The sequence below is a fragment of the Phalacrocorax carbo genome, chromosome 12 (genome assembly GCF_963921805.1).
Source record: "Phalacrocorax carbo chromosome 12, bPhaCar2.1, whole genome shotgun sequence".
In the NCBI taxonomy this organism is placed as follows: Eukaryota; Metazoa; Chordata; class Aves; order Suliformes; family Phalacrocoracidae; genus Phalacrocorax; species Phalacrocorax carbo.
In genome coordinates, this window is record NC_087524.1 from 4,980,630 (window position 1) to 5,268,987 (window position 288,358).

At 39.0% G+C, this 288,358-nt stretch overlaps 7 protein-coding genes and 1 long non-coding RNA gene across 10 annotated transcripts; 4 read left to right on the forward strand and 4 right to left on the reverse strand.

The window, feature by feature from the left end:
• Positions 1-771: 771 nt before the first annotated feature.
• Positions 772-35,502, reverse strand: LGI1 (leucine rich glioma inactivated 1). Of its 3 annotated transcripts, none has more exons than XM_064463811.1 (9): positions 35,062-35,502; positions 16,575-17,024; positions 16,135-16,206; positions 12,142-12,213; positions 11,967-12,038; positions 7,687-7,758; positions 6,266-6,435; positions 5,678-5,842; positions 772-5,593 (listed from the first exon to the last, which is right to left on the reverse strand). In XM_064463811.1, exons 2-9 carry the CDS (start codon positions 16,763-16,765, stop codon positions 4,776-4,778), a joined length of 1,632 nt encoding a protein of 543 aa, XP_064319881.1. In that variant the 5' UTR covers positions 16,766-17,024; positions 35,062-35,502; the 3' UTR covers positions 772-4,775. The 3 variants fall into 3 exon arrangements, with proteins under 3 accessions (XP_064319881.1, XP_064319882.1, XP_064319883.1); XM_064463812.1 differs by having other exon boundaries at positions 35,395-35,477; XM_064463813.1 differs by lacking the exon at positions 16,135-16,206.
• A 122-nt stretch (positions 35,503-35,624) lies between these two features.
• On the forward strand, positions 35,625-62,031 carry LOC104041061 (protein FRA10AC1). Its single transcript, XM_064463814.1, has 14 exons — positions 35,625-35,803; positions 40,092-40,168; positions 42,139-42,231; positions 42,316-42,361; positions 44,289-44,365; positions 45,041-45,124; positions 45,621-45,705; positions 51,384-51,429; positions 55,890-56,003; positions 57,011-57,053; positions 58,558-58,682; positions 59,285-59,323; positions 60,689-60,773; positions 61,247-62,031. Exons 1-14 carry the CDS (start codon positions 35,771-35,773, stop codon positions 61,287-61,289), a joined length of 990 nt encoding a protein of 329 aa, XP_064319884.1. The 5' UTR covers positions 35,625-35,770; the 3' UTR covers positions 61,290-62,031.
• An 853-nt stretch (positions 62,032-62,884) lies between these two features.
• On the reverse strand, positions 62,885-95,024 carry PDE6C (phosphodiesterase 6C). The gene is made up of 22 exons (XM_064463816.1): positions 94,545-95,024; positions 83,840-83,992; positions 83,637-83,726; positions 83,270-83,410; positions 82,625-82,699; positions 82,472-82,536; positions 82,294-82,360; positions 81,511-81,558; positions 81,157-81,306; positions 80,328-80,471; positions 80,176-80,244; positions 76,960-77,106; positions 76,489-76,596; positions 76,274-76,383; positions 74,143-74,230; positions 72,566-72,666; positions 70,223-70,330; positions 69,881-69,944; positions 68,728-68,802; positions 68,501-68,584; positions 67,293-67,449; positions 62,885-64,455 (listed from the first exon to the last, which is right to left on the reverse strand). Exons 1-22 carry the CDS (start codon positions 95,022-95,024, stop codon positions 64,388-64,390), a joined length of 2,592 nt encoding a protein of 863 aa, XP_064319886.1. The 3' UTR covers positions 62,885-64,387.
• Positions 95,025-96,952: 1,928 nt separating this feature from the next.
• On the forward strand, positions 96,953-102,959 carry LOC135315478 (uncharacterized). The gene is made up of 3 exons (XR_010374968.1): positions 96,953-97,240; positions 97,693-99,077; positions 101,953-102,959. It is a non-coding gene; the product is annotated as an uncharacterized LOC135315478 (long non-coding RNA).
• Positions 102,960-104,101: 1,142 nt separating this feature from the next.
• On the forward strand, positions 104,102-111,678 carry RBP4 (retinol binding protein 4). Its single transcript, XM_009512563.2, has 6 exons — positions 104,102-104,210; positions 104,377-104,512; positions 105,184-105,320; positions 105,481-105,587; positions 107,216-107,428; positions 111,476-111,678. Exons 2-6 carry the CDS (start codon positions 104,384-104,386, stop codon positions 111,487-111,489), a joined length of 600 nt encoding a protein of 199 aa, XP_009510858.1. The 5' UTR covers positions 104,102-104,210; positions 104,377-104,383; the 3' UTR covers positions 111,490-111,678.
• Positions 111,548-118,347, reverse strand: FFAR4 (free fatty acid receptor 4). The gene is made up of 3 exons (XM_064463817.1): positions 117,601-118,347; positions 116,835-116,963; positions 111,548-113,100 (listed from the first exon to the last, which is right to left on the reverse strand). Exons 1-3 carry the CDS (start codon positions 118,138-118,140, stop codon positions 112,693-112,695), a joined length of 1,077 nt encoding a protein of 358 aa, XP_064319887.1. The 5' UTR covers positions 118,141-118,347; the 3' UTR covers positions 111,548-112,692.
• Positions 118,348-127,974: 9,627 nt separating this feature from the next.
• Positions 127,975-146,677, reverse strand: CEP55 (centrosomal protein 55). Its single transcript, XM_064463818.1, has 8 exons — positions 146,122-146,677; positions 144,090-144,374; positions 139,603-139,668; positions 138,659-138,800; positions 134,479-134,795; positions 132,530-132,601; positions 131,574-131,699; positions 127,975-129,736 (listed from the first exon to the last, which is right to left on the reverse strand). Exons 1-8 carry the CDS (start codon positions 146,302-146,304, stop codon positions 129,530-129,532), a joined length of 1,398 nt encoding a protein of 465 aa, XP_064319888.1. The 5' UTR covers positions 146,305-146,677; the 3' UTR covers positions 127,975-129,529.
• An 859-nt stretch (positions 146,678-147,536) lies between these two features.
• On the forward strand, positions 147,537-221,333 carry MYOF (myoferlin). Its single transcript, XM_064463819.1, has 55 exons — positions 147,537-148,499; positions 154,451-154,506; positions 155,392-155,483; positions 166,361-166,469; positions 167,774-167,858; positions 170,032-170,192; positions 170,674-170,802; positions 172,278-172,340; positions 172,453-172,503; positions 174,082-174,112; positions 175,651-175,766; positions 176,987-177,113; positions 178,384-178,487; positions 179,422-179,490; positions 179,608-179,651; positions 180,091-180,173; positions 182,489-182,527; positions 185,011-185,135; positions 185,613-185,729; positions 186,091-186,268; positions 186,820-186,944; positions 187,465-187,571; positions 189,781-189,973; positions 191,005-191,160; positions 192,187-192,318; positions 193,670-193,833; positions 195,671-195,785; positions 195,905-196,010; positions 198,025-198,167; positions 198,465-198,638; positions 199,741-199,852; positions 201,248-201,325; positions 203,183-203,364; positions 203,457-203,615; positions 203,765-203,863; positions 204,168-204,329; positions 204,859-205,024; positions 205,636-205,712; positions 207,172-207,228; positions 209,423-209,434; positions 210,737-210,835; positions 211,481-211,606; positions 212,408-212,563; positions 212,673-212,764; positions 213,886-214,056; positions 214,595-214,743; positions 214,967-215,106; positions 216,085-216,173; positions 216,259-216,354; positions 217,004-217,145; positions 217,464-217,563; positions 218,487-218,680; positions 219,636-219,745; positions 220,090-220,237; positions 220,681-221,333. Exons 1-55 carry the CDS (start codon positions 148,412-148,414, stop codon positions 220,714-220,716), a joined length of 6,234 nt encoding a protein of 2,077 aa, XP_064319889.1. The 5' UTR covers positions 147,537-148,411; the 3' UTR covers positions 220,717-221,333.
• The last annotated feature ends 67,025 nt before the right edge of the window (positions 221,334-288,358 follow it).

Here is a 288,358-nt window from a genome sequence, read left to right on the forward strand (position 1 = left end):
TGTGTAGCACACTGGAGGGCTTTGTAGCTGTAGTTCATTTCAGGAAAATTCCTGAATAGGAATAGGGTTAGGTTGGCCTCTGAGCACTTTGCTTAAGTGGACTATAAACAGAGACATGGCTGTAACACCAGCCATTAGAATTCAGAGTCATCAGTAATGAAGAGAAGTCACCATTAGCAGTAAGTCAGGGAGTGTACTGCAGCTCGGTCTTGAGGAGTCAAACTCCCCAAGACCTCAACACTTACCAGTTAGTTCCCGACCACAGAAACAGGTTCAGCTATTCTAATCGTTACTGCCACGCCCAGGTCTCCAGATCCGCAAGTGTGCCAGGAGAAGGCTTGCAGGCATACGGGAGCTGCGAGCGTTTGCAGTACGTATTAACAAATCGAAGAGAAAGCCTGCTAGGCGGTGCGGGAGGAATTACCAGCTGAGTGCATTGAGTGTTTGGGTTTGGATTTTCCATCGGCTGAACCTGGCTTAACTTCTGTCCCGCTGTGGCGGGGCCCTGGCCTTTTTGGTGGCCGATGGCCTGCTTACCACTCCACTTGTGTCACCGCTGTTGAGATTGGTGTCACGGGGGTGACAAAAGGACAAAATTGCCACAAATAGAAATCACGGGTGTAGCGCACTAGGTTTGTAAGCCTCTTGCTGTATTTTGCAAGAACTGGGTGATCGTGTGGTTTTCAGGGGTCCCTGCTGAGGAGGAACACATTATTTGTTTCATGGTAAGGAAAACATTTCCTTGAAAGGGAAGAATTCTGGACTCTTGAGACTTGCTGTGGGCTTATATTCTATCCCTAGTTGTAACATTTTGGGCATGCTGACTTCTCTGCTTTCTCTCGGTGTTATTATCAGTAGTGTTCATCAACAGTCTGAGGACTGTTTGTTACTTTGGTGGTTTAAATATTCTTTATTTTCCATTGAATACTAACACAATATATTGTAATGCTCATATACATAAATACAGCTGTTAGTCATTTAGCTTCCCGCTAGAACATATCAAAGCATATCACACATATTATTAACTATGCTAATAATTATTTCCCATCCTCAAGTGTACTTTGAATGGCTGTTATCACCCCTTCAAATAAAGTTAAAAAAATTAAAATAAGAAAATTAAGAGAAGTTATCATTAAAATTGAAATGCAACTCTAAACCAATAATACAATTTGTCCCTATTTCTGTTTGTTTTGTTACCTTACAGAACAAGATCTTTCCTTACTGAATTTTCTCCTTAGAAGGAAGAGTAAATTTTGGAATATTTTTTCAATGGAAAATAAGTAGAAACAAAAAACCTGCAAGTCCTAGACAATACAACATACAAAGAAAAAGAAGCTATACATGGTGTAATATCAAGTATTCTGAACGTATTTTATATATCCCTTCCAGAGTAGAGAAGTGTATATTCTTTCATATTTGTGCTCCATTAAAAATATAGTGAAGTATTTGTAGGAATACAATACAATTCCATTGACAGTTTTCTATGTCTTAGACATTAACATGACTAAGCAGCATCAAGGATCAGCAGTATCCATTAATAACCTTCAATACTGTCTTCTAGAATACTTTTAGTACTTTACCTACTCTGTCCGTCACAAACAAAATGATCAGGGAGTTTAGAAAATCCATTATAACCGCAAAAGACAACCAATCAGCCGCAAGTAACATTGACTTTGCTGAAAGAAATGGATTTTTTTAAACAACGTTTTAAAAAAGTATCAATGTATATATGATAACAGGTTCTATTTTAGTTTTTGTCTGGGACTTCCACTGATACCAGAAGGAATACTGAGCAGAGAACCAGGAGGGAATATGGCCTTATGCTGAGAGGAGCTGTTAAAATGCCCAGTCTCTGAAATTAGGAAGAAACAGCATAGGGAACCACCTAATGAGCCTTTATGCTCTTCTACGTTAAGGATTATGAGTTCTGTTCTAAAAACACCCCAGTTCCTTATGTAGTGCAATGAAATGCTATACTTGCACAATAAGAAACTGGCTGTAGTCCCTGTGAATCTCCACCTGACATAAACTGACTAGAGAAATGGATTTTCAAAAGAGAACAGATATAGGCTCAGCATTTTATAGTGAGTAGTTGACCTCCAAAAGTGACATAGGTATTAAGAACTTCGCAAATTAGTGCTTGACTACAGGTAAAATTCCCTGAGGGAACAACCAAACTGATAACAAGGTTGCGTAATTCAGCAGATTAATCCCTTACCACCCTCCACTGTACCATGGCTAGTTTTACAGGTATTGTGAATGTAAAATTCTAGTGACTCACACCCTTGCAGGCTTTTAAACTCTTCCTTTAAGGCCAGGAATAACAGTGAAATCCCATAAATCCGTCATATTATTTCAGAATAAGTTAACTCAGGAAAGAATCATAGCACAACTATAGCATAGGGCAAGTAGCTGGCTGGCTCTGAAATATAATTCCATGAAACATAACCTTCTCAAGGTACAGTTGAGAGGCAATACATTGGGGTATAGTGTTTGTAAATAAATGTTGGTAGCAGATTAGCAAGGTTATCCAACTCCACTTAAACTCAGCCAGATGTCCGTAATGAGAATACATAGACATTACCCATATAATTTGGTAGGGAGTGCATGTAGGTGAGTATAATGGGAGAAATCAGATTAAAATCAGTGCACATAATTCAACAGAACCTTAAGTAAAAGACCAAAACAAAAGACAGGATGAGGTAGAAAACACCTCAGGATTTACTGGTAGATTGGAGATTGGTTCATGACTTTCTGTTTCGTTCCTTTGCCATGCAAGGTGGTTTGAAGAAGAGATGGACAAACTGAGTTGGCAAGCACAGATGTGCAGCCAGCACTGAGAAATAAGAGATTATCTGGGTTCATCTGGGGTTTGAAATCATGCTCATAGAAAAGCTAAAAATGTATAAAGGAAGCCTGTCAAACAAGTGATGATTTATCAAGATGATTTTCGGAAATGTATTTATTAAGAAAAAATTTGGAGGTCTCAGCTGTGAAACATAGTTTAAAGTCTTTCTAGTCACATTGTAAATACTTACGGAATAGAGTTATTGAGGCAAATACTGACCAGAGCATAGGCAGCTATGGATGAAAAGGCATCAGAAAAATTAATTTATTAGAGTAGTATTGTTCACATGGGATATTTTTTTTATTTTCAAAAAACATTTAATATTTAAAAACCCTGTTTATTACAGAAGCATACTGTTTAGGACTGGCTTCTTAAAATATACATTATATGTCTTTCTTCTTAATGTTTATTTTTCTGCTGCAGGTGCTCTCAGCAACACCATAATGCTCTGCTGTTTTTGGGGTCTCTGTGAGTACAGGAAGCAGCCAGCTTGCATTAGTTAGCCTGTGTGATTAGCTGACAGGGATGCTGTGATAAGTCATGTTTGCCAATCAGCGCCTGTGAATGTTAGAAATGTTGGAAATTTGTATAAACATGCACAGTATTCATGTGTGTATTTTAAAGATGGCACTGGAGCAGAAGGCTCAGTAAGTTCAGGTGAAGTGCAAAGGTGTCTAAAATCAACTTGGGCTCTCTTCCTGAGCTGAATGGTCTCCAGCAGCAGTACAGGTTTCTCACAAGTGATGCAGTAGATGTATGTAAACAAAAGACTATTTTAACTTTGAGATTTTCATGCCAAAGTCAGACTTGGTGTAATTTAACAGATACAGGTAGCTTTCCTGGAGTTGCATATGCTGCGCCAACTGAATCTGTCCTGCCACATTCAAAGTTCCCTGAATTTCAGAAGTATCTGTTACTAAACTGCATTGCAGGATAGTGGAATAAAACGACTTCACATCCACTAGCTTCATTCACACTAATGAATAAATTCATTGAGGATTAAATAATTGCAGTTACAGTAGAAAGACTTGACAGGGACACACAGAATTCATGCAAGTGATGTGCGACAGTTCAGATACAGAAATGATCCTAGCTGAAAAATAAGCTGTGCTTCTGCCTTTCAGCACAGGAGCAGCCCCAGTGTCATACCAGGGGTTTGTTTTGTGCTGCTTCAGCATGAGGTGGAGAAAGACAGACCTTTACATTGCTTTGTATTCTGTTGATTTCTTTGTAAACTTTCAGAAAATCAGGTGCTTCCAGCTGTACGCAGTGCAAAGACCCATCCTATAACTGGTTCTGTACAACTGAATGCTTTTTTCTGGGTGGAGTCCTTTTTAAATCAGCGAAGCCTCAAATAAATGCAAGGTTATGTCCAGGTGCTAATTTATAGGATTGGGGTTCAATGCTGTATTTTTATGAAGAACTTCTTGGTTTATGTAAAACCCACCTGATCTTTGATATCGAGCATCTTCCATGCAGTACGAGACCGCACTGGACAATATGCCTTCTCGGGTTTATTTTATATGTGTATAATATATACACAAATAAAATGTATCACCTGCAAATAATATTTGGAATGTGAAAGACACAAAATGTAAACATTTTATTTGGCAGTTGTTTCAAACAGGTGAATAAATAAATGGAAAAGTACATCTTAATATTCTTTATAGCAACAGATGCAGTTGCACACATATTTACATATTGTGGATGCAAAGAACAGTTAATTTAATTTCTTTTTGTTAAAAAATGCAACTTCCAACACCACTAGACTTGACAATTAAAGATGAAGATACTAGTAATACTTTGTTCTAGCAATCTCAACTTTTAAAGGCATTCATCTGGAAGTAAGATAAGAGAGTCATCATGCATTTAGTTCATTTTGTCCACTTATGGTAGAAAGTCTGATGTAACCTCAGAATTATGAGTGTCATGCGCTTAAGTCAACTATGACATGTTTATAAATCAATGTAGTTCCCTTAAAACTTGAAGCAAAGAGAAAATCTCGTTTATCGATGGAGACATGTATGAAAGATCTTGGTGCCTGTACGTTTAATTCTTGAAACTTCACAAATTTTGCCTTTTCAGCATCCCAATAATAGACTTGAGTGAAAGAATAATCACTTCCAAGAATGGCATATTGATAATTACTTATCTGAAGCGGTTGGAATACCATTGACCCTCGGGATGGCATCCTTTGTAAATCCAGAAATGCTGAACCACCCCATTTCATTACTTTAGAGTCCCCAATAAATCTTGTTAAGCAAATGTATACATCCTCTTTCACTTTGAAATGTTTCACTGCATATGCATCTTCCATATCCTGGATATCAAAACGCTTAACAAATTCATTTGTTCCTTTGTTCCATTGATATATTACAGGTCTTTGGGAACTACTTGACAGAATTAAATGTGGTTTGCCGGATATTTCAAGATACTCGACATCAGTATCTCTGTACCAGGCGTGCAGAGACTGATGGGAATAAAATCCATTCCCATTCCATTTGTAAACCGTGGTGAAACCAGCTTTTGAACTGTCTGCAACAACAAAATACCAGTCTTCAGCAATCCTGAAAGTTTCAATGTCATTGGGTTTTCGGATTTTAAGGATCTCAATATCTTGAATTTTTATAAACTTATTAGCAAAAATATCTCTTTTATATATGTGGGAGCCTCCAAAGAGCTGTGCGACAATGACATACAGCTGACTCTCAATAACTATAGGTTTACACACAACAGTTGAAGTACCTATAAAAACAAAAGTGAAAGACAGGGTTAGCATTGCTTTTTGGATCAGCTGTTGTAACGTTATTTGTCGAGCAGTGTTCATACCTGTAATGTTGTCATAATTCCTGAACATCACTTCTACGTGGTCCCATTCAAGAAAGATGCATTTTCCAGTAAAAGGCTGAGCAATAACCACGTGTTCATCATTCATGTATGAGAAAGTATCTACTGACAGAGATTGGTATGGCAGGGACTGATAAACTTCAAATTCTGTAAAAGTGCACACAACGCATGATAATTACAGAGGTACTTCCCATACTGCGCTGAAAAAACATCTGCTTAACAGATACCAATTTATTACAAATTACAGTATTTCAATACTAGTCCAATTTTCCCATTGATGAAGGAGCCCTGCAACTTGTTTTTCAATCTTTCTCAATTGAAAGAGGTGCTGTTTTAAGCCCCAGTTCTCCACACCCTTAAATAGCGCGTTAAAGTCTGAGTAGAAGCTGCAATGTAAGACCCCACTCCCAAGTGATTCGCATGTCAGACTTACACCTGCACAGAATTCATATTAATTTTAGTGGAAGTTCCATCCAGTGTGCAGACTTCCTGCAAAAATGGACCTGAGAATAAAAAAATATATAGCTTTGACTTTAATTTAACAAGATTAAATAATTTGAAGCACATTACCTGTAATAATGCAATCGAATTCTTTTGGAGAGAGGCTATTGATTTTGCGCTTCTTATATTCTGGTGGGCTTTCACAGTAAATGTCTTCAACTGTTGCATTGGTGCTGCCCAGCCATTCCACTAACCATTTCAGTTTGCAGTCGCAATTAAATGCATTGCCTCTAAGATCTCTAAAACAAATAAATCATTCATTGAAAAGAAGTAGTCAGCTGATGGATTCCTCCTTGCAGAACAACACAAACTCGGCTCTTGTTAAATATGTGCCCTCTTGCTTATTCCCAATTGATGCCTTCCTGGATTAATTTGTCCTGACCCATAGTTAAATCTACATACCAGAAACCACACAGATTTAATTCTATTAAGGAAATCAAGGAGAACTTTACTCAATAGTCACTAGGAAATTTTTGTCGCTATCCCCAAGTTTACAGGTGCACAAAAGCCTAGCAAATTGTTGTTCCCATATTTCAGGAGGCTGTTTCTTTTGGATTAGCCTTTCTCGATAACAGCATTCTAGATAACAAAACCGGAATTAATGTAACCCTGTGGTCAGCCAGTCAGTATTTGCTGTCTCCTTTGGATATACTCATTTAGGGATTTAGGAGACACAAACAAAGGAGTTCTGTTCAAGTCTTTTACAGCTGTCTTCGGTCAGATTTCAGATCGTATGTACAGGAACAGGCAAGCGCCAGGACCAGGCTGTGAAACCACCTGGCCATGGTCAGTCATGCCAAGTAATGCTACCAGCTACACTGACCATCTCCACAACTTACTGCTGCAGCTCTACACAGTGAATTCAGCCTGCCTTGTTAATACGGGGAGCGGGGAAAGGATGTTCTGCACTCATTATCCCAAATCAGGTGAACCTGAATTTGGTGTGTAATAAACAGCATATTTCAGTGAAGCAGCCATAGGATTGATCTGTTCATCTATATTTCATATGTTTACTGGTATTTAAGTTATATATTTAAACAAGTTCATATTTTGGTTTGGTTGCAATTAGATTTAGTATGGGATACGGTACTTACAACTACGTGCTTTTGTGATAAAAGATAGCCTTCCCAGAAATTATCTGCACATAGAAATGTTACTCATTAAATATCTTCCATGTTCCCCTCATGCCATGCTCTCTCATGCATCCCTAAGGATACTTCCTTCTTATTCACGAAGTCTTAATGAACATGCAGCTCTCTTACCTAACTACTAACACTATTATTTATCTTCATAACTGGTGGAATTTTAAAAACTAAAGCAAATTATCAACCACAGTAGACAAGAACCAAGCCTACCCATACTGGGTAGTCTCTACCCAGTAATAAGTGCCCATTACTGGCTATCAGTTTGAATGGTTACTCAGAATGTCCCCTAAAATAATCTCTTTATATTTTTAGTATAATTAATAGATTAATTAATTGCTTTCTTACACATTTGTTAAAGAATCCAAGCCTTTGAATATGTCTTTTGGAAGCGATTGGAGATTATTATTTGCGAGGCTCCTGTAAAAGAAGACACTTCAGTATCAGTGCTAGTTCATGAAATTACACATTTTTGCAAGGTGTGATGCTGTGTGGGTTTGTTTTCTTAAGGTAAAGAACCCAGGTACTCTCCAGCACTTAATTCTAAAAGAATGCTTTTAAGAATAGCTCATTTACTTTGTGACTCTTTCTCCCATAAAATGCCATACCTGCTTCTGCTTTCCGACTCCTCAGCAGCCTCGCAGCATTTACAATACTTCGCTTAGCAGGGTAAAAAGTGCAATCACCTCTGGTGTTTTGCCAATGCCATTATTTTAAAATGGTTAGTCATGATTTGATCTACTGATGTTTTCCGTATGAGATTCCAATACGTGGTGTTCATATTACAGCAATTTCCCCGCTTTCTGGAAATCTCTTCTGGAAGCAAAATCTTAACACTAGGTTTCATTCCATTGGATTTAGGCTTAGCTCATAGTTTTTGGAAATATGCAGTAATAGACAAGAAATTGCTGATCAGCGTCAATATCCTTCCTGGAATGTGTGTGCGCGTGCGTGCGTATGTATGTGCGAGACCAGCAAAAAACGGCCATTAATTCCCAATTTCTAATGTTGGGAAAACTCATTTAAATTCAGTGAGTATTCTAGCTAGTAAAAGTGACAGGGAAATGCAGGCAGGCTTTGAACAAGAAATATATTACATTTCAGTCAGACACCGCTGTGTGAGTCCACCAAAGGTCTGGGTGCTCCAAGATGTCACCAAGGGCATGACAGGAAAAGAATAATGTAGGTTATAGGTTACACCTCTTTTGATTAACAAAATTATTTACTACTTATGAGAAGAAATGAAAATGGAAAGAAATCATTCTAGTTTAAAGTCCTGGTTAGAATCTGTAGCTAGTAAGACCTAGAACCTCTTCTGTTTTCACTTGTAAACATAAGAGCTATATTTTAACTACTATTTCCCTACCCAATCAAAGCCACTTAGGCATAGAGTTAAATTCAAGAACAGGCCCAGATGCACTGTGTCTACTGCCTTGTCTAAAATTAAGTGTTTGCCTTATCAGGAATAGTAAATACAGGATGATGCCATTAGTCCATTCTGACTTCACCACTCTCAAAGTACATCTGATTGTAACACTGTTTGGTGTAGGTATCATGCGCTTCACTTGGGCTTAATTTTACACTCGAGCAATTTTTTAAAAGTCAGGTGACTCGTGGAGAAAGCTAAGTCGACTTGCAAGTTGAGGCAGGTTTAATGCCCTATATATTCTTTATGAGCTGGCTATAGCAAACTGAAAGGGATGATGTGCTTGGAAGTACCAGTGGTTCACCCCTGCCGCAAGAATATGACTGACAGGAAAATTTACACAATACTTATGCATTTGCCAATTTTTGGGTGAAAATTATGCGTTTTGTATTCCACTGTTAAAAGCATATATTAGAAAACACTGGCTTGCCTGGATGGTGCTGTACATGGTATTTGGTTTATAATAAGAGAGTAAAGGTTGAATCAAGCATGCAGTTAAGCTTATGGCCACAGTTCTGAAAGAAAGACAGTCAAAATGATATCTTGTGAGTATAAATTATTTTAGAATCCTAACTGTAAGATTTTGACATCAAATTAGTAAATTTGTTAAAAAAAAATAAGCTATTTTTCTTTAATTTTCCTTTTCTTAAAACTGCTCCAAGCACAGCATGAATTGTGTTGCATAACGATAAATACTAGATGGCTCTATTTTACAATAAGGACATACTGTAATTATCACAGTTAATTGCATTATAAAAATACAAATGTTTGGATAGCTTACTGCATTGCAAAAGTTATGTTGTGAAAAGGAAGCGAGCAAAATAAATAGAACAAAGTTCATCTCTAACTTCGTGGCAGTCATTTGTATGCTTATTTACTATGATGCTTTTAAATGTATTTTATGTACACAAGTAGTCTCCTGTTTCTTAAATGCAAAATGCCTCAGGTTGGCAAATGCTTATTCTTAACGTGTATGTGCAGTTTTCCCCAGAGGGTGGGGAGTGGTTCTGCAAGCAGATTAAACTAGTCACATTGTGGGGTTAATGGACCTGCCTTTGCAGTTATTTTCTGCAAATTTCTCATTGTCTTCGTGAGTAGCGCTCCACGCGCGATAGCAGCATGGCGCACAAATCTGCGTCCCAAGAATGTGCGTGCAACCACATGCAAACCGCAGTGGCTCCTCAAATGTGCTTCTCTCTTTTGTATATGTTTTCTCTTAGGAAACTGCTGAAGCATCCCTAGAAACCAACGTAACAGGCAAGACAAGATGTTACTCTTGGACTGCATGCTCTGTAGAGAAGAAACTGTGCCTTCCTCTGTGTTAGAAAAGCAATTTGCTCACTGGCAGCAACAGCTACTAAATAAGTAATTGAATATGATAAATAATGTACTGGACCCATTTGTGAATATAAAGCTATTCATGTGCATAAATATTTTGAAGATAGGGTCCCAGTTACCAGCCTTATCCAATTATCTGCCTTTTTTAACAATGCTGTAATCATGCCTATACCTCTAATATGGATTTTTATGGGGTGTGTGGAGCCTGTTTATATACCGGTTTCCCTCTCCTCTCTCCTTTTCCTCAGACCTAGAGCCATTCTATAAGTAACTGTATATACACAAGCAGTCACAGTAGGCTCAGTTTCAGCCAGCTGAGAGTCTTATCTACTCTGACCAAAAAGGGATAAGTAAAGTGGTTTATGGTACATTTACTATATGGGGAAAGATGTGGTGAACTGCAATTCAACTACTATATTTATGCATTAACTATTTCAAATGGAACCTTTGCTTTCTCTCCTGTGCCAAAATGTAGGAAAGAAAAAGTTGTATGACCCTGTTTCAAAACCCTCTTGGAAATTATTGTGTTAAGGCCAAAAGGTCAGAATCCACTCCCTGCCTATGACACACACCCCGAGATATATGCTTCAGAATACAAATGCTCAGAGCTGGGTATAAACCCATGTCAGGCACACCCCAGACGTTTTAGCTTCCTTCTTTTACATTATTCTTGTATTTTTAGCGTTTTCTTACAGTACATGTTGTATCTTCAATAAATTTATTACTTGCTAAAACAAAATTTTTGTTAAAAGATAAACTTGATGTAAGATAAAGAGACAAAAGCCTGTCTAAACACTATCTTGCTAGGTCAGAGCATGAGGATGCTACTCCTGTGTTTGCAGTGAAATGTTACAGGTATTTGTTGCCAGTGTGCATTGCGCCTGCTGTGCACAGCGTGAGAGAAGCCTCCGTGGGCGTGAGCATGGGAAGCGTTGCTCCCAACAGCCACATTAGCATCCAGAGTGCCTTTGACTAATTTCCCCTCTCAGCTCAGGGTGAGGGGGCTGCAGCATGTCAGAGGGCAAGGGTCTGACCGCATTTGCAGGACAGCTGAAGGGCTGAGCAGCAGCAAAAGGCATGTTAAGCAGACCCTGGTGTTGGTACGTGACAGACCCTGACCATGGGGCGATCTGGCTTGTGCGCAGCAGAGGGCAGGGTGCAATGCAGGGCTTTGAAGCCAATCCTGTCGAACTGTAACAGCTGATATGCTGGTGACGGTTAAGTGGAAGAAGTGGATCAGTAAGTCATAATAAGAGCGTCTTGTTGCAACTCTTCTATTTAAAATTGTTCGGAGTGGGAATTTTCAAATTTGATTTGGTCAAATTCTGCTGGGTACAGGCACTGGCTGAAGTGGACATGGGTACAGACAGCGATGGCTGGTCCCAGCTACAGGGGTAATTTTCTCCTGGCTCCACACCAGACGGGGGTAGCCAGGAAGAAGTGTGCGTCCACCCCTCAGCCTCTCACCACGGTGGCACCTCAGCGCTGACCACAGCTCCCACCTTCCTCCTCTCCAAGTCCCACACTGGGACTCACCTTGTCAGTGCCAAGCTTTCCAACCCATCCTGCTTTCTCCCTGCTCCTACACGCTCAGCTGGAAATCCCCAGTGCGCTGAGCAGAGAAAGTTGGGGAGCTACTGCCAGACGTGTACCGCGTGGAAACTGTTAGGGTCTTGGCCTTCTACATGTACCACAGTTTGGAAGTCTTTGGTGGAAACACAAAGATTAGCATTCTAGTTATGTTACTTTTAATACCACTTAAACAAACGTGAACAGTTATATATCAAAATGTGAAATTAGACAACACAGTGGTCCAGTTACTATATTAAATATAGCAAGCAATATATTCAACCACTTTACTTACAGGTGAATTAAAGATTTCAGTCCTCTGAAAGTATTTCTTGAAATTGACTTAATGCTGTTGTTCTCTATGAACCTGTAACGGGTCGTAAAGTCATTCTGGTCAAAGCAATGCCTGGAACTTGGAAGCCCACCCACTCTATTCAATAATGCCAGGAAATACACTTTTGTCCACTCACAAATATTCTAGATGAGGAAGGCCCATGAAAGCATCATCACTTATAACATCAAAAGTGTTCGATGTAAACAACCTGTGTAAAGAGATGCAAAACAAAAGACTATTAGGTTATTAGTGTCTTCAGAAAGCGGTTCAGCACGCCATGGTAGGCCAAATTTCCACTGCCTGGTTTCGTGGTTTTGTCTGTGCAAGCACTACAGGATCATAAGGCTGATATAATGCACCGTAGTCTGGTGCAAAGGGAAGGATCCAACAACTCCTTGCTTTGCAAACTGGGGCCATCTGATAAAATTCCATTGACTTCTGTGGGTTTGTCATGCCAGTGAAACAGCGGGGTTGTACAAGCACTACGGGAGACACACTTGGACGGCAACAAAAAGTTCAAGTACTACAGAGGTCTAAATTGACTTGAAGAAAACTTACTTTTGATGACAATATAGGGAGAGTATCCATCTGGTTTGCCAGACACCATGTTGAATTTGCACCACTGACAGCCAGGAAAATCCCTTAACTTATGATTTAAACTTGTGAGCGTATTTGACCTGAGGGTACTGAGAATTTATTGAGAAAAAAAATGAAAAATCTCTTAATTTAGTCAGTGCTCAAATTGGAACTATTTTTAAGACCACATTATACCTGCTGGAGATAGCCCTTAGTGTGTGCATGTATTTTTCATCCATCTAGCAGGAAAAATACCAGCAACACATTTAATTTTATGTAATTTTGTAAACATTAAAAGTGGACTAGCATTGATTTTTCCATCTTTATTTATGCTTATCAGCCATGCTTACATCTTTCTGTTGTAGTTCAGCTCTGGACTGCCACACCCTTAATATAGTGAGGCATTGTCAAGTACGATGAACTTTACCCCAGTAGAATACTAGATGCACAGCTATATTTTATTCAGTTGGACCTGATGGATAAATAGATTTACACTATGACATTCAGGAATTCAAGATTTCCAAGTATGAATGAATACACTTAATGAGTTAATATCTTATTTTGAAGTTTGCATTAAGAATAAATTGCTGTTGAATTATTTTCTCATTTGGCTGTTGAAGACTGTGCTTCTTCCGCTTTAAATATGTTCCTATATATGTACAAAAAATATAAGGAGGACATTCTTGCCTTTTGTTGGAAACAACAAATACTTCTCTTAGAGGAAATTAAGTATTTTAATAAAATTTGTGAAACAGAAGACCAGTTTAGTAAATCTGCTGCCTCCAAGTAATTTTACTTTTCTGAGGCGATTTCACTGGCTAATTTTTCCTTTTCTGCACTCTACCCTCCTTGTAATTTAAAGAACAGGGTGACATCTCTTTAAATAGTATAGTTATTTTAGAGATTGCGAGGCTTATAGCATAGGTCTTGCGCTTGGTGAGCTCATTTGTCTCCCATCTCATACCTTACCCCAGTGGCCATATCGTGCGTACTTGAGGCAAAAAGTGGCTTTTCTCCCACTCCTTGACCTTGAACACCAGATTTGCTTGATCTGTGACCCACCAGCTAGCTATTTCTGGGACAGAGGCTGAAGATACTGCACTGTGGCTATATGGCTTAGCAGGAACTGTATGCTGCTAGCAGGTATGGATCCTGGTGCCATGATTACCTCCCTTCTTTCTATGGGCTTTCATGTCATCAGTTTATAAGGGTACCCTCAGCACGTTGCTGATACATAGAGTTACAAGTGCTGGAGATGAGAGCAGGAGATTTTCTCAACGTTTAGGGAACACTCCTGCTGACACTTCACTGTAGCTGTGTGGGTCCTTCGTATTTTTGTTGTCACATGAAGAGCACAGAGTGTGCCATCCATACTATTAAAGAAAAAAAGCTTTCCTGGCCTTGGACTTAGGAGTAGTGTTTAGCACAATGAGACCATGACTTTTCCAGAGACCATTGCCTCCGCTACAGTCAAAATAGTAGCAAATAATAATAGTGGCAGATAGCTTCCACTCTTAGAAATGTGTGACTGGCATACTGGAGATACCAAGTTACATTTGGACTCTAAAAATGTAATGCTGAAGACTATTATGTAAAAATATGCATAGGTTGCTAAATCTTGCTATTGGCTAAATTAAGCCTACCAATACAGCTATAATCATGCAAAGCTAAAACTTACTTCAATTTTTAATTAACCTGAGTTTTCCATATTCTTATTTTCCTTGCTGTCTTCTGCCAAAGGCGAAACTTTTTCTTTCCCACTTACAAACTGGAGTATTGGCCCCACAGATACAATCCTGCTTCTGTGGTCTCTGTTTAAGGAGTCATTTGCCTTAGATCAGCATCCTGACTTTCCAAAGATGGCAAGCAGCTCAGCTACCATGTTAGAAATACAGCTGGAAAAGTGTTCAGCAGTATTTTTAGAAATGCTAGGTAGCAGAAGTAATCTGTGGATTGTTTGCACCATTTTAACAGATCTCTTGTCAAAGCCCCTAAGGGAACAAAACCTGCTTTTCTGGGGTCAGAGCTTTTGTTGCAGCATTGATTAGCAGCAGCTTAAACCATGCCTTTCAGTGAAGTATACAGCAGCTCATGCAAATTATTGCCATTGCTGAAACACCAAAAGCCATGGCCAGAGACACAGACCCCACTGTGCCGGGCACTGTAATAACTCAAAATAAAAAGACTGTGTCTGTCCTACTCCACCCTACCCAGTTCTGCCTCCCCTGGCAGTGAGATCGCTAAGCGTAGGTGGCATATCGTAGCCAAGAGAGATGATGTCCTACTCACTCTCTTCAGATACAAGCTGCACCAATGCTGCTATTTCTTTTTTTCCTTCCTTTGAAAGGCCCATTGCAGCAATTATGTGAAATGTGTCCCTTTTGTGATCTGTGACCACCTGGGAAAAGCTTCTCTTGAATAAAGCACCATGGAAAAGCATTTAGGTTTCCATAGTAACTGCATTTACCTATTTACCCTGTATCCAAAATTGTACAGTACGTCTGCACCTCCTTATCAGCTCCACTTGAGGTAGCAGAGTACAGCTAGGGTCAGGGCTTCAGCTACCCGGGCACCAGCAGTTTAATTTAACAGCCGTAGGGCTCCAACACATCAACATTACACCTCTGGCCACATCTAGAGTGCACGGGAAGTCACTCTGGGACAGACGAACAATTTTGATTTTGATCACATCGGGGAGTCTGTCTTGCTGGATTTCTGAGACAAATCTGGGTGTGTGTCAGGCTGGCAGCACATCCACTATAAACAGTTCAGGTTACACCCCCTCTACCTCCGTATAGCTTGCAATTATATAATCATATGCCCACATTTCTAGGAAAGCCTGTGAGCCTATAAAAGCCCTATCTAGAAATGCATCTATTATTTAAACATCCCAAAATATTCTCTTTCTGCATATACTTCATAGCAGTATTTGATTTTGAAATAACGGCTTAATTTTTTTTAATTGGAAGGAAACCTTCATTACTTTTTTGGTTTTTTTTGAAAGAATATGAAGGAACAAATAGGGTCAAATCCAGGCGCTATGAAGGCAAAACTCCCACTAAAGTGACTAAACTTCCACAGAAGTCAATGGCAAATTGACATGAAAAGGGACTTCAGGACCTGTCCCACTGCAGTGAAGGGCCTGATCTGAGGGGTTCTGAGCTCACAGTCGATGGGAGTTGCAAATGGGCAGCTTTATATTGGATTCAGGCCCCAGGACTGCAGAAAAGAAACAAGAATAGTTGTTGCAATGCTCAAATCCCTACTGTAATGTTAATTAAAGTATGATAAAGATAGCATACGTTCTGTCACTGAAAGCTTCAGCATGTAATCATTCAAAGTAGCACTGACAACAGATAGCCTCGCAAAATACTAAGTAGATACACTTTAAAAAAAATTAAACATGCACTATCTTTCAAATTGCTAAAAAGTCTTGTATTTTGTCATCTAATGAATCCTCTCTTGCTGTTTCTTATAAAATTAATACTGAGACCCTTTCTATAATATTTATGGATACATATACATTTCATAATATCATATAAATATTTCTCACAGAAGCTGCAGAGATGGTGTGAGCAAAAAACTCCCTTCTGGGATTTTAGTAAAAGCAGATCTCACAAAGGATCTGGAAAGAAGAAAAAAACAACCTTATATTAATGTAGTCTTATATATCCGTGGTTATAACACTGATCTGGTCATCACAGAAAAATTTATTTATATAAGTAAAAAAAAAAAAAAGAATGCTACAGATTTCATGTAGTATAGAAGTATAAAATGGGATGTGTGCACATACACAGACAAACAGACAGACAGATGAAAGAGATGTAAAAATCAGGATTCAAGGATGCAGCACAATTTTAACACATTAGCTGATGATTCTGAATGCTGGAGGTACTCCCTGCAGCAAGCATCCTTCCGTATGCACTGAAAACACCACACATCCTAGTTCATTTTAAATCATAAATTAAATAACCAAATGCTTACAGCCCTTACAGTGAGATAACATCAGGCGGAACGCTGCGAGGAATAGATCTGGCATTTTCACATAAAGCATTATCTTTGGTACAAGTACACCAGGCAGGACATTTTGGCTTCACTGGTTTCTTCCCTTCAGTCAGCAAAAGCACAGATAAAAGGCATAAGAAATAAGCAATTCTTCTAAAGGGTCTGCTGGCATTTCCCATTCTTTTGATCCGCTCTCGTTCCAGCCAGTTGAAAGAATATCCCAAAACATGAACAGGGGTTCTTTATTCAGCCATTGGATGTCTTTCTATAAGTCCAGGTCAATATTTGTCTCTGCTTTCCCAACCCTTTTCTTTCTCTTTCACTCTGTTTTTGTAGACAGAAACCTGCAGCTGATCTGTATGTTTCCACTCACTCAGGCAACGTACTGCTCAGAGAAGAGACCTGCGAGGTGCTGTAAGATGGGGAAAATCCAACCGGCTGAAGGGAGAGAAAAAAAAAAAAAAAAAAAAAAGACTTGCATCACCACAAAAACACTGAGCACAACACAGCATTAGATTGCAAAGTGATGTAACTGAGAAATACACTGCTTTCTGTTTTCACAGGGAGGCCCTTTCCCTGTTACCAAAAATAGTACAGCATTATGTTTTGCTGGTGGGTGGGTGAGTGGGTGTGGGGTGGAGTGTATGTGTGTGGGGGGAGAAATCAGTCATCTCTTACTGGATCCCTACAACCTCGTGAACCTTGGAGAATTATGCTTCACATACTGCAAGCAGCAGAAGTAACGGCAGTATCCACAGGAAAATGAAATCAAGTGAAACCATCAAAAGCATTGCTGCAAAAGCTGTTAGATTAATTTTTATCCTTAGCCCTTATTGCACATATTTGTACCACTGAAAAACAAGCTGCCACACATGGAAAATATTACAATGTATGAGAGAATGCCTACAACTGTCATTCCTAAACAAAATATTTAGCTTTTTTTTTTTTTTTAAGAAAAAGACTCATTCTTCTTTGAAACATGTTTTCTGAGCTGGTTGTTTAAAGTGGACCAAGCACCGTTCAAAATGGTCAACATTAATTAAAAGTTAATTTATTTGCTAGGAGACTGGTTTGACCATTTTAATGGAAAAAAGAAAATTGTTATTTAAACACCAGCTATGTTAAAACTGTAGTTAAGAATGGACCTTCTTTGAAAAGTGACAGAGCAGGGACAGATCTTGATGAATCTTTACAGTACCGCCTGGATGCTGCAATGGAAATCAGTGCTAGGTGCAGTATGAATATTCTGTAAAAAACAATCCTCAGCCTGAAGACTTTACAGTAAACTACATTAAATATTTTATAGGGAACTTAAGCAGCACCTAAGTGTTATTATATAAAGAATGGTAAGACAAAACTAATGAATGCCAAATAGCTGGAGAGCCATATGGGATGATTTTATTTTTTCCAATATGGGATTGCTATTAGAGGAGTTTTGCAAATTTTAATAGGCCTTGACACTTCCCCGTCAGACTGGCAGCACTCTTTGCGTTACACAGATCACAAAGTCTACTAGGGTCGACCCGATGGTACAGAAGTTTAATGCAATCACACTCACTGTTGGCTCCTTCACGTAGGCACTGTCTCCTCACCAGGAGACACCTGTAAAACAGAAGATTTCTCTTCGCTGCTGGGTAGTCCCACTTTGATTCCACATGGCCACCTGGCCTGGCCCATTGCTCCTGCTCTACAGGCCATGAAAGCTCAAGACCGACACTGGGCCACGTCTGCCTTCCTCAGGAATGATGCCAACAAGGCCCAGCGCATACCAGATATGGGTGCCCAGTGGGAATCTCAGATGCTGTGCATGGAAGATGGCAAAGGGGGAAAACAGCCTGCAAAACTGCAAGAAACTCAGCGTACGGACACTAGGGAGGCCCCCAGCACTGCTGAGTCCTTGCCTGGGCGGCGGCGGAGGTCTGTCCCCGTGGGCTGAGAGGAGACCTGCAGAGGTGGGGCTGCATCCTCTGAGGGACTAGGGGTGACCAGAAACATCCGGAAGGCTCTCAGAGGCAGAGGGCTGCCGCTGAAGGCCCTGCTGGGAGCGGGCTCTGGTGCATCGGCAGGCTCCCCGCCTGGCACCCAGGCCTGCGGAAAAGGGCAGCTCGTGCTTTCTCAGCTCCTTCACTCTCTGCGGTGTGTTTTTTTCAAAGCTCTTTATTAATTTAAGTGCGGGCCCATGTTTTTGCTCATCAGGAAATCTTCCCTGTCAGCATTCTCTCCTGAAGCAGGATTGACTTCAACTAGGAGTGACACAGAGCTGCGTTATGTCTGAGCCCTTCCACCTTCTGTAAGAAAATGGTACAGAATTACAGTAACCAAAGCACTGAAATCATTATAAAGCAAATGTCGGTGCCTTCCCCTGGGTATAAAGGTTACTTCTTGCTCTGGAAATGATCTAATTGTACAGTTGAGAAGGGAGCTGGGTTTGTGGGACTTGTATAAGTAGGGTACACTATCTTCTCCCCTCTGTGATGTCCAAAAGCACAGACTTTGGTGAGGTGAGAACAGAAAATTCTCTAACTTTTTGCTGAAAGAGGCCTGTTGTTGTTTGTTTGTTTGTGTGTTTATTCCTGGCAAAGCTACCCATCGCCATGGCAATATTTTGCCATTGATGGTGTAACCCCATGTTTCATTTCCTTCGGCTCATTCACTGAAATCCACCATCAATTACTTAGGCATTTCTTTTTAGTTAATACTCCAGCCACATTGTGAACCTCCTGAAAACTTTGCAGTGTAGCGGTTTTTCAGTAACAAAAGCACATTCTGCAGCAGGGCAGTAACCCGACTCCAGTTTTGTCCGTGCAGAGAACTGCCTGGAAGTTAGTTTTCTGCTCCAAACTACATGCCAAAACAACCGCTTTTTCCAAAATTGCAAATATTATGAATATTTATAACAGCTCTGTCAAAAAAGAGGCGTAAATCACATTTTCCAGGGCCCTTTTGTGCCGAGCTCAGTATCTCATTTCTTGCTATGTAGTAGTTTAAAAACAAATTGGTTTGTGGATTTTTCAGTGGCATAGCTGCTCTCCGGCCATTGCAACATTTGGCTCACCCTTTACCTAAGCCACCACTGTTTGTCTTCTGGCTAACAGAGCAGGCAGTTGCCTGCTGTGCCCACATCCGAGCGCCAGTCTCTAGGTCCTTGCTAGCTTGTTCTTGCTGGTGCTTCGGGTACTGATCAGGCACAATGTGATTCAAAATTTATTTATTTTTCTTTCGGCAAGGTTTCAGCAGGAGGGCCTGCGTTACTCGGTCTGCTTCCTGTCATTTGACAAGGTTTTAGCTGAAAAATCTTCACCTTGCTGTGCAATGGAGGTGCTCGCTGACGGACATGCTCCAGTATGGGCAGGGATGTACTGTGCTTCTGGCTGCCACTCAATTTCGGTACTGAGCAGGCCAGCAGGTCCCGACAGTCCCATGCGAGGCCACCCGCACACCGGCCTGGCCTCCTGGTACCCTGGCAGCCTGGTACCCCACTGCCCTGCTGCCCGCTGCTGTGCGCTGCCCAGCCCCTTGCCTGCTCCCTCGCCAGGCCGCTTCCATTTAGCCATAGCAGGCTTGAGGAGAAGCCCCCAAGGAGAAGAAGGTGTGGAGGGCAGGCGGCGTGCACCCTGGCTTGCCTTTCACCTTCCCCATGCTCCTCTGGGGCCCGCTACAATCTCTGCCCTCTCGGTAACAATGGAGAATCATCCACTGCTGCACCAAGCAGAGCAGATTTTAGTATTTCCTGTGCTTTATTAATAGGTTGTGATATTTCACCTCCTTAATTTTGACCAGAGCTAAATAAGCCTTAGTGACTGATTATTTCCCACATATTCACTGTATACGGTAAGAATCAAATAGGTTATTTCTTCCAGTGTATCCAAATTGTTCGGTAACAACTATTTTTATAATAATCAACCATCTAATAACAAGCTTGGTGCAAGTATATGATGGTCAAAATTAAAGATACTTTTGCTAGTTGTCATTGGAGGTATTCACCACCTAGTTCTTTGGTCAGACTTAGCACAACTTTTGTAACTCGCTTTCTAGAGCAAACATATGCATTTATTATTATTACTATTACTAACAATACATTTTTAGCAAGTATTCTCAAATATCTGGTTACAATGTGAATACTTCTATGAGTAAACCTCCTTGCTAAAATATTTGAGGAAAGCAAACACAGTCAGAAGAGCCAAAAATTATTTTTAAAAATATTTATTACTTTGAGGGATTAACTCTGCTCCACTGACTATATTTGCGTATTTGCATTAGCCCAATATGTTTTCATTACCAACATATGACAAAACTTTAATAAGCTTCCTGTGGTTTCATACTGACTACATTTCCCTTTGCAGATACATATACTGTTACGGTTATCCTGTATCTCATCCTGCTTTTAGAAAACTGTGTTGTGCAGGATGAGCTGCCTGTGCATATGTGGCCTAATCCAAAACCCATGAATGGGGATGGTGAGACTTCAGCAAACTTGACTGTGCGTGGTGTTAAGCCCATACGATTACCTCACACAGATGTGCAATAATCAGAATCACATCCCAATATTCACTAGTCTCCTAAAGAACAAAACATTGTCATTGCTATGTTACTACTGTGTTTGGAGCAGAAGGATTTTCAGATCAAAGGCTCCTACAAACATCTCACGAGCCTGAGTTTTCGCTCTCCCAGTGGCACCCTTTTAACCAATTCTGCAGCACGTGGCAAATTTAAAGCAGCTGAGACCGAGGCTGTACTTTCAATAAACACAGAGTCTTGTGAATTCTAGGCAGTTCTGAAAAGACTATGCTTCCTGGTGGATCTGGCACCAAGAGCCATTGCCAGGAAGAGGCCTTCTGCAGGTTAGGTGTAATAAAACTCAAGATGCCCTTACAATAGCTCATAACACAGAGTAGCTTGGGCATGATCACAGGGCTGCCCAGAACTTTCTGTTTAGAAAGTTCTTCTGACTTTGCCCTGTCCTGTCTATACAGGTCTGTATTACGGACATGCTTCTTTACTGCACCACAAGTTTCATTAAAGCAGAACAACCAGGCCAGTCCCTGTGTCAAAGAGCTGAGGAAATGGCTACTTAATTGCTGCCAACTTTAGAGGAAAGAAAAATTCAGAGGGTGGTCTCCTTTCCCTTGCATAAAGTAGCCAGTTCACAGTTCACCATGGAGTGAGAAGTGATCACCTCTGAAGAGTCAGGTCTTAGCTCTCATGGCCAAAACTGCATGGTGATGCAGAACACCTGTTCCACTGAGCGTATCCTGGTGAGTGTGCAGGTGCCTCTAGGACTGCTCGCTGGCTTAGGTACACCAGAATTTGACCAATGACAAAAAGTATGTCAGGAGAGATGTCTGTTACCTGACATACCTTATTCTTTAAGAAAATCAGGTGCGCAATGTATTTCATCCAAAGAGAAGCTAGGCAAAATTTATCTATGTTTAGGCTTTATTTTGTAATAATCAAGAACTTCCGACATCTTTATGATTCTTGATGCTGTATTTTAAATTGCAGGTTTTTCAATAGTATAGAATATTAGAAATTACCTTAGAAGCCACTTTAAAGCTATAGGATTTCTACCCCTTGTGATTTTTGAATGGCGCTCTCAGGCTGGGAGGGACCTAGGGAGGACACCTCATCCAAGCTCCTGGGTAACCAAGAAGGATAAAGGCTAAGAAGCTACGTATGGAGTATCCAAAATGTACTCTTTTGATATCACATGGCTTTTAAACCAGTATCACAAAATTCTAAGGACCTAGTCCATCACCTTTGAACAGCTGATGTTGACAATACTGCTAATGTTAAGTGTGTTTACACGTTCAGCAGGATGACGGTGCATTCCGGTCTGACCATCTTCCAAGGCAGGCTGGTAAGTGCCACAGCTTGGTAGCTTTACCTTATTTAAGTAAAGAAAGAGAACAGAAAAAACTATCAAACAGAAAAATCCATTAACTGTCCTTCAGGTCAAACATGGACATAACCTCAGCTATTGGACTGGCCCTTCACTATGAGAAAGATCTGATAAATCCTATCGATCTTGTTATGTATTGACCCTCAGTTTCCTCTGGGTTGTCTATTGCTGCTCCTCCAAACGAGGTTGGTTGCCTGTATAAATCCCAGAGCTGGGATTCCTCAGCTTTTACCTAGCTCCTGCGTTCTGTTTTCCAGCAGAGTGGGACCAGTTGCTTTATCAGGCTTTTTAAGGGCCCATAAGCTTTGTTACAAAGCAGTATGCTTTGCAGCACATAATGCAGTAGCACAAAGTGAACTGCTCTCCTGAATACTACACACTTTTCTCCAGACCTAAACAAATAGTCCCTGCTTTGTTTCTATTGTCTGTGTTTTGCCTTGAAAATGCTGACAGCGCATATTTAGAGACGGGGGGGGGTAGGGGGGGAAATGAAAAGAGCAAGCATACAAGCTCAAGAGCGAAGGAGAGCCCAATTCAAAGATGTGTGAAGCTGTGCTACTTCATGGTTGGAAGCAGGAACTGAGACCACACCTAACATAGAGGGAAGTATTAGGAAAGGAAACAATAAAGAAGAACCCCAGGTTTTCACTTCCTGCAGAAATCTACGCTTTCTCAACCTTTGAAGAAAACTTTCAAGAAAATTTCCCAATAGTTAATTTATGCTTGGGGAAGATCAACATCTCATGTGTGCAAGGTTGGAAATGGGGACACTTTTCAGCCAGACAACACGCCAGTCCAGTTCAATGGAACTGACATCAGACTCATCACCTAGCGTGCATCCTACCGTAAGATTAAAGTACCCTCTATAGGAACCTTTCAGGGAGGAAAAGTCATCTTCAAATATGCAAGCTACTTTCTTTGCCTTTTTTTTTCCTTACATAGCCTGATCAGACATCAAAAGCATGATACTACTGAGAAAATCAGTGGTTCATTTATAATTGGAAATGGTCTCATGACTTCTGAAGAAACTGGCATGGTGATATTGAGAACGTAGCTCTGTGCAACGCTGTCCTTAATGGGATGGTTTCCCTCTTCCATTTCTCTTCCACGGACTCTTGGTTCTGCCCTCTTCCACAGCTTGCTACCAGTGCCTCTGTCTCTAATGCTATTCTCCAAACTGGATTAAATAAATGATCTGGTAAAGAACAAAAACCAGATAAAACCCTAAAGAAGCCCAAATCCTTCCAAAACAAAACAGGAACTGCTAAAGCCAGAACAAGCAGCTGACAACACAGGCGGGCAGGGAGTAGTGGCTCTGCTGTAAGACAAAATGTATAGAGAGCCACATGTTTGGGCTCTCAAACAAATGCTCACAAACATTTAAATCAGAACTGGTGACAAACTACCTAAGTCTGGACCAAATAAGAGGTATCCTTCATGCCTACAGTAAAAATACAGAGGTGGAAAACCCAGTCCAGTAAGAACCCTGTATCCAAAACAAAATGTCCCAGATTTTCTAGCATGAGCAAGTGCTTTCTACAGACCCAAAACAACATACCACTGTCACTGTAGCTAAATGCCATTTAATTGGCAGCTAGAAAAGTCTGTAATACATTTCTTCATGGAAAAATGTTTGAGCTCTTCCAGTTTGCCAAGATGCTAATTAAAAACAGACGGCATGTTATAAAATCCTTTCCTTGACCTGTGCTATCTTACATTGCCCTTCTGTACTTTTTTCATGGCATTGGCTCCCTGCAGAATTATTCTAATCTTTATAAACTTGCATTTAATTTTTCTTGTCATTTTGCAGACAGAAAAAAGTAACTAAATGTTATTTATTGAAATGTACATAGGTAATTTATTTGTTACATGGCTGAGATAACAGGCTTTTGAGGAAAGAATCTTTACTTGTTAACAACAGAAGGTTTCTACGTCCTGAATAATTCACAATGAAAGAAATCTTAGTGCCACTGAAGTCACTGAAATAGTTCAAGCAAAAGCCGTGCTGGAGTGCCACTGACATAATGAATTGCACAATGATAAGGATATGCCTCATCAAACACATATTATTGTTTCATCATTGCTAATCAAAATGCTTTACAAAGCTGGGATTTGGATCAGCACTGAAACATTTTAAGGGGTTGTTGGTGATAGCTCCACAAGTGTATTTTACTGACATTTTTATTCTTCTTAAGAATTCAAGAAATTTGGAAAAATACCTTATTTTGGCAAGGGTAATCCCTTTTACCTCAAGCAAATGCTAGATCTGCCTGAGAGCTGACCCGATGGTGGGCACACTGCCACTGCACAAAGCCCAGCACATTCTCTGGCAGATAAGATACCACACCAAGCGGAACTCCCTCATCCCTTTTCCTTATGAACCACATCCCGCTGCAGAGGAGACTCTGGAGGGCTGAAGAAGTCCATCACATCTGTTTGGTCATATGCCAACATGCTATTTACTCAGTACAGCTTTAAGAAAGACTTGCTCTTTTGGCTGTTGGCTCTCTGCAGTGGGAGAGCAAAATCAGCACAACATCGTTCTTTAAGAACTGGCTGTAGTTTTAAAGGTAATTTTTGTACCAACAGAGAGATACATGTTATAGTTATGACTGCTCAGAAACTAAAGGATTTTCCCTACTTTGAGTATGGCAACATTCACATTTTGAGCTTACAGTGCTTCCTATAGATCACTTTTCTAAGACAACAATCCAAATTCCATACAGTTGACTTTCTTTTAGACACCAATTACTTTTAGGCATCTGCAAGTTTCCGCTGTTGCTGCCCTTGTGATTTAGGCAAAAAGTCATTAAAACTGGAGGGCCTAATTCCCAGCCTCAATATAATACATCAGTAAGAAGTAATAAGCTCCTTCATGAAGCAATATAGCTCCCCAGCTAAATAAATGGCACACACTACTGATTAAACAAAGGCACATGCGGCTTTTTTTCCTCAGCATTTTTTTGCAGCAAATGGAAGAATATATGAGAAAAAGAGAAGGACAAGAAACCAGGAGCAGGAACCCAGAGGGCAGTAGAGAGATCACAGAAACCGAGACCTTAAACCTCAGGCATTGGAAAGGAGAACTTGAGAAACATCCTTCTTGGAGTAGGTATTGGCTGAAAAGAGCTACAAATAGTCTCCTGCTGTTCAATTTGCTCTTCACTCAGGGAAATGAATGCTATACGTTCTTTGCAAATAAAGACAGACTCAAAAATGCCTGATTCCATTAACAATTTATTTTCCTAAACAGAACAATCTGAAATAATGACTTTTACAATAACTGCTCAGGCCAGAAGTAGTAATAATGCTCTACGCTATGTTTCTGACACCTCTACCTCCCCTCAGGGAGACAGATCTCCCTTCACATACACATTATATGTGTATATTAAGAGAGAGATATTAAGATATCTCTCTCTCAAGATCTATATATAGCTTCTATTCACAGGCAAGCACCACAACCACTTATTCATTCTTTTCATGCTTTACCTGCTGTTTTCAAGGCTGCCCTGATGCTAAAAATAGCTTTGCATATTAGAGGAGGGTTGCTATAGATTCAGAATGGGGGATGTTACGAAGACGGCTAAATCCCTCTTTGCCGAGGACATGGAGGATCTGCGTGGATGTGGCTGACAGGCGGCTGTATTATTATCTGTGTGACCTGGGCTGTGGTGCCCTTTCATAAAGACTCTCAGGGTCCAAGATCAGGGTATTTGTGTTGTTCTAAGACTGCACTGAACTGCAAATCAATACAAATCATGGATGTCACCCTAAGTTTAAGGCTTTGGTTTTCATACTGTAGTGTTAGATCCCAGTATAACAGTACTTTCACATATTAACAACACATCAGCTTCTTTTTAACTGGGAACACAATTTAATATTCTGATATATGGGCATATCTTTCTGCAGGCGTCGATGTCTCCAAGTAAGGAAATAACAAAATGCTTTGCTAGTTGTTCTTACTACAGAGCTGAAAGGATGACAATTCATCATCTATTTCATTACCTTCAAGGCAGCAATGAAACCACATTAAAAAATTGTACTATATACCATTGTTTTGAACTTCTGGAAATGTGTCCTCTGACAATGCTGACAAAGCTAATGTTAATTTTGGAAGTTATCTCCCTGTCTACAATTTAATGGATAGTGCAAATGAAAAACTGCTTATACATAACTTTCCAACTCATATACTGCATAAAATAGTGAGGTGTGCTATAGCTAAGTGTCATTTGGTTGTTAAGGTTATGAAAACTACATTTTCAAAATTTGTCAAAAAGTTTTTGAATTATAGGAAATATTTTATTTCGTCAAGCTTGAACATGTAGAAGTTTTGAGGACTGTCTCTAGAACATAGTTATCTCTATACTCTGCAATTAAAAGCATCTTAAAATACTTCCCTGCTTTTAGAAGTCACTTTTCTACATTAGGAGAATATCACTGGTTGCATCATTTCAGGACAATGAAGATGGAGATAAGAAAGTGTCTCAATAAGACTTACTTTTCTTTCATAATGTAGTAAAATCTTTCCAAGTGGTAACAAATGATCTTGAATTTGAAGGCAAGATATCGGAGGCAAAGGGCAAGTTGCAAGAAAGAATGGATGGCAAAATATTGGTCATTAAAGTAACCCCTACACAGAAACATGGGAGTTTTATTCCACAGTATACATTAGCTCCCAAAAATGTAACAAACCAGGTTTGTTTCTGTATGCAGAATACCTTAAACTTACTCAGCTACTTTAACTTTCTCCAAAATTAGGTGATTTTAGAAAATTACAATCACAAGTTGAGGCTTGACAGAAAATTGTTTGTCTGAGAAAGATTATGCCTCAGGAGTCCCGTATTAGGAACTGAATTTAATGTTTCATCTCCAAATACCAATTTCCCTAGTTCTTAAAACTTGTGGATGGATTATCACCACATCTAAAATAAATTAGGTTGTCAGAAGAATATTTTCCTTTTGTTAACAAACTCAGGTAACGGAAACCTGCCGAACACTGACTGTTAAGGCCGAGGTTCAAATAAAAGTTAGTTGTACAGTGAAAGAGTGGCACAAATTGACTAAAATAAGATTATTAAAATATATTACAACAGATCCTAATGTAACTTTACATAATACAATCCATCTTTTAAGAACTGTATATCTGAGGACAGTGTAATGCAAACTTGGGAGAAAATTCCACGGTATGCTGAAGGAAACGTTTTTTCACTCAAAACTCACTTCACTTCTGGACCCTTACCTTTCATGTGGTTATATTTTATTTCCATTCAAGAAAAGCAGCCATCTAGATATGTAACTGTTAACGTTTTAATGTATCGATTCCAAATTGAATGTGGTTTCAGCAAGTAGCAGGATCTCCCCACGGTATAAGCTGAAGTATTTCTTTTTACTTGTTTTACTTTCCCCAGCAGTTTATTTTGCCTGCTATTTTTACTTCTAGAGTTGTGGATATTGCATGGCTTAGTGTTGCTGGCTATAAGTAACATAACTCATATGTAACAAACTTGATATTTGAAACTAAGTTAGACTAATTGTTCCCCATTTAGGATAGTTATTCTTTGTGTTCCACTTAGGTGCCATGGAATGAATAGTATCCTGGCAATACTTCCAATAGAAAGGTAGATAGGATTTCAGTACTTTATGTCTGAATGATATTGGTAATTAAATAACACAAAATTGTATTTAATTTGAAATACAACCCCTATTATTTCTAAAATCTGGCAATCAGTAGTATACTTTTACTAATGAAAGGTCAGTTCTAGCAGAATGGCTAATGGTATTATTAATTAAATGAGGTCTCACAGTAGTACTCTATAAGCATGTTCATAAAAAAAAGTTAAATAGGAGTTTTTACTGATTCCTCCTACTTCACTGCTCAAAGCAGCCTCTTTATATCCCTCTATCCTTCAGCCTCCACTGAATGATCAGCTACTGATCACCTCAACCCCATACTATACCCCAGATACTATCAGCCCCTATGTGCAGTTACTGTACAGTTACTTTACCACATAAGTAAACCCACTGAAAGCATAAGGTAGGATGAGGGTTGATTCTGTCATCATTATGCCCTATTATGCTCTTATCCCTTATTTTTTTAAATCTATCTGTGAGATTCCAAACACTTGACTCTACTACTATATATCGCAAATAATTTCTGCTACGAAATATTTTCTTAGCTTTATGACAATCAATGGAAAATGCTGTGAAGAACACATCTGACCAGGTGCATAGTACAGTTTGCAGGACTGACCTTCTTGATTCCTGGATTAAGATTTCACCTTTTAGTTAAGCAAAATGTCTCTAAAAGCTCAAGTGTTTTCTGGAACGTGCATGCCAGAATAAGGCCTTATTTTCCTATTACATTATATCTTAGGCACCTTTCTTTTCCAGGTTTTCTAAGCCAGGTACATGAGCAGTGCTTAACTGCTTCTATGACTCAAGGTAGTGACTTGTCACTCGCCTTTATACAGAAGACTTTAGATTCCATACCTTCTACTGTAAATCATTTGTACCATGCCTCAATTCTCATTGTAAGTTAATCATTATGAATATATATATATGGTAGGCATTATGCACAGAAATGTGTATCTGGAAACAAGGGAATGCATATCTTTTCCACTATGATTTAAAAGTGTAATGGACTGTAATTTTGCTCACATATTCTTTTTATTTTCACAAAAAAAAACCCAGCAGGAAACAACCTAATTTAAAGAAAACAACTACATTGTTTGTTGGTTGGTTGGTTGGGGTTATTTCCACTTTACTATATTTTCCTTGTCTCTTGCTTATTACTTTCTTTCATTTTTCCCTCATATAATAATTCTAAAACTGGAAAAAACAGATTTCCCTTTTTCTTGGATTTATGTATTTGAATGCCATCAGTCGCTTTTCACCATAACAGATCTAGACGTAGAAGTAGGATTAAGCATTCTTTGCTCTCTTAGGAAAATGTTCATACTTTGGGGAATTTAAGTGTAAAGCACTTCTAAAACCTCCTCAAATCAAAACTGGAACTCACTGGAGGAGTGAGTTTCTGTATTCCATTTATTTCAACACAGGTTGATAAAACTAAGTAGCATTTTGTACATATTGATAATTACTTTTTAATTAAATTCTTGATAGGCTGAAGTCACTATACTTGTTTATGCATGCCTACATGCATGTGTAATCTTTTAGTAAGCTTTATTCTCAACAGAGCTGCCAGACTGTAAGCTCTGGAGACCAAAATTACCTGCCACACAAAAACCATGGCACTAGCAGTGACAGTTAAAGGACAATAGACAGGAGTCTACATAATATCTCTCTAGGGGATTTATTAGGTAAAATTCTTTACCGTTCATCAAAAAAAAAAACAAAACAGAAACCAACTGTAGAGACAATATGGGAGGTTGCTTCCATGAATTATTTTATGATGCAAGCTTGCTTTATTTTTTCCATAACTAAATCAGTCTTCATAGGTCATACTGGCTTTATTTACACTATACATATTAACAAGGGCTTGCAGCTTACTTTATTTTAATGATATTTTTTGAAGTTCACACAAACTTTAGGATCAACGTTGTTGCTATGAGTGTTCCCTTAACTGCAACAGAATGAATGAATGAAACAATCTGGTTTTCAAGATATTATAAGATTCTCCCATAACTCTGAATTAATGGTCAAGAAAACTAAAATAGATGTTAGAAATTAAACAGTTACATCTTCATTTACCTGTGATTCATTAGCATGTTGAGTGTAACTGACGTTACCATCAAATAAAGTGTTGAGCATGACTTAAACTAGCTCAGTCCATGATAATGAAGCAATTTCCTCATATTTTTGTTCTTGGAGATTTTCCCATCAACTGAAAGTTTCAACTCAACTTCTAATAAAAGCCTTTGATATTTTTTTCTCCTATCAGCAGAACAAGCTTAACCTGGAATTTGAGATGTGTACCATTGTCTTCTTGAGCTTTGGATTAATGTTTATAAAATTAATTCCCAAACTTTGGTCTCAAAGTGCTCTGCAGACAGCCAAGAGAACCACTGCCTTCAGATAAAAGCCTGACACTGCATTAGGCAGTAAGTAGCTGTGGAGGTTTGGTGTGATTTGTTTACCTTAGAAGTAAAGGAGCCTGGAATAAGAAAGGTCCACAGATCAAATTCTACTTTACATGGCCTTCTAATATTCCATCATCTGTTGGCTCTGCCTTTAGTTATACAGAATCAAGGCCAGATTTTCAAAAGAACCGAGTTTTCCAAATTGTTTATCACATTGGAAGCCTTAGTGTTCTAGAAATTCTGTCCTGACACAGTGTATTTGACATTGATCTCTAATGGTGTTAAACAGGAATAGTAAGAGGAAAATTTCCACCGATAATTGGAGTTTAGGAAATTCTATACTCTTATAATAGGATTAGATATCATATTATTATCTCTATTTTATCTTATTAACAAATACAATGCAATACAATGGTTTCAGTTACTTACACAAAGATCTGAGATTTTGGAACAGGGGAGAAAACTGAAGAACAATCAGATGCTATTTTTTCAAAGGCACTTTTCTAACAATGATTGCGCACTGAAATGGTAATTGCAACTCCAAAATAGCATAAAACAGCACAGCTGCTCTCAAAATAATGGACGTAATACAGGCTTGTCTATGATATTTTTTGTAACTGACTCTATACTGGAAAAAATCTGAATCCAGAAGTGCTTTTATTTAATATGTGACTTTATCAGCCAAACAAATAAAACTGCATTTGCCTTTTAGCACAACAACATTGACATCTAGTGGCTAGTTAAACTCCACGTTTGATATCCTCTGTATGACAAAAAACATGGAACATACCATTTACTGAATTTGACAAAATAAATGTGCATTTCAACAGCCAGCTCGCGTTACATAACCTCTACATTATTACAGAATTACAGTGTTCCTTAATGACTAGTCTGGAGCGACCAGTCCCAGCGATGGGAACTGCCGACCGTGAGCCGTTGCCCCTCAGCACAGCTCCACTGGTATTCCCTGACTGTCAGGAAGTTTTAGGTTTGGGAGTCAGCTGCCTGACTTAAGTACATACCTTGCTCGGGGCTTGTCGGGAGGCATAGTGCATCCCCCTAAAGTTGTACACAGGTACATCTAAAAGAAGAACTACGCTTACTGAATGTGATGTTACTGGGATATGTGAACATCCATTTTTAGTTCTACTTGCTTTTCTACAAATTACTAGGGGACTTCAAATAGAATGAGATGAAAATCAGGAACACAACAGATGCCATGAGACTGTTCGTACTATGAAGACACAAAAATAAATGATTTGGCAACTTACTTCATAGACATGTAGAAGATAGGAAGGTGCCAATATCAAATAACATTAGAAAGTCTAATTTCATAATTTTTCAACAAAATAACTGGCTTAATGGAGAAAGAGGAAAGATTACACAGGGTAAATCTCAATTTTACTAGTGTTCTTGATGGTTCCACATTACTTTCTCATATCAAACTCAAATATAGTCATACATGACCTCTGCAAACAGCTCTTGCAGTGGATATGGTTGCCAGTGACCACCTTGCCCTCGCTCTCCAAACCAGTGGTAATCTCCTGCAGGAAAGTTGGGGTATTTCTTCTTAGCTATACACTGATAAGGACTAAACAGCTATGCTTAATGTTTCTTCGAAATATAGAGAGAAATCTGAGTCTGAAGAGCAATAAAACATATGAGTGTTCTCAAAAATGAAGTACTTTCATGTCTTTAGCTTCAAAAAGGGAAGACTGGGCATATATGCCTTCCAGTATTTAGAGATTTTTTTTATTCAAATGATGATCAGTTCTTGCTTTCTGTACCAACTAGTGTAGGGCATTAAGAAATTATCTCAAGTAGATATTTGGAAAAAACCTTATATACCTAAGAGGTTAGTAGATTAAGCTATTTATGCTGTGAAATCTCCTGTACTGGAAGTTTTTAGGTACAGCTCAATAATTATGTCAGGTACGATTCTTTGAATTCTCATCTCCATGATTAAAATAGTTCTTTTGGTACATACACATTGATAGAAATACCTCCCCCCCAGCCCTCCTCCCCCAGAAAAATACGGGGGAAATAAATAAATAAGTTACTTAAGTAAACATAATGCTACCCCCAAACGATAAGAAGGTCAGAGGTCTGTCCTGAAGACACATCCCAGATGTTAAAATGCACCTTTTACTCTCTGGTAAAAGTGGTGTGAGTCAATATGTATTCATAAATCTCTTGATGTCAGCAGGTTTTACCACCCATTTAATGAATCTGGAAGACTGAGAAGTGGCAAATTCAATCAAATAACTTTTGTCTAGCTTTTTTGCATACTGAGGCTATCTCAGTGGTCTACACAATATGATCTAAGATTACATAGGTGACTGGAAGGAAGACAGTGTGAATGCAAGTACAGAGAAGCTGATGAACTCTTGGGATTATTTCAGAATCACAGGCGTTACCTTGTATTACTAAAATATCCCTGGGAAGAATTTTTTTTGGGAAGAAGTTTCCATGTAACGGAATTGTAACACTCAGTCATCAGAAAACTGAGTGATTAAAGTCAAGTAAGCAATATGTTGATGATTTGAAAACTTGGGAGAGAAAACATTTACTTCTTGAAGGTTTTAAAATCATGTCAGACTTAGGCTTTTTGGATACACTAGGTCTCACACTTAGCCCATTTCTAGATTTAGGGCAGAAGTAAAGTAAGAACTACGGTGACACTGTCCCCTTTGTGGGCCATGAAGTTCTGTAATTTAAGAGTATAATTTCACGTTACTGCTAAACTGATCTAATAGAGAGCTGCTGCTGAAAGGGCCACGCTTGTTTCTCACCTCCCCCTTCTGTCCTGTCCCATCCCTCCAGCTATAACCTTTTTTCGCACCAGCACTGTTACTCATCAGACACCACAGGAGGGTAGTCAGAGGAGCTAGACTGGCAGAAAATTAAATACTGCAGTTCAGCAGAAGTGGTCAGACGAGCACTAGTGCCAGTTCAGAAGAGGAATGCTCTGTTCAGCAGTAGCTAACCCACAGATTGATTTACTTCTAATGGAAAACTGTGCTCCTAAGGTCTGGTTATTAAAATCTAACTTAAAACCATAGCGCCTCCACCCTGCAAGGAGTTTTGCCCACCTCTTCTTCTTGACGTATCTTTCAGTCCTGTGGGACTCAGATGAAAGAAGCATCCGTTTTGTTCTCCAAGCATTTTGATGCTAGATTTAAACTATGAAGATACTCCCATGGGATCAAGCTATAATCCATATACCAAGGGCTAAGGACAGGTGCAGTTTCAACTTCCAGTTTATTTAGGAGGCCACTTCTGATCCACTTCCCCAGCTGTAGCTTACTGTAGCCCACATATAAAAAAAAGCAGTCAGGTGATGTCTGAAAGCAATACAGTCAGACAGCAGAAAAGCATAACAAAGTAAGATGAAATTAGCTAGCTGCTATTCTCAGAAAAGCCATTTATAAAGTAACTTCAGCATCTACAACAGTTGCTATAGTTGGACTCACTGCAGAATCTTCCTGTCCCGAAAACTTTATTTTTTCTATAAGCAGGCTTTTGTGGCCACAGCACAATACCAAGAAATTCAAGAATGGTAAATCTTCCCTCTACCTTTCCCACTTTTCTTCAAAGTGCATAATCAATGATATCTTGGCCCAGTTTCTAGAATCGTGTCAGGATTCATTCACACTAACACAGTCTGCCATAAAAGAGAAACAACAAAAAGATGCCTGCTGTTACAGCTTTGTGGGTATACATTATTTATTTTGAGATATTTAAATTATTAATCAGGATAATTCCATTTTTGCAACAGTCTCTGCCCTTTAGAGGAAATGGGCCACATTCTGTAGGACTTCAGCAGAACACCGCATACACTCAGATAAGCATATTGCCACTCAGCTCCTTTCCACAGGACACTTTAGCATCAACATTACATCTGTTCAGAGCGATAACGTAGTGACACAAACACAAGGCCAGGAGAAAAAATACTTTTGCTTTTAAAACTGAGATTCAGTAGCCAAGGTAAGGAGGCACTCTGTCAACTATGGCACGTGATTGCCTTACTGCATAATAGCAACTAGGCTACATCTTATATTTTACAGTTTAATACATTACAATGACAGTAGGAGTGCTTCCGTTTTGAAAATTTCCCTGTATTAAGTTTATCTGTGTTTTTAAGATTCCAGGAATCAATAACATGGCTGGAAACTCTGATACAGTCCCGAAGAAAATATCTGTGACGGATTAAAGCATTTCAGACCTCGGCAGTCAAAATGCTGGTTCAGGTATTGTGCGCCCTAATGTTTGATGGGAAACAACATCAGCTTCTTGACAGCCACTTGCTGTATTTGATGACTTAATGCTGAAGCTACCTCATAAGAAAACAATTTTAGTTTATAAAGCCCCTTTCTCAGATGCAACCCACAGGCTCCCAAACTCTTATCACCCAGCTGCCGTTGGTCCTCACAGGGAAACTGGGTCATATATTGCCTTTCCTTTTTTTAACTGCGAGATGAGATTGAAAAAACAAGAGAAACCGCTAAAACATGTGGAAAGCAATGTTACATATTACCTTGCCGAGGCTGCCCGGGCGTTAATGCGGCTGTGAAGGAGCTCTGTGCCGCGGGGAGGGCAGCGCACACACCTACTGCACCGAGCCCGGCCCCGGGGACGCCTGGCGGCTCCTGCCCGCCGCGGAGCGCTCGCCCGGGGCCCTCCCTCCCCGGGGGGTCTCCTCCAGAGCGACCCCCGCCGCCCCGGGGACCCTTATCCGCCGCCCCCGGGCCGCTACGACCCCCCGGCTCAGCTCCTCCGAAGAGGGAATCCCCGCCCCGGCAGCCCCGGGGGATGCGGGGGAGGGGAGCTCGTTGAGGCCTCCCTGGGGAGCACTGCGGCCGCGTCCTACCTTCCCAGAGGCGGAGACCGCCGCAGCCGGGGCCGCGCACCGGGTGCCCGGGCAGGGAGACTCCCCTCGCCCCTAAACATGATGAGCGGCTTTCCCCTCCCCTCCCCGGCCCCGCCGCCGCGGCTCGCCCTCCCCCGCCCGCCGGCTCCCCGCACCCCGCTGTGCCCTGCCGGCCGCCGACGGCGGAGGGCGGCGATCCCCGGCGCGGCCCTGCTCCGCCTCTACCCCCGGTTTCCGGGAGGGGCCCGCGGGAGCAACCTGCGGAGCGAAGCAGCGCCGCGGCCGGCGAGTGGGGCCGGGCAGTAGAGGCAGCCCGCCGCCCTCGTCCCCACACCGGCTGCCGCCGCCGGGCGGGCGGGCCGGTAGCGCCGCCGCCATGGTGCCCAGCCAGCTACGCCTCTCCGCGGCCGTGAGTGGGGCCCGGGAGGGAAGGAGGGAGGGACAGAGGGAGGGGGCCCAGCAGGGGCGGGCGGCGGACAGGCCTCGGCGGAGTCCGCGGCCTCTATCGCGGCGGGGGTGGGGCTGGCGGAGGGGCCAAGCCGCGGAGAGGGCCCGGCCGCCCGCCCTGGGGGCCCAAGGGCCCTGCCCCGTGGGCTCTGCCCCGCCGTCCGTGGCCCCCAGCCTTCCGGGGGCCGCCGCGGTGGTGGCGGGCCGGCAGGCCGCGCGGCAGGACTGGGTGGCTTTTGGGAACGGCTTCGGAGGCCGTGTCGGGCCCACGCGGGCCGGTTTTCGGTGTGATTTTTCCCCGTGGAGCTCGACAAAGCTCTAATTCTCGCTGTCGTGGTCTGCTGTTACCTACCTTCTACTCACGCTTCTCTTTTTGTAGGTTTAGATCTTTAATAAAAGGGCAGTATTTTGTGGGTGCCTTTTCTTTTTGTTAGGGGTGTTCACTGTATGGAAATATTCCTCGTAATTGGTTTTACAAGGAAGGGTAGCTTAGGAGCTAATTGTTCTTGCTCTCGCCTGCTTTCCCCCAGCTGGGGGTTGCAAAGCCTCAAAGACAGCACCAAGGTGGGAAGAGCGTGTGTCCGGCCAAGATGGCTCCTCAGGCCGGGTTGTGGACGCCGCGCTCCCCTCAGAGCCTCCCGAGCACTTCGTACCAAAACGAGCGCTCGGGCCTGTTGTGGGCCGCAGCCGGGCTGTGAGCAGAGACCAGCACAGGCCCGAGTGCTGGGCAGATAAGGGGAAGGGCGGGAGCGATGCCTGTGAGGGGGGCAGCAAGACTGGGGCCACGAGTCGGGATTTTGTGTGCAGGATTGTTTTGCCCTTTTTTTTTTTTTTAAACTTTTTCTGTTCAGCTGCATGTTGTGATCAGGAGTCAACATGAACTATGACGTTTCACTAATGTGCATTAACCCAAGCAGAGAGGGTTGACGGTGGTGCCTCTTCTAGGTACAAATACCTTCTGTAAATGCAGTGCTGGGAGTCCACGGTGTCCTGTGTTGACCTCAACAGCTGACATCTCTGCCTGCCATCAGCTGCACACAGTGGTCGCACATTTACTGAGCTTAAGTTGCCATTTTTTAGGAGCCCTAAGATAGCGGGCTTGGTTCTGTTTCCAGTTGCTTTGCTGTTAATTAATCCAAGATGCTGGGATTACTTAAATGTCAGTGATTTAAATTGTTCCCAAAGCATATTGGTACTTGTTTTAGTTTTGTGGTTTTGGTTTGTGGTGTTGTTTGGGGAAAAAAAAGTTCAAAGTTGGTGCAACGGACAAAACACACGAGTTATGCAGCTTTCGAGTTCATGTTTTGATAAAATGTTTACTAATTTACTAAAAGCATTCTGAGTTTCTGACAAATTCCATCAAAGTGAAGATTATGTTAAGGGGTTTATCAAATCCTGAAAGTAGTTATTTTAAATTCTCTTACAATTTTGCATGTCCAGGTCTACATATGCCTCTTTTAAAATCTACTAGCTTGGCTACAAAGCTTTAGTATCTGTCCCTCTGTTGCTACGGTTCAATATTAAATATATTTTCCTTATCTGGGGTTATTGTTTGGCTTTTTTGGTGGAGAAGGTGAGAAATCAGTCTTGAAATTTCATAACGTTAAGCAGGTGTCTGTTCATGCTGTCCTTCCAAAATGGAAAGACTCATTTAAGGATGAGATTCTTTGATGGAGTTCATTTTTATGTTTTACCTAAAAGTCAGGCTATCTTGGTACCATCCTAAGGCATCAGGTCAGTAACTGTTCAGTCCTGGTCTCGAAGAGTGCCAGATGGCGCTGCTGAAGCTGCTGGTGTCAAACCCAACTTCGGTGCAGTACCTGTCTGTCCTCCTGTTGCCTTTGAAGGAGGAGTGACCTGGAAGTGTCAGGACATCCGTCATGGGTTGTATTCTTTGTCACTCTGAATTTATGTTTGAGTGATTGTAGTGATTCAGAGGAATGGCTGAAGCTGTGAAGATTTTTCTGTGCATGCCCTTACATTCACAGTCACAGCTTTCCAAAAGACAGTCATCAACTTTGAGAGCCCTACAGTATGACTGTTGTAACAGCTTTTCTTGCATCTTTTTTTTCTCATTTGAGTCATTCCCAGAATCAGTTGGGAGCTCATTACCGAGTATGTCTGCTTCTTTCCTGGGGCCCATCATCCAAGGGCTACCGCTTTGGGAAAATCTCCTTTTATTCGAGCTTTTCTCTTCTTGCCTGTTTTTATACTTCATCTGTCTCATGTTGACTTCCATGCTCTTTGTGTTGGCTTGGACTTTCTCCCCTTTCTAGCATGAAGGAAGCTCTCAGTGTTCATCTGGAAAGCGTTACTTTTGCCATTTAAAACATTACTGGATTTCCATGATATTTTTGAAATTTAGAGGCCAAGTCTAAATATATTTCCTGCACACTCATAATGTGTTCTGCCTTCTTGAAAAGGCTGCATAAGCTTCATTAATAAGAGCAACAACAGGCTTGCTATTAGAACCACCTCAGCTAGGAGATGTGCAGCTGAACTGTGGGTTATTGTGGGACTGTGCTTGGAGGATTTTGCACCATTGCTGCTCTTTTGCCAATGCACAAGGCCTGCTTACACCAGACACTGCAGGCATCTGCTGCACTTTTTTTTTGGTAACTGATAATTTTTGTGTCTTCTGGGAAATAGAAAATGTAAAGCAAATCAGAAAGTTCTGATTTGCTTTTGTTCAAATATATATGAATATGAGAGCTATGTCTTCTTCAGAAGGGTTCAAGAGTGGAAGGAACATTACGGTATTAAGGCAAGGAAAAAAGTACAGTTTATTATTAATAAAAATAATTTTTAAAAAATCTTTAAAATAAATCCTTCACCATCAGTGTGAGAATACAGTGTTTTACATACTCTGCCTGATACAGACCAGTTGTTGATGCCAGTAGAGGATACAGTTGACTCTCCAGCATGGCATTTCTGGGAGACATTTGCATCCAGAGAAGGCACCTCATCATAATCATCCTGAAGAGACATGTCTTTTTTGCAGATTTTGTTTTTCTCAGGTTTTTGTCTGAGGAGGAATATGATTGTAGACAATATAGAAATCAGCAATGCTGTATCAAATACGCTGGTTTTCTAACCCAGTTTCTTTTCTCATCCACAGTCTGAATTACTGAGATACTTAGGAAGTATGTGTTGAACCTTTCTCCATGCAGATGTGTAATAACCATCCCTCTTGTTTTTAGCTCAGTAAATGCTTTTTTTGGTGTTGATGCTGGTTTTCCCAGCTCTGGGAGTTCTCTTCCTGTGCTACCCCTCCAGCTGGCTGGTATAGCTGGTTGGGGGGCTCTGGATGACCGGTCAGGAAACCTATGTGGATTAAAATAATCTTTTGCGGATAGGAACCTTGGTAACATGGGTGAATTGTTTGATCTGGTTCATGTGTACTGTCATAACTGTAACTGAGCAACTGGAAGGAAGGTACCAGAATAGGAGTGAGGGAGAGCAGATGGGATCTACTTAAGCCATTACTTCTGTTGAAAAAATTGGACATGTAACTGTGACTTGAAAAATGGAGGTGATAGGTCTGGGCATCAATCAGTGCTTGATTGTTTGATGGCATTAAGAAAAAGGATATTTTTGGTTTTCTTACATGCATTAATTTGACATTGTAGTCCCAAAGCGTGTGGGGAAAAAAGATTTCATGGCAGGAATGTTGTGCTGATTAGATGGTGCATTTTTGCAGGCATATTACTATTTTGTATTTCAGTTATCATTTCAATCAGCTTTCGAGCTACCAGTGTAAGATCCAATGATCTAGAATGTTGTACCACAGCCCAAGAAACTTTTGTTCTCATCTGTTTTGTTTTTTAATAATGTGGGCACATCAGTTGCTGTCTTCCAGCCCTTAGAAAGAGTAGCTCCTGGGGAAAGTACTCACCTTTTTCTTATATTAGGGAGACTGCTTGAAAGTAAAGACCAAAGATGTTTATCATACTTTTGGTTATCTGCATCTATGACAAGATTAAATATGGGTACATACACATATAAATTATTTTTAAATGATCTTTTGACAGGCTGATGATGTCTGTCTTTCTCCTGTGTTATTTGGAACATACTCTGCATTGCCTGTTGAATTTGGTTTGGTTTAGATGTATATGAGAATTTGCACTTGCTCGCTTGCTCCCCCGTCTTTCTGTCTTTTATTTATGCATAATGGACAGTACTGATTTCTAGTTATGCCATGTCCGTATTACATTAGCAGGTATATTGACTATGTTGTCTATTATTTTCAGGCACGTGGCCATGGAGGCTATGATTCTGATTTTAGCGATGAGGAGAATGGAGAGAAGACTGTGCAAAAGACTAAAAGGTAATGTAGTACAGAGTTAATGCTTGCATTACATATTTTGTGCAAATGGCCTATTACTGTGTATAGAAGATTATGCTGTGGTATGTGAAGTCTGGTGTTGAAATGGTTTTTGAAAAATGAGTCCCTTTGATTCCTGCATCTCCTCATGTCAAGCTTGCCAAAGCGCGTCGTCTCCCAGGGGCAGCTGATTAAGATCTGTTCTGCCATGTCCATCTGGTGACTATATGCCCTCAGTTCTCCGAGCAGTGTGTTTCATTTTTCCGAGCATTAGTATGGACTGCTGGGGTTTGGCTGTGCTCTTCACTTGATCCATCAGGACATGTGGAACTGCCAAGAGAGCAAGGCAAAAAAGGCCAAGTGGCAGCAGGCTTTGTAGATATAAAACACCTGCTTGGAGGAAGTGAAGAACTGATGCTGCTTGTTTATTATTTAATTTGTGAAGAGGCCTGGGAATTGGTGAATTGTGTTGTACTCAATTCTTGAAACGTAGCTACGCATCTCTTATTTGGCATCACTTTGCCAGTTGTTTCAGTGGTTCGCACAATTAGTGACCTTGAATTTTGTAGCCTGAATTCACTGTATTATTAAGATTTTTATTTATTTATGTGTTTATTTTGCTTTGGTACCATAGTCCTTTGATGCTTTCTGCACCGTACTGAACATTTTGCCTACATATATTTTTCTTACCTTTTCCTGTCTCTCCCTTGCTCTTTTATTGGACTTTATTTAAGAAGGCTTTCTGGAAACTTTCCTAGGACTCTTGCATATTTTCCTTTGTAGTAAAATTGAAAGAATGGGTCAGTAGTGTCTGCATTCTGGGAAAAAATTTCATGTATTAATCATTGCAATAATAGCAGGCATTGTGCTGTTCCATTTATTTTATAAGTATAGCTGTTCTCCATTAAAACAGTGACTGGTTTTGTTCAGTTCTCGTTTTCTTTAAAAGGCCATTACACATTATACCATTCTACTTCCTAGGTGGAATATTAACTAACCATCAGGAGCCTTTCAAAAATACCATCATTACCCTTGTTCTGGCACACCACTGCTAATTCCCAGTAGGGCTCTTCTGTGGCTTCACGGTATATGTATATGTCCTTTTCTGGCTCTATGATGATATTTATTTTCACTTTAAGGAAAATAATAGTCTTAAGTTTTCTCCATATTGCTGTTTTATGGAGCCTCCTTAGGGGAATTTTGTGCCTACAGATCCTTTTGAACAAATGATACCCGTAGTTTCTAGAGTCCTATATTCCATAGCTTGCAATATAAATTCCGTGGCTTGCTTTCTACAGGTTTATGACTTCTTTCTGCCAGCTGATAGTTATGGAAAAATCTTTTCTTCACCTCTATTGAGGAATGAAACTAACTCAATATACCTTTTACTAGCTAAAGTGCATCACTGTAATTCTTTTATTACTTCATGAATTCTGAAAGTATTTTTAGCTGCCCACTAACAAGTATGGTTCACAACACAGTACTTAAGTTTTAAATTAGCAATTCTTGTGATTACACTAAGAGCAGCAGAGCTGTTTAATGAGGTGTTGAGACATTAGCATGAAAGGATGGGTTAGTGTCACTAGCAGTCACTCTTATTCAGTGAACATACTGTCCTTCCAGTTCCTACTTGCCTGTGTAGCTGAGATTTATAGAGGGCTTTAAATGTAGAGTGAAACTGAGGAAACTTCAGTGTTTTTTTCATCGTGGTTCTATAGTGCTAATATTGATAAAAGTATTAAAAATTGCTGTTTTAAGCAATTTTAAAATGCTAACGGTAAGCAAATGCTCTTCCTATTTTGTTTTGCAAATGAAGTAACGTCTAAGCTGATGTTGGTTCTGGTTTTATTCATGTAGAAACCAGCAATATAACTTTTGTTACTCAAGTTAGTGCAAGGTTTGGCATATGGAAATTTTATTGCTTATGTAAAGTTCTTGACTAACTTTTCTTCCTTCTTCCCCCCTACCTGTAGTATAAAAGAAGATGGCCTTCTGACAAAGCCATTCCAAAAACCAAAACAAGGCTGTGTGGTTCACAGACAATTCGCAGCTGAAGAATGGGATAGGTATCTTTTATCTATTGCTTTTGTGAGGCATTTTTTCCCTTAATGTAAAGATAGCTTTCACTCAGATGTATTTGTTATTAACAGGGAAGAAGCAAGAAAAAGAAGATTTCACTTGATAGCGATGACTGCTGTATCCTTCTATTTAATTTTTCTTCAAGTTTGAAGACGGGGCACAGATTATCCATTATGGTGAAATATGGGGATTTATCAGTTATCACAGCAGTTGGCAGTGCAGCACCAGATACTGAGTTGTTCTTCAAATTAGCTCCTTTTTTTGCTGAGGTATCTCTGAGAATGCCTCTACTGAGTAAAGGCATTTCCACGTTCTTTCTATATGCTTATTTTTCCAGTTTGAGACAAAACAATTATACGGTGGATTTTATTTAGACTGGCACAAAGGCTTGTTGCTGATTTATACAGAACATAATTCTATATAAGACTGCTATTATCTGTGGACAAATACATTTAAGGATGTATTAGTTAATTCAAAAGTATTCAAACAGCCTTAGCTTCAGTAATATCTTCTACAGATGCTTTAATGTAAGCCTGTTTAATATCATGTGTGGTTTTATTTTAGTTTTTTTTTTTTAATCTCTTAATAATATTTCATGCATAATTTCTATTTTTATAACTACTACCTTATTTACTTTATAACCTTTCTCCTTTCATTTAATTTTGACCTGAGGCAGTCATTACATGTTTTGACTGAGTGTATCTGACATACCATCAGTTCCTTGTTTGTTTAAATAGCAGTTCTTCAGCAGTAACAGTTAATAAATATGAAAGTAAAGACTAATTAAATATGGAATGACTTACTTAAATCCAGACACTCCAGTAAACAGGAAGTAACTTCTAACCTGCTTAGAATTTGGCCAGGCGCTACATAAACCATCGTGCGTTTGTTGTCCTGTCCCCCCCCCCGCAAAGGGGACACATATTAATCAGTCCCACTGACTTTGTAGACTGTCATTAGCCAGAGAAAAGCCAGTATATTCTGAAATGACTGCAAAACTCATTCTGTAGAGACTTCTGTGAGTTTCTGCCGATGTTTTTGAGTGGTTCCTGTTTAAAACCTTTACTGTTACGCAGTTTTAACGCCTAGTAACTCAAATGGCAGCACAAAATAGTATAGTGTGTTAAATGTATTTAATTGTGGCAGTTAAATCTTCTGGGCTTGCTTCTCTGTTCCTTCTATTTGTGGTGGAAAGGAAAAAAAAGACACATATTGAGGTTAAATTAACTTTTTGGAGGCCTTTGGAAAATAAAATGTTCTCTCAATAAAATTCTAATGCATGTTAAAATAGTAGGTTGATACAGGTTATTCACACTGATGCAGTAGTTGCCAGGATATGTACCAGGAGATAACGTATTTCCTGATTTGCTGCTTCAGAAGCACCATACATGTTACTGGGAAGTATTTTTAAGTAGCCATATATAATGTTTTTATTTGTGAAGATGCTTATTTTCTGAATAAGTAATTACATATTTTTGCTCAAATTATGGTACAAAATATGTTTTGAATCATGTCTCTGGGGCTGAAGTGTTCTAAGAAAAGCATTACATATTTTCCTGTGATTTTAATCTCCAAACTAAAGCAGATAACTTTTCTTAGTATGTTGATGGTAAAATGTAATACATTGTTCCAATTTAGTAGCCAGGCCATTTTTATAATACAGAAATACAAACCTGTTTTAAACCAGAACTGCAGTACCCGGAACCAGTTGTCTGAATTACAGCTGAAAAAATGAACAGTTCTGTGTATATGTGTACAGAGCATCTTTGATAAAGGAAGACAATTATAGAAAGGTCTGGCAGCTGAATGAGGTTTTAGAGATGAAAAAATTGCCTTGAATTCTTGTATTTGGAAAGTAACTTTTATGAGAGGTAATTAAGTAAAAATTGCTACTTAATTCCTTTCTTTCTGGAAATCACTGAACTGTTTTTGAGGAAAAAAATAATTTCTGTTAAGTATGTAAAAAGTTTTTATTATTTTTTTAGTTTTAAAGTATGGTAAAATGAAGTTAAGTTCTGAAACAATCCTTAATTTCTTTATTCAGTATGAAAGACACAAAAAATTTGTGAATGACTACATTTTATACTATGGTGGCAAAATAGAGGATTTCCGACGTTCTGGGTAAGAACCATTAGCACTCTTTCCCCTCGTGCCCTGTTATGTAAAGTTATTAAATATATATTATAGCTTTGCAGGGAGGGGTGTGTGTGACTATGTATCAAATTACTAATTATTTTCGTCACAAATAGTAACTGCAGTCATTGTAAATATCCAAAACTCAGAATCACCTTGTTTCATTTTGCACCATTATTTTTATATAAGAACTTACCATGAGCTGAATTATTCTTGTTCTGTTATGTAAAAGGAAAGATGACAGGTGAGCATTAATTGAGGGTACATTGAGAAATATCTGGCAGTACCTTCAAAATAACAATCTGAAACCCTTTTGAAATGTGCAGAATTGCTATCCATTGTCCAGAATAATGATAGCCTTCTTTAGGGCTGTCTGTAACTGCCTTCTAACATGACTGTCTTCAATAAAAAGTACAAAAAGTATTTTCAGACAGGATCAAGTCATCCACGGTTTCAGTGGCCATTTTCCACTGTGGATTTTTCGTTTGGGAAAAGGTATGCTAGGGAATAAATTTTTTAGTAGTTTTATTCCATAGCAATATATTCCTTTATGCAGTGAGGCAGAGATCACAACTGTGAAATACTGATGTCTACCAAATTATTATTTTACTGACTTTTCACTTTAATGTTACATGTACTAAAAAAAAGTGTGTCCTTTTATAGAGCAAATGACAAGACGGATCTTGATGTTATTAGAGAAAACCATAGATTCCTGTGGAACGAAGATGATGAAGCAGACATGAATTGGTACTTGAAACTATTATAGAACATGTTATTTTTAGATCACTTGTACTAAATTTATGGTGTCCCTTACTAATTAAGAATTACTGTGCATACTTCGTGATCATTCTTTTATCTTTAATATATTTAAAAATGAAAGACCTTTAGGAGGTCTTTCATATTGTAATATTGCTCAGTGGCAAAATGAATTGATGACTGAAAGAACTAAGGAATATTTGTGCATTCTCTGAGATCCAAATGACTGTTCTGAAAAGTCTGAAGGAAGCCTAGTTTGAAAAAATACAGTTTAATTTGTGCTGTACGTATAATTTATATGTATTTTTCCAGTTTTCTCGAAATTACTCCTTAGCTCAATGAGTGTATTTCTGTTGCATTTCTAGCTCTGCAGCTTGTGTTCTTTGGAGGAAACAACAACATGTCTTTGTCTTGCTAATGTCATTACAATGTAAAATGAACTGTATCATGTTCTATGTTTAATAAAAAATAATACGTTTTGTTATAGGGAGAAGAGGCTTGCAAAGAAGTATTATGATAAATTGTTCAAAGAATACTGTATAGCAGATCTCAGTAGATACAAAGAGAATAAGGTACATTTCATTTTTGTAAATCATCTTGATTTTAAAGTATGTCCTTTTCCAAAAATTGCCTTGTGATTTTGGATATGTTGTGAAAGCAGAATGTTAGTACCCCTTCCCTAGAAAAAGAGTTGTGAGAACTTATGAAGTTATTTAATAAACAGCAGCAGTTTGAATCCAAGCATTGTCACTGCCCCAGAAACGTGCTTCTGTGGGAATAAGAGCATTTCTGTCAGATGGTGTTTTAACAAAGAGGTACGTTGTGTGTAAGAAAGGCAGAAAATGCAGAGAGGTTAAGGAAAGAAGGCTGGAGAGGTTTGCCTGGAGAGAAACACCAGATGAAGCCTAAAAAAACCCTGGGAATGTTACTGTTTAAAAAAAAAAAAAGGTCTAAAAAGAGAGAGTTTTGTACTTCAACGCTGGCAGAAACAATTTCTTAAATGTCTGTTCTAAAGCAGCGTCTTTTGCTGCTTGTTCCTTTCTGTTTATGGAAACAGGATTTGTATGTTCCTTGTAAATAAGTAGAGTTTCTTAAGAGAAACAGCCCAGTTCCAGCACCAGTTGTCATTTCCAAGGTTTTGACTGACTAACCTCTTAATGAAAAAGAATATGTGAATTTTCTATTGTGATTTTGCAAAGAGCGTTGCCGAGCTCAGATGCTTCTTCGTGTTGTTAGCCCCTAGTAACAACCCAGCCCTGCAAACAGTGGCTATATAAAGTTCTTTGAGACTATTTATAGTATTGAAAATTACATTCATGGGTAAACATTGGCAAGGACTGGGCTTAAACTCTAATATTAGGCAGAAAAGATGACAACCTTCTAAAGAAAATTGGAACAGAAAAATGCAAAAATTAAATTAAAATTGTCAAAAAGTACAATGCTGAAGATGTCTTCCCTCCTTTTATTTTGAGTAAATTTAAGTTTACTTTCTTGATGCTGTTTCACGTCCCTCGGTCTCTGTCCCACTCCTCCCAACTGATTTTTCCCTCGAGCATGCTTACAGATTTTGTTTCTTTCGTTACTGTGCCAAGTTTCCATATGTTTGCTGTCTTTTGTGGGAAACTGTTCTGGTTTTTGTGTGTGTTGTGCGAACAGTGTTTTCCTGTCAGACTTCAAATGTGGCTGTCCTAACTTTGAGGTCACTGAATTCCTATTTATGCTCATAAATCATTACCTGTATTTTTGGAATTGCCATGTCAGCGTAACTCAGCTGTATCATATAATTTGTTCTCTTATGTTAGGCTATGTTTTCTGTTCTCAAATATGTTCTGACCGTGTGAGAGTCCTTTCTTAGAAATTCTTAGAAAAACAGAAAAAAATCAGATTTTTCTCAATTATTGATTTATCCATGCCCATGTTTGCTACAGAAGGATGTCAAAGCAGGTTTTTTTTTTCTTGCAAGTCAGAAATAGGCCTCTGATCCTATTCACACCGATGGAATGCAGTCTGTGCTTTCAGATTTTTCCTGTCTTGATTCTTTTTCTGCCTTTCCAGAAACTGGAAATTGGATATCTTTAGCCCCTTGTGCCTTCCATTTTGCAGTGCTGGTGCTGTGAGGGGTGCAGTGTGGGTAACAAGCTTCTCAGCTGGCCAGCCTTTCATATGATAGTTGTTGATGCTTTACATGATGATGCTTCATCTTGATATAAGAAAGAAGTTTTGGTCTCATCTACGCTCCCTTTCCCACAAAAGGTTGGACCAGATGATCTTTTGAGGTCCCTTCCAGCCTGGGCTGTTCTGTGATTCTGTGATTCTATATCCTGCTAGGTGGTATCAAAGTGAAGTTGGAGATCAGTGTTCTGTGACGTTTTTAATATATATATATTTTACATAGAAGGAGACTTGCGCATACATACACATCTGTCTTCACAACTGTAGTTTTTTGCTACTAGCCAAAATCTTCTAGCCAGCTAATTCTGCTGAAGACCTCTGCGTAAAGATCGTAGCTCAGATCTCATTTAGAACTTTTCTTCTAAGAACACTGTTTTCCTAAGTACTAGATAATGATAAGGACCAGTTTCATGGGAGGGGCTCTCCTGAAGTCTGAAAAATAAGCAGAGCACCTTGTCAAAGACTGAAGCTCAAAAGAAAACGTTAAGAAGTCCCAAGACACATGAACCCCCGAGGCCACAGCCGCATTCCAGTTGGTGGTTCAGGCTGTTTCACTCACATATGTGCATGCATACACACGTACGCACACAGAGAGATGGCTGGGACACCCCTGGTCTCATAGCAGACCCCACTGTGCTCTCATCCTCAGAGATACACAGGTACTGTCATACCCAGAGCTGGCCAGTGGAGACCCAGTCGCCCTCCTTGCTCCCAGGCAACTTCACCTATCTGATGGCTAGTCTGGCTTGGGCTTCGCTGGTGCTCACACGCTCACTTGCACACCTGCACTCACCTCAGTTGCTGGCACCGTAGGCAAATAGGGCCCTGTGACCCACAATCCCACTTTTCTTTGTGTAGTTAGGACATATAATCTTTCCCTTCTCTTTTAATGAGAAATGCCAAGGTGACCCTCGGGTGTGAGGCTACTTAGAGACACTGGAAGAGTGTTCTCGGACAGCTCTTGCTTTTGATAGGTCTGTTACTCCTTACATTTTCCCTAGATCAGAATTTTATTAGGTCAAGGTTGTCTGTGAACTTTCAGTGCATCTTGTCTGCAAGCTTTGAGGATGATAAATGACCATCTGTATTGTCAGATAATTGAGTTCTATTATCAGTTTTGTAATGCAGTAAGTTTTACTTCAATATGCATTGGACTAGAAATGTTCTGTTCTCTTTGTTGTCTTATTTTCCTAGAAAGGTTCTTATTTGCTGTCTCTGTGCTTCGTTTTGTAACATAACAGATTGGAAATGTCTCCTGTGTGCTAAGAAATGAAATCTGCCTGACACCTGGTCATTAAACAGAACACATTTTATTCTTTTGGTTTTATTTCCAGATAGTTTTCAGATTTCTAGGCCAGCTTGTCTTCCACTTGGTAATGTCAATATGTTTGCTTTTGTCATTGTTTTTCAGCATGGAGGCTTTCCTGTGGAAATAAATACATTTAAAATACCTGTGGTATTTTTCTGCAGTGTTGTCTAAATTAATACATTTCTCTTTTTCTGAAAGAGGTGACTGTGGACATGCTAGTTGTTGCTGCAGCCGCTGCATATTACACAAGCAGTCCATATTTAATTTGGAAATTCTATTGTTTGTGAAAGACTGTTTAATATCCATATTTTTAAAGCCATAATTTCCTATTAAGTTAGCCATTTGACACTCTTGTAAAGCATCTGTTTTGGAGCAGTTGTACTTGGTCTACGTAGTAGAAATAGCTCATTTAGGATCTTGTTGAACTAATGTAACAAAGAAGAGGCAGAATGAATGCTGTCTGCTGGCAGTGCTTTTGCATTCCTTAATATTGCAGGCTGGCTATTCAAGAACCTACTCTAATTTTTAATTTTCCTCTATAGTTTAATCTGTTACTGATATTTCAGCTTAATTAGAGGAATTCAATTATATTTACTTCTTATTTTATTGTTTCTTCTTAGCCTTGGTCATTCTCTGTCATTTTTCACTAGTTGGTGGAAGAATGATTGGCAAAAATGAATGTGCATGAGGATAACTTTTATCCTAGATGTACTACAGGTGGTTCTGGCTCCCTCCTTTCATTTATTTTGCTTATTTTTCTTGATATCATTACAGAAATGCTCTGTAAGGATATAATCTGTCAAGTTTAGACTGTGAGGGAAAACTTGTACAAAAGTCTACTTCAGTAGCAAAAGTAAGCATGGATAACTTGGAGATCGGTGAAGTAGCCGATGGACTATGAAAAAGCAAACATGCAGATAAGGTCGAATTGTTTTTTTTTAATCTTTATCGCCAGCAGCACACACATGGAAAATTAGTGCCAAAATACTGTTGATGTTTAATCGTAAACTTGCACTATTTTTCAGTTGCATCACAAGCTTTTCAGAATTAGAATAACCTGTAAAACGTAAAACAGCAAATGTCCTTTAAAAGAGGAAAAAACCATCACTCTTTGGATCAAGTGGTTTCTATTATGAATTCTACATTTACAGATGTATTTTACATTGTGTTTTCACTGAACTGTTGAGCACATTTCTTGGTTTTTACAGTTGATTAATTTTGAATTGACTGAAGCATGAGCGGTATAAAGGTACTTTAGACCACACTGCAGGTGTGTAGACTAGGCCAAGCACAACCTGATCCAGCCATAGCAAACTCATACACAGTTTGACAGCACTGTCTTCTGTGATTTTTTTACCAGTGAAACCAGTAGATGTGAAAACATTGTTTATCTTACAATACCAATTTGAAAATTAGTGGACTGATTTAAAGAGGCAAATATTTTGTTGGTATACAAATTTTTAGTTTCCTAAGACATCTTTTTTGTAATATACCGACTTGGGGAAGATCAGTGCTGACAAAACATTTGGCTATTGATGTCTTTCTGCTCAGTTTTTTCACCTTTGCTGTTATGGTGCAAAGCATTTATATGACAGCATGGCATGTTCTTAAAAGCCAAAACTTTTGGTTCCCTGTTTTTTCTGATGTTCTTTGAACCACATATCACTTCGTGCATGAGAACTCCATGCTTTTGCCCTTCAGATAAAGAATTATTATGGTTTATTAAAAAAATCAACATTAAAGACCACACACAGCAAAGATACGTGTACTTTTGTAGCATTTAAAATTAGATTAAAAACATTAAAAATCAGTCCAGTATATTACAGAATTTATGCCACTGCATCTACAAAATGCACATTTGTGTGGCTTCAGTCTGTAAGTGCACCAAGAGAAAGTTCATATTGCAAAGGATGCTTTGGAACACAGGTGCCAAAGATGGGCTTTACAGCCATTTTTGTACCTCTTTGATTTTGTAACCCTTCGTCCCCCTCTTCCCTTCCCATCTTGTAACGTGAAAATCAGAGCCTGCTTTGCTTACACAGCAGCAATTTCATATTGTTGTCATCCTGTGTTCATGAATTTGAGATTAAAATACAAGACAGCGCTTTTGGAGAAGTTGTATGCCTCTGAGTTTTATCGCCTGTTTGTACTTGTTAGGGAAAATAAAATTGTTTTCCCCAGGCTGTTGTCATGCCCTTCCATCTTCAATCTTTTCACTAGGCTACTTGCCATTTTGAGAGGATGAAAGAGATTCTACTGGAAAACAAAAATAATAGATGGGTTATCTATATGTGAAGTTTCTAGGCAATGTAAAGAGAAATACAACTGAGTTGGATTCTGTGTTGGGTTATTTGTTTTTTTTGTCTTCAGGGTGTAAGAGGGGATCCATTGATACGTGCTAAATATGACTTTCCAGTATTCTAGTGGCCTTCTCAGATTTCAGTGTAGACAAAATTGCAATGAAGTATCTAGTAAAGTCAGTCTATTCTAATTTCCTATTTGTTCTTCTGCCTGCTATGAAGCCATTTAGAAAGTTGCTGTTCGGTACTGAACAGCATGTACTGGAGTTTGAATTGCATGTGTAAAGTGGAATCCTTCTGGCGAGCAGAGGCAGAGAGACATTTTTAATTATTAGAGAAAAAAAATAAATTTTACTAACCAGAATTGAATGGATGAACTATGTGCAGGACATCAATCAACTGAAATTAGTCTTTACATCACTGAATACGTTGACTATTCACAACTTAATTTTGGTTCTTATCTTAACAGTTTGGATTTAGGTGGCGACATGAGAAAGAAGTAATTTCAGGGAAAGGTATGCTGTCTTACATTTTATACTACATTTTTCTTCAATGCTTTTCTTGCTTTTTTGCATCATTTTGTTAGTATTTGACAATACTGGTAATTTTATCAGATAATAATGGACAATAAATTGACCTAACTTTTAACTTTGCTGGTTTATCCCACAAAGCTCTAGAGTGCATGCTGATCTGCATATATTAAGATTAGGAGAACATACGGTCTATTTTCACAAGGTTGGATTTGTAATGAACGACAACATAATGCATTTGATAATGTAGAATTTCATGGATATGTTTTTTAGCTGCTTTTCTCCAGTAGTTCTGTGTTACCTCATTAGTCCTTGATATCTTTAATTGAAGTCTCTCGATACTTTTCCTCAGGAAATAACTTTCTTAACAGTTTCTCCAGTGCTGCTTTGCAAAATGTTAACTTTTTAATTAAAGTTCCATGTGTGATGTCTGTTTCAGGCTAAATTGATTTTGGAAGTTTCAGTGGGAATCAGTGGGAATGGTTGTCATGTCTCCCAACCTTATTTCTAAATCAGTAGCTTATTCTGGCTACTTCTGCGTGTGAGTTCTTACCGATGTGTTTTAGGGACTTTGCACAGTGGTGCCCGTGCCATGGCCTAGGCTCAGAGACTTTTTCAAGTAGCCGAACAAGCAAGAGAATGATGTGAATTTATTGCTGTTCCTGTGGTAGGTCTTCACACACATGTATGGTTTTCAGAAGTCATGCATGCGCATGCAAGGGAATTGTCTGGATTGATACTGTTGATCAGAACAGTTCTGTAAACAGTTATATTTATGATAATATATTACAAGAAGTTAGAAATACATTTGTTTTTTTAAAAAATTATATCATATTTCACAGGAGGAAGTGTGAACATAAATGGTGGATTTTTTTAAAGCAATAAAGATTAAAGCTCCTAAATGTAGTTGTAGTCATATGTTGCATTCAGCACTATAGACTGTATTAGCAGATAGTTACACTTGAAATATGTTTTATTTTCTGCTTTAAAAAAAAATTAAATGAGAAATGAGTAATTTATGAACAATTATGTCTTCATGAGGACAAAGAATTTGAAGCTGCATTGCACTTTTAATATCTGGTACCCCGTATTTAAAAATGTGGGAGAAAGTGCAGAATTACATGTTTCAAGCTTTTTAATGAAATCCTTATGGAAAGCGAACAACTGGAACATAAGAATTGAGAAATAGTGTCTTTCACCACTAAGGGGCGCAAGAATTCTACCTTATCTCGTGTAGTAGGCGCATTTTCCAAGTGCGGTTTCAAATTACCATTTTGAAAAAATGCATGAATCTTTAATGCCTTTCTTTTGCTATTTCTAAGTATGAATCAGTAATACAAATTGCTTTGATTAAATGTAATAAAGCATTCATGCCTACCTGTCAGATAATTCACGTTAAAAAGGGAAAGCATGTGTTTATTTTAGCTGGGACAGTAATAGTGGTGATGAGGACCGCTGCTGGTGGACTGTACTCTGGTTTGGGGTATGTTAAGACAGCAACATAGGAATGGGTTACTCACATTTGGTTGCTTTTGTGTCTGACGTCTGTAAGGTCATGGGGAAGAAGAAGGCTTAGGATGAATGAAAGAAGAGGTTATCACTTGTATTACTAATTGTAAATGCCAGTGATTTCTTTGCCTTCTTTCCCTCTCCAATCTTTTGCCATAGGTGTTTTGAAAGGAGGTCATAGTGGAGGTTGCTGTTGTATCAACTTAAATTTAAAATGTAACCTTAATGGCAGTTAATAGCATAAGAACGTTGCCAGTTTCTATAAATGGTTCCACAAAATTGGCATGTTCTTGAATAAAATCTTAAGGTAGAAACCCAACTTTAAGTTTTATAAATCTGTGGAATAGTAGGCACATGGTTAGTTGGTCTGCAAATAAATCCTTAAAATGAAAAGCTTTTAAGCTATTTAAAAAATCTATTTGACATGCCTTCCCAAGTACTTTTTCTTTATTTTCAAAGCAAGAATAGTAAGGTACAGCAGAAAATTTTAAAATAAAAGGTATTTTAGGCAAAAGGTGACAATGGTAAAAGTTTTCTGTAGGAAAATAGGTAACAAGTTCATTGGGTAGAGGTGAAATAGGACTTTTTCAGCAATATGCAGAAAGAGCAAAGCTGAACATGTGGGTGTATTTGCTGTTTTCTGCATATTTGTAGATAAAGTAGTAAAATACTCAAACCGGACATTATTTGACAAGATAGGGTTTAATACCTGCAAATTGGTCTACTCCTCTCCATTTTTTCACTATTTCATTGAACTAATGTTTCACTTTTAGAATAGTAGTGTCTTAGCTTATTTTATACATGTATAAATACACATATCATATGCTTTACCTTATTTAAAAAGAGGTTCTTCCAAACCCTTTTATATTTATTTTTTCTCCTTGGAAAATAGGTACCATATATCCATATACTAATCTGGCACATCTGAGTTCTGATCAAAATGCACTAAAATCAGTCTTTTCCTAAGTATATTTAATTTTCAGTATTTCTTTTAGCTGGTAGTACTTACATTTTCCACCTATTCTGCTCTTCTGCAAGAAGCAGAAGGTGCTACTAGTTTTTGAAGGCACGCATTTAACAGCCAGATTGTAGGAGTTACAATTCTGAACATGAAGGGAATAACTTCCCTGCAGCTCATAGCAAGGTGACAGAACTTCAGGTGGAAATGGAATTTTGGACATACATTTTTCTTGCTGATTAAATTAGGTAGCTGTCTGCTTGGCACGCTGGTTACTGTGTCTTCCTTTCTTGGAATTCTTAACTGTGTGAAAAGTCATGTTTCAAGTACTGAATAGTCTGGTCTGTAGTTCCCTTTGATTTGGGTTCTCTGTGTACATGATTGGGATTATGATGATCTCTTACTTTGCAAAAATGTTTTTTAATGCTTTTATGACATTCAGATGTACTAAAGTGATAAATACTGATGAAAAAGCCTTCAGAAGGAGTGGAATTCTGTACTCAAGTGAAGGTTTGAATACGTGTTGTAGGGATTGCAGTGTGAAAGGAGGGTAAGAGAAGCCTGGCTGTTCACACATGTGTATGGCATGGAGCAGGGATCTACTAAAAAAAAAAACCCACTATGATTTCAAATATTCAGATGATCATAAATGCAAGTAAATTTGTAAGGGCACAGAATTATGGTGGTTTACACAGTCAGGTTCTGGTTTACCCGAGAATTCACTGCTTGCCTTAGCAATCTGAAGATACCGTTTCAACTATATTCTTGTGAACATAGCCAGTTTCACATGCAAAATGGATTTTACATACTATAAAGACCAGCTAATCATAAAGAAAGCTGACGTATCTCTCTTTTCTATCTGGCAGTTTTTCTGGGTTTGTTTGAGGATTTTTTTCAGAAGATGGGAAGTAGATAGAGTCTGGTTAAGGTCCAAAAAGTTTTATGTAGTATAAATTTTTCCTTGTAGATTTTTACTTCTTTATAACAGATATAAATTATTCCTGATGATAGCCATACCTTACATAGGGTGAAACATATTTAATGGATATTAATTTGAAACTTTTTTAAATGGGAGTCCTGGGTGTTTTTTTTTTTTTGCTTCAAGTGTCAGCATTGCAAGTGGTTTTACATTGAAACCTGAAGTATTGGAGGACACTGCCAATCCATTACTTAGCAGCTTAAGCAGAATGTTCTGAGGTTAATCGTTCACCAACGGTCCTGCTTGTGAGCCTATTAATACACATCGTTACCACCAGCTCTGCATACAAATCGGTCGTCTGCAAAGGGAATATATGTATCTTTATTACTGCAATATTGGGAACCCAGTGGTTTAAACAACACTGATTCTGTTTTAAAACAGATTGTTTTAAAATTAGTGTTGTATTCAACATAATAAACTCAAGGAAGCTTTTAAAGCTGCCATATAGTTTCTCATAGAATTGGATTTCCTTTTCTTAAAAGTGTTTATGGAAAGTCATTAGAATACAAATTATATGTCCAGTATATCAGATAAACTAGTAAGGTAATAAGGACATGGACATCTTAATTTTGTACATAAATGATACTTTGAAGAGTTTGATGTCATTAAAGGTCAATGTCTGAATCACACCTCCTGATCCATCAGCCTCTGATAAGTAATTGTTTAAGATACAGAATGTATCCTAGTGACGTTAATTTCTTCAGAGTTCATTATTAGGCTCATTATTTCTTAACATGTGCCTTTGTGTATACATAGTAAAACACAGTTCGAGTTATGTTCTTTCTTTGCAAATATGCAATATTAGACAAGTATGATTGATTGCTTTGTCATTTTCTGTTACTTCTCCCTTAATCTAGATGTGACTTTTAGATTTGGGCTTTTTTATTTGAAAGAAATGGAAAACAAAAATCAAAACCTGAGCAAAATTGGACCTAACAGCCCCAAATTTATGCTTGTTAATCATTGAACCATGGTTTGCTGTTTTTGACCTCTTTAAAGGTCAGTTTTCCTGTGGAAATAAGCACTGTGAGGAGAAAGAAGGCCTGAAGAGCTGGGAGGTGAATTTTGGTTACGTTGAACATGGTGAAAAGAGGAATGCACTTGTGAAATTGAGTAAGTCAGCCCTTCACGGATACGGACACTTAAAAGCAGACAAATGTCTTGTGCTTTAAAAGCTATTGAGACCCAATGATAATTATATTAGTTCATGCAAAATGGAAAATGCTGAATAGGAGATAATTTTGTTAAATTAATTGCAGGTAGTATGATGGTCTTGATATAGAGAGAACAGCTGTTATCATGTATGACAAGGTTGTTACAGGTTGAGCACTTCGTGCTGTATAATTGGTGGTGTCATTAAATTAGAATCACTGATTATAAGCTGTTTTGTATACAAGCATGTCTCGTTTTAACAGACAATATTGCATTGCAAGGAGGGTTTCATCGTTGCCGTTGCTTAATCAGTTTTGTGACTTAGGAGTCCTTGGGGCTTTGGACCAGGCAACTTCTTGCACACCTTCAGCTCTACCAATTTAAAATACCTGTGTTTTCTTCCAAAAATTCTAACTTTAATTAAATCACTTCCTTTCCCAGTCTTGTCTCTTGAGTGGGATTTTCTTGTTCAGTATGATGTACATTTTGATACGTTCATCAGATAATTAAATTTACCACAGTTTACACAGTTACTTTGTATAAAACAAGCTAATGGTGTGTTTTTCGTTTGTGCACAAAGCACTCCATGTGGCAGCACTTGTTCTCTGGCAAAGCTCTAAGAGTCTTACAGTTCTTCACTATAATTGTAGAACAATTTGATCTGTCCACAAAGATCCATAAAATGGGATATCTGTACATGATAAGCACTGATATGTTTTTATGAACATTTGCCAGTGCTAAACCTGTGATCTTTCTCCAGGTTTAGTAAAATCTGGGTTTATACTGAAGACCTTTATCATGGTGTTTTTCTCAACCCTGGCTGCAATTACACTGTAACTTTTGTTTTGAAGAGAAAGCTACTGAAATTAAAGATAGTGTTCTGTTTACTTTTGTGTATGTATTAATAAGTTCTGTTAATAATACTTAGCAAATACATGGGTGTAATGTTCTCATCCTCTCTTTTTCAGGACTATGTCCAGAGTGTTCCTACAAACTAAACTTTCATCACCGGTAATGAAATATTTTGAAAATACGGGTGCTGAATTATTGATAGATGACAGTTATGATGAACAACAAAGAGGGGCAAAACTTCAGCTAGATGATAGGAACTTCATTTATGCAGAAATAGATTCTGTTCTGGAGTCGCTGGCTTGGCACTGTTGAGAGTTAGATATATTTGTGCTAATGAAAATACAAAACCCCTAAAACTGGAAGAATCTCATCCCCCACCCCCATGAAAGCTTCTTTTACTTAATCTCAGACCAGTGTTTATGTTTTTTTTTCTGAAAGTTTATGCAAAACAATGTCATTTTTGTTTTCCCTCTTGCTGTGTTTAAGAGCTGGAATGCTTTTCCTTTTCTTAAAAATAGTGGGTTTATGTGTGAGTCAAGCAACCATGCTTTAAAATTTTGAATTTGAGTATTTGTTCTTTGAGAATCACTTGTTAATAGGAGAGAAGAATACTGATTTTTTTTTTAACCTATAAAATGTGTGCATCAAGCTTTGATTTAGTTTTTATTATTATCTATAATCTTACTGAATTCCACAACCATTGACGCTCAGTTTTTGTGATTTTCTGACTCTTGATGTGTCATTAGCTTAGTTGCACCACTCAGTAATTCAGCCATACATTTATCTGAAAAGCATATGAAAGGAAAACCTTTGAGTGAGGAATGATGATTTCTTTTTTTAAAGTAACACGAATCAAAAGTGTGCCTAGATGGATATATCCAAGATAGTTAATTAATCCATTTAAAAAGTTAATTCATATTCAATTTCATTAAAGCACTGTGTAGGCACATATTAAGAAGGAAAATTAACTAACTGGGATTAGTTTGGTTTATCTTGCTTCTTTTTGGAGCTAAAATTGTAAAACCACTTGAATTCAGAATAACCGTGGTCGAACATTTTCTCTTTGTCAACTGCAGAGTAATACTTACTTTGAAACAATTTTAGTGACTTCTTTGTGTAAAGAAGCAGGAGGAAGTTAGCCTATGATCATACAATAAGCCTGTATAAGTAATGCTGAAAATAAAATACAGGGGTTGTTGGTGTGCAGCAGGTTCTTAGGCTTGAGATTCTTCTCCCTCAGGTTTTGTTGCTATCAAATATGAAAATACATTTGAAAACCTGTATTAACTGTGGTTTTCTCATTACGTATGTACAAAATTGTCGGCTAAAAGGAAAAATAAGATCTCAATGTAAATAAGAATTTGGCATGTAATTTTTATATATATTTTTATATATGTATCTTTAATCCTTGATTGCCAATTCACTCTTTTTGTTGCCTGCATCAGTGTCATTTTAGCAGCTTTAGCATTCACTGACCTTTGTCTTTAGCTGTAGAGCTCCTATAGCACTTCTCATTTTAATGAGTTTATTTTTTTCAGTTTAACTAGTGATTTGTTTCAGAAAAAATGACAATTGCTTGACTGAATTAAATGCTTAAGTCTTACTGTTGCTTGAAGAGCACATATAATATGTATGAGAAGGTGTATGTTCATTTTTTTTAAAGGAGGAAAGAAGCCAAAGCACACAAGAAAAGAGGCACAGCTGTACCGAACTCTAAAGAGCCAAAAATTAAGAAGACAAAGTTATCTTGTTCAGCAAAAAAGAAGTCCAAAAAAAAGACCCATAAAGGTAAATATAAATTTTAGACCTTCATTTTTTAAAACATTCAACTATGTTAGTTGACTCTTAGTTTTGCTATAGCTACATATGTATAGATATAGATATATAATTATGTATAAATATAGATATGTAACTTTCTTGACTATGTAACATAGGTCACCAAAAAAGATAAATTTCTTAGGTGAAATGTCCTAGGTGAACAAAAAAGATAAATTTGGAAAAAAAGATAAATTTCTTATATTTTACAGAAAGGGAGAGCCTTTTGAAAAGTATGCGTTGCAAGAAAAATTTGTTCAAGACTCGGGCATTGCATAGCAGAAGGGGTTATGAAGTATTTAATTCCTGGAGGTGTTTGGGTTGTTAGATAACCTTTTTACACCACAGATCTTGGGATAATGTATTTGAGCTCAAACCGATGACCTTTGAACTCAAGAGAAAAAAAAAATCTTTTTACTTCAGTGTTTGCTTGCTTTCTTTGAACATATGGCAGGTGCATGCATGTGCACATTCAAGTGTAATGTGTTGTGATATAAATCTCCTTCTTAAACAATTTAAGATAACTGATAAAACCAAGACAAGCTTACAATTTTTTAAATGGTGTTTCTTTCCAGATCAGGTTTCTTCAGAAGATTCAGACAATTCTGATAAAGGTAAAGTACTTTAACATCTTCTGCATTTTATGTCTTTGTAATAAGTTGTGTTATTTCATGGTAATTGTCATTGGTCTTAGTTTGAGTCACTGGCAATTTTAATGCTTTATAAGCTGATAACAATGCTGTGTGAAAACAGGCAGAGATATGAAGGGTCAAAATAATTACTTACGAGTTCTTGGAGAAACACTGTAAGAAATTTTAGGGAGGAAATCTTCTACATTTAATGTAAGGAATAAAAATGTGGGCAGATAACAGAATGGAAATAATCAGACAAATGAGAGGTCGGGTTGTTCCAGGACAGAGTAGAGGGTGCAAAAATAGGTACATTGTTAATAATTGCATGGGTCCAGGTATGCAAATGTGCTGTGTAATGTGTGCTGTGTAAAGAAAGTACTTTTCTGATACAGTAACTGCTGCATTTCCTGTCAGGGAATGATACTTATATGTTCTTTACTAAAAAAAATGAATAGATTTTAAATAGATCCTAGGCTTAACTGAAGTATTTTTCAGCTACCGCCTGTAGTACCTCAGAGACCTGCTTGTCACGGATAGATGCACTCAGAGTCTCAGTGACCCTTCCTTTAGGCACTGGTATCTCAGTAATTCCAGTGCCCAGTTTCTTCTTTGATGAAACAAGCCCCATCTCCTAGTCATGCCAATTCTTGCTGCAGACTGTCTGGAAGGGATTGAATGTTCCTACCGGTGGCTCTGCTGTGCTGTACGTTTTTAGGAATGTCCTCAGCACCTATGTTTTCCAGCTAGATAGGGGAAGACCTGAAGCAGTTTACTTATGACGCAGACCATGTCCTAAGTCTGTTGTCAGGAAAGCTCGACTGGAAGATTGGGATTTCTTAGGTCAGGGCATATTTCTGTTAACGAGATTTTTTGTTGTTGTTGTTTTCACTCCTTGTGTGTACTTACATGAAACAGTTATGCAGTAATCTGTGTCGTCTGACAATTTCACTGATAAGCTACAATTGATAAAAGTTGTCATTCAGGTAGAAGGAAAGCAATTGATTCATTTACTGTCATGAGCTGAAACTGTATTGGAATTCCGGGTTTGTGACCATAAGCCCTTAATTTTAGGAACAAAGTGTTATGCTGCTGTTATGTCAGGATCAGTGTTTTGACATGATTGTTGTTAAGTTTGGCCAAAATATTAGTTCATGATATCTAAGAGTCTTTCTGTTGCTGTGTTGAATAATATTGGAAAATGTTTTTGGTTTTACTTTATGCAAAGCAAAGTGTTGTTTTTATTCTCCTGGTTACAATTAAACGTTGCTCCTAGCATTAAACCATCTAAATAAAAAAAGACAAATCCTTGTAAAATTTACTTCATGAGTACTTTAAATTTTTTAACAGATTCAGATAATAGCGATGCACAAGATGGTCCTTCAGATGCTGACTTTTGGAAAGGCCCTCTACAAGAAGCAGATGAAAAGTCACGGTTAGTTTGATCTAGCGAACTTGCAGCTAGTAAAATGTTCTGTGTCCATTCACAACTGAAAAGGCAGAGATTTTTTCCTCAGTGTTTTAATTAATATTCTGCCATTTAAAATTAAGTTCGATCTTCTTCCGTGTAGTGAACCTAAGTATGTTTTCTTTTTTTAAAAGAGGAGACATACACAGCACTATAGGGGAAACCTTTGTCAAGCCACTGCTGTGCCACTGCTGTCTTACCCCTGCCAAACTGTTAAAAATCTTAGAATCCTACCAGTCAACTCTCTGCTGTTGCACAGAAGGGGAATGTGAAGGGTGTTGGAATGTACTGAATAATTCAAAATGGTCTACACCACTTACAAATTGTCATCAGAAGTGTGCTGAATCTTTTTCATACAAAGATTATCTGCTAGGTACAGATCCAAAGCAGATCTTTCTTTGACTCTTTGTTTATTTGTTTGTTTGTTTGTTTTGTTACAGGGAGGAGGAGTTCGATGAGTATTTTCAAGACTTGTTTCTCTGAAAGTCGAAATTGATGTAGGCTGATTTTCTTCATTAATTGTGAAGATGAAAGTGTGGAAATCCAAACATCATTAGGGACCAGAGACCTCCTTCTGCCAGCATGCCTTTTCTACAGTCACTCATATGGACCATCTCAGCAGATTATCTTTGTAGAAGGCGTCAGGTCTAAAAACTTTCTTTTTATTGTGGTAGGCTGTATACTCGTGAAATACGAGAATTAATATTTTCAGTTCAGTGCAAAAGATATATGGCACCCAAACGTAAAAGCAGGAAGGATGTAAACAAACAAGAATAAGAGTTTATTGACATTACATTAAGGAAGTTGGCTGCTTTTTATTTTACCCCAAATTTCAGTTATTGTCAGATTTTTGTAAAGGGCCATTTTGGAAGATTCTGTTATTAGTTTAAAGCCATACACTTTAATATATTCATATTTCTAACTTATTAAACAAGAGTTAATAGCCTTAAATTTATTGGTCATGTAGACTTTAATATTCAGGTATTAGTCTCTGTAAGTATTTTCAAATGTTGTTGGAGAAGTTCAGTTTTTACCAAATATGTATTTTGCTTGAATTAAGAAAACCATATCCAAAATGTCTCCCCTACTCCTTAGAAAAGTTTAGTTCACTGTGACTTTGTTTTAATAGTTATAATATGATGTAACTGATAATTCCACTTACAAAAATCTGGTTAGTTGGTGAAATTTTTGATGTAAAAAATAAAGCGTGTGGCTTTTTACTGGAGGCATACATGTGACTTTTATGTTACCTATGGTTTCTGATCTCCTTAACATTGATTGAATGCTAATCCTTCTTTGAAGTGTGATCCTTAAATATGGAAGTAAAGAACAAATACTGCTTGAGAAACTCACTGGATCCATCTTCCTCTTCAAATTACAGCACAACTTCAAAATTCTTCATGTTATGTTTCCAACGAAATAATCTGCGCACGAATAGTTACAGTGGCTATTTTCTGTGTCGGATGAAAACTACTTTGGATATAAAGGGCAGACTTCTTTTACATTAAAAGTTCATGTTACTCTGAGGAAAGTTAATGTTGTATAAAATATATTTTTGATAAGTACTTCCCACTGTAGATATATAAAGTATTTATAGTAAGTATTTGATATGGAAAATGTAACAGCAGAGATAGTTGCAGTGTATTGATGAACATTTTACATACACTCATGAGTAAGTTGAGAACGCTATTTACAAGTATTACTTAACATAATTACATTTTAAACAGTTTTTACTTACATAATAGATGACAGTACAGGGACATATTTAGGGTGTCCTTGAGTAAGAAATAAACGTAGCCTTGCGTGAAGGCTTCTTTAGGTAAGAAGGTGGATTTAAAGGTTAATTCTCTGTCATCTTGCAAGCTTGGTTGAGAGTCAAATCCAGTCTGCAGCAATCTGCTTACATGTATGTAACTTGCCCAAAGGTGCTTTTGTCAAATGTGTTGCTATATTTGTTGCTTCAGGTATGGTATATTTTGTGTTCTGGACAACTAACTCCTCTTTGGGTCTTCAAAGTACAGTTATGAAATGGTACAGTATACATATTAAATACATCATTTAATGCAGTTTGAATAAAATTACATTATTAAACTTGAAATAGCTTTCTTTAGTATCTGCATATAATACAGAAGATCATACATGATACTCAGTTTTATTTCATAACTAAGTTTGCATAAAATATTTGGCTCATGTATGAGTAAGGGTGTAATAAGTGGAATTTTTTTTGTGGATTCCTTTAATTTTGGGTGATAGTTGTACACAGTATCTGTAGAGCATTCTTAAAAAGGTGTATAATAGGGCAAATCATTCTCCTTCTCTGTGGATGCTGAGGATCCTTCAGAGAAAAAAAAAAAAGCATGGGTCTGCTCTCTCTAAAGGGGGAGGAAAAGTGGCAGGATTGGGCCTGCACATCAGACTTGTTTGCTGCAGGAATTGCATTTGACATCCGTCTGCTCTTAGGTTTGGAACTGGTTCTGGTGAATACTCAGATCCGTGCATAATATACTAGGCCGTTTTCCTTCCTTCCTCTGCAGGAGGAGCCGGCTTCGTGAGACCTGAGTAGGAGTTACAGTGTGGACTCTGTCATTCTTCAAAATCAGAAGGTTTTGGTAGGGAGGTCGTTGTTTATGAAGAGCTGATTTGTGTGCTGTCTGTTTTCTTGGTTGTAGAAAGGGAAGTAACGTGAATTCTGATGTGCTCTACTTCTGCCTCTCCCTCCCAAGATTAAATTGGTGCCAGTTCATTGGTTTTCGAATACTTTCGTTTACTGCATTTTAAAAAAGGTGCACTGGGAGTATGTGAGCCTTTTAAAATGCCTTCGAATGTAGATCCTGCTGTAGATATACTGGTATAGGTGTCTTAGTAAATCTTACTTGTGTGCAAAGTATGATGTTTACAGACAGCTTTTTTAGACTTCTACAATAAAAGGTGGTCAGTTCGGGAACTTTTAGGTGGACAAGAGAGTGGTTTCTCTGAGCTATGGCTACAATTTACAGATTTACGCTCAGTAGTTTTGAAGAAATACTGTGTACCATGTCCCTGCTTTTAATAGATGTGAGCCAAGGAATTGTGCTGAGCATTCCTAAAGTGGAGATGTTTACTCTAGAACTTTATATAGTATTGAGAATGAAGGAAAAGGACAGTTCCAGATTAAGGAAATACACATAATATAAAAATCTAAATATACAAGTTAGGAAAATAGCAAATTTTTGTTTGAATTGTACATGTCAGATTTCATTCAGTAATTTTGTAGAAGGTCTGTCAAAATTATTTATATTATTTTCTGGACAGTGTGCCGAAGCTACATATTTTAATAAAAATACTGTATATAAATTGAGTGACTTGAAAAAATACCTAGCGCACACAGTTAACTCATTTTGCACCATTATTTTTTTCTTTTCCAGTTTTTAATTGTAACTGTTTACTCCATTAAAAATTATTTTCAACAAATGGCAAGTGTTTAAGAGCATTGTTAAGAGATCAATCTATACTACTCTATGCAAAGCAGAAATCCACTGGAGCTCATTGAAGTTCTTTCTAGATGTCTTTTCTGTAGCAGAAACAGTGTCTGAGACAAACAACTACAAAATTATACATGTTTTGGATTTTCCGTCCTCTGCACTTCCGCCACCTCCAGCTGCATTTTCAGCTAAAAAAACAGAGAAGGAAAGTAAAGTGAGTATTTTCTGTTCATTTTAGCTGCTCTAATTTCTTGTTAAAAAAACGTTGCTTTTGTGACATGAATATTATGTGTGTTGACCTTCTGAAAATTGAATGTGCTTTCACTACTTGTCTGGAAAATGGAATAAGAAACAATACACATGCTAAAGCATGTATATATACGAGTGTGTATATAGTGTAGCAGTTGATGCCAACATTTCTTAAAGGACCAAACACACACTGAACCACTCTTACTGGAAAGTTTCAGTAGTTAAATATATATAACTCTGTCCCACACATACAAAACTGAGGTATGCAAGCCATGCAAAAGAAAGAAACTCTTGGATCAATATAATCTGTGAATATTTTTGAAGCAGATGATACAAAAACTTTAATTTGACCTAATTGTATAAGCCTTTATCCAACCCTGCAAGAATCCCTTTGTAATTACCAATTAAGAGAGAGAGACACACTTTTTATCTTTGTTATCTATAGCTACTGATTCTGTTACTGTCTCTCTCAAATGATTCCACAGATGTTCATTGGTCATAGTTAAGATTCTTTCAATGTAATAAATTGCGTTTCCAGGTTCATTTAAGGTAAGATACCAATATTAGAATTAAAACTTACATTTGAAAGCTGTGGATCACCATGTTACTAGGTCATTTTCGACCCTTTCCACCTGCATTGAAACATGTCACATAATCAGTGTCCTACCCTCTGTAATTTGTGGATATAATCAACACTATGTTACTAACTATGTATTTTATTTTCTTAGTTTTATACTGTACTCTGGTTTTAGTTTCTGTTCTGAACTTTCCACTGTAGTGGTTCGGCAAATATGTTTATTTTGTTTTCTGTCTACTGAATGGGTGAGAATAGCCAGGTCAGTGTGATCTAGAGAAACCACCGTGGTTCAGCATGTATCAAATTATTGTTTGTATGAACTGACTTAACAAACCCATATATTTACATGGCCTTGATTTGACAGTGTCAGATCTGTTCTTCACAAATGTGCATGGCCTCATTCCAGTGCCCATTCTAGAAGATGCAAAATAATTCACTTACATTCTGCGATACGAAATATGCAAAGGTCAGATCCTTAGCTCCTGCAAATCAGTCTGTCCATGCTTGCCTGTGTAAGGTTCCTTGTGGGAAAATACTTCTGCCCTTAAGTGAGTGACTAAGTGATTCCAAAATACCAGTGATGTAAGATGGTCCTAACTTCAAGTGGGAGTAGAAATACCTGAGTCTTCCTGAATTTATAATGTAATTTTTATTTAACAACCTTATGCTTAAAGGCATAGGATCAGACTTTAGTAACTATAATCTTTGCCAAGAAAGCAAACGTAAAAGGAGGTTTCTGTGTAGGCCCAGGTTTTGTTTTGTTTTGTTTTGTTTTGCTGGTATTTCTGTGAAGTTCGGATGCTTACTTTCCAGTGTAAGGAAAGAGTACTTTGCTCATACTCGCAACCAGCTGGTTCTCAGCAATAAATTAATATTAAATAAATAAGAATATATGATTAATTGCAAAAAAAGTGTTTAAAAATAAATTTGGGACACAATGGGGTGGGCATAATTTCTGTGAAAGTGGGTGTAAACGGTATCACAGTGTGAGCAGGCCAAAATATTTGTAATTTTATTACAGTAATAATATTTGACTCATTTTGTTAAACTTCCCTTTCAGAAATCTGCTTTGCTTAAATCATGTAACTTACAGTACTTTTTTAATCACTTTGCAACAACTTCTTTTTTATTTTAGCATAGTATAATTTATTTTAGGAGCCAGTAATGCTCTAGTTCCACTTCACACTCTGACAGTAACTTAATGGGTGGCCTCGAGTAGCCTCTCTTTCACGTGAAATGTGAAGAACACTCACCTGTTTCCCACAGACACTGATTAACAAATAAATGTTTCAGTACTGTTTTACGTTTTAAAGATGTGAAACACACACTTAAACTAAACTTTTTCTTCTTCAAACTAGCTGACAGTAAATCATTCTGTAGTCGTCACATGCATTTATGTCTTATCTCTGAACCCTTTCAGTCATCTCAGCTGATTGGCAGAGCTGTTGACCTGCTGTTCCACATGCAATTGGGAATACAAATAACTGACTCATTTCACTCTTACACTTGAGTGATAGGTTCTCAGTTTCTATAAAATCAGATTCTCTTCTAGGTTATCATATGCAGAACCATACTTTCAATTTTAGGACTTGGGCTCTCTTAGGAAGATTAGTGTTACATTTATAGTATGAGTGAGTGTATTTCAGCCAAGAAACTGATGGTAGGGAGTTAGAGCCAAAAGCTTTATCTTAAACTTGGAAGAGAAGTGGGGATTTGCACTGCTTTTTTTTATGTTCCAGATGCAGACTATCCATTCCCATCTCTTTTCCTTACTCATTTCATCTTCAGCTTAATCAAAGCACCTGAATACATTTGGGGCTGATTCCATGCCAAATTTTGATACTTTTCTAGTATTTCAGGTGATTACAACATTCACAGATAAATGGTGTTTAATTATGTTCAATTTTAAGTCTTAAGACAAAATCTTACATTCCCTTCACTTTTGTGATGGTCATATTCTCTATAATTCTGCAGTTTAGAAAATGAGGTCATTGTACTGGATTTGTGTAATCTTTAAAGGTTACGCCTCTTCCAAGTAAAGATAAAGCTAATTTGGCTAATTCAGAACTCGCATACCATTAGTATAATTCTTAATAGAATATTGCACAACTGCACTGCATGTGTGAATTTGAGAGAGAGAGAGAATATGTTGACTACCTTACAAATATATATAAATGAAAACCTTAAAAGTTACTTAACCTTTTTTGGCAGCTGCTTCTTCTTCTTCCTTTTTCTTTTGTTCCTCAATAACTTTCATCTTCTCTTCATATTCATCAGCTCGTGTTTTCCATTCAACCCTGTTGTTTTGAAGACCATCAAACATAGGTGTAATTTCCTTGTGAAACCTTGAGAATTCCTGTACAAACAATTTAAATTGGTAAGTTAGAAATTTGTAAACACCGATGATTTGTAAGGTCTGAATTTGTGGAAATACTGCTGCTTTGCAGAGAAGACATTAGCTTTTCTTTCTCTAATTCAGTATGCATGCTAGATTTATTAATTTGATTTGATATCGCATTTTTATCAAGCACTTGTTCCATCTCAGGTAGTGGGTTTTCTGTGGAAGAGAAAAAATTTTAAAAGAAATACTGTGAGTACCTGCTGGTGCACATTTGAAAGCATGTTCTGGGCCATGCAGTGGTTGGTAGCATTTTACTGGAAATACCGTGTTGGGATAATAATACTCTATTGTGCACATAGTCAATTAGAAAAGATCTGGATTGTATACTGCACATTTTAGTATATTTCCTATCCTACATTTGATAGTCTGATTCATATAATACAATTATAACTATGATACAGGGTATTTTATCATATGATTGTCAATATCAGGGTATAATAAAGACGACTAGTATCCTATAGTATATTCCAAGCAGATGAGGATGTATCTGGAGATGTTAAATTATTACATGTCACTTTTTTGCCTGACATTTTGGAATACTATTAAAAGCTAGACAGGGATTAGTAATGTTGGCGTTTCAGTGCCTTACAGAAGATAGAGAATATTTATATTTCCAGAATATTGCAAGTTTCCTGTTTCCTTTGCTGTGCCACTAACTGCTTTCTCTAACCATCCACATGTTGCATACTTTTATTAAATGGGACTGTGAAGAATCAGATTGGGCCTTCTAACTCAGTCTTTCAAGTTAGCAAAAAAAACTCAGTGCCCTCAAGTTTCACTGAGGTGTGAAGCAAATTCATAAAAAGTGAACATCTCTTAAATTTGCTTTGTGGGAGCAATTCATCTATGTAATGGAAGACCAAAAAATTGTGGCAGTTGTGGTAGTTGTTTACCCTGGGACCAAGAGTCCTGCTGCTGTCCAGAATTTTTTAACTGCAACAGTTTGTCGCTCATTGTGCCATCAGAACTGCTGCAGTGGGAGAACTAAAAAAAATATTATTCTTACCTTGTACACAAATGTGCACACAAAATCTATGAAACCAACTTGGAGCTTAGGTAGTTCATCTCCTTTGTTTCTGTCCATCATAGGCTAGAACAGAATAGCAGTAATTTAGATTATGTAGATATCATGGTTTTGGTATAATGATCTAGTAAGCTTCATGGACCACTATCTATTCCATGTTTTAATAACAGTTAATAGTGCTTAACACAGTTAAATTATGTAGTACTTACAATTGGTTGTTGCTGTAGCACAGTTCTTTCCAGGTCACCTTGCTCCCAGAATTCATTTGCAACCATGAGGGCAACCTGAATAATCAAAATTCAGTGGAAGTGTCAGCAGAAAGCAGTAAATTTAAATAAATACATAAAAGCACAAGGCTTTCCAGAAAATGCAAAAATGTTGATTAACCAAGAACTGGCATACTACTGCTTAAGCCAATGTATTCTCAGTTTACTACTTTATTATTACTACCTTCCCTTCCATAAAGAGAAGACTTATTTCCTGCTAGCTGTGTTGTCTATGAATAGTTTAAAAAGTTCTCCAGAAATATAGTAGTGTCAATAGAATCAATATTTTGTCTCACATAAATTATTGGTCGATCACAATAGAATGCCACTCTTTAATCCCTGTAGAGATAGTCAAGTGGTTCTTTCAAAAATTACAGACACTCTCCAGTGTACTTAAGGCTTTTTCCAGCAAATGATCTCTACCAATATTCTGGTGTGTGGCGAGTAAATGATAGATTATTGTCAACAGGAACAAGACAGTATTAGCAATGTAACAGAATCTTCTAGTACCTGGAGTCTGTATTGCTTAGAAAGCTCCACAAGTGTCTTGGAGTTGTATTTTGATCATGCATTGTTAAAACCTGTTCCTGTAAGGCTAAGTGATGAGCTTCAGCATGATGGCCAATAAATACTGAAGTACTTGGACTACTTATGTACAAAGCAGTGTCATAATATATTACAGAATTTATTTTTCGCGTGTTTAAGCTACTTTGAAATGGCACCAACGTCTACAGGACAGACACAGTTAAATCATACTGTTGTTAAATCTGTACCTTAAAAATGCCTGAAAAATAGCAAAAGTTGGATAGCACAAATATAATTGAGTGATCTTTAAGGGTAGCTAGTATTGGGGATGCCAGTTTTAGCTGAAGGACAGAGAAGCGTGGAACAACTGTAGAGTGGTTGGAGGGAGGCATCATGGAACTCCTACAGTGACAGAAAAATGGAGGCGGTTTTCTGGAAACACTGTTGGGTGCAAATACCTAAATATCTATCAGATAATAATAAGTTGGTTGTTTGTTTTTTTTTAATAATGGACCAAATGGGCAGTAAAACAGGTAGCAAATGCAGTATTGTCTGTTCAAAAAGTACCTACCTTACTTTGCACTTCCCAAGGTTTGGTTATAGCGGACAGGTCACATCCAGTCATCATCATAGCCCTTTGAAAACACAAAACAGGTGTATAGTTAGGATGATGATTGAAAGACAAAAAAAAGTCTAGATTTTTAAAGAAATTTAGATACCTAACATGCAGATGGATGCACATTTTGCACATTTTGAGAAGATCGTAGACGTCTATTTCTAATTTAAAATCATGGTTATGCTCCTCATTGGACAATAACACCAAATCTTAATTTACATGTTTAGGTGCCCAAATTCTTTTAAAATCTGGTCCTAGATAACCTATTGAATGAAGAGTAAAATATTAACCACCTACATGATTACTTCTTTTTTGGTTGGGTCAATTGATATATATTTAATTGCCTCCTCTTCGGTTTCCATTTTTTCAATTGCATCCACAATCTTTTGAAACATAGTCCTTTTCCTGTTAAAACATTCCAATAAACCATATTTTAGTCAACAAAGGTTCCTGTGTTAAAAATGAAATACAAAACCAAATTTCTGATATTTATGCTTTTCCAAAGTAGTATCCTAGTCATAGTAGTATCAAAGTGACACCTTCTTCCCGTTGGATTCAAACTTTTCAGGTAACCTAACGCATTTAGATTTTACTATATACCACAAATAGCTTTCGATACTGTCTCTCACAGTATCGTCCTGGACACAATGTCCAGCACACGGCTGGATAAACACATAATGCATTGGGTGAGCAGTTGGCTGATGGGGCGGGCTCAAAGGGTGATAGTCAATGGGGTTACATCAGGCTGGTGGCCAGTCACTAGTGGGGCTCTGCAGGGATCTGTCCTGGGGCTGGTACTCTTTAATCTCTTTGTTAATGACTTGGATGCAGGACTGGAAGGAATACTAATTAAGTTTGCTGATGACACAAAACTGGGAGGAGCTGTTGACACTCGAGGGCAGAGAGGCCCTGCAGAGGGATCTGGACAGCCTGGAGATCCGGGCAATCACCGACCGTATGAAGTTTAACAAAGGCAAGTGCTGGATTTTGCACCTGGGGCACGGCAGCCCTGGAGGTACATACGGAGTGGGGAGCGAGAGGCTGGAGAGCAGCTCTGCAGAGGGACCTGGGTGTTCTGGTTGATGGCAAGTTGAACATGAGCCACCAGTGAGCCCTGGCAGCCAAGAGGGCCCAACTGTGCCCTGGGGGGCATCGAACCCTGCATCGCAGCCAGGCGAGGGAGGGGATTGTCCTGCTCTGCTCTGCCCTGGTGCAGCCTCACCTTGAGCGCTGTGGGCAGTGCTGGGCTCCACAGGACATTAAGGATATAAAGCTACTAGGGAGTGGCCAGAGGAGGGCCACGAAGTTGGTGAAGGTTTTAGAGAATGAGGAGCAGCTGAAGTCACTTGGTTTGGCCAGGCTCGAGAAGAGGAGACTGAGGGGAGATCTCATCATGGTCTGCAGCCTCCTCCCAAGGGGAGGAGGAGAGGCAGGTGAGGATCTCTTCTCTCTGGTGACCAACGCCAGGACCCGAGGGAATGGCAGGGAGATGTGCCAGGGGAGGGTTAGGTTGGGTATTAGGAAAAGGCTTTTCACCCAGAGGGTGGTGGAGCCCTGGAACAGGCTCCCCAGGGAGGCGTCACGGCACCAGCCTGACAATATTCAGGAAGCACTTGGACAACACCCTCAGAGACATGATGTGAATTTTGGGGTTGTCCTGTGCAGGGACAGGAGTTGGACTTTATGATCCTTGTGGGTTCCTTCCAACTCAGGACATTCTATGATTCTATCTCAGAATTCTTGACAAAGAAACAAATAACCAATATCCTAACTCTTCATATTAAACTGGGGTGACATTCTTACTTCTTTAGGATTGCATGCTTGTTATTTCCTGTAACGTAATGATTGGGAAAAGTGAAGCAAATACTACTAAATATTCTTCCAGTTCCTCCCCTCAAAAATCCAAAGAAGCACTAAGACCTGACTGAGAAGAACTTTGAAAAACATAAACGTGTCTTGCTATTGCTTAATAAGTCTTTTAATTTGCATTTAGAATGAATTAAATAATGGAATTACTGTTCACTAACATTTAATAACTGCTGTTGGACAACTTACTGAATTGTCTCCTGTCTCCTGGCTTTAAACTGTCCCAGTCATAAGACACATGGACCAAAACAAAAGGGTCCGTATATCTTTAAGGAAAATACCCATTATAGAAACACATTAAGTCAGTAACTTTGGAACAAGATGGATGATTTGATACTTGGAGTCTTTGGCATATTTCGCACTGGGAGCAGTTGATGTATGCAGTTTTGTTTTTAAACCATAATCTTGATTTCCATGTCGTAAGCATACTCCAGTTTAGTATGAGTAACTGTAGTATGGTACGCTAAATAGCACACATGCACACAACCTTACAATTAGGCTAGAGAATCCACACTTCTGAAATACAGTTTGCTGTAACTACAAGCCTATTTGAATTACCTGCTAAATGTATACTATTATATACATTTATGTGTTCTCTAATTTGAAAGCTTGTAATGAATCTAAGAATGTCTCGGGTTTTTACAAGAATTCAATATAATAACAATTTTAAATAATAGTTCTGTACTCTGCATATAAGCAACTAAAAACTACAGTTACAAATTGTATAGGATTGACATTTTTTCAGTTGGAAGTTATGCAGAATTTAGTACTTACTTGAAATACAAAGCCAAGTCAGTTGCTATTATTGCAACTTCAAATAAGTGTAGAACAGTTTCAAACTGGCGCTTATTTAGGTTCTGGAAGATGTTTAAACTCTGCAAGATGGAAAGTTTATTCATTCAATTCCTTTTATCACACTGTGTTTGGTTTGTATTATACAGGTTGTCTCAGAATAGTATAACAAAATTGGCCAACTACAGTCCCTAAATTAAAATAATGCTACAATTGAAAAATTATTCAATTGGTAAAGATGGCCCTTATTCACAGCTAATAAATGGCTAAATAACTGTGTGAACAGTAGGTGGATCTAAGATACTGTGCCCAGAGGCTGCACAAATAAATAAATCCATAGTGACTCAAACAGTTGCAAGTGCTGCCATTGCCATGTATAAATTAAAACCAAAGAAAACCACCTGTATTCCACATAATTAGTAAAGAAATGGCAGTTCTTCATAATTTTTTTACAGTTCACAGTCCATAAACCTAATTTTCCTAGACTCTTTAAAGCTTCACAGTAGATACCTTTTCCTCCTGTTAACCTGCATCAGCACAATTGCCTGCAGTGCTGTTACAGACCTGCTGTAGTAAGTACAATGGTCTTTTCCTCAGGCAAAGGGAATGAAAACATCAAACTCTGCATTTTTCTAAGTGTCCTGGTTTTCCTTCCTTCTTTAAATGAGGGAACTGTACCTGTGAGAGCACAGGGCACAGCGATGCCGCTGTTGAGAGCCTCTGGAGATCCTGACAACTGCTCCACCAAAAAGCAGGGGTTAGTCCCTGGCATCTCACAGGCCTTGCCTGTTAAATCTCTAATTTCCTTGCAAAATATTTCTTAAAGAGTTGTAAATAGTCTCTTCCCTTGTATCCAGGACAGAGCTGGGCCCTGCTGAGGGAAGGATGGCCGATCCCCGCCAGAAGAGCGGGGCTCTGTGGGGCAGAGGGCCTTGGTGGGCTGCGCTGCCGCCCTTTTGTTGAGTCTGAGGAGACTGTGGTGTGCAGCCGCACCTCCGTGGCTGCTGGGGAAGGGAGGCCGAGGGTGTCTGCCTAATTCAGGGAAGATAAGTAATGGGAGCTGCAGCAGAGCCTCACGATATCACCTTCTGTGTTTTAGCAAGGAAAGGTGGGGGTGGTGTCTGGCCTGGGGGTAAGGGGACCCTCCATAAACAGCTCCATCCCTTTGCTCCTCAGCTGACAGCCAGCAGCTGAACTCGGATCTCCTGGACCAGGGGCAGCAGTTTAATTACATTGTTTTCTGTTAAGGTATTGTATTTTCCCCTTTGTTTTTAACATCAGCTGTTTTGTGAAAGTAGGAAAAACCTGAATAGTGTGAGTGAGGCCCAGAAGAAAAGCATTTCTATCTTTAGTGACTGTGAGTCTATTTCAGGTGGAATTACTAGTGTTCTCTAAAAGTGGACAATGTATAAGAAATTTGGCTTAAACTTCTGAATTTTAGCATAATTTCTTAATCTGGACCTAGAGGAATGATTGAGACACAGTGAAATTTGGAACACCGTAACTTAATTGGATCTTTTGTGTTGATCACTGTGAGCAGAAGGTTCATGCAGACGTACCTCATCTTGCAGTAGGGTTTTACTGTACTCTAGGTGATGCCTTTCTAAAATGGAAGAGCCGTGAAGTTTTGCCAGGGGAGCAGCTGACCTGTTGAAAAAGAAACAATTCTTTATAATATCTTGGAGGCAAAATTTTTGATTCAGGATTCAGATTTTTAGGATTAAAATGCTTCTGATCTGTGTGTTCAATGGTTTAATCTATATATCTTAACCATTGGTTAAGCAGAGCAAAAAATGCTTGCCTTCACTGTTGTGATGGAATAATGATGGGAATTGGAGGACACTGGGTGTTCAGTGCCCACTAAAGTCAAAGGTGTGGTTCGATGCCTCAAAACTCAAAATCTGTGTTGTTTTGTCTTGCACATTCAATTTTGCTGTTTGTTTAATCTATGTACTTTCTGTGTACCTTAAAAATAGCCTTCATGCATCTTTTAGTATTCATGTGTGGCATGGCTTTTGAACTCTTGCCTGTCTGTAATGACTGTGGGCCATTTCCCCTGTGATTCTAACTTACTCTAAGTTAGTTAAATCTAAAATAACAGTATAATGGGGTTTCATTCCTCTGATGCCCTTGGGCTCCTCCCCTCCCCACAAATCACCCTTTTATGGACTGCACAAGTCCTGTCATCTGTGTTCAGTCTTATTACAGAGCTCAAATCATTCCTCTGACATTGGACTAAGTTTCAAGCAGAGGAAATTCTGCATCAGACTATGGTAGTGGGATGAAGGGAGAAGTGTCCTGTCTACATAGGCTCCAGGTAGTTCTGCATGTTTGGAAGTGTATTCTCCTCCTTTCTTCCCTTGGCTAATAACTCTGTTCCTCAGATAACCCAGGGTGGAATTGCTGCATACTACCTGTATTTTCAGACTTGTGATTAGGACTGTCGTAGTAAAGCCTGATAACTTTTATAAATAGCTTTATTGCGTATAACCTCACGTAGAGGGCTTTCAGCTAGGGAAGACCACAGTAGGAAGATTTAAAACCTCACTTAAACTTATTTGGATGAGAGGCAATCTGCTGAATGAGAATCAGCATCTGTCATTCTCTCTCTCCTACGTCACCTGGAGAATCCCTGAGAATAATCAGAAAATCCCCTCACATCACTGCTCGAGAATGCAGGCTGAAGCGCCTCTCCTGAGAGGACTGTATCCAGGATCAGAGGAGGAGGATGAATCATTCTGGAGGTACAGTTGGTGGGAAACTGCACTCAGAAAATTATGGTTATAATGTTCTGGTACATGTGACATTCTGAGAAACCGGTGTTCTCTAGCTGGCACATAGAAACAAGCCCTAACAGATCACATAAAAGAATAAATGGTAGATTTTTCACTCTTCAGAAGAGTGGGTCTCACCATGATAGGTAATGTTGTAATAAAAAGGTAAGTTTAAAGCAAAATTGATTAATATTGTTTTATAGCAAGCATCTACTAATTAACACTGTTGCATAACAACCAAGGGAAAAAATCACAAAGAAATCCTTTAGAATATGTTGTCAGAACAAAAGGAGCATGAAGTGCAAAGCTTAACCTCATGATGTATAACTTACTGGCTTGTGGACCCAGTGGCAGACCACAAGCTCAGAATCCTGTATAACACGAGGAGATTACACCTCAGGAAATTACCTACGTCAATCAGTAAACTGAGGGGGTGGGGGAGAACAACTGAGCTAGTCGAATCAGGCAGTAGAAAACAGAAAAAGAATGCATCTTAAATACTGTCTCCCTCTCAAGTGGCCCTCGTCTATGCCACATTCTGAATCCCCCTCCAGAAAAGTGCTTATGCCCTGTCTTGAAAAAAAGTAATCCAGTTAGGCACTTTAATTTCTCATTTCTTTGTGGCCTCATGTGCATGAGGCTCTGCTACCATCCATGCATTGCAAGAGCTTAATCTCTCTTAAAAATGAATTGCAACTCCAGGAGATCATTCTAAGATTCTGCTTTTGCATTTTGTCTTTGTGTTCCAGCTGTCATGACAAATGCTCAGAGGCAGAAATCTGTAGGGTAAATGTTCATTCATGCCAGATTAATATGGAATATATACCTTATACTTTTGCAAGTTTTGATATGTTGGTTTTTTTTCATTTGCCACTAAAAATACTACATATCTGTGTATTTGAGCATTTGTACTTACTTCATTTGATACAAGTTATTGGTCCCTCTGTGATCAATGTCATGGCAGAAAGCAGCAGCAACCATGGCAAAGGCTTCTAGATCAGTATAGTATTTCTTTATTTTGCCTGTCTGTAAGAGAAAAGACAATTCTGAGTGCATACCTTCCTGAATTTTGTAGTTGTATTTGAAAAGAAAACTAAATAATGACTGTAAGGTTAATATTAGCAATTTTACCATCAGCAGAGTAAACATTGTCTGTCCCACATTGAATCCATGTCGCCAGTTATGGTAAGTGATATCTCGATAACCCTTCCTGACTGTGTACATCCATCTTGTAAGGACCTATTATGAGCAAAAGAGATTAAGACTGTGCTGTTAATTGAAATGAAATGATGGAATTCCTATAAAGTTACTGTAATAATGTGCAAGTTCTATGAAAATAATTGCTTTTTGTTGAATTAAACATGGAAACAGCAAATTGTTCTTATGTAAATGCACGTTGATTTAATTCTTTCCATAGCTCACACAATTTCAGGATTGTTTTTAAGTCTTTACGACAAATACGCAAATATTTAATTAATAATGGAATATTGTTATCCATACCATTAATATTTTAGTATTGCCTACTTCTATATTGAAGTACCTACAGTCAGCCTTTTTTATTCTATCTTAAAGCAAATATAAACAAGACAAAATAAATCATACCTCAGCTGGGACTTTGAACTTTTCAACAACATTTATCTCAAAGAACAGTCGTATTCCACAAGTTATCAGGCCATGCTCTGTAACAGGAAAGTCACTGAAGCGGAATTCATACAGTTCTAAATCTTTTGGATCAGGTAATTCTTCTTTCTGTTGGGAAAAGTCAAAAACACAAGGGTTTTTTCCAGGTAGAATAAAATTGGAAAAACTTCTTTTTCATGTCTGACTTCAGTAGAGACATTGCCTAAGAACAGTACGCCTAGTATGTCTTCAAAGACCTCAGGTTTCAGTTCAAACTAAGGTGTATTAAGTTATGAAACAGTCATGATACTGCTGGCTTTCTTCTCAAAGAGGATGGGTAAAAGTATTGGCCAGACGGTGTTTCTTCCTACTCTGAATTCCAGCGCAATTTGTTGTGACCGTCTCAATATTTCCTTAGTTCTGAAATTTCAGGCCTTGCAATTTCTCCTTCCTGGTATAAAGTCCTATGATTTTTCCACTTTTAGCCTGGTCTCAAGGATGCAGTTCATTTTTTTTCACAACCAAAATTATTTTTTTAAAGTGTTGCTCTTTCTTTTTGGATCTTAAGAATAGTGAAGAATATAGTGACCAAAACCAACCTGTCTAGAACAAAACATTTGTTTCTTTTACAGTAGAATAAAGTGTAACAACAACTTATTTTTTTTAATTATTATTAATGGAAGGCTTACCTACCCATAGCCTTGTCTTCTCTTGGAGAGGCTATAGGCAAGCAAAGATTCCTGTACATTTTTTAACCCCTGGAGTGCTGGTGGTCTGTTTCTGCTCCACAGCCAACTCTCAAAATTAGTCTGTCTTACCCTGTCTCCTGTGACTGTCTCTCTTTGTCTGTGATAGCCTATATACACTTAATAGTCAAACCCATAAGGTTGATTTGGCATGTGGAAAGTGGACTGGAGAATCCTACAAGATCAGATGTAAAAATTCACAGATCTTATTTGTGTCCTCGTTTGTCTGCTTGCAGTAGATTCTTGACTGCTTGGTTCTTGAATGATCTCAGTATATGCATAAAGTAAAAATCATTACAATGTTTAAATGTAAAAAGCATATAGAATTCATGGTTATTATGACTTACTTCAAATTCCTTACAGTCATTTACTTTCTAGTGCTGTAGTTGGTGGTGATTCTGTCCTAGTCATTGCCTTTCTGTAATTTACAGCATTCTGAACAATCCCAACCACTGATGAAAATGAGGGATTGTTCCAGAAGTAGTGGACTGTATAAGTACATAATCTTTTCCCCATGTACTAAATTCATTAGAAGCTGTCTGGATACCATTCCAGGATTTTTCTCTCTCTGAAGGGCAGATAGAGAGCTTAGGCCAGCTCTTCCCTGTACTGAAGAACCTCTATAAAATATATAATAAATTCTAAAATGTGGAGAATACAAAAGTTAAGAAGCCTGTATTAAACTTGCATTGCCTATTTTGTATACATTTTATAGATTCATATTGAATAGCCTAACTGGTAATAGCGATATTAGTGAACTGTTTTATAACACTTTTCATCTGCATACCCCAGAGCCTAGGGAGAGCGGTATTATATTTTAAAGGATGTGCCCCAATCCAAACAAGAATTAATTCAGGGAAGTCTAATGCAACATGAAAACTAGATTATATGATCACAATTACTCCCTTGCTCGACAGTAGCCTATAAATGTTCTCCGTTTTACAGATAAGGAAAAAAGGTGACTGAATGTACGCATATATTTCAACAAATAAGGCTGAACATGCATGCAAAGGTATTTTCTTCTCCCTGGGATTTTCCTTTACATCTACTCTGATCTGAGGTCAAGGACAAAGACACCTGGAGCAGTGGTGTTCTAAGACCCATTACTTTGTGAATCATCAGATCTAGAAACACCTGCTTTATCTCATTAGCTATCTGGGATTCCAGGTCTTATTATAGGATAAAGCATTTGCATGTAGCCTTGGCAGTGCAGAAGATATTAGACCTTTGAATTTGTGACCCCACAATGTTGGGAGAGCTCACGTTAATTGCTTTTTGGAGATTTAAAAATTCATACCAGTATTATGTGTTTACATTTGGAGTCTGTACCATAATAATCACTCGTTGCTCTACCAGTAGAGAGATTTTATAATGTTTATCTATTAATTTTTGCAATTCTTCATGCAACTAAATTAAATTTAGTTTAAAAGGTATGTGAAGCTACACATGGTCTGTTGATGTTTTTTGGTTTCACCACTTGCAAGCTGTGTGACTACCTGTTTTCTGGGACCCAGTCAAACCTTAACACCGTTGCATTCTGGCATGTACAGGTACATAACTAAAAACAGTTTAATGAGATTTTTTCCCTATGGCTATGTCTACGTTAGCAAATGTGGTAAAATAGGAGGAAATGTGTGAAGTGGTTGGTACTGGAAATCAATAGATTTGTGTGTATTTGGCCTTTTTTCTTCAGCCTAGCTCTATTTTGATCCATTAACAGTGGGAGTTCATTCAGTGTTTTCCTGGAGCACATCTGAGTTTTGTTTCAGATGAAGTAAGCATGTGCTCCAGGACTGTGCCACAAGAAAAAACAAAGTGCACTAAGTGAGCACAAACAGGCACTCCCTGTCTGGATTGAAATACTAAGGCAGCTGGAGGACTGCACATTCCGGAAAAGAAAGTGCATTTTTGGTTTAGTAGTAGATTTTTAACTGATTAGGTCGAATCTGTTTCACCACTGTGAAGTCACTGATCACTGCCTTCGGACTCCTCTCCCTAAGGAAATGCAGGAAAAATAATCTGAAAGTAGGTTAGTTCCACTGGACATTCCTGCGTGTGTTCTCTTGCTCAGAATGAAAATGGCTTTACATCAATGTCCCCTCTTTTATTTTCAAAATTAAATAAATTCAGTTATAGGTGTAGCACTGTCCCCATGGATATTTAAAGAAGTTAAACACTTTAAATGTTAATTCACATAAATGTTTCTATATAACTCTGACTATCCAAGTCTGTTGATATATATTTGGGACAGAATGTTTCCCTGTAGGTAACAGTGGGGTCTGCATGTAGAAGAACCGAAGAGGTTGAAGATTGATTATGAAATCAACTCCATCTAGCTTGTGGAACTGATAGCTAAAATCAATTGATTAATCAGGTTTTCGCTATACACAACTTTTTCTATGAGGACACATTACTATCTGATGTAAACAGAATTTTCACTTTAATGACTTACCAAAATCCTGATAAGATCCTTTTCATCACAGTCTTCTGTACTATTTACATTTAATTTCTCCTTGTATTTCTAAAAATGAAAATGAGAAAGAAAATCAGTTTTTGTGTAGCAAATTTCCTCCTTTAATTTTGTGACTGTGGGCAGAAACTTACCAGTATAGACTGAACTTCAGAAGGGGTGGCCTTTGTCTGGTACATGAGCATTTCCTGAGCAATGTCTTTCCTGTTTTCAAGCTTGTTCATTTTGTCATAAGTGTCAGTGTTTAACACAGACCACCCCAGGAACTGTGTGAGAGTCTGGAACAAAGCCAAGGAAAGCGGAGATGACACCATGACAACAAAATTAAATGGACAATTTGAATTTACGTTTCTTAAACTCCAGTTTGCGGTAGTGCCCTTTGAAAAGCAAGGTATAACTCTGCTTGTTAGAGGTCTTTACCTTCCATCAACAGGTTCGCTTAGTACCTCACAGCTTTTAATGATGTTGTCTCAACCTAGTAATTAGGGGCCCATATTCTGGTTTTGTACACAGGACTTCGAGGTTTATGAAGCTTAAGTTAGCTGAAGGGACTTGGATACACTGTGTAGCATCTTATCTTGCCCAAGTGCATGTGACCACGAATGCTCTGGGAACTGTCATGATCACAGGCACAACATCCATTGCAAGCAGCACACCATACCTGCTTACTCACTGCTAATTAGGAGATGCTGACCATCACTAAAAAGTCAAATGATTAAAAATAAACTTATATCTGACTTTTGTTCATTATTGCAATGTAAATAATGTCTCATAAATCTTCAGGTTTATAAAGGGAAATAAAATTTCTGATTCTTAAGAAACTATAGTGAAGAAGATAGACCTTTGGTTGGATGTTAATATAGCCTATTTGAAAAATTTTAGACATTTAAAAATTACTTTTTACAATAATATTTTTATTAACATTGTATGGCTCCTTAAAGCCTCTAATCCTATTAAGCTTACTTCAATGATCTGTTCATCATACTCGTCAAAAGGTTTTCCATCTTTCCTATTGTAAAATGTTGCAACTCCCACAATTTCTTCTTTTTTGTTGACAATAGGCAATGACAGGACATTTTTGATGACCCATCCGGTCTCATCCACTGGTCCTTTCTGTAGGAAAGCCAAAGAACAGGAAATGTTTTGTATTTCTTTGAAAGTAGTAATACAGCTATTGATATAGGCAATGTAACACTAAGGCCAGTGCATCACAAGCAAAGTAGAAATTATTTATGTAATCAACTGTGTAATTCGTTGGTGGGAAGCATTAGCATGTTTTTCTACAACATCTATAATTATTAACATTACTGGAATTACCTGAAATGTGAAATATTCATCTGCGGGTGCATTCATCATGTTACAAATCTGCAGTATAAAGAAAAGGAGACATTGTTTAAAGAGAATATAACGTGCACCAAGACTTGGCCTGATATTTTAAAAAGGCATATTTATTTACTAAGCTAACAACAGTGAGCACCCTGGCTAACTACAGAAATTAAAACTGTTCCTATTAAATTAGATGTGGTTATTCTAACAGACGTCATTCTGGAGTGCTTGTAGCAAGCTCCCTCATGCATGATGTCTCACAGTGCATAAGCATAATGGTCAAGAAAATCACTGCCAGTTTAAATGGCATGGGAGTTTATAGAAAGCAATAAGTGAGTACTGAGGGCTCCATCCTTACTCCTATTAAAAATGCCACAGGATTACTAATAGCAACTTTGAATCACATATATTGTCTATGAAAGAAGAGATAAGAAACAAAGAAAATTTTAAAACTGTATATCATGATTTTCTTGCTTTGACATTTTGTTGTGAGACTTAATTAGCACAGCTGGAAAGTGACATCAGACACACACGTTATTCCTCCAATGTCACCACAGTCAGAGGGCAATTCTGATATTTTGTCCATTTGTGCTGAGGGCTTGGCTCCATCCAGACTACTGATTCACATGATTTCAATGGGAACCAAGGATGCTGGAAGCAGCACAGTATTTGTGTAGAGGGTTTTGGTTGTGGGGAGGTTTGGGGTGTTTTTTTTTCAATCAGAAGAACTGCATGAAATAAAACTTCTAGGTTTTACTTTTGCTATGAACTTACAAATCCATTTTCAGCAACATATGTTGGCAATCCACTGGCAAGACACCAGTGATCCGCTGGAGGTGACCTTTAGAGACAGAATGAAATTAGATGATTTCTACAATGCAGACATGTTATTATTCCATCCCAGCAATATATCTAATTACTACACATTTGCAGGCTTTCAATGAATACTCACGGAATGACTTTGATTTCTTCTTTTCCATGTAAAATATAGTCAATGATCTTATAAAAGTTGACTTCCTAAACAACAAGAGGAAAACATGTAGGTGACCTGTACAACCTCAATGTCAAAATTAGGATTCATAAAAAGAAAAATTAATATCCTCACTCGTCCATCAGGTGTCTTGGGGCCTTTGTAAGGCTCTGCCTCCCCAAGCCGGATGGGCCACTCATCATAGAACTCCTGAGAAAATGATACAGAGGGTTTAGCAAAAGGGAAAAAATAATCAGTTCTGTGTTCATAGATAGCATGAAATCTGCGGATAGCAATTCTACTTTTCTTTCTCCATAGCTGTACAGTGGTGACATTTCAGACAATATTAAGGAAACATTTTAAAATATATTCCAGGCAATAAATGTTTGCCAGTAAATTGCAGGCTAATCTGAAGCTTATCTCTGGACGGTTGTACAAATTGTTGTTTTAGAAAGCAGGTATTTACAAAGTGATAATCAGGCCTGCACTTCTCTCTTCTAGCCTTTCTCACATAGAATTATTAATATGAAAAGTTATTTCAGAATTATCTTTTATGTTTATTATGGTCGTATCCTTTGCCATGCTTATATTCTGCATGCAATTTTTGTAACATGGTGCAATTTTATATAAATTATCCCAAAGGCTTAGAAAGCATGGTAACTTTGTATCTTGGAGAGACATGCATGAGAAAGATGCAGAACTACTGAATTAGAAGGATGGGGTTTGTGACTCAAAGGTAGGAGCAGCACATTTCTAGCAAGTAGTCAAAATGATAGTTACCTTCTCTTTAGTCATGTCCAGCAGACCAACAGAGTATCTTTCACAATTCAAATACATACGAATAGTATACAGTGCTTTGTGAAACTGCCGTTCTATATCTGTTAGCTCTTCAAATATTTTGTTGGCAGACCACAAAAGCATCTATTTACAACAAAAGAGAGAGATGGTAAACGTTCACAACAGTAAAAGAACATAGACATATGAATCCTAGACATTCCAGAATAAAATTATAAGGTGCATTACTATTATCAAATTTTAAAAATTCAGTACATGCTGTCTTCAATAAGCTTGCAAGAATATAAAATAATGGTAATAATAATGGTTTCACACAAACCCAAAGTATTATCATTAACAAATTCTTCTATACCTGACTTCTTCGGGATTCAATATTGTAGAGATATGATGTATGATGACTTCTTAGGGCCAAAGCTATAAAATTGAGGTATTTTTTAAAGACCTAAAAATGCAAAGAGCAAAAATAAGACAAAAGTATCAAATCATGAGGTAGATTCACTCAAACTACTTGTTGAACTAACAACTGTGCTGTTGTGTGACGTCTGAGGTTATTACCTCTTCATCCTCTTTTGAGAACTCGGTGGCATTTAATTTGTTGAGTGCCATCACAACAGCAAGCACCTCTTTACCCTGCATAATGGGGGTTGCCAACATGCTGATTGTTGTATAACCAGTTTTTTTGTCCAGAAAGTCAGAAAAATGGTTGTTCTGAAAGAAAAGAAAAAAAAACAAATGAAATGCATACAATTAGTTACCATGCCGAGAGCAAATGATAATTTCATTTGATAATTTATGTTTGCAATGCTACGAGTGTGGTTTCACAGTGCAATAAGTTTATGCTCGCGAAAAACCATTATTGTTATTTAACCTAATCTTGCAGTTATATGTAAAAGATTAACTTAGGCATTGGTTATTAATATAGATTGGTTATGAATATAGATTTTGAAAACAAGTTCTGTGCAGGTTTTTATCAGAGTGTTGAGGCATTTGAGGAATTAAAAATATGGGAAAATCTAGAATAAAGGAGAGAGCAATATGACTTTGTGGCTACCTGAGGGTCTAATACATATGGCTGGCATGTAAGAGAATTAACACATATGGCTATGTAATATATATTATTATTTAATTATTTCTGCAGATAAAATTAATTATCCTGTCCTATTACACCATGTTTAAAACTACCATCTCTCCTGAACGTATATGGCTAAAGATGCTTCTGGCAGAGAGGCGTCCCCAGCAGGTATGCATCTGAGCCATTTCTTACTCATTCCTGTCTGACAGACTTCTATTCCTGCTGCTCCCAGCCCAACATGCTCTTCTGGTCAATGGGAGGGTGTAGGACCAGGGCAATCAGGACACAGAGATGCTTTTGTTAGGTGTGTTATCCTGTGGTGTAGGGGAATAGACAGGGATCGGCGACCGGAAGATCACGGGATGTGACGGAAAGATAGACTCCTCCCCATAGGAGTGGCAGGAACAGGAAGCGCAAGAGCTATATAAGCGTGTGACGCAGTTAAATAGACGGACATTTTGTATCCATCATATTGATGTCTGTGCATCACTGTCCCCAGGGTGGGTAGAGCCCTGTGTCCCGGAGATATGCGGCCCAAGATAAGTTCTCCCATAGAAGCGTACAGCAACACTGTGGGAAGAGACCACGCAACTAACGAATGAGCCACATCTAACTACCCCACCAATTTCATCCTTGAAACCGAGTGCTGAGGAGGGTCTAGTAAAAGCTATTTTCTTCATTCTTTTATATAAAAAATAATGGGAAGCTAGTTCATGTTTCATGGAAAGCTGTTTCATTCCCTTATATCAAAGAAATTCTTGGTGTTTTCTTTGAAATGCTTCAGTGTACTCTTTAATTTAAAAAAGGAATTTTAAATTTGTCAGGGAAATCTGTTTGTCAAGGGTAGTTGTGTTTTGTGATGTTCTCACAATAATACTTCTACATGAGCTGAGGGAGATTGAAATCTGTTAATAAGTACGTGCTGAGAAGTGACATGGTTCTACTATACAGCTAAAATAGCCAGACTCTGTCTTCACTGAGCCTTTTCCATCCCCTCACATCTACCACTTCTAAGAAGTCAGTGCTCAGACTAACTCCAAGAGATGCGCACTCAAGTCCTGGTCTACAGTCAATGGCAGATTCTTCCTGAATGTCCTTTAACAGTTCCAGGATTCCCAGACCTTACCAATCCCCTGCTGTTAGCAAGTATTTTTGAACCCACTTAAAAAGTGACTGACTTGTTAGTGCATGTCCACCTACAGAGCTGATACATATTACTGCTATGAATTACTGCATTAGCTTAGGCAGCCAAGATCTGTGTGGTGGATCTCAAGGTCTCTTCCTTGCTGATGGGCTGGAGAATGTTGCATTATGCTGCATAACAGAAGTTCTGTTTTCGCAAATTATACACAAAGCTACCTAAACAAACAAGCAAGCAAGTGAATAAACAAACAAACATTTTCTAGGTTGTAAAATCAAGCATGAAAAGGCTAGGAAATGCCAGAGCTAAAATTGTTTGCCTACTATTTGGATCTTTCCTCTTAATTTCTTTTTTTCCTTCTACCCTCTTTAGCAGTTGTTTCTGGTATATGTTGAATTTATAACATATACAACCCTGAGAAGGTAGACTGGATTTTATTATGTGTTCAAAATGGATTTTTCTTCAGTTCTTCATAGTCTTTAGACATCCCATCTTTTACATTAGCATTTTAGATTTCCTTCTAGGACTGCATTTCCATGAAAGGAACTAAATGTGTGGAAGTAACTCTGAAATGTCTTTTCTATATATACTGACGGCGCGCTCTTACAGAGAATTGATTCTCTTAAGGACAGCCTGTGTCATCCCCATAAATCCCTCTGAGAAGAATAAAAGTAACCAATACATTTTCTCTGTAGTTCAATGTATCAGGCTGTATTTGGGTCCCTGGAAAGTGTAGCTGGTTCCGAATGTATCATCCAGGTGAAGAGGGGTTGTTTTCTCTATTTCTGGCCAACTTTCCCTGAGTTATTGTTCTCTGTTTCTGGAGAAAGGTATAGGGGTATTTCACTTAACAGACATCCAGGGAAAATGTCAGTCAATCTGTCTCTGATTCCCGAGGGTCCCTTCCAACATGTGATTCGGCGTGCAAGGAAATATTTTATTTTCTCTGAAATGTATTACCTACTGATGCAACCATTCTGGTTTTGGGTGTATTTTTGGGCTTCAGTAACAACTTCTGAATCTCTGACTGTTTTAGCCATTCAAAAGAAAGTAAATCAGAGAATTTGACCCTGTTTTGTAGTCCCTCTGCCTCACCAAGAGCATCTAGCATAATGGTGAGGCCCCACTTCCTGGTTTTAGAGATATGTATGCTGCTATGAGGGAATAAATAAAAATTTCAGACAATCCTGGATTTCTGAACTCTTAAAAGGGACCTGTATACACCAAATGAGCTGAATCAGCAGGACACAGCTGCTGAGCCTTAGTTTGTTTAATAACTCCAGGCTGAAGGTACAAGCAGTTGTGTTCAGAAGTGTTCAGAAGAAGCACTTATGTCATAAAATTTTTGCAGAGGAGAGGAAATTTTTAAAGAATACAAGTTCGTCTAAATATACAAAAAGTTCAGTAAGCACAAGCCATCCTGAGTTGTGCCTAGATAGAGCAATGCAGAAAGATATAAATAACACATTGGCAGCATCCCCACAGCATATACAAAGAGTCCTATTGCACATGATTTGCATATACAAGCAAAAATTTTTGCTTAGATTTAGGCTTTTCATCATTGAATATTTTGCACATAATTGCTAGGAGTTTTGAAGCCTTTATTTCCAATCAAGGTTTTAAAATATTTTCTCTTGAGAACATAAGCTCCCTTTGTTTTCAAAGAAAATCAATTTTCACAATGTATGGAAAATCATTTTCATAGACAAACAAGCCAGAAATGTGCTCTGCAGTACCAGAGCCAGAAGAGCAGCTTTGTGCTCCCATGAATATATGAATGTGGACACTTAGTTTATTTGAGCCTGGTCTTATGAATCCAACCATCTTCTAGAGCAATGTTGTGAACTTTCATCTCTCAGTTAAATCATAAAATATGCTTTTAAAAAAACTTAGGGAAAGGAGGTCTGTTGACAACTCCCTAACTGTAGTACATTTGCAAGCATTTTCTACTAGCTCCATTTAAAGCTAAGACACCTAGCCGTAGCACCAGCATACAGGAGTGGAAAATCAGGATGCCTCTTTGTGTTCATCTTTCTATTATAGATGTTAGAAGGTAGTGGGAAAGGGGTTTGGCAAGCTACTATGGATCTAGCCTACACTTGAAATTAGTAGCTAATTAATTTCTAAAAATATTTTTTATTTTCCTCATGTGGCAGTTACAAATAAACTTGCTTACTGAGACTATACCACATCTGATTCTGAATTGTAGCTACAGAACTGCAAGTTCATGTCTGCTATAAGGTAAAATAAATATAAATGAGGAAAACTTACTCCCCTAGGAACCACAGGCATTTTGAGAAGACAGTTAATTTTAGAAAACTATATAAGCAGATAATACTTTATGATTATGAGATTTGGTTAAAAAAAAAAAAAATCAGTGTTACTTTGTTGTTTCTAAAAAGTTCTTATTGATAGACTGCCCAGACATCTTGTGTCTCTCTTTTCATGGCTCTCCCTGCAGATCTCTTTTCCCTTCTTGGGAGCAACATGTTCTTCTGTGTTTCCTTTTACCAGTTTTAAAGGCCTTATTTCTTTCATGATGAGTTCTCCTTCATTGGCTGGTTTTAGATAACCCACAATTCTTTAAGCAAACTATGAAAAAAAGTCCTGCAACAATTGCTAACCTTTCACAGGCTTTATTCTACACCAGGCTTAAAGGACAATGAAGGCCATCATTCTAATGTTCATTGAACCACCCTACTGTATTTAATAAAGGAAGTACAACTCCCAATTCATAATGTTATTTTAGGATTTGCTACACTGTGCTCCAGAACACTGAGCTAAGCCTTGAGCATTTCTGATTGGATTAACTACAAAATGCAACCTGAGGCAAGTGAGTTTGACACTCTTGGAAACTCCAGTTCAATGTCTGCAGTGTAAATTATTTATCGAGTGCAATTTTGATCAGAAAATGCAAAAACTATTCTAAGTAATGAGATAGTGTAGCCCTTAATTTGGTTTCCGTTGCACATACGAAGTATGTATGTAGTATGTATGAAGTATGTAATTTATACAAATGCAGGAAAAACAGAGAAATGGAGAAGTGTGAAAAGCAGCTCAAAATGAAAATATAAGGGAACAAGGATCCCTCGTGCCTGCTCAGCTAGTCAGGGTGAAGATTCATTGCTCTGGCTGATTTGAGGTAATAGGGACAGCAGCTCAACGTTGTTAGTACTGAGGCTTCTCGCATCCCCAGTATACTTGCTTATTCTCAATTACTTTTAATTTGGCACACCATCAACATCTTCATTACACATGTGGTTTGAAATGTTAGGAAATAAGACCTTCCTGTAAACTTTTGCTTCCTTGACTGGGGGTCTTGCTGGGAAGCAGCATGATGTTTTGTTCATGTCCCAGGGATGACATTTACACCTTGGCTTTCATAACACCATGACAATTACTCCCATTCAAAAAACTCTTATTGTTCCTTCCTTCTTGTGTCAACTCCAAGTAACATGTCAGGATCTGCTGTGCAGCCTACCTCTCCATTTTGAGTTTGGCAAAGTGCATCAAATATCACAGCTGAGGAGAAGTGATCAGGCTTAATCCTGCAGGTGAGGCGGTAGTGCCCAGAAAGCAGATGCCTATTTTCTTCCACCTCTTTCCTCTTATTAAGCACAGATGAAGAATGGCTTTCTGGGACCCTTTGCAGTTATGATGACTTTGCCTATGTTGGGTTGGAGGTTCTGGGTCAGATAGATGAGCTCAGACTGGTTAAAATACATCATCCTTTAGATGTGTGATGAGCAGGAGTGGGTCTGGAGTGCTACTGGAACAAGAACACAGGAACCTCTGACATCAGGAACTGGTGTCCCAGGCTCACCATTATCACACGTATATTTCCACCATCTTTACATGTTTCTGTTTTTCTTTCTGGTAACTTTGCAGTATTTCCTCCTCTTCTTGATACTTTGTTCTCCCACTAATTGTCTTGCATTGGCTCAGATTTCTCAAACAAAATTTTTACCACTGTGTGTCTGGTATTGGTGTGCTATATTGTTTCATCTCTTATTTCTGCTTATCCAAATTTCAACTCACAAATGTTCTTGTTTCATAATGATATAATTGAGTATGAGTGGAAAATAAAAAGTACCTACCATCAACTACAAAAATGCCATCAGTCCAATTCAAAACCAAAACCTATTAGCTAAATGAGTTGGCCATTCATTAGGCCACACTCAAAAAATCACATATTGTCAGGGATATAAAACAACTACATTTTGACATGTAACTTAATGGCATTGTAGAACAAATTGACTTTGGTATCTTCAAGATCACTAGGGTTTGAAACTGAATCAAGTAGAAATTATTATATATTAAACAGCATTTAATGTCACTGAAATGTCTCTGTTATATGCCATATTTAGTGGCTATTTTGGAACTTTTAGAAACTTAATCTGTATTATACTGTTTTAAGTCGTTGGGATATTTTTTTCACATAAAATGGGAAAAGTAGGCTAAAAGGGAGCATTTCTATTTAATTATTAATGTTGACTTTTTCTACAATTTTAGGAACTTTCATCTTTTAACACAAGTTAATTCAAGGAAAGACTTAAAGGTCTGGGTTTTTCTTCTGGAAGGCATGATTAATAGAAATTTGTTCCTGTGTTAAAATATTTTCTTGTAATTTGACTGAATATTTATCTTTGTAACAGATTGGAGTATGTTTCTTTTTTTCCAGTTAATGTTTATTATATTGAGTGTGAGTTTATGACTATCTGTTTTTTATTATCAAGATGATAAGATAAAATGTAGGAGCAGACATTAACATTTACAATGCAAGTTCTTCCCAGGTGAAAGGCTGCCCCTCTGTTTTTTTCCCCAGTCTTATTTTATCTTGGGATTGTTTCTTTCAATTCTCATTACTTTCCAGACATTCAAGAAGGCAGTACTTCTATAGTATTGTGTATCTTTGCTCTCATTTCTTCTCATCTTAACAACTCAGAGTTTGTTTCTCAATAACTGCCCTCTAAAAGTATTTTAACAATCTTCCTCTAGCCTTGGAAGGTTTTCTAAACATGCCCTGCCTTGTCAATACATTGGATATTTGGGTTTCTTCTCCAAGATCACATTGTTAGGGGACTAGCAGAACATGGGTTGAGTATTGAGACATCTTATTAGCAAGTGACTGTCCTGCTATCAGCTCCACCACAAAATGACTCCATTCTTTCCATCTTCAGGGCAACGAATTGTGCTTTCCCACTGCTTTATACTTTTGACATGGATGCACCTGATTCCAACAATGTCGTCTTGCCCTAGGAGGGAGTCTAAGACCAACGCCTGGTCCCAGGGCCACTGCTCTGTGTTACCAGAGCAACTGCTTACACACAGTTCAGTGTTCAGGTCTCCTCACTGCCACATGGCAGTTTGAACGACAGAGCTGCAAAACTATGCTTCCCTTCACTCTTTTCTCTCCCCTCTTCAAATAATCTTTATTTTACAGTTTGGTGTAGGTTCAAGAGGACAGATGGAGTGTCTCTTCTTCCTCATTCCAGGCTCAGACCGCCCGGAGTCTGGGGAACAGCACATTCCCACAAATCTGAAACTCCTGTCACTTCAGACAAGCCTGTAATTAGTCTCTCCCACCCTTGCATTAAGGAGAAGTAGAGCTCCCAGCAAAAAGACTCATGCAAACTGAAGCTGTCTCAGTTTACAAAGGGATGACACAAGTGCTTGCATCTTGAAGATGTATTTAAGTTGTTTTGTATTGTAGGTTTCCAGTGGTTAAATTAGTTGCCACAACGACCACTGCTCTGGTTGCTTAATCTGAGTTAGAAGCACCAGAATCTCCCCACATTCTTGTTTCTTCGCTTCACTGGGGGTTGTGGATTCCAGTGCAGGACCTTTAAAAATGAGGGTTTGTTATTTCAGCATCAGAATAGTTGTCTCTTTATGGATCTAATTCAAAAGCCTTCACTTTTTTTGAAGCATTTTTTCACCATTTATGTAATTTTATACTTTACTATAACCAGGAATATTATTTCTTGAGTTTCCAATCCTTAGTTAAATCTTTGTCTTCAAATATCTCTGAATTAAAAGGAATAATGCAATAATTAAAATGCATGATGGGTTAGAGCAAATATATATAGTCTTTTTTATTGATTATTAGTGGCTGAGAATGTGAGATTCTGATTACCCAGAAGTTCTTAGCTTTATTTGGAAATAAAGCCTTAGCAAAAGGTGTAGAGTAATTGTGCTCTTCTTCATCATGTTGTCTGTATTATCAGTTCATATTTAAAGAATACTAATGGACATATCAATTTTTATGCAGTCTATTATTTTACTTTGGAATATTTGAGTCGCATCCTCTGCCAGACCCTGGGAATAATGTGAGGCAAATTATGAGGGTAGTGGTCCTGCCTGGCCTGCTATTTCTCACTAGTGTTAAACCCTGGATTAAACGCTCTTAGTTCTCACAGTCAACAGGTCCATAATCTTGGGTGGGGGGGAGGCTGTTCTGGCTACTAAGTTAATTATGGAAGGTCTGTGTCTTTTCTTCTGCTTTTCTTTTCTGAAGCATTAGTCAGGATGAGGAGTTTCCTCACGTTTATTGGTACCTTTCCAGGCTGAAGGAGATAATCCCTAAAGAACTGGCTACCAGGCACTAGAAGTGGAGTCTTGTGTTTTTTCACTGATTTATTGCTGTTGTGATCTTTCCTTACATTCACTTTTTGTTATAAAGGGGTGGTGACTGAAGCATGAAAATGTCTCACTGTGAGTTTGTCAAAGTTGTCATGTACTTAAGACTTAAAAAACACTACGCTGTTTGGATATGGATTGTGTCAACTATTGAAAGTGGTTAGACATGACATCTTTAAAGTACTATAGCCATCTAGAATTATTCATTGTGCATTTTGTATTCTGACAAGACAATAGGGGCCAAATTCCTCTCTGGCTTAATGCTGCTTGTCATTTTTTGCTCAGGATTTGGGTAGCAGGCAATCTAGTTTGACTGAAGTGCATACAAAGTGATCTGAAAAATAATCGTTCTTTCAAAAACATGACAAAGGCTTCAGTGGCTGCCTATTTCTGCTGCCATGGACTAATTATATTCCTTAAATGTTACTGACTAAAGCTGCAGTTCTGAGTTCCTTACAGAGGTAAAGATTCTGGTGACATTAGTGGGGGCTTTGCCTGTGTGAGGAGTGTGGATTTGGACACTTGACTTTTTTTACAAACAGAACAGAAATGGTGGCAATTTTGAGACCTTCAAGGTTGTTTTTAAATAACAAATTTTGGTCCCAGAGAAGTCTTTGGGAGTTTTGCAATTAACTTATAAAACGTCAATGTTTTGATGACATTTCGTTACCAAATGTGGATTAATGGCACCATGGTTTAACTGCATTTTTAAGTGTGGGCCTAATGGCACCGACCTCAGTAATCCTAAGTGAGTAAATAGATGTCTAAGTAAAGATTACCTTAGAATGATTGAATAGTAACTGGACAGATATTCAGCTGACATGAATTAATTTATGGGTGCAAAATGTATACCTAGCAGGATTAGATGGACAGAAAGGTTCTCTTATTTAAGCATATTCAAATTACGTTTGTCACAAAATTTTGAACAACTCCTATTGCAAACACAGAAATATTCGGGCAGCCGTGCTCTGGGCACCTCTCACATAATGGTATTAAGGGGCAGTGCAGTGTCTGATAGAAGGCACATCTTTCTTGATCCTCCTGATCTTTTCTCATGTAATCATCCTTATGAATTTAGAAGGATTATCCTCCAATCTCCCCATGTGGTGGTAAGAGGCAGTAAGTCAGATGCTTCTTGTCAGAACAGCAGCCATTGAAGAAAGCATCTTAGTGGTCAGTTAAAAATCAACTGATTTGTTTTCTCAAATCAGTCATTCTTCTGTTTGCTCCCGTGATTCCTACTTACATCTGAGGTATTTTATGATATATTGGAATATTCTTTTCACAAATACATCTATATTTTCATTTGTTTCTGAGCTTTAAAAGTAGTCCTTGATTTCTTTATGCCTGCCAACTTTTAACATGATAAAATACATTACTTTTTGTTTGCCTCCTGGAAAATAAGTGCAGTGTATAAAGATTTTTATTATTTACATTCAGGTTAGGACACTGAGGTGGTTTCCATCTCTAAAATGGCCTGGAATTTTAAATTGACTGCATAGGAAATACTGAGAAGCCAGGCTCCCATCTCATATAATTATCTTAGCACCATTTGATTATGCTGAGCTTTTCCACATAAGACTAAAAAGATATGAAGATGTCACCATTTGATAACATAAAGCTTGCTATTTTTAAAGAAACCCACAACAATCAAAGCCCATTCATGTTTCTCCATGTATTTCAGAGCAGTTTCTAAAGCAGTTCTCATTCATGCATGTTTAATTTCTGTGAGGTCACTCATCATTTTAATTAACATTTGTAATAACCCTTATCAGCACCATAACTAAAGAACGTGATTCTGTGCAAATTCAACAGCAACTTTGAAAATGTCAGAGCAGCTCTGACTCATTAATCTTCTTCTATAGATAGCTCCTAACAAAAGCCCTGGACTGGGCACACTCAAAATTTGGAACCATTTTAATTTCAAAGGCAGACTTGAAGCTGAACATGTATGTTGACATCATCCTCATCTGGTTTCATTCACCTACTTATAAGGAAGCATCCTCATTACAAAAGCTGCAAATTAATTGTATTCAGGGGTGCGTGTATGGCAGCACAGAAAGATAAGGGAGAACACTTGCAAGCCCTTACTGGAAAACAGAATAGGAGCCTGCCTTGTTCAACAGAAGCGAAAGTACTTACTGGTCTGTATTAATCTAATATTCTCCTCCCTTATTCTAGTAAATTACATTAAAACTGTTGTGCAAGGATGCTGGAAATACCTCACTAGGCTACATGATGTTGTTCTTCTGGATTTTAAGCAAACTGTGCCACTGCTTTTCTCTTGCTTTTGGTCTGGATTTCTGTCTCTGGGATGTGTTTGAAGAATGCCTCTGTACAACAAGCTCTGTGCAGGAAGCCGAGCAAGCAAATGCACAGAAACCCATTCCCCAAGAACAGTAACTTACCTTTTTCACATCAGGTATATTAAAAAACTTCTTAGTATGAGCAACCCATCCTGCTATCCCGACGTCCAGAGGAAAAACAGTCTCATTGTCTGGATTCACCAAATTCTCCTCAAAGCTGGAAGTTGGAGTGACATTGAGAAGCCTGGTGGCTACCTCTGGAATACCATTTCGGGAACGGCAAATAAACATACTACACCGATCAGCTGTCAGCAGCTGCGCCAGCCTCTGCAGGGCCTTGTGCACTATCTTTTCCATAACTCCTCCTTCATCCTGAATTTCTGTTATCAACTCAAAAAGTATGTTACACTCCTCCAGACGGGACATGTCTTTGAAGCTGACTCCTTCCTTCACTTCTCCAGGGCTGACTTTAAAGATACTTCCCAGCACTTCTGCCCTCATTTTTCGGTCGAAATACTCCTTGGCAAACTGGGGGTTGTTCTCCAAGTATTTTTCAACGGCATCTTTATTTACCTCACCCATTTTTGCTGGATTGTTCTTAGGATTTCTTTTAGAACTGCATCACCATCAAAGCAGGAGAGGTAGCAAGAAGTCCTAACTTGATACTAGTAAGAAAATGGTACTTTGTACATTCTGTATAGCTCACAGTCATAGTACATTCACCTTCCTCCGTGGCCTCCAAGCCTTCTGAAACTCTTGAGATGTGACAGAAGACACTGGCTTAGTATCGTCTTAGTGTGAGATCTTGGAGAGTGCTAATTAAAGAGATGTCAGGACACTAAACCCATGAGCATTCTTAGCTCATAAATCCTAAGGGAATCTTAGCATTTTCAACTAACCAATTAATTCTTAGACCTCATAAAATTGTCTGATGTGTAGGTATGTATACCTGTATGTTATTGCCTTCATTCACAGTATATATAGTACTATACACACAAAAGTTTCCATTGAAACTTAATATGAAGAATCCCACTTAGATACTTAGCCCACATTATACACGTGCACAGATGTACTCACGTGTATTTGTGAGAGGTACTCAAGGGGAGAAAACCAGAATGTTGCACAGAAATTTTTTAAACTGCAAAATTTAGTTTTCCTTGAAACAGTCAGGATATGATTGAAACTGGATTACTAAAAGTAAATAATTATGATGCTATATATGCATAAAATGGGTGAAATCCTAAAGACCTTACAAAGGTTCTGAGCTTGCCCAAGTGACTTACCCAGGTGAAGATGGAGTAAAAGATCTAGAATTTGACTCAGCACAGCCAGATATGACTTACATAAAACTTTTTTTCAAAAATAGTCTAAAGGAAAGAGTAAAATCAGAAAATGGCTTGAATTCAAACTGAGTTCAGGAGACAGTAAAATTTTTACTTTATAAGCATAAATAACCTTACAGGGACCTGCAAGTAATATAGGTTCTTCTATGCCTTCTTCAGAAAAAAGTGGGAGATCTGTGCTCTCTGAAATAGCAGAAAAATGGTAATAACTGTCAGAGGGTGAGCAAAGAGGGAATCTTGAGTCTGGTTGTAGCTTTATAACATGTTTGAAGTTTCCTACCATTGGAAGATCAGCATTACTCACATGCATGGAGAAGGACTGACGAAAACTCTGTTTAATTTTAGGAGCAAACACCCCAGGGCTATGTAAGTGAGAAGGCTGAGTTGAAGTTGAGTGCTAACTATGACAGCAAATGATCTGTGTTCATTGAAACAGATCTGAAATTCACCACAGTAGTAGGGCTGCAATACGATTCATCTTACTTCTATTTGTGGCATCCACATTGATCAGAGAGCAGAAAGATATTCTTGGTATAAGGAAAATAGACCATATAACCTTTGGCAATTCTTAATTTGAAAAGAGTAACTGTCAAAGTACAACTTTGTCTGTCTGCCAGAGGCCACAGTCTGTCAACATCCATTTCCGTCAACAGGTCCAGAAGAATCAATGTGGTCAACTGCACCGGTCCTCTCATGCACAAAGAACAGGTCAGTGATTGGTCTGTGATGGCAGCTAACTCAGTACATTGGTTTTCCCTCTGACTGTGATATGAAAGACACTAATTTTTGCCAGACTGCGGTTGCCATAAAGATTTTAAAATGCATATGAAAATCAGTGTAGTATGGACAGATTCTGTGGTTCCCTTTCTCTGGCTGGGTTACTTACCCTGAGCAGCCTGGAGGGGCTGCATACGACCCTCGCTGGTGGGTGTATGAGGTTGCAGCATCTTCTTTACAGGTGCAAACTGGTGATACTTTGTGGCAGGACTGTGCAACTGCCACACAGAAGGATGTTCTCACCATTGTATGCATGTGCAGTTCATTAGAAAACAGCAGAAGAAATGCACATGTATCTTAGTCTTCAAAAAATTTTTTTTTATAATTTGATCAATATGTATAAAAGCAATAGAGACTTGAAAACAATTTTTCTATGTATTTACACATAGAGTTAAATTGTTTCTCTTCATCTGTCATCCTTCTGATTTGTAGCTCAATATTTTTCATGCCGCTCTTTAAAAAAGAGGATGTTGAAGAGCTCCAAAGAAGTTGTGCGAAGGAATGGTAACATTTTTTTGCATTACTTGTTCAGTCATATTTTCTTACTGACTTTGGAGCATTCTACATAGTAATTTCTTTGAAGCAGAAAGGGTCTACAGAGGGTCTGTCTCACGCCCAACTACAACATTCTAGAAAATTATCTTCTGTATAGGATTTACACGTTCATCTTTGTCACACGTAAGTAACCAGCTTTACAAGCATCAGTTGTTCTTTATAACGTGATTACATTAATTCTAAGAAATGGAGCAACCTGTCACTCTCTGGAGGGAGAGTAAGTAAAGAGGCCACCTGACAGAGTTACAGTCGTTTCTTTGGGGGCAGGGCGTTTGGTGGGTTAATATTTTGTAAGCTAACAATTTCATTATTGTACGCACCCATTTTTTTTCAATATGGAAGACCACCTAAAATGCTTAGCATGGTTCCACCAAATCTCCCTCATGCCCAGCTGTTTTTGCACATGATAATTTGCACTATTTGTACTTTGAGATAACAAATAAAGACCATATTTTAATTAGGCACTACTGTAAGGTGATAAATCTTTTGTTGTAACAAAATGTTTCAGATATAGCTGGGTTGTCCTATAAGCGTTCTTAAATCATCAAACAATTATTTTCTTTTCCTTAATTTAGATTCATTCTTACAATTCTACTCTTGCTCTGTGAAGTGTTTGTGAAATGACATGGAAAGAAGTATCAGAAGCCAATAGAAGTTCTTGATGAAGTTTATGTTTGGAAGACAGTTAAGTTGGCTTTTTTTCAATAACTGCTATATTAGTCATGTTTTCTTTCATTGTGAATTCTATGCACCTATTGATTAACCATGAATAATTAAGGCAAACCAAGAAGTTTGATAGAAACTAAGGTGTAGTTTGGTACATAAATATACCTTACAATTATGGAAGTCCTCATTTTAGAGTTAGCAAAATACAGTGTATTTGTATTGATGCTTTTTTGTTTTTCTCATATTAGTATTTTAACAAATTCCATAAATTAGGCCATTTAAATATTTTGAAGCACTAGCACTGTAATGAATTTTAAAGTTTCTGTGCTAGAATAAGACATCTATTTTTTGTTCTATCTCCTTTACGGTCCATATTTTCCACACTATTGAACATTTTATCTTTAGTAATGCTAATTCACATTTGTATTTAAGTTTATTATAAGAACCTAGACCAAAAATTATTTCACATGTCTGACAATTTCAAACATGATTTTGTTATCATCTTTCCTAGCAATTTTTTAAGAGGATCACCTGTTAAGAAAACACATTTTAATGTAGGATCCATTATGTGTGTGGAGGTTTAACTTTGGAAACTAACCTCATACAGTCATTTCCACTGCAATTCTAAAGGCAAAAATGACATGCATTTGGCTTTGATTCTTTTCTATGCTGAGGTGGTTTGATTTAAAAACATGATGAGCTGGGTGCTATATTTTTCAAATTGTTTTCACTTCAGAGAATGTCAGAAATGTGTGCTTTGTGATTTTAATACATATCATATAATTTGCCTTTGACGTTCACAGTTACTACAGAAATCAAACTATTTATGGAGTAGTTCTTAGTAGTAGACCATTCCTGAGCCCTTGTGATACATGGAAACTCCTAAGAAGGATAATTGACAGATGTGGTTATTTAAATAGACTCAAGCAGCACGTAAATGTCAAAGGTATTTATAAGGTTTCTCAGTTCAGCTCGGTGTTTGTATCTGAGCACCTATGTCCATCTTCATAGCAGTTAATGTGGTTCATTCAGTTAAGATTTTTCTGAAGAAACACAAATCAAATGTGTTTATTTCAGTTGCATGTCTTTTCATGTGGATAATTTTGTAGCCACTCTCTGGACATTGGAGATTCATATGTATAATCCAAGAAATTAATATTCAGAAATACTACTGATTTTTTCTAAATGATTAGGTTGTGAGAATGGATTCTATATGTATTTATAACAAACAGGTACTGTGTGCCCCTAACACAACCAGTTTTTGGCGCTGAAATGTTTTGGTGTCACTGACCTGGTATGTTTTGGAGATCTTTATAAACAACCTCAGCTTTTATGTTTCTTCTAAAATAACTTTCTGTCCTTTTTCTTACAAAAGTAATCTCAAAAATGCAAAACCTGAAGAGAGTAAGTTAGCTGCTTTTTCCATATGGCTGCAAATTTTCATGGTCCCTTAAATCTATGAATGATTAGCTCTGTGGGTTCATGAAATAAGTAGTCAGCAGAGATTTTAGTTTCTAGGGGAGAGTTCCTGAAGTAAATGGCCAGTCTAGCACCTAGGGGTTAGCCTGGGTTAGCAGATGCACTGTAGCTTTGACCACGAGCATGGGTTTCTTGTTAGCTTGGCATGAATTTTGGCACATGGACAGAGCAAAGGACAGCAGCCTTTTAATCTCATCCACTCTCACATTTACTCCCCAGTGATCTTAGTTTACCTGACCATTTTTTATTATCGAGAATATTACTCAGCACCACTGAGAAGGGTCTGACTCTGTCTTCTTCATACCCTCCCACCAGATATTTTTATACACTTGATAAGATCCCCCCAAGCCCTCTTTTCAGGCTGAACGGTCCCAGCTCTCTCAGCCTCTCCTTTTGTCAAACTCTCTTATTGCTCTTTGCTGGACTCGCTCCAGTATGTCCATGTCTTTCATCATTCATAGTTTAAAGCTCTCCTTACCAGGTTGGCCAGCCTGTTGGCAAACCTCACATCTTCATTTCAAGTTGTTTCCATTTTGGTAAAACACCTAAAAAAATATTTCAGTTCAGAGTTACTATCCTCACAAAGGTTTGCTAAAGAGAATGAAGGTACCATTTTAAACTAAGTTTGTTTAAATCCCATTTATAAAGAGTAAATGTAAATTTACTTGTTAAGCAGAATGTCACGTCATTAAACTACAAAAACAGGTAGCACGCAGGCTGGCATGGTGCAAAGGCCAATCTTTTCAATTCCCTTCTGTCCTTGACCTCTGTACTCAGAGTGCCACCAAGGGGAACTGTTGTGATGGCGACAGTGTACATAGTTGTCCCTTACAAAGTACACGGAGCTCCTTGGCTCAGCTCATGCCATTTGCTGTCGCTTGTTAATATTAGTCTGGTTCCACAGGGCAGTGGCTACGCTTGGATCCACTGCTCTATGCACACAGCTATCATTCATTCCCCTCCAAAATCTGCCGCTAAGAGTTTAATGGATGCCCCTGTTTGTGAATGGCACTCTGTTTATTTATAAAATAAACATAAGAAGACAGCAAAAAGTCTTTCAATCTATATGCAGTCTGGCTGGAAATGGACGCTCCATTTCCTATTGCCAGTTCTTTCAGCTAGCTTTCTCCTAAGAGCTAGGCTTATTCTTGTGACCACAAATAAAATTCTAGTTCTTTTAATATTTAAAGCTTTGATGTTGCGGACTTAAAAATGTTTGAAATAGTAATTTGACTTTTGTTTCTTCCTGTTTATTTTAAAGTCATAAATGAAACTAAAATAACTAAAATAACAATGAAAGCTTTTTTGTGCCATTTCCTTTGAAAATCTGACCTTTTCTGTGTATTTTCTGTTGCTATTCCTAATGGAAAATATTGCAGATTTTTACAGGCTATTAATGTAAAAAGTGTTTCCATCACTGCCAGAAGTTAGCCCCTTTTTTATGACCTCTTGAAAATTCAAAGGTAGAAGGCTTTTTTCCTCTTCAATTAAATATGGTTTCAAGAAATACATACTGACTTTTAAAAAGCTTTCTATAATATTAAAGACATGATGCCAGCTTCAAACATTGGAATGGGAAGTCATATACGAAATTTATCAAGCTTGGTGTTGAACCTAGCACAAGTTTTGTAAATGTATGCTTTACATGGATGGTTATTTGCATGATTATGTGCTATCAATATTTTAATAATTCTTTTAAATTTAATTGTCTGAGCTTTCCCGGAACCCAGCAATCATTTGATGCCACTGACTTGATCTGTGCACATTGCTCTCATAGTCAGTTGAAATCCTGGCCCAAATTCTGTTCCTTTCTGTTTGCATGAGAAGTACAAATCTGCAAGGAGTATATCAAGGTTCCAAAGACCTCGGTGAGGATCAGTCACTGGCATAATTTCTCAACCAAAACCATAGACAAAGTCAATCCAAATGATGATTAACTGAGGCAAAGTTTACACTGTTTATGAGTTTACCTAGTTGTGCTGGCATAGCTACATCTGTTAGGACTGAGAAAAAATTCACCCTCGAATTGCCAAAACAATGCTAGTCTGCTAGCAACCTTCCATCCCTCCTCCAATACACTCCCCATCTAGATGTAACTGACGCACCAGAGGAGGCTTTTTGCCTAAAAAGCGTGTCTTATTGAACCAAAGAAGTGCTTTAGCTGTATCTGTGAAAGGACTTAATGTAAACTTTGTCTCAGGTAGGCAGAGTTGGAAGTATAGCTAAACCAGAAGAGGCACAGAGCCAAACTTTTACTATGTAACCTTCAAGTTGTACTGACTTGACCAGGTCCTCTTCTGCAGTTGTTGAAATCTGACTGGGAAATACTGGTGTGACTTCACTGTAGATGTGCTCCTACAAATACACAATGATAACAGTTCAAAGGAAGAGTTTTCCCAGTCATTGCCCAGAGTTTGTAAGATCTCAGGCTTGAGGCACTGAATGAATTAGAAGTTATAATTACTAAGTCTCTGCCAGGCACCTCCACCAGATATAAGTTGCCAAACATTACAGAGATCAGTGGAGGCACACAAATAAATAAACGTTGTGCCATGGCTAATACAAAATTACACATTTCTGATTTATTTTTGTTGATGACCTGAGATTAATTTAAGGTACTGTAGTGGTTCTTGCACATATTTTGAACTGTCTTATTAAAAATTATTAACAGAATTGAATTTTTATTTCAGTGAAACCTGGATTGGAGACCAATCTGTAAAACTGCAGAGGACAACATGCAGTGAGTATAATGGGACTGCTGACCTAGAGTTTCAGAGGTGGTCAAATCTCACCAGGTTTTGATTCATTTGGATGAGTGACGGCAGACTCCTTTGAAAACCTCTGCCATAGAATTTTCATGGATAATCATGTTATTGACAAAATTTTATAGGAATACTTTTGATCCTGAAAGAACCTCTCTGGGAATATAAAGCTGTATACAGATTTTTGAAGAGTACAAACTTAGGAGAAATAATAATATTTCACAAATCGGCAGTGAATAAAAAAATATTTTTTTCTTTTGTGTTAAAGAAAGTAATAGATTTAAAGGTTATAAATTAAGCTATAATTCCTCTTCTTACTATCAGCCATGTGAGACACTGATCAAAGAAAATGCATGTTGATTTTGGTCTTCTAAGTATGATGAATTCACACATCAAGACTAGTGAGCGTTTTGTAAAACTTTTGTAAAAATGCATATATATAACTGGCAACACCATTGCCAGGGGCTGGAACAAGGTTCTAAAAGCCGCCAGAGGATATGGATTGCTGTTTCTCTTCAGTCTCTGTGGGAATTAGCAAACTTGAAAATGTCAGTTTAAAAATGGGAATGTTGGCTTATTGAAAGACTACTATTGAAAGTTCCAGGACAATTAATATGCATCGACCTTTCTGGTTACCTGTGTTAAATATGTTCTTTACTCCAAGTAGATGCTTAATATTAAATGTAATGGAATTTTTAGTGTCTGATGTTATCCAGGGAATCAAAGCCTTCAGAACAGACTTCGAACAGCCCTGAGCATTTGATGTTTGAGAAAGTGAACAAAAATATACTCTTTATGCAAAAAGGCTCTAATACAAAGCAGAAAAGAAAGAAAAACAGAAAAATAAAACAGACTGTGCCACTGTTTGCATTACCTATGAAAAAGATTGTAAAGGGCAGCAACAGTAAAGAGTGTAATATTTTTATGAGTATATGAAAGGAATAGAAGGCTGAAGTAAATTTCTGGGAAAGGCCATGCTGAATAAATGGTTTTAATTCTGTACCTCATACATACTATTGAAGTATTTTTTTATACTACATCAGTAGCTCCATATTTAAATTATATTTTTGCTTAATTCTGAAAATAATGAACACTGACCTTTCAACTCACCTTTCTTTCAAAATTGGGAGGTGAAAAAATTAGGTGAACTAGTTCTCTTGGTAACAATCATTCCTATCCTGCTTTGGTTACATGTCTAGAAAATAATTAACAGGTTTTCTCTAATGCTTCCTAAAAATGTTGAAACTATAGAACAAATATTGACTGAGAGGCAGCAAAACTTGCCTGGAAAGGAGAAAACAATAACGGTTTTTATAACTGAAAACAGTTTGCCAAAACCAGAATAGAAATTCTGGATGCTCTGATTTAAAATTGATGTCAAAAGGCCAAGACATGGTGCATAAATGTACTGGGGTATTTGCAGGCCATGCGTGTCCTGCCACCTTTGCAGTACCACCCAAAAGAGCTCTTTTGCCTTCCTGAAGATTTGCAGGGCCCCAGTTCCTGTCCCTGGGAGCCGATCACGAGATGGTTTAGTACCTGAGCCAGCCGTTGGGAAGCAAGAAGGAACCAGTCATGAGGACCTGAAGAGGTTCTGGCATGACCAGGCTTTCAGAAACATTAGCAGAAACTTGCAAGTATGATGTTTGCCACTGTTTATCAGAAGAAGAGAGGAAAGGAATTTGTGGAGTAGGTGGAGGAAACAAGTCTGCACCTTGTAACTGGGTTGAGCACGTTGGGTAAGAAGGACTTTGGACTGCAGTGTGTAAAATCACAGAGGAGGTGGAGGCAGCTTACTCTCCCCTGTGCAAAGGTGGGGTGCCTCTCTTTTCCTTTGTTCTCCCCACACATGTGCACGCCCCTTCCCCCAGGTGTTAGTTCTGCCTTTGGGTTAGGAAAACCAAAGAGCAGCATTTGCTCCTAGGCATTTGCTCCTAGCCCCTGCTTGGCTGCAGGCCAGGGTCAAAGACCACCTGAGCCCATGGGTGTTATGCAAGAGGCTGTTGTGAAGGGGCCTCAGCCTGCAGAATGCATCAACCTGCCTCCCTACTCCCCCTCCAATGCTGGCTTTGTACCTCAGGGAGTTGCGAAAGCCCCGGGACTACATAAAGCATTCCCTGTCTGGGTGCTCTGCCACTGCCATCAACTCTTGGGCTCCCAAGAGGCTACAGGGACAGGCACTGTCTGTAAGGGACCCTGCTGTGGTGGGCTGGGGACAACAGGGGGCCTTGCCTCTGCATGCATCGGGAAAGCTGCACGATGCTCTGGGGACCTGCCGGGCCAGCCTTCCTCTCTTCCTGGCTTTTGTGACAGCCTGTTTCATATGCTGTTCTTTGTTTGCTGTTGATGCAGGGACGGGATGGCCCACATGGAGAGAGCTCTGCCCTGGCTACTGCTGCTGGCACTGGCTTTGCTGGGCAGCAGCACTGCGGTGCGCGACTGCCGAGTGAGCAGCTTCAAAGTGAAGGAGAACTTCGACAAGACCAGGGTAAATCTTTCTTTCCTGGATCTGTGATGTCTTGCCTACCTCCTCTTCCCAGGCTACAAAATCTGGCATTCAGTAGCACCACTGTGTTCCCATTTTCACTCAAAGTCACTGACTGCAATACTGAAAAGCAGCAGAAGTGTGTGATGTTGCCCACACCTCCACAGATGCTGGATCCCAATGCATCTGACAAAGGATTACTGCAGAAACTAAGGTTTAGCAGTCTGGTCTCAAAATGTAATTTGTACTTTAGTACAAACTTTTGTTTGTACACTAAACAGAAGTGTAGTGGCTTGGTTGTTTCTATGGAAAATTAATACTCTGGTGTTTTCAGACATCATTGCAAGGAAAAAAAAACATTTTTGCATAGTTCTGTCAAGATCTAGCAGTTGTTACCCTCTTCCCACCAAATTTTGTATTCTAAATACTGGAGAACTGCAGATACAAGTAAGATACTGAAAAATGTCACTTCTTTCACAAACCCTGGCTGCATTAGGACATTGGTGTGTTTATGCTGTTGGAAGAGCAGATTTGTTTCTTAGGTACAGCTTTGAGGCATGGTGTCAAAGACCTGCATGTCCTCCCCTCCGTCACCTCCCCTAGTCTGTGATGTCTGTTTGTAATGTTTTCCATACTTCTAGGGTCTAACTGCAGCCTTTCTTATTTCCTTGCAGTACAGCGGCACCTGGTATGCCATGGCAAAAAAAGATCCTGAGGGGTTGTTTCTACAGGACAATGTGGTAGCCCACTTCACTGTAGATGAGAATGGACAAATGAGTGCCACTGCGAAGGGCAGAGTCAGACTCTTCAAGTAAGCTGTTTGCAATCTTCCTCTTCCTCCAGTTTCACTAAGCTTCTGCTTCACTTACTCATGCTCTAACCCTACCTGCTACCCCTGTGCTAGTCACACAGTCACACCAAATCTGTGCTGTTAGGTTTGAATGTGATGTTTTCTTTCTCTCTGGCTACAGTAACTGGGATGTCTGTGCTGACATGATTGGCTCTTTCACTGACACACAGGATCCTGCCAAGTTCAAGATGAAGTACTGGGGTGTTGCCTCTTTTCTGCAGAAAGGAAGTGAGTACTTAGCTATAGAAGATGCAGAACTACTTGCAAGCTTAGTTATGTTGCGTGTCCATGCTGAGGAAGGAAAAAGTAGTGTTGGATTTCTTAAACACACTTAAAACACGTAATAACTATCATACAGGAAAGTCTTAATGTGAACAAGGTAATCATTATTTTTTATATGGAACAGCTGGCTGGCTTTCTTTAACAGGTGAAGACCAGGCCTTTGTATCTCTTTGTATTTCTTTTGTTTGTTACCCAACAATATAGTCGAAGGTCACTGTTTGGAAAGAAATGAAAGGCAGATGAAGTATTTTAAGTCCTGTTTTAGTATAGAACTCAGTTACCAGATGTTTCTGTTCTCTCTGAAAAGCCTAATGTCAGACTTGATCAAGCAGGGAAGAGGATTTTGCAATTGTTATTTTCCTTGATCTCATGTTGCAAATGTAGGGATTTATCTGTTTTAAGAAACAAATATGATTCAGTATATATATATTCATATTTTCCTGTCATCTGTCACACCCTATGCAAAATTAGTTTATTGAGCCAAACAGAGATTCAGACACTTGTAGCTCAAGATATTTCCACGGATTGTTTCCAAGAGAAGCAAGTGGAATTTGGAAGTGAATGGAGCTCCATTCTCTCCAAAAACACACTTCCAATGAATGCTTTGGATGCCAATCGCTCTTGAATTGTTGCCGAATCGCCTCACAGCATGCTGCTGAATCATGTTTTCATGGATACTTCAGATTGCTGGCCGACCCCAGACCCTAGCTTCCTAAAAACTGTGGTCCCCACTCATAGGAGAGATGGGGAAGAGAACATACAGTGTTGCCTTCACCAGTGCAGACGTAGTGCAAGGGAGGATCTTTTGCTCCAGAGATCACACTCTTTACTGCAAACGCCTAGGTCACTTCTGTTAGTGCAGGGCATCTGTATGACCAGGTATTTATCAGATTTCCTTGCTAAATAGTTAAGAATTATCTGAAATTGTAATTGAGAAGAGGTTTTATGATAGAGGTTGTAGCAAATAAAAGTCTAACACACGTGGCAACTGCATGATAATCTTGTTCCTTAAAAATACAGTATAAGTAACATCCCTAGTAGGAAAACCGTTATGGTTTTGAGTAATCTGGAGCATGACTAGCATGACCAAGAGCATATTTAGCTTCTCTATTTTTTAAACTCTTTTCTGTCTGTCTGTTTCCCTTTTTTTGGTTAAAATAAGAAAACTTTCTTTGTACTTCATGGTAGCTACTGTAATACATGGTAATTTTTTGTTTGTTGCCATGTTTTATAATGATATACAGGCATGGATTTACAAGGCCTTTTTTAGCATTTCTTTCACGCTGCTCTTGTTCTGTGCCCATGCTGGAGGAGAAGCAGTGGTGCCAACCATTCCCTCTTCTCTCCATCACTGTCCCTGATAAATATGCTTATTTTCTTTTTTAAAAAAAAACCTCCCCCAAAACATGGAATTAAATACTGGAGACAGGAATAAACTGAGCTAATCTGTTGTCATTTATACCACCCTTCATCGTCTTATTTTCTTTACAGAGTTATTGCAGTGATCTCTCTAGATTTACTAGATTTTACTTGTGTCTCTAACACCTTTGCTCCTTTGCTATGGTTTCTTCCAGATGATGATCACTGGGTAGTGGACACAGATTATGATACGTATGCTCTTCATTACTCCTGCCGCCAACTAAATGAAGATGGCACTTGTGCTGATAGCTATTCCTTTGTGTTCTCCCGGGACCCTAAGGGATTGCCTCCAGAGGCACAGAAAATTGTCAGACAAAGGCAGATAGACCTCTGCTTGGACAGAAAATACAGAGTTATTGTTCATAATGGTAAGAACATTTTTTTCTGAAGAATTTTATTTCAGGGTTTAATGACTAAAGCACCAGGAGTTTCTTGATCATTATACAGGAAATGCACAAAGTCTTTTACTTAGTGGCTGTAATATTGTCTTTTGAAAACTGGAGCTTGTAGTAAGTTATTTCCAACTTTTACTTTCCTTATCTGAAGGAGAGCTAAGGTGTATAGCTTTTTATGCGGCCTATCACATCAGCTGAAACAATAATTAGAGGAAGCTGTAAAACAATTAAATCAATGTACTATGAGTAAACACAGTAAGGATAAACTTCATAGTTGCTGTAAAAAGAAATTTTGTCTCTCTAATCAGAACTCTTTACCTTTTTGAACAAAATTCATTTGGGGCAATGGGCTCAAGTTGGAACACAGGAAGTCCCACCTCAATATGAGAAAAAACCCCTTCCCTGTGCGGGTGCCGGAGCAGTGGCACAGGCTGCCCAGGGAGGCTGTGGAGTCCCTTCCCTGGAGACATTCAAAAACCACCTGCACACATTCCTGTGGCCTCTGCTCTGGGTGTGCCTGCTCAAGCAGGGGGGTTGGATGAGATGATCTCCAGAGGTCCCTTCCAACCCCCACCATTCTGTGATTCTGTGAAAATAGTTGTTGAAGGGAATAGAATGTATTTTCAAAAACTACTTTGAAAAATTCTTCACAAAAGGCTTTTAAGAAAAATCAGAAGTCTTGGAAAGGATGCCTTATAGCAGACCCTTCCTCACAGGTCCTCATGCCAACCTTTTCACAAAGGGTTGTGGAAGAGGGACGTATCGCTCACACTGGAAGTATGATCTTACCTTGAGTCATATAGTCAGACTGAGCTTGCAACACCGGGAAGGGTACAGATTAGCTCACTTGTGCTTAAGTATATTAGAAAAGGCCAAATTGTAATTTATTCTACTTTAATCAATGATCTGGAAGAAAAGGTAATATACTTACTGGTAAAGGTTACATCCAGAGTGGGGAATAGTAAAGAATGAAGAGAGATCAGAATATTTAGAACCAATAAAATAGTAGCTACTCTTCCCTACCCCCCTTTGCACTCTGGAAGACACGAAGGCCTGACTGGTGAATCAGCTGAATGTGAACTCCCAGTGTAACGCTTTGGCCAAAACAGTTAATGTGATTCTTGGATGCATAAACCAAGAATGCAGAAGATTGACAGACTCATATGAGACTCCTGTGCTTGGCAGAGGTCTGCTCGTTATGTCACATTTTATGGTAATCATAACTGGAAAGGGTACTGAGGCTGAATTAGAACTTTCAAAGAAGAGCAGAGAAAATGACTGGGTTTGTAAAATGTGTCCTCTAGTGAGTGCCTCAAAGACCTTGATCTGGTCTCATCGGAAAGAGGTTAAAGGCTGACCTGAGCAAAGTCTGTGCTTGCCCACACAAGCAATGGGAATTGGATAATAAAGGGCTTGCAAACATAGGAATAGTAAATTAAAATGGATGGAACTTTAAACTGGACACATTCAAAGCAGAAATAAATGGCCGTTTGTTTAACTCTAAAGGTCATTAACCTTTGGAACAGTTTACCAAGAGCTGTTGTATGTTCTTCATCACTGAAATCTGTAAATCAAGATTAAGGGCTTTTCTAAATGACATGTTAGAATAAACTGGGATTGACTGAAGGAACTTTTGAGTATTACCAAGAAAGTCAGAACAGATGAGCACAGTCAGCTCTTGTGGCTCTATCACCTGTTCATCTGATCTATAAACAGAGTAATATATTGCTATGTTGTAAAGTAGGTATGCTGATAACAGGGTGCCTGAAAGATCTGCTACGGTGGGTCGTGTTTAGAATACTGATTAGTGACCTGGAAAAAGTGCCTGACAACAATGAAAAGGAAAATTTTGTCTTGAATGAGAATTTGGAGACGGCATAAGAGACAGTTGAGGTTTAAGGCAGTCAAGACTAAGAGACAGCATAAATGCAAATGAAACTGGCTTTTGTGAATGATGTGTGCAATTGCATAAAGGGTAGGAAGAAAAGAAACAATGTCATTATATAAATTGATGATACTTTCTTGTTTTGAATGCTGCATTAACTGCTCTTCAGATGAAGTACAGCAAGAATAAAAACTTCTGAAGAGGACAAAACAAAATTATGAAATGATTAGGGATGTTTTTGTATTAAATCACAGCTGTTTTGCTGTGACTTTGAGAGGTGTGTGTTATGGTGGTTCCTTGCATTTCTGTCAAACCCAGAGAAAGTACTATCCCACTGTGAAATCAGGATATTGGGCTAGTCCAAGTACTGGTCTCATTCAGCATGGTGGAATCTGTGTTTCTGTTATTTCTACACTATATGAGGCTTGCAAGGCCATAAACGTATTGTCAATCTTTGCAAGAAAGTATAAACCAAAAAGAAAAATGTAATATATTCATTTATTAATAATTTGTGATATAACTTTTTCAAATATCTCAGAACTTCTATATAATAGAATGCTTGTATTTTTTCACAGAATATAGAACTAAGAATGTAATTTAAAAATTAAGGCTCAGAATGTCTTTTTAAAGTTCAGCCTTAAATATTGACTTCCCAACCTTAATTTAAAAGTTGGTCATGCTGCCTCTAGTTTGTTATAGAAATATCAAATCTACCAAGTTGCACCAAGCGCTGAGTTCTTTGTCTGCTGTCCCAATTCATATTCAGATGTTAGGTGTTGAGTGCAGTGTCTGATAAGACTATGTGAGTTCCATACTCTTGGTAAATGAAAAATAGTAGCCTGGGTCCTTAATACTGTTTGCTTTTTCCTACGGATTATGTCAGACTTTATCTTTATGAGCCCAGCACTGAAGTATAAATAAACTTAAAGCCAGCAGTTTGCATTCTCCCCTTACTGTGATATATCTGTAAATACCAGTGTTAGTTGATTCTGAATTCTCCAGTATTGTTAAGCCAAAGCTCCTGCAGAGCAAGTACATTTGGCAATGAGAGAATGATTGTAAGCTAAACTGAAAAAACATTTATTGAAAGCTTTATATCGGAAACTCTTACAAAATTCACTGAATTCCTTATGTGTGGGATTGGAAACCTTGCTACTTTAGTTTTATTTCTGCTGTTAAGAGCTACAGGATTAGTAGCCAAAAAAAAAAAGTCAACTTGCTGTCCTGCATTCAGTTGTTATTGTGCTAACATTCTGACTAACGTTAATAGATGCTGCATGAATATGCTCTAATTGTGCATACTCCCTGTGTCTTAAAGCTAATTTTTTTCCCAAAGACTTTTCATTATTGTTTTAAATCAATACCGTACTCAAATTAAGTTTCCAAAAAAACCCTAATAGATGTACAAAACTTACCTTGATGGTAAAAAAAATCTAAAGTACTCTTTTTATGCTGGCTCTTTAAGGCAAAAGATAAGCCTAGGAAATGACGAGCTTTTCGTTTGCAACTTATATTGCATTTCTGATTGTAGCTCCTTTCTGAACATGGATCAGGCTGTGATACACTTAGTCTCTCAGAGCAATAGCTCAAGTTGCTTTAAGTTATGCAATGTGAGTGTGGATATCATGGTGGGACTACTTGTAAATACAATATGTCGTCAGGTTAGTAGAGCTGAAAGCTGAATCTGCTGTTAGTATTTACTAGAAGCAAAAATTGTGAATTAAGAGCGGTATATTCCTTCAGCTGATTTACTATTGCCATCAGAAGTTTTGGAGGTCAGGAGGTTCTTATTTTGTTGAAGGACATCCTTAAATTAATAATTTTTAAAAGGCAAATAATTTGAAGTTTGTTAAAGTAAATAAACAACTCTTTTATCACTGATCTATCCAGTACCTTGTTAGCCAAAGTATTAAAATGCTCAGGACATTGAATTCCTGTTTTGTTCCGAGCTGCAAATTCTTCGGAATTATAAACTGCAGAGCAAGGTACTGCCATTATCATTACAAGTAACAGGCTGCTGGACTCAAGAGCATTTTAAAGATATTAGAAACATATGCATTTTAAATTTGGTGAAAGGTTTCTTAATTTTGTCTAGTGTGGTTGAAAAAGGAAATTTTCGTTTTTGTGTGTTTCAGGATTTTGCTCTTAAGGAGGTCCAAAAGTATGGAAAGAAACCATGTAACAGCACCGTGGATGTAAAGTTAATACGTTGATCGGGTGTTCTCTTGAAAACCTTTTGAACGGCTTCATTTAGATTTTGAGTGTATTTATCTGAGCTGTGTAGCTCACCTTGTTAATAAACCAATGAAACATTTTAATAAACTTGGATTACAGGGGATGCAAATTGTTTGTATGCACATCTGTACGTATGTAGACATTGGTTTTATTAGTAAACCATTATCTTCATGCACTATTTTGAATTGGTGGCAGATGGTGATCGTTAAGAATTTAATCCTTCTTTTTTTAGTGGTTGCAATTTCCAACTAAAGGAGTTTTAATTAAAAAAAAAAAAACAAACATGTATTTGCTTTCTAAAACTTTTAATTTATTTTCAAATACAATGTCATCTTTTTTCTGTGAAATGCTGGAAATTGTTCCCTATACCATTTTAGAAAGGAGGAAGGAATTTCAGTGACCCTATATATCACTGATTAACTTGATCATATGACTACCAAAGACATAAAAAATACGCATCTTTTAAAAATATTTTATACATGACAAGTAAACAATTATTTATTTATTCTTTATTTATAAATTAACAGGCATTATGTCCCTACTTGTAATTTGAGATGGAACCAAATTGGTCATTCACTTGGTGATAACACATATTTACCATCTTGTTTCCTACAAGAAATTGGTTAGTCTGCCCAAACCTGTGTTCAGACAGTCAGTGATCCAAGTGTATAATCAAGTGCCTTTTTTTAGTGGGATTGAAAAAAAGAGCAGATACCTTTTGAGGATGCACGTTTTCACTAGAAAGTTGATTTCTCTTACGCAGTGGCAAACAGGGTGAAAATGGATCAGGTGCCCTCTTGAGAGTTAATGACATTTACGCCAACAGAAAATGTACCCTCGCGGAAATGAATTTGTCTGGTAAGTGCTTATTTCAGCTGTTCCACATTCACCAAGTTCACTGCCACATTCGTATTTCTTTCAGTGTAAGTGGAGAATTCAATCCATTGGATTAAAATGTCCAAATCTTACTGAAGCAAAGTAGTGCTCAAAGTCATGAGAATTTTACCTGCAGGAATTAAAAATTTTTTCCTTCTCGGGCATATAATACTATAACATTCAACCTGGGATAGGAGAGACATTAACATCCAAAGCGTGGCACAGCTCAGACTTTAAATAATTATCTGGTAATGAAAGACAAATTTGGTTGTTCATGGTTACTTCTTCTTGCAGTGGTTTCTGTACCAGCCCCACGCCTTACAGGGTTCCCTGTACAACAGAGAAGAATTTCCTGACATTTACGTCTGAAATAGGCAACATTATACAAAATTGGATTGACAGCAGAGTTGGCAAAAGTGAATAACACTATCCAGAAGAAAACTGATGGCAAAATATTTAAATCATGTTTGTAGTTCTGGACTAAAATTAAAAGAATAATTATTATAATCGGGCTCCACATGACAAAGAAAGAGATCATCAACAAAAAGAGGGCTCGGAATAGTTTGTAGTCTTGCTGGGAAACACGAATCTGATGATTTTCTGAGTAGGCTAAGCCAGCATTTAAGCTCCTTCTTGATGCTTTTGTAATCTGCAGTAAAAGAGAAGAAAGTAACTTTCACTGAAACCTAGAACTATTAACACATTTTTACAAGTGCAGAAGTAAATCTTGGCACATGATGCTTCCGTTTTGAAAAGTGACTACAAAAAAAGGCATTGCAGAACTCCATTTTTACTTTTTGTCAATGGTTCCGTTTCAAACATTCTCACTTCACTAGCATTTTGTTTTCCTCTCAGCTGTGAACTCACCTCAGTATTAGCCACGCTGGTTGTTCCCCTCATGGCTCTCTACCAGCCATAAAGACTTTTCAGCATAAAACAGAGCCTTAATTACTCACTAAATCACCTTCACTGCAAATTTTGACCTCGTTTGTTCTATCTAAATAAACCCGTTGATTTTTTCCACAAATGCAAACTGGAACATAATTAACAATCCTATTCATGTGCAGGAAGGAACACAATCCAATTCTCTTACGACCACGCTGATATTATAAGGTAGGTATTAGAAAGAACATGAATTTATTACAGTAACAAAATCATGCTACATTTTAAATTTCAATCGGATTTTACGTAAAGTTTTGTGTAAAATTTTAGTTTTTCAGTCAGTGATCAGAATTGCTTTCTACGAACTAACCTGAGCTCTTACGGATCCTTTTGTCACTACAAAAATCTGTGTCTTGTAAAAGTACTGTCTGATGTAATAAATCAGGCTATGGGTAGTTTGGGAACCTAGTATTCATGGCTGTGAATCATCTGTCATTAAGTAGAATATTGAACCCCAATGGCTTGCAGAGGACTCTAAATTTCATGTTCTACATCCCTGTCTTCACTGAAGCTGGCATAGCACAGTAAGTCTGTTACATTTACATAGCTGAAGCAAATGAAATAAAATTGAAATATTTAGGCTACATAATTGAGATGCTATTTCACCCTGTGCTTGGATAAAGAAAGAGTGTTTTCAAAAGCCTGAATCAATTTGGTGTCTCAGTAGGAAAGTCAAGAGGCATGTGACATTTCCCTTTAGCAACAACTAAAGGAAAGATACCGCTAATACTAGTAATACTTAATAGGTCCTGGTTCAGGTGAGGATGAAAACGGCTATATATATATACTGAGTAATTTGTCATACTTTCTGCAGTTTTCTGAATTTGTCACAGAGATGGATGGCCTAGAATAAATATTCGTTAAGAACCTAGACATCTAACAAAGATTTCAACAGAATGTACGTGTATAAATCAAAACCCATGACCCAAAAATGGGCTTCTCAGCAGCTGCTGAGCCTGAGAAGGGGACAGTGTCACTAGCTGCTTCCCTGATTTAAGAGGTAGAGAATTCTGACGTTTCGAACATGTAGAACTATTCCAGCCTAATGATCTGCTGTACCCATGTGGAATCCAGAAACTGGGCCAGCTCCTCCAAACAACCCGATCCAAGAGCTGTTCTCAGAGAGCAACTAACCTGTCCTAGGAAGAATGAAGGTTTCATAAAATACAAAGGACTAATATCCACTTCTAATAAAAGAGTGAGAAAACCAAGCTCTGTACCCTCCTCAGCCTCCACTGTTCAGAACGGCTACATGAGACACCTTTGTATCCGTCCCATGTAAGCACCCTCCACCTCTCCTGCTGGAGCTGCACAGCCTATAACTAAGAACGCAAGACTTAGGACTGCAGTCAGTAAGACACAACTGCATCTTAAGGAAGCGCTCAGCTGAAATGGGGTGGCAGTGATCTGTTTTGGATCCCTTTTTGTTCTGCCTAGTATGAGGAATCTAAATCCCTGTAGTGGGCATCTGGACCGCACTTGAGAACCAGGGACTTGGAAGTTGTGTATACACAAGCATGTAAGTGCCAAAACATGAACGTCTTTACTAGTTCCAGCCTCTTATCTAAGCCTTGCCTGAGACAGGAAACAATGCAAAAACAAATAACTTAATTAAAAATCATGGCTTCTAATCTGTCATTTTTGCCAGGGTCTTGGAAGTGTTAGTAAAAATAATACTCAATTTTGGATTAAATTGTAAAGTATATATTTATGGATTATATTTAACAAATTCAAGGCCTTGCATCTGTAGTGAATCATCATCATCACAGATGCTGTGTTATTTGAATACATGAATGCTTTGAAATGCTTCCAGTAACACTGAGCTTTGTACGCTGTGTGCACTGGCGTGATGGCACGTTCTCACCACGTGAGAGTGAACCTGCTCTTGGGAATGACTCAGGGATTAAGACATTCCCCAGCCGAGTTCTGGCTGCTTCCTGGAGAGCTGTGTGTGAGAGAAGATTCAATTACAATAGGCAGGATCCTGCTATGGGCCTCGTTCCTTTTTCAGTCCAGGAGAAATGGTAACACATCTTAGCATCTGTATTACCAAGCTGGAAAAGAAACGTGAGCATGGCAGCATGGGGCTGTTTTGTAATCCCGTATTCCAAACACTTTTGGGGCTTCTAGCTCCCTGTGTGCCATTGTGTTTTCCAAATTTACCTGTTGTAAGCTGGAGTCTGCAAGTGCAAGAGGAACACCGTTCCTGTCCTGCTCTCTGACCAAGGACTGTGGCATTCCTTGGCCTGCAGTTTCTGCAGCTCTTTCAGAGGGCTCAGACTCCCCACACAGTTGCTCTATGTTCTTTGCCTACAGCAAATAGGAGGTCGCAAAAGGCAAGTGCTTTACTTCACTAGAAGTTGTTTACCTAATGCATTTACCTCAAGGTTGTAACAAGCTTATAGAGTGTACAGAAACTAAGAGCTGATAATTTGGACTACAAGTTTAAGCCTGATCAACAGGCAAGTACATGTAGAGGCCAGATTCTAGGTCCTAGGTTTGTGGAAACGTCTATGCGCAGCTCTGGTGCATGTACCCGCAGCCCCTTGGTGCTCAGCGTTTCACCCATTAACTCCCTGCTCAATAATCTGTGTATTTTGAATTTCCTTTCCAAAACCTGCAATCTTCCTTATAGAGAAGTGTAACTACCTGATACAGGAATCAGAATCTTTTGGGGGCAGTTGCTAAAAACCAGGCATTGCAGCGCCTAGTTTGAAGACTTCTAGCTCTTCCTCACTGTTTTTGGAAGAGGAAGGGGTACGAAATCAGATGTTTTAAAAGGAATTTAGGTAACTGATATCATGTTTTCTAGAATATAGATTAAAACTCAGTACTGCCTCGTGTCTTGGCCTATATTTCAGCAGTTAAACAACATACACTAGATATGAAAATAGAAGCAGTGTGTTTAGCAGTATTTGTTTCCAAAGGTTGAAATTGTGGAGGAGTGTAATCTAATGAGATCTGTGTACTAAAAATGCATGCAGAAAATCAGTAGATCTAAACGGGGATGGATTTTTTCTAGTCCTACCTCTCTCTGCTTTCCTACAAATCCCTTGTGACTCTGGAGTTTAGACTCGAGGAAAGCAAAATCCAGTTTTTAGTTATTTCAAATGCTCGACTCTTTTAGCATTTAGGAGATTGTCAGTCTTTAAACATGAACAGTACATAAATGGAGAAGTGTATTACATACTGTATATAAATGAAGTCAAACTTTGTGCGGGGCTTCTGGTAACATGCTGTCCAAGCACGTTCTTAGTTGAAATGTATAGGCTGTTATGAACAGGTGAAGAACCTCATTTTATATCACATACTTACCATTTACCAAGCAAATGATGTCTGCTCCCTTCAGGTCTATTTGCATTCAGTGACAACATGTTGATGCCTAGTGAGTTACCATTTACTTCCCTTTCTTCTACAACAAACTTTAAAGGAAAAACATACCTGTAGGATTTTGGAATAACTGATGACAATGACTAATCCTGGTATTAGAAAGAAAGCAATGGCAAAGGTCACATCCCAAACTATTTCTCCTGCAGTGCTGGGCCAAACCAAGGTGCAAATCTGCATCTCCTGTTTACAGAGAATAAAGAAGGAATTTAACATTGCGCAGTTGTTTTTACTACAGAGCTGTCCGTATGTCCCTCTATGCCTGTGGAGAAAATGACCGCAGACTAAATCACGTCTGTGAACGCGTCCTACTCAAACACAGCGGTCAATTACTGCGTTACTTCATGTTTTTAAAAGCCCATGCAATTACAAATAGATGTCTTGTCCACAAGCTAAAATTCTGCCATAGTTTTCATACCAAATGCTAATGGCACCTTTGAAATTGAAACTTCCAGACCTCAAACACCACACATCTGAGTGTCACGTTGGGTGTACTTTTGTACGCGTTTCAAAACACTGGCAGCGAAACCTGTGCGTGGCCGCCTCGGGGGGCGGCTCCCCCGGCCCCTCGGTAAGGGGAAAGCGCGCTGGAAAGGAGCACCCCGAGCCGCGCTTGGGGCACGCAGCAGAAGCCCCGCGACGCGCATTTCCCGCCGTGCGGGAGGGGCCGCCGGGGCCTGCCGCCCCTCCGGGCACCCGCTCGGCCCCGCCCGCGGCCCCGGGGCACCCTCCCGCCGGCGGCACTGGCGGCCGAGCCCCCCGCGCCCCCCCGACCCTGCAGGCCCGGCCCGGCCGCCCCCGCCCTCGCCCTCGCCCTCACCTGGCCGGCGGCGCCGGGCAGCCGCACCACGGTGAAGAAGCAGCAGAGCGGGAGCGTGGCGAGGGCGGCGAAGCCCCAGATGAGGAGGAGGGCGGCGGGCAGCGCCTTGCGGCGGCGGAAGGCGGCGTGGCGCAGCCGGGCGATGCTGACGACGCGCTCCAGGCTGACGGCCGAGAGGGAGAGGATGACGACGGTGCCGCTGAGGCTCATCACGTAGAAGAGCATGTGGCAGACGACGTCGCCCAGCACCCAGCTCTCGGTCCAGCGCACGACGGCGATGAAGGGGATGGCGGTGATGAAGAGCAGGTCGGCACAGAAGAGGTTGAGGACAAGGCAGTTGGCCGCACACGGCCGGTGCCGCCGCCGCCGCTGCACCAGCAGACAGATGCCCCAGATGTTTCCCACCAAGGCCAGCAGGAAGATGGAGGCCAGAGCAGATGACTCGCCGATGCGCAGGGCCGTCACGTTGCAGCCCCTGAAGTCCGAGAAGAAGGGGAAGTAGGTCCTGTTCCCCCCTGGCACGTCCCTGGACCCCGGCATGAGGGTGGCCGGTGGGCATGAGAGATCCGCCACAGGCGGTGGCACCAGCCCTAGGGGAAGGGCTGCGCTCCCAACCACCACGGCGGCACTCGGGGTGCCCTCCTGGCACGGAGCGGGGGGCTGGCTGCCATCCCCCTCCCTCCTCTTCCTCCTGCCTGTGCTGCCGCGGGCTGAGCAGTGCCAGCCAGGTGGTTTATGGCCCTTGCGCTGGAGTGGAACAAGGAAGTGGGAAGGTAAACACGGCGCCGCTCACACAAAGGCGAGGCCGCCGTGTGTGGGGCGGCAGCGAGGGGCCGGGGGCGAGCGGGGCTGCCTGATGCCTCCCAGGGCAGGGCGTGGGTCAGCAGGCTGGCACCTCCATGGCGAGGGTCCCAGGCCTGGCCACCTCCTCCGAGCCGGCCCCGGTCTGCCCTGCTCTACAGGCAGGGCCGGTGGCGTGGGGAGGCCGCCCAGGCGGCTCCCTTCGGCTGGGGATGTGTGCGTGGCTTAAAACAGAGGGATGGCTGTCAGGCTGCTCCGAGAGCTCTGCTCGGGAGCCCAGGATAACCAGTGCTGCTCTAAGGTAAAAAAAGAGGAATTTACCCATTGCCTCGTGTCTTGACAGTGGCGTTTGGAAGCAGCAGGCCTGTGCATTGCTTGTGCTAACCGTGGTCTGGTGTGGAGGGCAAGTGTCACTGGCTTGATTTTTGGGATCCATTTGCTAAGTTGATCCAGAATCTTACCCTCCTGTGTTATGAGTTCGTGCTGAAGAAGCCTGGTAAATTAAGGCATACCTAGAAAATACCATCTTTTCTCTGGACTTCAATTCTTGAAGGCAGTTGTTCAAATTGTAAATGAAACCAGGCCTTTCCACTTACACTCTTCATTCCAGATGATTTAGAAATGGACTGGGAGTGAAGCGCATAAATCGTCACAGATGAACAGATAATGCCTCATAAAAGAAGATAAAATGTTTTCATAAAGTATGTAAACAGTTGTATAACTTTAGAGGTCTCTGGATGAATTTGTTTGACTCGGTGGCAGTGTAGGTGCTTAAGGGTGCAGTTTACAGGCTTGGCCGTATGGAGCTACACCTTTTGATTAGGTGAGAGTTATTCCAAACCGGTGTCCCAATGGGACCGGGTGACCAGGCGGTGCTTCCGTGGTACGCTGGGCGTGACCCTGCCCTCAACCGCTTACGCAATGGCATTAGTGGGGATTCCAGATTAGTGGGGATTCCAGAAACTCGGTCCTTCTAAGGGCCAATCTCCTAATGAGGAATGACAAGAGTGAGATCTTTCCTGGACAGCTTCCCATGTCTTTGCCACTGCAGAATTTACATTGATTTTAATTAGCATGTTTTCTCTTGATCTATAGGTGTTTCTAGCTATCTACGCCGTCTCATCAAACAGGGAGTTTGCAGGGCAGCTTAAACAGGTGGATAAGATGCTGTTTCTAATTCCTGCTGACTTCTTTAGCTGTATGAAATGTGGGCAGATTTGCTGTTAAGTGGGTGGCTACTAGTAACTCTGAACTCAAATGAAGACAATAGGAAAACTTGCAAAGATTTTTTTTTTGGCAACCAGCAACACAAGTGACTGACAAGTATCTCGAAACATATATTTTATTCTACATCATTTTCTGGGAGAAAGAAACACTGCACCATATTGCAAAAGTTTCAGCAAATTTAATAGAACAACTGAGGAGGATTATTGATATTTATTATCAAAGCTTGATATATATAGCCACAATTTATGCTGGCTTTGTAATGGACTGGTTCTGTAAAATGCTTAGTGAATCTTAAAATATAGCAAATACCTTCCATTTGCCACAACCTCACAGATCTGGCACTTTACACAAGCTGACAAACCAGCCTTGAATTTCAGGGCAGCTGGCAGTAGCAGTGACGTGGTCATGCTCTGGATAGAGGCTGGGATTTGGGAAAGAGCCATCACTAGAAGTCTGTTGGACTTGTGTGAAAACTTGGAAAGCATTAACAGGGTGGGTGGGGAGCAGCTGGAAATGGTAGCGCAGGTAAATGCAAATTGTGTTGTAAACAAAATCTTTAGCCCCTTTGGCATTAGTGGAAAATTAAATCAGAAACTGGTCCTGTCAATTCAGGGTAAAGTAAACACATTTGAAACAGAATGGGGGAAGAAGAATAGGGAGAGAAACATCCAAAGCAGCATTAGTGAAGAAATGAAGATATTTTCAGTGAGTGAGGAAAGGAATGCAGAAGGTCTGAAAATGAGATGATGTGTGGAAGTGTCTGGATAGACCCTTGGTCTTCTTTAGAAAGGATCACCTTTAGCCTTGGCCCTTAGGTGTGAATGAGAACCTTACTTGGTATAAGCCTGTTGTTACCTCAGGAGAACCAAAGCAAAATGCTGCTTTTAGCGTGCTGCTGGTGACGGTGCTTCGTACTGCCCTGTGTACAAATCCTGTGCCTGGGGACACCAGAGGTATGAAGAGACATGCACCCTTCCGTGGGGTTTAACCCAATGAATGGGAGCTCCTTGCAGGAGCAAAACCAGTCTGATTACTCATGGGTCTAATGGCTCCATTATCTAAAAAAATAGTTTTCTTTTCCCTCCCATGAAGTACAAAAGCTGTATTTGCTGTTGGGTAGCTACAATCATAGCAACCATCACAACGTGAAATCTGTGGAAGGGAGGAATCATAACCTCGATAGAGCTACTCTGGCGCTACTGTAATAGGTGGATGCTGTGTGTGGTATACGCTCCACATGTGCTTACAACAAGGAAGCGATTAACAGAATGCTAGGAAACCTGTTACGATTGCTTAACCTATATCATTTCTTCAACCTATGTGCACTGTTCTTCTCAGAAGCGGTGAAACATGGAATCAACTCAGATTGCATTGTTCTAGGTTAAATGAAATTGCGGGGACCTCTGTGGAGCTGGTTAGCTAGCCTAGCCGGGAAAAATCTTGTTTCTTTTTTTGTGGGTTTTTTTTCATCCTGAATGAAAGCCTGAGTTTTTGCCTTCTCTATGGCAGACAAGGGCTGTATGACCTGATACCATAAGTCAAGCTCTGTTTTTCAGATTGTTCCCTTGACAACCATGAACTGCCATGGCAGATGGGTATAGTTCAGCTTATTTATTTCTTGGACGTAAAAAATATTCCCAGAGAGGGAGGACTAAGTGGTTCTGGTAGATGGGGATAATTGTTCCATTTGGACATGACGTAGTAAAGGTTTTTGCCTTATTTATACATCCTCTTGCATGTAGATTGCTGTTCAAGTCTTTGGGTCTATTTCCATGGACCTGTATCACAATGAGTAAATAGTACTGACTTCTGTAACAGGTGTATTGCATATTTAATGTTTGCTAAGTGATTTAAATTCATTGCATTAGAAATGTTGACTCTTTGTTGTCACAAAAGAGGTTCCAAGCTTGTAGGTGACTCAGGCTGTGTCTATATAATAAGGGTTTTAGCATAAGTTGCAACCAAGGTTAGCTTCTTATTTTCATTTTTACTTTTACACAGCATACTGCAGCAGTTCTTCTTTTAGACAGTATTAGTTCTGTGCTTAGAAGATGTTATGCCATTGTAAGGTTTGTTTCAAATACAAATCTGTTTTGATTTATTTTGCTTTTTAGGAAGTTTTCTGATTGCTCACCCATCGTATACCTTCATATCAACGCGCTGAACCATTTACACCAATGTCCAAGGGACAATTTTAATCTTGTATTGCAAATATAAATGCATCTGTCTCTCTTCATATAGTAGCAGGCTCACCCGCTCCAGTGTCTACTGAAAATACCAGATGCTTCTATGGATCAGTGTGTTCATGTCAAGAACTAGTCCCCGTTTCTTCTGGGGGGTCAGCAACTCACTATTTCTTCTGGGGAGTCCCATGTATCCATCAGCAGCCAGCATGCTTCCTTGCATACGTGCCAGTGGCGCTGCAGTTCCACGCTGCAGCAGCAGCATTACTGACCAGGGCCTCAGTCAAAAGCAGAGCTGCTGATAATACTCTCAGTCGACGTGCTTTCTAATAAAAGCTAGATCAGGTTTTTTCCCATCGAGACCACCAGAAGTTTTGCCAACAGCAATGTTGAACAATTTCCTCATGACTTGTAGTAAGGGAGGGATTTCTCTCTGAAGCAAGTGCAAAGGTAAGTACATCATCCATGTAACAGAATTCCCCTGGCAGGGCATGATCTCTATTATGCTGCCTGCAAACCAGTCATCACCAGGGTGACTTAGCTCCAGCTAGTCTGTTCTACCTAAATGAGGTTGTTTTTTAACAGTTTTAGATACTCTATTACAGTTAAACATCTAGCCCATGGATTTAGGGAGTTTATCAGTAAATATAGGGTGTTAGACCAGTTCATTTGTGCGTTGCAGGAACTGGTAGAGCACTCTCACCAAGGAACAGAGACCCTGAGTGAGAGAATGTGGAGAATTATAGTCTGATATAGTCTGATATAGTCTTGATATTTAAGTGCCACTGGACCTCTGTTAACTTCAGATGTGTATAAAGTTACTTACATTCCTGCTGATGAGCTCTGATGCAGAGCCATCAAAGCAAATACTATGGTGTGCCTCTGACAGATTTACAAACAAAACTTGTCACCACCCTCTCTTGCTCATGAGATGTACTCAGACATTCCCTGAACATGTTGGTCAGCTGGGTTGCATGCAGTGCAGAGATCACAGATGTCATCGTTTTCCCTCATATTCAAGAACCCAGCGATTAGAGAATGCTCTTATTCATGAGGTTTAAGGAGGATTCCCTTGCTTTCTTTCCCTTATGTCTCATCGTAGAAGCATAACTTGTTGAGAGCAACAGGGCTTCTTGGTCAGAATCGGGATAAAAGTTTTACCTTTAAAAGTCAAGTATTTCTGAAATTAGGTTTAGAGAGCGCCTGTCTGCTGCAAAGAAAATCTGCCTATATTGGAAGGCAAGGCTTGTGCTTAGTAAGCGTTAGCCTGGGGCTGGAGAAACGGAAAAATCATTCTTGCAACAGCAATGACAGAAAGTACAGATAATGCTTTAAATTCTGCTGTAAACCCTTCTGACTTCCCAAGCCTAATGCTAAATCATGTTATTTTCCGCACTGTTCATGTTTTTCATTATCAGTGGCTGATTGGGGTCTGGTTGCGTTATAATTTGATATGAGATGATTAAAGAGATGTGACTTAGAGCTTCTCATAGACCGTGTCCAGAAAGTATAGATGTCTAAATTCGGCTGGATCATTTTTCTGTCTAGTTGAATGAGATAATACTGACCAGACCACACTTGTTACATCGATAAAACTTGTGCTTTTGGTGGTGCGGTGTGCTCATTCACCAGTTTTGAGATGAACAGGGAAATTAAACCTGGGTGCACTTCTGTCAAGAAGCCAGCTGGGAGTCACTATGATAAGGTCCTAGGCTTGTTTCTTACAGGATTTTCTGAGGTACTGTTTCGTGCTCCTTTTGAAACTATGAATTCAGTATGAAATACTTAAACTTTTGGTTGTTCAGAGAGACAGCAAAATGAGCCTGTGTCCTTGGCTGCTGGTGGGGAGCTCTGTCCAGGTCTGAAGGGGGATTGGGTGTGAAGGGAGGTCACACTTCATGGATGTGTGTCCTGTTTGAAGCCATTTATTTTTGCAAGAAGACACTCGTTTGTCGTAGGCAGCTAATGCTAAAAGAGAATTTACATCTGTGACTCCTCCACAGCACCTCCTTTCTGTGCATCTAGCCTTTCTGGAGGGGTCATGTTTCTCACTGGCTGGCTTGGGTAGCTCCGACTCAGTATGCTGGCTTCCTGAGTCCTGTTCCTGGGCTCCCTACGGAGGGGAGCCCGAACTCCCCAAATTCCAAAGAGCCGGACACCATGGTGCTGTTTGTTAAAGCAATGTGGGAACGAGGCACTTCCCAACACCAGGGAATTAAGTGACATCAAGTTGCATTTGTGTCATTTATCTTGGTTTCCAGCGAGGTGGAGATGCATGAGTACAAATATTAATTCTAAATTACTTTGTCTGCTCAGACTAGAAGTTTATACAGACATAGGAATGCCAATAATTTTCCAGTTGAGAAACAAGGTGAAGTTAAACTGTTGTATTGGCTTCTGGTGCGGTAGCTACTAATTATGCACAGAGTCAGTGCAGAACAACCATTGTGTTACCTGTTTTTGGTTTGGGGTTTGTTGTTGGTTTTTGTTTGTGCGGGTTTTTTTATTTATTTAAATCTTATGGTGTGTTGTTTGCAGGTCTATATGTGTCATTACAAACAAGGCTTCAAGGGACTGTGAGAAATCATCTGGCTGCTGTCCCTGACCAAAGGCAGACTCACCTGTCAGGAATGTTTTAGATATAAGCGTCCCTGTAAATCTCCAATGGTGGAGATTTTGCAGCCTCTGTAAGCGATGTGTTTCACTGCTCATCTATTCCAACCACCAAAGATTTTCCTTATGTCAAAATTTCTCCCATTGCAATTCTGAGCTTGTTACTCTCTCACTGAGCACAGGAAGACTTTATTTCTTTTCTCTGCATGAAATTTTGTCGTTTTCCATCATGGGCTGTTCTAGACTGCATAACCCTGACCCTTTCATGAATTTCATCAGAAAACTGGAAGACTTCTACTACATTCCGTTAGTCTAAATTGTTCTTGAAGTACTGTAGGGGAATAGACAGGGATCGGCGACCGGAAGATTACGGGATGTGACGGAAAGATAGACTCCTCCCCATAGGAGTGGCAGGAACAGGAACCGCAAGAGCTATATAAGCGTGTGACGCAGCCAAATAGACGGACATTTTGTATCCATCATATTGATGTCTGTGCATCACTGTCCCCAGGGCGGGTAGAGCCCTGTGTCCCGGAGGTATGCGGCCCAAGATAAGTTCTCCCGCAGAAGCGTACAGCTACAAAGTACAATACTCAAATTTGGATACAGTATTCCAGCTAAAATTCTCACCTGTATTGAGTAGAAACGGAAGTTCACATGTAAAACATGTAAGAGTCTGCTTATTCATCATGTTGTAAAATTGTTGCAAAATCATGCAGGTGGGATATTGAGTCACTGAGTCATATTGAGTCACATTTCTGTTTACTACAATCCCAAGAAACTTTCTGGATGAGCTGATACACCATCATATTATTTATTTGGGGGTTTGGTAGTTGATTATTCCTACGTGTAATACTTCATCCTATTTATTTCAGATCATTGGTGTCGATAAATTGAAAATTCCTGCTGTCCTCTAAAGAGCTCTCGGTTCCTACCTTGTAGTGTCTCAGATTTTATATGTACTGTACTAGCATCTGCATCACCTATTAAAATATAAATCGTTTGGAATCAGATAGGCTACCATGGAATTGTCTAATACATTATTCTTAATCATTTCATGTTCTAAAATGGGCTTAAGGGGAAAATCCAAGAGAAATCTGGAAGGAGAGGTACTAACACACGGGAACCAAATGTGGCTCTTGAAGCTTGAGATTATGAGGAGGTTCTACATAGGCATCCCCTATCCTCAGGCTATACTGTAGGCATCCACTTCAGGCTGCTTGTCAGAGATGCTCAGAAAAAAAAGATGGATTTTTTCACTGCACTTATGTTCCTAGGAACATATTTCCAGGAATTGAAGTTAGGTTGATTTAGTCTGAAATTCTTTGGCTTCTCCTCTTTCTTTTTAGACACCACACTTTTTATTTCCTTGCCCACCTTTTAAAATCCCACCTACGCAGCTGAATTCTCCAACACAATTGCTCGCTGTGCAGGTGACTTCAGAGAGGTCCTGCACTGCCCTTCCCTGGGAGCTACGCAACTGCCTCGCTCCAAATGGCTGCCTTGAAAAGAACCCGAACAGACCCCTATACCGACAATATGCCAGATTTTTAACACCTGGAGACTTTCAGAAGGACCATCCCTTACTGCAGGGAGTACCACTTGGCTGCCTAATTCTGTCATGTTTTTCCAAATTAGAGAAAGGAAAAGATTTAGAAAGTAGTATTCTGAGTTGCATAGTCCCACCGTGCGTAATGTAGCTTGTATTACTATACATTCTGTATCTTTCTTGTATGATAGAGATAATTGCTTATCATTTGTAAGGTAAAACCATAGCCACAACTGTTACAGTAATCTGAACAGCTCGATCAGATTACAAGATACGGAAACTAATAGACAGGTTGATTGCCAGATTAAAATGGAAGTGCCTAGAGCTCCTATACGGCTACGTTTTCATTGCTTGTAAATTCCCACCTATCTCTGCTTTGTTATGGCTGTGTCACGGGAGTGATATTCCCACTAGTTCTCTTGAAGATACTGCACCATTTACGTTAGTGTTCTTTGCCAGGCAAACAGTGGCCTCCTGTCGTCTCTAAATATTTGTGCTGTTCAGCCTGATTCTTTTACTATGCCTCCCTGCCACTTTTTATCTGTATGGTTAAACATAAATGCTTTATTGTGTAGTTTGCCTAAATGACTGTAGTGTGGTTATCAGCACATGGCGGATAACGCTATGAAAGATGGTTATAAAAACGAAGAGTAAGAGAGAAAGCTGCACAAGCAAGTAATCGATGAGAAGTTGATCCATTTGACCTAAGAAAAATAACAGCCATCTTCCAATTGTTCCTGTTTCACAAGAAGCTCTCCTTATGTAAAAAAAAGTTAGTTGTTATGCACAGTTTAGCTGCCTTTCCTACCACACCACATTGCATCAAAACCACTTAATTCACGTGCTGTTTACAAAGAACAGTATCTGAAAGCCAGGATTTATAAATACGCTAGTATTGGTGAATCCCTGTGTTAATCCAGAAGCTTCCCCAGACCAACATCTTCAAATGAGACAGACTTCACAGAACTTCTGCTGGGTTGAAATTCAATTACTTGTAATAGACATAACTCAGAAAAAGACTACTGAAATTGTAACTACAAAGTGCTTGAAATAACAGCTTTTGTAATTACATCCTGCCTTACAAAGAAGTAAACTTACAGCTAAACCTTAGCATTAAGATGAGCTCATTAGCACAAACCTCTTTCCTACATATAACTAGAGAAAGGAGCAGTTCATTTACTTTTAGATAAAAAATAATTTTCAGTCTTAGACCCCTTCTTAGCTTCTGAAGAGTGGAAAAAAAAAAAGCAGTGGTCTGCACACTTCACGGAGTTGGTGTTTTATAGTTGGCTTTAGTCATATGCAAATGATGACAATACTGCTTGTGGTTCTGCCTTCAAAATAGGTCTTTCAATGTACCAGAATGTCATTTCAGTATTTTTCAACGTACACCACACTGATGTCATGTATAAATTTATCAGTAACATTTTTTTGTGCTTAGGTCTGGTATTTAGGAAGCAGGACTAAATGCATTGTTAATGTTCTGAAGAGGTGCTGGAAAGAACAAAACCTTTTCAAGGTTATCACATTATCAACTTTATGAGCCTCCCTCTAGAGTACCAGCTTCTAATGAGAAAGTGCTTTATGCTAATTTAAGAAAGCCTCAGAACTACTGAAGAGAAGGCTGCTGACCCGTAGCAGGCAAATTTATTTAATCTATAATACATAAAAGATCTGAATTTCCTTTTGCAGAAACTGTGTTGAGTATGCAACCGGGAGTAGAATACTAGTTGTTAAAAGACAACTATCTTAAACTTCCCAAAGTAGTTTACTTAAGAGATTAAAATTATTAGGCTGCAATGAGAAGCACGGTAACTATCCTGAATTTAAAAGATATTTAGAAAGACAGACATGAAATTAAGACAATTTACCTCACAGCAAAACCATGATATTCTGAAGTAGAATTGCCATTTTACTTGTTAATTCATAATACCTTTGGCCAGAAAACCTGTTCCTACAATTGAGCAAATTGTCAAAAACAAAGATTAGCTTGAGACAGGGTCAGTGAAATTGAAAAGCCGATAGACAGTGGCTAATACAATAGATTTGGCAAAGATATTTCAGATATGAAGATAACAGCTTCTATAATTTTCTTTGTCTTGTAAACACTGCATTTAACTGATAACATCACTTGATATTATAATAGTTATTGAAAACAACTTGGGGAACACCCTCATATTTAAGAATAATGCTTAACCACCAAATTAGGGTGAACATTATGGGCCAGATGCATGCAGTTTTACAGCAAAGTGCAATGGAAAAAGCTGGTACTAGCAATCAGAACCAGTATACAACAGAAGATAGACCATGGGTATTTTACTGTCCTCAGCTACCCATAAACTTGTAAAAGCAGCAAATTTATCTTAACTAGTGTATCTTTGTAGAATTTCTTCACTTTAATAATTTCTGGGGAAGGAACTGCTTGTTGGACTTAACTACAGGTACAAGGAGCAAAATACTAGCAACAGATCCAGGTTTAGAGCAGGGGCTAGAGGAAAATAATGCTGTGATTGCAAATCCGTAAGGGAATTTTTTGCCAGTTTCTAATTTATGGCAATTTATTCCTAACTTGTTTTCTGTATTAATACCAAAATACAGTGATGCTTCATATCTGCTAGAGCACTTTACTAAAAACTGCACTTTTAAACTGGGACATCTGTTAAATATAACAGATTGAATAACTGACATTTCCCAACTTTAACCTCTAAAATACAGAAGTGCAAACAAGTTTACTTCAGCATAATTCTATATCTAAACTTCAAAAATTGTCTCTGACAGAGTCTGAAATGTGAACTTTTCAGTACCAAGGAAGTTTGTATTTGCTAGGAAGTTTGTTTTCCTAATGACATTTTTTTGAGAAGAGCTTAAACCTTGGCCAGCATTTTCGTATGAGCTCCAAGTCATCCCTGACTGTGGCTCAGGAAAACAAGCTACTTATGCTTGATGTTTTCAACATGAATCTTAAGCAGCAAAGAGCCTCCTAACATAACCCTCCTGAGTTTTAATGTATCAAGATGGTGATACATTACACATGTATGTGATAAATATATAATATGCATATATATGCACTATACATGCTATACATATATATATTTATATACACATGGTGAGTATGTATAGTGCACCTACTAGAGCCAAAAGTCTTTTGCAGCTAATACTGTCAGTTAAGGTACAAGTACAATCATCAGGATTCACCAAGAACTGGATATGCCAAATACTAAAATAAAGTCTGACAACAGGTGTGCTTTAACTGTTCCCATTTTTAATAGTGCAAAAAAAAAAAAAAAAGTCAGTAGTTTACTATTTCAAGATATTCCTAATTCTAAAAAATATTTCCATTCGCAAACAAAAATGCAGTAGCTTTTTTTTTTTGCAAAAATGTCAGGTAAAATATTTGAGGCTAAATAAATTACTATAATGTTTTTGTGGAACTGAATTATAAAACTAGTAGTCCTTTATACAACCATAAGAAAAAAAAGCTTTAAAAAGGTCTTTTGTCTTTGTAGAAGAGCATACTGGCAGTGTATAAAGCAAATGTACTAAGTTCATTTGGAGCTCAAGCTGTACAAAAGTCAATGTGTGCTAGTAATTCTCTATGCTGGCTCGTTGGATACTGCATTTTACATCTGGGACACTCGAGAAAGCTTTCGTCAAGAAGGCTGGAATGTTTCAGGGAAGGACTTCTGTTATACGTGGTCAGCTTCTCTTCAAATGCAGCTTGCAAATCTTCTTGTGGCTCCATACGTCCAGATTCCTGGAGTTTCTGGAAAAGGAGAAGCTTTAGTGTAAGACTGGGGCATGCATGCACGGATCAAATACTGAGGGAAAAATACTAAGGTTTGATGGCACACAAGCCTTGTGTGTGCTACAGCACCAAGGGTAGAATTTTAAAGATGGCTAAATGCAGTCATGCTACTCGTGTTAATAACAGAGGGCGTGTTGTACAATTCTAACACCACATCTAAATTAGATTGCAGGTAGCTTTTCTGCAGACTATTTAAGACAAGTTTCCCACAATGTCTGACTGGGAATCCTTCCCCAATGACTGTCTTAGCCACTCACACGCTAGCTTTCCTTAATAAAATGATGCCTCTGTCCCCTCTATGTAGGATGCTGCCTAGTTACCTTCCCAAAAACTCTGCCGTAATTTTCTTCTCTTCCTGATCCCATGCGTGAAGTTTCTGTGCATGAAGGCTGTCCCTAACTGCAAAGGACACCTGGTTGTCTATTTGACAACTACTCCGGCTTCTTGGCACAGAAACTCAAAGCTGTAACTTCCCTGCTCTGCCTGAACTTCTGCTCTACTCCAGCAGGCAGAAGGTTCTCCAGTGGCCTCCCCTGCAAGCAGCAGCAACTGCAGTCCTAGCAAGCAAGGGTGCCCAGGGGTACCACGTGAGTGAAGAACATCAGTATCTCAGAATTCATTCCATTCCCTTCCTCATTTGAGAAGATACTTCCAAGCTGCATATAACTAAGAGGGAAAGCAGTCTGGCAGTCATAGAAGAATTCCTCTCATCTGCAGCTTGTTAGGAGCTTTTCTGTTTATCTTCTCTGTAAAAAGCACAGCAGCCGCAGACCTGATCTAATGAAGGACACAGGTACCTGATTTCAATTTTGAACCTCATTTAAGTCAGTCCAGAAATGCAGTTTTGACAATCTTATTCACCTATCACCTGTCCTTATACCATATTGGTGCTTCTGGAGCTCTACAACAATCAAAATGCATTTCTGCTCAAGGACAGAGCAAAACAGATCAGTGGCTTGCTTAATATTTAGTCCTTCCCTACAAATTTCTCCATTAAGTCTGGGGCTCAAATCTAGGTGGCTTTTTCTGGGGCCTATATAATAAGCAGCAGACAGACCATGGCCCTCACAATGTGTAGGGGAATAGACAGGGATCGGCGACCGGAAGATTACGGGATGTGACGGAAAGATAGACTCCTCCCCATAGGAGTGGCAGGAACAGGAACCGCAAGAGCTATATAAGCGTGTGACGCAGCTAAATAGACGGACATTTTGTATCCATCATATTGATGTCTGTGCATCACTGTCCCCAGGGTGGGTAGAGCCCTGTGTCCCGGAGATATGCGGCCCAAGATAAGTTCTCCCGTAGAAGCGTACAGCTACAACAATGCAACAAATGTCCTTTCTCATTGTAGTAGGAGCTCGTCCTTTTGGAAATTAAAAGACCCAGGTTTTAATGACCCACCCATCCTGTATCAGCTGGAGGTGGGGAGGAATTCAACTTTGGTATTTAAGGATTGCGTCCTGTTCTTTAGCAGCAAGTCTGAGCAGAAGCATACTGCAGCTTTGTCTTTGTGCCACAGCCAAAAGTAGGTAACTGTATTTTGTATCAAAATGTGTATGTTCCCTGTTCAGGAACCTGACTATTCTGGATCTCCTTCTGCAATACTAGTTGTCCATGCACGCTCTAGAGAAAAATGACACCTAGCTAGTTGACATGGGGTTCTGCACCTTGGGGCCACATACCTAAAGGATGTGGGGGCCTACAGTGAATATCTGATGACATAAATAAGATCCCAAAGTACATGAATGCAAAATCCCTGACTAAATTCACCTGCAAGTTACCGAGTACATACCAGAGGTTCCAGGCGGGTTATTTGCTCCCTGGCCTTGCGCAGTTCCTTAAGGACTTCATTTAACTGACCCTGTAAGTTCTGGCGATGAAGCTTTTCATTCTCAAAGTCGGTGGTGCATATCTGGATCTGGCAACCCCCCCAGAGTGAGAATTAAAGAATTTAAGTCAATTATTAAGAATTGGGGAATGTTTCCCCTTTATATATTTAAAGTAAGTTTTACTCAGCTATTTTAAATCCTAAAATAGGATTAAAAAAAAAAAAATCACTTGTTGTTTTCACTACAGTGAAATTCATACATGCCAAATTGTTCAAATCCTCTCCCTTAGCAGAGGTAGAGTTTGAAGTTATTTTGGAGGGTGTTTCGAACTGTCTTGCAATCTTAAACTGAACATTTTCTAGAAAAGCATATAGTGCAAGTTCTCATTAAAAACACCAGTTTCCACTCCAGGATCTTTCTTGTAGCAAGACAGTTTGGACAGAAACTATGGGTAACACTGTACAGCCAAGCTTCGCAAATAAATGTAACTTTTTTATCTAATAACATCCATTAGATCTGTTAGAATGAACTTGGAAAAAATGAAGAAGATGGAAGAGATGGCAATGCAGTTGTTTGTATAGAACTTTATCAAGAGTATATTACAAAAATTCAGTGAGCTGATTGGTTTTAGGATGTTTCCAGTCCCTAACCTGAGGCTGTACAGTTGAACAAATGATTGCGGAGAAAATAGCATCAGGTTTGATCACACCCTCTTATCTGTAAAAGGTTACAGATTTTCCTCAGATTTGATGGACATGTCAAAACTTTTAGAAGCATCAGGAGATTATTCACAGTTGAATATTTATGTCTGATATGACTTTATTTAATATACTACTCATTCTTAAATTTGAAGTTATTATAGAAAGCCTTTGTGCATAATACAGAGGAAGTATCAGCATCTTAGCATATAACTCGGTACCTGTTGTTCCAACAAAGCTATTTTAGTGCGTTCTTCCTGCTGTTCAAGCAATGATTTACGAAGAAGTTGCACCTACAAGGCAGAAAAACTTTTGTAATAAAGAACTTTGTATATGCAACAGTTAATAAGCTTAACAAATAATGAATCAAAAAGGGATGGAAGCAAATTTTTGTATTTCAGTGCCAACAGAAAAACCTATGTCTGTTGTGAAGCAGCCAAATCCAACTCAAATATCTCTACTTCTCCGAGGAAAACCCCACGGAATCATCATCATTACATTGAGCAGGTGGAATACAGGATGATGTTATACTTAAAAAAAAAAAAAATCAAACAACTTTCCTAGGTGATTGCTAGGATACAGAAAAAAAACATACACACAAACCCTATGTTTGCACTGACATGCCATGACATTAAAAACACAAAGCAATGCAACTTTTATTTTTAAATAGAACAAATTTAAGACTCAAAGTACTCCACTATAATGGATTAAGTAAACACACAAAAAAGTAAAAATATCCTCCATTACCAGTATCTACCAACTTCTACAGTAAATGCTGTTCTTCAGCTAAAAAAAATTAAAAATCAGCACCTTCTAATCATTGATTAGAAGAGAGAACCAGCCTGTCTATAGAGCACTAAACTGTTGTTCTGGTTTTAGCCTACTTTGGTGCCTAGTAAATTTTAATCTCATATTTCAAATTTCAGTTCTACGTTGCTTTTTTATTGACCACAAACATCTCCAAGTAGCAGGTCTATCTTCTCTGGATGCCCTGAGGACAGTCCTTCAAGGAGGACCACATGTCTGCTGAAGAGAACCTGGAAAGTCGCAATTTCGTGTCCAGAGGAAGAAACACCAGATTTTTATTTGTTTTTGTTAGCATCACCATGCTGATAAGAATACATGGAGAGTTACAGTGGTGTCTTGGAATAGAGGAAGTGGCAAAGTCCTCATGAGTCTTCCAAATAAAAGGAGGTAAGCACTGAATACTTTTAAATACAGAGAGCACGTACACATCTACCCCACCTCTGATCAGCCAGAGTTGTTCAACTCATTGGGCTCAAAAAAACAGAAGGAAGAATTAAGAACTTCACATAAGAACAGAATTATTTCACTGAAGTCATCACAGTACTCTGGGAGATGGGCAAGCCCTGCAAACAGTAGAATCTGATGCAAAAGCAACAGATCTGGCAGCAGCGTAAACCACACCTACTGAAGAAGTGCCTGTCAGGCAGGCTGTTAGGCTTTACTGGGAATTACAGAACTCTTTTCAGTGGTTCTACATAGTCATCTTCAAGACAGTGACAACTTAAGGTCCATCCCTTCCGTTACTTATCTGGCCATTGCTTTGTAGCATTCAGGTGTGCCTGCAGAGTTCTTATCCATGGCATCAGAGAGAACCAAATGCAGGAACTCATCTCAATGGAAAACAAACCAACCAACCCCAGCTGCATGGCCACAATGGTTGGCTGGGGCACTATCCAGGGACACAGCTGCTTATCCCCTAAGTATTAAACTACAAGTCCACAGCTGTGTTGGTAGCAGCCAGGTGACAGCAAATATCAGTTATATTCCATAGTTAGGGCCACATGATAAAAATAGCCTGTATGGACTTGAATTTTTGCCTTTCCTGTTCTCGTTTACTATTAACCTTGAGGATTAGATCAGAATTAGAACTAGATCAATCAAATGCTCTCTCACTTCTCCCTTATGTCCCACAGAGCAGGGAAAATAGTGAACAAATAAGTTCCTTGTTCAAACAAGGAAATTTCACAGAAGTTTGGATTTGGATTCAAACCAATATATTCAAGAAAGAATTCAGTTTTAACCACAAGGATAGATATACATAAAGAACAGTTACCAGAGCGAGCAATGGTCCATTCTGATTAAGTATGATTGTTCAGCTCGATTCTTTGCTAATGATCTTAAACCTCCAAATGCATCCACTTACCTGACATAAAAGACTTTCAGACTTTTTCATTCCTTCTTTAAGCTGTCCTTTAAGAGTTTCATTTACTTGTATTAGTCTCTGCACTTCTTCCTCTTTCATTTTATTTTCATTTTCTAGAGTCTTCATTTCAGCAACCCATTGGGACTGCAATAAGGCATTTAAACTCGTTATTTCGTGTTGTGTTTCTTCATACTTCTTTTTGAATTCGTTAAGTTCAGATCTCAGCTGAGTTACAGTGTGTCTTTCAGTCTCAAGTTCACTCTTAGTAGTTAGTAACAGCTGGTCATAATATTTTTGCTTTTCTTCTTCTAGATGACCTTAATGAGTCAGAAATAATTGAGACAGTAATGGGGTTGGGGAGGAAATTACTTAAATATCAGAACACCAAATCCTCGTCAGCATTTTAAGGCATATCGATAGAAAATGACATTCTAGGCTATTCCACAGCTCATATTGGCACCAAACTTTAGTTAAAACAGCTTTCAATACTTAGAATCGTAGGATCATTAAGGTTGGAAAAGACCTCTAAGATCATCATGTGCAACCATCAACCCAACACCAGCATGCCTCCTAAACCATGCCCTGAAGAGCCATGTCTACATGTTTGAACACCGCTAGGGATGGTGAGTCCACCACTTCTCTAGGCAGCCTGTTCCAATGCCTGACCACACTTTCAGTGAAGAAATTGTTCCTAATACCCAATCTAAACCTCCCCTGATGCAGCTTGAAGCCATTTCCTCCCATCCTATCCCTTGGGAGAAGGGACCAACCCCCACCTCACTACAGCCTCCTTTCAGGTAGTTGCAGAGAGCGATAAGGTCTCCCCTCAGCCTCCTCCAGGCTAAACCCCCCCAGCTCCCTCAGCTGCTCCTCATCAGACCTGCTCTCCAGACCCTTCCCCAGCTCCGCTGCCCTTCTCTGGACACGCTCCAGCACCTCAATGTCTTTCTTGTCCCGAGGGGCCCAAACCTGAGCCCAGCATTCGAGGTGGGGCCTCACCAGTGCCAAGCATGGGGGCACGATCACTGCCCTGCTCCTGCTGGCCACACTATTGCTGACATAAGCCCGGGGGGCTGGTGACCTCCTTGGCCACCCGGGCACTGCTGGCTCATGCCCAGCCAGCTGTCAGCCAGCACCCCCAGGGCCTTCTCCGCCGGGCACTTTCCAGCCCCTCTGCCCCAGGCCTGGGGCGCTGCCTGGGGTTGGTGTGACCCAAGGGCAGGACCTGGCACTTGGCCTTGTTAAACCTCACGTAACTGACCTCAGCCCATTGATCCAGCTTGTCCAGGTCCCTCTGCAGAGCCTTCCAGCCCTTGAGCAGATCAACACTCCTGCCCAGTTTGGTGTCATCTGCGAACTGACTGAGGGTGCACTTGATCCCCTCATCTAGATCAGTGATAAAGATATTAAACAAGACTGGCCCTAACTGGATTTAGCTCCGTTCACCACAACGCTCTGGGCTCGGCCATCCAGCCAGTTTTTTACCCAGCAAAGAGGACACCTGTTTAAGCCATGAGCCACCAGATTCTCTAGGAAGATGCTGTGGGGAATGGTGTCAAAGGCTTTGCTAAAGCCCAGGTACGCAACATCCACAGCCTTTCCCTCATCCACTAGGCAGGTCACCTGGTCACAGAAGGAGATCAGGTTGGTCAGGCAGGACCTGCCTTTCATGAAGCCGTGCTGGCTGGGCCTGATCCTCTGGTTGTCCTGCACATGACTGGTGAGCACACTCAGGATGAACCTCTCCATAATCTTCCTTCGTACCGAGGTCAGGCTGACTGGCCTGTAGTTCCCTGGATCCTCCTCCTGGCCCTTCTTGTAGTTGGGTGTCACACTGGCAAGCCTCCAGTCGTCTGGGACCTCCCTGTTAACCAGGACTGCCGATAAATGATGGAGGGTGGCTTGGCGAGCTCCTCTGCCAGCTCCCTCAGTACCCTTGGGTGGATCCTATCCAGCCCTATAGACTTGGGAGTGTCCAGGTGACTCAGCAGGTCATAAAACTGCTTCCTCCTGGATTATGGGGGGTTTGTTCTCCTTCTCTGACCCTGCCTTCCAGCTCGGGGGACTGAATACCCTGGGAATAACTGGTCTGACTATGAAAGACTGAGGCAAAGAAGGCATTTAGTACCTCAGCCTTCTCCTTATCCTAGTGGCAATGTTCCCCTCCACATCCAATAGAAGATGGAGATTCTTCTTGGCTCTCTTTTTTTTGTTAATGTATTTGTAAAAACATTTTTGTTATCCTTTACAGCAGTGGCCAGACTGAGTTCTAGCTGGGCTTTTGCCTTTCTACTTCTAATGCAGTAAAGCCTCCTTCCAAGCAGTTACTGGAAAACCACAGCTTGGCTTGCACTAGCATTCTGTGCTACAGCCACTTCCTTCACTAACCCTTACAGCAATATTATATCCTTTGCCCTGAGTACACAAGCTCCATGACCCACGCAGAGTTCTTACATTGCCTCATGCCTTATACTGACACAGGGGAATCAAGGCCCAAAGAGACTAGGTTCTCACTTCCAGATTTAGGCTCCTTAGGCAAGGTGCTGGCATTACTCCCTCTCCAGAGGGACCCTGGGGATCTGATGGGCTCCATTTCACCTTTGACCAAAGCCAGACTATCCATTGTCTTTTGCAGACTGTCTTCAAGTTGTATGCAATCATTTACTTCTAAATTGCAAATAAAAGGGACTAGGATAGGTTTTTTTGATTAAAAATGCCTGCTTCTTGGCTAGTTACTGTTACATAAACCAGAGTCTGAAAAATTTCTGCTTGTCAACCCAAGAAAAGTTTAGTAAGCAGGAAAAAAAAAAAAAGAAGGGCTGTCTGCAGAAATTTAGTAGTAATACAAAATACACCTAAAAGCAGAGCAAGGAATGCAGTTTCACAGGCTTTGCTGATCTTTAGCACTGTAAATTTCTTGACTTTGTTACTTCTCTTATTGAAGGCTTCCCCTCATTCTTCAAATTGTAATTTACTAGGGAAAGTTTCTTGTTTGACTGTTCTCCCTTTCCTCAACTATGAGCTAATACTTACCTTCTCATTATCAATACTCCTTTATACAGTGGTGAGATCTTCAGAGAGATACGTTTTTTCCTTGGAAAAAACTTGTCATACCTACTTTCAACTTGTACAGCGAGGTTCTTAGAAACTCGGATCTCTGCTACTGTGTAGCTGCTTGAAGAGGGAAACTTCTGTACCCTTACTCCTAGTCCCCTGGCTGCTTGAACAACAAAGCTTTGACTGCAGTAACTCTGAGTTACATTTCCTGGTGAGCTACTTCAGTTTGCCTCCCTCTAGAACACTGTTCATAGATTTCTGAACAGCCCCAAGAATATGATATTTTACTGTTTTCCATAAAGATTTAAGCAGTAATACAGAAACCAAGCCACTACACATTAATTACTAAGCGGTAAGTATCTGTGGGCATACTCTTACTCCAGATGATGCTAGTTCTATTTAGTGAATTTACCCTGCAGGTCAGTTGCAGCATATATGAAATTGGTAATTTGAAAATAAGAAAAGCAAGCCAACTCCTTCTGGTTCTTCTGTTCAACATGATTTTAACTTAATTCCACATGCTGGTCAAGCACAGCTCAGGTGAACCTGAATGCATGGTACTGAGAGGGTGCTCATTACTGAAGAACTACACAGCGCAGAAGCAAGCCGGAGATGGCCAGGTCCATATTGCGAAACACTGGTTTGGAGAGGTGCCAAAACCTAGCACAGGTTTTCATGCCCTGGAAGACCTGTTCATGTGAGTAAAGAACGTGGCACTCTTGAGTCATTCTTATAATATTTATTTTGAAAAACAATTTAAAATCCTGATCCACACCTAGCAAATAAATCCTTCCATTATGTAGGTTGAACGTGTACTTTGAAGGATGGGAGACATATATATTTGCCTCAACACTTTCCACAAACAGGGAGGTTGCTAATAGAGTGTCAAGGATGTTAAAAACCGTCTTTTAAGTAGATAAGAACACGAAATACTGTCAATCAAGTAATGTAGCTAGATAACAGGAAGGAAAGACATTTTACTTAGCCGAGTTTTACCATTAAGAAACCAAAATGTTGAGAGGAAACTATTTTGTTTAATTGTGCTATAATTTGTTTTCAGAAAACACATTCTATAGATAATTATGGTTTGGGTCACTTGTGGGGAAAAAAATTAAGTTGATACCTTCTGAACTGCATCCTTTAGATTCTTGTTGGCTCACTATTTTTGACTTCTGTTCAAGTTCAAAAATCCTTCCAAGTAGCCCCCTGACATATGCTTCACGTTGCTGGTCATATAGTAGCCACTGTTGGTTCTTCTCAAGAGCCTTCATGAAAAGGAGCAGATGAACAACAAAGAGCCTCTGGTAATTTATCAGATTTTAAAAGTCTTAGTCATCTTAAAAATGTTAAAAGTTATACAGTTTAAAGATAAGACAGTTAAATCTGCTGCAAACTGTAGTAATTGTCTCTGTACAGTAAATAAAGCCCATCTTCATTTAGAAAGATAAGTCATGGTGTTGAGCATAAGTTAAAATTGCAGCAACATTAAACACTGATTGGCTTATTTCTTGGAACGGGAAAATGACTTAAAACCAAAGGCTTTTATGAGTCATGCCCAGATTATGAAGAATTAACCTTTCAATCCAAATATGACATAAAATACAAAATAACAGATCTTGGAAATGGAGTAAACTAAAACTGTATCATTGCAACTTAAAGTCTCTAAGAACAAGGACATGGATTTAATATCTCATTGGATCATAGAATTATTCAGGCTGGAGGGGACCTCAGGAGGTTTCTAATCCAACTTCATGCTATCCCAGACAGCGTCAGCTCTGAGCTCAGACCACAGTACTTGGGGCTCCTGTTTTGACAGCAGCCACTTTGTTCTCATGTTCCAAGCAAGGCTTTTCAAAGATGACGGAAGTATCGCGGGGTTTTTTTTGCAAGTCTTTTTTTAATTTAAATTATCTAAGATTATTTTGTGACAAGACAATATTATATTTTAGAGGGAAACATACCCTCTGAGGTCCTATACTACCCAAAGCCATATGGTGATAATTTACATTCTTATTCATCTTGATACACTTGATGATTTATACTTGCAATGTTCTACATGAAACTTACATCTTTCAGTTGGTTTTCAACTTCATAAAGGCAAGTTTGTGATCCAGTGCTGTTTGTTACAGCTTCCTGCAGACAAAGAATAACCTGTTAGTGTTCTTCAAAATAGATGGCAAAACAATAAAGCTAGTCCTGTATAACTATTAATCTCACATAAATAGCATAAGAATATTTTAAAAAAAACAGATGCGTACACGTGCCTTTTGTGTCTAAAGATATTTACAGCCTTCTTTTTTAAAAAAGGATCTAAGTTATGTAGAAAACCTTTTCACAGATTTAAAATAAAATCTGGAAGATACAGGACAAAGATTTACATTTAATGTACTCTCTAACTCATAGTAAAACATTTCTTAAGAATATCATGTGTCTTCTGCTGGCATGCTGTCTTGGAAGACCTGAAGGGTGCAGGAGATCTTCTGAAAAATTAAGACATTTAAGTACACAAAAAAGGTGTTTGTTCTATTTTCATATCCTCACGTTTGACAGTAAGTCAGACCTATAGGAGTTCTTGGGGAAGCTAGAGGCCTTGACAAATTCAGTGGGATAACAGGAGGATTATAAATATTTGGGAAACGATGCAAGCCTGTCTGGAACCATAAGGACACACCGACCGGCTTTCTGAGACCTGATCCACAGTAGAATGCTTAAAGTATGAGTCAGAGGGTTCTTTAGACCCGTCTAAAACTAAGCAGCAGTTAAACAGTTACACTTCTTTCATAATCTGACATGTTTGTTCACTGCATGATAGAAAGCTTTTTGAAATTGTGTAGATCTAGGTCAGAGGGAACTTTAAGAAAATGAAAACGTAGATTACTACCCAAATCCAAGCTACGTTTTTCCGAAGTTTTCCTGTGTTTTTTTGAATATTATTTAGAACAAACTTTATGGCTGAAAAAATATAGATCTTTGAATGCAATTATTAAACTTTAAATCCTATTTTTTGTTAGGAAGTGCTAGAGACCGTACAATTGCTCAGATCCCTATTTCTAAACATTAGAACTCCGTCTCAGTGAAAACTTCCTAAACACTGTCATACAACTGCAGTTTCCATTTCAGAGTATACCTGCTGCTCATATGCCACCTAGCAGTTTCAAGCAGCATTGCTAGACTTGTTTTCAAGTTTTCCAAGTCATCCAGCCAAAACATCAGTCAAATTTTGTTGTCCTCTGCTGATAATTCAATTAAAAATGTAAAAGGAAATTCTGATTTTAAACTAAAAGATACTTTGGTAGCTCATTAACAAAAATATAATGGAAATCTGTTGAATTAACATATATTTTAAATTCTCTAAAAAAGTTCAGTCTCTTGAAGTTGAAAATAAACACACTGCATTTAAAGTGGTATTTCCCAAAATACTGCATTATTAGAAGTGATACATGTATGTATTATCATTGAAAATTAGTAGAAAAGTAGTATTTTGCTATGTATTTGGCTAAAGCTGAATTCCTAGAGTGCCTCAACTTCCCTGTAGCGCATGGGGAACCAGCACCATCTGCAGGTCAAAAGCTGGAACAGACTTACAGGCACTTTGAGGCAACTTCCCTGTGTCCTGTTGAGATACTAAAGCGATTTCCATGGAACATCAGAACAGGCAGGGGTGGGAAAACAACTCTAGAAAACTAAACGCACTTGTAAAAGCTGCCGAGTACCTGGCACCATACCTCTTAACTGTTTTAAATAAGAGAAGCATTATACCTGTCCTATCTTCTGTCACATTGAAGCATTTAACGTGATGCCATGTAAAGCACAGGCAACTAGTTTTAACAACTGAGGAGCAAACGAGGATTCATAAAAGCAGGGAGGAGAAAGATATTCTCATAGACTAACAGAACAGTTTGGGTTGGAAGGGACCTTTAGCGGCCATCCAGCCCAACCCGCCCTGCAGTGAGCAGGGACATCTTCAACTAGACCAGGTTGCTCAGAGCCCCGAACAGCCTGACCTGGAAAGTCTCCAGGGATGGGGCATCTACCCTCTCTCTGGGCAACCTGTGCCAGGGTTTCACCACCCACATCATAAAAAAATCTTTTCCTTATATCTAGTCTAAATCTACCCTCTTTTAGTTTAAAGCCATCACCCCTTATCCTATTGCAACAGGCCCTGCTAAAAAAATTGTCCCTGTCTTTCTTATAAGCCCCCTTTAAGTATGGAAAGGCCACAATAGGGTATCCTTGGAGCCTTCTCTTCTCCAGGCTGAACAACCCCCACTCTCTCAGCCTTTCTTCATAGGAGATGTTCCACCCCTCTGATCGTTTTTGTGGCCTCCTTTGGACCTGCTCCAACACAGTACTCCAGATGGGGTCTCACCCGAGTGGAGCAGAGGGGCAGGATTGCCTCCCTCAGCCTGCTGGCCGCGTTTCTTTTGATGCAGCCCAGGATACTGTTGGCCTTCTGGGCTGCAAGTGCATGTTGTTGGCTCACATCCAGCTTTTCACCCACCAGTACCCCCAAGTCCTTCTCTGCAGGGCTGGTTTCAATCCCTTCATCCCCCAGCCTGTATTGATACCAGGGGTTGCTCCAACCCAGGTGCAGGACCTTGCACTTGGCCTTGTTGAACCTTGTGAGGTTCACATGGGCCCACTTCTCAAGCTTGTCCAGGTCCCTCTCGATGGCATCCCATCCCTCAGGTATGTCAGCTACACCACTCAGCTTGGTGTCATCTGCAAACTTGTCGAGGGTAGACACGATCTTGCTGTCTTAAGACATTGATTAAGACATTAAACAGCACTGGTCCCAGTAAGACCCCTGAGGGACACCACTTGTCACCAGTCTCTATCTGGACATCGAGTTCTTGACCACCACCCTCTGGAGGCAACCACTCAACCAATTCCTCATCCACCAAACAGTCCACCCATCAAATCTGTACTGCCCTGATTTAGAGACAAGGGTGCTGGGGGGGACCATGTGGAAGGCTTTACAAAAGTCCAGACAGATGGCATCTGTAGCTTTTCCCTTGTCCGTTTATATCAACTCCACCATAGAAGGCTACTAGGTTGGTCAGGCAGGACTTGCCCTTGGTGAAGCCATGCTGGCTGTCTCAAATTACCTCCATGTCCTCCATGTGCTTTAGCACAGCTTCTAGGAGGATCTGTTCCATGATCTTCCCAGGCACAGAGGTGAGGCTGACAGGTCGGTAGTTCCCCAGCTCCTCCTTTCTACCCTTTTTAAAGATGGGCACAATGTTTCCCTTCTTCCACTCCCCAGGGACTTCACCTGACTGCCAAGACTTTTCAAATATCAGGGAGAATGACTTGGCAACTACATCACCCAATTTTTGCAGGACTCTGGGATGCGTCTCATCAGGTCCCACAGACTTGGGTACATTCAAGTGGTCACAAACCTGATCTTCTCTTACAGTGGGAGGGACTTTGCTCCCCCAGTACCCATCTTGCAGTCCATCCACTTCAGAAGTGTGGGAAGAGAGGTTACTAGAGAAGACTGAGGAAAAAAAGTTGAGTACCTCAGCCTTCTCCTTCTCCATTGTTACCAGCTTGCCAGTGTTGTTCACTGGGGGGTGTATGCTTTCTGACCTTCCTTTTCCGGCTGACATACCTGTAGAAGCCCTTATAATTCTTTGCATCCCTTTCCAAGTTCAGCTCCAGCTGACCCCATCCCTACACATCCAGGCAGCATCCCTATACTCTTCTCAGGATACCTGTCCCGGCTTCCACTGCCTGTGTATTTCCTTCTTGCCCTTTACTTTGACCATCAGGTCTCAACTCAACCATACTGGTCTCTTGCTCTCCTTTCCAGATTTCTTGTATCTGGGGATTGAGAGCTCTTGCACTTTATGGAAAGTGTCCTTAAAGATCTGCCAGCTCTGTTCTGCTCCCTTGTCCCTGAGAGAAGTTTCCCAGTGGCTCCTAATGACTAACTCCTTGGACAGCTAGAATTTTGCTTTCCTAAAATTCAGCACCCTGACTTTACTCTTCGCCTGACCCATATCCCTCAGGACTGTGAACTCCCCCAGCGAGTCCATGATCACTGCAGCCCATGCCACCTCCAATCTTGACATCACAAATTAGCTTATGACTGAGGCTGATGTAGGTGAGGAGCTTTGTTTGTCTTTAATAAAGCCCCATTAGTGTCTCTTACTGCTGTCTTCTCAGCCTGTTTAATCACTGAGCATACAAATTTGAGAAAGACATAATATCTGCTTAAGCAACAGCGGATCATTACATGCAGTACCACTAGTCATACCACCTGTGTGTGAGCTTGAAAATGGGACCTTGTAGCACAGTGTTAGAGAATCCTCTCCCCAGCTGCATTGCCTGAAGTTGTGCTCCCTGACTGTTCTTCATTTAGCGGTCAGTCCAGGTATCATCTCTCTTCATACAAGAATATTTCAGCATGCAATGTGACTCGTGAGAAGAATAAAAATCCATTCTATTTTATAACAGATATCGGTGCTCGGTGGGCGCAAATTCCAAGTCTAACCTTGTAAACAGGTTAGACTTGGAATTTGCAATTACAACGTTTCTTCAGTGCTTACCTGGGATGCCTGAGAAGTACCAGTTCTGTTTTCAAGCTCAGAGCATTTTTCAGTAACAGCAGATAAATTACATTTTAACCGGTTCATTTCTTCCGATAGAGAACGAAGTAACTGTTCTCTCCTTTCTGCTTCCTTTGTTTTTTCCTCTAGTTGACTTTGTAACAAGGAGACTTCACTATTCTTCTTTTTGGATCTAAGCTTGTCTTTCAGGTTTTGGATTTCTTTGTCCTTCTCTCCAAGAAGATGGTTGTGTTTTTCTTTTTCTTTTTCAAGGGAAAGTATTCTCTAAATGAAACAGAATTAAAAAGTGACACAAAGGAAGCAACTCTCGTTGTTTAGGCCCAGTCTGAAACTAAGCCCCACAGAGCCGCTCGCTTGCTTCCCTCACCCCAGTGGGATGGGGGAGAGAATCAGAAGGGCAAAATTAAGAAGACTCATGGGTTGAAATAAGAGCAGTTTAAAAATTAAAATAAAACAGTAATAGTAATAATAACAACAACAAAGTAATAATAACAACAACAATAATATAATGGAAAGGAAAATAACAAAAGAGATGAAACGGGGGGGGGGCGGGGGGCAGCAGGGAGAGTGGCATGCAGGGGAAATAAACAACCCAACAAATAACAAGTGCCACTGGTCCCTCTGGTGCCCGAGCCACGATCCCTCCCTTCCCCTCTTCTCCCAGCCACCTCCCCCAGATGTCATATGCTATGGAATATCCCTTTAGCCAGTTTGGATCAGCTGCCTTGGCTGTGCCCCCTCCCTTCCCAGGCTTCTTGTGCCCCTTGGCAGAGCTTGGGAGGCTGGAAAAGTCCTTGACTAGTGTAACTACTACCTAGTGATACTTAGCAGCTACTTAACAACAACTAAAATATCAGTGTCCCATCAACACTGTTCTCATACCAAGTCCAAAACACACTATACCAGCTAAGGTGAAGAAAATTAACCCTATGCCAGCCAAAACCAGGACAGCAGCAAATGCATCAGTACGTTTACAACAGTTTGAGAAGACACTCACTTTGAAAGGTTCCCTCTTAGCCTTTAATTGAGAATATCATTCTACTCAAAACAGACAGCCCTGCAGCGCCCACCACAAATATTTCAAGTGACAGTAAAATCAGTTTGAACTATATGAAACAAGGAAAGAATACAGAGAACCAAGTTTCACAGAGTAGGTAGGTGCTCACTTTTGGATATGAAAACAGACCACTACAGTAGATGAACCTTAGAACACAAGCAGTACAAGAACTATTGAATACTTCCAGTAAAGTATTGGTTAGCGTATTTAATTTCCTAGTGTTGGTTAGCGTATTTGATAGCTTTTGAGAAGCAGCAGAACCCTCCTGCAAACTAAACGACAATAAGGGAAGCTGCAAAAGGGTTATAATAAATAATTCAGAAGAATCCTGTTTTCCAAATTATCTGGCCTTTTAGTTTCCAAATGTGCTTTAGTAGGTATTTTCAACAGACACTCTCTTTTCAGCAGGCCTCCAGCACACGTAGTTATTACATAGCATTAGTACCCTGGAGCTCTATGTAAACTTCTGTTATGACAGCATTTCATTTTCCACGAGAAAGCTTGATGTTGAAATCCTACATGTTGGTATCAAGTCGTTAAAAGAGGACAGAGAAACTGAAGGAAACAGTTTTAGAGTGCCTCACTTAGGGAGTGGTTGAAGACCACACAGTGCTCACTAGAATAAAAATACTGACACCGAATAGTACCTAGAGTATCTAAACATGCCTGAGACTTTCCACCTGCAAACTAGGAACCCATTACTCTGTAAGCAAGATGCCGCCTTCCTCTTAGAAGTTGGTTTACTTTGATGTCACTGCTGTTTTAGAACAGAATAGAATCACTAAGGTTGGCAAAGACCTCTAGGATCATCAAGTCCAACCGCCAACCCGACGCTGCCGTGTTTCCTAAACCACGTCCTGTAAGCAAGCGGCACCGTGCTTACAGCGTCGGACACGCTCGGACTGGCGCAACGGGGCGCCGCCAGCGCCGGCTCAAGCCCAAACCCCAGCTCACCTCTAGGAGCCCGCTCCTCTCCGCATCGGCCATTTCGCTCTTCCCTTTCGCCACCTCCTCCGCTGGTTTCCCCAGGGCTGCGCTCTCCTGCTTGTGCTTCTCGAGGCCGTTCTCGGCTCTGGGGCCGCCCGACTTTAAGCCCCACTTGCCAGTAATTATCTCTCTGGCTGTCTTGGAGTTCATCTTCGAGCACCTGTAAGAAACACACGCAGCGTTACGGCACGGCAGCGCCTTCACCGGGCAGGGCGTGACCTCCGACGGAGCTGTGCCCGAGCCGGGGCAGCGCGGGGCTTCCCACTCCTGAAGGGGAAGGGGACGGGACCCGACCGGACCGCACCAGCCCGCGGCGGCGGCAGCCCCGGCCGGCCCCAGCCCAGGCCCGCTTCCTGCAGTTTGAATGCCGCAGCTCCAGCATCGTCACTTCCGCCTGGGCCGCCTCAACAGTCAAAGCAAGGACTACGGCGTCTCCGATGGGTCATGAAAGCGTGGGGAGGGGTTAAAGAACGCTTCTGCGAAGATGCTGACCAGAGGGGACTGGGCTGGGCGGGCACGAGGTGCCCACCGTTGCCTGAATTCTCCGCAGAACTCCTGAAAGGAGGCTCCCCATTGGCTGGCGTGGGCGGCCGCGTGGCCTGTCTGGCCAATGCTATAGGGCCTTTCTCCCCCCCCTCTCCCCTTCATCTTTTCCCGCCCCCGCGCAGATGCCGGCGGCCGTGAGGGGGGAGCTGCTTCCCCCCTCCGTGGGGCGGCCGGACCCTTCCCTCCCGAGCCGGCCGGGGCCGGGTTTGTTTCCCCTTCGCCACGCCGTAATTAATTTCCCCCTCAGGGGATGTCCGTTCCGTTGCTGAAGCGCGGCTGCCGAAGCGGGCGCGGTGGCGGGTGAGCCCCCTCCATGCCGCTGCCCGGAGGGCGGCTCTCCCCGCCCTGCGTGAGGCGTTCCTTCACCCGCGCCCGGGGCGGGAAGGGCCGCGGCCGCCAGCTGCGGGGTGCCGGGCCTGTGGCGCTGGCCGCGCACTAGCTGGGCGACCTGTGTAGAACTGGGACGGGTGGCGGTGGAATAACCCGCCGTGGTGTTTCAGCCAAGTCTGCTGGGCCTCTCGGTGCTGCGTCTTACGTGTCTTTATCCTCGTTCCCTCCTGAAGCTGTTGACTTGAGGTTACTTTCCCCAGAACTCATCTTCCTCAGCTACCCAAAATCTAATCATTTTAGAAGGGAATCAAGAGCCATCTTAGCTTCAGAAGTAATAACCGAGGATAGTTCTTGTGTGATTGTATAAAAACTAGGCTGAACTTTGTCCATGTGTGAGTCATTTTGTTCCGTCTTGCTGGCTTCCCCGCTCATCTCTACTTAAAAACATTTAGTGGTGGTGCTGGGCACCACTTGGGTTTTTATGTCTGGTCTGCAGCTGAGGAAAAGCTGCTGTAAAGCTGAACCCTTAGAGCAAAGGGTTCTTTTTACCTACCATGTAAGTTTTACATAAGTTTACATAAGTTACATAGAGTCTACTGCAGGTATTTAGGTTTAAAATACATACAGGCCTCCAAACAACACAGAAGGTCTTCTCACATTTTTGCATGTATTTTCTTAATTATTATTTACTTTTGCTTACGCTTATATGCTTTAATCATTTCTCAAGAGATCTATTAAATTCAGCATGTTAAATGCGGAACCTCTAATACTTAGTGTAAAACGCACTTGTTCCAGAGCACAGCTGAAGGGGGAGCACTTAAACTATTTTTGAAGACTGTAGGTATTTTTGTCATTAAACGGTGAGACGGAGGCAAACTAAAAACGTTTACAAACAATTAAGTTCGAAAAATTAAAAGTAAAAAAAAAAAAAGCTGTCATGAAGTTTAATCCGTTGGTATACCAAAAGGCAGATGTGACGTGTCTTGAGTACTGGAGTTGTGCTTAATGTTCATGTTGCTTACGCTTATTCTTGCCTTGGTTACTTATGAGAGACTTAACACGCAGCTTTAGAATAAAACAACAACAAAAAAAATGTGCACTCGTTTTTCCTCTGTGCCCTTTCTGCTACTGGATTTCACTCGCGAGGCTTTCTTTGGGCAGCAACACAGAACTTGGTGTCAATTTGCAGGTACTTTTTTTTCTCATAGCCCTCAGTGGCTAGTCCGTCACAGATCCACCCATAGACTTTCTTCACTGTGAAGCAGCTATTCCCTGCCTCCTCTTCCTGCTAGCATTTCAGTCCAGAAGTTAAGGAGTTTGAAGCCTGAGACTTCCTTGAATTTCTTTTGTAACAATCGACGCTTAGTCAAGACTGGAAACAATGCTTCGGGTGATTGTGGAATCTGCTACCAATATCCCTAAAACCAAATTCGGGAAACCAGATCCTATTGTTTCTGTTATTTTTAAAGGTAAGGAAAATTGTCATAAATATACTCAGGGAGGCGGTTTTCTGAAGGATAGTGCGCTAGGTAAGTATTTGAACATCTGTGAAAACATGTTTTCCTGAAGTTAGATCTTTTGTAACTTTAGGGAAGACTTTTTAATTAGAGGGACAGGATTACCTGAATGAGGTTTGAACTGGGTGGAGTGCCTTGGTCTTTTCTGGCCAGTAGTGCTTCTGGTTTCAGCATCCACGTTTTACAAGCTTTTGCAAAGGCTTAGCCCTTTGCTTTAAAAACCCAAATCTAACTGCTTAGATAAATCCACTTTTAATTCTGGAATTGAAGATTACCTTGTTTTCCATCTGAAAAAAAAATATTCCTCTGTCTTGATTACTTTGCACAGCCAATGGTCAGTTACACCAATTGTTATTGTGACTGGTTTATTGTTGTTAGTACCAGCATGTTGAAAAACAGTAGTACCATTAATGGAGGGGTTTGGTTTGGTGTTCATAAACTGAATTGCTCTTTAAGATTTTGCCTGTTGAGATTACTTAATTTAAAATAAAGATTTAGGAAGGAAACAACATTTTACGCTTTCATTGCTTGTCAGATACATGCGGGAGAAGCAGAAAGTGATAAAATTAGAATTTATATGTAAAACTAATTATATTTTACAGTATATTTCACCTGTTGCCATCATTTCCTTGCTCGGAAGCCAAACTGTGACAAACGGTCATCTTAATTCCCGGTGACCTGGTTTCCTATCTGTGCACTGAAATGGAAATGGTATTTCCTGAAGTGTGAAGAATCGTTGCAGGGGTTTGTCACCTTTAGAAACCAAATCTGAAATGATGACCTTTTGCTGGAGGCTGGAAAAGGACAAGGCAGTGCACATCCAGTATCCTAACTTCCAAAATGAGAAGTTTTAAGATACTTCATCTCAGCATCAGAAAGATGTGATATCGCTCCATTTCCTTTCTTTTCCTACTCTTTGTCAAGTCTGTTTTTTTACCCCCCTGTGTGTTAGGGACTGTCTCAGTAGCTTTTGGAACTTCCTAATTCTGAAAACACGATTTTATTTGCTCTGCAAAAAGTGATGTTACCGATGTACTGCAGTTTCTCTGGTTTGTTCCATTTGGTTTTGCTGCTTCTTAAGGATTCATATTTGCTTTCCAGTTCCTTGTCTTTCTCTTTGTTTTCCTGTCACACCTTTGCCTTTCAGCATTACCTCTGTTCCTGCAGTTTCATGCTCCAGAGCTGGTGTCTGCTTTCGCTTCTTTATGCCTTAAGGGTCTGTTCAATTCCTCCTTGTAATCTTTTGTTCCTACTGTGTGCTCTAATACAATTCAGTTTACCTAGTAAATACAAGCTCCAGATTTATTTTTTTCTTCTGAATTGCTGGATTTGTTTCTCAGTCCTTCAGTTATCCAAACACAGGAATTGGGCCACGGATGTGAAAGGAATGAGTTTATGTTTATCCTTTAAGTGTTGTAACTGGGATTTTTGATGATCACAAACATGCTTAACCATTGTCTTAAATACAACTTCATGATTGTGACAGTTTTTTAGAAGGATATTTAATTTCTCATTATACTTCCCACTTCTTTTTATGTGGTTTTTCTACATAGCAGCAGTTTGATTTTTTGCTTTCTTTCCAGAGCAGCCCAGAGCAGGCCAGAAAATAACAGGCTTTTGCCAGCTATTGAGCAGCTCTGATGTAATTTGTAAGTGGAGTAGCTGGTTGGCAGGAGCAGGGACATAGGGATCATATCTAAAGTATGTTGAACTTCTGGCTGTTTATGTTTATAAATGCTTTTTTATATACAGTCTGTGCCCCCTCACACTGTTAGTTTGAGGAGGTGGGAAACCGGTCTTGTTTTGGGGAAGGCATATGTCAAAGGACAGCAGACTTTGAGTAGTCCATACCCACAGTAGCTCCTGGGGGGCATAGAAAACACAAGGGAGATTTTACTTTTCAGACTGGGAAAAACGCAGGCATTTCAGGACTTTGGCCATAGCCCTGCAGCACATTTTCATGTTCTTTCTTACTCTGGAGTATTCCTGGAGAAGTCTTAGAGAACAGCACTCATTTGACAGAAAATTGCTGTGAAAGTTGACGTTTCAGGAAACAGTGTTTTGTTGGTTAGCTTCTTCAAACTTTAACTTACAGCCTTTGCTGATGTCAGGTGCAGTAATTTTAAGACTTCAATGGAAACACACAGTATGTCTCAGGATTAGACCTTCACTGCTCTGCTGTGAAGAAGGCGGCCGTGATCCTACAACTGTTAGTATGTGGGTGCAAAACTCTGCAAAACTTTATGTGTTAACACGCATATGTTAGTATAGTTTCATAGAATCATAGAACTATTAAGGTTGGAAAAGACCTATAAGAACAGACTTCATCAAATTTGTACAACTAAGCTAGTTGTAGATGATACAGTCAGTACAATTAAGACAGTGACGTATATTAGGTAGATATTATGAGGAAATAGGCAGCGGTTTCTGTTGTGATATTTACAGTAGAGGGGTTTTGTGCAAGCATTTGACTTTTCTTGTTAACACATTTATGTTCAGTCCAGGGGGATGGAACTTTTCTTGTATTTACTTCAAGGAGAACTCACTGTTCAAAGAGAGCTACACCCTGAGAGTAAACAAGTATTGCTGTCTGGAACTGGGTGCTGCTAATGCAGAATTCAGAGTTCATCGTCACTCTGTGTGAGACAAATTATTAGGCAAATTAATATGAAAAACTGTTCCCCTTGCTGAAGTGGCACTAAGCGGTAATTATTAAACCCGTTCAGTGCTTTTGGTTTGTCAAATTCTTGTCTTTGGGCATAAAAATTGACACAATTGCTTATATGTGCAGTCAATACCAGGACATTTAGTTCTTTGATCATGCCTTTTGACTGCCTCATTCAGCTTTATGCATTAAAAACTGATGATGAAATGGCATTCAGTTTGACTGGGCCAACTTGAATAAAAATTCTTTTTCCATTTGTGCTTAATCTAAGAGCTTTCAGCAGGCCTGCAGTGGGTCATAGCTATGTTAGTTGATATTTCAGTGTGTGAAAGAAGAGAGCATTAGAGTGTAATTATTCACTAAATGTGTATTTTCTGTTTTGCAGAGAATTAAATTACCCTAACTTTAATTTTCTGGGTTTTGGAGGTCTGCCTGTTTGATCCTGCAGCTGCTGCCACCGTGCAATCTTAATTCTTCATTCACAAAAGCTTTATGGAAAACAGAGTGAAATGAAATGTGATTCTCTCCTGAATCTTAGACTTAAGACTGTTTTAAAAGAGAATGTTTGCTTCTGCTATTCCCCACCTGCTGAAATTGATAAAAATGCTAGTTCTAATGGAAGAAAAAAATTAAGATGTGAGCATCTGTTGTTTTGCTGTACTGCAGTTCTCTTTCCAATTTATTATTATTTAAACAGCTCATCTTAAACGATTTTTTTGAACACTCTGTCATCTCATTGACTATCTAAGTTCTTATTATATTAATTTCCAATTGAGAATATTAAACAACCTGTGGTAGTATAATGCCTCTATCAAGATAAAGCAAATAATGATTTCTTCTGCAGTACATTATTGTAGTTAGTTTATAAAGAAACAAGTATATGGAGTGTCCTGCAGGTATCTGTTATAATTTCGTACTCTTATTTCTTGGTAGGGCCAAACTAAAAATGGTGACTGGCCGTATCTCTCAGTTTATCCTGATGTGGTTTACAGTCTTGGCTACTGTAGCTGGATTCATCACCAGTAGAGGAAGGAAGTCTGAGGACCTGAAACTGTGTGAGCTCCTGGAATAACTGGGCAGTCCACCTTACCCTGCTTGGCAAAGATTTTTTTTTTGGTGTGAAGAAGAAAGCTCTTTGCCAGCTGTTTAAAAAACACACACACACCCCCACCCAGTGCATTAAAGGAATGATTAAAAGTGTAATAAAAAGAAAGACAGTGATGTGAAGAAAATACATGCAAGTATTGCAAGCTTGAGGACTGCGAGTGCTATACTCAGACTAAAATTACAACAAAACCCAATGCAAGCTGTGTTTCCCAGTGTTTTTCACCAACTTTCACACAAATGCATAACACAAAAAGTTTTTTTTTCTTAGTTTAATCTAGAATATGCATATTGTTAGTGGAATAATGAATCTTACTCTTGTTTTTTTGAAAATGGATAGTCCAGAGTGGAAAATTTTCTCCTTCTCAAGAATTTTCTTGACTGTTGCTCAAGCCAGGGCTTTCCTTACCTGACAGAGTTACATTTGAGCTTAGGCAGGGATCATAGGACTTTTATCCATTCTGTCAGTATCATATCCAGTTCTGTCAGGGTCAGGCCTGTGATTGACTCTCTCCTTTGCAACTGTCCCTTTTTTCACCAGCACTGAGATCTTTTCCCTGACTCCCAGCTTCTATTTGTAGGAGGACTTGGAGTACCAGCGCCAAACCGCAAATGCTCTGGGAGATTCCATTTTGAACGTGCTTTGCCTCCTATTAGATAACATGAAGTTGAGTTTCTCTTACTAGCATGTTAAGTAGTTCTTTGTTCTGCAAAATGCAAGTCCACAGCATGGTATGTTATGAATGCTCTTTCCTTTGTGGTGTGGTGTGAGTCAATATCCTGTATAAATTGTAGACAATTCCTGTTACATAAATATGAGTCAGTTCTTGCAATCTGCAGTATGGGCTGACGTTTTTTCTTTCGGTACTTCCCACTCTTGTCCAATAAAAAAAGGCACTGCACTCTACTGCTTGAATAGTGGGTATATGAACCTGCCCATGTGGCATCTTTACCCTTGCTTCCCAGGCCTTTGCAGTGCTTTCCTGGCAAAGTATAGCCATAACTTGTGAATAATAAAAATGCTATTACCTTTACTGTAGTCCTTAAATACAAGGAGCGTGTCTGAAACTTGGTCTGCTTGTGGTAGCTGAGTATTTTATGGATCAGCAGTTTACTGACTGCACTTAAATATACTTATTTGTTATCACCAATACATGCAATTTCTGTTTAGAGAGCTGCCAGTGTTCTTTGGTACTATTGTGTGTCCTGTCAAGACTTGTTCTCCATTGGACCTGTATACATACCATGCAACTAAAAAGTAAAAACAAAGCCATGGCATGTTACTTGCTTTGAACTTCTTGTAGGAACAGAATTCTGTTTCCCTTTCTAATAGGTGAGGGGGGCCTGCAAAGGGCCTCTGCTACACTTGAGTAGTGGTATTCCTCTCAGGAGAAGAAATTTTAATTTAAATGTCACACTATATATAATTTACACCACACCCCACACTCTCATGATTTGTAGGTCGAACAAATGCAAATTTGAATACGAAGTATGGAAATTTTGTCATTTTTAGGCTACAGTAAATGTCAGTGAAGTGATCTGCATAACCTCTGGAAACCATTTTTTCAGGAAGGACTGCATTTCCTGTTAAATGCATGTGTACTTCTGCTAATACTCGTTCATTTAAAGTAGAAAGTGCTGGCACTGGAAGCATACCTTCCTAAGATTGTTTTTCTCCAAGTGATTTTATCTCAGAGTTAAACACTTATAAGTATTTTATAACTCAGATATGGTGAATGTGTAACACATTTTCTTTACTCCTGAACTTTATCACTTTGAGGTCACTGTTTAGTTTGATGTCTCCAAGTCTTTCAGTCTGTCTTCTTTCATCATCGCTGAAGTTGCAGTCAAGGGTCATAAAAGGTAGAGAAACCTAAACATTAATTTTGCTTTGTGGGAATACATCTAGCTATGCTTAAACAAAACAAAACAAAAACGGAATAAAAGGCCTCAACTACTAAAATTGCACAGGGCATTTTTTGATTGTAAAATGTACAGCTACTGGAAAAGGCAAAAAGAATTGGAACATTTCGTTTAAAGCTCAAACTTTCTTTTGAAAAGTGAAAGGAAAAATTATTATATTTGTGTAGTGCTTTAGTGAAAATGGATCATCACACTTTGTTTGTATTTGCAGATGAAAAAAAGAAAACAAAGAAAATTGACAGTGAACTTAATCCTGTTTGGAATGAGGTAATTTTTTTAATCAATTCTTGTTTTAAGACAAAATTGTCTTTAAGACAATTTAATTTAAGACTTGTAAAATTGGTAAGTCAGTTTCTACAGTTGTGAATATTGGTTAGAAACAGGACCTAGTGAGATGTGTTCTTTCAAGGTGTTAGTAAATGCAGGTGAATGGATTCATCTTGCACCATGTATTACAATTCATTAAGGAATGTTTTTATCTAAAAGTAGATGGATATTGGTGAGTTTGTGGCCTGGCTTTGTTCCCTCTTACTTTGGACCAAACGATATTCAGCCATTGCTTAGATGGACCCTTTACTATATACTAGGAAAAACTCTACAAAATTAGAATGAATCATGTATTGAAGTTCCTCATGGTTTATTTATAGGACCGTTCCTGTTTTGCATCTTCAGTAATGGTTTTCTTGGCGAAAATGTTTTCTTAGTAGTGTTTTTTCACAACCAGAAATGAAGGTTAAAGATTACTCTTTCATTTTGTAATTAGGAATGCAAAGACAGGGAACCTACAAATATTTGTCTAAATTCAACAGCAACTGACTTCAGCCAGTGTTGTAGGGGAATAGTATCAGAACTTACAAATCATAAGAAAATACTTATGTTAGTGTGAGGTAGTGGAACTGCAAAAGAGGTTATGGCTCAGTATTAAGCAATTTAGTTATTTTTCTGTTATTATTACTAGTAACTAGCAAATCAAGAACGTGCTATGAGCATGTTCCCAGATTTTTAACTTTGTTTTTGCAAATGGGCTGGTCTGTCTCTCACTAAATGCAACATTTATTTCTGAATAATTTTGTTGTATATGCTACTCTGCTGTTTATTAATTTACACATAACTTGCAATTATAATTTGGTTTTGCTCAATTTTTTTGTTCAGATTCTGGAATTTGACTTGAAAGGAATTGCTCTGGATAATTCATCTTCCCTGACAATTATTGTGAAGGATTTTGAAACAATTGGACAAAACAAGTATGTTCTTCCCCCCACCCCACCCCCCCACCCCTCCAATATTAAACACAACTTTCAGTACAGAAGACCAGGGGCAAAATGGAACTGATAGTTGCTGGGAAGAAATGATGGATGCAATTAGATGGTTTCTGATGCAATACCTACTTGTAGCCTATAAGCCATTGGGCTTTCTGTCCCTTACCAGTTGGATCATTACTCTCAAGCAAAGTGTCAGCTTGCTTTTTATACTTCATTTCTTCATTTTAGACATGCTGAAGCTAAATTCAAGGAATTTTTTAGGCATTTAAGGCAGAATTTGGGTAAAATTTAGATCTCCTCACCTATTACTGTCATTTGAACACCACACATTTATTACTTGTAATAAAGGTCCTTGTGTTATTAAATTTATGCCACTACAGATACCTGGGGCAGGTTGTCGTCTTGCAGAATGGTGCAGGACAGTACACAAGACTACTATACATAATAAGTGTCCAGAAAGTAGTTCTGAATATCTCTTGGCATTCTCAGAGCACAGCTAACACAAACCACCAAAAATTACAACATGCAATTAAGGCTCTTAACCATCTTTAAAAATCTCCCCAAGAGGCTATATTTTAAGTCATTTATTTCAGTCTTGCCTAGGAACAGCGGAAGCCTAAGTTCAATTTCCTATCTTGTCTGGAGGGATTGAAGTCCTTGTCTTGTCTTCTGGGAGACTGACTTAGTCATCAGGATAAACATGTTGGATAAAATACAAAAAATGTCTTGGGAATGGAATCTGAGTTTCTGGTTTTTGAGTGTCCTAGCTAGTGGGGTCTATGAAATGTCATGTTCCTACTGTACTCCTGGCCCAATGAATCATGAGTTCTCTGCACAGTCATTAAAAAGCTTGAACTTGAAAACAGAAATAAATTCCCCAAGATCAGCTTGCAGGACTCTTTTCTGATATCAGATGTGAGAGTAATTTCTCTCAGACTGAGAGCGGAAATCATTCTGTCTCCAGTTGTTGGCTGTTAACGGCCTCAGGCTCATTGCATACATGGAATATTGGCCATGTTGTTTCTATCACCTCTTCTGGATGTATTTTATAAATATTGTTTAAAAATGAATTGAGGATTTTTTTCTTTGGTTGGTGGTTTTGGTTTTTGTTTTGATGGTTTTTTTTAAAAAAAAATATGTAGTTTGCTATTAAGAGAGCCTTCTGTGAAAAATAAATTTAATAACCCTTGCAGAGGAAGAAAATGGATATCCAGCTTCCCATTCCTTAGAGGAGGACTCTAGATTGTTATAAAAATGGTGTGGGAGGCCACTGAGAATTGCCTTTTCTGGCATTCATTTCTTGGAAGGGAAAGGCAGGCACTCCTGCTATCAGTAAAGGATTTAGAGTTTAGATCTTCAGCAGATAGAAATACCCATTTTCATGATGCCTGTAACATGCAGGAACTTAAAGCTCTTTCCCTCCTGCAGCATTTCTGGTTTGGTTAGTGCTGTTAGTGCATGTTGATAGGCTCGAATCCTACTCTAAAAGTCTAAACTCCACCAGTGCAGTATGTACAGGACCTACATACCTAAAATTGGGTTCTGGATTTTGCAGCTGTCTAAAAATCAAGTATGACGGGATCTAAGGCTGCAGGTCTTTTTGTGTGTAGTCGTCTTTTTTTCATTTGTGAGAGGCTAAAGGAAAGTTTCATTCGTGCAGTTGTTTGTTGAGTCTTCATTGCTCAGACAAAAACTTCTTCATGTGGTAATAAGACGTTTAGTTTTAGTTTTGACAAAACCAGGTTTTATGATTAATTTTAGAGAACTGAAGATAAACATGTAGCTAAATCTATGCGTGCCTGGAAGGATATCACACAAAACACAAATAGATTTCCTTCAACTAGAAGACGAAAAATGTATCTAGTTTGTCTACACATGAATTACAGCAGGAGAGGTGCACAAAGCGTATGATTTTCTGGAATTTATTTTTTTTTTAGTTTAATTTTGCTGTGGAAGACACTGAGAAAGGAGCCACCTTGAACTGAGGCATCCATCTTTTATATGAAAGGAGATGACACTATAAAAACTTTTAGAGTATGGAAATGGTGTCAGGTGTCCATATTGGTATTAAAACATTTTTTTATCGATTTATACTCTTACAGAGTAGGAACATGTAATAAACAAACATGTAAGTAATTAAGGTGTCTTGTTTGGCTAAATTTAAGAGTAATTTAATATCTTTCAAACTTTTTAAAGTAAGAAGAGATTTGTTTAATTAATGTGAATTGAATTAATAGGACCTTTTGACTGTAGCCATTGAAAAAAAATGTGGCCGTGAAAAACTAAAGTGGTATATATGGGATCACTAGAACTCAATTAATTCACATTCATTAAAAAGCATAATATATAAACTTTAGTAAAGCTGGAGGTTTCTTCTTCATTTTGACCTGGACTTTGAGGTTCCTGCTGTGTTTGTGATGAAACAAATACATAAGACAGACTCTACAAGTTTTATGTGGTTCTGAACACATGATGATAGAGATTTGAAAAAACCCCATGTGTCAGGAGTTGTTGGGATTTAAGCTTTAATTTAATACCAGAACTGGAGATGAACAGGACACCTTAAAGCAATGCATACAGATCATCTCAGTGAAGACGACAGACATTGCCAGCTGAAATTCTTAGCAACCTCTTGTGTTCTGCATGCCATTTGTTTTATGACTTGTCACACAGAAATAAACCTGGTCCCCAAAATCAATTGCAGGAAAAGGGTACGGTCTTGGATGGCAGCATGCTAATCAGAAACCTTTTCTTTTAGATAATATGCAGCAGGGATAGAGTGTATTATTTTGTGTTGAAACATGCTTGTACTCAAAGCTCTGGCAAACTCTAGGAGTTCTTTCCTAACAAGCACAACAAGATAAAGCTTCATCAATGTGTTTAATCTTTAGCTATCTCATAGTGGTTAAGACCTGCCTGTCTCTGCTTAAATCATAGGATTTTTGTCTAAAAAGGTAAAGATACATATTTGGATAAGCATCACTGATAGGGAATTTGCTTAAATCCATGCAGAAAAAAAGAACAGCTTATCAAAAATGAGATGCCAGTTCCCTACTTTTTTGTATAAAGTCCTAGATTTTAAACAAGGAGCTATTTCTCTGCTGCACTCTCACGCTCTTTTTTGTCAATGCCAAGTAGTGTCGGCTGTTGCTGTTTTGAAAGGGAGTATGATATTACACCATCATCTTTCCTTTTTTTATTTTTTTTTGGTGGCAAATTTGGGTATTTTATGGCACTGAGTTAGGCATAAATTCATATTTATTGATAGTAGTCCACTTCCATTGTTAGCTTTTCTTTACTGCTTTCTGCCTACTCCTAACATGTGAATTCAGTTTTTTGCAATACTCCAACAGCTCCATTGTAAAATCACTGTGGGTCAAGCCAATGCCCTCAGATCTTTCATTCCTGAGATTCCGGTAGGTCAGTAAAGCAGGGATATATTGCATGCCTCTGACTTTAGTGAAATCCCAGAAACCCCCCAACTTGATAGAGGAAAGCTTGCCAGTAATCAGAATCTTTTAATGGATTTTATAACGTATCAGAAAATAAAGGAAGGTGCTTATCTGAAGCCCGTAAAATGTTTCAGTCTGTACATGGGTTCAAACTTAAGCAGGCATGTGTTGGGTTTTTTCCAAGTCGTATTTGTAAGTATCGTCTGGACTCATATTTTTAGTGCTTAACCCCCAGCATGCGCAAATGCCTATTTGTTTTGCTTGGGCTGGTGCACTGAAAGTTGCCTGCCACTTATTTTGTGTTCAGTTTAAAAAGTAAACCAGTAAAATTCTTTGGAAAGTGACTTCCATGTATGGAGCTGTGCAAAAATAGATGTAGTCCATACCAAAGACAGAGCAACACCTTCAAAGTAATGCTCTTTGAAAATAAATCCTCAATAACCACCACGTATTTGCGGTGTGTCATGTTCGGAAGGGCTATTGGCAGGGAAACGGGGTAAGGAGTTGAGAAGTGGGAAATACATGAGCAGGCGTCCTGCCTGTAACAAGATAATAGGAACCGTCACCTTGGATTTCTTTCTACACAAAGCACTGTAACAGCAGATAAGATTTGGTATCAATGAGCATCCACATTTAGACAAAGGAGCGCATGAAAGAGGGAATGTGGAATAAGTTTCCCACATATTACTTGCATGTATGCATAACCTGTATTTCTGCAGTTACTGCTTCTATTTACTAATACTGAGTTTGAGAGAGATTTAGGACTACCATATCATAGTTTTGCCATTCTTTCACAGTATCGTCTTTTAATACTTCAGAAAGATTCTGTAGCTAGGCACATGCCCACAGCGGTGCAGCATTCCAAAAAGATGCTGGGTGGAAGAGTGTGCAAATGACACTCCCTTGCTTTGTCTGCATGCTAGTTCAGGATTGGAAGGATGGAGTACGATGCCTACCTAAGGTCCTTACTACTGAGAGCTATTGTAATGACAATTTTAAAAAAAAATGGGAGTGGGGGAGTGACAGATGGACAAAGTTGTATTAATTTTTACATGTAAATTTTATGTGGTTAACTGAACTGCAGTCTTTCAGAGATAAAGGCCCATTATTTCAGAAACCCAGTGTTTGCCATGTGCTTTTGACATTATTCATGAGCAGACCCATCGTCCTGGGAGGTGTATCTGGTGTTTAAGCTAAGTGGGATTTGAGTCTAAATCAATAATCTTTCCTTTAGAGGTTCATGTTTTAATATATTCTACTTTAAAGTCCAGATTGAATTGGGATTTTTTTTTTAAGTGTAAAGGGTATGTTGAGGGGACTGTATTATCCAAGAAAGAGCACTGAGAAGAAACTACACCATGTCTTTGGCTTTATTTTCTCTCTTTGGGGGGAAAATAAGCAGTTGGGATTGCTATTGTTATTTTCAAGGTAGAGGCAACTTCTGCTCATTCTGTCACCGTTCTTTGCAGCAATGTAGATGAGAAGCAGAACAATGTGTTTCCCAACCCAGCTCCCTCTCTGTAGCTGCTCGCTCGCAAAGCTCCTGGCCTGTGCACACTCCGCTGTTCCCTGCACTGTTACTCCAGCCTAGTTCTGGGCACCTGATCCGTTGCTGCTCCTCAGAGGTGACTACAGAACCCATACTCTCCTCTAGAACAACACAGCAGAGGATTGCAATAAAACCCATGATTTGTTACAGGTCCTAGAAACTTACATAGCTGTTCATCCAGCCCATTCTTACACTGACTCTGGAGGAGGAGCACAGTGGATGTTATTCTGGTTTTACACTGTGCCAAAACACTTAACTCATTGCTTTGGAATGTTTCCGTAAATCAAGCCTGGAAGAACATTTGAATATTTTTCTGTTTCTTTTTTCCTGGAGATAGAATTTACTGCTTCATTTACAGGATCACTGAACTTTTGCAGAGAGATTAAATGTGTGCTCTTCATGGTAAAAAGACACAGTCGTTGGAAATTATAAATAAAGCAAACCACACTGGCATGTGTGCAAACAGACCATCACAGCAATAAACTAGAGAGGACTCATGTGATCCGTGCTTAGCTAGATTTTCCAGCATAAAGATGTTTGAAAAGAGAACACATCTGTTTTCTGTTATGTCTAATACTGTTAGTAGAAAGATTTCAAACTCTCAGAACCCAAATCCTCCTGCAGTTAAGAAACGAACAAAAACACCCCAGTAACTTCAGTTGTCCCTGTGAAGTTAAGAAAAAAAAAGTTAACGGCAAGTTAGACTAGTGTCTGAATGAAGTAATTTTCATTCTAATTGAAAGAAAATAGGGATTATGTGTTTCCTCATGTTTTTTGCGTAGTTCGTAACCTTGCAACACAGAGGAAAAACAGATAGGGTACACCCTTTCCTCAAGCAGAAGAATGCAGCCACAAATGAACAGTGCAGCAAATTATTTAATCACGTTTAAGTATTTTCCATAGTTAAATAAATTCTAGATTGTTTGAATCCTCCCACAGCTGTACCCTTTTGTGTGGCTTCTTTTCGACATCAGCATGGCTGTGCGTGGTTGCAGGTCTGCCTTGCATACACTGGATGCAAGGTCCAGCCTGATTAAGATTCCGTTTTGGGGGTTTCTGCCTTGTACAAAATAGTATCCATGCCTTGTTTCTTTTTTAAAGTTTGTTCTTGCAAAGCCTATTATCAATTAACTAAAGAAGATAAAAATAGTTGGTTTGCTCTTAAAAAACATTTTAGAACACAGCACGAATAACAGAAGGTGGGTGTTGGTCTTGTAGCATAGAACCTATAATGGAACATATACACTGAGAAAGAAAGGTTGAGCGAGCAATTATAACTGCAGGGGTCAAGCTTGCTGATGAGAATAATCAGTGTAAACCTCTGCCAAAATAAACCCTTAAAAATAAGTCAAAAGAACGTAAATGCATGGCTCCCAGGGGATTAAAATCACTGGGCTTCCAGTAGTGTTAGTGTGTGAGCAGCTGGAGGACTAAAGAATTTATTATAAGTTGCTACCTTCAAACAGAGGAGGAGCAATAAAATGGTTGGTACTGTGAGTGAGCGTTCCTGATCCAGGCATGGGTGTGAAGTTTCACTTCTCTTGGTTATTTGGGCAGCTAACAGGAAGTGCTAACCACAGCACTAACGGATTAATTAGCTTTGGCACAAATGCAACACTGTTTAATACTTGGTCATCAGTAGTTCTTTTATTTCATGCTGAAAAACTGTTTCCCTTTGATTACTGGGGGAAGGTATCATAGGCTTAGTATTGATAAGGTGTATTTGAAGTGATTTAAAATCTGCTTCTAAATGTGGACTTTGCGGTTATCTTTGGTGTCTTATTCAGTGCTAGACCGGAGTGTTTAAACTGCATCGTGGCAGGGCAGGCTTTTTGCTTTACTTCTGCAAAGCTGGGAGGGTTTAAGAGACCTGGCTGACTGGGCACTATACATGTCTAGTCTTAGGGATGGCCAAAAAGGTACTGTAGCAAAGTTAAGAAATACTCGTTTGCTGTCTACTGCAATAACAGCTGATGAGCAGAAGTTCAGAGTATGTATTGAGCTATTCCAAAAGCAGAAATTATCCCCCTTGATGGTGTCAAGAGACCAGTGTGATCTGGAATTAAATGGGCAAATGTTGTCTGCCTAGGCCATGCTGAAATAGCTCCAGCAAAGAGCAGTGTCCTTTAGGGGTGAAGAGGTGACAGAGAGTCTTTTCAGCTGTGCTGGAAGGAAAGGACTCCTTGTCCCCTTGAAAGTCATGACTTCAGAGGGAGATCACATGCAGTCCTGCTTGGAGGTAGAAAGTCTTCAGAGTTCAGAGGAACACAGCAACTTCACAGTAGTCATGCAGAGAACTGGGGGTCTAGTTACATGCTAGAGGTGAGTACAGTAGCAGAGCTTGCAGCAAAGCACTAAATAGCAATAAACTGTTAATGGACATGGTGTCACAACAGCTGCTGCTGTCTGAGTTAGCTGACTTGGTCTTACCCGACTTAGCCCAAAGATTAGAGACGTGAGAGAAGCACCTCAGGAAAAAGGCTTTCTCCAAGATCTGTGCAAGTGACAAAGATGAGACCCAGCAATGACCTTGAGGCATTCCTTGTTACTTTTGAAAATACTACTTCAGCCATTGACTAGCTGCGTGATCAAAACCAGACTGGACATGATCCTGGCTGACTCTACTTGAGCAGAGGGGTTGGACTAGATGATCTTGAGTGGTCCCTTCCAATTTCATCAGTTCTGTGGTTCTGCTAAGGGGGTGTGTGTGAATCATCCCAAATCCAGTGAACAGGACCATTTGGGAAGGCAAAGGCTAACTGCCTAAAGCTTAGAATTTGGCTAAAGCTTAGAAGTAGGCTAAGAAGTGTTTAGGCCAAATATTAGATTTCTCACGCTTGCTAGAGTGGAAAAAGACTGCACGCTATTGTTGCCCAATCTGTTAAAGGAGGGGGAAACAAAGAGGCAACTAATAGCAAGCAAGTAGTCTGTGTAACTGACTGCCTCTTCAATCTTCTGAAGGTGATCAGAATTTTAAAAAATATTACCATTTATTCAAATGTGTGCACAGTTATTCTCACAGGACAGATGAGGATGTAGAAATGGAAATTTACACTGGAAAATTTCAAAAGCACTACTGTTGAGCAGCTGATCTTGAGTTAATGTCACCAGATGGCAGGGTGTGGTTGTTGAAACAGTCATCCAGATTATTTGAGACTGGGTGACTTCTGAAGTTCTTTTTGGAGTTAATGTAAGTCACTCCAGCTCATATCAAATTGAAATGGCAAGTCTACAAAATTTTTCTAAAAATGTACACGGGAAAACATTTTCTTTGCCCTTCTCTAGAATCAGATTTGACCTAGCTGGTTTTGGGTAGTCTTGTCGGGTTTTTCCCTTCTATGATACCTCAGACTATGTATGTTTCTCTCTGTTATTCTCAAATGGGTAGGCATAGCCACAGTTGAAGAATTTGGGGAAAATAAGAATATTTGGAATTGAAAGGTTTTATTGATTAATTTTGCACTGAAGGAAGAAGAGAGAAGGGAAGTTGGTTTCTTTGAGTATCCAGCTGTGTAAATGAAATTCAAGCATTTGTTCCTTCCAAATGTAGGAATAGTTTCCCATTTCCTTATATTTTACTTGCTTTCAAAGCTATTAACATATTAGACCCCAGTATTTTTCTGTCTTAATTGCTTTGGGATTTGCAATCATTATGGGATGAACTTTTTCTGCTTTTCTTTTACTGTTGAATAGCACCAGTGTCTGTCTGCATGACACCTGCTCTTTGCATTTGGTCAAATATAAAGGGAGATGTTTGTTCTCTCTGATGTGTAATGTCAGACTTACTTGACTTCTGTAAAACACTGATTTTTGGAGTTGAAGCCATAGGGATAAAAATAAAGCCTCATTCTGTTTGAGAGAGACTATCTGCTGTTGTTTCCTGAGCTAGGTAGGCATTACCATTCAGTGTTGAGATTTGCTACATCAAATCATAAGCAATGTCAAATAATACTGCAGTTGGAGGGATAAAGATGACCACTGCATGTACATCTGATGTTCCAAATCGAGGTTTGTCGTGTGGGTTGAATGCAATTTTGATTGCATAACAGGAGAAATTGCTTCTTAAGCTCCCTAAAGTTGAGAAATGCATGGAGTCAGTGTTTCAGCTAACGTCCAGGTCTGTGCAACAATTTATAAACAGTGAAAATGTACCTAGGGTTAATCTAGTGCTCGCTGAAATAACTAGGTGTATTTCCATAGTTATTTAAAAGACTACAGTACTGAATCCAGGTGTCTGTTCAGTAAAGGGAGGAGAGGCAGGTGTTAGAAATAGAGTATCAGTTATGGTCATCTTAAAGGTTAGAACAGCTTCATGCATTTCCTCTGGAGCATGGCCTGATCTTAAACTGCTTTTCACATCGAGCCCACCCCCTGTGTGTGACAGATACGTGAGGCATAGCTGGAACATTACCGTGCTCTGGCAGTTTGGTGGGGCAGAAGTGAAAAGTTTGAGTAGTGAGTCAAAACTATGAAAAATACAGCTGGGATTGGAGGATTGAGACGAACTGGGAGAGCGGAGTTGGCTGAGGAGGTGACAGTACCAAAGTAATTCTAACAGGTCATTCGAACAGAACATGTGGTTATTTTTTGTGCACAGCTAACCAGAAGTTGTAATGCGTAATACCTGGAATATATATTTGCAGGAAATTGATGTTTTATATTTACCTATCCTAATGTACTTTGCAAAAAGTATATTATGTTCTCGTGACAGCACCTGAGAGTAGCTATAATAATGCTCTTGCTCCATGTCAAAAAATGTCCTTGCATCCTTAGCTTCTCCATGAAAAAGCACTGTAATCTATTCAAAGGGACCTCAGTGAAGTTCTCCGTGTACAGATCTTTTTTCCACTTTGGCAGCAAAGATGGTATTTTGTTTGTAAAATATGTTATTTGTAATATTTACAGGGTGAAATTATCTTGGGTTTTTTTCATTGGCAAAAATCTCAGTTACACCAATAATCCACTTCAGTGTAGGAGTAAACTGTTATTATATACCATGGGAATGAAACACAGTGCTAGATATCCTAAGACCAATGCCACACTGTTAGAAACTCTGCCTAAAAGAAGTTTCTCAGGTTAAAAGTGCATGCAGTTTTCACTTTTTTGAAGAGAATGGGGGTGACAGATGCAGTCCCAAAGCAGGCAGAAGTGGCTCGGGAGAGTCTACACATAATGTCAGAGCCGCTGGGCAGCTCCCTTTGGTAGGCCTTTCTAGAGCCAAATTGAAACATTCTGAGAATTTAGAGGCAAGGAGGTGAACGTGTTCCAAAACGTGAATATGGGCAGGAAGATCAATTCTGTGAAGCCTCTAGTAGGCTGTTGATTGCATTTGTTCTGTTCCATTGTTTTCATTACAGAGATGTGTGTATGTCTCTTTGTGTCTCTGTGTAGTACAACAGCTGTCACATCTAGCTTTTATACATTACTTCTCATCTGAGAGTTTGCAAGTGGTATAGGGAAAGAAAATATATAGGAAATATAAGGAAAAAATCGCATCCTTTAGTTTACCAATGAGAATTCGGTGGCTGAAACAAGTGGCATGGCTGTTGAAAGTTATATAGGAGATTATTTTCAAAAATACACATAAAATTTATTTAAATTTAGGTTTTTTAATCTCCTTTAGGTTAAAGCTGTGTCTTCCATAAAGAACACCAGCACATTTAGGGGCAGTGACACAGAAAATACAAATTCGCAGTACACAGTCATGAGATAACATTTCTAATGATCTTTTATTGTATCCTGGGTTTTCAAGTCATGTCTAGAGTTATTTGGTCGACTAACAGGCATAGCAAAAGACAAAAGGGAGCTTCTGTTTGATGTATACTTGCATCCTAATAATGATTTTTACTTCGTTTCAGATTAATTGGCAGTGCATCCGTAGCACTTAAGGATCTTGTAGGTAACCAAAGCAGATCTTTTCCCTTCAAACTCGTACCTCTGCTGAATGAAAGGGGACAGGAAACTGGAGTGAGTGGCTTACATTTCCTTATTTTACTGTATTCTTGATCAAAATGCTCCAGCAACAGGGCATATAGTGAAACAAAAATATTTTCAAGTTGTTTTTACTTTGTAAATTAAATGCTTGGAATTCTTTAACAAAGCTCCAGGCAGAGGAAATTTATAACAAGATATAATTATGTCTATACCATCTGAGTTTGCATAATATCCTTTAAGTTAGATAGATTGTTTTCTGTGTATGTATTATGTATTTGTATATATGTGTTATAAATATTATGGGCCACAGTATGCATGGAAATCAGCCTGATGTTGAAAAGAGCATTTTCATATGTACCAGGTGGAGTTCCCATATGTGCTTTTTTGCTGTATTCTTTCTAATAGCCACCTGCCCTATCACTGATTCTAGAAAGCACATAATCATGTACGTGTTCGCTGCCAGCTCAGTTGAGAAAGTTATACAAGAACTTGCTTACCTTAATCTAGCACATGTTCAAATTTAAGAGCATTATTAACTGGGTATTAACTTAGTTATTAATTAAGTAGTTTCTAGAACTGGGACCTTACTGTGTTTGTGCAGTCTAGCCGTTAAGGTACTTTATATTACATTCTAACACAGTTAATAATAAGAGGTTTTAAGGGTAATTTTAGTATCTCATCAGCTGTAGTTTAATATCATGAGTAGTTGGTCAGAGGGTTGGGCTTTTTTTGCTGACTCCTCTTGTTACTGTGGCAACTAGGAATAATAATGTTTTTTTCAATAATCCAAAACTGCAGTCAAGCACAAAAAAGACAATTCTGTAATTAGAATGGAAAATGATCTAGTGTTTTTGTTCCAGGATGGAGTTATGAACAAGCAATTAGAAGAGCCAAACAGGAAATTTTACTTATGGTTCAGACTTGTTATGTTGTTGATCAGATAGCGTTATTTCTCACTGCCTTTGTTTTTCTATCTGCAGACTTTGGATGTCACATAGTCTGCCATGAATACTGTGAAAAATACTATCTGTAGATCATCTTATATACCTGTATTGTGACTGATTTTTCTAAATAGAAACACAGTGATTCTGTTAGGTATTTTAAAGCCTGTTCCATTAGCTGCAAATCGCGTAATCTTTATTGTTTGTATGTATGTGTAGCTTAAGAACAGTACATTAGTACATTTATTAAGGTACTAATAGCTGAAATTTTATTACAAACTCTGCTGTGACTACGAATAGTTAACTGTTCATGTACAGCATTAGAACAACTAAGTGCTTTAAATCAATTGTTGTGAATATTGTGTGCCACATAAAACCCTGCGTATTTCTCTATAGGCAACAATTGATTTGGTAGTAGGATATGAGCCACCAGCTGGACCTTCAAATCCAAATGATCCAGGAGGGACCAATACACAAGAAGGTATTTCAATCTTTTCTACGGACATTATTGTTAAAATATCATGGAGATATTTAAGGTAAGGCAAGAAAGTGATTCAACAGGATTGTTCATTGGAAAAAAATGTAACCAGAAGCAAGCAAGTCAAGACGGCCAGATAGTGATTTTAAAGAAGGTAAGGATGATTCAGGACTATGGCTAGGAAGAAAATTGTCATTTCCTGACATAAAATGTTTTTTAACATAATTTTCTCCAGTGGAATCAGGTTACAAAAGAAAAATGTTGCTTAAAAGTTTTTCAAAATGGCTTTTGTTTAGGACAGAAGACTTTCTGAATTCTCAAAGAGACACCAGTTACCTGCTGTAATGCTAGGCCTAACCAAAAAAGCAGGGAAGCCACATTTTTTGAAAAATAAATTCTATTTCTTTAAATGTGAGTGAGCTGTGTTAAAAAGATTTTCTTAAATCCTTAAACTTTTTTTCCCCTGTAGAAAAGTAAGTTTTGAAAGACACTGTCGTATTTTATATTACACTTGATACTTGACTAGCCCATGAAATGCTGTGATCGGTAGGGAATATTCATTGGTCTCTATATGCCATATTAACCAGGCTTTTGCTGAGAGTGTTTTTGAGATCCACTGGTTTTCCGGACTCTTAAAAAAACTCTGAAACACCAAGAGGTTTTTGCAATTGACAGAAAAATAATTACCCTAATATCCAGGCTGTGTTTGTGCAACTATGGTTGAGGAGAAGTTAATTAATTTGACCATTATCTACTGATAGATAATAACATAAGAAGAAAAAAATGAGATGAGGAGTCTTCTGGGGGGAAGTTTTGATTCCACTGACCTCATTGAGATGTGTTCTTGGGGAGTGGAAGGATAGGAAATGCAAACACAAAAGCTGTGTGTTAAATTACTAGACTTCAAAATAATTGTACGGAAATGTGGACTTGAAGACTAAAAACGCAAATTGACTTATATGAGGTTATTTTGAGAGGTTTTTAAAAATGCGCTTGAACTATAAGGTAATACAAGTGAAAAAAAAAATTGCAGCTTTTTAGCTTGTATCCAGCAACTACATTAAAATTATTTCAGTGCAAATTGTCCAGCACACCTTAGTTAATTGTGGTAAATCTCTGTTTCCCATGAAATAAAATCACCTCCCCAGCTGAGATTGCTACAGGTCAGTTTCAGAAATTAGAAGTTAAGTGCTAAGTCAGGGTGTGTAATCAATCAGTTGCATGGATCCACCCAGGCAGATGGATTTTGAGAGGTGTTAGGGAGGTGGAGTCTTCAGGTTATAAAATACATGGTATGTCGATCTTTGTGGTTTCATACATTTCTTACAAAGACCACTGAGGACTTTGTTATGCAAAGTGATCATCGACCTCCGTTGGCAAAGTAATTCGCAAAGTTAACAAGCATTCTGGTAATGCTGACCACCAGAGACACAGCTTGTTCTTCCTGTAGATTTTACCATAGTCACTGTCCTTCAGTTAAGAAAAGAAGCTGGAAACACAAGGGAGCGACATGCCTTCGTGGTCTAGATATTTACGGATCCTGTTTTGCAATACTGGAATCTGACTGTATGATCCAGCATTGCAGCGGCATGTGGTTGTAGAACAGTCTTCCATGGAGGGATTGTGATTTCAGAACTGTCAAAGAGGCTCACTAAGAAACTTCAACTTATTCTACAGTTAAACGCTGTGGAGAAGGATTCAGAGTTTTATTTTGGATGGCAGACCTTAAATGTCTTCATGTTTTCAAGATCCTGAAGTAAAAACCAATGCTACGCTATAGCCTAGTTTTGCTGCTGGGGAACAGCTTCAGCTGGAATAAAATTAATCACCTCTGGTGTATTGTGAACTAGTCTGGTGATGATTATAGCTGAACTGTACTTTGCTAAGACTTCAGTCCGTTGGTTCAAAAAAGTGTATGGGAATTGTATTAGATATTCTGCACCCTGAGGGGGACAGATCGACAGTTAGTTTGGGTAGGATATGAATTTGTTCTTAAGCGGGCTAAAATTACTTAGCTTTCGAAAGGAGTTGGAAGCATGCGGTTAGCAAAAAAATTGTTGAAATGAGATAGTAAAATTTTAGTGGAAATCTTGGGTATCAGCCTCTTATTCCTGTAACTTTAACATCAAGCTGTACTATTTGTTTGTTAATTGCACTGGTTTTTTTACTATATGAGATGGAGAAGATGATGGAGGTTATGAGGATGGCGTGGACGGTCCAGTTGGTGGTATCACGCCAACGGTTCCAAGTGGCACGAAGGAAGCCCAGCTAGCTAAACGCATCACCAAAGGAAAAAAAACACGGAGAATCCTTTCTAACAAACCACAAGATTTCCAGGTAATAGATTTATTAAACGTTGCAAGTTCCCTTTTTCTGCCTGGCATGGCATTGCTCCTTTCACATAGCCTGAGCATAATTTAATATAAGATCATTTGAAGGTCTGTATTTCAAAAGTATTCTTCAAATTTGCCTGTTAGAGATGTCCAATTTTGTACAGTTCTAGCTGAAGTCTAGATGAACCTTATTTATTGTGTAGTTGTATCAATTTCAAACTACAATAGCATCTTTAAAAATAAATAGTAAAATCAAGTAAAAAAACTTTATTGAAATAATTACCCCCAACTTGTCTTGTAAAATTCAAATTAAATTATGCTTGCTGTCAAAATTAAGCTTGAAAAGTCTGTCCAGTCCATATTTGCCAGCTGGGTCAGGTGTTGGCTAACTTTTTTGGTGGTGTAGTAAGAAATTGTTGTCACCAGGACGATAGATAATATATGGAATGAATTAATACAAATATTTGAATTTATTTTTTTTCCAGATTCGTGTTAGAGTCATTGAAGGTCGTCAGTTGCCTGGAAATAACATAAAACCGGTAGTCAAGGTTCATGTTTGCGGTCAGACACACCGAACAAGAATCAAAAGAGGAAACAACCCATATTTTGATGAAGTGAGTGGAGTAAGACACTGTAGCTGAAATGCTGATGATATCAAATGGATAAAAATAGTTACTGCAGCTTTCATTATGATCAATGAATAAGAATTTGCTAATATTTAAGGGTAATTGTGGCTAATACGCATTTTACTGTTCCCAGTCCCTTTCTTTGTGTATTCACATCACTAAACACATCTCTGCCGCTGGCAGTCTTAGCAGATAAAGCTATCAAGAAGGAAGTCAAACTTCAGCTGGGACATACGGAACATGTTCTTTGATACAGTTGGCCATAATAATGGCTTTGAATAGTTGTGTGCAGGTTATAAAATCACAGAAAAAATAATTAGGAATCATTGTAGACCTCTATGGTGTGTGCAGATGAGCTTTCAGTGCAATGTTTTGAGTCAGTAAGACAGGCACACGGAATCTGGAAATGTCATTCCTAGCTACCCATGATCTGTAAAAGCACAACTAGATTTCTTTGTCCAGACGGGGATCTGTACATCAAACACACTGAAATACAGGAGAGAATATAAAGCTGTATAAGGGACACAAGGATGATCCTATGTCTGGAAGACCAATGTTGCAAAGTTTAAGCTTAATAGAGAGGATGCTGAGGGGTAGCTCTCATTATCTAGACGTGTGTGGAAAATTCAGATTTTGGAACTGGGTGGCGAGCATGTTTAACACATGCAGGCAAAACCAAGGGAATGATAAAACTTTGAGACTTGAACTAAGCTGTAGGTAGCAGTCAAGATTTATGAGCAAGTGATAAAAAATAGGGAGGGGAGAAAGCCAGTTGCACCTTGTATTGAATGAGTTCCTAGGCAGTCTCAGTATCCAGACTAGCCTAAAAATGGAATAGGAGGGACCATGTTTACATCCTCTTCCCTTTTGTTGGATAAAGTGCTCACTGGAGTATAGCTGGGCCCAAAGACTAATCTTAGTGCGGCATATACTAGTAATAAAACAGGCTAATAAATAGAGTATTTATTTTCATACTGTCAAACTATCAGATTTATTCCTCTGGCCTTGAATTCCAAAGATGAAAATAATTTCAATCACTATCACCACTAGCCCTAACAAGACCTTTTTGACAGCTACAACAGAGATGGCTAGACCAGGATTGGAGGTCCGGGAAGGTGAACAACCTCCATAATTCCTGAAGTTGTTCCCCTGAGGAAAATGTGAAGTGCAGAGCAAGGAGCAAGGACAGTGCTGAAAGTTTGCTGCACAGCTATGCCTACAGCATTCATTCACATGGACATTGTGACTGTCTTTTGTCTATTTTGTACTAAGTTTATTTACTAAATTTAGTTTTTTACTCTGCACTAAATTATCATATAATGTGTCCAGCAAGGAGGCAGGGTAAAAGTACTGTAGCAGGCATGCTTCACAAGCCTCTTAAAATAATGTTTTTGCATTTTCTGTTCAGAGAATATGTGTTTGTCATTTTGAGACAGGTTTTGTGTTTGTTTTTACCTTAACAGATATTTTTCTACAATGTCCACATGACTCCTTTAGAGTTGCTTGATGAAACAGTTAGCATTCGGGTAAGAAAAAATGGTGCATGTTCAAAAGGCTGCTGGATGCATATAGCATTGTCTGGCCATTTCACTACGACATTTAGGAACATTCCTGTTTCGTGCTCGTCTGTCTTTTTAGGTGTATGATTCTTATTCTCTACGAGCAGACTGTCTAATGGGAGAATTTAAGGTGTGTATGAAACAACTTCCATATCTTGACTAAATTAAATGAGAGAATTTTTTAAGTACTTGTTTTAATTGTTTAAATTTATACTACTTTAGCGCGGGGCCATACAATTACCTAACGATGTCATGCTTCTCATGCTAGAGATCATTTGCTCAAAGCACTAGTAAACAGTTTTCTTATTTGAATAGAAGATTATTGCTAAAGAAAAGTGTATGTATTATATACCAAGTTGTCTAACTTACATCCAAGAGAAAAAAAATATTTAGCAGAAGGTAAATTTTTTTCCCCAAAAGGTATCAGGGTGAGTATTTTTGTATGAGGTAGGGTTTGAAGAGATAATTTTATTAGGTCACCAGTAGGCAGAATAGTGGTATGTGTGGCAGCATAAATATACACATTCTCAAGTGATGTGGAAAGGTGTTCCTTTGGTCAGAAGTTTAAGTAAAACAGATGGTGGAAAAGTCTCTTAGTTATAATTTCTGTGGTTCTGATGATATTTGCGAGGTTGTCTTTGTTTGTATTTGTTATGGTCAATATTGGGAGGTAGACATCTGCCTGTTGAAGGTATTCCTAAAGTAATACAAAGAATTCACATGACAATTGTAATGGCTACTGGGATCTCCTATTATAACATTTCCAATATCAACGTTGGCTGTATTTTCTGATTGCTGATTTTGTACTGCATACATTAAGGATGTCTCTGGACCAGCTCTTCACAAAAATTTGCAAGTGTGGAAGAGGCTCTCTTCTAAATAAAGCAGTTTCTGCCACAAAGCTGGTTGCTTTTGCTTCTCACTACCTATTATCTATGTAATTTCTGGTGATTCAGACAGCGGTATATTGTTCTGTGGAGGACTGATCATTCACTAAGCTTGTGACAGCATGTCATTTAGCTACTTTCTGTTCCTGCAGGCACACATTCTAGGAGAAAACCCCAAGGGTAATTCTCTCTAAAAAATCACCCTTTCAGACTTTGCCTGCAACGAATGTTAGCCCCAGTTGCCGTAAGCAAACGTGCTTACCTTTCTGAACATGTTTGAAACAATGAATACAGTCGTGGTATATGTGCAATCTTGTCCAGATTGTCCAGTGGGGGAAAAATTGCTCATAATCTTCATAAAACAAAAAGGAAATTATTCATTTTAAAAAACCCCAAGCTTCATTTCTGGAACGGAAGGATGACATGTTGAGCAGGAAATAAACAAGAGAGTTCTGAAAAGCCTGTCTGAACATAAAATAATGGGGGAACATAGGTAATTCAGGAAGCAGTAAGCCAGCCCCATCTTCTGTCTCCAATAAGTGAAAAAGCTGGGGATCTGAGGAGAGAAGAAAGTAACTATAGCTGTTAGTTCTATTACATCTTTTCTTGAGTTTTCTTCTTGGCTGCTGTACCCATTCAAAATGCCTAATTTTTCCATGTAAGGCATTTTCTCTTTCTCCTCCCACAAATATGCTATGTAAACTTTCTTTTGTGACAAGAGAATAATGTAGTAGTACTCATGAAAAACTTGACAGAAGTTGCCCTGGCATTTTTCTGCTTTGGTGTTTCTTCAGAGGTAATGCCTTTGATCTTTCTTTCAGATTGACATTGGCTATGTTTATGATGAGCCTGGTAAGTAACAGTTACTTCAGAGCTTCTTTCCTAGCTTGAAACTTGAAGTTGAAACATTTAATTAAATTTCTAAAGTAAAAGAGGAAAGTTAATATAAAGTTATTTGAGATTGCTGCTTTAAGTATTAAGTTACAATATATAACTCCTTTCAGTGGTTTCAAGGTGAAGTACAAGCACCTAAAATTTGGATATTAGTTTTGGTATCAAAGACCTAAAATGTGTAAAATAATGCAAAAATATTTATAAAAATGTCCCTGAATTAGTATGCCACAACATTTTAACACCACTAGATTTCTTGTTTTGAATGACACAAGCTAAGGAAGTGTGGGTTGGATGAGAGGACAGTGAGGTGGACAGAGAACTGGCTCAACAACAGAACTCAGAGGGTCGTGATCAACGGGGCAGAGTCTGGATGGAGGCCTGTCACTCGTGGTGTTCCCCAGGGGTCTGTGCTGGGTCCAGTCCTGTTCAACATATTCTTCAGTGACCTGGATGATGGGACAGAGTGTAACCTCAGCAAGTTCGCTGATGACACCAAGCTGGGAGGAGCGGCTGATACGCCAGCAGGCTGTGCTGCCATCCAGCGAGGCCTGGTCAGGCTGGAGGGCTGGGCCCAGGGGAACCCAATGAAATTCAACAAGAGCCAGTGCAAGGTCCTGCCCCTGGGGAGGAACAACCCCATGCACTGGTACAGGCTGGGGGCTGAGCTACTGGGAAGTGTCTCTGCTGAGAAGGACCTGGGAGTGCTGGTGGACAACAAGGTGACCCTGAGCAAGCAATGTGCCCTTGTGGCCAAGAAGGCCAACGGTGTCCTGGGCTGCATTAAAAGGAGTGTGGCCAGCAGGTCGAGAGAGGTTATCCTCCCCCTCTACTCTGCCCTGGTGAGACCACATTTGGAGTGCTGCATCCAGTTTTGGGCCTCCCATTTTAAGAAGGACGTGGAACTGCTTGAGCAAGTTCAGCGGAGAGCTACCAAGATGCTCAGGGTGCTGGAGCATCTCCCTTATGAGGAAAGGCTGAGAGACTTGGGTTTTTTCAGCCTGGAGAAGAGAAGGCTGAGGAGGGATTTCATCAATACCTATAAATATCTAAAGGGTGGGTGTCAGGACAATGGGACTAGACTCTTTTCAGTGGTGCCCAATGACAGGCCAAGGGACAACGGGCACAAGCTGGAACACAGGAAGTTCCACCTGAACATGAGGACAAACCCCTTCCCCGTGCGGGTGCCAGAGCAGGGGCACAGGCTGCCCAGAGAGGCTGTGGAGTCCCTTCCCTGGAGACATTCACCCCCCACCTGGACGCGGCCCTGTGCCCCTGCTCTGGGTGTGCCTGCTCAAGCAGGGGGGTTGGACAAGATGATTTCCAGAGGTCCCTGCCAACCTCCACCATTCTGTGATTGAGACCTGTGTACAACAGAATAAATTTTTTAAATAATTAGGTTTAGGATAAAGCATGCTTTTGGAACAGTTGACTTTGATTTTATGATTTCTGCCATTTTGTAACGGATATTGCTTGGCATGGGGGTTGTTTTATTTTAGGCCATGCAGTCATGAGAAAATGGCTTTTGCTGAGTGATCCTGAAGATACAAATTCAGGAGCTAAAGGCTATATGAAAGTCAGCATGTTCGTCCTGGGAACTGGAGATGAGCCACCAGTAAGTTTTGTTTAAATGTTTTTCTTCCCCTCTCCACCCCACGGATTCATGTCCCCTGACATTTTTTGAATACTGTATAATTCACTCTGTGAGCAGCATTTAAAAGTAAGACAAGATTTATGAGTAGTTTCAAGGGCATCCAGTACTAAGTGGATAACTCAAAGCTTATTTTGTTATTCTGTCCAATTAAGCAACCTCTGGACCAGCTCTGGGTGTGTTGATCTACCATTTGTAGGTACTTCTTCACATCCTGGAAGAAGTAGAGATGTGTTAGCCTGGTATTGCATACAAGCTAATATGTATTTCTCCTTAGCATAGCTAATGAGGCTGAGTAGCATATTCATAACAGTTCCAGGACTAAGTCAGGAATGTGTCCACTACTATGTAATGTAGACAAGTCCATAGAGAAATCTGAGTACCAAAATCTCCAAATATTTACCAGATAAAAGTCAGACCCATCAATAATTACAGGTTAGGCACAGGTAATTTGATACATATGAAAGCCGTAGGTGGTTTTAAGAATCCAGTCCTTAACTGTCTGCTGTTCTGTCAGGGTAAAAACAGGTCCTCTTTTCTGTGTGACATTTTTCTTACTTGACCATTGTCTGTAGTTTAAGTTCTGGTGTTCTTCCTGCCTGAGATTTTTGCATACTGCTGTTCTTTAGTTATATATAACAGAGTTGCCAAAACCGTGGAAGATCTCCTTGTTCCATATTAACTCTTCCTTTCTGCTATCCTCGTGGTTCTTGCAATAACAAGGGTATGTCTAGTTATTCATGGTGAAATCTTTTATTTCCTATTTATTTTTAAAGGAGGAAGCAGTAAGTTCTGGTAAATTATGTCAGAGTAGTATGCATTTTCTAACTGCAGTAAGATGCCTTACCATGATATTAATCTTGAGATGAGTATGAAAATTGCATGAAGTTGGCATCGTCCAGGTGCCAAAATCATCGTCATCTGATGATGATTTTAGAAGTGTGATTATAATGGGCTCCTGCAATTGAGTACTTTAGAGATAAAAATATAAGTAAAATAGTTTAGGTAGAATTAATTTTTGTGGCTTGATAATTTGATAAAATCTCATTCTTTCTAATGAAACTGACAACAGTCTTCTATCTGAAGAGTGTTGTGGGCACCAGTTTAACTAATCACCTTAATTCTGTACATTATTCTGTCTGTCTTATATACCGTATGCTACGTACCACTCTATCTCCCAACAGGTTGAAAAAAGGGAAAGAGATAATGAAAGCGATGATGTGGAGAGCAATCTGTTATTACCTGCTGGAATTGCACTTCGATGGGTCACTTTCGTTCTCAAAATCTACAGAGCTGAGGACATTCCACAAAGTACTTAGTTTCTTACTACTTGTCCCTCAGTGTATTTGATTACCATTAGAAATATTTGTGTTAGCTGTTCAGCAACATTCCTCGAACATAAAACATCTTGAGTGTTTTACATTGTTACTTGAGCCAATAATTCTGTGATGGCTTAAGTAGCCCATTTCAAGTCCTTTGGTAATGCTCAGTAAGTCTACTTAGTTCTTACAATGGATAATTTAATGTGTTACCCATTAGATTAGTAATGTTCATCTGTTGCCGAGTGGGCCACACAGCTTCTGGTAGTGGGAAGGGGTCATCTTCATTAGCCCTTCTCCAGTTGCAGAAGTTCTATTCGAGTAACTAACATTCAAGTACAGTTGATCTGCAGATAAACTGGATGTTCTGTGCATGTCTTGCTTAAGTATATAGTGCATTTGTCAACTTCCTGTTGGATCCCAATCCCTGCCCACTTTCAGGAGGTTACCAGACAGCTGGTTCCTGCAGCCTTCTTTTCCTAGGCATTTAGATCCTAGTAAATGAGTAGTACTGCTGATGGCCCCTCGCATCTTCCTCTTCGCAGCAATCCATTAAGTCATCTTCACAGGTGCTGATAGCTGCAGGTATTTTGCAGTGGCGGAAAGGCCACAGGACTGCTGCAGTCAGTCAGCCACCGCTGTGATGGCCGAGGCAGTCTGTATTGACGGCAACCTGCTCCTGAGAGGCCACAGGACATAAGTAACTAGGAACTGGCTGTATTCCAGAAAGCTGCATGCAGGCTGTGGCTATAAGATGAGCATCAGAAGCTTAAATAAACACCACTGGAGAGCAGGGGAGCTTGTAAGCAGTTTGTCTTAATTTGTTTATTGAGATTTTACTTGTGTTAATCCTATATTGCTGAGACAAAGGCTATTTCCCTCATTATATGCCATATGTGTTTTCTGATAGAGTGTAGGTGGCTTTTAATCCCTTCTTAGCATAATTTCTCATTTAGATCTGTGACAACAACTGACAATGTCTACAGGTACATACATAATGGTTTTCAAATACAACTGTGCCTCTAAATTCAGAAGCACATCCTTATGATGTTTCAAAAATTACTGTTCTTGAAATTGCTCAAAGCCGAAATTCTCCATTTTTACCAGCAACACTGCTTGGAATTTTGTTTATCAGATTAGACCTTACTTTACCTGCAAGATGGTTGATTTTGGTGAGATTGCTATGGGCAATTTATTATTTAGGCTGAATAAATAATAATAACAAAGCATAATACTTAATTTCTTCTTTGACACCTCTCCAGTGGATGATGCTTTTGCACAGACTGTCAAGGAAATATTTGGAGGAGAAGCAGACAAGAAAAACCTGGTAGATCCATTTGTGGAAGTTTCTTTTGCTGGGAAAAAGGTAATTTAGTAAATATCTAAATGTTTGCATTCTAATCTTAGTCCTGAGAACAGATTTCATATGCGAATATGAATTTTTAAGTTTACTAAAATTATGGAAATAAAAAAGCATTAGCCCTAAAGTTCACTTTGTAAAATGAGGACAAGCTACAGAGTCCCACAGAATGAGTGTAAAGCTGATGACTAATAAAAGGAATGTATGACTAAATGCTAGGAGCTCATGCACGCCAGATTGCTCGCCTACAGGTTGTACATGATTGCTTTCTGTAACTGCTGGTACAGATCTTTCTGGACAGGTTAACAACATTGGTACATTTTATTACTAGTGTGTTCCATAGAATGCCAAATTTGAGCTGAAGCACAACTACACAGCCTATGTTCATTGCTGGCCAATCTTCTTTTTATTAAGAAGGAAAATGTTGGTCTTTCATTATGTTATTTAGTTGGGTTGCCACGCCCAGTAACGTAGAGGGTCTTCAGTAGACATGACTAGCAAATAATACAGGCTCTCCCATAGAATATATACTTAATCTACTCTAAAATCTGCGTAAAGGAAGCTGGGATCAAGTCATTCCTTTGTCTTGTTTCTCTGCTGTGATAAAAGGGATCAGTACTAGTGTGAAAGCACATTAAATTGTAGCTAGTGAAAATAAGCTTTTTTCCTGTAGGGTAGCTCCAGTCTCAGGCTTAGATACTGTTTCAGAATTTTCTTTTCCCTCCAATAGTCGTTAGTGGTGCACATGCAGATGGGTTTAGCAGTATCTACCAATTGAAAACTAATAGCTCATTGCAGCATAAACCACTCAGGATTCATCATTAACTACTACCCCTCATCTTACCAAACAGAATATGATTTATCCTAAATCATAGCTAGTATATGCTTTTTTGTCTGTTTTATCTTTGATGTGCTGTATAGCTGATTTCCTTTTTTGCAGGTTTGCACAAATATAATTGAGAAAAATGCTAATCCAGAGTGGAATCAAATTATTTCTCTTCAAATCAAGGTCAGGGTTCATTTCTTGTTTCTGTACAAAACAGCCATCCTTTTGGAATACAGGGCATTAACGTTACAGAGGTGAAATAAGTAACGGATAATTGTATTTTAATTGCTTTTTATTCAGTTTCCCTCGATGTGTGAGAAAATAAAACTTGCAGTTGTTGACTGGTGAGTTATGACTTTTAATCGAAGTACTAGACAAAGTAAATTATATTAAGTGAAGAAAAGTCTGGTTTTATAGATGTCAGGTATTTTTACAGTCTATAAGAATATTTAAGCAAGTGTTAAAGTATCTTCCTTCATGGTTTCTTTACAAGAGATCTGATTAATGTAACATGGGAGTATTGTTAATTTCATGCAGTAAGTACTGAGCACTATCACTGTTTAGGTGATATTGTAAAAGTCAGGTGACTTCTCATGCAGCCTACTTTTGTAACTAACCATTACCATCTCTGTTAGCAAGGTGATTTAAGATGTGATGTATATTCCAGGTGATATAAAACGTATTTGCACTGTCTTGGGATTCATTTAGTCACTGGTATCTTGCTTTTGTGTAGGATGACCAGCATTACATTTAAATAAAATTTTTATTTTTTTCTTTTTGTAGGGATCGTCTTACAAAAAATGATGTAGTAGGAACAACATATTTAAGTCTCTCAAAAATTGCTTCTTCTGGAGGAGAAGTTGAAGGTAATTGATTGAGCAGTATGTAACTTGTTATCTTGTGTTATGAGGAATAGCAAAGATCAGTGTTCTAGGAAAGTATATTTTCCTATAGTTCCTCAATTCTGTGTGAGATTGTCTCTTTCTGGAGTTTTCAAAACAATGCTCCTAGAGAACATACTGTAGGGCTTTTCAAAGTGAAGTATTAAAATTTTAATGTTTAAACCACATAATCATGGAAATAGTAGTAACTAATTCAAAATTCAGCGTTCTAAGATATAGATTTATACAGATATATAGACATAAAGTTGATGAATTAATGAAATTTGTGAATACTTTCCCAAATTCAGAAAACTATGTGATTTCACAATCCATCCTAAGATGTGCAAATTTACTAAGACACTTAATAGGACATTAAAAACAATCTGGTGTCACTGTTTCAGAGTCACTACTTCATCAGGCACTAGTAGACAAGACTTCTTCTGCCACCTTCCAAGCGTGTCTGTTCTTTCTCTGATAAGAGAACCGAAAAGGTGGGGAATGTTCCTGAGCCTACAGGAACTGTCTAGAACGACCCGCTCATTTCCTGTAAACCACTGGGCTACTTTCAGATGCTGGGGTAACTTGGATCAGCCTCTGCTCTGATCAGTAGCTTACTGGAAATGGGAGCTGCATCTCGTTGCACGAGTGCCCCAAATTACTACTTAGTAACCCTTATTTCAGTAGCTTCAACGAATGAAGACTGTAATTGCAATGCTACGATCGCAGACAATTAACTTATGTGCTTCGATCAGTGTAGGTGACTGGATATGTAATTTCATAAAAACTAAAAAACAAAGCTGATTAACTGCAATAAACCAAATGTAGATAGGCAGGATATGAAGTTCCTGACATGTTGTCCCCATTGGACAATACCTTTCCAATAAAAGTCGTCTTTACAATATTATAAGAAACATTATTTGTCTGAAGATTTTAGGAAAAAAAAAAAAATCCTGTTACATTTATGTTCTAATATGATATTGTAATTATTGGTTATTTCTTTGTGATCTGTGATTATAATCTCGTCTTCTTTTTATAGCCAGATCTTTCATACAATTGAGCCAGCTCCATGACAAGGATTCTGTGTTAATTTGCCATTGTTTTCTTTTATTTTGCCAATTTGCATTGGTTTATTGCCTTTTTTTTTTTTTTTGCAAGTTTTGTTGCCATAAATTTGCCATTTGTTTTATCTTTTTAATGAACATAGTATGGCATATTAGTTTGCCATACAGAATTGTAAAGTTCACGGCTAAACAGGCTTAATGTTTATCTGACTATCTACACTAGGTTGAAGGACATTGGCTCAAAACCGTTTCCAGCATTGCTGCAATAACAATCAAAAATACTATTTTCTCTATTATGTTTATGAAATCTATATGATATGTACTTGTCTGACACAGACCAGTTTGTCCTCAAGTTGGTAGCTATGTCAGAAACTTAAAAACAAAATTAGTGGCTCCCATCCTGTAGTGACTTGAGTCAAATATTTATCTTACCGGATGGAACTGTATTTTCAGTCACATAACTCCAAGCTTGCAACCCAGTCCTCTTAGAAGTACTGCTGTTGAAGTAAGACTTTGTGCAAACATTCTTTCCATATATCCCACACACACCAGAGGCAAAAGAAGGGGTTACAGAAACAGGCAATGGGAAATCAAAGACAGAAGGGCTGAGCTGGGGAAAATTCAGCTCTGGAGAGATCACTTGTACTACCCACACAAGTGTGTAACTTGAACTGCTGCTGGCTCACAGCTGCTTTATACTTCAAACCCAGGCACTTAGTAACTGAGAAAATCTTATCTGGATTCTCTCTCTACTGAGGGACTGACACTGGAATAGCCATTTCCATGTAAAATCACAGATTATCTTCCCTTGAGGTCAACACCATGCCTGAAGCCTCTTCTGGCTTCTAAATGACTGGGAAACTGAGCTATACTACGGTCTTCAGTAAATGAAGATATTCTAATGGGCCCTGAAATGTAGTGGTTTTCTTAAATATTCTTAAGGTTTTTAAATAGTTTTAAAATTAAAATTTTATTTTGTGGGGAGAAGAACTATACGAAGCTGAAACAGAAGCATCAAAACAATATCTTTTGTCAGCTACATGGTGTTTGCTCTTTAGAATTTGTACAGGAAGAGTAATACCTTCATACTTCAATCAGGAGGCAAAATTCTAGCTCACATAAACTTTCTTTTTCCTCAGGTCTTCAACTTTATTTTAATAGCAGATTGCTTTGTGATGTATTTGTTTTTTAAATGCTTTTGTCACTCGTCGTGTAACTTCTTCTCTTTTCATAATATAGAATTTTCATCTTCGGGAACAGGGGCTTCATCATATGAAGGTTTATATCTTTGTCTGTTACTGATTCTGCTTTCCATTGCCCAAACTGAGAAGTGTTGCCTAAGAAAACCCGTCATATTAAAAAATATTTTTTAATAATTACTTGTCTAAAAGACTTCACCATTATGATTAAAGACTATCAAAGATAACTAACTGTCTAAAACAGTTTTGGCACTGGAACTGGTTTGAAAATATTTCTGTTTGGCTGGTGCTTCAAGCTATGTTTTAGAGTTGAGCATGCAATTGCTTCAGTCATAAAGTTCTTAGTCTAACACCGGCTTGCAATTTTTAACTTAGCTCTGAGATCACAACTGTATTTGCAGCTTCAGAGCCCTGCAGAAGTAACTGCCTAAAATAATTAGCGGCTGTTTTGGTTATGCTTAGCTAGCAATATAAATAAAGTCTGAAAAATAAAATCTGATTCTGTTAAAACTTGGAGAGGTGGCTCTTTACATAACTGTCTGGGTTGACATCCAGTTTTGAAAGACTTTGTGGTAAATATTTATATAGTGAGAAATAAATTCAGTTGGAGTGCAGTTGAAAGGTAGCAAACATTCAGCTACGCAAATACTTAATTTACTATCTTTCTTTCTTAATAAAATAATACTAAGTTGAAGGCTGAAATAACTTTTTGGAACCTTTTTCTGTAATACGTGATCATCAGCCTTCTAAACGTAAAAACAATTGAATTTTAAATGTAAACAAATTATTCCAGGTTTGGGAGGTTTTGTTTTGTTTTGTTTTTAAATTTATATTCTGTTTAATTTATTAGCATCAGTAAGTAGTGAATGTATTAGTTCAACAGAGATCTGTATCTTAGACCTAGTCACATTGAGATCTGATGTGAGCAGTTCAGCGTTAGAATTTTTTAACAATTGGATGGTATTCCAACAAGAGTCTGAATTCTTTTTCATTAAAATTTTGATCTGTTTCTGATTCAGACATACAGATGTGAAAGTATCCAAATGCAAAATAGAGAACTGCAAATCTTTATTTTATATTTTGCAGATTTTATGTGACTTTGTATTGACAGGGAATTAACCAAGACATCCCATTCATTTATGTCACTCAGCAGTCACAGCGGCAGTCATACAAGGCATAGCCCTTTATTTTCACTTTCTTATCTCAGCCATTCTTTGCTGTGATAAATGCATCCTTCTTTGGGCTGCAGATCACTTAGAACCTGATTCTCATCTTTTTTTTATACCAGGATCATTTGTTCAAAGATAAAAGCTAGGATACAAGAAGGAAAAGAATATAAAATCTTTCCTGTTTGCTCAAAACTGTGCCATGTTTTTCTGCATGTGTGTTGCTTACCTTGTTCTAATTCTCTTTGCAATACTCATCAAATTTATCAATCAGTAGCCTTGGCATGTGTTTGATTGTTACTGAAAGAACAATTATCTCCCTGAAGTATAGGTTGTAATTGGCTCTAAAAAGAGCTTTTCAGAATGTCATTCGTCCAATAAATTTGGAAGGCATGAATGCGTACTCAAAGGAGAACAGTAGCAATGCAACTAAGGCCTCCCTATATATACTTTTTTCTGCTAAAAAACAGAACATTGTTCAAAAATACAAAGTTGTGACAGCAAGTGTTAGCAATGGAAATACCTTTTCGTGTTCTTAGATATCTTAAAGATTTGAAAATAAACAATAGCTCTGGTGTGCAGTTTCCTAGCTTAGCTATTAAAACGGACAAAAATATCTAAATCCTTAATAATTTTTTTTCTTAGCTAAGTCATTGGGAAATTTTATTTTGTTAGTCATGGAATAAGAATAGTACATAAATTAGGGTTTACGGTCATCAGAATTAACTGAGAAGTAACTGAGTTTGTAGACTTTCAGTCTTGTATGAATTTTAGCTTACTGAGAAGGGAGTTTGTGAGAAACGATGCACTTAGAGCAGTTATTATTAGAGTTTGCAGTAGTCTCTGTTTTACCCTGAAATATAACCACAGAAAAATTTTACTAAAAATTAGAACAGTAGGATTAACTGTGCTAAACAGTAGGGTTTTTTTCTCCGACGGTGTGCATCTTTTTTGTAGAAAGTCTTTTGTTAGAACAATGGCCCATGCATTTAAATGATGCATTTAAATGATTGAAAATGTTTTATCAGTTTCATTTATTTCTAGAAAATATGTTTTCTGCTAACATAAGAGTGTATTGCTCTTTCATGTAAATGAAAGCCTTGTATTTGGAGTGGGGCAGAAGTTCTATTTATTCTGTGGGGTTTTTACTGCATGAAGTAGTATCTAGTAAGTATTGTACAGTGAAGGAGAGGGTTAGGAATAAGTACAGTCACTGGTACAATTACTTTAAATTAATACATTATACGCAGAGAATAAAGTGTTCTGACTTTACTAATAACTAATACCTAACTAATACCTAACATTTGTTCTACGGGGTTTGATAGTAATGTTAATTGTTAATGTTAATTACCTGAATGATAATTAACAGAGATATAATGGTAATGTTTTCTGTTAGTAAATACTGGAGAAACTGAAGTTGGCTTTTTACCAACATTTGGACCTTGTTACCTAAACTTTTATGGAAGTCCAAGAGAATACACTGGATTCCCAGACCCATACGATGAATTGAACTTTGGAAAGGTCAGTTTCTTTATGCATTGTTTTTAATAAAAAATTAACCCCAACTGTTTTTAATCAATTAATTAATTAATTTTAAGGTTGGTTTTTTTGTTTGTTTGTTTTATGTTACACTCCCTTTGGTGTTTCTTTGTGAATAGTACTTTTTATTTACGATTAATAAGGAAGTATGATAGTATTTTCCATTCTTGTCCATTTTCATTTTAAAGGTGTTTTTGAAGGAGCAGAGCAGCAGTTTTTGATGATTTTCACTATCTGCATCTGTGCATGTATTTGTATTTCTTATTTCCTTGTTTTCATAAGTATATATCTTTCACTTCTAGCATTAATTACAGCCAACTGCTTTATTTCATTTGTTCAAATATGTACATCCATGCCTTTGCAGAAGTTTTGAGAACACCAGTGAAGCCAGAATTATGTGTAGCTAGCTGCTGTAGGAGAAGTATATAAAATTGGATTCAATGTGTGATTATGTTACAGGGAGAAGGAGTTGCTTATAGAGGGAGAATTCTGCTTGAACTGTCTACAATACTTGAAAGCAAACCTGTTAATAAAAAGTTAGAGATGATCCCTAATGATGACTTACTGGTTGTTGAGGTAAATCCTTGTTTTATTGTCGGTGTTGGTAATGGAGATGTGCCTTGGCTGGTTATTTTTGGAGAATGATCTAACTTACTGTAATTGAAACAGTAGAGTTGAACCTCAGAATGAAGAGGGGTGGTTATTGATCGTGTGGCTACAAAAATATCATATCCTCATAGCATGAAACGTTGATTTGAAACATTTTTATAATCTCAAATACACTGATCTATTATACACACATATCTTTTTGGTTACCTCTCAGAAACTAGTAGAATATTAAAATTATTATTTCCATTAAGAAATTGCTATTGTTTTCTATAATTGTGGATCCTGTTTTACAAATATTGAAATACAACTAAAAAGGTTCTTCTTGCAGAAATACCAGCGCAGGCGGAAGTTCTGCTTGGCTGCTGTGTTTCATTCTGCTACCATGCTGCAAGACACTGGTGAGCCTATCCAGTTTGAAGTTAGCATTGGCAACTATGGCAACAAGTTTGATACCACCTGTAAGCCTTTGGCATCAACAACTCAGTACAGTCGTGCTGTTTTTGATGGTAAGGGTGCTGCTGGTATGGGGATGAAATAATGTAAAATCCTCTTTTTGAGGTGCTATTTTATAGCTTTGGAACGATGGCCCTAACTGCACTAAAAACTTAGAAGAAAACAACACAGCTAGGTTACAGGAAAATATATCTTGGCTATAACTTCTGTTATTAATTGCAAACAGTAGGAGTTCCTTTTTTTCTGTGTATTAAATGAAGTAATCAGATTTACTCTGTAAAATAATTATTTGAATATTTTATTTCAGGATACGCTTGTATAGTGTGCTATCTACATTGGCAAGCTATGGGGAAGAATAGTGAACATGTTAACAGATAATTTATTGAAAAAAATCATTAGATTTTGAAACAGTTTGAAGTAAAAGTTTACTACCCACAGACACTACAGTGGCTGAAAAATATAAATCCTTTGATAAGCTTGGACTAGCTTGTATGTTCTTAACGAACTGTAGTGCATAAATGAAATAAATATAGCAACTCGTGCAGCATGCAGTTTGTATTCTTTCCATGAATTCTAACTCTAACGTACAAATGTTTCACACCAGGTAATTATTATTACTACTTGCCATGGGCAAACACAAAGCCAGTTGTAACACTGACTTCCTTTTGGGAGGACATAAGTCATAGATTGGACCCTGTGAATGTAATCCTAAACATGGCTGAGAGATTGGTAAGACACTTCAGATCTTTCTTTTGCTGAAACGCTTTTCACTTTTACTTTTTTTCATTTCAAAAAATCAAATATATTTGTAATTAAAAAGTGCCATTTTGAGCAAATTGTGGAACAGGTTTATGACACCTTCCCCTCCTTTTTTGCTATTCAAAATTAAACATAGCTCAGTTTAACAAATGGCACTGCTGATCATAGGTTTGTATTCTGGCAAGGCCCAACACACTCCTGCTTGAATCTGCAGGGAATTCCCACAGGAAGGAAGAGTCCTTGGTGTTGGTTAAGGGCATGTTAATTCTGTAGAACTGTTACTTATTTGCTTTGGAAATTAGATGCAGTATAATGTATTGTTAAATACAGTGAGAAAGAACGTAGGAATAGTCCTGTTAAATATGAAGCAAGTTTGAACATCTGAGTCTTTTTTTGATTTGGGCTTTATACATACAAATAAATAAAATTAAAGACCATAAACCACAATGGAAGTTTATAAGCGCAAATCCTTTTCTTTTAAATTCCTCAGCAATCCAACTTAGCCACCTTAAAATCAGGAATGCAGACTAAAATTTCTGAAAACCGATTAGCTGAGATGTGGTTGAAGCTAATTGATGATCTTACAGAAGATATAAGGTAAAAGTACCTTTTTTATCTCTTACGTTATCATTCTAGGCCTGCTTAGAATCTTCGTTATTGCCTTTACTAAGTCAGAAAACAAATTCTAAAGACTGTAAAACTGATTACCCTCATGAACTGACCTGAGAACTAGAATTCCAAAAGCCTCTGAAAGCAGTAAAACACCATGGATATTGCCAATGAAGTAATCCGTCTAGTTTTGTAATTCTCCTTTATCTTAGTCACTGACTAATAAAACAGCATCTCTTGAAAAAATCTAAGGTAGGACTGTTCTGAAAATGTGAAATCGTGGATCTCTGCTGCCTTTCGACCACCTTGCCTTCTTTAGAATTCCTCATGTACCTTTTGTTTACCCATGTTTCAATGTTATTTCTGACACTGAAGAGGGAAGAAATTCTGTGATTTATTGGTAAGCCTAAAATAAAAAATTTAAAAGTTATTTAGAGCTTAAGGGCCGTAAAGATGATATTTTTTAAAAAGCCTTTAGTCAGCATGTCTGTATGTATGGGAGTGTTCAGAGAAGGCAACAGGAGTCAGCACTTAGGGTTCTGAAGGAGAATAAATACTAAATAAAGAGGAAGGAACTGTATGAGAAAGAGACATTAATAGGAGACATTAAGGCGGGGAAGAGACGCTTGAAAAACATTGAACAAGTGGGTGATGAAACAGCACAGGAAAAGGGAATATGAGAGAACTGTTACTATCCATTAGAGGAAATAACAGAGAACATGAAGTGAGAGAACACATTCATCAAGCTGTAGTGCCAATATAAAAGTGAACAGAGGAAAAAGCAAACAGTGGAAATCAGTATATACTAGCAAAATATTATATGATAGAAAGCTTATCTCAAAATATAAACCAGTAACTTCATAGAATACCTTCTGTGATCTGGAAGAAAGCAGAAAGAAAGGACTGATACACTTTAGGAAAGCAAAATGTGAAGGGCAAACTATTGTCACATGGAGCCATCTAGTGAGTGTAGGAACTTCAGGTTTTGTCAGTTATGTCAACCCATCCTCCTGACACACATCTGCACTGTTATTAATTCAGTCCATTACTGTATAAAATACCTTATCACGCAGTGATTATGGAGCAAAAGCACCTAGGCATATCAACCAAATAGGCTTCCTGTTGTTCACAGGATACAACGCTCTTTATGGTTTTTGTCAGAAAACTCATGAAACCTGTGTCCAAGGCATAATTCCCTGTGTTGAATTCATGGAACAATTTTCCTTGCCACACTAAAGGTTAGATGAGTTAGGAGTTTGAGAGAGTTTTCAGTGTACTGTTTAACCCTAAAACGAGGTGACTTTCTGGAAGTTCTGATCTGCTCTGGAAGTACTGATTCCTGTGTCAGTACGTGCACCCAGGGTAGGCAGCACTTGCATTCAGATTAGTAGAACTATAGTGGAAGGCACAATAGTCAGTCTCAAGGTTTTGCAGAATCAAAGCCCTTAGAAGTGCATGGCTTGTCATTAAAAACAGGTCAGAGAAGAGTCAGTCTTTTCAAAGTTGGCAGTATCTTTAGAAATTATTTTTTTTAAGTATCATATTAAAGACCTCTTAATGAACTCTGTTAAAGGGATATAATCATTGCTCTTTGAAAAGCTGCCTTTTCCTCAGACCTCCACCAACTCATTTTTCCTGGCCTCTGCTGTGATGCTGTAGGATTTCTTTGTTCCGTTGAACAGCTACTCTGCCCTCTGGTGACTCAGAAGTTCTGTGTCATGGATTTTAGAGTTCTTCGATGTTTTCATGCCAGAGGGTTAGATGACTCTAGGCATAGACATAAGCCATATTTCTGTGTTGAGTTTCTGAGAATTTACAGGAAAGGAACCTAATCTTGGTCTGAAGACACTGATTTCATCTTTGAGATGTACATTCTGAGACAATAATTTTCTAATTTGAATATATAGGGAAATGGATTTGGTTTGGTTTGGTTAGCAGCAATTACATTAAAGCATACACCTTGGGCTACTCTACGTTGGTGCTCGTTATGCAAGCACAGCATTTCCCTTGCTTACTGTAAACGCTCTGTCAGGTGGAAATCTCTGCAGAAGTAGGTGCTATAGCACTATTCCAGTGGTTTTCAGTCACAGGAAATAATAGCACTCTATCTGCTGCCACTGTATGCATGTCTGCATGTAGTGTGTGGCTAAATAAAATTCACTTAGATTATTAACCATAATAAATATTCTATTTTCAGTAAACCATTTCCCCTCATAGAAGGCAAATCTAATATCACAGTCCTTGACACTCAGATAGAAAAACTGCGCCTCAAGTCTCTCAAACAGATTGGAGAAGCAGCAGCAAGGATGAGAAACGAAGCTACTGATGTGAAAGCCACTCTGACAGAAATTGAGGACTGGTTGGATAAATTACTGCAACTGAGTGAAGAGGTTAGTAGTGCACAATGCCAGTGATTCAGTTAGTTCAGAAATAGCTGAACCGGTGTAATGGTCACTGCCGATCAAGCAATATCCACTCTCCTTAGAATAGTAATTTTAAATGCTGTGAAAGTAAACGTGTTCCCCTCTGTAATTAGGATTTACTTAAATACAACATTCTAGTGTGTTAGCGGTCTTCACTGAGAATCCGTGTTGTGAAATGACCATTCTGTGATCTGTAGAATAGACTCTGTTCTGTTCACAGTGACAGTATTTTGTCCGTTCCTTTCTTCCAGAATTGCGGGTCACGTTGCTGGTTCAGGGACTGCAGGATATATGCTGTATTTCCGCAGCTTGTTAGCCACAGTAATCAACTGCTAACAGAGATGAAACTGTTTGTTTCTGTGTTTTTTAAGTTTTCAGCAACATCTTGACTTTTCATCTCGGTTATCCTGTAATCAGTTCTCACAACATTGTAGAAATGTTTTATATTTTCTTTGTCGCTTCTGCTTTGAAAAGTTACTGATTTAAAAAAAAAAAAAGCCATTAATTTGGCAGACTTGCAGGTAGCATACAAAGGTGTGCACAAAGCTGCAAAAAGATGGTAGGCTGTTTCTGTCTTCCACTAAAAGTCTTATGATGATCTACCCTTAATGTGGAAGCATTACAAGCACTTAAATATGTAGCAGGTCAATCCAAAGCATTAGCATTTGGGATCAGTCACTATAGTCGCCACAAAGGAATTGAGACACAAAACGTCTCTGGAAAACTGCAGAAGATATAGAAACCTTTTTTTACAAAACTTATTTGCTTTCCAACAATCTCAATGGTATTTTTAATGATTGTTTCAGAACTGTGGATTGCGTTACTTGCAAAGTAAAACAATTTCCTCTGTTTATCATAAATTCATGTTAGTTATTGATTCTAAGTGGTGAATCCTTTGATATAAATGCTACTTTGTTTCTGTTGTCTAAGCATTAGACTAGTTTAACATTCTATTAATCGCTGTTCTTAACTTTCTTTTCCCCACAAATAATCCACAGCCACAAAACAGTATGCCTGATGTAATCATATGGATGATCCGAGGGGAGAAAAGACTGGCTTACGCTCGTGTTCCTGCACACCAAGTGCTGTATTCCACAACGAGCCCCGAATCATCTGGTAAATATTGTGGAAAGACCCAAACAATCTTCTTAAAGGTACTTTTTTTCCCCCCTCTTAAACAATATTTAACTTTAACTCCATAAACAGTGGTGCCTTCTGACATGAGCATGAAATGTGCAAACAAACGACGAACAACGAGCTGTCACAAGTGACAGATTAAAAGCCAACTGCGTGTAGCTTCTTCAAAATATCACAGAAATTGTAATGTGAAGTTCATCATTAAGCCAGTTAGAACCAGCATCAGCCCCTAACTCTGAGACTTTTCTGAAAGAGCTCAAAATTGTCATAGGACTTTTAAAAGTGTTACTCGGGTTTTGGGGTTGGCAGTGAACGGAGACTTGCAGAGGGAAGAGTGTAAGTCAGGGAAGGTCCAAAAACCTGTCCAAAGTTTTGGATGGTTTTCTGCAAGTGACATAGAGCGTGTCTACACCTAGATGTTCCCTAGCATGTGTTTCTGCATTGAGTCTTACTCTTGAATAGGAATGCCTTTCTCCATTTAAGTTTATATTGTCTTTAATTGGAATAAACTTAACCAGAAAAAAGGCAATCTGACTGCAGAGCAATAGCATTTACAGAATTTGTCCATGTGCCAGTAGTTCTGTTGATCAATGCTTCAATGCAGACAGGCCTGTATCTTCATGTTTTTATCCAAGCCCCCTTAGCATGCATGTTATGATGCATTGCTTCTACATTTAGTGAACTGTTCTATCCTCTGCATTTCCAGAGTCTCTGATAAGAAACATTAACATCAACATTGAAGTTTTAAGTGATTGTCATAATTAAAATTGTCATTGCTGGCTGAAACTTGGGAGAGAATATACAGGAACAGGGGTGATAGTACTGTTACTGTGTTTGGTTTTTACATGCCCTGGGCAGGTACCATTTAAGGAATGTTTCCTTCCTGAACTATTTATTACTGGCTTTTGAGGAAATGCAGTATAGGAAGAGATAAAGAAATCATGCATTATTACTCATATCTGTATGTTATTGTATCTATTTCACTGGAAGATACAATACCTGCATAACATAACAAAGAATACCTTTTTTTGTTCGTGTGCCAGTACCCACAGGACAAGACAAAAGATGTCAAAATGCCTGCAGAGTTGCGAATTAACATTTGGCTTGGGCTCAGTGCAGTTGAAAAGAAGTTTAATAGCTTTGCAGAGGGAACGTTCAGTGTTTTCGCAGAAATGGTACGTCCATCATTGCTTTCCTACTTTAAACTTGGACATGAGTGTTAGGAATTCAATGAAATTGGAGGTCTTTTGAATTTTTTTTGCACGCCGTGCAGAAAGGGAGAGTAGTATTTATTATACTGAAACAAGTAGACCCCATTCAAGGCAACTAATGATCAAGTCCATTGTGCCTACTGGACTAACTTCAGCAGACCAGATTCTGAACCGGTTAATCAGGTAAAAATCTGGTTAACTCCAGTGATTTTGAAGATATTTATTTTAGATTTATATCAGTGTAATTAAGATTGGGATCTAGACCATTATGTTTTGGCATGTGAATAACCCTTTTATTTTAATTGCTTCTTCACTTCTACAAATCATACTTGGATACAAGTGGTTTTGCTTAATAATAGTTCTTTTGTAGCAGTATAAAATTCACTGTTACAGGAAAAACTGGTTAAAACCAGTAGATTTTGCTGACAAAAGACTAAACATTTCAATGGTAAGAGTTAACAAATTTAGAATAAAAATGCTTGACATACTCCCACAGCATATAATAGCAATTTTGAGTTATAATGGTAAGCAGCAGGTGTCTTTTATATGCCCCACCACCTAATGGTGCATATAGTCCAATATCAGTATAATGGCTAATGAAACGAGACATTTTTACAGAGGATTGTGTCATTATTGCACCTATGCTTAAATATTTAGTAGTGCTGTAGTAAGTCACTTAAAATAGTCAATGGATGTTCAAAGCCATTAATTAAGTTTAGGCTGTTGAATATCTCATTTTTTGTTCTTAATACAGCAATCCAACAATTTTACAGGAATAAGAGCAGAAAACTCAAGACCATCATAAACTACAAATGATTTCATTAGCATAAAGGGAAATATATAAACCAGGCTGACATCAGAATCATGCCCCTGGTAGCTTCCACGATAAGACTATAATCACTTTTACACGTTACGAAAGAAGAGATTATAAACAGGAGATCTGAGATGAAAAAGAATGAGAGGATCATGTGTTTAAGGAACAGGAGAAACTTATTTGAATAATGTAATTGAATTCTATTTAACAAAGCTTTAATTTGGAGGAAGTTTGACTGTAGTTGCAGAGAGGTATTAAATTGAGATGATAGTTTAGTTTAGCAGTAGAATCATTGTTTACCAGGCAGCACAGAAGAAAAAGAAAGAAAGAAACTAATCATGACATCGCAGAGAGATGTGGGAAAGGAGTACTTAATCTCAGAAAAAGGAAACTTGTAGTAGAATGTTTCAGTTGTAACAGTTACATAAATCTCTTTTTTTCTTTCCTCTAAAAGCTTTTTATTATTCCTAAAGTACTGATTTTTTCTTTCTTCTCAAACAGTATGAAAATCAGGCTCTTCTTTTTGGAAAGTGGGGTACCTCAGGCCTTGTTGGTCGCCACAAGTTTTCCGATGTCACAGGAAAAATCAAACTGAAAAGAGAGTACTTTCTACCCCCAAAGGGCTGGGAGTGGGAAGGAGAATGGATGGTTGATCCTCAAAGAAGGTCAGATTTTTTTAATTTTATGCAGGCAACAGTAAAGGAGTTCAATCATCTCTGAGCGCAGAGTAAAAGCTCCTCTCTGTTTTATTGGCTGAGAAAGAGATTTTAAGCTGAACTTTTTAGGACAGCAAAAGTCAGACAGTAGTCAAAGCTAGTTAGTAACACTAAAAGTAACATTACTTTTTTAAAAAAGGAAAATAAAACACACAACAGAAAGAACGCATCCATTTCCAATGAACCAGCTTATGGTTTAGAAGTCTCCATATGGTGATGGGTGTATTGCATATCTTACCTGTGTCTCAGTGCCTCGTCTTTAGAAAAGGGGTTATGATAGTTTTCCTTTCCTAGAAAGCTACTGTGAAGCTCACCTGTGTCTGTGTGAGGTTCTCGGATCCTGTTGTGATGGTTTCAGACAAGACACTTAGGTAGCTAGATCTTCCATGGATAGAAACTTAACGCTGACGTCCAGTATAAATCCACAGTTGATGATGTATCAACACCATTACAGCATTTACATGGTCGTTCGCATACAGCGGGTGTTTTTTTGTATTTATTTCACTAAATGCTGAGAAGTTGCATTGCCCTCATTAAACAGCTGTCACGGGTTATTTCTCAAACTAACTCAAGGCAGGGCTTGTTTTCAGAGCCTAAGGTTGTGGTGCCATATGACAGTTCCTGCCCTGGCGGACTGAATACATGAGGTGCCAATCCTCCCCCAGCTCTAGCGCATTCAGGCAATATTCAGTCTTGCTCTGTCAGAGGTTTTCAACTCCTGAGTTGTGCCAGTTCAGCTATTTGGCTTGCCACACTTTAAACCAGACTGGGTAAATTATTTGTGTCATAAACAAAAGCCAGCATGAGAAAGAGATTATTTTCTTTTTTCTTTAAAAAAAAAAAGTTCAGTCCATTTAAAATTATTGTGTTACAATGGTAAAAAAAAAAATACAGAAATACAGGACTGTTGCTGTAGAAAAGCTGAGCAGGAAAAATATGTGCTATTACTTGATCCATTTAAAAATCATATCAGTTTATATGTATGAATAGATGGATTTATTTTCATATTCAATTAATAATTTTTATTTCAATTCATAATCTGGCATGAAGAAAAGCAGTAACAGATGTGGAGATATTTTCTCTGATAATGGGAAAAACCCCTACTGTTAAAATGCATAAGCACGTTTATGCCCTGCATCTGCTTTTATTAGAAAATAACCTGCATGGCTTCATTTGACCAGAAGATGGCATTTTAGAACATACTTTAGTGCTTTCTCAGAGTTAATCACAAGTGCAAACCAAGGTTATTTTGTCTGATTTAATGTTCTCTTATTTCTTTTACTTGCAAGTTAGAAAAATATTAGCCAACCAATTACTTGCCTTGTCAACAGCAAAACAGGGAACAAAATTAAGTACAACGCCAAATTTTAGTGCGTAGCTAGATATATGAAAATTAAAGGGTCATATAACTGTCATGTGCAGTCTGGGTTTTCCTACACTTAAATGTACAATGTTTTTTCTTTTTTCCAAGAGGGAGTGTTGAAAGCAGATCCTGAGTAATCCAGCAGATAAAACACTCCTGCCAGTCACTCATTCTTATGAGTAATGTTCCTCCTATTGCTTGCTAGTACTGGGGTTGCTTCAGTTTTAGCAAGATGATCTAAGAAAATAAGTAGCCAGCATATAGATGAGAGCTACGCTGCACACTATTAATAAATAGAGCCTCACAAAGATGGGCAATCCAGAATTCCAGCATGTGTGCACATTCTGTACATTTTTTCTCTATATTCTCTGTAGAAAACTAAAATACATTTGGTTTAGTATTGCATTTGCTGTGGACTTGCAGTTTGTTGACTGAAGCTGATGCGGGTCATACTGAGTTTACTGATGAAGTATATGAAAATGAGAGTCGCTATCCTGGAGGGGAATGGAAAGCAGCTGAAGAGAGTTACACAGATGTGGTGAGACTCATATTTTTCACTGGATAAGTAAAGGTTTAAGAGAAGGAGTTCTAAGATTTGCTACACCGTGTATTTCATCTATTAATGCACAGAACTATTATGTTTTCCCTACATAAAAGAATGGAGAAAAAGCTCCACCACCATGTGAGTTCACGTGTCCTCTTGGATGGATGTGGGAAGATGATGCTTGGAAATCCGATTTAAATCGAGCAGTGGATGAGCATGGTAGGTTTTACTGTTTATCTGCTGATTATTAGGGCAATCTGTCATAGCCTATACTGAAGGAGGACACGTGTCAAGCCTGTAGCAGTGTCCTGGGCATGATAGTGGTTGCCCTGTGGAATAATGTCAAGGAAATATTTGGATAACAGTTGCTTAAGGAATCAGATGAAATGATATTGAGAAAGTGTCCACTCTCTGCATATGTTTCTATTTCCATTTTAATCACTGTTCCATCAAACTCATTGCTCTCATTGAGCCTTTCTTGGACCAAAAGGGACCAGTATTTTGAACACTATGTGTAATAAATGCATTTAAAAGTGCCTACTAGAAAAAGAATTGTACATTGGTCTTAACTGCAGCAGCAGATGACAGTTTTGAGCCAAAAGCTTTGACAAATTTAAAAAAAAAAAAAAGAAGGCTAATGCAAACAACAATCTACTAACATGAGAGGTTCCAGTTCCAGATGGGAAACCTGTATGTATGAACAGCGTGCTTGGAAATAGAGCCCATCCTTGTTTGAAATAAGTTTCCGAGGCATTTTTCCCAAGTCCAGGGTTAATGCAGTCCGATGGTTAGGATCAGACCTGGAAGGTGTGGATTAGTAGCAGTAATCGGGTTGTTTTTAGAGAAGTCAGGAGCTTAAATTGAGACATGAAGCCTCTGTAATTGCAGCAAGAATATGTGGCAAAGCCAGGTTTGGATCTGTCTGGTAGTTTAACTGGGAGCTTGTAGCCAGGGGATGAGTCACCACGCAGTGCTGAGGGGTCAGTCAGGAGATCTGGGACCAAAGGAAGTCAAGAACCTGTTTGTGTTGGTCACACACCACCTAAGCGTATGCAGGATTCCTATATTGTTGAGAGCAGAATAACTGCACTGAATTTGTGTGGGAAGGGAGCCATGCAAGACTGATCAGGATGAAATCTTAACAGTATGCAACTTATTATTAGCCAATTCGGAAATAAAAAAGACTTCAAAGTCTTTCTGTGAAGAACCTGATGCTGCTAGGCAGAGATTTTCAAGTTAGGTGTACTCCTAATCCGATTAGGTTAGAAAATCCTATGTGCATAGAGCCACCATTTTTCCTGGAGTTGCTTTGAGTTTTATATGCTTGTTACTTACACTAAATTAAACCTGTTACCAGCTTAGAAAGTTGTGATACAAACAGCCTCATAAGACCATACTTTGGATGCTACAGCAATAGGAAAAAGCGATCAATCTCTTATAGCAAAGTACTTACAGGACATTGATTTGATGGTTCAAAAACAAAAAGCAAAAGGGAAGATCGAAGAAGATTCTGGGAAGCCCAGAATTTTGCAAAACTATAATGAATTTTAATTTGCTCTAAATCAGCTGAAAACTCTCAAACAGTTATTGCAAAAATAGCTATTTGAGTAGAAAAAAAAATTATTTATCTTAGAGTACTGATACCTGTCTTAACTGGAACCTCTGGTAGGAGTCTGCAGTACCTTTTTATTAAGAGATCAGTCTAAATAAAAGTCTGAATCCTAGATACCAGACAACTCAATTATAATATGTGGAGCCAAAATACAGTAACAGGTTTACCAATTCTTAAAGTTTTATGATCAGAGTTCAAATAGTTGGTGTTCTTTTAAAAGCCAAGCTGCTGGAGTTATAAGAGTACACAGGACATTCCACTCATTTAAATTAAGGAGGATTTTTCCCTGTGGTAAAATATGGAAACATATTATCAATACACCTAATATTTGAAAAAATTTTGAAAGAATGAATTGAATTGAATTGAAAGAATGCAAAGAAAAGAACTTGAAATGTGTTGATATGTTTTAATGTTGAGATTTTTATTGTCCTATCTATTATATCATCATAAAATGTCATCAGTTGCCCCCTAGCTATGGGGCATTTAGGGTTTGCAGTATCAAATAGTCTTGTGTGACTAAAGCTTCATCCTCTGTAGGTACAATAAGTATTTCCCATGCTTTTCTTCTTTGTATCTTGCTTGTGTTTCTGGAAATATACCAACTAATCAATTCTGTTTTAGGATGGGAATATGGAATTACTATCCCCCCAGACACCAAACCAAAGTCATGGGTTGCTGCAGAGAAAATGTACCATACACATCGACGACAGAGACTGGTGCGGAAGCGAAGGAGGGATCCAGCTCAAGCGGTAACAGCAGGAAGGGTAAGCCGAAGAGAGATGCAGTCAGAGACTTGCACAGTTTAACAGTTTGAGTTTCTTTTTTTAAAAAAAATCCACATGAGATTACTCATTTCCTGAATAAAGAAAAAACTTAATGCCAAACAAAAAATATCTAGGACAACCTTTTATGTTTTCATTATATTCTTCCTCTTTGTTGTTTCATAAATTGATTTTTCCAGCTTTGGTTTATGAGGGAATTATTATGCCTGCCAGAGCAAGCGCCCATTTTTTTCATTACATTTATACAACACTGTGGATAGCAAGGATTACTTATTCCAGGGAATGCCATCGTATGAAGACCAAGAAGGATGGGAATACGCTTCCTTGATTGGCTGGAAATTTCACTGGAAACAACGCAGTTCTGATACTTTCCGTCGAAGACGATGGAGACGAAAAATGGCTCCATCAGAGACACATGGTGCAGCAGCTATCTTTAAACTCGAAGGTGCTTTGGTAAGGGACAGAGTATTTAAAAAGTCTTTAAAAGTTCAATCTGTTAATTTACAGTAAATAAACAATTAAGTATATCAGCTATTTTAGTCCCTGAGTTGTTAGATTGGTGTATAACTGAGGAACTAATACAGTTTATATTGTTTAAATTTTTTAAAGTCCAAAAGGGGCCATTAAAGTCAGAGCAGAGCCTCTTGCGTAACATGCTTATTACTTTATTTTTCAAATTATTTTTATAATTACATTATGTGAGATTTAGAGCAAAAGGCCAAAGTATTTGATGAGGCTTCTGTAAGTGAAGTGAAAAGATAGTTCAAGCTTTTCATGCACATAATTTAGATGTATTAATATCAGCACAAGAAACAACAGGCAGTGAAATAGCTGCCCCTGATAAATATTTGCATGTATAATTAACCCAATGCAAGAAAGTATAGCAAAGTATTGGAGAAGCCAGAACGTCATACGTCACAAATAGATCATCAGAATGTAAGTATTCCTCAAGATAAGCTCTATTTACCAAAATACGAATTGGAGCAAATATGTGAGAAGGCTACTTTGTTCTTCTAAAATAACGATTCTGAGTCTGATTGTGTAGCATTAACAAAAGTTCGCACTTTTTTCTTGGTTTGTTTCTTTGTTGCACTGAATGTCAACTCATGATTCATTGATAACATTCCCTTTCTTCACTTGACTTGATTCCACAGAGTTTAAAAATTCCTATTTCAGTTTCTCTTCTGACGATACTTCCTGGGCTATTGGTAGGATAAAGCCTCAGAGCAGTTCTCTGCAACAGCGCAGTGCAGAAGACCTGCAACCTCTCCTTCAGTAAGAGCTGACAGGTAGCCAGTGCATCTCCAGAAATAAGGCATTCTGGAAAGTAAGATGAAATGATTGAATCTGATTTTTGTGCAGCTTCAATGGCAACAAGAAATGACCGTCAGACATGAGTAAACATCTTTTAAAGTACATTTACTCAGGAAAGTAAATTTCTCCTTGTGCTGGAGGAGAGACTGAAACCTGTATATTCCCACATCCAGTACACTTCTATCAGGTTCCTTCTATGTCTGTAAATACACAGTAACTTTTCTTCTATATATAACTTCAGGGAGCAGACACTAGTGTCGATGACGGAGAAGGGAAGAGTTCAGACAAAACCAAGGAGTCAGCTACAAGGGTGTTTGGTGCCAATACACCACTTGTTTCCTGCTACTTTGACAGTAGGTTCTTTAACAATTCCTTTCTTATAAACCATGTCTGTTTCTCCCTAGTCTCAAACAGAATTGTAATTCTTTGTGTTTTACATCTGGGTTTATATATCTTCTGTTATAATTACTATTGATCCTTGATTGGGCCCTATTTAGGCTACTAAAAGAAAAATTGCAGTTAGGCATTTTGATATTTCAGTCCACTGTCATGCAGACATTTTTAAAACCTGTATGGGACAGGAATTCTAAAGCTAACTATTGCAGCACCTGAATTTTAGGCTGTCTTAAATGATGCAGTTTTAGCATTAGGGTCCTTCCATAACAATGCAGGGAGCTAAGCCAGCAGAGACGTACGTACAGTTAATTTTTTGCTGTTTTAGCTCACTTAACCAGCTCAGTGCAGGTTCAGACAAAAGCCTGACCCAGAGGAAGCAGTATGACCATGTAGTTGAGTTGGAAAAGTGAACAAAACTGTAACTTTGCCAACCTGGAGTGGCTTTAAATGCCTTGGAATCACTGTAATAGGATTCACAAAAGCATGGACGCTGAGATGGGAGCCACCAGTGATAGTTAATAAGAATAGAGGCCAATCCCATCCACTCCTAAGACTCAAAATCCCTTCTGAGGATCTCTGACTGGAAGACTTGTCTTATTTGGACTCTACAGAACTTGACCTCCCTGCTGGGAATGGGTGCCTAAATCTTAAATCTTGTCTTTTAGAAGCTGAGGAAAATTATTGCTGTTTCTTTAAATAATGACCACAATAGGAGGAAAATGGCACCTTTTCCTGCTAGAGTTCAGAGGTTTCAGCTCACTGAGGCTGTGAGTGGCGCAGATTCTTCCAAGGGCTGAAAGGGTTAGAGCTGACATCTTTTAAAGAAAAGCTGTGGTAGCTTAGCCACGGGCTGTCCTGGGTTTGGGCCGCTCTCATATCTTCCTTCTAAGCTATTCCGCCTTGCCTGCAGTGATTTTTGTTTTAATCTTTTAGCCAAAGGGACAGAGTTGCAATGTTAAAACTCCCAGGTCCCTGCAAGTGCTGCAGTGGATACATAAATAAAGCACAGGAATACCCAGTTCTTGGTTCTCTTCGGAGGAGCTAGATTATCACATTGTTTCAAACGGGAATTTTTGAATAGAAGGATTTTTGGATGATCGTATGGTGAAAAAGCCCAAATAGCCTTAGTGGTTTTTTTTAATTTCTGCTTTAAGTTGTGTTGGAACAAACATTTTCAGGTCCTAGCTCATTGGTATTAATACACTTGTCACTAGAAAAGAAAAGCAGAAATGTTACTACAGTGCTTGTGCTTGAGTTAAAATGCGTAAGGCATTTTTATAAACTCAAAATATCTTTGTTACAGAAAAGAAGCCTGTATAATGCAGTTGAGCTCTTTTTATTATTTGATACAGGAGTATATACTTACCACCTTCGCTGTTACGTCTACCAGGCAAGAAATCTCATGGCTTTAGACAAAGACAGTTTTTCAGGTATGGAAAAATCCTGCTAATGGTGCAGAAAACCCACTTCTGCAATGAACTAGCAATAGCTTTAGAATATCTTAAATCCTTAAGGTCTGTGTGTAGGTCCCAGCTACTGAAACTACACCTTAAAGGAAGTCTCAGCTTCATTAAGTATGGTCCAGATTTGATTAGTACTGCCACAGAAGCTGCCAAAAAGAAGTGCTCTGAATATGCAGTAGCTGCTGCCGCCAACAAATTCTCAGTGAGGGAATGGGAACTCAGATAAGGTCTGAATTTCCCATGACCAATCCCTTCCCTATGCCTTAACTTCTCCTTCTAACCAAAGCCTTCATGCAGTTCCTAAGCTGTCCTGCAGGAAGCTTGCACAAAAGCAAGGGTGAAGAAAGCTGGACGGCTGTTATGTCACCAACTGCCTCTCAGTGTTTATATATTTTATTGTATGTTGTATGTTTATATATACAATATATCTGTTTATGTATATTGTGTATTCATGTATTTTATATTAATTCATTACTGAGATGAACTTGTAGAAAACGACACTGTGCCTGGCTTTTGTTTGTTTACACAAGTGTACCTGTTGCCCTTTTATTTCCAGCTCGTAAGTAATCCAACAGTGTTGTATCCATTTGGCGACTTTGTAGTCAGGCTAATTCAATACTCAGGTATCAAGTATTTAATTTTTCCTAATTAGAATTAAAATTCCACTGGGAAGTCAGGGAGCAAATTGAAATTAGATTCTGTAAGAATATGACTTTACACTTCCTTTAAATAAGTTCAGCCAAAGATAAAGATGAAATGGGCAGCTTAGAATTTTCTTTCCCCATCAACCTCCATCTGCATCCTTCTTTTTCTCCCTGTTTTAATTAATAATAGAGTAAGTGTAATGCATTTGTTAATTTGTTACAGAAGATACAGAGCTATAGATACTTTAGTGCTGTTTTCTGAAATAAAGGGGGGTTTGTGCAGCTGCCTATGTGTATTTGGTCTTACTTCAATATGCAGCACTTAAAAGCAATACAAAGAAGCAATAATAAATGCCTCTAATTTGCATATGTAGCATTCAAGGTAGGTACTCAGATGCAGTCACATGTAAACTAGCACATCTACATTTTATTCTCCTCTAAACCTAGCCTGAAGTGTTAGCCAAATCTTGTAAAACTCCAGTCAGGTACCTAGCCAGAAGCTGTTGAAACTGACCTAAAGATAACCTTAAAAATAGCCTCTGGTCCTTAGTAGTTGCAATTTGTACACGAAATGTTAATGCCCATCGTCAGATGCCTTCTATAGAGCTCTTGATGATTTAAAGGCCTGCCAAACACTGGGCCTAGACCACTTTAATCATTCAGCTGTTTCACAAGAAGAGGTTGCTATAAATAAGTGTGTTTGAACCCAAAGCTTGATCTGAGCAATATAGCCTGGGAGAAATTGTTTTTTGGCAACTAGTCAGAGAATGAGACTTATTTCTTTGTATTATTTATGAGGCTATATAGTTGTGTATCAATAGAGACAAAAAAAGCTTCTACAGACAGTATTTAAAAGGAGATTAGTATAACCAGTGCTTCATTTTAGTTTTCAGTTTGTTCTTCTGATTTGCAAGATGTTTTATCGTTTTCATTTATTACTCTGTTAACCAAGACTTGTATAAAGGAAGCTATTTAGTAATCAAATGGAATTTACTCTATTAAATGTAAAGTATGTGTATGTGTGGACTTTTGTTTTATATAGTATGGCTTATAGGACTGGTAGTGGCAGAAGAAAAATAACATACTGTATTTGATAGACATTGTGCTTGTGTGCCGTATGGCTTGATGGGGTTTTGTTTGTCTCTAACTCTCTGCTTTTAATCTTTGTATGATATTTCAGATCCGTACGCTCATGTTTCTTTCCTCCATCAAAGCAAAACAACTGAGGTCATTCATTCAACACTAAATCCTACATGGGACCAAACTCTCATATTCAATGAAATTGAGATCTATGGGGACCCACAGGCAGTAGCCCAAAACCCGCCTAATGTTGTTATTGAACTTTTTGACAGTGACCAAGTGGTAGGTGAATGCTTTTTACCCTGACTGCTTTTTTATTTATTTATATTAATTAAGAACAACATTAATGGCTATGATTGTTATTTCAATTGCAGGGTAAAGATGAATTCCTTGGAAGAAGTGTTTGTTCCCCAATGGTCAAGTTAATCCCAGAAGAGGACATCACACCAAAACTGCTCTGGTATCCTGTGACAAATAATGGCAAAGCTAGTGGAGACATTCTTTTTGCTGCTGAACTTATTTTGAGGGACAAGGTATGTATCATATATTTTTCGTGTGTATATATAATATTACGTATATACTTTCACAGTGAGTCATAATGTGAAGAATTGTCTTAATACTTGCAAGGTATTTCATTTAAGGAAGTTGAGAGAAACTAATGCTCATGTTTGTGTCTTAATAGGGTGGTGCCAACCTTCCAATTCTTCCATCACAGAGAGCACCAAAGCTTTTCATGGTACCTCAAGGAATCAGACCAGTAGTTCAACTCACTGCTGTTGAGGTATGGTTTATTCCTAAACTAACTGTATTCAAGTACAGTAATCTCATATTCTAGATAGTAAGTTTGTGTATTTGCTTCAAGAAAAAGAATACTTCATAGTGAGAACTGTGGGGGATCTTTTTCTTTAAGTGTTTTTTAGTTTCATTTTTTCCATTAGCTTTCCTAGAACAACCACCTTGAAATATTTCATCAGTCATATTTTATTATTGAAAAGACTTCATTTCTTCTTTCCTACTTTTTGAGTATCATATTAAGCATATTGATATCTGTTCCACTTTTGCCTATGTTGGCTTTTATTTTACAGATTCTGGCTTGGGGGTTGCGGAACATGAAAAACTACCAACTGGCACCTGTTATGTCTCCGAGTCTCATTGTGGAATGTGGGGGTGAAATGGTGGAATCTGTGGTGATCAAAAACCTCAAGAAGACACCAAATTTTCCATCTTCTGTTCTCTTCATGAAAGTTGTACGTTGCAAAAAAAATATATACCAGCTATCTATAGCAAAATCAGTTATCCCGTATTTTTAAAAGTCAAGGATTTGTTACGCAAGAATGAACAGAAAAACTTGCATATCCTTTTTTGACTTAACATAGGCAATTTACTGAGCCTTGAAAATTCTAATAAAGATCCTGTAAACATGTGTGTATAGTCATTGATAAATTATACAGTTTTATATGCACAATCCAGTGCAGTATGTCTGTATCTATATCTATATTTATTTGAAAAGGTATCAGTTTACCTGTAGATGTGTGGCTGCTTTCCTACTGCTAGGATGGGAGCTGTGCAAGTCAAATTTGAGGCAATTAAAATTATTCTCACTGACTTTTATTGATTCATAATATAAGGTTAGAAATTTTCATTCACCATACAACCACAGAACATAGTAGTCCAATATTAAATAAATGAAGTAACAGCTCTAATTTAGGGGGGAAATTTTATTCTTCATTTTCCTTCTGTTTGCATTATAAACAAACTCTAACCTTTCATTTTTAGCTTTTGCCAAAAGAGGAGTTATACAGCCCGTCTCTTGTTATTAAAGTAATAGACCACAGATCATTTGGACGGAAGCCCATTGTTGGACAGTGTACTATTGATTTACTGGAGAACTTTCGCTGTGACCCCTACGCTGCTAAAGAAGACATTGCACCACAACTAAAAGGTAGAGAGCTGGAAAATGAAAAGTTCTCCTTTCTTAGGAGGTGCTAGAACAACCTATCCTCAGTGTTTACTTGGCATACTGTACTGATGAATAGACATCTCGTGTTGTGTACTTATCTGGAGATAATGTGACCTGAAAGGAAAAAAATAGTCTAACTCAGAGTATTAATTAGTGCAATATTCTGTGGAGCATAAGAGGACAGAGTGCAAAGGCAAGTCCACTCTCAGACTCCGTGTACTGGTTCCCTGAAGTTCCTCTTGGAATTTAACTACCTGCAGAGTACCCCTGCACTAAGTACAAAAGTGATGATCCAGTATTCCAGCAGGAATGCTCTGAATACAATGCTGACATTTTCCTCTATATTTTTTCCAAGTTTTACTCTTTTTTTCAATTCTATATATTTGAGAAGTGTTTGCGTATCCTGCACAAAAAATATGTTGTGTGTTTTTAGCAAAAAATGGCAACCAATGGCTTTCTTTAGAGGATCAAACGCACAGCCAATGAATTATTTTTACATCTTCTGTAACTGTCTGGATTTCGAATCTGATGAAAATATTTAGTAAGATATTTTTCCTACACCATATTGCCTTAATAAAATCTTTGGCTTACAGTTAGTCTACTGTCTGCTGCACCTCGCCAGGATACGGTAATTGAAATGGAAGACACACAGCCACTGCTAGCAGCTCAGGTAATCTTTGAAATTTGATGCTTCACTTTCTTCTTCAGAACTGTGATTTCTGAGAAACGATCTACACAGCAAAATTGTCAGAAGCATAGGCAACCTCCCGGAAAGCCAGATGGAACAAAGTTACTTTGTTGACAGGAAAGCAAAGGAAATACGTTAATAATTTAACTCTGTTTTCATAGAGTAAACATCAAACTGTAGTTTTTTGGGCGTGGTAAAGTTCACCCAATAGCTTAAAATTTAATTCACTTGTTCAGTAGCTACTGAGAGCGTATGATAGAACATTACCCGGTTATCCACTGGTGATGGTTAGAGCAGCCTGATCTTACACAGGTTGAGTGGTTCTGAATAAAGGAGCTAGAAGTAGGTGTATGCTTTGGTGGGTACAGAATCAAAGCCATGGTAACACAGACCTTCAGCCGTTCATTTTATCACAGTCATGGCCTTGCCTTTCTTACCATGAAATCATCCGAAACCGATACCACTGAAACAATTTTTTCTGCACTAACACCTCTTTTCTTTCCTTTTCTGTTGTGCCTTGTGAATCTCTCTACTGCTCTGGTTCTTTCAGGACCACCACAATACAATTTTACTTTCCAGGTAAAAATAATTCAGCTTGCAGAATTTTACTCTTGAGTTGAAACATGAGTGAAGACAAATTCCAGGCAGTACATTTTCAGGGAAGAATTTTCAAATATTTTAAGACTGTAAAATGTTCCCCTTACCTAGAACGTGTTTTCATAAATTTCTGCTGGCCTGTTATTTTAAAGGAAGCACAAAAGTTATGCCTTTTAATATAGTAATTTTGCATGCTCGTAATCCCCAACTTGAATTTTCAAAAATGCAGGATTTTTTATTCTGTTACAGAGGTCCCAAAGTAAATACTACTGAATTTGAACATTCAGTTCTCCCTGCTCTTTGTTACTGATTGCATTGTTCTTACTTCATTTCATCTTCTGTCTTAATGTCACAATATTCAGACTAATTTAAGTATCTCATAGACCGCATTCTTCTATCATACATGTAAATCGTCCTTAATATTTAATTTAGAACAGTCTCTAGCTTTTATCTGAATTAGGTGTTCTGTTCTAATATAAATGTTTTATAGCTGGTACAGAGAATTTTTATTTCCTTTAAAAACTCTGAGAAAAGAGATTGAAAAAATAAAGAAAACTTAGCACTTTGAACTCACTGGCAAAAACTGATTAAATTTGCGTAGTTGATTTCAACTATGAGAGGGAAAATTTTAAATGCTACGTAAGGTGAAACCCACTTTCTTTTAGAATTTGACATCACCCAAGCCAAATATATTGTAACACTAGATACACTGATAGCATCCCTGTGAGAGGGGAAAGAATATTCAAAACAATTCCGATTGAAATAAGTACAACTGCGGAAAGTGTAAGTGATATGCAGACACCCTGAGGATGCAAAATTTCATCAATTACATTCCAATTTCCAGTGTTTAAGCAGTATGTCAACAGCACTCAGCAAAATGGCTTCTCCAACAACAGTGCATGTATGTATGTACAGAGCTAATGCATGGACGAGACCAGAACGGGGTCGGATGGGGGAAGAGTGTTGATGTGATGTGGTCATGAGGCTGTACTTCTCTGGGCAATTATTTCATAGAGAGATTTTGGAGGAGATGACGGTCATAAGTCTAGTATGATTAGTTCAAATATTAAGGTATCTTTCTTATGAAAGCCGTACTATGTGTGTACAATATGTATGAAATACTAAAAACTTTTTTGTGTGTCAGCTTGTTTGGAATCTATGTACTAAAAGCACCAAAACCAACACGAATTATTTGACCACACTATTAATATTTAAACTTTGTTTAAATGTCTCCTTTCTGGAGAATAAAATAAATCTACAGTAAACAAAATTCTAACTCTAACTTTTCTAGGGACCCACTGTATCTCTTTGTATTTTTTTCCATAATTTCAAGATGTTCAAAAAGCCAATCATTCACCGTTAGTGTCTTGAAAACGTCATGTATATCAGTCTTCAGTGAAGTCATTGGGTGCATTAAAAATAGGACAGTAACTATTACATGATCTTTGCCATGTGAATATTTCACTCCAAAATCTCAAATTTATCATATGGCATTTTATTCTGTGAGCACATCCTGCTTACCAGTTTTAGTAACAATAATATCAAATATTGAAGACTCACTATTTGCTTTCGGAATTTTTAAAGAAGATCTTACGGTTTTGATTTTTTTTTCTTAACCTCTTCTTCCCAAAGCTACCAAGTGCATTATTTGAGGAGACATTTGAAGGTATATCAAGGGGGAAAAAAACCAAACCAACCCCACAAGCCCTAATTTATACTCTTCCAACATTATGCTGTGACAAAAGATTCAGAGTTCTACACAATATATTTTGTGAAGGGGCTTTAAACTAGGAGTTTAAATTATTATTGCATAATTATGCGAGCTACCCTTCATGTTGTCATCATTACTAACCAGTGTTTAAACAAAGTCATATTTAAATATGGCAAAGTACTCAGAATTACATCATTAATTCTGCCTCTAAGTTTTGCAAATCATTAATGATATGATTTCTGAGAATAAATCACTCCAATTGCCTTTAGAAAATCTGTCAGTCCCATGCAAATCTGAAAGAATTATGCTGTATTTCTGATTTGAAGTTAGGCAAGACTACTAAAATACAACAGAGCTGAACATTACTGACAGAATAGAAATGGGAGTAAGTAAATATGATATACCACAGTGATGTCCTGACCTATTGATGCATTTGGCTTGTATTCATAAAATGTTTTTGACTATTTCTTCTGCTTTGCACAAAAATTTGTGGATTATGTCTTTAAATTAAAACACAAGGTATGCTATATTAACACTAGCGCAAATCACACTTGCATGATTAGCAAATGGGATGCATGATGCTTGCTCTTAATGCACTGTCAGGTCGTAATTACGGTATCTGTGGTTTAACAGGTGAAGCATTTTGGACTGTGCAGATTGCTATTACACTACACAGATGAATCTATAGACACCTATACTGGTTGTTGCTGTACTTTATAATTCTTCACATTTTTTTTTCAGACTCCTGAAAATCCACAGCCTGTAAATAATTGAAAAACAGTAGTAGAAGGAAAAGGGGAAAGGCTGTTGAGCATTAGCAAATTGTTCTATAAAGAAGTGAATATTCACATAGGGAAAGATATGACTTGAATTTTATGTATGTGAAATTTATTTGGAAAAGAATCTCTGGAATAGACTCAGTTTTGTAAGTGCTCTTAAAAACATTTTTCATCTGAAATAAATCAGATCCAGTGCTCTCTGCAACCACAGATGAATGCAGGGAATGCTGCTACTGTGGAAATCAATAAATAGAATCCAGAGTGTAACACTGCAATGATACAATAAGAAATCAGTTTCTCTCCGTTTCGCTTTTGTTATGTGAAGAACGAAGCACAGGATGATAATGTCTTACAGTCCTGAAAGCTTTTAACATTTTTATATATGTTCCAGTTTAATATCTAGGGAATACTGACAGCAGGAAAAAAAAAAGCCATGGCATCTGAATATTCTTCAAAAGTATTTATAAATTATTGATATTAGTAACTTTATATATATATAAACCTAGACTTTTAAAGCTTATTTAACTGTATAAAATTCTACAAATCATATCCTTACCACTGTTTTTATTTTACTCTTTTTTTTATGAATTGATGCTCTTGAGCAGCTTACAGAAAAGGTAATGTACACTACTTTTAAAAATCTACAAATTGCTTTCTTGTAAATGAGATCCCCAACAGCAAATCAGTTTATCAATACTGCCTCCTAAATCAGCATTTTAAGTGTGTGGGTGAGAACAGTAATATCTGGAAATGTTTGACATAAAATCTACAATCAACTTGTAAAAGGGTAAATTTAGGAAAAATATGCAAGACTGAAGTAATAACCCCTAGATATTAAAAAAAAGCCCTCACATTTAATGACCTCTATAATACTTTAAGACTCTCTTTAAATCCAATCTTAATTTTTTCAAATTTACACAGTGAATGAATACCATCCATTCTGTTCGTTCACAGTGAATGAATACCATCCATTACCAACGAAGTATGTTTTCAAGGGTAAATAATTAAATTATGCAGTCCCTATGGATAAATACAGAAAATAACACTCTGTTGAACAAAGTGATTATCAGACTTAAATAAATAAAAATATAAAAGCCCCCACAGAAATACTGTCTTAGTGGAATGTATAGATTGCTAACATCTAGGGTTTCATGAGGGTCACTGAAGTATTATTTTTAAGAGGGCGGGACTCCTTGCTCCTTCTTTTCAACTGCATTTGGTAAACATTAAGGTCGATCTCCAGCTGCAAGGTTCTGTCGTGATACAGACAACCTCCACTGGTTTGAATGGAATGGTGTATGGTTAGAGCAGTTACAGGTCTGTCCCAGTCTTGTTATATGGCAACAGTTTCAAAATAAATGGGAAAGCTGACAGCAAACTAGCACATTCATCCCTCAGGAAAAAGTTCTCGGCATGTTCGCGGCAGTTTTTACAGTCATGCAGTTCCTGTAACGACTACCAGGTATGGTGGTGTTTTTCCTTAACAGCTGAAACAATGACTGTGCTGGTTAAGTGTACACTCCCTGCCTCTGACTTAAGTAACCTAGCACTTAGGTGGCTGTGCTGTGCTGCACTGCCAGAAGATGGGGGGGAGAAATATACACACCTTCAGAAATCAGTTCTTTGAGATAGGTATCTAGATACCAGTAATTAATTGCTTGCTTGGAGATGGCTGGCTGTTGGCTATCAGTGTAACTGGATTATAGACTAGATACCTAAACCTAAGAGAAATTCCATTTTTTAGACTTAATATTTACATTCTAATTCTCTTTCAGATGAACCTTTAATGTTACTTAACTGATAAGTTTTACAGTATACTATCTTTTAGTATGTTTAATTGTTGATTGTTTCTGCTGTACAGAATGATATAAAAGAGGCTTTATCTCCCAATAAGACTTTTTTGTTTGCTTTTCTTTAAGGAGGAAGAAATTGTTGATTGGTGGAGCAAATTTTATGCTTCGGTAGGAGAACATGAAAAATGTGGACAATATATTAAAAAAGGATACGACACTTTAAAGGTATTGCTCAGAATAAATAAGCATATCTCAATGTTTATAGGCCTGATCAGAGCTGTGCCCTTTGTTTTTTCTAAATGCTCCTCAAAATTTAACTGTACCTGATTTCCTGTAAAGGTCTATTACTAGCTCATGTGGTGAAACGAAGGTTTTAAGAAGATACCTTTGCTTCTTTTCTACTTAACTGGACTCACTAAGAGATGTATTAAGAGTTTAATCTCACCTTCAGTCAAATGGAGTTTTACTCTTGACTTCTTTGGGTGCCAAGCAGATCCTAAACAAACATACACATTGAGAAAGTATGAACACAGAGGATTGGTACTTTTACTGTCTGTTGGATAAAAGGTGAAGCCAGACCATTTTCATTTCTCATCTAATACATCTAATGATGAAAGTAAAGATAAGCTTGTGAAATGCTATTTACTCTGTTTTTAACAGGGCCTAAATGAAGCTTGTTAGCATGTTCTCCAAACATTGCATTTGTTTGCACTTCAATGTGAAAATAAAAGTAGTTCCAAATGCTTTGGTTCCTTAAGATATTCCATCAAACATACAATACGCTTTGCAATGTCACAATGGTGGAACTGATATCTATGATAATTTATAAACTGCACTTTTTTAATTTTCGTTTTTCTTTTTTTTTTTAAGGTGTATGACTGTGAATTGGAAAAAGTACCTGAATTTAATAGCTTAACAGACTTCTGTGATACATTTAAGCTATACAGAGGCAAATCTGAGGATGGCGATGATCCGTCAGTGGTTGGGGAATTCAAGGTAAATTTCAAATAACGGGCAACAACCAAATGCTAGATTGCAGTCTTTCGTATGTACGTGGTTATCATTTAAGTAAGTCTCCATGCAAGCATTTCGGCTTAAATATGGATGCGTGCATTAATAGGGGCAACAGATGCTCATAACTACTTATGTACAGGCCCTTCTTTTTCAAGGAAGGTACAGCTACACATTGCTCACACTAAGTGTGATACATGTTAATTTAAAAGAAATATCATTCCTGCTAATGTGATCTTCCCTGGTCCGTGTGGGACAGATCCTCCCCAGATAACCTCCTGAATAGGGCTGAAGTTTCACTTGCAGATGATCTGAGTGAAGTACATTTTTAGAATTAATTTGGAAAAGGTATTTTGTACTATTTCTGTAAGCATGTCTATGAGCTTTAACATTATTAAAATGTTATCATTGTATGTTTAAAAAAAAACCAACTACACGCACAGAAAAAACAAACTCAAACATTAAATTATGCTTTTTGAGAGGGAAACAAATATGAAGGACGTGTTACGTATTCTCAGCTGGAGCAAATTGAGTAATTGTGTTGAACTCAAAAGAGCTGTATTGATTTAAATGGGCTAAGGATATAACCTTGCCTTTTTGGTAAGTCTTATCCAAAAACCACTGAAGTAAACCAAAAGACTTCTAAGTGACTGTGGATCAGGTTATAATTGTGCTATGCCTATATAAAACAGAGTGTGCCTGTGTAAGATAAATAAGAAAAAACAAACCTAGCAGCGTGACTTTTCTACATTTATCCTGAGTGAATCTTTATATTATTTTTTTTAGGGATCCTTTAAAATCTATGCATTACCTGATGACCCCACTATTCCAGCTCCTCCTCGCCAGTTCCGTGAGCTACCAGACAGCGGGCCTCAGGAGTGTATTGTGCGAATTTATATTGTTCGAGCTTTGCAGCTTCAACCCCAGGATAATAATGGGCTGGTGAGATTTTTTCCTTTCAGAAAGTCTGTGAGCTAACTCTGCTATAGTATATTTTAAACAAAGATAGTCTTAATAACTATTTCTTAATATTTTTTCTTATTTTAAATAGTGTGATCCTTATATAAAAATATCCCTAAGTAAAAAAGTAATTGAAGACAGAGATAATTATGTGCCTAATACTCTCAACCCAATTTTTGGCAGGTAACAAACTTTTTTATATTTTCAATTTGTACTTTAGAATGTTTTTCTATTTTTTAAGAGAAACCACTATTTGAAATATCCAATGCTCTATTCATAGTTATATACTGACAGTTATTTGTGAGTAAAGTTCCATAAGGCATTTCCCTTTGAATTAATTGAACACCACAAGTGTTTGGCTAGTCTATAGATTTTTCTGTCACATGGGTAAATAGCACAAAGTCAAGCAATGTATGTATCTTAAAACCACCCTGTGTTATGCATACAAGAATAATAAAATATGCTTATAGAATATGGAAAAAGTTTTAACTCTGAAAACTACTTGGATGTCACAATGAGTAATCTGCTTAACATGTATTCCCAGTACACTGGTCTTTCCTTCAAAGGCTAATGATATCTTTGAAATATATTAATAGAAAAATACTTATTAGGAAAGGAGAGGTTATATCATCTTTCTAATTACTAAAAAAATTCTGGGTCTGGTTTGGTGTCCAGAGTTAGAGGGGGACTTTGATAAATTGGAAACGTAGGAGAGAAGGACTAGAAGGATTATAAAGAGTTTGGAAAGCATACTTCGCAATGACATGCTACAGGATTTCAGTTGTTCAGATTATGCAAGAAACAGACAGTAAAGAGACTTGATTACAGCCACAAAGCACCTTCAAAATTCCGAGTTTTTCCAGAATGATCCTGGAAGTCCAAGTTTAAAAGTTAGACTAGAAATAAAACAAACAAAAAAGAAAATGCAGAGAATAGTTAACCATGGAATACTTTACCTCAAGGGTAATGGATTCAGCAGCAGTAGAAACCACGAGGCTGCATGTCTTGAAAGTAAATTCGTAGAGTTAGTTTGAGAAAACTTTACAGTCTGTTTTGTGTAGGACAGCCAGATGATGGAATAGTCCCTTCTAGTCATAGAAGCTAAACATTTATTTGTTTCATTGTATTTTTATTATGTATATTTCAAGGCTCCAACTGTGTTTGTATTGTGGTAGAAAAAAGAAAATTTCTAATCAGAGGAACTGTGGACTGACCAACCATCCTTTTTACAGAGTGGCTGGCAGAGCCACATTAGTTTCTTTCTCAAAAGAGCAATAGCATTAACTGGACATTTTTATGATTAGAATGTATGAACTCAGCTGCTTCTTGCCTCAAGAAAAGGATCTGAAAATTTCAGTCTATGACTATGACACATTGACTCGTGATGAAAAAGTGGGTGAAACCATCATTGATCTTGAGAACAGATTCCTTTCTCGTTATGGATCTCACTGTGGCATCCCACAGCAATATTGCATGTAAGTAATTTTCTCTGCTGGAAATTTTTATCTGTAAGATCTGATACCCAGTTGCTGTAAAAAATCTGAGCTTCCTTCATCTTAATTATATGGTTAAAAAACAATGCTATGCCTTCTCCCAGGTGTTTGTTGTGCTCACTCTGTCATCTGAATTCCAAGTTAAGCTGCAAAGTCTTCAGAAGAGCCTTGACTGAAACCCAAGATGTCAAACATTTTAATATTCTCTTTATATGGTAACGTGTGTTATTTCTGTCCAGAGAACACACACTTAACAGAATTTTCTGACGGACTCATGGAAATAAATATGAAAACATCTGTTAGTGTAAATTCTTTTGATACATAAAGAAAAAAGCACCCTGCCTTGGAAGTTCATTGAGCTGGTACAAAATTGTGTCACTGTATCAAACTCAAGTGGCCTCAATCTAGGCAGTTACAGCGCGCCCTTTCTGAATTAGTTTAATAAATACATTTTACGTAATGTGTAAATGCCCTGAACGGTGAATAATTTTAGGATGTGTTTCTGTTGCTTTCCTAAAAGTTCAGGTGTGAATACCTGGCGTGATCAACTAAAACCAACCCAGATATTGCAAAATGTAGCCAGGTTTAAAGGCTATGCTCCTCCTGTCCTCTCTGAGAATGGTAGAAAGATTAACTACGGGGGACGAGACTATACTTTGGAGGAAGCTGGTGAGCTTGTTCACTTATTTTATTCTTCTGTCTTAAATTTTTATTGATACAAATATAAAAACTTTCAGTTATTTATTGAAAGTTAGAAAAAAAGCTTTGTTATTTTTTTAATGTGGAACCGTTTTCTGCTCAATTTTAAATACCTGGTTTAAATTTTTTTAAAGTTCAAATGCAAATTCTGGTTTAAGAGCCCATGTTCTTTTTTCCGTTTCTTTTATTTCAGAAGCTAACAAAGTTTTGCATCAGCATCTCGGTCCAGGTGAAGAGCGGCTAGCCCTTCATATTCTCAGAACCCAGGGTTTGGTACCTGAACATGTGGAGACAAGGACCTTGTATAGCACCTTCCAGCCCAACATCTCCCAGGTACTATGAACCCGTTTACTTCTGGTTTCTTGAATGCAGAAACTGAGCATTCCTGCATTTATATAATGTTGTCAATAGAGTGGTATCACTCGGGGAAGAGGGCTACAAATCATTATTACTTGGCTGAGAAACTAAAGCAAGTTAGTCTAGAAGCATAACAAAATGCAGTTATGTTTCACCATTAAGACCCCCCAAATGACATCTGAAACACTGACAGAGTGGAAATTGGGAAAGATTTACTTATTGCTTTGTTACTGAAATAAAAAGGAATATGAGTTTAAGACCTCACCAACAATAAAGGAGACAGCCTGGCTCAAGAGCTTCCTAGCTACATTCAACAAACGAGACCAAACTTGTCATTTCTCTGCAAGGTCCAGAGGTGCTATTTTAAGCCCGAAGTCTTAATAGGACCTCTCTTAGAGAGGAACAAAGGCTAACTTTTTTTTTCTAGCACTTACTAATTCACCAGTGGTTTTTTAAGAAAGTTTCTGCAGCAACCAGAAAACTTAACTGCAAAAATAAAGGGGCTTGCATTTCAAATAGGGTATAAAATCTGCAGTGGTTCCTTACTTCAGTCTAGTTAAGGGGACTGATCATCTGCACTGGGTAGGCCACCAGCTGCAAACTATCAGCCACATGTATGACACTGTACTTAATACCACCTCATGAGAGAACAGAACTTGGACCTACAGAATTAGAACTATTTAGGCACCTAACTTGCACTGAAGTCCCTAAGAATTAACATCCCTACCATCTTCTGAATTCTTGGCATTGTTCATTTGAGGAAGCTTATAAAATGTGAGGGGTTGGGCTTGCTCCTATCTGAAGTCTGTAGGAGTTCTGACATTGGTAACATCAGTGAGCTCTGCTCAGTGGCTAAAATTAGTACTAAGCATGTCAATAAGCAGTTCCGTGGAATTACCATGACATATGTATATGCAACAAACAGTCCTTCATCCATCTTCTCCACTGCTACAGGGGAAGCTTCAGATGTGGGTTGATGTTTTCCCTAAAAGCTTAGGACCTCCTGGCCCGCCCTTCAACATCGCTCCCCGAAAAGCCAAGAAGTGAGTATCCATCTATACCACACACCATGTAGCAGCCCTGACAACGAGAATTCAATTCTCTTTCCCCAAACATCTTCCCTCTTAGGTATATCTTGCGGGTGATTGTCTGGAACACCAAAGATGTCCTTCTGGATGAAAAGAGCATCACAGGGGAAGAAATGAGTGACATATACGTGAAGGGGTAGGAGCACTCTGTCATGTAAAACTTACAAATGGATGACATTCAGAATGTCCTGGGAATGCCTAGGCCATGGGTTCCAAAGGTGATCGGATTCAGCCATGTCAATGCACACTACAGCCTCTGAAACAGTGCTAACCTGAGAGAAGTACTGAAGTATTATGAGATAAAGCATGACCGGTTAGTGCAGTGCACTAACTAGTGCAGTGCACTGCACTAGTGCAGTGAAAGATCCCAGAAGTTAATCTCTTGAGATGGGAAGCAACTGAAAAGTTAGCAAGTTAGCTTTGGTGCTGCATAACCTGGATTCTTACTTTTTGCATTTCCTAGTCTTAACGTAAAAAATTCAATAGAAATTAGAGAAATGTACTACTAGGCTATTGATCTAATTTCTCCTAAAAAAGAAATAAAAAGCCCCCACCAACGACTCACCACTGATACAGTACTGGTCTTAGCAGATCAGAAATTCAGTTCAGATATTCCCCTTTACAATGCCAAATTGGAACCAAACTGAGAAAGGGTGTGAAAGGCTCTCTGGCCCTCTGTGAACAACTCTTACGGCTTGTTTGCAACGACATCGTGACATGGTTACAGTACAAACAAGCACCAGCGTAGTCCTGCTGCAAACACAGACACATCTCTGTATTTTCAGGTGGATGCCTGGTAATGAAGAAAATAAGCAGAAAACTGATGTTCACTACCGATCACTGGATGGTGAAGGGAACTTTAACTGGAGATTTGTTTTTCCTTTTGACTATCTCCCAGCAGAGCAACTCTGTGTAGTTTCCAAAAAGGTAAGTATTTCTAAAGATTTCAATGCTTAGAATACAGATTGTAATGAGTCTGATAATTTTGTACCTACATATTGAAAGAGGCAGTTTGGCTCAGTTCTGCATACTTTTCTCAAACTGCTACTGTGAACAGATTCAATTTTGCCTTTGAGGCAGGAACAACAGACTGGCAACAACAGCAGTCTCCTCTATAGCAAGGGCAAGATTAGATCCTTAATACTTCCACCAGCCACAGAATCCAGAAGCATTAACAGACCACAGCTTTGACTTCTCAGAATTAATTTATAAAAGGTGCTTGGGTTTTGTTTTTTAAAATTTCAGGAATATTTTTGGAGCCTTGACAAGACAGAATTCAGAATCCCACCCAAACTGATCATTCAAATATGGGATAATGACAAGTTCTCCTTGGATGACTATCTGGGTAAGACTTCTAAGAAAAGGATTATCATTGTGTCAATAAGAGATAAAAGTGAAAAATTTTACATTATCACATAAGGGTTGTGTTTACAAAATGAGCCACTGAGCATGCAAATACACTCCTGCTTTCCCACACGGTACAGGGTTACTTCTGCTCATGAATGAATGAATGAGTGAATATTCACTCAGTAAAGGCCTACTTGCAGTAAACAAAGATACTTTTCATTCAGGTGAGCCCTATCACAAAGTGCATCAAATTATAATGTGCATGAAAACTTACTTTGCTTCTTTTTTTAAGTAAAATGACTTAAAACAAGAGTACTTAAATTCTAAGTAAGAGTATTGACATCAGGCTGTAATTTAGGTTAAGCAATCTGCTTCACACCACTGTTAATTCTACTTCACACCTTTATTAATCCCTACTTCTTGTAGCAATATTCTCTGCAGAAGATTCTCTGCCCTGTATTAAGACAGCTCCAAACTCTTTAGCTTCCATGCAAACCAAATAGGCTTCAAAATCTGAAAACAAATAATTGATTTATAACCATCATTAACATTAACTAAATCATTTAACTATCAGAAATTACATTAGTATTACAGTGCTGTATTTGGTATCTTCTGTTTAGGTGTGGGGGGAAAAACCTCTATTAAAAATCAAGTGATCTTGCATTAATAAGGGGCAAGAGAGCTTGCTAAGTCCAATTTATCAACACGAGCGCTTTCAACACCAGCAAGTTGGGCTTAAACACAGCCTGATGGGTCCTAGTTCCCTGCCTCACAACATCCTTAGGCAAAAAAGACTCTAACGTATATGTTGATTGTGTTTCCTGTATAACATGTTTAGAGATAGGAGAGGTTGATTTTGAACCACTGTGCTGTACGGTTAGCTGTGTTATGCAGTGTTTATTTTCTTTATCTGTCTCCTAGGCTTTGTGGAACTTGATTTACATAAAACAATCATTCCAGCAAAAGTCCCAGAGAAGTGCAATATAGACATGATTCCAGAATACAAGGCAGGCACTTCTCAGAAGGCTCCCAGAACTGCCTCTCTCTTTGAACAGAAATCCATGAAAGGATGGTGGCCATGTTATGTGGAAAAGGATGGCTCCCGTATTTTAGCGGTATGGTTATTGCTTCTTTAAAAAGTACTTAAAATGTGCTCAGCTTGCTTTTCCTTATAGTCTTTAAAGACTATAAAGAGTCCCCCGCTTAGCTGTTAGCTTTCAGTGGCTGGATGGAAGGGGAGTAAATAGAATATTTCATGCACAAGTTCAGGAATTTCGCTCCATCAACAATTCTTTTGTTTTAAAGTATGAGTTTAATACTGAAATTTATTTTTTTGTTTTAATTCTGTTCAACCTCGGACTGCTCACCAAAGCAGCCAGTAGAGTTACTGTGTGAATGAATGTATCATGTTATTGCTTAGGACAAACACAAGACATGCTAAATGCATTAAAGACTAAAGAAAAAAGTGTAAATCCAAAGCATTTTTGTACACAACAAATATAATTTATATACTGAGAACCCAGACTAGCTTCCTGATTATGAGGACAATCAGAAGACCTAAAGCATTTTAACCTGTTCTATGAAGAACAGAAATGAATATTTATCACTTGCTAGAATATTAAGCTTTTCAAGTGTGTCTGATTCCTTCTAATGTTTTTTACTTTAAACTTTATTACTGGAATTTAATAAATGAGGAAAAATATTTGGAAAAGATGCAGTCCTTGGGTTGCTCTTGAAAGAAGAGAAGAATTGTTTTTATTTTGCTCTTGAAAGAAGAACTGGTTTTGTTTTACTAAATCGGAAAAAAAACAATGTAGAGCTTCAAACAGAACTACAGATGAATTAGCATAACCGTTTTATGTCCTATGATTTTTTTTTTCTATTTGTCATTCTCTGATACTGTGTTGGGACACTCTCATAGTGCAGAAGTAAGTGTATTTTGAGAAGGAAATGGAAAACACACAGATGCGCACAATAAGCTGATCCCAAACTGCGGTGTATATGTACCAAACAAGTACTACTAGTGCTATTTCAATAAGATGCTTGTCTCGTGCCCCATATTTTCTGAAGGGTAAAGTTGAAATGACATTGGAAGTTGTCAATGAAAAAGAAGCTGAGGAAAGGCCAGCTGGTAAAGGAAGAGATGAACCCAACATGAACCCCAAACTAGATCTACCGAAGTAAGATATTTTTCCCTCACTAGCTTGAGAAATAGATCTCATCTAGCTTCTGTGTTGCTCTTCTACAAAATCTGCATGCAGTAAAGGATCTATGAGACATCAGTTATCCTTTGCAAAACTTCATTTATAAAAGCCAGTCTTGTTCCCTTCTGCAAGCATTAGGATAAAATGCAAGGTGGTTTCCGAATTAATGGCACACGTTTATTGAAACTGCTGTCTTACATTACAAAACTATCTGTGTTTTCTTCACCCTCCAAACCACAGTGTTTTAATGTGTTAGACTTGCACATTTAAGTATTTCCTGTTTTTATAGTATAAGTAATTATTTTTTTTTCTAAATGCAGCCGACCAGATACTTCCTTCCTTTGGTTTACAAATCCCTGCAAGACAATGAAATTTATTGTGTGGCGCAGGTTTAAATGGCTCTTTATAGGCCTTATCATCTTGCTGATTTTACTCTTGTTTGTAGCAGTACTCCTCTATTCATTGCCGGTAAGAATTTTTAAATGTTATTTTTCTTCACCTGTCATCAACAGAGGATTCACTCCTTACTCAGACAAGAGATTCCATCACCTCAATTTCAGCAAGGAGACAGGGATTATATCCTTATAGCTATAAAAAATTTCAACTGATTTTTATTGAGAAACAATTAAAACTTACATTAAAACTAATATTAACTAAAGATAGAGCAAATGAGTGCTTTAGAAGTGTTAATAGCCTACACAATTCAAAATACTTAATAGGTGGTCTAGAGTCTGGATTTCAGTCTACTTTAATCTGAAGTACCTTACTTATTTTTCCTGTCTGTTAAGTGAAATTACCATGCCCTGAGTACATTCTGATCCGTTTTAATATCTTGTCTTTTACAAAACTAAACTGAAGTATTTTGTGTACGTCTTCTTACCTCTATTGTTTCTTCCTTCCTCCCACAACAGAACTATTTGTCAATGAAGATCGTGAAACCAATTTAAAGAAGAGTTTTTTACCTCATCTTTTTAAATAGTAATGAGGTTTTGCCTCAGGCTGTGGACCAAATTCAGCAAGGCTCTCCATCCTTTTTATCTGCTAGTATTTGGAACTGTAAAATAGATAAGTAAGAATTTAACCAAGGTTAGCCAAGGTTCAAGGGGTCATGACAGGTGTTTTTAAAAAGCAAAGGATAAACTCCTTCATGTTTCATGTACATTTTTACTTCAGTAGTTTCTATGCATGGTAAAGGTCTGACTTCCTTGCTTTTAAACTAGATTTTTCATAAAACTCTCTCAGGAGGCTGCCTGCCTCAGGAGGCTATCTCTGTTTTTTAATGAACACTTCCTTTTAAGATTTCCTTTCTACTGGGCACACTTTGAAACTTTGCATTTTAACTTAATGAAAAACAAGCACTACTTATAATTATGTATACCAAAGAAACCTCACAATGCAATCAAAGAAGGGTCAGGCATTTCTGGGAAAGTTTCATCATGCTGCTTAAAATTCTTCGTTACTGCACTGTAGACTTGACAACAACTGCATGCACATAGAAATAAATAAATAATAAATACTGTTTACTTAGTATAACTTACAAATGTTTAAATAAACTTATCTACAAGTAAAATGCAAGTTTCCAGTTTTCTTTATCTATTGCAAAACTACAATGCATTAAGTATTCTGTAGTGTCTATCAGAGGATGTAATGCCACAAATCTAGACTTGAAGGTATTTTACTGTTATATTTACAGTGAAAAATAAGGAAATACTTCTGCACAAAGTTCTAATTAATTTCTTCATTAATAGGAAATTAATAAATCTGTTGAATAGTGTCACTACACTTGTATGTAGAGATGATCTTGAATCAAAACATAAGAGGATACACAACCCAGTTTCAACCCTTGTTTGAAATCTGATCTGCACACGGGAAGTATTTCATTTAGAATCATAGAATCATTAAGGTTGGAAAAGACCCTTAAGATCATCAAGTCCATTAGTCATTTAGCCTCAGTCTCCTCTCCCTAGGCACAGTAAAATATAATCTGCATTAAAAAATCAGGTTATAGTCTGGGATTCCACCTCACTTTTATGGAGGGCCAAAGTAGAATCATCTCTCTGAACATTCATTGGTGCTTGAAGTGTAGGAAACCTGCAGCAGAACCTGAAATCAGCATTTTGTATTGATTGTCACACTCTTGACTAGTTAAAGACTTCAGCTGTCATTAAAAAGATGACAAATATAACTGCAAGAATGAATTAGTCTTGAAAAATTTCTGTCGTATTTAGTGGCGCACTTAACGCTTTCTTGTAACACGGCACTGTAAAATAGACATGCGCTTGTCAGGCAAAATAAGTAAATTACACTGGCTTAATTCTGTTGAACAAGCTGGAGTAAAGGTATTACATGAAATTATTTCCAGAATGTGAAGGCCTATTGGCAGTGGAGCAAGCAGGAGTCATCCTGTCAGAAAGATAACACCACCCTTATTTTTTGGGGCGTTAAGAAACTCTCAAACATCTTGACCTATGAACAAAAGCTCAGAGCTGGAACTAATCACCATCCAGATGGGCTGTCCCTTCACTAGTGATGCGGTAGCACTCCAGAAATAACTGGCACTTTGCTTGGGATGATGGGTGATCATCCACTATTAGAATCTGTCTCGATCAATGCCATAAACCTGACAGACAGTAAAAAATCACAGCAGCCTTATTTTCATTGTAAGACAAAGTATGCTGCTTGTAAGGGTTGTCATTAGAAAACATTTAACTTGAAAGAGCATTCCGTAGAAAACAACTATGAAATGGAGTAGAGCGCTGAGCAAGTCTGTTCACCTAGCATTTGAAGAGTGGCAGATACTGCCCTTCTGGGTTGAGTTCACCCTCTTCCAGATGCCTTTTTGTCCAAGCATGCATAGACCCGATAGTTTCACTACAATTAGGCAGTGCCATTAAAAGCATAAACAAAAGGTCTGAGAAGCCATTCTGTTTCCCAGCCGGCTCCGGTAACAAACAAAAGAAAACACATGTTCACAAGAAAGAAAATGTGATCATTCGTATTTACATACAATGCTAGCCAAGCCTGTAATCCCTAGTATAGCTGCTGTGCATGACTCCAACATACGATAGTTTTTTGTCTAGTTCAAACAGTTAGCAAAGATTTAGCCCAGTGCAGGGAACAACTTCATGCCGCTCTTGTTCTGCGCTAACTACTGGGATGGTCACTTTGCCCGGGCCAGCTCTGTACCACTCTGGTTGCCAGCAACTGAGGCAAACAGCCTTTGAGGCCACAGAAAAAAGGGCAGAATGAAGACGTGCCTGATATCTCTCTAACAGGAAATTACTTAACCCAGGAATCCCTCCTCCTATGAGTTTGCCTAAACTGATAAGCTGACAAACGTTTTGGCCTGTGAGCTGATGGGGCTAGTTCAGCTGCACTCCCGTCACTAAGTCCCCAGTACAGAGCCTCTGTGCTTCACAGAAAAGATTATCTGGGTCTAAAACGACCTCTCTGTTCTGGAAAAGGAAAATGTTTGATGAGGCTACCTTCTCTGCACCTGAGTGTCATTCAAACACAAGACGGCAGCCAGCTGAAACAGCCACGGAAAGGCTAAAGCTAAACAGAAAGTGCTTTCAACAAAAAAAATGGCTAAATAAGAGCAGTATGTCAGAGCCCTTCTGTCGCTGACACGGAGGTTCAAACAGCAGCTGAACTCTTTGATGCATTCAGGTATCCAAGCAACAGATGACTTCCTATCGGTTGCTTGCTGTAGTCACCCCAAACCCTGACTACCGGAATGGGCTGTGAGGAGGCTAACCGCTGCTGTCACGTACTTTGCAACTAGGCAGATGTACCAGAACGAATCATCACGTAGCTCAAGAAGAAAAATGTGCACCTAAACCAGCTCGGTGTAAAATAAAGAGGCAGTAAACTCACCAACAGCTACAAAATGTTCTTGCATTTCTTTGAACAACCACAAGATGACATCCCAAGTCTCATGTGTTCACAAAGGCCTTCCAGTACTTCTGTTTTATTCCTATCCTAAAGCTCTCATACGGCGATGAACAACAAGGTATATTTACTAGTTAAGGGGAAATACAGGCCCATCAAAGTCCATTGCTTCTAAGTGTATTTGGAAAGCACAGCTGTAAGTGCCTTTGGGACCTGGCTATTATATACAAAGAGAAAGTGATTCCCAAGTGTGGACCCCACTGACTTTAATGCTGTTGTGTAAGTAAGATTTCCACTCCATGCCACTAGATGCCTAAGTATTCCGCAACTTGAAAGCAGTACCCAGCAGTGGCATGGCAGCATTCAGTGCTGACTCTTGTGTCAATGCTAGCTCAGCTAGTGAATAGCACTCAGCTTTTTACACAGCACTTTCCATTGCTCAGAGGTGCGTGTCGTGTATGCAGGCAGGCTGTCATGCCCGCAGACAGGGACCTGCATCAGACAATCCCCTACAGAAGGAAAACTAGAAAGTTCTTTAAAAATTCATATGCAGAGAAGAAATGGAAATACACATTATGCCTGTCAAGTCTAACCATGCTCTGACCACAGAGCTACCCTTTGAAAAAGTTTGTCTCCTTTGTAACCTTTGCTGTGGCTAAGAGATTAAATACACCGGCAAATGCAAGATGAGGAACACAGTAGGTAAAAAACATACTTCCCTGAAGCTACCAAAACCCTCTGAATGCATTAGGGCTGCTTAGGAAAGACTCCACAGCAGTTCTGCTCCATTCCCAGAACTACGAGGTGTCAGGACGAGCAGCAGAAAGCACCGGGGCACTCAGAGCACAGCAGGAGGCCCACAGACCCCCTGAATGGAGCAGTGGGACCTGTGGAGCAAAGGGATCCACGAGTGCCAGCACAGAGGAGTGAGCGGCTCACTGAATTCCTTTAGGGGAGCTACCTAGAGATGGTCAGTGGGAGACAATGAGCCTGCAGAGGGTCTTGCACCAGCCTAAGTGCGTGCCTTACACCTCACAGCTCAGGGCTGCAGCAGGGAGCCAGCATCCACATGGGCTCTGCAGACCAAACCGCCTCCCCTCCGCTCCCTTTTGCAGCAGTGCTGGGAAGTGTTCCCGCCAGCACTGCTCAGTAACGGCACGCTCAGCCAGGCAGCAGATTTTGGTTCAAACCTTTCAGGCAGAGAAGTGAACTGAACCTCCGCTTCCAGCCTCCTGTGTAATTCCTGTCACTGTTAAGCAATTATGATAAAACAACAGAAGACACGATCACCACCATCTTCTAAGAGAAAGTGTGGGCAATCAGCACTGCAGCGGTTGTACTCTCCGACTGTCTACTGCCTCCAGCCCAGGCCTTTGGAGATACTGAAACTTTCGGTCACGACGAAGGTTAGCTGCCAAGCTGCTCAGCTGCAAGCAGGCACACATACTTCCAGAAGGGAAGCGATGCAGAACTAGGAGTGACTGGAGAGTTTATATAAACTGTAAATGCCTCTTGCAGTTAGGCAGTAATGGAACAGTTACAGATTTGCAACTAAGCACCTGCACCCCCGTCAGTACCACTGTACACAGCAATGGCCTCTGTTGGGTCTGCCATTGAGAGCAGCTCAATATCAAACAGCGATTAGGAAAACTAGTAAAGTTAGAAGCATCATCAAACAGGGAGCAATGAATAAAACGGAATATGTCACAGTGTTGTATCAATCATAATCATCTTATGCTCAAACTTCATCTTTGATTTTGCCACAGGTCTCAAAAAAAGGCACATTATAAATGAATAAAGATTCAAATGTGGGCAATGAAAGTCATCGAGAGCAAGCAGGAAAGATAAGGCTTCCTGTACAAGAAAAGCTTAAGAGGTCAGCACTAGCCTGGAAAGTGACAGAGTAGCAAGGAAATAACAGAGAGGTAGAGAACATACAAATGGGATGTGTTTCTTCAGGAAAGATGTTAAAACCATGCACGTGCACACATGAAAACTCCTTCTTCCCCCTCAAAACCTTCAAACCAACAGGCAAAAACTTTACAAAAGGTTGAAGGTGACATTTTAGGGAAGATTTTAGATAATTCTTGGAACACACTGGCAGAGCATATTATCTGGTTTAATAAGAACAAAGAAAAGCCGTGATACTTCCCTGCATTTACATATTAGGACAACATTACAAAATACACTAGCTCTGATACATCACTGCATCCCACGATTGCTGGCAGCAATCCCCAGGACAGTGGTCACCCACAGACGGCGCTGTGCAACTGGATGCAGGATTATACACTCACATCTGTGAGAGATGCTCCTCCCTGCAGAATTCCCAAGTTTTCTAGCCTTGAGTGCATATTCCTCAGGTTATCAGATAAAATACCATGAAGAGGTGATCTCTGAAGATCATGGACCAGCTTCAGAGTCACCATTCCAGTGGGGCCATGGTTTCACTGGTGGCATTACTAACTTCAGATATTTATTCCTATTCACTACCATGCCCTTGACTAACAAAAGCAGACTTAAGACAAAAGGAAACACCACCAACCCCTTCCTCCACCCTTTCTGATTTTTTTTTTGTTGTGGGGACTATTCTCTTATTTGCTTCAAACCATAGTACTATGGCGTGTTGAAAGAAATCATGGGTTATGGCCTTGAGAAGAGTATCTTAAACTGATGTAGTCATCAAACTAAATATTGTCAAACTGAGCCGTCAGCAAGTTCCTTTGCCCCAAGGCTCTGTTTCAGGACTACAGCCAGACTCACAGAGGCAAGAATACATTAACTGCACAGGAGTGACCTTCAGAATTTATTTGCTCACAGGAGGACAAACATAATAGGGAAAATAAAAAGAAATAAAAATAAAATAACAAGAACAAACAAAAGTACTCAGCCACCAAGCTGACATGTTCCAAAAATGGGGATGGATGTTGCAAACATGGCAACTTATCAGTCGAGGTAAATAATGCTTTAAGAAGCCCAACACTTATTCTAAATGTAGAAGACAGATATTAGCATGTGCTACAACAATGAAAGATCCAGCTAGCAGCAAAACGGTGGCCATCACTGTCTTGCTGAAAAGCATCAGGCTTCGGCAGCAAAATTCCAGATTTCTTCGCACTCCTTTCTCTGATTTCAAGGGGCAGCTTTTACTCCCGGATACATGAAGCCTTTGTTTTAATTAACATAGTTAACAAATGTTTTGTTCAGCTCGCTCTCTGGCTGAGAACTGATAGCACAGTTAATTAGCGCCTTCACTCCAGCCTTGTGCCCTTACTTCTGTGCAAGAAACACACACTGGCCTCCAAAGGCTCCGTGCGGCCTCGGCACCTCTGGGACTCCAGCGATGAGCTCCTGCTCTGGACCTCTGACACTCCCCGGCCCGGCAGAGGAGATCGGTTTCAGTGGGCTTTCTTCAAAGCTAAAGAGTTCCCATTTTGGAGTAGGAGGCAGCCAATTAAGCTTTTAGAACTAATCCTGCCCGCATCGGACCGGTCTAGCCCAAAATATACACATGCTACCGCATAATCCACCAGCCCTCATGCAAAAGCCTGCACTGTATATGCACTGTATTACTGCTCCTCTTAGAATATTAAGAAAGAAAAAGAAAATACTGAAGCAGGTATTTATGCAAGAAACAAAGGAACTGGAACACTGGTGAGGTCGTCATCTGCTGCTGCCATGCCGGGCTCTGTTACTGGGGACCTGTATTTTTTTGGTTCTGTTTCTTGCCTTAAAAATTCCTGAAACAAAATGGGATAGTCCCACTGTCCTGCGAGTTTAAACACACACACAGAAAATTAGACAGGTAGAAGCAATCAGCGCTGAGAAAGGATTTACTTTTACTTCAGTCGCACAAGTATATGTGCGTGTGGTTTTAATTAGAAATGAGATGTCGCCAGTCATCTTGCTCTGATCCATGCTGTGCCAACTTAAACCCTGCCAATGAATCTGAATAGTCAAACAAACCTCTGTCCCTCCCCAAACATCCACCATTCACATTAAATAAAACACATAACAATGGGGGGAAAATAGACCTGAAAAGAGCTTATTTCCAAATGTAAAGGTCTAACCTGAGGATAGCTATTTTCATGCAAATCTGAATTCTTCTTGCCCATATACATAGACGAAGAATTATCTGTTCACTTAACACTCTAAGCTTCTCTTATGCGATTAACAGGGAGGAGCAAATTAAAGGAAAATGGAATGGAAATCCCCCAGAGCAATGAAAGAGAACTGTACCTCCCCTGCTCCCAAACTAGCAAAGACCCTGAAAACAAACTTGTGCACTCAGGGCAATAAGGAGGCCCAGCAAAAGCCAGGCCAGCCTGCCCAATTATGGGAGAGTTCTGCTGCTAGCATCAGTTCCAAAGACTGCTCTTTGTCCCTTTTGGAGCTCGGGGGGAAACGTCTGCAATTCAGCCAGCCTCCAGGTCGGGCTTACCTTAGCAAAGCTCATGCAGTACAGATGCTGATGCACCTCTGAAACGCCTTCCCACAGCAATTGTTCAGCATGTGGCCACCTGCTCCGTAAAACCTCAGCTATATTGTACATAACCACTGCTGCATGTCGCTACTGGCTCAAAAGCTGAGTTTCCAGTTTGGAAACTGGAAATACCAAATTTCAACTCCAATATATTTTTTTTTAAAATCTGAATGCAATGAATAAAAAATGCTGTGAAAATTCGGTGTGAAAGCTATTTAAAAGGGGTAAATTAAAAAAATTCATTGCCTATCTGTGAAAATAACATGCTTGTCGATTTTACCATCAATAGCAGTTTTGGTGAAAAGCCGCAGAAAGCTACCAGACCTGCTGGCAGTAGCAGCAGCTGCATCTAAACTGGGCGGAGGAACCTACAAGCCCAGAGCACTGGTGGGGCTGTTACAAGCTCCCACGAATGCAGGCCAGGCTCTAACAGACCCTTGTCTCTGTGTCTGCAAAAGATGAAAAACCCACAACACTCAGCTGAAATTTCAAGCCCAATGAATTTATGTTTTCTTTTTATGCATAATGAAGTAATTACATTTACCCTGCTGATCTGAATCGGAAACAGTCTCTGTACTGGTGGCTCCAACCAAATAAGCTACTCAAAGCCTCGCACAAGGTAGAAACTGTTTCTATTAATTCACAGAGGCAAGGCCAGGTGAATTAGCTACTAATTTAAGTTCTGGTCCTTTTTTTAATTATTGTTATTCAATTTTTTTTTTAGTTGTTCATGAGTATGTCCAGGATTAAGGCAGGACTACAAATTTTCAGTTGTACCTATATAAAAGATCTGACCCACACTAACACTCACAAGGGTTAAACAAGTTACTGTAATTTTAACCAGAAAATCTAGACCTTCTGAGAATGAGGTGAAACACTAGTCAGAATATCATTAACTGGTCTACTCCAGCATGCCCTGTACTACTCCAGTTGAAAGACAATAGTGAAAAACCACACGGAAACAGCTGGCAGATGCAACACCATAACGTGAACTCTGTTGTGAAAGCCAAGTGCTAACATGAAGACACCAGCTCCAGAGACCTCGGTGAACTGCAGTTTTATTTGGTCGGCATTTTTCATACGAGCTATTTGTAAATGTCTTTCATCTTTGTCTGCATTAAATGAGCAAGAGAATGAGTAACAGGGAAGGAATCAAAAGAAGCGAAGACACAAATTAGCAGTATATTGAATTATGCTGTATGAGGCACTGCCTTGTAACTATGTGGCTTTACAGAATTTTCATGCTTTGTGATGCCAGTAAGAAGATGTATTAGGAAAAATGCCAATGATTTAGGTTCCTGGAGAAAAAAATAACACTGGAAAGCAGTGATCTAGTGAGAATAACATTATTCAGTGAACATGACTGCTTCTGTGGATTGCTATCGAACGACCCTTTCTCAGAAAATCTTCCTTTCCAAAAATCTGCATTACTCATCCATGACTGTAAAACAAGAACGATTACAGCACACCAGGTTTCGCACAAATGTAACGCTACTTTGACAGAGTTACACCGAGACGGAACCTATGTCCTCGTTATGTGCAATGCATTTCTCATTGCGAGGCAGATCCGCCTGCAGAGATGTCAGCGTATCTTCTCAGCTACCACTTTTATTGAGGATAATCTGCTATTAACAGTATCTGACAGTCAAAAATAAACCCCCAAACCTAAAATTTTGCTCATGTTTCTTAGTTTCTTCAAGTAAGTACATCCCTCTGGAAGATTTGTCTGACAAAGATAAGTATTTTTAACGAAGTTCAGAGCAAAATGGGCTGTCTCAAAGGAAACTTAGTTCTAAGCTCATTTGTCTTAACTCAGAATTACCCCATTGAAATAAATTGTTTGGCGTAGGACATAGAATCACTGAGCAGCTCAAAGAAGGAGGTAGAGTTTGAGGAGGATTTGAGGAAGAGTTTGTGGAACAACAACTATCAGTCTGTGATATTACCAAAGAACTTTCATGAACAACGGTACCCTTAAGATACTGAGAAAATAAAGTGAAGTTAGCATTTGTAAAGGCACTATTCATTTCCAAATGGTTTTTGTCTGTTCATTTCACAGAACAAATTTGCTAACAGTACACAAAACTAGGGCAAAAACGTCTAGGGAGGACATCATTATTCCTGAGGACGTTAAGAGAGTACACAGTCAGGGTTAGGAGAATATGAGTGTTAAAAAAGGCGAGGGGAAGAACGGCTGCGGACCAGGTTCCCTCATGACGATGCTTGCCTCATCAGTCTCAGCTCCCACGCAGCTCTTCAGCCACACGCTGCCCTGACAAGCTGCAGAGCCTCCACTTCCAGTGCAATCTTTGAACAACAATTCTGGTGCATACGATGCGAACAATGGTCATGGCATGGTACATACCTGCCAAGTACAGAGCTGCATGGCTAAACTTGGTCAGCTTTTCCTCCAAACGTGTCAAACAATCCTACGCTTATCTCAAATTAGTCAGAAAATAAGTTATTCTAAAATAAACCAAAACTAGTGAAATTTTAGGAGACTGACTTTTACTGTGGATTATGTTACCTCTTGAAAAGTTTGCAACAAAAGAGCTAAAAGGGGTAAATTATGTTCATTAGTTCTCCTAGGTGGACATCTGTCGAGTTTGGAGAGGGACTTTTATCACTTCAGACATCTGCCTGTGAAAAAGCCAGAAGGGATCCTCTGGTTTTTGTCCCACACTATACCCACAGGGAGGCTGTCCCAATATCAAACTGATAGTCAAACGTTTCAGCTTTTTGTTCTCAGGGCTCCACGAAGGAGCACTGTTCCTTTGGTCTGGAAGACTGTATCATCGAACTCATTATTAATATCAGTCAGGTCTTCTCTTATGGTCCGGCTACCTCAAGATAAAAGCCTTAATCAATCCCTTGCTGTCTAAAATCTAATCAGCATCCTGTTTGCATTATGCATGGTAAATCTCCACTCAGGTCAGCTTCCACGTAGTAAAGAGGGTCTGAACTCTAATTATCACAGAAAGTGGTGTGATGCTTGCTAGTACTTGTTACGGCATGTAAGCAAGTGCTCTCCTCAGAGGACAGATCATTCAGAGTGGACGCATCAGGTCCTACCTCCCCTCAGTAAAATGTGGCTGCAGCCTCACCCCTGAGGATGTCACGCAGGGCCTGTGATGCTTCCCTAAGCTTGGAAGATCCTGGGAAATCCTCATGAACAGTTGCCGATGGCCAGCAAAGGCTCATCTGCTAATTTTGTGCCTTCGACACAAATGTTATCTATGATCTCTGTTACACCCACAGTATCCTCCCTGCACTCTGGAGTTTAGAAAGCTAATAGTAATTCCATTTTGCCATGAGGGGAAGGAAAGGAAAGCATTATTAGACTCCTAAGTGCTCTGCTAACAGGTAACTGCGGGCTTGATCTAGCTGTCAGTGGAAATGGGCAAGACCCTCCTAGACAGCATTGATAAATGTTTTGATATGTGTATTTTAAAACAGTATCTCCAGACTATAAAAGCACTGTTTATCAAATGAAATATATTATGCTTAATAATCCCATTATATGCATTTCAAGGGAAAGACATTTCATTTCAGCAAATTAGCTACTAAAATATTTCTGAGGTACAAATATCTCATCCCCAGTTCTTTCAGAAACTGCAAACAAATAATTAGCCCTTCTGAACCCCAGAGTCTCTAGCCTGTAGTTAATGTGATGTTACTAATGCATTTATAAACACCAGGCTCCAAAGCCAACACTGAGATATTCCATCATAATTTAGATCTCTCATTAACTTCACCAACCTGACCAACATGCTGTCACTGGCAGAGTGTTTGACAGTTTACATTACCTGCAGACATGAGTTCGTGTCAATTCAATTAAGAAAGATTCATTCCAGAACTGACAATGCATAAATATTTTTAAATTACACCTGGCCTTGTTGGCAGTGCTTTCTCCAAAACTGACTTTAGAAGACAGAACATTTCTTTAGCCTCCTGGGCAGAAAGGGAAACTAGAAGTAAGCTGAAAGAATTTATTATTAATTCAGTATTCCATCATACTGTCCGAGCCTCTCTGTTTTAATCCCCCCCACCCTCCCCTCCCAATAATTAAACAAGCTTATATCTCACTGTCTGTTACAGAATGAAAGGAAACAGGAAAGATTCGATCCAAACAGCCACTGCCAGAAAATTGTCAGCAACATCTTTGTGATGATCATTTGCTGACTGGTTTAGGTCTAATTTGTGTACGTTATTGCTTTGGAAGGCGCTCAGATACCATGGTGATAGACACCATGTAAGAATGTAGATAGATAACATTTGACATTTATCTTCATGAACAAAGGTCTGGGTAACTCCCCACTGATTGCACTTCTGATGAGTGAAGATAAATGTCACATCAGACTAAGCCATCTCGTATTCTAGTGAACTACTCTTACTCTTGGCTCTGGTGTGTAAAAATATCTAGCTTCAGTGCATATGAACAGGCTTAACTAGGTAAGCATCAAGCACAGGGCGATGAAATGATTTGCTCCCTGTCATCAAACAGGCCAGGTGCCAGAGGAGCCAGATTTATTAAATTCTGATCCAAGGTTTAATCTACTAGAAAAAACTTTCTCTGAGATTTCAATGTAACAATTACGCAGCCATTGCCTGAAAAGAACATTTTTAAAAGCAAAAATTCTCTACTGCTACAGCCAAATCAGCGCCATACCCAAATAAATAAACTCTATTGAGAAAGAGTGCAGTCCCACATGAGTATCACTAGTGTTCTACTTTCGGGACCAGAGCCTTATCTTTGGGCTAGATTATGCAGAACAGTGCAGATGCACCAGCTTCAGCGATACTAGCATTGGCTGATGCTAAACAAGGCAGGCGGCCTTAGTGCAATAGGAGTGGGAATCTCTACTAAAACATGAACTGGGAGTACAAGAGAGCATTCAGCCACCAGGGACAGGTAAAGCACTCCTGCCATTTTTAAGATGATTGCTTGTCCCAGGGACTGTTTTTTCTGTCCTTGAGTGAGCTTGGCATTAGGGTTAAATGAGACAAAAGAAGTCGCGGAATCCAGATCCACCTGACATAAGCATTCGAGATTCTGATGCTTAGACTTGACTTTTCTAATTTTTCTGCACCCTCCAGTCGAAAAGATGGATTGAGTGGCTTGCAAGGTACCTTAAACTCATCAGTTTTGAGTACTTCTGTACCAGCCAATATAAGGCAGCATAAAACCCAGAAAAATACAGCAAGAAAAAAAAAAAACCCGAAACTAATAATGTTTTCAAATCCCTTCTAAGGTACTGGTTTGAGCACATATTAAACCACTGCCCCCCTTCAGGGTTCTAGCTTGGTTTCCTAAGAAACGAAGGCTTATGCTTCTCTATTATTTGTCCACCCTTCTCTCATCAGTCCTTTCCTAAGAGGGCTTGAAGGTGCTGGCCAGGCTCCATCTCACACACACAAGGCTTCTAGATTACCGGCAGCATATAAGAAAATTCAGGAGGGATCCAATAAAAGGTGTAAGCACTTTCATGTTGGACAGCAGGCAGATCATATTATTAGGTGCCTCTATTCTCTGTGAAGCATATAGAGTAAGGTAGATGACACAAAATCAAAGCCAAAGTAGTCAGTGCGTGGAGCAGCCTACACCTGACCAACAGAGAAGCACTCAGGGCAGGTGTGTCTGAAATTCTCCCTCTGCAGGGCTTGGCTTTCTTCATAGACCTGAAGCCGCCCCTGTGCGTAGAGAATGACTTCCAGGCTGATGCTTAGCCTGCCTAACATGGAATTTTAGCCCTCAAGGACTGTTCTTCATTTTATCTAATGATTATCTGGTGTAAAGGTAGTGCTCCCTTTTTTTTTTTTTTTCCTAAATATCTTGTTTTATTTTTAAATCCTGGATTTTATTTGCAGGAGTATTAATTGTTTGCTACTACTGTTGTTATAAGGTATGGGAACAACACATTTCCGGATTCGGTCATCAGTTTATGGGGGAACTTTCAGTTCTGGTTGGAGTTTTTTCTTTTCAAAGGCTGGTGATCTTTAGGATATGCCAGGAGAAACAAAAGTTTTCAGAGACTAAACCTTTTTCAAGTCACTTCAGGATTAAAAGTCCAAAGAGAAATGCCAAAAAACCCAAACAAATAAAAACCCCCTCAAATGCCACCAAGGCAGCATCTAAGTATTTTCACATATTCAACCTCACCCCCTCCAAAAAAAAAACCTAACACGATGGGGGAGGGAGGGAAGAGTACTCTGTGTGTGACTACAATAGTGGGCCTCTGTATAAACTGGAGATGCTTAGTGTAGCTGGAAAATAAACTATATACACACACATTACAGTTCTCACTTATCCATCAAGCTTTACTATAACATACCACACATATCAAAGCTATTTTCACCAGACTCTGTTATCCTGTCTGACAAAAAAGGCACCCACCAATGGGTTTCCTGCCTGCGGTGAACATAGACTTGGCCTTTTGAGCACTGAAATTCATTAATCTTAGCAAAACTGAGAGAACTACAGCTGAATACAATTTATTTAAAGGTCCTTCATTAGAGCAAGATTTAATGCATTTGTATTCTTAATCCCAGAAGTGCCGTAAAGAAATCTGGACTTATTAAATTGGATTAAAATAAATTTGAAAACAAGAGCACCAACACCAATAGATAGTGCCAAGTCATTAGAAATATGTAGCTATATTAGGGAAGAAAACAGAATTGAAAACATCATTGCGATCCTAGTAACTGCTGTTATTCCGTGGAAATGACATTTCTACCTGCAATGGCAACAGGCGGTCACAGACCTCAGTGAAGCCATACAGGACAACGCTTCAGGCTCACGGAAGTTATTAGCCCGGGGGGGGGCACACTGCAGGAAAACAGGTGACATTTCCACATAAACATAAGAAAAAACCCCTTCCCTGTGCGGGTGCCAGAGCAGGGGCACAGGCTGCCCAGGGAGGCTGCGGGGTCCCTTCCCTGGAGACATTCACCCCCCGCCTGGACGCGGCCCTGTGCCCCTGCTCTGGGGGTGCCTGCTCACGCAGGGGTGGGACGGGGTGAGCTCCAGAGGGCCCTGCCAACCCCCGCCAGTCTGTGAGTCTGCGAAATTATGATGGATTCCAAAGGTCTCTAAATAACCGATTTGTAAACTAACTTTTGCTATTTTCTCTCATCTCAGCTTTGGAAGAGATATGTTTCAGATTTAATAAAATTTTTATTTATTATTTATTATTTATACTGATTGATTAAAACTTTTGACTTATTTTTTAGTGTGGGTGGTTTCGGTTTGGGGTTTTTTGGTTTTCTTTTTTAACTTGGGGACTTTCTTTTTCTTTTTTTTTTTTTTAAGCCAGGTTTTCTTCAAACCAACCTCCTCCTGCGGAGGGACAATAAGCTTTGGATCCAATGGAAAAACTGTTGAGGCAATTTTTAGGGGGAAGTCAGAATAAATCTATTAAAGATCTGTATTAAAATAACAAACTTTATTTCTATGTGAGAAGACATTCTCTATTCTCACTCTCTCTTTCTTTCTAACGCAGCCATTTTCAGATGGCTGAGTGGCTTAGCTATGCCATCATTCCCTGGAATAGTGCCTTAGCTGGAGGAGAGCCAGCATCATCACTTGATGTCTCTGGAAAGTGAGGGGGGGCTTACACTATGATTTCTGTCAACTACCAACAACAAGGCAAAACTTGCATCTAGGTAGTTGGAAACCTGCTGTCCTGAGCTTTGGGCCAGAAGTCTTGACTCATACCAAATTTGTCCTACTGCTGGTGAAGTAGAATAGCTGATAAATCTCTTCTTCAATTTAAAACCTTCTTAAGAAGTTGTTTGGGTGCTTTTTTAAGGACTTCTGAGTTCCAAACCCTTTTGCATTCAATTCCCACTCAAACTGCCCCTCCACTGCATAGTCATTTTTTAATATAGAGAATAAGTGATTAAAATAAAAATTTAAAAAAAAAAAACAAAACCATATAAAAAACAAAAGGCAGCATGAGTGCAGTAGCAGAAACTATATCAAAGCCTTTGGATTTAAGCCAGTTTGCAGGTCTTGAACTTAGAGCTGAAATACGACTTTCCCAGCCAAGCTCTTTGGTTCATTTAGTAATTGTTCTGAAAGTATTAATGTTCACATCATTAACAGTTTGATAATTTTCAGAATAGTGTGATTTTTATGAAGTGGGGACGATGAAAAAAAAGTTTCTTTTTTCGAGAGTCCGTGCAGTGAGATTATGAAATAAGCCATGAGTAGCAACTGAAGGACACTGCAGTGGCTGTTAGCTTTCGGTCCAGCTATCGGTATTTCTTGATATACTGCATTAATCTTTTAAATTACATTAGCTATATAGACAAATGGCAGCTAAAATAACAAGAACAGAATTACTTTCCTTATGTTCTCCTCCTCTGCAAATAATCAGCCCCATTAAGATGTTTGAATTGCAAAAATTAGTGTCTGCGTTCCTCTTCAGCTTCTCTGGAACCACGGAGGAGATAGGAGTCCACTGCACTTTCTTTCTTAGGGACAACAACATCCTGGTATTGGGAGTAACTGGCTGTGATTGTGTTTGGAGACGCGCATGTGCAAGTTACTGTTACTGTTCAATCAAGTGAAAGATGTTCCAGGCTGCAATATCCTGGGGGTATCAAGCACAGAGTAGACCAGGAGGAGGGCAGCGCAGTTTTCGTTGCTGCTTTAAGCATAATTTTCATGACCACAGAGGAGATACCCAGTGGCTCCGGCATAGCAAGAGCACTGGCAGACTGATCAGCATTTTTAACAGGAGCCTAAGTGCTGGAAAGCGATTTCCCCCAAAGGCCTGGGACAAACAGTTTGAAGCAGAATACAAACTAATTATGTTTTACAGCTAAAGGAAATGTTTGTACACAAGCATGAAACAGAAGAAAGCTAACAATAAATGGAAAAACTCCGAGAAGTTGCATGATATATTAAGAAAGGGTTACACAGGAGACAGCAAAGCACATGTGTGCAACTACAGAAACCATCCAGTAGCTACAGCATGCAGCTAGAAAACAGAGTAGCTACATAAAGCACCAGAATGAGCAAAACAAAAAAACAAACAAAAAAAAAAAACCAAACCGGAAAAAAAAGGGCAAGTAGAAATAAATAAAAAAGTCCTTCCTCCTTTTGTATCTCGTTTGTTTAACTTGTGAGATCTTTAGGCACAATGCTACCTTCTTATGTGTTTCTAACACCTATAGCACAAACTTTCTGACACTACAGAAATAAATAAATACTTAAATAGAATCACAGTGTACCGTGTGGCAGATGGTGCGGTATCAGAACAAAGAAGGCACTGAAAGGCTAATACGTTTAAGGTATCTTATATTTTGGTTTTGGTCATGGAGGGGTGGTTTTGTTCTGACTCTCTTTGAAAAAGAATATAGTCTACATTACTACAGGAGCAGCCTCTGCATCAGGCAACAGAAGACCTCCCTCTGAGATGTTTAGACCCCTCTATGTTTTCCTCAGTCAATCCAATATGACCACAGGGAAATCTCAGTTCCCTAAAACAGAGGCCATGAATGACATCAAACAGCATACTTCACTGCTAGCTTTGAAAGCAGCTATTTAAATCCTGTATAGGCTTTATCCTAATATTAGGTTTTAGTACAGATTTTTTTTCTTTTTTAGTATTAAAGAATGGCTGTTGATAACTTTCTGCATTTTCCAGTTTTTAAAGTCTCAAATATTAAGAAGTCCCTTAAATTAATATTGTCCCTCACATTTTAAACACATTTCTCATCTGCAACATCTTCCAAACACAGATGATCTTTGTCATTTTTTTAAAAACTCCATTGTAAGCTATGTTAAGATAACCGGATTTTATTGTTTTTTAAGAATAAGGAGGAAACTGTCTACTTTGTTCCTTGTATTTTTCAGTTTTGTATAATTTGCTTTTTAAACTGCAGACATTTTGTGTTTCTAAAACATGCCAGAGCAAGAGTCACATGTCAATAGCTGCATTGAAAAATCACAGTGATTAAATAACGTCAAAAGACCTGGCCTAAAATGAAATAGGCAGGAAATTAAAAGTTACATCTGACACTTCATCTTTAATTCAAACCACTGAAAAGAGGTTAAAATGACAAAGATTCTTTTATCTATGAAATTCATCTGAGGGGCTGAAGAGTGAGACAGAAGGTGGTAGTCTGTCTGCAGGCTGTGCCACCACACAGTCACCCAAACAGCTTACGGTCAACCTGGACAGACAAGAGAACACACAGGACAGTCCAGGGTGCTGTAAGCAATGGAAACGGGTTCAGCAGGCGGCACTGCTCCCACCAGGCTCTCCCTTTGGCTTTGCAGCATTCTGAACCCTACACTCAGCTACATCAGGCACAACAATATTCCTGATCACTTAGAACATTTCAGGGCGTTTATAGAGGTGAATATATCATTCCACTGGAGAATTCTATTCATTCTTCTACTGTCCTTATAGCTCCACAGAGTGCACATCCTTTGATCCCTTTCTTGGAAATGGTATGGCTCCATTTTAGGAACAGATTAAGTGACTTCAAATTCTTTTATAAGTCTCTTCTGACTGAAAAGCATTGTTCTAATCCATCTCTTCAGTAATTTCTCATTCTGATATATTTCAAAATGTTGAAAAGTACCTCCAAAACCTGCTAAGTTTCAGCTGTTCTTAGAGAAGCAAAAATAATAAGTAGAAAATACAAGAAGATTGGCAGACCTAAGACCTGCTCTGTCTAAAACAGTCTAAGAGAGATCCTGAAATTAGCTGGAGCTCTCTGAAACACCCCCAAGTCATCCTTGGCTTCAGCAAACTAGAGATTTGGAAAGCAGTCATGACCAATGTGCTTGTGCTCGATGAGTACCAAAAAGGTCTGGTAATTATCTGATCACACCAGTACCAAGAGAGATGCTCACTTATCAAAAGCATCTAAGGAATTTGGGTCCCTATCTTAAAAGTAAGATTGCTTAGATACTTCTAGGCTAGCAGATATCCAAACAAGAAATCAGTCTCCCCAGTGGAAAGCTGATTCATTTCAGTCAGGTGACAAGGGGATGTAATAAACCACAAGATATTGCCTTGAACTATAAAAGCTTCATTAAATGCAAGTGCTGCCATAACAGGTAATGGACCATGAAGAAATAGCCAAAAGGTTATGGCTGAGCTTGGCTTTCTCCTTAAGTGGAAGACAGACATCACTAAATCTTCATCTGCCTTTGCTCTTTTTCTTCTGTAGGAGTTCCTCACCCAGAATCAAGAAGATCATAGACACATGGATGACATTAAGCAGCTTCAGTGGATCCAGCGGACACCTTTCTGTGTGGATGAACAAGGAGGCTTGGGGCTGAAATTAAGAGTATCCGTAGCTCTTTCTACACTGGTGGCCAGAGGAGCTTGATCATTGCTGGGTATGGTCAGCACTGAACAGCATGCCCTTTAGCAGGGCCAAGAATCATGGTGTGATGCTGCTGAGACCCACAGAACTCAGCATACCTGAGAAGCAGATAGTGCCATTCTGGGTCAGAAATATATCTATCCCAAAAGCAGAACATTTGTACTTACCTTCACCAAAAATGAACTAAGAAGACTTGAACAGATTACTGGTACAAGAGAAGACTAACAACCAAAGCTTTAGCAGAATTTGCCCTAGGTTTTACGGTTTGTTTTTTTTGTTTTTTCCCAGCAGGCATTTACATGGGCTGAACAGTGATGATAAAATGGCAGCAAAGCGTAGTAGGACCAAAATCCTCACAATTTCTCTACATGAGAGAGACTTCTTCAGCAGAAGACAGGGACACCAGAGCGTGAACACGTACCTTCCATGTGAAGGCAAAAAATTGGTCAGTCTCAGGAGCAGCAGCACTGCACGCTTGCAGCGTAAATGTGCTTGTAGGCTATCACTTCAAAAAGAACACAGTTAAGTCCAAATATCAGACATGATATATAGGATCTTGTATTTCACTCAAGGTAGATGTACTTAGCTTACGATCATAATACCTCTTACTAATAATTAAAAATATGAAATCTAAAATATTATCACTCTTACAGAAAATATGCAATGAGTAATCAGCAGCACTGTGACCAGACAGGAAACAAAACCAGAAAGTCTGTCTTGAAAGCAGAGAAGTCAGACGTTCAAAAGCAGCGAAGAAGGGCCTCTAAGAGTAGAGACCTATAACACAAGAAAGAAGAGTAAGAGTCCAGCAGCTAAATGAAAACAGGCCAAGACCAACTGAAAACAGGATACGAGCAATGTGTGAAAGAGATTCGTCCCTAAGAGTCCAGACGGAGAGGAGAGCAGTCATGTTTTGCAATAGACAGCTATGGTCTGTGTTAAGCATGGCTCCCTGTCACACAGTACAGTCGCAGCTAGGCCGCTGCCCTGTCTCCCTCCTTTCCTCTTCTCTGCTTAGACTATGGCTGAGTGTGCACCAGCGGGGCAATAGCTTAAGAAGAAAAAGAGAGAGGAGAAAAAAAAAAAAAGACTAAAAGGGGGAAAAAAGTCTAGTTTAGTGGGATTCTGACCTCTTCCATGAGTGACTCCAGGTAAGACTCTTGATTCTCTGGCAAGCAGGCACGAGTAATCAAACAGAATCACAGGGTGGTGGGATCAAACCAAACAGGGGCATTAGTAAAGCTGTGATGTGAAAGTTGGTGGTGTCCCCCGGCTTCTTTACAGGAAGGGCAGGAGATAGACCTGGACAAAGATGACATGGAATCCTCCTGAGTAGGGAAGAAGATGCTGCATGCAATGCGCATGTTATGAACGAAGAAAATGCAACAAATTTAAAAAAATATTTCTGAGAAATTGGAAGGCTTTCCAGTTACCTTCCCTCAAAATGGTACTTCAACAGAAGTTCTTTTTGCTTTCCTAACATTCAAAGATTAGACGGTTGAAACAAATCTCATCTTTGGTAAAAACACCTGTCAAAATCTGTGGGTAAAGGAAATCAACATATTTTGTGTATATTAATAATGAGAGTCAAACACATCAAGTGCTTCAATGGGTGAGAGGAAACAGCTTCAAGCTGTGTCAGGGGACGTTTAGGTTGGATATTAGGAAGAATTTCTTTACTGAGAGAGTGGTCAGGCACTGGCACAGGCTGCCCAGAGAGGTGGTGGAGTCACCATCCCTGGAGGTATTTAAAAGACATGTAGACGTGGCACTTGGAGACATGGTTTAGGAGACATGGTAGTGCTGGGTTGACATTTGGACTTGATGATCCCAGAGTTCTTTTCCAACCTTAATGATTCTATGATTCTATTATTCTATGAATAAGGCATAAGGGAAACTAGCAATCAATGGAAGACAGTATCAGCTTATCTCAAAACAACATCCTTTGAGAAAAACTCATCTCCACTCAGCATATTTCTAAGCATAGGAGAACAGCTTTTTTCTTCCCCCCCCCAAGGAATTTCTCTAAGACACTTCCATAACACTTTCTAACAGCCCAGAGATATATTCCCATTACCAGGTTTTTAACATCCCCCCAAGAAAGTTAGGCCAGAATGCAAAAACATTGTATGAACACAGTTATAATATGAGGAAGAATTCTAGTTTACTGAGCAAGTATCATTAATATTGCTACTACTTAATGCATGTTTTATTTCTCTCTGACTCAAAATTTTGCCCCAAATCTGTGTAAGTAAATGCATCATGGCAAACACACACAGAGTCATAAAGAATCTCATATTTGTACTTGAACATGAAATCTTAGGGACTCTGTATAGCACTCCAGTAAATAGTAAAAGATCATATCTCTAAGTCTCATTATATGGGTCATGAATAATATTAGAAAGAATTGCTGTGTCTCAAAATTGAACAACAGCAAACAAGGGAGCTACAGAAGAGGGATAACAAACACAATAGACAAAAATGAGAGAAACATACATCCAAGGCACTATGTCACTGCCCTACTTCATTTATAAAAGAGTTGACTAGTAATGAGCATTAATTTAGTTTACATTTTTTAATGGTTTGATGTTATTTTAGACATACATCCTCAGACAAAACAGAGTAGTGGCACATTAGCTTACTTTTGTTAGTTTTACATCCAATATAATTCCAAAAATAGCTAAAAAGCAAATCCATTTAGGAAAGATACGAAACTCAAACAGGACACACACAAGGAAAAGCTGTTCTAATCGCATGATTTACCCAAAAAGTGTAAAATCAACATAAGCAGGTCCATTTTCATCTTGACTCTCTGTAAATGTTTAATGTGAAAAAAATGTGATAATTAACGTTTCTATACTCTTATGCTTAAGGAGTCATTACAATCAGCCTTTGTTTGCTACAGAGTTGGCAGCACAGACCTGCTGCATTTGAGAAGGGAATGTTTTAGGGTCATTTAACATTATATCACTCTTGGTGATCCAAGAGCTGCTATAATTCTGCCAAAGAGTATAGAGGGTTTCCCAGTCAAGTTTCATCCTGATTTTGATTATTGTTTATCTCTAGTCCATGTCTGAATAGTTGTAGTAAAATAGAGGAAGTTTTACTCCTGAATTTGAGGTCAGCTTGTAATGAACCATGGTTTCAATCGCATGAACAGCTGCTTCTTTTATAAGCAAAAAGGGTTCACTTACAGTTCAGGGTAACACAGTAATAATTTAAGGAACAAGGAAGCTTCTATTCATTTCTTTATTTTTTATACATTTTTGAAACATTTTGACATCTGAGTGCCTATAGTGGACTTGTCTGACTAGAATGTAATATTGACACTATTCTGCTTTACAAAAAAATGAACAAAGTGAATTTTAAAACCAGAAATACAGTAGACCTATCAATCATCATATAAAAGCTTTTTTCGTTGAGAACTTCATTTTTCATAGCAAGAAAAACTATTATTGAACTTCCAAAACTCTGTAACTCAAGTTAAAAGGGACATAGTAAATCAGGTATGCTCTCTGAAAACAGGACCAAAAATATCTGGAAATTACAATAAACCAGAAGGGGAAAGCATCTAAAAAACCAAGACAGTCAGTGGGATATAAAATTTCTTACAATTAACCAAGACCTCAACAGAAATAAAAGGGGCTGGGGTGTCGTGTCCCCCCCCTAATTTGCAAATATTGTTCTGGATGAGCAGGAATAATTTCTATGAATTACAGAACTAATGGAATAAAAGAAGATTAACGAAGGGTTTTACATTTGTTCTCTTTTGCTCATTTGTCTAACTAAGATTTGTTAAAGTACTTGTAAGTTGAATGGTTTTAAGAGGTGAATTTAACAGCCTTTTGGCATTCGTCATCTCAAACATATTGTGTCTTCCTATTTTTGCCAAAATCCATGTTGATGTTTTTTTCGTTAATCACCCTGTTTGCTTTTGGCAGTGCATAAGTCACTGGCCTGGAAGCCAAGAGACCTAGGCTGTATTCCTGGCACAGCCATTAACCTGTCATCTGATCCTAGGTAAATCTTTGTGGGCCAGATTTACTCATAGTGATTCTTAATCATCCAAGTAATCCCCCTGGCAGCTCACTGAAGCTCATTCTCAAATAACTTCACATTTTTAGCATTGACCATCCTGTATTAAGGGCTCTGCAGTCAGTCCCAGAACTTCCGTGAGCTCAGTTTCACTATCTGTACATCAAGAGGATGCCCATCTCAGAAAGTCCTTTAAGATAAGACTGCCATCTTCTCACATTATTTATGGTCCAATAAAGGTCTTGTGCCCTTTGGTGTATGGATTATGGTTTCTCCCTTGAGCAGGAGATGAACTGGTTTGTTGCTCATGATTGTGGGCCAAGCATGAAGCTGGAGGTTTCCACTTTTTTTCCTCAGGAATAGATGAATATCCCTGGTTCTTACTGCACATCCTTCCATGAAGTTGGCAAAATGGTATTCCAGACACTCAGTAACTGGAATACAGTAGTAAGTCAAATTTTAAGCCTAAAATTAGGCAGATTCCTGAACACTATCTTTTTTTCCTTCTTTGACACTTTCAAATACCAAGCTGCTTCCAAGAAAGAAAAAAACAGAAGAGAAAAAGAGGACCTTTGATCACAAGCATAGTGCAGATCAGGAATAAACATGAATCCAGAAGTATCACAAAAGCAAAAATAATTTTGTAATGAGATTCCCCCATAAGCCTACAGAGATCTCACTTTAAATCAGTGCCACTCACTAGATCAAAGCAATCCGAGCTCTGCTGAAATTGCTACAGAGTCAGCACAGACTGGGCATGGAAACATACCCACTGTCATTGCTGTGAGACTCTCAACGCCTGCATGTTTTCTTCTCACTTTAAGGCAGGATTTTTCTGCTCCCTGGGCTCTGCCTGCTCTTCCAGTGCCTAAGTCACCCCCACTCTCATAACCTACTGTCAACACTGCCTTCTTGCCTTCAGTCTACTCACTCCAAATCATGCACAGGGATCCTCTGCATCCCTGTGCAGTGTTTGTGTTCTTATGATAAAGTTCCAATGGGAAGTGCAGCCCTGATTATAGGAAACACTGATTATAGGAAGGCAATTAACAAGGGGCAAGGAATGGAAGCATAATTGACAACAGAAAAGTATCTGACATTCAGAACCACTCCAGAGGTCACTGGTGACAAGGATGAGGCTGCTGGCCATCAGCCAGTACCATCTGACGCTTCAGAAACCCAAAACTGGGAATGCATTTGAGATGTTGAGAATTGGTGTGTAATGTTTAAGATCACTCAGAGCACACCAGAGACAGCCCTATAGCAACACAGAAAACACATTGCCGGGCAGACGCAGGATTAAGCCATTGCCCCACTCACAGTTGGCCTGAAGAGAACTTCAGTAGTTCTCCTTCCTAACTTTTACAGAAGGCTTTACCCTCTTTGCTCCTGCCACTGTGACTTCAATTCAGCTTGGACTTCTCCAAGCTATTCCATACCTGTGCAACTCTGTTCAGTGGACCTGCTCCTTATTTACAGCAACTGAAAAGGTGAAGAGAATCTGGTGCTTTTATTTTACCTGACTCATTCCATCACTTAGCCATATGCACGCGTTTTTCCAGTGTTATTTTACCGATACATCAAGTGTCTCAATTTCCACTAGACCTTTTAAACAAGATTTTATTTGCCAATACCAGCACAACCACTCACACCAGTCTCTCCCACTTACAGACATTCGTTTAAATGTATCCAATTGCTTTGCAATTCATTTTAATTTATCTTTATTTCTCTTCTTTCTTCAGCAAGTAGCTGTCATCAAGTACGAATGTTGTTATCAGTGATTTCACAGATTACTAAAGGGTCACTAAAATTTAGTGGTGTTGGGGTTTGTTTCTTTGTAATGTGTTTTAGCATGGTGATAGCAAGGCAAATCCAAATCCAAGAGTCTGACAGTTTTATTTTACCTAGGGGACAATGCTATGGCGACTTACAACTCACCTGAAGGAAGACTGTCACAAGGAATTCTAAAACATAAACCCAATTCTAAATGGGCCAATGTCCTGAATTTAGAGGTAAATGGTTTCTTTACCTCTTGGGAAGTACTCAGCTGTTCGCAGGGGAGCTAGCTGATGAAGAGAGAATCCCAGGAGGAAAGGAATGAGAACATTAAACATGCAAAAGGGTACATGACTATCAGGCTGCACCTTTAGTCCTCTCCCATGGTTGTCTGATAACTCAGACAGGCTCTTGGCTCCTTTCTGAAGTGGCTGAGGTAGGGATGAGCTAATTCAGCAATTTATGTGTCCTAATTCAGAAAATATGCATCTGTTCCACTCCAGCATACACTGTTCTGCAAAGTTATTTTACTCACGTCTGTGTATCTCTAAGGCTTTGGAACACTTGGAAACTTACATTTCTGAAACCTGCTGCTCTCCGCATGTCCTCCTTCCTCACTAACACTTGCTGTAAATCACCTCTTTACCAGATGAAAAAGTAACTGATTGTTCAGGGTACAGCAACCTCAGATTCCTTGTTGGATTGGCCATTTTTAAAATGTCACAGAAGAATGGCAGGACATGCTGCCTACCATACATTCAATGGCACAACACATTACGAAGAATAAATAGCATGATGAAAGCAATTTCTCCAGGTCTCCTATCCTAGCAGCAATTCTGGCCAATTCTTGGAGCACACACTTGTGGCCACTGGATTAATGCAAGTTCCATATTTGAAATCTTTTTTATGCCTCCATTTTTGATGGAGAAAAAGGCTTATGGAATCTTGACATTTCTAACAGGTACCATTGCTTCTTTTCATGCCCAGTCAGATTTGTTTCCATTATTCTTCTTCCTAGTCCCTCATTTTTCTATTTTTGATGCTTCCTGAAGTAAAGATGACTTCCTGAAGCAGAAGCATGACCAGCAAAACAAAGCTGTCCATAATGCCCATTCATGTTTGTACTAGGGGCCTTATAAGAAAGATGGGGACAAACTTTTTAGCAGGGCCTGTTGCAATAGGACGAGGGGTGATGGTTTTAAACTAAAGGAGGGGAGATTTAGGCTAGATATAAAGAAGAAATTTTTTACAATGAGGCTGGTGAAACACTGGCAGAGGTTGCCCAGAGAGGTGGTCGATGACCCATCCCTGGAAACATCCAAGGTCAGGCTGGACGGGGCTCTGAGCGACCTGATCTAGTTGAAGATGTCCCTGCTCACCACAGGGGGGTTGGACTGGATGGCCTCTAAAGGTCCCTTCCAACCCAAACCATTCTGTGATTCTATGCATTATAAATTTTCTTTCCTTTCTTGCTATACCAAACTAAGATGTCTTGGTAAGGCAGGCACTCCACCCCACAGGTCTGTCTGTGTCCTTTTATTTAAAATTTAGCTTTGGGATTCTTGTTTTGAACTTAATTGCTTGCATACATTTGCCCTGCTCAAACTACAAGGCATACAGATAATCCTTTAAGTGCAAGGAATGATTTATGTAACAAAAGTTTTAAAACTATTACTTCACCTACCAAAAGCGGTTAAGAATTAGAGATATTTTACTTTGTCAGCCTTAAACACACAGAAGTATTCAGTATTGTCTCAATAAGGTACAGATCCTTTTTCTGAAACGGAAAGGTTCTCAAGATGCTTTCTAGTTATTTGAAGTTACTAATTGTTTCAAAGAAAGGAGTGGCCTGGCAAAACCAAACAAAACCCCACACACCTTTAAGGGCAAATTCTCTCCTTTTCTTAAAGCCTGTGGAATATGTAATTCCCATTCCCACCCCACAAACAGCAATGAAGAGGCTATTTATATAAAAATAGAATCTTATGGATTATAGAAATGTATTAAATGTTAATTTTAAGGCCATGCATAATCTTATTTGTACACAAAGAAATCTCCGAAATTTATATTAATATGTTAAAACCAATAATATAATTTTAAATATATAATTTTAAATTATATAATTTTAAAACAAAACTTTAAAATTGTGTAAGCTTGAGATCAGCATATAGACTTTGTTACAGGCGACAGTGTTTTTCTGAAATATCCCCCATAAAATCTTGTCGCATACTATGCAGAGCTCCCCAGACTTGATTAAAAGAGCTCTTGAATCTTCTTCCTAGAAGATCTCCGTCTGTCTTCTCTAGTAGCACAACATGGATAAGAACAAAATGCCAGCTTATAGGTAAGCATACACGTGAAATGAGCCCGTTATTTCCATTGAGCAGGACTGATCTATAACTTGGCAATTCCAGCCTAGAACCTTGTGAGAGAGACAGAGAAGGACAGGGTGGAAGAGAGGAAGTCTGCTCTGAGCCTGCTGGTCCTTTCTGATTCTGGCCAAGTAGCGTTCCTTGAGCACAACTCTGCTTTCGCACTGTTCCTTTTTGTCTCAAAGGCAAACAGAGAGGAGAGAAAACAAAACCAACAGTAAGAAATTAACAGGAAATTACCAAGCTCAGAAATGTTTTCCTGATTTAAGTTTTGGGAGCCTCTCTAAATGCATTCATCCACTCCAAGCTTCAAATTAACTCCTGGGTTTTCATGAAAAGAGCCATTATTTGGAAGGAAGCATTTAAAAGTTTGCAGCCTATGCAGAAGTAGGTTCCAAAAGTAAGATTTTCTCTGAGTGTACAGCAAACTGTATACAGGCATGTATGCCATGCTTTTCAGCTTCTGTTAGCTGAAGACCATTTCACACAAATTACCAGATCAGCAGAACTGCAACAATCATCCCTGGTTAAATATCTCTTTAGGAAGTTAGACTTACAATCAACAAGCAGTAACAGAACATGAATTAAATTTGAAATGTGAAGGAAGGAAAAGATAGTAGCGCTAATGTACCAGCCAAGGTATGAAACAAAAAACTTACAGCCAAAAAAAGACAGCAGATAAGAAATAGAGACCTGAAGAGGCGGTAAGCTGTTGGCTGCCAACGAACCTGTATTGATTTAATGGATGTTATTACCCACTCTACATTAGCGAGCTCTGCAAAGCTGATCAACCGCTAAAGAAGTCGTTCATAAATAATTATAAACCAAACAAGAGGGAAATAAGCAGTAATTAGTTATTATCGGAAAGGTCTACTTTGTGGTGTGAAACATGGTAGCCTCAATTTTTAAGGTTTCTAAGTAAAATAAGAGAAGATTGCAGCTCCAGCAAAGGCACACTAGGTGCCAGACTTCTTGAGACTTGATAAAATTTAGACTCATGTAGTTCTTAAGCCTTTGAAAGCCTCCCTCACAACTTGGTTGACAAACCACGCTGTCACATCTCCCGCAGTAATACAACCCTTTCTACCTCTGTGTTCCCATCAAGAAATAAATTCAAGATAAAAGATGAAGCTAGTGGGTGTCACAGGCCCTGACCCTCTAGGAATTCTGAACAGAAATTAATCACGTTTTATGTTTTGCTGCTTCCTTATAAGCATGCTACCTCTACTTCAGAAGACAATTGCTTTTAGGCAGCAAAACCATGTCCTTTAAGATGTTCAGTTCACATATAGCAGTCAACTTACAATATTCTGAGAAGGAGAAATAGATAACATACATCTTAGATGAGATCTATCCATTAAGTACATGTGAATTGTAATTAATAAAAGCATTGATTTCTCAAAATAAATTATAAAAAGCATACAAAAAGCAGGCAAAAAAAGATCTTGTGATCCAAAGCACAGCGTACTGCTTTGCTTTTATTTCCACCTTGATTCAGTCTGCATTTTTGAGCTAAGCTAAATCTTCACATGATTCCTGCTAACGCAGCTCATCCAACAAACACCTCTGCAAGTAGCGTTCACTACTTAACAGAACTAATTTTAGAGTCATAACACCCAGTGAATCTACCACTTTACCAGGTGCCATCACTTTGTTCCATTGAGATGTTTGTAACAGCAAGTCATTAGCTAAAACGGTATCCATCACATTAACCTAAAACATAACTGAGACCCATCACTCATTCTTCTTTTCTCTTTTAGCTTCTAAGCTTACTACTGTCTTTAGTTCTACTTTTATTACCATTTGATTTTCATATTGATAGTACTTTGGTTTAGCATTCCTCTGTTTTTGCTAAGACAGTGCTGAGGGAGATATCTTATCTCTTCTGAGGATGCAGTTTACAACACGGGATAAGGAATCATGCAAAGGGGCAAAGCAAGTAAGCCTGAAGAAAACAGAATGCAAGCTGACCGAAAAAGGGGAATTCTGTTGGTGGGTTAGGAATATAAAGTAAAGTGACAGAAGGCTATTACAAGTAACTGGAATGAAACATACAAGAGTCATTCCAAAAGAGTGCAAAGGGACACTATATTGTGAACTCTGATGCTGGAATTCAGGTGGCAACCCTGTATCCTGCTTTCAAAGCACAAAGCGCACGATAAGAGATCAAGCAGGAGATGCACATATCTGACAGAGCAGGGACAGTTTTTTTAAACTAACCATAGCACATCAAACAATATTTAGACACCAAATACAATCACGAAGGAAAACCAGCAATCCTAAAATGTAAGGCTGTAAATGAAACCAGAATAATGGTCTATGTGCATAATAAGAACATGCCAAGCATGGCACTTCCATGTCATGCCAAATACAGATTCCTCGGGATGTTTAAGAGATGAGCAAATCATACACCCACAAAAAAACCCATGAGAATGTTTTAATCACTTACAAAGGTGGGAACTTAAAGAAATAGGTGCTAAAGTCTCAAACTTAATGCAGTGAGTGAAAAAAAATAACTATAGTGCACAGGGTTTGCTTTCTTTGCTTTATAACATTGGATGTTTCCATCCTGGTTACAACAAGCAAATCCAGCTACATTTGTCTTAAACCAAGGAAACAGCAGCTCTCTGAATTTCCAAGCTGAAATTCACAGGAGCGTTAACAGGAGTTACAGCAGCCTAGAGTCTGGTACCTTTAGTCACACTGATTAGTACTACTGAAAAACCAATTTAAAAACAAGCAAACAAACCAGACACAGGCGACAAAACTTCCAAGTACCATAGAGGTTATCATTCCTACTGGACCAATGTGACATGCAGCCCACTCTTGGCCCAGTATAAATATTTTTCCATCAGATGGTGTTTTATTTATATTCCTCCACTAAAGAGGAGTTTCCTTTCCATAGTAAGACTACAGCGTGCTCACGTATGTGTGTGTGCATATGCACAATGGAATGTGTCTCAACCATGGAAATCCCATCAGACTGTAAAGGTTTATGAATGAAATCCATGAGGTCCCACAGAATGCCATCAATGATGAGCCATTTTATAGACGGGGAAATAACAACAAGAGTTTAAAAAAAACTGGAATCTTGTCGCCAGAGACGCACTAATGTAAAACAGACTGCTTCTTGAGTTGCACACTTGATAGAACCATTCTGAAACATTCTCTTGATAGAACCATTCTCCACAAACTATGCTCAAGGATCTGCACTGCTGTTTAGAAAATCATATCAGCTCTAGATATAGCAGCAGCTGCCAGTATGCCACTATGCACCTATTACAGTTTAAAAAAAAAAAAGTGTACCAGAAGTGCTGATATTGCCATGCTTTGCCCTCCCAACCTGCCTAATCTTATAAAACTATAAATTATGAGCGGAAGATGGCAGTTTTACTTCTGTGGATACCCTCAGGTTACCCAGACCAGCTTTCTGCCAACATATTTCAGTAACTATTGTGTAAATTCAAGTATTGTCCAGTCATTCTGATCTGTTTTAGAAATACAAAATTACTAAACCAGGACTCAGATACAACTTTCTTTAGGGTTGTCAAGTTACATAAGGAGGAATAGAGACACTTGATGTAACTAAATACCAGCTGAAATAAATGGCAAGCTTCTTTGTTTAAACCGGTCAAATCCCATGGTCAGCATTCAGAAAAATTCGGTGAAGTTAATGGGATTCCTCCCTAGACAATTATAGCAAATTGGCCCCTGTGATAATGAAAATAAATTAATTCTGTAATTTCAAGTATTTGAAGCAGATTAGAACAACCAGGATATGTTTTTATATTTCCACCTTAGTCTACAGCTGATTGCATTATATTTAGAGGATGACTCTTTCTTCAGGTGCTTTCTCAAAGTTACAGCGAAACATGACAACATTCACCCCTGTTTCAGTCACTAGTCACACTACTTTAGTCATTATTTACTGAATCACAATGATTATATCCTTCTTTTGACCCCAAACCTTGAAAAAATACCACAGACTGTTAAAGCACTTACAGTAAAAGCATGCATCTAATCTTTCTACTGGAGCAAAACAGTATGCTCTATCGGGAATGAAACACTGGTTTCACTGAGGCTCACTTGACATAGGAATGAACCCACTGAGTATGGAAGGTAAAGACAAAGGGTGTTAAAATAGGAGTGAAATGTTGCAAGGAGCGTTTCCCCTTAATGAATTACTGGGAGATTTGTAGCAGGCCAGCCAGGGTAAGTCTTTCAGCATGTGTATCCAGAAGTGTCATGGACTTGCTGCACTATATCGTTGCTGCCCTTTCCATGAACTGGGCAGTTTCCTTTCACCAGTTTATTTTCACTTCTATTCTGGCAGCTGTCTACAGCAGTAGGCATTTATCTTAAATAATTTGCTACTTGTTGAAGAATTCATTGGGGGGGAGAGGGAAATAGCCATTCTTGGTACACCATGTCATAACTGATTAAAAAGAAAATTCAATAAAGATAAAACAGATTTCCCACAGATTTTTCCCTCACTTCAGAGAAGATCTTATATGTGTATGTACCTTCCCCCTCCCCCAAGTAAAACACCACCAGAACTTGCTGAATTTAACTTTGCAGTTACGGTAAGTAGCAAAATTTGTGGAAGCTATTTACTTTTACTTAAATCCTCCAAAGGATTTTCCTTACAGAAGAAAGCTTAGTGATAAATGCAGTAAAAAATAAACCTACCAATAAAAAAAAGTGGGGTTTAGGGCTTTTCCTTTCTTTTTCACCCTAATATCCTCTTGCAATAATGAGGCAGAGCGTTTGTTGCAAACTACCTGTTCCTATCTCTGTTCAGCAACTAACCTCAAGAGCAGAGTTCCTGGAACAAAAAGATAGGACAGTGGAAATTCAAAAGGTAAGAGCAGCATTTAATGGGGACTTTTTCTGAAATGTACTTTACATTACCTTAATTTCTGTGTCATGAGAAAAATTATCATTTGCCCAGTTTGTAGACTACTGTGGAAGAAGAAATGTCATTGTCAAGTGCTATTGGCAATATAAGGGGTTGTTCCAAGCAGGGGGGGTAAAAAAAAAGGTAAAGATTTCCATTCTTCTTACTGGCTACAGTTATGAGAGGCTGGAAAAGTACATTGCAAAGTAGACCTTACAAAGTGTTTGGTAATTTTTATTAAATAGGACAGAAAGTAAAATGGAAAAGAATGAAAGCAAAATTACATTCTTGTGTTGTGCATGTGAAACCCAAGGGAGCAACTGGTTCCAAGCACTGGTTGTTATGAATGATTTGATGAAAGACCGGTAGCTGCTAAATTTTAATGCTTTTCTAGGCTTTATACAAATTCTGTGAAGTCAGAAGTTCACTGCAGCAGGTGAAAAATCAGACAAGCCTCCCTAGCCCTCATTTTCTCTCATTTGAATGCAACACTTTGCACTGCAAGTTCGAATATTGTAGCCCCACAGTAAAGTAAGCAGAACTGTAATTTGCTATTTAGAGTAGCTCATCTTTCCAGACTGAGCTATCATGAAAACTAACCATTTTGCAGTTGCTAAAAGAAAGAGCTAAAAAAAAAAAATCCATTGCTTACATAAGACATTCATTATATTTACAAAATGCATGCTGTTCCTGTTCCACTATCTCAGAAAAGTTTCACAAGCAGAAAAACAACAGACAATGTGGGAAAACAAAATATTTTCTTTTCACCATAAAGTCTGAGTAATAACTAACTGGCATTCTCCAAATGCAGATTAACAATATTGAACCAGATGTTCTCCGTTTCACAAGTGTCTGTGTCTCAAAAATACCCAAGACAGATATCCTTTGGAAAATCCTACCTCCAGAGTTCAAATTCAAGCTTAAACAAAACAAAACCAAACTGAACCAACACCCTCACCCCCCCCGCCCTGCAACTCCACAGCATGTGACATCTCCTCACACTGTGTATATCAGTATAAACTGATAAACAAAATGAGTTTTAAAAGTTATGTATGCACATGATTATGTGAAGTCTGTTGTACAGGAGTTACAGTCAGAACCTCAACCGTAATGCCCTGATTCACCTAACATTTCAGGAAAAAATTAACGTCAGCTACGCGAGTCAGCTTCCTTGAAGTTGTCCAATACTGAACCAACAGCTTTGAGTCCAGTTAAAATCAAAACCAGATAGATTTGCTCCAGTTCTAGTCTGTTAGGAGTTGGTTGAAATTTTCATGAGAATATGAATTTCTATGAAGATTGAATTTCAAAGGGAAGACATCTTATAAGAATTGCTTTATATTGAATATATTTAATACATTGAAATATTTCCCTTGGAATCTTATGGCATATAGATACGTCCATTTTTTCAATGCAACCTTAAATTATACTGGACCTAAACCTCTTCATTCAATATTTTTAGGGAAGCTCTAGTAAGAGTGCCATCTTTATTTCCCCCTGTATAGAGGTTTACAAAACTATTCAAATTTTAAATTCAAATTTAAATTAAAACCTAGCAAGCTCATTAATTTGCACATGTGGTGGGTGGCTCTCAGATCTGCTCCAGCTATGTTTAGCTAGGAGAGAGAATCTAATGGGAAATGAACATCAGTACTGTGTTATAAATTCTGAAGATCATCAAAAACATTTGACATAGGAACCAGTCATCTCCAGTAATCTGCTTTGCTGACCTTCATCTTCAGAGAGACATCATCACACTTAGGTACTTTCAAAATTAGGTGAGCTGCTGTATTTTAAATATCCGGCAAAGAACTACATAATATATTGTCAGGAGCGCTGTTATATGGGCTTACAGTAATACAGATACACAAGTAAAAGCACTGATGAGAGATTTATCAGTATTCTAAGTGATTTTAGCCCTATCACGTATGAGGTGACAAAGAAGGAGGTGTCAGCCAGGGGCCTGTATGTTATTCAAAAGAAAATATGAAATACAAAGTCGGAGCACAGGTACCTAGCAAAATTAGTGCAGTCTATGAGTCAGGTCTTGTTTTCTTCAGAACTCAGCCTGATGGCCATATTGATAATGTAACGGTAGCTCTTGCCAAACCAACAAGCCATTGTCAGCTTCATTCTATTCACAGCTGATTCAGCAAAAGCTAAGGCTATCCAACATTTTCCATTATAAAAGTCTCTTTTCAACTGTCTATAATTTTGTGACTCTCCAACTGATTCATCTGAACATTCCCATCCCTCTTATCTGCCCTGGGACAGTCTTCTAGAGAGTTTCAGTGCAGTTGTACCACTGCTCCCTGAAATGAGAATAACTTTGCCTCATCAATAGATTCAGTTGATAATGCATAGCACTATAATGCTTAAGAACAAGAATTTAAGACTTGTCTGGCGACACCATTATTTCACACTTGTGTAAGATCAGCTTGGAGACCAGGATGAGGAGCCAGTGGATGGGGAAGGAAAGCCGAAAATGGTTTGATCAGACCTTAGCAAAAGAGTTCATGTCTGCAGAATAATTACTTCTTCAGTGAGTAGACAACAGGGTACAGGTGCTGTCAGTCCAAACGTGTGACAGAAGTATCAACTGTGGGATCAACTCCATGAAATTGCATCTTGTGGAAATGCGTTGATATTGTTCATAAACAAGTAATTTTTGTATTCAGTTTATTTTAAAAAACAACCAACCAATAATAGTCAAAATCCTTTAAAGCATAAGCAACATAATTTATTTTCCCTGATAAATCCGGTTTAAACACCTCATACTGGAGTCCCATACTTAGCAGAAACTCCTGCAATAACTTCCCTGGACTTTTATCATACTTTATAAAACAGGGGAGTGCCCCCATACTCTGAAAACAAAATGTCTTAACTATGATCTCTGAAGCTTAAGCGTTCCAGAAGGCACCCTTGAGAAAACTCAGTACGTATCACTGATAAAGAGAAGGGTTTGAACTTCAAATTATAAACAACAATATGCTCAAATTAAATAGAAGATAGACCCAACTGCAATTGCATGCAGCTACAAAAGGAGTCAATCTGTCCAAAATACGTGTTAAACCATGGCCACAGTTGGGCCAAACATTTCTAGATTTCTTCCCTTTCATGTTTTGCTTCCTGTATTAGCTGCTGATAAAAAATGTTTTGCCACTACTTAGCTGGGCAGAGAAAGAGACAAGGCCAAAGCCCAAAAAGCTGTTACATGGTTTATATACTTAAAAAAACATGTTTTCATTGTAATCTGAACAAGGCTCAATAACCACATTCTGGGAATTAAAGATTCAAACTCAGTGTTCTTAATTCGTATTCTTCCATAGACCCAAGCCTTTCAGAGATGCTGCATGGTCTAGTGATGGTCAGAGAAAACTGGGAGCATTTAGGATACTGGGTCCTAGTCCAAATTCACAGCACTGACTCATAGTCTGGGACAAGTCACTTGACCTCCTATGCCTCAAAGAGTCTAGCTGGAAAATACAGAAAGAAAAGCAGCAACCCTGAACGAGAAACAGTTATTATGACTAAGATCAGCTCCTGGATAAATCAAACATCAAATAAAATGTGTTTTCCATATGGAATCTGCTTTCCTAAAGTGGAATAAAATGTAAATGCCTGTCAATTATAATGATCTGAGAGGCAAGTGGTGAGAAAAGCAGCTCTGTGACAGACCAACAGGAAAGACTCGACTAGGAATGAAGGACAGTTTTTGAGGTGCAGAGAAACGGGAGACAGAAGCTAGTCAGGCATCTGGCAGCAGCAAAGGTGAAACCATGATTTGAGGAGGTCAGAGACAACAATGTGTCTGAGTCAGAAAAGGTCACTTATTCAATATTCCAGCTGTAAGATGAAAGAATGCAAGTGGAGATTTTTCAGAGCAGAGATCACAGATGCAAGAACATCTAAAAGGTGGACTGTTATTTGAAAGTGCCACTGACAGGTATGATGAATCCATCCTCTCAGGCCAAATAATTTCTCATCAGCTCTTGATTTTACCTTTTCCTTCTCCTCTCTTGCACTTGTCTACGCATGTCATCCCTCTTTCCCTGAGTTTCCATCCTGCCCAGGAATCCAGCCTTTTCACTAAATTTCAATAAGCCAATCCTAACTTTAATAATACTGCACTGCTCTAAATATTGGACCATCTGAAGAATCATGATCTTCTATGATCCTGCTAAAACCCTCAACATCACAGAAGTACCAGTACAAGGAGATGAGATATTCCCTAGGAAATAGTGCACCCAGGTCTTAGACTTGCATGTTTTCCAGCACATCCAAATGATGTTCATCCAAACAAGATCATGGATCTCTTTCCGCTATTCTAATGCCATAAAGACATCATTATGGAAGCCTGAGATAGAAAGCTCTATGCTTTCTTTCCATATAGATGATGAGTCTTGAGCATAGGTACTTCACCTATCCTGGGCCACATGCTAGCCCACCAGCATTCAGACAAGATTGCTCCAAGCACACTTGAGTGAGAAGCTAACCAGCTCCCAAAGTAAAGGCAGAATAAAGATATTTCCTCTGTTCTGCCTCTCCTGAACTGTGCTTTCTGCACGTTTCTGTGACAGAAAGCCACCCCACTAAAACAGTGGTTTTGAAAAAAGCGTATTTCCTATACTAACAGAATAACTCAAGTAGCAGTGTCATCCCTTATTAGAATTTACGTGAGGCTCATATGAAGGTGAATAGATGAGAATTCTAGTAAAACAGATGCGTTTTAAAGAATTAATACTTTCTAGAAGCACACAGATTCCAAACCGCAAAAGAAACAAGTACAGCATCATTTGAACTTGGAATAGATACTGATCTGCAGTATGTCCACAAACTTTCAGATTCACCAGCTGATACCTCGTGATTTTAGAGGATACAAACACTACAAAAAGGTCAGATGTCCTTGAAGTAAACCTTAGGCTGAAGAGTCAGTCAGTGACAGTAGGGAACTGTGAACCAAGTGAAAGAGCAAGAGTCTGAGAGGCAGCCATCTACAGATTGCACAGCGCATTGTTTAAAGAAATAAATTTATTTCCTTGGACTGACTTTACACAGCCAAACAAATTATGAAAGTGTTGTACAAAGAGCACCGTCTGGTTCAAGGTGGAAACAGGCCATCAGGAAATCCGCTAATACAACTGACCAAAGAAGCGGTTCCTATGGAGACTGATAAAGCTTGTTCAAAACATTTAAAAGCAAACACATGCAGAACTTGAGTTTAAAGAACTGACCATATCAGAAACCTCCAGCAATGGATGCCTTGACAACACACCAGCATTGTCATTACAGTGAATTAGTTAATCCTCTGGAGTTTTTCCTGGGGTGGACCAAGCTGCTAGGGCACAGGACAAGCCAGCAGCAGTTATGGCATACCGAGGTGGAAACACACAAACCAGTAAGGCCTTGAGCAGGCCCACAGTGTACACAAGTGCACCCTGACAGCTTCCTACAACAGTGCAACTTCCAAAATACGTGGTGAAAACTATCCATGTCACAGAGTCTTTTATGGGCTGTGAGGCCAGTACTAGCAGTTCCTCACTTTCACCTAGCGAGAAGAAAACAGAGGATAAAAAACTTCTTGTAACAGTTGTAGTAAAAGTAATTCAAAGAAGAATAGGGAAAGAGAGGGAGCAGCTGAGCAGTTGGCTGAAAGCTAAAGGAGGCAGCGTGGAAGGCCTAAGCAACCTACGGTCTTGCAGTTAGCAAACAATACAAAGAATTAGACCTGCTAACCACAACTTGGCTGATGAGGAAGGGGATATGAAACATGGAATGATGTTAATTTATGGTTAGCCTGCTGTCAGTGACTCTCCTTTGACAGGAAAACAGGAATTATTCTCTAAGCTCAAACCAAAGCTCTCTCTTGACAGAACCCTTAGCAGGATGTCAAAGAAAACACTTGAGAATCCCATTGTAGACAAGACCCAGGACAAACTTCTTGCTGGAATTATTACAGCTGAACATTCTCATTTATTTTCTTTCTATTGTTTTCATCATCTTTTTCTTTGCCATTCACAGGTAAGCTGCTATGTATTTAAACACTCCTGTTAAGGCAGTTAAAGACACAAACACTTTGGTGAGTCACTAGAAGAAACATCTCACTCCTCCTGGGGACCAATGGCAAAACTGAAACTATTGCAGCTACCGTCTTTTTGCCCAAACTAGTGCAAGGCTTGACCACATTGACTTAGAGTTGGGGCTGCAAGTTACCACTTCCCTGTTCCCTTCTGGGAACACGCCAATACTACAAATTATTTTCAGACTTCTAAGCAGTCAGACGATCAGGGTCTTACACCTTTTGATGTGCTGTGTCTTAACACAGTAAACACATGCACTGGTACACAGGCCCTTTCTCTGTGGTCTCAGTGCCAGTCTCAGCTTTTCTGTTGTTCAGCTCTTATTTTAAGTGACTTCAGTTTAAACTCCATGTCAGCAGCCGGAAGACTGGTAAATCTAGTAATTAACCAAGGTAATGACACGTTTATGAAGTAAAAATATAACACTGTAATATTACTCTTAAAGGATATTATTTGAAAAACAAGTTCAAAGCCTCTACTGCATTGTATGGATAAGATCAGGAAACACTGAATTAGTAATGGTTCAACCACTTTGGAAAAAATGTACAAATTTTCCACCACTGTAATCCAAAAATATTCTAAATGTTTTTCTGTCAAGTCTAAACAGAATGTTTCTGAAACCACCTTAATGAATTTTCAATCTTACTTACCTTGCAAGCAGAGCCAAAAGGCCAAAATACCACTGAAAATTCTCTTCCCCAAATATGTGCAAATGGACCAGTAATAGGTTAATATCAGAAATCAGCTTTTTTGTTTCAGGTTTTCCAGAAAACATTTGAAGTCTCAAGAAGCTTGGGAAAAACTGACACCATTTTAGGTGCTTAAATCAACAAAAATCAGAACTTCAGCATTCTCGAAGCAGTCAATATGCTTTCTTTCTACACTGACACACTGTCAGTACATCAACATAAGTAACATAAAGTTATTTATACAATTATAATAAATAACAAGTGTAGCAAGTTTGTCAGACTTCCTAAGTAATTTGTTATAACAAACAACAGATTAAAATAAATAATCAGAAAATCATAGTCATTCCAGCTTTCACAAGCAATACAATACTGAAGCCTTTCTCCCATCCGGGAGTTATTTCCTTCACTAAATAATCTGATCACCCCAATTAACAGCAGCCTGAATGGAAAAATGGATTGTATTTATCACCAATATTATTCTATTTCAGTCCAAACAATATGAAAGATAAATACAGTCTAGTTTATGAATTGGTACTAGATGAGTTTGACCTTTTTTACAGAGCTTCAGTAATGAACCTCAGTGCCTATCTTTTTTTGCTTTTTGTACCTACACAAAACTGAGATGGCCTATAAGAAGAAACATGTAACAAAAAAGTGAGTCATGCCTGGTTTTTTATTAATATATCAATTTTCTCATTATAACTCTAAAGTACATTAAATGCACTCTATAGCAATTACTAAATGTTTTTTAGGAGAACTGATTTAAAAAACAGATGACCTATTAAGAAGTTTTCACCTGTTAGGACCTGCCACAATGAATCTGACCCTGAGCATCTATTTATGCAAGAGAGATCTATAAGAAGAGAAATACTGGTCTTCTACTGTCTCACTAAAGTTGATTAAGAGACACAATAGAATGAAAAGTACTCTATTGCATGAATATTATTAATGCTGCAGCCTGGCTTCAGTAGAATATTCTTCAGTAAAACTCATGTTCCCAAATGGAAGAAGAAAATTATGTTTAAAACCACTGGCCGTGTTCAAAATAGGAGGAAAATAACCTATCCTTCCTAGCTCTTCATCTGCTATACCAGCCTCAACAGCTGGAACCAATGAAGGGCCACCTCAGCATTAGCCAACTCAATCTTCAGTTAGAAATTCACACAGGACTCTGGTCTAAACTGTACGTTGCAAAAACAAACATACAAACCAAACAACAAAAACCACCACCCCTGAAACTCTCTTCAGGTTATACAGCACTTTAGGAAGATTGTACATATGTTGTACCCCCACACTGATTCACACAGGGCTCTCAGAGAAGGGACGGAGTGCTCAATTGCTTAAAGCCATCTCAGTGCCTTCTCTGATGTTAGGCTGCATCTGTGTCTAAGGTCACTTGCTGATGACACGATGGAAGGCTGCCCAGACTCTAAGTGGTGATGAGGCCTATGGCTTCCATCTCCAGTGACTCTCTTAGCACCAACCCACCTCCAGAAATGCTGGAAGAGAGGGCTGGAGAGGTCTCAGAAGACAGCCTTCCTCACCTTGACCTAGAATTCTGAGAGTCTGTTGTACTGCTCTGTGATTTGTACCCAGCATAAAGGGACTATGGAAAGACTTACATGCATATGTGTAAGTTAGGTTATAACCAAACCTTCAGAGAAGGTTTGTAGCTCATGCTGCAGATCACTGATGTGGTATATAATACTTCCTGCCAGAACTAGTAGGAAGCTATTGCCACTGAAATGCACTGTTTGTATTCTGGAAATTCTACTTCTGCTTACCTGGCTTCTTCCCACAACAGCCTGAAAGCAGGAAGAAAGCTCGTGCTTGCTGCAGCAGAGCTGGCCTCATGAGTTAAGTGTCGCCAACTCCTGGAGTAGGTGCATTTGGTTAAGATACTGCAGCAGAACTGTCCAAGATAATTAATATTTGCAACTATGAGACAAGATATGCAATGCACGCTTTCTTACAATGTGTATTTTTTCCATTTAGCAGACTCAAGCCTTCAGAAGGAGGGAGGAGATAGGGTGATGATCCTAATAACAATCACAATCTCACCTACAACTATGGGCTTAGCAGCACAGATTTTGAACTGCTGCAGATGTCTACTAAATTTGACGTTTCCTCATTCTGCTCTCCTTGTTGTTCACAAAGGGGACAACTGCTAATTACTTCCCTATATTTATAGCTGTTCTTTGCTGAGTAATGCGGGAGGAACAATGAATTATTTCAAATAATTAAGTTGCTCCTTCTACAAAAAGCATCTGCTTCATACAGAGACTAAATATAGCATTTTTAACAAAAATCTATAATGATTTTATGTTTTTTCTTAAATGAGAAGTTCCAAGAGTGTTGTAATTATATAAGCCCCCAAAACAAGGTCCCAGCCTAAAGAAAAGTTTAAAAATTCTAACTTTTTCTAATGTAAAAATCAGAAAATATATGTGATACTAAAAAATACATTTCAGATAATGTCATGTTGGGTTTGTTTGGTTCTGTGTTTTTTTTTTAAACTGATGTAGCAGTTCTGGGGCTTCCTGAATTACAATTTATGAACAGTCGGGGACAACAGCCTTAAATCAGTTGTTGTTTCTGATTCCAAATTTAAGTCTGAAAAGGACTTAAAAGAACTGGACTAAAAAGACGTGCTGCTTCTTCCTGATAGATTGAGTCTCCAGACATACTAGGAGGTAGGAGAGAGTAGGCATAAGGAATTCCTTTTCATGGAAAAGAAGCTGAATTTATTACATGCTCTTCAGTTTCTGGTAAATTTCCACATTTAAAAAATAGTTTTGCACAAACGGTTTTTGTCCACGCATTTTTATTAGCTAACAAGTAGGTGAAAATCGCATTGACTGATTTTTCATTCCTAACAGTCTTATACTTCACATACGCTTGTAAAACCTGCTCAGCTCAAGACTATATCATGAGATGACATAGATTCAAACTTTAAACAAATATGTAAAGCCATGACCCATTTGTTTTGATATTCTGCAACGTTCCAGACAGGGAGAAAAGCCTCACTGAAACCATGAGACATACAAGACTTCACAATTTATTAAGAAGATTAGCTGGGTTTAGTTAGTGCAGTAATGATTAGTCACTGAATATATGTTGGTTTGAAAGCCTAAAAGGTCAGGGATCAAGGAATTATTGGCTTAATTGTGTTTAGGTTTTTTCCGTCTTTTAAATAGTTAAAAGTGTCTTTAAGTCAAGCAGAACTTTGCAAATGCGGAACTCCAAGTATATTCCACACAGAACAACAAATGCACCTTAAATATTGCATGTTTTTTCACTTTTGGATTATATTTGTAGAACTGCCTGCTGTGAAATGACAAAGTTCATGGTTCATCTGAACTTTTGAACTCAAGTGAGTATTTGACACAGCAAAACAATCTAAATGAACCTAACACAAAGTTTTCATAGTTTAAACCTAGCTTTCAGGCCTTTGTCTGGGGCAATTGGGTAGGAAAGTTCTTTATTGATGTTGTAAAAACTACCAGTTTAATAACAGGCAGAGAGAGTGGAGAGATCAGTGGAAAGAGCACCTTAGCATTTCTAAAATAGTGCTGGTTTGGTAGTTCATTGAACTTTACCTGACCCCATGGCGAAGGCTTCCCCAGGACAAGTTGTAGCTGCATTTGTGACAAGACTGAAGCTTCCTATCTTATTTCAAATAGGCTCCAGGGCTGGGAGTTCACAGATAAAGTTAGTTAAAAAAAAATACTCTGCACACATGAATTCACTTGGCTCCCTGCACTGCTATTTCATTTTTGCGTTCAGGCCGGATTCTCTTTGTTATGGAGAAGTTGAAACCTTTTTTTCCAAAAAGAAAAAGTTTGTCACCTGCATTCCTGACATATACCAGGAAGAGTCCTTAAAAATGTGGGAAAAAACAGTGCATTTAAGATTCTTATGCTGATGCTCCTCACAGACCCCAAATCTTGGCGTGCTTGCACATGACTGCTATGAACCCTTCTTAACGTTACTACAAATTCTACAGCAGTCTCAATTCATGCTTTATCAATTTTGGACCTATCAAGCAAAAAAACTTGGAAAATATTTTGAGGCTACTTTTAAGACCCTGCAAGATGTCCTGTACTTCAAGTTCACAATCAGTTTCACAACTCACCAGTGCATATGAATGACAAAGATTTCTAACCACATTGGAAGTGCTGACTGGCTACTACGCAGCGTTCAAGTGAGCCTTACAATATCAACGGATAAGTGATAAAACCCTACAACTGTTCAGTCTCCTGTAAATTCCCTGCGAAAATAATCATACCGCACAAGAACCTGCATTTCACCAGCCTGTAAGGCTGGAGTCACTCACTACTTCCTTCCATCCAAAAGAGTGAAAAAAGCAACCCAGAGATTACAGCAAGCAGCTGTAATAATCTCTGACAATATTACAGCTAATGTCGCCTCTCTGATGCAGCTTACTAATAACTATACTAACAACTATACTAAGTTGTATATACCTTTTTATTCAGCTGAACTACGACAGGAAGGCAGACCTGAGAATTAGAAAATTCCTAAAGCAATTTAGAGACGTTTGGTATTACTATCTTCTCCAAATTTACCATTTAACACCAAAGCCTACTTACATAGCTCTATTTCCGACCCTTCTACTTTGTTTGCTGGCAAGTTTTACTTCCAAGACATCTGCTCTTTTTTCTAGTCACCCAAGAGGATAGAATTCTGCAGGAATGAGAAAAGGAAATATTTCTCTTGCTGAATTAAAAAAGGAGAAAACAAGTGCCCGAAGAGCCCATGGGCCCAGGGAGTGGCTCTCCCGGCAGCAGCCTTCCACTGCAGGCTGCCCCAGCAGTGGGGACCAGGCGGGCAGCCAGCCGGGAGCGGCGGGGCAGATGCACGCTTAACTAGGCAGTCGTTCACCGGGCGGTGTTTGAGCCACTTAGTCCATGGCCAGTCTACGCTGCAGTTTCTGAGGTGCTCTTTGCCACTCAGATGCAGCATCAGCGTGTGACCTACCAGAAGCTTCTTCACAGTAAATGAAGCAAGCTTTACCCTCTGATGTCACTCCCTGGAACTCTTCACTTCTGATCAGGCAATTAGCAGGCTATACAGATGCAAATAACGATAAGGAAGAACTTTATCTGACACCCAAAGCCAACTGCAGCCCCACTTAATTTCAAACAGCTAGACAAAGGGATGCCTTGTACCTGCAATTAACAGTCCCAGTATCTTCTTACATCACTTGCAAAAGGCACTAAACCAACGAGGCTTTTGCAAGGGAGGGCAACTACCTCGGGTCGGTCACGGAGTCATGGAGACCGGCTTCTCCATGAAGTATCTAAATTCACACCCTAGATGTTCTATGAGTTAACCTTCTGAACTTTTCAAGGGATAAAGATGAGTTTTCCATTCCCCTCCCCAGTTGTTGAACACTCCCAAAACGTTCCCTGTTGAGAACCACAAACCCAGCCAAGCCTGGACCCAGGGTATAATATGCACCCTGCAACTGTGCCGTCACAAATTTACCCCGCAGTTTCTAAGCAGCCACTGGCTGCTGTGCTAAGTAAGCCTTGCTGGGCATTGCTTTCCAGTCAAGCCTTCTGCAACACAAGGAGAATTTCTTTTCATGTCCAGTATGTGGGAGTAATTTTGCTGCTTCCTGCCCCTCTGTGAAAACATCATGGGCTGGGATTCATCTAAACTGGAGAAGGAGTGGCTGTTGGCACCCATTTCATGATCCAGGAAGAAAGTTACCTCTGGCATCTGGAATTATAATGGATAGGAAAGATTTTGTTGCCAGCCCCCCTGAGGCTGCTGTTACCTTCACGATGACAGGTGTGGATGACCAATATGTGTTTAATCCTCCAGATCCCCTTGTCTTTCTTCTCGGAAGTTCAGAACAGTATATCAAACCCATTACCCACCTGAAACACTGAATCCTCTGTGAGACTTAGGAAGTTGACCCTTGCTCTGTAGACCCTGTGTGTGCCCCTGCTCTCCCATTTCTTTCTAATTTGTTGTAGGACTTGTACTGGCAACTTATTACAGAAGCATCAATCAAATCAGCTCTTAAAATGGTTTGTTAGACTGCTGTGTTGATGCATGTATTTTTAAGAGATTTGGAGGGAGACAGTTTAGAAGCAAGCAGTGCCACTGAAATTGGCTGGAGCCAGTTTTGTTAATTCTGGAGCAAGCAGAAGCAAAGTAGCAAATACACACGAACATGCAGAGTATGGTGTTTGGACCTATGCAGCAAATGCCATAAGCTTTTTAAAAGTCTGCGTTAGATATGACATCTTTAATCACATATAATCTACCTGCTTGGTGCTGAAGGAAGGTCAGGTGTCAGGTCTACAAGGCAAGTCAATATAGGCAGTAGTTCATGCAGAAGTTATGCCTTCCATGTATGGGCTATTTCATAAGCTACAGGGTAGCAGCAAATAAGTCTGGCCTCTGGGAGACATAATTTTGTACACAATTTCATTAATTGTTCTTCTCTTGGCATCACTGCTGGTCCTAGCAACGTTGCATAAACACAAAGCAGAAAAAGCCCCTAAGTCCCTGCCCCAGAGAGCCCTACTGTTAAATAAAAGTGAACAAATTACAACAGAGCTTTACAACAGAACACCAGAACAATACTCCTCAGCTTGAGGAGCAGGCATCTCAGGACCCCAGCAGTCTGTTGTTGGCAATTTTTTTGTAGGCATTGTATCTAAGGGCAATGAAGATAGATAGGTTGCACTTCTTTAGAAGTTCTTAATGGAGCTTCTGCCAAATATATGGATGAAAGCACTCTGGTACTCTTTTGAAAATGTAACAAGTGGAAAATAGACACTGACATCATTAGCAGATTAAAAATAGGAGTTGACCTTTAGACACTGAATGAGAAGCTCGTATAAGCTACGAAACTCCTTAAAAGAAAAATCAATTATGCTGACTTAGACTATGGAGAGAATGATTGTGAGAGAGAGGTGAGTGAAATAACAGTCTAGGAAAATAACTTTTTAGCCATCTTTCTGAACAGAAACAAATGGAGAAGAACTGAATTTGTGAAAACCAGGCAAAAAGATGTGTTGGTAACAGATATGGATGGGGGAGAGTTTCATAAAAAGGTTTTAGCTGTGTAGGTACCTGGAGGTCATGGATCAGGAAATATCTGCAAGATAAATATAGTGCCATGGTCATCGCTGATTCCAGCTCAAGTATGTGGTGTCATGCAGGCAAATGAGTGAGAGTTTATTACAAGGGACTCAGCTGGTGCACATGGTCTGTGGACCAGTTACTTGAACCAGACTCCAGCTGTGGTCATCTCTCTTTGGCAGCTCATTGCAATGATCTGTTCCTCAGATTGGATGCTGTCCTGTGCATTTGGTTCTCCTCTACCAGTTTTTAACCATTTCAGACGGTATTAGAGATTAAAGTGTTAACACAGGTAGAAATACAGACGTGGCACTCAAATAGTTCTAGGCTATAAACTCCAGGGCAAAGACTATTATGTTTCATAACCATAATTTTTTTATGGCTAGGATTTGAATGAATGTATGCTAGGTCTGTACTCAGATTTATCTGAAAAATAGAAGTCTGAAAAACATCATATGGAAGCTAATTATTTGGTTCCTCCCACTGATGTCATCGCACTTCTCTAATCACCAGTTACACCTTTTATTTAGTTAGGTTCAGTGTAACTGAATCATGCTTTAAGCCCATTATTCTAAAGCACAGGATTAGTACAGTAAGAGCTGTAAAGAAATGCACTAAGACCTTCCACAGTTATCACTATAACTACAAAGATGTATTTTTCATACATTTAAACCAACGGACTTTTTTTTATCTTCTCTTTCTGGTATTTCCTGTACTGCTTTTATTTAATCAGTACCAGCTGTATTGTTAATACAACTCCCAGCAATGTAGATTTCCAGCTCAAATAATTGACAGCTTTCCTCACTGACCTCATCCTCTATTGAGGCATCATCTCTAAAACACTTTCCACAGACACACTCTTGTTTGCATACTCTTAACTGCTGCCTCTGGTTACTGTACTGTCAGATTACATTTAGGTCTCCATCCATCCATTGTTCTGAAGTTTCTGGAAATTCATGTGGTGATGTTGTTAAAGTATTATGAAATGTTTTCTTGGTCATTCTTATCATCTGTTGCAAGACTGTGATTTTTGCAGAGCATCCTTTCCGTCTAATGTTCATGCTTGTTTTGTCACCTACTGTCCTTCCTTTGTCAGTACCTAATACTGCTCTTGCATTACCGTCTTAACAAAAACTCAGGGATCTATGCATGCCACTAAGTTTTTGGTGAGATGCCTGTTGGCTTTAGCCAATTTGTGGTCTCCTCTACTGAGGATTCTGAATTCTGTCTTAATTCTCTCAGGAGTATAGTTACTCACTTACAGACACACTCTGCTGACCAAGGTCTGCCCTCCAAATGAGCTTTCAATGGAAAAGGTAACATTGCAGTCCCTTCAAACCCTGTATTTGTGGCTGATGTCAGCACTGCCCTTGCTGTGACCATACTGCCCTGACATCTTTTATCTGTTTTGGTGCAACTGCCTCCCCTAAAATGTTTGTGGCAGTACCTTTTCCTTTAAGGCCTTTGGCTTATACATTTTATCTGTTTCACATCTCTCCATCTGATCATGTTTGTTTTCAGATCTGTGCGCAGTCTTTAGAAGTTGTGTGTCATTAAAACCAGCCAGTACCAATCATTGTTAACTGCTGCCTCTTTTTGCAATGAGGCATGCTGTGCTGCCTCTGGATCTATTGCCCCAATAAACATCACATTTGTGACCTCAGCTCATTCTCTTCTACGGACCTCTGTGTTTCTCTCTTGGGAAGCACGTTTTTTGCAGAAAGGTTTTCTTTACCTTTTGAACACGGTTTACCATAGTTTACCATGTGCTGGCAGTTTTGCTTTTAATGGGATGATTGGTGCTCCATTACTTGCACCCCTTCCCGGTTCTCTTCCCTCTTGGCTCAATGTGCAGTTTGTAGTCTACCAAACCTTGCACTTCTCTCTTCTAAAGCAACCTCTCATCTGAGCAAATTAATTTAGGGGCTACTCTTTAGTATAATAATCTACCTGGCCTTTCTATCAGGTATCATCCGAACCCCGCTTCAACTGATTTAAAGACCCTTTCTGATGTAAGCGAACTCTGGACTGGACTTTTCAGTGTTCGACCTGATTGTTAGATTGTACTTTGTATAGTAGTTGCTGACATAGTTTTCAACATTTTTTCTATACAAAGGAAAAATAAGTGCTATTTCAAAAGAGGACAATTTCAAAAGACCTCTGTTGATCTTACAGTAACAAAATCAAACTTTATCCTAGATCTCACAAAAAGGCAAAACAAACCAGAAAAGACTCCAAATCCACCTGTGACCTGACCTATGAAAACTATAGTGTGCATGTGTACCATCGCTTTTCATGTAACAGAGTGCACTTTGCTCCGTGGGCTCTGAGCTGCCTTGGCACAACTGAAGCAGGACTTTGTTGTGAAATTTGTGCCTGTGATACAGATTACTTTACACAGCAGGATGAGCATCTTGCCGTACAACCTATGCAGTGCTGCTTAAAGATAGCAGGAGTGCATTATGGCATTACCTAGGGACTACGACTTTCACTCTTACAAACTTCCAGTGAAGTAAGTAGCATTACTCACTTGAGTAACGTAAGCAGAATTCATTCTCAAATTAATGTTTGCAACTGCTCTATATGTAGATGTCACAAAAGACTGACTATCATAACGTTTTTTCAATAAATGTCTATCATTGACTTTATGTATTTCGCTGCTGGATTTTCTCCCTAATTTTAAAATTTTCTGTTTAGTATTTTAACATTTTTAGTCTACCCAAAAAGTAAACAAAGGAAGAGGTGAAGGTGTTTCACAGACACAATTGCTTCAGGCAACTGTCAAATGTAAAATTCAGTGGAAAGCTTCAGCATGTCTCTAGTTTAACTCAGTTGAGGAATGCTGCAAAAACAGGTGTTGTCTGACACAAGCAATAATTATCTTTCACCTTGATGGATGTTAGTTTAATCTGTTTTTTACATGGTAGCTAGGTCTCAGCTGGGTTAATGCCAGAAAGCAGATGAGATGTTTTGCGTACTTTGTATATGACAAGACCCCGGACATTTTTTACTCCCCTTTTTTATTTATTATACGGAATGGTTTTAATAGTCTCAGTGGTTTATCCATTAAATTTTAACTCTAGATTCATTTTATGTTACACTATCAATGTCTTTTAAATGAGCTTACAATTAAATTGTTGGCTGTTGAGTACTTTAATGGAAGAAAAGAGACAAATGAACTGAATATTCTTCTAAAATATGGATGGTTACCTATGCAATATTCACAAAGCAAAATGGCCTAAAGTACAAGGCTAGAAGAACAAATTTTTAAAAAAAAAAAAAACCCACCCAAAACTTCTTGTCATTCCTTTGCATATATTTAAACTTGAGAAAAAAAAACCCTGTGAATTCTATCTTTAATCCAACATGCTGTATTATTTTCTAGTATCCAGTGATTACATTACATCCATCATCATATTAAGCCATTCCAAACTAGCCTACACCCTTCCTATGCCCTTGGGCAGACTTTATAGCCCTGTGGGCATGGGAATGGTCTATGAACTGTGCTATCAATGAACTTGGCACAATTTCAGGGATTCTCTTTGCATAAAGACAAACAGTGTTTTAACAGTTTCTTCAAGGTGTTAGGCAATAAATACAGCAAGATAAACAAAAGGCACACAGGGCCCCCTGGTTTGGCAACGTTTTCTACAGAGCTTAAATTACTAGATGTGTAGTACACCACCTCTGATGTGAGATTCTTGGTGGTATTTCTTGCTTGCGCACACGCATGATGTTATATGTTAGAATGATTTCACACTAGCACTCATACTAGTCACAGCTGGCTGGTGACTGATAACAGAATGTATATTTCCACCACATTATGTTGTCCAATCAAGTGTCCTCTGTTTCTCAGGAGCTCCTGATGGATAAATTTTCTGAATGCCTTTGTGAATCAGCTACTTTCAGGACCGAGAAGAGGTCAACATTTAATGGTGCTGCACTGCTTCTCTAATTTACATTCCACCTCTTAAAAGCTCTCACATGACACAGAATTTTAGCATGACAGTAGCCTCATGCACTGGAATGGTAGGTTAATGTTAGCAGCATTGGTTGCCCCTGAACATACATCCTACTTCTCCCACTCTACAGACCTGCCAATGGTTTATGTTCCTTATAATACTGTTTTTGTTGCATGTGAAGGCTATGAACCTTGTTCAGCTGGCATTAAAAATTTACTTCTAGCTTTCAGCTTCCTAATTCTTTCTCTTAAGGAGTCTTGAGTAGAAAGTTTTAAAAACAACTTTGGCATACATATGCTTCTCTCTATAGTGTGCATGCCCTGAGAGTCTCACTCATTTCACCTTCTTGAGACAACTACCATTACTCTGGTGTTATGGTATTAGGCTAAAGCAATATGAAAGCACTGTTCCAAAGGACAGCACGTAGAAGGAGCAGAAGACATGACTACCTGAAAACCTGTGTTGAAAGCAGACTGTGGTCTGCAGAGCTTACAGATACACAGGGAAAAATTGTCCCAAAGTAGTATTTCTGAAAGAGACTGTTAAAAAGGATTCCCTAGCCCCCATGAAAGCAAAGTACTGAAGGAACATGGTGAACTCTCTATAAAAAGGTACCATTAAATTTGAATGCTCTACACTGGTGGTAAATTTTGTAACTGTGCAGTTTTCAGAGAAAGCAAAAGTGAGGCAATACAGACAAAAAGATCATAAAGTGCAAAAAACATTACAAGAAAGACCTATGTAGTAAGGCAGAAGCCTATCCATTCATCACAGAACAGGAAAATAGAAAAATACCAGAGCAGCTTTCATAGCTGAGGAATTTTATTTCAGTTTGTTACCTTTATGCAGAAAACGTGGAAGTATCATTGAGTTATTTAAAAATCCTGTCCCATGTATGGTTTTGTTCCTTACTATTAAAATGTGTGTAATACTTTTTCTCTAATATATTCATGCTTCTCCAGCAGGAAATGACACTAGGATTATGTTTTCATTTCTAGAGGACAGCTCAAAACAAAACAAAAGTGCTTGCATTTGAGGGCAGCACTTTATGTATTGGCTATACAAACATGGTTTCAGAGTTGTACATCCATTTTTTCATCTTTCAGGTTCCTCATTTCAACGTGACCCTCAAACCACAAGCCTTGCACAGAGTACAATGCTTGGCAGATGATTTTACACTCTACAGAAAAGAAACAAAAGATAAAAAGAGATGACCACGTGTGCTTAGGCATTTAATAAAAATACTCATGGATATCTTTTAATTAAAAGTGGAGAGTAAGTCTTATAAGAGATGCCCAGGAATTTCTGTGAAAGACATTCATATGAAAGATTGGCCAGTTTCAATATGGAATCTGGTTCTATTTTGTCAATGTTTTTAAGATGGCATTATGATTTATTTAGCAGCAGCTGGAGATATCATTACGAACATGTGTGCCCCTCCCAGGCTAAGTGTCGGAAACACTCAGCAGGCACCTCAGATGCAATATTAATGTTTTTGGATGTTGCTACAATAGACAGAGAAAGTCCATACGTGTAAAGCAAGAGAAGAAAAAACCCTGCACCTGCGTAGATAGAAAACACAACAAAGCAGAAAGACTCAAATTTGTACAACAATTCATAAGCATTTTTAGTGCAAAACCTCAGGAATTTCAGATTACGTAGAATCCTATGTCTTTAAAGAGTTTTCCTTTTAGAGGTTGAGAAAGAAACCATACATAAAGCACAGTAACCATACTAAAACTCCAGTAGTGAGGACATGAGTTGAAGAGTTGAAAATCTGCCATTCACCAGAAGTCTGAGGCAGTTATGAACTGAAGCTTGCTGAACCATATGTGAAATGGGAATAAAAACACTTACTTTCCTCATTAAGAAAAACAGCAAAGAAAATACATTGGGACTGCAGTACCCAGGTATTACATTCACAGTGACCACACACGGGACAGACTGATTTTAATATACATTTCAGATGGTGCTGTTCAGGAAACTTTTTAGTAGTTTGGGATTAAAAATTGCAAAAGAATGATTGAGCTCTGTATAGTCATGGCACAGAAGCACAGCCATGTTCCCTGAATTAATACGTCTCCTCCAGGTACAGACGGCAAACGTGGAGGAGTTGTAAACCTCTCAAGAGCCTATAAAAATATTTAACTTTAGACAGTTACCAAAAAAATTATTCAAATCCTGGAAAAATGCCATCCTTTGTGCCAGAATGACATGAATAAAAGAGTTAACAGAATCAGTGAACTCTGGCTAAAATTTTTTAAAGAATAAGGAATAACTCAAGGGGACAAATACATGGAAATGTGGCACTGTTTCTTAAATGTTTTTAAATAAACGTTAAAGACCCAAGGAAGAAGAAAAACCAAATACCACTCAAAGATTTACTTTAGGGAGCTCGCAGAATGTACGGTAGAAATATGCAATCATTAAAGTTAATGAAGAGTAGAAGAAAAGACCAACGTGAGACAAATAATCTTTCACATATATATAAAAACACAAAGAACTAGAACATACCGTCAAGCTGATGCTACTCTGCACACTGTTTAGAGGAAAACTCCTTTATTAAAAATCAGCAAAATTAGAACTGGGGAAAAAAAAGGAGAGAGAAAACATTATTTCTAACATTACTCTAAACAACACGAGGACTGTCAAAAAAAACCCAATAACCCACATTTGTGAAAAAGGCCACAAGCTGAATCGCAAGAAGAAATTATTTCTTTCTTTCCCTCTTCCTCAATAGGGCCAAAAGAAATTGTAGCCCTAGAGATTTCTGTAAGGAAATGGGGATGAGAAACACCTTCCCAGTGCAGAAGCAATAGCAGGAGAAGCACTGTAACCAATCCCGATTACTACTGCATGTTTAGATGCACGTGCCTTGGGGAAAGCTGACCACTATCCCTGGTCATATCTTAACATAATTTCACTGTTGAATAGCAGCTGCTGAGTGAGCAGACCCAAAACTTTAGAGGCAACGACTGCTATAGAGAAATTCCAGATAAGGAGTATGTTTCCTCTTCCAGAACACCTAGACTGACATGAATGTACTGTTAAGAGTACTAAAGTACTTATATTGGATAATGAAGCTCTAAAGAAATCATATGAGAATGAGCAGCTCAGACTTTTTTGGGAGTGGAAGATGACCATGAGTTGTTTTCTTCTCATTCTCTTGGACTTACTGATTAGAGCAGTTTTTCGCCTTTTCACTTGTGAATGAACCATTCATTGTCAGAAATGGATGAGAAGCAGATTTTTCTGCTATGCTGCTCAGAAGACCACATTCAACACACCACTGCCTTTCTGTAGTTTTTAATAAGCATCATGTCACTAGCATAGCTAAAATGAAGAGAGTATAGAACAATTAAAGCTGAACGTTAATCTGCTTAGGTTTGGCAGGCTTCAAAGTATATAGCATACTTCCCGCCCCCCCCCCCCCCCCATTCTACCCTCCCAAAGCCATGTACTGGAATATATTAAAAAATTAATTGGAAGAAATTTTGACAGCAGGCAGATGTTATCTTCAGTTCGGTGAAGCAATTGGATCTATGACATTGAAATTGTATCTATGTTTTAGGAAGACAGTCTCTCCCTTCCTGTGTAGCCAGTCTACAATTCAGATTTGAATTAGATTTTTGATGTGATATAGCTGATACGGGGTTCGACCTTCTTTTGTTTCCCATCATTTAGAGAGATGTATGGTAGCGAAGAAAACATTTTTAACTACATAGCCTTGTCTTACCATGGTTTCAAAACAGTGATCTTTAGAACATAGTGGGAGTATAATTGTTTCTAGCATTTGTTCCTTATTCCAGATCTCATTATAGATTATAGATCACTCTGTAAACTGAGGAATATGTCATGTAGGCTGAAATACACCTATATTTTATTGTTAATAAGTATTTTCATATTTCATGTTACCTCTGCCTGAACAGCACATTTTTACAAGAAACAAATACATCACTAATGTAATAACAATATTTATCTATCTACTTAACATCACAGCATTTCGTTACTGAACAAAGCATAAAATATAAAAGGAGAAAGATTTTTCACTTAAATGCAAAACCCCAAGTGGAAATATGCTTTCTGTCGTTTTAAAGAAGGAGCTGCAGCATTACAAAGGGAACACAAATGTGTGAACCTTTTTCTCCCCTTGTCTTGCAGTTGATCTACTTAGATGGGTCATTTTGACATCCCTATGAAAGGTATGAAACTCCTGCATGAAGGAAATTGCCTATGATTAGGGGATAATGTGAAAGGATGTTTAATCTTTTTTTCTAGCCCATCTAACACATGTTAATGACCATCAAGAGTTTTTACCCTTTCTTTCTAAATGAAAGACAAGACTTTCTATTGTCTTCTAAAAAAAATGTACCTTATCCATTGTTCCTGATGCATTTGACTTGAAACACAAATGCATATACAAACACTAGAACAAAATTTGCAGTCTGTCTGTTCGTGCTATGTTAACTTACTAACTAGTCAGAAATTATTCAGCTAGCAGTGATTTGTATTTTATTGAAAGAACAATATATGTGCAAAATCAAATTACATACCTACTGATTTTGGCTACAAAATTTGAATCCAAATTAATGGAATGTGCTAATTTACTGAGGGGGCTATAAGAAAAGGTATACTTAATTTTTTTTGTGTTTTGCAAACATATCCTTACTGTTGCTGACAGCTCCACTAGTTTTGAAATCACTCTTTTGAATTCACTCCATTTTGGAACAAGTTTATGTAAGTTCACTTATGGTGTGATTGCTGAATATCATATGTATATGTAAGAGTTTAAATTATCCTAAATTTATGCCTGTGATTTAATTTCATATACCTATCACAGATCCAAATGCTTTACATTTTTAAATGACTTATAAGAAAAAATGTCCTGTAAGAGTTGAAGAGATAAGAGCACAGTAGCTCAGACTGAACTTCCAGGAATCACTGTAAAACTATTTCCCTAACAAATTTGGATATTAAATGCTTGCATTCTAAAACATGGCAATGAGTGGTTTTGGATGATGACTTATGAGGCACATTCAGTGACATGTGACAGGAAAAGATCGCTTTTCCTTTATCAAATGCCAAAGAAGAAAGCTGAGGCTTCGGTCACTCTGGAAATGGATTATGTAGTTAAACCATTAAAGGATTATGGAAAAGAAGTATTCCTGCACCACAGGAATAAAGATTAGTAGTAAACAATATGCTACTATACAAATATTTATTTTCTTATGTAAGTCAGATGTTCAGCAGTGCTATTCCAGCATTGGCATACTTCGTGATTTGTTTCCCCTTCTTTTTAGAGAGAACATCCAGATTAAGCAAAACATCCCCAAAAGCCCTCATTTGCATTTTAAAAATTATATACATTCAGATTGGCTATGTTATTAATTGGACTGACCTCTGGGATAAGTGAAGTTGGGCAAAGCAGGCATAAAACCTAATGATTGCCATTTCATACACTTGGTTTCAAATGTCCCTGAGTTTTAGAAGTAGGACATTTTAACTGAAGGAGTAAGACTAATATTTTTGAAAACCTCTAATTCAAAGACCTGTTATCTTTGCTTGACCTTATTTCCTGTCATTGGCAAGAAGTGAGTTGCTTCTATTCACTCTAATAGCCATATAGTATAACCCTTGCTGTGAACAACTGCTATTTATGCATCCCTTTGTAGAATGCTCCAGTCCTGGGAAGTCATATGTCTGCCTCAGAAGGGTCATTTACAAACAACCTCTTGTTTGACCTAAGGGATACATCACATTGCCTTGCCCTGTACTTTTCACCTTGTATACTGTACTTCCTTCCTCTCATGTTTAACACAGCACAGGTGGTTCTGTGGTTCAAAACCAGGTGTCTAAGTCTGAAGTCATCTGCAGAAATGTTTACTCTCTTATAATTTTTAGCTGGATTTGAGAAGTTATAAAAATGCGTTATTTTTCTTTGAGGAGGAAAAACCTATTTATCATGGCTTCTTTCCATTTTGTAAAGAAAAGATTTTGGTGCCTTACCAGACATATTTGTCATTTGACCAAATATGAGTCCAAACCACATACTTACTCCCTTTTCCAGAAACTTATTAATGATAAGTCATTGATTAAAAAATGTATAGGAACAAACAAGTAGTAGGAGTCTGTATCTGAAGAATTATACAAATTTTCCACTATTAAAAGAATGGCTAATATACAAATTACAGAAGGTATTTTACAAGACAGTCCAAGCGCGAAAACTTTTTGAAGCCTCTCTACTTTTCAATTCTAATTTTTTCAATAGTATATGGATAGCTTTGTATAGGTAACCTGCTTGAGGTTGTCCGTAGTGGAAAAAGAGAAAATTCCTCTTTTCCTTTCTCAGTTCCGTTGTGCTTCAAAGATCTAGATCTCAAAAGAATGTGAAATCATAAAATGATACAGAAATGAAGGCATTAGTGTATACATGAAGGCATTAGTATATACATTATCTCTATGTAACTAGGAGAATATTAATATTTCTTGAAGCCTGTTTTTCTATTAGGACACATCAACTATACCAGGTCCCTATTATGAAGATTTAGTTGGTCAATAAATAAACATGATATTTTGCACAACTGTAGTCACAAGAATTTTTTCATCAGCTGTGAAAGAATTTCATCATTTTGATACTGAGTGGAGAAATGAACAGACAAAAAAAGCAAGTGAGACAGCATTTTAAAAAAATTATCCTGCTACTGCATTCTCTCTCCTCTGTTATGGGAGGAATTAGCTATTGACTATTGCACTGATGTACCACAAAGCTGCACCTGTTAACAATACCATCATCCATAGTTGAAAAGCATACATTCCTGACAAGTTAAGGATTGTTTCACAGGAAATTGTACAGAACGAACGTATGAAGATCAGCTCTACCAGCGAGAACCCATAGTAAATATATCAGAGTGGACGAGACATTTTATGAAGGTTTGTTCTCAGAAAATAACAAAATTTCTGGGCACAGAAAACGCCTGCAGCAGAGCACTTGATGCTATGCTTCATAAGTGGTTGTTAGTTAAGGTAGAAATGGTAGGAGTTGAGAGCTGTGAGATAGATGAGAATTTTGCCGGGGGGGGAGGTGGTGAAAGGAGGAATATTGGGTCACAGGCGGTTAGAGGAGGAATTACTACTGTAATTTCTCAGTGATCAGTTTTGTGACCATCTTATTTCATAAGATGACAGAAAACCAGAGGATGGTGGTGTCCAAAAGAGAATGATCAGAATGGTACACAAGGGAAACAGCTGCTCTTGAAGGCTATGGTAGCAGAAGTGGGATTAAAAGTAACATATAAAGTAAAAGTATATATTTGGCAACTAATAACGAGAATTTAAATTAGACTAAGGGTCTCATCTGCTGGAAACAACAGAAGGGAAAAAAAAAGATCAGGAGATATTACCTGATCATGGAAAGACTGAGTCGCCAACATGATATGGCTGTGAAAAGCCAAAAGTGATCCTGGAATATACGAGGCAAAGCGTTTCCAGTGGAAATAGTCAAATATTCATAACACTGGAGAAGGTGTTGTTCGAGCTTCATCTGGAATACTGTTCATATAAGCCCACATTTTAAATTCATCTTTGTTCAAAATGGAAAGGACAAAGAGGAGACTTACTGCACTGACAGGATCCTGGAGAAGAGAATGAAAAGGCTCATGCGGTGCAATAGAGAGAAGTCTGCTAGGATGGTTCTTTACAAATCAAATACTTAAAATGGGACAAATCTTATTGAATTTTAAAACCAAATTAGTGGAAGAATAAATAGATATAATCCAGTTCTGAACATTTTTTTCTGGATTTCAAGAAGCTTTTAACTATTAGAAAAGTGACATTCAAGAAGAGCTTTCATTAAGAAAAGTGGAAACAAAACACATACCTGTTTTTAAGACCAAACCTGCTAGATTTTGAGAATGGGTTTTGTGACCAGATAGTAGTTACCTGCCACAGCAGTGCCAAAGGTCTCTTCCAGTCCAGCACTATGATAACATATACTGCTTATGATAAAAAACACTAGCTCTCATATAAAAATTACCACACTGTTGCCAGAATAAAGTTATCTGTAAAATAACAGCTGCAAGGTATTGACATATTAATATAGTTTCTCTCAAAATTAAAATCTAGAAACAACAGTTCTTTCTCTCCCCACTTCCTCCCGCTACTTGCATCAGCAGATACTAAACTTGGCAACAACCACTTCACCAAGCAATAGTAATGGGAGGAATATATTATACAAAATGTTGACCTGGTTATTTTGAAAGTTTGGTATATTGTTACTTCCAAAAGAAAACATACCTTAGGAAGTGGTGAAGTACAGAAAGATCTTTTTACAGTCAGTGTGAATATTTTAGTTTCTAGTTTTTGTGGTACATGACGATATTATGCTAAGGAGTTATTAGTCTGTAGTGTATGACTTACTGCCCAGTCCTGCTGTTTTAACTCAGACCTATCACAACTCCTTTTCAGACAAGGCGATTCTTTTACATTAATTGTGCATTTAAGTAAGGAATGCAAAATTGGATCCCCATTTACTACATTGCAATAACATGAACAAACCAAATAGGGTATGAGAGAACAAGGAATTTCTATTTTTGCATTGATTCAGTCCATAACACAGCTGTTTTCCAGATTTAACCCTCATATTCCGAATTCTCCTACTACTTGATAAATCACTCAGAAAAGTTCAGGTCTATTAATATCATTTATTCAATTCCTCTTTCCAGGTAGAGATAATAAAGTGGACAATGTTCACATTCAGGCACAGAAATATTGATAGCCCATTAGGAAACCTGAGCATTTCTGCTGTAAGCCAGTGTCACTGCTTCTTGCCTTAGTCTTGCCAGTTTTAACTACTATTCCCAGGACCACAATGAGCAAATACGCTCTCCAGTGTGTTGGTCCATACCGTCGTCATAGGAAACAGTTGAAATAAATCACAGCGGGTAAGATTTGAGCCTTTGGAATTAGGGTCCCAAGGAGCTTAGCTTTCATCCTCTGAAGTGTTCTCCTCTCAAAAATCAAACTCACTCATCATTAGAAAGGTTGGGTGTTTGTTATCCAGTGCTAAGGTCGTAGATGGCAATGTAAAAAGCAGAGTCGAACACGTCACCTCCACACTCAGCTAGCCATTCACCACCATAGTAGCCAAAATGACAACATCAAATATCCTCAGCCTGACCAAGCTTTCTTCAAAAGACTTACAACTTCACAAAAAGTGTAGCCAAGCCCCTCACTTTCAGACGAGCACCCCAACTCCCATGTTAGAATCCTGCTTCCCAGCCAGACCAGTGAACACTTATAATCTTGCTCTGGCGCAACTGTTCCAGGCAAAGTCAAATTTCTCCCCTGGAGCTGAGCCCTCCACCATGCTGCCGGAGGCTCTGTGGTTAGGAGTGCTTTCCCAGCAAGGGGGAGAAGCGTGTCACCCGGACAAGGTATGACTTCTGTTTCCTAAGTCTTGGATGGCAACTTTCATTAGTAGGCAAGTAGATGAAAAGGAGACACCATTGCTATTTTCTCTCTTTCAGGTGACATCCTGAGCATAACTAGTAGAAAACAATGCACCTAGGGCCCTCAAGACCTGTAGATTATTGAGCACAAAGATGGGGCAGAAAATACCCTTTTAGACTCCCAGTCCATGCTTCAGATTCCTAGATGCTATGATGAAATCTAGAATAGCAATATAATAAACAAGGATAGGCTTTTTATAGGACTCTTGGGTAAAGACTGGGTTGCTAGAGAAGTTCTGCAAGAAATTTTGGCAAGGTACAGCCTAGCTTTTCAAATAAAAGTAGAGTTTTACTATCAACTCAAATGAGGTTCTCTCCCATATTATACCTTGCTTTAGTACAGGAATCGCATGGTCCCTGTGTTAGACAATGCCATCTTGGCATCGTATCATTAACAATTAACTTGATTTGACTGTTTTAGCAATTTCTTATCATATCGTTTATGTCGAATAAAATATGCAACAGGGATTGTTTGGTTTTGTTGTTTTGAGCAAAAAGGTAAAAATAATGCAGCAGGCTACAAGAACTCAAGTAGAATACACGTCTGAATGTCCACCTAAAATTGCAACTGAGCAGAAATCAAATTTGTCTTCCATAGTTTTCTATATACCAACATACATCTTCTATCTTTTTGGTAATTCAGCCCGTACCTAAATATATCAGAATCTATAGTTCCTAATATTTCTGCTTTTCCAACTTTTTTCATATGGGCCCTTGGGTAGGGTACCGTGACTTTTGGCTGTAGCACATTAGATGGTGTGAACACAGTAGCTGTTACTGCCTTCACCTGAGTATTACCTAGTCCTGAAGGATTCAGAAATGAAACAACTGGGTGCCAGTTTTTCTCAGTAGAACTATGCAAGCTTTTGATCTCATTTTGATCTCCAGAAGCTGCTCCTGAAATTACATTGGGCATGAAAGCTCTCCAGAAATTAATTTCCCTGCTTTTTAAGTGACATAGTTACCTCCTTAGCTTCTGCAAAGGCCTTCTGCATGGTGGAGACACTGGGCAAGGACAGGCTAATGTGCAGAAGCTGGTCAGGAGAAAGATGCAACACCATTTGTGTTCCTCAGCCTCCAATTCTCACACAGCCAATGTGTTTGGGTGAATGACTTCGGCTTCTTGTAGAAACTGTCAGCCTGAGAAATAGAAGCCATACACTTTCCAATAACTTGGAAAGTAATCACTGCCTCTGGGAGGGAAAGGGTCTGATGACCAAAAATACTTCCTGTGAATTTAGCACTGTCAAGTTATCAGGATGCTGACCAGGTACCATAGTCATATAAAACTAGAGGAGGTGTTTTGCACTTAATACGCCCCAAAGAAAAAAAAACTGTCCTAAATGAAAAGTAATCCTTAACCAACCTCTCACACACCTACAGGTGCAGGTAGAACACACTATTTGTTTAATATCGACATGAAATTCTTCTGTCGAGTGCTCAGTCACTCATAATCCTGAACATATCAGTCTATGTCATAACTGGCACGTATCAAGCAGAATGTTCATCGGGAAAAAATATATGCCACAAATTACCCATGACATGCTGACATTTTTCCTTACCTCATTTACACTTTCAGTTGAAAACCATTAGCCAGCTAAACTGCTAGTAATAACATTGCCCAAATACTGTGTACGTTACTGGTTCCCCAGAAGTTATGAGAAAACATTCAGCCTTTTGTCTGAAAAACCTGGCCCACTGATCACTTTCTGCTACCATAAAATGCTGCTGTTCTGGAATTACCAGCCAAAGGCAGATCCTGTGCCTCCACAGTTAGCAGGCAGAGCAGTGCCTCCCTCCATGGGATGGAAAGAAGGGCCATGTATTACCTCTTACACAGCTCCGCTTACACAAGCTGGTAGTTTGTGTAAGCCTAGGCACCTTCCCTTTAATGAATCCCATCTATTACTCTTCTCACAGTTTAATGGACACCTGATATTGCTACCGTAACTTTACACTAAATTTAAATAAAATATGTGTAAACAGAGTTCTGGTTTGTTCTTTAATTTTTTTGTGAAGATGTGTGCAAAAAACTAACAGCAACAAAAGTTCCAGCTTCCCCAAAACAAGCCAGTGACTCCATTTCTCTGCCTGATGAGATTAAAAACTACACAAATCCAAGGTGGGTGGTATTGTCATAGCTCAGTGCACTTCTGTGAGATGCTCGAAGTGAGGAGCACAGCAAGTGAGCCTATGTATAACATAACAAATGACAATCTAGCACAGAAAATAAGCAGAGCTCTGGACTCAAGCAGCTAACATGAATTGGTACAGGTTTGCCTGCAACAGCATTTTGGGCACTGGCTTGGCCTGCGTTCACCAGCACAAGAGGCAATCTCTTCCTAGTGCCAGGATGTTCAGGTAGCAACTTTGAACAAAGAAGAGTTAATAGTCAGGGACATCTGGACAATGTTTAAGACATGACTTTAGTCACATTACTGCATTGTACACCGATGATAATAATGCCCACCATCCAGTTACGTGTCTTTATAGCTCTTACGCTTTCAAAGGAGAGAAACACTTTCTGCAGGGGCAGAAAGAGATGAAGAGGTATACTGAAGGTGACAAGTAAGGAATCAGCAATCCCAGTTAGGGAACGCAAGCCCCAGCTGAGCAGTCTGGGACCTACTCAGAATATGTGGAAACCTCTTTTCTCTGTGGTAAGGAATGGTGAAAAGGGCATACATGCATTTGTCGATAGATAGTGCTGCACTCCTTGTCAAAGTGGTGCTGTAATTGGCATCCAGCAGCCTCCACATAAGGCCACGTGGTTAGAAGAAATTGTTAAATTATTTGACTTGTAAACCCAGTTTGAAATGCTAACTGCAGAGTATTTGTCTGAGTGATAAACTCTTTAAGGAGAAACCTTTGATCTCCAGTCAAGTAAAGACCTTTAAAAGTCCTGAAGTCTGGAGTAGCCAGCCCTAAAGACCTTTGTTTGCAGCCATCACTGGAAGAGGGGGAGGGAAGAAGCATTTTGCACAGCGATTGCCCAGAAGTTTGGCTTTGCTTGTAAAGCTGGAAGGTGAAAGGCCGTGCAGCTCCCTTCCCTCCCCCCAATGAAAAAAAAGGTTATCCAGCTTTATGGTGTAAGGCAGTCCTTAACTTTAAACTAATGACTTAGGCTTAGCAAAGAAGATTGTGATGTGCAAAAAAAGGTTTATAGACAGTGAATTTTCTTGCTTATGAAAAAAACATTTTTAAGGTCAAATTTGAAGGGGGCCGTGTATCCCTGAAGTACAGCATGTTGCAATACATTTTTGGTTTCTAGCACTGGAATGGGAAAGGGTTCAATCTGCATGCTAGTTCTGGTAGAAACACTTACTCACTTTATCACCGAGTTCAGAAAAACAGGGCCAAAGCTTGCACGTGTGCTAACCATCATTCTTCAGCATCACTCAAACTAAAAGCAGCAGAGTGTTGGGCTGCCACTACAGTCCTCTCAGCAGAGTAAGAGGACAGTTGAACCATATGTGAACTCTCTCCTGCCACCACACAGGCAACCTCTAGGGGAGACAGGCAGAGTTACTAACCTTTTCTGCCTCCTGAGTTTATTCGTGGATAATATTCTTAATTTCCAAAATTTCTTGTGACAGAAAGAACTAGAGTTTAAACAAAAACAAAAAATCTACCAGAAATTGGTGGGGCCCGAGTGTCACTCCTCCTACTTCCTCCTGTGTCCTTTCACCACCACCACCCCCTGGACAAAAGTTCACAGCTGACTAGCAATGTCTGTGAACGGCAGATCTTTACTGCTAGCTTTAGCCTCTGCTGAGCTCCCAAATGGGATGGTGTTGCTTGATGGGGTCATCTGTTTACTTAAAACAGGTCTGGGATCAAAAGTTCATTTTCATAGACCATTAAAGGACAATGATATTTAACAACTTCAGCGACTGCTGACTCGGGCCGGATGTGAATGACACCATATGCCAGCCACCCTGATTCTTACAAGACTGATTTCAAGTAACTTCCTTATACCTCTCAGGGAATATGGAAACAGCCATCTTCCACTCCAGTTTAGAAGGTGTACCTGTAGGCAATCTCTGACACATTATCTTCCCCTTAGAGGTCACTAGTGATTCATTACAGCGTATTTACAGACATACCACAGCCACTTGGATTTGTTTCAATGAATAAGTAACACACAATTTCTGATCAGCAAAACCTTACTCATCTTTTTTAGTCACAAGGAAAACTGTGAGACACTTACTGCTTGTGGAGCATTAAATATTAGAATCAGCACTTGTGCTCCGGACAGAGGGTGAGGGAGAGAGAGAAAAAGAATAGTGAGAAAGGGTGAAAATTTAAGTAATTTCCAAGTCTTCAGAAAGCAGAACTGAAAAAGTGAGCAACAATTCACATTGCCTCCAAGAGGGAGCCCCCTGAAAAGTGGAAGAAATATGACAGCAGATGATTTCTGGTGTAAAATCCTGAGTTATTTAGGCTTTTAAATTATTTGGCAGTGGTTTTGCCAATTAACCATAGAAGCTCCAGTCCAATCAAGAGTTAAGGCAAATTTCTACAGAAACACAAAGGAAGACTTCCTTAATCAAACCGGGACACTCAGAGCATATACAGCTGAGTGACACATCTGCTGAAGGCCCAGCATCTGCCCGCAAACATCCGTTTCCTCCTGGAAAAGAGTGATTTTTTTTTTATTTTTTTTTTTGGTGGGTCTCGTGGCATGTTTAAACACTCAAGAGAAAGTAAGGGCCCAGGAAACCAAATCCCACCTTCCACCACACAGCTGCCCAGCACACAGCTAACTCCAAGAAGACATGGAACCCGGCCTGCAACTTCAGCTGTGAGTCCTCCCCATGCAGGGCAGGTCCTGCCCATCTCCCCAAACCCCTCTCCAAATCCAAAGCCTCAGGTCTTTAATGACATGTCGTAAGGCCTTTTCTTAACTTGAGGGTGTTTCTCCCTCTGCGGTATGGTGTGTTTGGACTACCCCATCAAACCCATTAGAAAATGCCAAGGAATGGTGTAGATCAGTGCCAGACCCTTCTTTAACTGGAGGAAAATCAGAAAACTGGGAAAGGAGAAGTGGGAAACCCTTGTGCCCTGGGTAGCACCAGCACAGCTTAAGGGACTTATGCTATGGTCTGTAGATCACACAAGTGTCTAGTGGCACCCATTAACTGCTTTCAGCATAACAATGGCTCTTCCTTACCTCAGCCCATCCTCCCTGTCCCAGTTAAACGAGCTATTTCCCGAACAGATAAAGACTGGAGAGGCTGCCTTCGCTAGGGGTTGGGGACGGGGAAGGGAGTTCAGATGGGAGTGATGGGGGCCTACTGTCAGAGCACTGCCATGAGGGGAAAGGGAAAGCCTGCCAGGAGGAACGCCGGGGACAGCGGTGCAGGGGGCATGAGGGGGTGTGAAACTACACTTATCCTCTGTCCAGGGATCTGCAGGAGGGAAGGGAAACTACAGTGCAGGGGCAGATATTAGGGATCAGGGACAAGCAGGTCAAAAGAGGATGGGAATGGAGGAATCTGACAGGGAGGTGGTCCTGGTGCCTGCACCAGCAAAGTGCACAAGTGTTCAGTAAAACCAGCAGGCAGAGGGCTAAGTTTCTACTCTCCTCACTTCGTTTTCTTAGCATACCTACGTGCTCTCTGTCTGTAGAAGTTGAGCAGGCAGGAGGGGAGCCACCCTGACCTGGTCCCAAGCTAGTGCCCTGACCCAGCTCCTGCCCCTTTTCTGCGTTGGCTGCAAGGACGGTGCATCTGATCCAGAAGCTTCGGCTGAAATCCTTGTGCTTCCTCCAGCCTTTGGGAAAAACAAGCAAACAAGGAGCAGCAGCCAGGTGGGACACACTGTGCTTTAGAGGTGACAGGTCAAACTTCAATACCACAGTGTATCTGTGTTTCTTTGCCTAGCATAGGTCATGTGAAGATAAAAATATTTCTACCTGACTTTATATAGCTAGATGTATAACTATATACATTTCTATAGCATGGGTAAATATTTCTATGTCTAACCTTACATGCTGTCAGGTAAAGCAAGCAGTCAGTTCTAAGGAATTCAGAAATACAAGATTGGTTTGTAATATCACTATTGTATTTTTGCCACTTCTGCTGAAAACAACTGTTCCAAAACCACAGCCCGACACAGTGGTATAGCAGAGCCCAGAAATAGGGCTTTGAGAAGTATGAAGTTCAGTATATGAAGAAAGAATAGCAAGCCAAAGACTGAATTTGTTAAGAGGCATTGGGTCAAATCTTTCCCTACAGCAATGTTAATTATAAGAAAGCAATTATCAAAATAATTCAAAGAAAACCACTTTAAGTCTGCATCACTGTCAACCAGCTCAAGTGTGATAACTGTAGAGTAAAAGCTTTGGGACCATCATTACTGCTGCATCTAACAGCCGTAACTCACCAGTGACCTCCTAAACATCTTTGCTAATGCAGCCACCCTGCGGATTGAACTTACTATTTTCTCCTGTAAGACTTTTGTTTACAACCCTGCTCTCCTCTTCCTGGGGGTAAAAACCAAACTTCTCTGTAAAGTGTGAAGTTGCACCTTTCTTGAAACAAGGCTGCTGGCCCTATGAAATTCTGAGTGGCAGGGCACACGGAGAGAAGCCCCTCCAGTACTGCCCCGCTGCTTGCTCGGCTGGCTGAGCTGCATTAGGAGTGAGTCCTGCAAAGGAGACTCATCTTAGGGCTCTTTTTTAACACAGACGATTCTCTGGGAAGCAGCTGGCAGTGAGAACACTGTAGCAATGGCACCTCTTTTGCCACCCAGAGGGCAGGGCTAGGACACATGCTGGCAGTCTGGCACGTTCAGAGAAGGTCTCTGCTTTAGTACGGCCAACTGTGAAGTCTGCCCAGCTTTGTAGAAGATGAGGTGTAATGTTGCATCTTGCCCAAATCTTTCACACCAATCCTTTCCCTCCTTGTACCTTTCCTAGACTCACCACTGTCCCACATTCAGAGTCAAACTACAGAGTAGGATCTTTTGGCACAAAAGAGAGCCTGACACTAAAAGTGTGGCCTTATGGGCCACTGCAATGAAAACGCTATTTTAACAGAAATTGTTCATTGCCATCAACACACAGGAACTAGAAGAGTAGTGCACCACTGGATTGTCACAATCCAGAGAGGGCAGAGAGCCTTGGGAAAGACAGCGAAAGCACATTTGGAAACATTTTTATCGCAGACCTTCTGAAATGTAATTCTCTGCTGAAAGGACGAAGCTGATTAGCACAGCAATCAGACCATTTCTGGCAGGCGCTGACTCAGCCTTTCCCGGACATCTCCTTCCCAGTCCAGCTGCTCCTTAACTCCCTGTTACACACGTACTGATGCTTCTGTACGCAGGACAAGCTCGCCTGTACACGCGTCTCTGCTCACCCTTTCCACAGGCTGCAGAAGCAAGGCAGCTGGCTGAGGGCGTACTCAGAGGAAGAGCGCTTGCAGGAGAGTTTGCAGCACGGTTCCCCCTTTTCCAAGTGCACCCTTTTCAATATGCCCATTGCTGTGACTTACTTTCCCCCTTCATGCTGTAATACCAGTGCTGAATTTTGATGAGACAAAACCAGGTGCAGCCTGTGGCATTTATTTATTTAGAAGCAAAGGCAACATTTTGATAAGTATTTTGGAGTTACAGAGAAGAATGCTAGGTCAGCTGCTTCTCTCAGTCCAGAATGAGTTCTTATATTTTTATGTGGTCGATTAAAGGAAATATTTGCCTTGAATCCACAACTGTATTTTTCTCTTAGATATTCCAGACACTTTTGGTCTTACATTAAAGTTAATGTTAGCTCTTTATATAATTCATACAGTAGCCACAAGCACCAAAAAAAAAGTTATTTTCTTAACTGTAGCTTTCCTCTTTTTATGTTTGCAATTTCAATTAACTGTTCTAAATAACTGACAACATGGAATATAAAACATTCCCTCAACAATGTAGGTCTAACAGCAATTACGTTGATTTACTCTGGACCATGTTAAGTTCAGGGAGTAGGATAAAGAGACAAGAGTTTAAAACTTCTTTCACACTGATGTAATAAATTCAGTACATTGCTTTAAAGTTAGGGCAAAATAGCTGGTAACTGAAAGTCAAAAAAACCCTTGTTTTGTTTTCCACTGTGATAGAAAACAATAGATTATGGGAAAGTTCTTCAGAAGGTGATCAGAGGAAAAGTTCACCAGCATCTATCATGGACTGTGTCTCTGTGGCCTGCTGGGATAGGAGGGAGGGACATAAAGGTGTCAGCAGTTGAACTGATACGGTAAATCACAGTAGGGCTAGTAAAGCGCAATGGCAGCCTAGTGTAAATGCCTTCAGACTTCTATTTCTTCTCCGAGGTTGTACTCGGGACACGTCCCCTCTTTGTGACCTTATCTGTGGGGCAGTGGGTTGTGCGCTGGTCTCTCCTCTTTAGTTTACAAGGACTAATCCATTTGCAGGTTAATA

Coding starts and splice junctions, on each gene's coding strand:
- LGI1 (XM_064463811.1), bottom strand. CDS start 16,765: ATGGGAAATGCCAGCAGACCCTTTAGAAGAATTGCTTATTTCTTATGC. Junction 12,214..16,134: donor ACACCATCTCTGCAGCTTCT/GTGAGAAATATT, acceptor CTCTTTACACAG/GTTGTTTACATCGAACACTT. Junction 6,436..7,686: donor TTGGATTCTTTAACAAATGT/GTAAGAAAGCAA, acceptor TATTTGTTTTAG/AGATCTTAGAGGCAATGCAT.
- LOC104041061 (XM_064463814.1), top strand. CDS start 35,771: ATGGTGCCCAGCCAGCTACGCCTCTCCGCGGCC. Junction 40,169..42,138: donor ACTGTGCAAAAGACTAAAAG/GTAATGTAGTAC, acceptor CCCTACCTGTAG/TATAAAAGAAGATGGCCTTC. Junction 45,706..51,383: donor GTAGATACAAAGAGAATAAG/GTACATTTCATT, acceptor TTATCTTAACAG/TTTGGATTTAGGTGGCGACA.
- PDE6C (XM_064463816.1), bottom strand. CDS start 95,024: ATGGGTGAGGTAAATAAAGATGCCGTTGAAAAATACTTGGAGAACAAC. Junction 77,107..80,175: donor AGGATCTTATCAGGATTTTG/GTAAGTCATTAA, acceptor TTTTCCCAACAG/AAAGAAGAATTACCTGATCC. Junction 64,456..67,292: donor AGAAGCAGCTGCCAAAAAAG/GTTAAGTAACTT, acceptor CTGTTTTTTTAG/CTGAAAATGCAGCTGGAGGT.
- RBP4 (XM_009512563.2), top strand. CDS start 104,384: ATGGCCCACATGGAGAGAGCTCTGCCCTGGCTACTGCTGCTGGCACTG. Junction 104,513..105,183: donor AGAACTTCGACAAGACCAGG/GTAAATCTTTCT, acceptor ATTTCCTTGCAG/TACAGCGGCACCTGGTATGC. Junction 105,321..105,480: donor GGCAGAGTCAGACTCTTCAA/GTAAGCTGTTTG, acceptor CTCTGGCTACAG/TAACTGGGATGTCTGTGCTG.
- FFAR4 (XM_064463817.1), bottom strand. CDS start 118,140: ATGCCGGGGTCCAGGGACGTGCCAGGGGGGAACAGGACCTACTTCCCC. Junction 116,964..117,600: donor TGCCCGGCGCCGCCGGCCAG/GTGAGGGCGAGG, acceptor CTCTGTAAACAG/GAGATGCAGATTTGCACCTT. Junction 113,101..116,834: donor GTTATTCCAAAATCCTACAG/GTATGTTTTTCC, acceptor CTTTTACTGCAG/ATTACAAAAGCATCAAGAAG.
- CEP55 (XM_064463818.1), bottom strand. CDS start 146,304: ATGAACTCCAAGACAGCCAGAGAGATAATTACTGGCAAGTGGGGCTTA. Junction 139,669..144,089: donor GTACTTCTCAGGCATCCCAG/GTAAGCACTGAA, acceptor CTTTGTCTGCAG/GAAGCTGTAACAAACAGCAC. Junction 132,602..134,478: donor CTGAAAGTCTTTTATGTCAG/GTAAGTGGATGC, acceptor TCTGCCTTGTAG/GTGCAACTTCTTCGTAAATC.
- MYOF (XM_064463819.1), top strand. CDS start 148,412: ATGCTTCGGGTGATTGTGGAATCTGCTACCAATATCCCTAAAACCAAA. Junction 210,836..211,480: donor AAGGATACGACACTTTAAAG/GTATTGCTCAGA, acceptor TTTTTTTTTAAG/GTGTATGACTGTGAATTGGA. Junction 218,681..219,635: donor ATGGCTCCCGTATTTTAGCG/GTATGGTTATTG, acceptor TATTTTCTGAAG/GGTAAAGTTGAAATGACATT.